A 203,706-nucleotide genomic window follows, 5' to 3' on the forward strand; every position below is an offset into this window, starting at 1 on the left:
TCGATGCGTTTGAAGGTTTTTATGTTTATAAATGCAGATGAAATGTGAATAATCAATAATAAATGTCACAACGCAACAATGCAGTTTAGAGTAACAACCTCCATGCAATGCAACAAAGCTAAACATGAGTACTGAAGCTCACCCTTTCAGCAGTGGTGGAAAGTAAGTACATCTACTCTAGTACTGTACTCAAGAACATGTTTTAGGTAATTGTACTTTAATGTACAATAAATATCAAGCTGGAGCCATCAACAGGTTAGCTTAGCTTAGCATAAAGACTGGGAACAGTGGGAAGCAGCGGACTGGTCCACACCAAGGAAATAGAAGCTCATGTTTGAATTTAGATGTATAGAGATGTTACCAATTGAGTCTTAATTTGCATTGTACTTTTTAGCATCAAATACTGGGTGCTGAACAGATGCCAAGACGGTTATGTTGTTTAAATGTGCTTATAGATATGAATTTGGGACCAAGTACTCACCACAGCCTCATGAGCACATAAACAACTCTTGAGTCTAAGGCACCAAGACCTTCTTCCCAGAGAGGAAGCCTCATTTCTGAGTCTGAGATCACAGCTTCAGGAGCTGCTGGACTTTTTGACCGTCAATCCAACCTTCTGATGCTGAGTATCTGTCTGTCGATGATTATCAAGAAATTCAGAGTGCGATGCTGACGCTATGGAACAGGAAGAGAGCTGTAAAGTAGTCTATCTATGCTCCTTTATATGATAAAGTCAATCAAAACAGCCAACTCTCCAGTAACTGTGTCCACCGTGAACCACCTCACTCAATATTTTTTATCAGTGAAGGCATTTTGACAAAAACAAGGTGTATATTATAATTATTGATTGCTTGATTCCATTCAGCTGCTTTGGTTTCATGGTGCTGGTATTGTGCACTCTGTGGCTTCCTGTCACACTGTAATGGCTTACCTCAAATACAACTGAGCCATCGTTAATGTTATTAGTCACAGCTTTGTTTTTCCTACTTAGACAAGTCAAAATATCTGCGCATAAATAGGCATGCATAAATCATTATAGTAATAATCTATCAATGAATGAAGTAAAGTGCAATTTGATAGATTAATTGATAAAAGAGATCCATAAATGTAAAGTAAGGCTGAGGAGTGAATGAGTGGGCTTGTTGCTGTAGATCCACATAACAGATGTGTTCCATTGAGTTGTCTGATCTGACTACCCAGATCATGTACACTGTGGACCAAATAGTATATAATGTAAATAGAAGTTCAAAGAATTTTGTATTGTTGACAGTGGAATTATAGGTGCTTTCAAGTATCGTTGCTTAGTGAATTAATGATTAGAAATAAGAAAAAATGTCTTCTTCAAAAGTAGAAGATGCTGAAACTGAGTGAAATAAAAAGCCCAGAGGTCTGTATGTTTTCATCATTACATCAAATAGGGAAACTCTATAAATATTGTGCATCATTTTATTATGCTTGCTTTTGTGATGATGATGATGACTCTAATTTTCATGGTGATTGGCAGAGACAAAGATATTTTTTATGTAGCCTATTTGTATTGTAATTAAGTGTGATGAGTTGCTTTTTTCTATTGTACTCTCCCACTGAACTTCCCTCATCTACTTCACGTTTTCACAAAATTCACACAAACCATAAAGCTCACCTGAACATCCCTGATAGGCCTTGTTTTTATTGAGGAGTTCCAGGACTTGAAATGCGTCATGGTTCTAATCTGAACCTTAAAAACTGCCAACAGTTTCAAAACAGTGATCTTTGACTTCTCTCTGTGTCTGTGTGGGTGGAGTGAGGGCGGTGTTAAACACAGTTTGGTCCTCGTGGCTCTCCGTAGACCACGACCTGGGCGTCGGCAAAATACTTCACTCACTGCTGCTGCGTCGAAAACAAAAAACCTCTTCTTCACTCAGAGGGTGCGGAGGTGTCTCTTACATAAACGGGAAACTGCATATAAAACATGCATTCAGTCACGCTGGACAGCAGTGGTTCGCCAAAGAAACGGACGTTATCTCGGGGGCTGAGCGAGGACGAGTCGCTCCGCAGCATTATAAAAGAGGTGAGGGATCACGACGTCATTACTGTTTGTTTAGAGCTAACGTTAACGTTGTGTTACTGTTGAGTATTATACGTTTTAAACGTTTAACGTCAGCAAAGTTGTCAAATGTGTGTATTTCGGCCATTTTTTCTTAACTGTTTAAGAATGACCAATGGCTCAAAGGAGCAGTTGGGCCTGTAGCTTCAGTTCACTTCCTGATTCATGACGTTAGCTAGCTAACGTTAGCGTGTTGTTGTGTTTCTGACTGTGATGCTAGGCTCTTTGTGTTTTTTGTTTGGTCTCCTTATCAGACCGAGAGTTCCTCCAGGCGTCTGATACGAAGCGACAGCCGAGTGGGCACCATGAAGAGGCAGACTGACAGTCAGGTAGGAGCCAGATAACACAACCAGGAGCCAGGAGTGGACACAAAAATCGAAACACCTGTACATTGTTTTGATCTCAAGCTAATCAAACATCTCCACAGTCCTGAATGTCTCCAGTTTATGTCTCTCATCACGTGTCATTATCATTGCTCATTGCGGTGTAATGATAATACATAAGCAGTAGTGGAAATGTACTCAAGTATTGGGCGTTGCACATTTTTGAGATACTCTATACTTCTACTCCATTAGTTAACGTTACATTTCAGAGGGAAGTATTTGTACTTTGTACTCCGCCAACTGACAGTTGTAGGCAGATTAAGATTTGCATAAAGATGATATCATAACCATATAAAAACTCAATGTAACATATTTACGTTAATCACTGATTCTCAATTTTTTTTGTCACATAGATTTGTTTTAAAAACAGCTTGAAGCCAAGATCAGGAACCACTGACCTAAACTAGCTAACAGCTCCACCTCCACCAGCTACAGTAGTTAAATGCTGCTTACATATTGTTGCATTGGTATTAAAAATCAAATTTCATATATTTTAATATATCAGTTACACAGGGCAAAATAAGTAATTAAACGTTTGATAATTTGCAGTACATTTTGGTTAATACTTCTGTACTTTTACATAAGTACAATGTTAATGAAGAGCCTTAACTTGTTATGGAGTGTTTTTGTTGTATTAGTACTTTAACTAAAGTAAATAATCTGAATACATCTTCCTGCACTTAAGAGACTGCTAACGCCTTTGTGTCTGTTCGGTGTGTCATGTCACAAAGCCTGTTTTTAAACGTTTATTTACAGAAAACCCAACCTTGCGTTCAGTCACCTTGTTGGGACAAGGTGTGTACCTGGATTAAAAGCTTAAAAACTGTCTTCCCTTGTTTATCTTTGAAAATATAACATTATTTGTGTGGCATTCTTTTCTGCTTTGTACTACTGACGTTAAAACTGTGTAAAGGCAATGAGGCTGATGCAAATGTGTCTTCATAAGATGATGTTGCCTCAAATTGTGTGACCCATCATATTCTATGACCTACTTAGGAGTGTCAGCCATATTGCCACTGCATATGTGTTTTTGAAAATCCTAACTCGCATGCTGTACTTTGAGAGCCGTTATCAAACATGGTGCTACATAGTGTTTGATAGCTGCGATTGTGGTGTACAAAAGTCGGTTACTTGTTTGAATTGTGACGCTAGAAACCGAGGAGGCACCGTTTTCGGTAACAGCTGTTATCACACAGAGTATGTGATAAGGAATGATTAAACATTAAAGTTTGCATTCCTAACTGGGTCACATAATTTGGTGCAATACCCTATTTTACAGGGTGTACAGTGTCAAATAAAAGGTTTCATTTTAAAAAGGTCTATTCTTTTTTTGGTTTTCTGAGGACTAATAAGGCTTTTTTTTTTTTGTTACAGCAGACATTGAACTAGCACAGGTGTTAGTAATAACATTATTGACGACTCCGCTAATTTGAAGAGTCCCAGTAAGCCGCGTCAGTGAGCCAGCACCCTTAATACAGGACCCTGAAACTGAAGAAGCTACATCATATTCAGCCATCATTAATTGTATTATTTAAACCTGTGACATGTCAAAATGTGTTTTTTGTTTTTAAAAGGTCTAATAGATCAAAGTAAGAGCTATTGTCCATGCAGTCATCAATAGAAGTGAAAGAGCATCCTACTAACAGAAACAAACTACTAACATTAATTCAGTAATCCTTGTTTTGTTTTTTAAGGACAAATAACTTCACGTATTCACAAAAGTAAAGATTTTCAAAATTTACAGAAAATTCTACATCACAACACATATCTGAACATTGCTTTTCTTATGGCTCACGGATCTTACACAAGCCAATACCAAAGTCCTGCAGCACATGGTACTTTGTGACGCTCAAAACGATTCATTTGTGAATTACCTGCATGGTGATTTTAAATTCTATTTTTTGTAATTTGTTGTACAAGTCATATTATAGTTATCATGTGTAAGCGAGAGGAGTAAAGGAAACCGATCCAATATGGCCTTCTAGAAAATGCTTCTCTTCATTTCACCTCATTAAAAACACTTTAGCATTATTTACAAATGAACACTATTCTTAAAAAATGTGTTTTCTCCTCTTTCAGCAGTCGGAGCAGGACCTCTACATGGGACTCCCAGAAATGGTGAGTATTTCTTACTGTAATTATGAAAATGATTTCTATTTAAAGACTGTTCTGTGCGGTCTCATAGATCACTACAGTCATGCATATTCTTTTACATATGATGGGATTGTTGTGCTCCCACTGATGCCTCTGAGAGCTCACTAAACACTTGTTCACCCACTGATGGGCATGCGTTCCTCTAAGTTTGCCCACACTGATTTGTAACTGTGTTTGTGGTGCAGCTGGAGCTGCAGGCCAGCTATGAAGAGGTGGTGCAGGAGCTGCGTGGGCTGGAGGTCGAGCGAGAGACTCTGTTGTTCCAGGTGGACGTCCTGCAGGACACACTGGAGGGTGTAGAGGAGCTGCTGGCGGAGGCCCAGAGGGAAGCTGGACAGGCTAGTCTGGTACGTCGAGGCCTCACAAGCACTGAAACGCCACTTAAATTCAAAACTTCAGCAATATATAGACGTCTCTTAGTCTTCAACCTCTCTAATGAGAAGTTTGTTTTTTGTTCCTCGATCCAACAAAGTACGACACTAACGGACCGTTTTTCTTTGCTTTACTTGTAGGATTTGGAACGAGAGAGGGAAGCCAAGAGGAAATCGGAGAGCATGGTCTGCTCTCTGATGCAAGAGGTGGAGAGATTAAAAGAGGTAAAATGGGGGGGGGTTTAAGATTCTTTAGAGTTCTGATGGCTTATGAATACTTCAATGAATGAATACTTGATATTACAATTTAAATACCACAGAATTTATAGCATAGAAAAAAAGTACCATCTACCTCAATTTATATGGTTTGAATTTCTCCCCATGAAATTTACAGAAAGGTGATTTCAAATAGTGTTTTTTTCAATAACAAAAAAAGTATTTAATATATAAAAGACAATTGATACTTGAAATCAGGTCAAATTCAGCTGGTCCATAGAAACATATGATGAAATCATATATACAGATATCATGATAAACAATGAAGTTGTCTAAATTGATAATAACAAGCACACACTAACTCAAATTTTTCTCTCAAAAAAAGCGTATTATTATGCACTGAAGCTCTTGATTAAATGAAATTCGTCAAGTATTTAATTCCCACAAGATTATACAAAACCATGTGGTTATTTCATATCGCATATTTATGAATTGAACTAGCAGAAAACATGCTATGTCGTTATTGAGATGATCACCCAAACCTAATTTGAAGTTAAATCTAAAACATCATGTCAAGTCAAAAACATCTGAGCTTCTGGACGTTTCAATGGAGGAAACCAACTCATTTTTAAGATGTCATAAAGTCAGTGGTTTGTTTGTTTATTATGTATTCAGTTAAACTTCACAATCATGTCTTCAGTTGTTTATAAAGTTACATTTTTCATGGCTTTTCTTTCCTTCCATATAGATCAGAGATGGTATTAAATTGACACGCACATTTAGATAAAATACTCAAGTAGTAACTATATTGTGTTTTATCTGAAAAGACACTTAATGTACTGTGATGTCTTGAGAGGTCGGGATCAGCTTGTGAGGCGTGGGTGCACAAATGAAGACAACAAGCGGTTGTGTTCTAACTCAAAATAATATATTTAGATTCTTCAAACAAAAGGTAAACTTCAGTCCAGCCGAAAGCCGCTACAAAAACCAAACATAAGTATCTTCCATTTTCCTCTTTGTGCGCTCCTGTCCTCCTCTCTCCAAACATTTCCTTCTTCTTCCCCACACCAACCTCTCCCGGGTAATCAGTCCCCTCTCTTTCAGCTGGGCCGCCGCCTTGGCCCCGGCTGCCCTGCTGACTATGGGAATTGTAGTTTGTTACCCCGATGCCATGAAGGGTTGTAGTCTTTGCTGCAGCCACCGGGAGGGGATGTATCTCCCGTTGATGACCCTCCCTCTCATGACATCACAGTACTCATGGACAACTCAATTTCTCTTTGCAGGAGAGGAATAACGAGGCTTCTGCTACAGGGAACACACATGGAAGTGTGGATGTGGTAACGACACAAGGACACCAAATGAAAAAGGATGCAAAGGAATTGATGAAAGAGTCCTTGCCGTGTGAACCTCAAAGAAGTGAAAGGCGAGGCAGAGCGTCGGAGAACGGAGGACAGAGTGAAGAGGCAGAGGATGAGGGAGGCGTCCAGACGAAGCTGAGGAAGATGGTCACTAAGCCCCTCGGCCAGTTGCCGTCTCTTGCAGTGGACGACCCATCCTCCGGAGACGGCATCCTGCAGAGGCCTTACGAACACGACGTCAGGGACGGACGAGACCCTTCTCCGGACAGGAACGACTCGGACAGCATAAGTGCCTACGAGGATGCGTCCACTGAGATTCCAGAGCAGGACGGGATGTTTCCGGGTGAAGCGGACACTTTGGAGCTGCCTGAGGATTCAGAGAAAAGTTCTGCTAACAACTGCCTGGTCAATGACGAGACAACCCAAGACCCCAAAACTTCTGAAGCTTGTGTTGTGTCTTAATCTGGTTTATCTACTACTGAACAAAAGGGCAGAGGTGATTGATTATTGATCATTTGGTGTAATTCAAGAGCTCTTTGATCTGCAGTTTACCCACATCTGATTTTAATGTTCTTAAAAAAACTTTGAGGCCAACAATAACCATTTGAAGACGTCACTATAGGCTCTAGGGAATCTTTATGATAATTTTACACTAGTTTTTGAAATAGTTTTTAACAAAATAGTAAATTAGTTATTCAGCAGATTGCTTTATAATTGGTTGTAATACACTGTAGTAAAACTGTAAGTTTCAGTTTTAAATTCTCAACAAAGAAACTCAGGATCCAGGCGGTTTACTCGCTGGAATTCCACTGCTGACTACTTAAGATTATTTGCCGCCAATTTCTTTTTATATCAGTCATATCTTTTTTGTAATTCGTGGATCGACACGGACAATAGTCCGTGCCGCTTTGACCGTTTACCTCTTTTAATAAGGTTTGTTTGTATACAAACAGCTGCCAGGACACAAATCAGGATTTACCTGTGGACTAAACACAGTGAGCTCTGTATTACAGAGAAACATTACATCAGAAACTTTAGGAATTTAGAAACTGGCAGTTGTAGATCAACAACAGGAAATCAACGGCAGTTGTTTGAAAGATTATAAGATAAGGAAAAGGGAAAGTGCCATCTATTTGCTGCCTTGCTGATCTTTACAAGAAGATTATTTTTTTTTAACTTTCCATTTACGTCCCTTTTTCCTGTTTTTATATGTTGAATTTAGGGAAATTGATTTGGCTGCATTTGCACTTTTTAAAGTTCTTGTATTGTGGCATCAAATGTACGACTTCATTAGAAACAACATTCCCGTAACAACCAAACACGTCAGTGAGAAGTAAGGAGCCGACCTGCTGCAGGCTTCTTCTCTGCTGCATGGTCATACTGTATGTTTGCACATTTGCTTTCGACTTCTGATTGCTGTAAACACTTTGTATTTAATCACAATTTTTTTTTTACGTTTTTATACAATGTGAGGTTTCTTTTATGCTCGAGGCAGGAATAGACCCTTTCACCTCATTCGTGATAGTTTGCATGAGCACCTAAGAATGTATATTGATTTCCAAATTGCACATGAATTGATGTCATCAATCAGTACTTTTGCACGCAGTACACGTATATACAATAATACTTTGACATGGTATTTACTGCGACAATTGCTATTTTGAAGGGATTTTAATTTTGTTTGCAGATGATGGATCGTTCTGTCATTTCCTGTTCTTTCATGGTGTCTCTTTAGCAAAATCAACACAATTTCAGTTTTGATGGAACAAATCATGAGTCACTAATTCTGATATCTGATTCTGTTACAAAAAAAAACCAAAAGCAGCAATATCATTACATTTGAAGATGGGTAGAATGTTGCTGCATGAAGCTGCTTATCATTTTGTTGGTTTAAGGCAGCGTGACTCATTTGCCTTTTTTATTACTCTAATGAGACGCATTTGAACATAATGCTGGTTCACTTGCTCGTACCTGATTATTTGTTGTGTTGGCTGCTGTGATGCATAAAGCCTTAGACACAAACGGCTCAGATTACTGCTGTTTGTTCCACTAAATATGCCGATGGAAGGTTACTGTTACTGTAGTCCTGTGTGGTGGCGCTGTAGTCAGATCTTGAGCAACCAACGTTGGTCAGACTTTTTTACATGATCATCCACAATCATTTGTTTTCCATGATTCATTCCATGTTCCTATTGGTTTCCTGTCAGGTCAAAGGATTTGGTTTGTTGTAACAAACCAGTAAAGTTACATTACTGACTTTTAACTGATAAAACATATTTTTTAAACTTACATCACTGGAGCTGTTTTGGATTTTGAACACAGCAGTGGGTTTATTGACCATTTATCAAGTAATCAAATTGGTTTTGTTTCATTTTCCTTCATGCAAAAAATCTGTCCTTACTGTAAGTTGATGTGTTTTATGGGTCTACATATTTGCTTTGTATGAAATGTTCAGATGTAACGGTAAATACATTTATACTTGTAACGGAAAATACATTCCAGACATATCAAAATAAAAACAGTGAATAATGCCAATTAGTCATTTTTTCAACTTCTATGTAAAATGTTCATGACGTGATAAAGGAATCTGCATCATAAGCAGCTTTAAAACTATCTAAAGATACTGAGATGGTTGAAAGCTGGAAACACAAGGACGGTTCCTTCAGAGTCCTTTAGAGAAACTCATGGAAAAAACTGAAAATGGCATCGATGATAATAATTATGGAAATTCTGAAGTCAAATGTCTCTTCCACAGGAAGGTAATCTGTTCCTGTAAAATTACAACAGACATCCATCAGAAATATAACTAAACTACTGTACTCCTGGAGATACATGGAGAAACTTTTAAACATTTTGTTCCCTGAAATATTTTGGCCTGACGTGTTGTAATACATTTTGTCCAACAGATGGCAAAGTAGACCTCAGAGTTATACCTACAGTGCACTCAGTAGAGTTCAGATCTCCGTCAAGTATTTCTGGAACGACTACTGCTGAATTCTAGGCACCGATTCGTTGTAATGTAGGCAGCTCGAAGTCATTGCACAAGACATACAATCTTGACAAAAACAAAATGAAACTCACCAAGCTGTCTGCCCGCTGAGCAGCAGTTGAGTGGCGGCGATGCACTCACCTGTGTTATCGCTTGCAGCGGCCTCACAAAGAGTCGTGAGTGAGGAGTCAGCAGGCAGTCAATGGCAGTATAAAACAGGTAATAAAAGGTGTTTTGAGAAAGTATGAGTCACCGCAACCATGAGAGGTCCTTGAGCATAAAGACAGTTTACTGCAGCAGAATGCGAGATTAGCAGTGGACAGACGCGCCTACACACGCAACCTTTCACATGACCCTCTTGGCAGAAGCAAAAATAATTAGTTTGGTACTGATGAGTTTGATAAATTACATGTTTTATTTTATTTATTTAAGTTCTGTTTTTAATGTTCGGGTTACATTACATTACATTACATTACAGTCATTTAGCAGACGCTTTTATCCAAAGCGACTTACAATAAGTGTATTCAACATCGGTATTCAAGAGAACTACTAGTCACCGGAAGTCATAAGTGCATCTCCTTTCTTTATGCGTCTAAGAGCATAAACCAGAGCAAAAGTACAGTGAAGAAACAAACTAATACGAATTCAATAAGTGCAACAAACTAATATGAATACAATAAGTGCTAAGTGGAAGGCTCAGGGTATCTCTGTGTATTCATTCATTGTTATGTCTAATTGGCTTTTTATCACATGATCTCTTGTTCAGGCTGTGGTGTGTTAATTGAGGAGGTAAGCCATGACACAAAAACACACACAGCAGAATAAGCAATACAGTTTATATTTTTTCATACTGTGAGTTCAGATATTATTATCAATTAATCAGTGTTGATTGTACAACATCAGCACAGGTTTAAAAATAATCAAGTATTAAAGAGTTGTATTACAGAATTTTGGAACAAATTTATGAATTACAAGACAATCAGATTGAGTTTATGTAAAGTCATTAATTGTAGGGGAGGGGGGCTGACACAAAGTTCTTTAATAGTAGTAACTTAGTAACTCAAAACATCCCCTTTTCTTTCTTCATGTTCAGTTGTTTCCACTGTGGCATGCTGGCAAAGTCGTCTTTGGTGACCTCAAATACGTGGTTGAAGTCGGAGTCAGACAGGTATTTCTGAAAAGCAGTTCTCAAATTTTAGTCATTGAAAACGAATGATTAACAATACATTTCTGATACCATTTAGCAGCAAAGCATCATGGTTACACCTCACAACAGGATGCACAGAATGTTGAGTGGTTCATCGAAGACAGAGCAGGGAACAAATCAGGGACTGTGCTAATTAACGAGTAGGTCCTGAATAATAACAACTGAATGGAGCGCAATGAGAATAATGTGGCATTTGGAGGAAATCGCTTACTTTTATTTTTGTTTGTCAATACATTTTTCTAAGTAAACATTTCAGAATAAAGTTTCAGTTTTGTATTCTCGATGTCTGAAAAGAGTATGTGGGTCACGGCTGCGGCTGTGCTGCTGCTTACTTCCTAGTGTCCCCCCCTGTGTTTCCAGCACATCCCTATCTGTCCCTCCTTGTCTGTGCGTGTGCGCGTGTGCATGTGTGGTCCTCCTGGCTCTCCTTGCTCCCAGCTCTGCTCATCATACACACCTGTCTACAATCAGCTAATCATCCCTCCCAGTCTGCACAGCTGCTTCACATCAGCCTGCAGTACATCTACCCCAGCTTTTCAATCAGTCTTTACCAGATCATTTGCTCAACTAATGTGGTATCTATGCTCAGGCCAAGCTTTGTGAGTTTTCCTTATATTCTTGTTCCTGAATTAAATCTTGCCTGTTTCCTGTGATCCAGGATGCCTGTCAGCTGGTCTGCTCCGAAGCCTGCCCACATCTCTAACCTTCGTCCAGCCTGGTCTCACAGCAAACTTCATTAACCTACACCAACTGCTTTTCAGTGTCCTGTGTTTGGGTCCATCTGTACCACACTACAACAATGTGCTATTTTCCATAAGGCATATATCACCTTCCGTTAATATAAGGGTATGTTTCGCTCTATAAGATGACAAAGAAAAAAATAAACCTTGTTGTCAAAACAAACCAGGAACATTGCAGTTGCTTTGCTTAATAAAATATCATCTAGCTCACCATCAAGGCTTTATTTCTGCCATGACTGGTTGGATGATGCAGAAGATACATTGGAACTGTTTCAGGGGCAAAGTGCACAAATGTGGTGGCTGAACTTTAACTCTTATCACATCCTGCTAGGCACCCACTCCCCACACACACACACACACACACACACACTATCTACCTACCTCTTTCTGGGTTGCGTCAACACCTTCAGGCAGCTCGCTGGAAAGCTTGTTGACCAAGTCGTCAGGTGGAAGAAACTGAAAGATTTTCTCACTTTCAACACAGTCCTGCTCCTAGAAAGTCACATTAAGGTTCACTTTATTAATATTTGTATCTAATATATCACTTCCTGTTGTGGCATTGAATCAGATGGTGATCAAGTACTTTGTCAAGTACTCAAGTTTTTGACTCCTGTCCCTTACTTTGTATTATAACTCTTATACATATTCAAGGTTAGGGAGCCAAAAGTAAATATATAAAAACATATTTCATGTTATTGTAATGTCTATAGTATGTATGTCTATAGTAATGTCTATAGTACTTAGAAATAACTGCTAACCAGTCAATGCTTGAGGTTAGACTGGACGTTTGCAGTCCTACAGTAACCATTCCTGAATGTCCCTCTGTATGTAATACATCTTTACCTTAACCACTAACAGAAACTTTTTCCTACATGTGACATTAAGAAGAATGGTAATATTTTGGAAACCATGGCATCAGACGCATTTTTCAAAAAATAAACAAGACCTTACATACAGTTGTAACATTAACCGGTGCTGCTTCTTCTCCCAACTCCTTCTTCAACTGCTCATAGCTCTTTCCTCCCTAAAAGAAATACATATATGTTATGTTTTTCCTCGTCAATGCACACATGTTGATGCTCCATTTCAGTTGAAAAACACTTACACTCCATTTGGAGGGGTCCCAGGCTGTGAACCACCCAGTGAATGTGGGCGGCTCAAATCCCTGCTTGATCAAGACGATGGGGGTGTCAGGGTCTCTGGCGCCCGGGTGGGTGCGCAGGTACTCTTGGCTTGTCACCACTGACTCTTTACGCTCTACCTCATTGGTCTCTTTACCGATCCAGAGAATCACCTGGGACCAATGATAAGAAAAGGCACTTTTAAGATTAAGTAACATGGCACAAAAAGGCTACAAAGAAATACAGGTATATTGGGGATGTTATGATTCAGCGTTGTAATATGCTAATGTCCATAGCCACTAAATTAAGTGTGTATCGTACCTGGTCCCATGTGTCCAGCAGCATGACATCATCCTCATTGAGGTCGTCCTGGGTGAACTGAGTCACCTCGGTCACAATGAAACGGCCCGTCTTATTGGAGCATTCGAACAAGCGCGGCTGGTGGTCAGAAACCGTCTGCTGTAATCTGCAGTCAACAACGTGACATGCAAAATAGTGGAAAACAAAACAAATTCTTCAGTCTTCACAAAGCCATTTTGCAAATATTAGTATTGTGTCATCATCACCTCTTGTCACTAGCATAGGGAGCTTTCCCTCCGAGCAACTCCCAGAATTCAATGGGCTCCTGACCCTCGGCCACAATCTCCTCAGAGAGTTGCCGTGAGTTCTGGCCAATCACAGAGCTCACCTCCTTTGCCATGGCTCTCTCGTCTCCACTTGATCCCTGGCAAAAAAAAAATCAGTTATAGTTAGTTACCATGTACACTGTATGGGCAAAAGTAAACGGACAACCAAACATTACACCCCATATGTGATTGTACAACATCTCATCCATAACCACTGGTACCAACACGCTGCTGTAACATTATTTTGGGAAGACTTTCCAACTGGTTTTTGAACCTGTCCACAGGGAACTGCTCCCATTCAGCCACAAGAGTGCTGACCTCTTCGTTCCAGTGCAATACCTTGCTTTGTGCACAAGGGCCTTCTCCAAACTGTTGCCACAACGTTGGAAGCACACTGTGGTCTAAAGCATCATCGTACTCAAAACATGAAAACAGTCCCGGACAAAAAGTAGACAAATGTTTCTGGATGTGGGTTTCTACATATGTTTGCCATGGAGTATCTTTACGTATACTTTTTACCTTTATGTAACAATATAAACAAGTGTGGACATACATACAAAAATACATAAAATACAAGAAACCACAAAAATGCTATAATAAGTGTTATATTGTATATTCACCCTGCTAATACAGTTCAGTGAATTATCAGTGTAACTATCTGATTTTAACACCTTTCTTACCTTTCCACACCACAGATGGATTCCTGATTCGCTCTTGAGTAAAAACACATCATTGGAGTTCAGAGAGGTGGCCAGCGCAGGAACCTCAATGGCTTTTGTGTTGGATGGGTCAAAACCATGGACCTGGAACAACCTTATCGGTGGCTCTGGGTCAGAGGGCCCATTTCTAGACGTGCCCCCCTTACAGGAAAACGAGAAATAGTCTGTACTGGTATAGAAACTTTATACACCAGAACACTTCCAGATAAATTATTATAAATGCAGTCGTACCTCAAAGATGACCATTTTACCCTTGAACATCGCCAGAAAGTGTCTTGGTTCTTTGCCCATTGTTAATCTCACTTGAACTGGCTCATCACCATACTTCTGATCCAAGTCCACAGCCTGAAATGCTGAGGCTGCAATTTCATCCTGTGTCGCATGACGACCCTGAATAATAGGGGACAGTAAAGGATATACTGTTTTTAAGCATTATTGAAAAAATCGTAATATTTCAGTGTGTGAACGTGAATTATTATCATTATGTAATACACTGGGTGTTAAAGCAAATCCTCACCTGCCATATGTAGAGCAGGTGGTACTTCTTGTTGTTAACCAAGTACGTGTAGAGGATCAGGTAGCAGTCTCCTCCATAGAAGTATCCGTACCATTGAGGGTCCACGGGGACAAGCTCCAGATTCTCGACTCTCCACACCTGGGAACCACAAAGAGCTTCATTAACACAAAATCACAGAGTTGCATTCAATGTGTGTAGGGAAGTTAGTGCCCCTATGAGGCTGTAACACTCATTACACATTACAAAAAAAAATTGTTGGTAAGAAATACAAAGCAAATTTTCCGTCATGGCTTAATTAAACAGAACAGAGCCCTCGTCAATGTTATTAGTAACACCTGCTGCTTTTCCTGCAACGACAAGTCAAAATGTCTGCTGTAAAAAGGGCATCTTGAGTTGTAATTAATCAAATTACTACAAAGCAATTGCCACACAGATAACCAGGGGCCTCTGGTGCCCCCAAGGATCTCGGTACTGAGACTGGCCCTGTTGGTAATGCGGCTCTGTTTTTCTTCTTTAACTATACGCTTAACTGCACTTTGAGCTAAATGTTAATGGTAGCACAGCACGGCTGAAGCTGACAGTATTCAGTCATCAGTTTTTTGACCTGTTGATACAGAAGATGATAGACTGATCCTCCTCAAAGTTAAGTTGTCACAGTTACCTCTACTTGACCTGAGCCATCGTCCACCATTCGCTCCTGTGCAGCGACCTCTTGCATCACGTGCATCAGAGAGGCATCAAACTTTTCCTGTTTGATATGAGCTGAAGCAAAATTTGGTCACAAAACAAAACCGATTTCAATATATTTTAATTTTCATCGGGAGCATTACTTTTAGTCTGTGCTTGTTGTGTTTATGCAAATTTAAGAATACACATACCCACTTTTCCTCTTGTATGCACTTTGCCCAGACCTTGAGTCTGGTCCTTTACAGTCCACCTCTGGAACAGCTGCTTGAAGAGAGCTGACTCTGCTCCGTCATTTACTGTCTCCACATTTGTAGTGATCGGGTAGTTTTTAGCTTTGATGAACTCCTACAATATAACAGCCAAACAGATAAAAACATAGCAAATACACTCTGGTAGAATTTATTGCAGGACTGCTGTATTACACTGCATTAGTTTTAGCTAGGTGTTGTATTGTGTACACTTGCAACTGAGTGCGTGCAATAGCAGTCAAAGACAAGCTAAGGATACATGTGAAGGTCTGATGTAAAGTCTCTCACCAAAGCTCTGGCCATAGAAGCCTGTCTCTCAGCTTTGTTTGCTTTCTTCCCCTTCCATACAAACATCTTTATCCCTCCTTGATCCAGGAAGTAGCAGTCCTAAACAGATAATTAGATAATAAATCATTTCTTACCATCAGTAAATAAACTATTTGTTCGAGTCATTCGAGTCCAAACAGTAGTGAACAGGAATAGTGAAATGTCACACTAGACGGACAACCCCCAAGTTTCATGGTGGCATTGGCACCCATCTTGGCGTGGCCATAAAATAAAGCCTAGGCGTTCTTTATTAGGTCAATATTGCACCAACTCACTTCATGGTTCAGGAGATCCTGAACCAGTGGTCTGGAAGCAACTTCTGTGACCTTCATCTGACCATCAGCATCTGTCACACTGAAATAAAAGGCACAAACAAATGAGTAGTAGCAAACAGCACTTTAACTGGACATGAACCACATGAAATGCTGGAAGCCACGGCCTGGGAGCAGCTTACTGGTAGAGAGTGAGTTTTGACTTCTGTTCCTGGTCAGCAGTTTCATCTGGAGGTCCGTCTTTTAGGTTTGAGCTTCTTGCTCCAAGAACACCATTCAGGATCTCCATGTTCTGTGGAGAGTCTCTCTCTGCTTCACCTTCGATCACTCGGATCTCTGCCCGACCTCCTCGCTCTCTGTCTCGGATGTCTTTGGCCAACATCATACCCTAAGAAGCAGAAGTACAACACAGACAAACCACAAAATCAAGAAATCCTAGACATAAAAAAAAAACACCACCAGTTATCAAAGAAATTATAAAGTGAGATAAAGTGAGATTTCATCAGTGTAGTGACAATCTCATTGCTAATTAGTGTACCCTAATAAACATAAACAAAGAAATATGTGCAGTTTAGACATTCAGCTAAATTGTTTTCATTAGCACACATCTGGGGGGGGGGGGGGGGGGGTACACATTTCTGTGACAACGCCGTTATTAGCTGTATGAGCGCAGTGCAGAGCGGCAGCCGTGAGCTGACCAATGGGACACCTTCACATGCACAAACATGCATAAAGTATGTCAACAAAGCAAGGAGAAGCTTCGACAACAACACACACAAAGGGAGTGCGACATCATTCTCTGCTCATAAACATGTAACCTAACTAATAAATAATATATCTGAACTAACTTAAATGTGGTGTAGACAAAATTATGTAAGCTAGAATATCAATGCCCTGAAAGCTTCAGTCCTCACTGCATTGCTGTTACGTCGTTTTGAACTGTGTGCAGTGGGATAATGAATCATTCATAGTCTCCGACCTTCCTGCAGGAAGAAGGAAATGAGCTACGACTGCACACTCCCACAGCTTTCCATAGAGGTTTAAATATGATATTTAGATCTGGTGAGGGCAGCACGGAAAGCCTTGTTTCAGCGTCCACGCCTCAAACGTATGTCTCACATTCAGATAAAATGCTGCAAATAGCACACTAGAGCTGAAAGAGCAGGTAAATGTGCCTTCCATGTCACTTTTCAATTCAAAATGATTATAAAACATTTTTATATGAGAACATTTAGATAGTAGAATAGGTAAAGTTATTGTTATGCTATTATTGTACACTCAAACATACAGTACATTTGAATGCAGTCAATGGATTCAAGCTGATTTTCTGAAATCTTACTGCATATCCTGTTTTATTGAAAATGAAGAATATAAGAGTTTTTTTTCCCTACTTAACACAGACACCCATGCAGTCACATAAATCTTACTTTAATCTTTTCCTGTTTGTTACACTTGGGTCCGTTCCACTGAACGATGGTCTTGCCAATGTCCAACAAAAACACATCTCCAAGGTTGAAGCTCTTCCAGCTCATCTCCACCTGAAACAATTTAAAACATAAAGCACTCTCTCTTCCTGACGTCCCATAATGTCCTATAATGCTAAATAACCACTGTGAAGTGCGACGCACCTCATTTGCAATCACTCTTTTCTTCCCTTTGACATGAAGCAGTCTCTTAATGTCATAGCTGTTGGTTTCAGTGTGCCTCATGCCTGATGCAACTCCACCTTTCTTATAGCTAAACAAGACAGGATGATGATTATTAGGGTTTCTTTCACTGTCTATAACACGATTGACTTCTGTACCAACATTTTCACTCACATTACTCCTTGTTTGAAGTAGCCCCTAAAGGCATCAGACTCGTGGTTCTGAACCTCGCGGTGCTGGACCGGAGTGGAACCCAAAAATTCATCGAGCTGTGTGGTGTAAATAGCAGCTGCACCCTGTTCATCCTGAGTGGACTGTGAGCCGATCCAGTAGTGGATATCATAACAGAGAGAGCTGCTCACCTTCTGGGTCTGTGGAGAGAGGAGAAACAGAGCGTGCGGGGTGATGTGCAGACCAGGATGTCATCTGATATATTAAAAGACAAAAGCATTTTGTCTCTGCTGCATTAAACAAAGTCTACAAATACAACAGTGGACTTTACTTTTCAAACAAGCAGCCACGGCACCCAAAACCACAAATAGTGACCTTCTCAGACTTACAGACAGAAGTACGTAGCAGTCACCCTCATAAAAGTTTCCATAAGACTTCTCAGGGACTTGTACCAGCTCCATTTTCTGTTGCACAGAGAGAGAAGAAAAAACAAATATCTACATCTCATGTCTAATAACCGGTATTCCTCAATCTCTTTTTTCCCACATCATCACTGCTGTTTTAGTCATTTACTCCAGGAGTAGCAGACTTTTTTTTCCTTTTCCCATGAAACCAAACACCCGATTTGGGAAAACTTCAGTCTATAGAAAGCGTTGCGTCATACTGTGAAATCAAAGTACCTCGATTCTCCAAATTATGATCCCAGAGCTGTGAGTTACTGCTCTGAATGTGTGCTCCATGTTGCTCGGATGCACTCGGTTTCAGTGGCTCTTGTGCACTTTTGTTGCTTTGTTTTCTTTTTCTAGAAGAGGAGATCATTATCAAATCACATTTTTTTTGGTACATTAAATACAATTTCCTTCAGTACAGACCTACAGCAACACACATTTTGACATTATTTGAAAAGGTTTTCCTCTTTAGTCTCTTTTCTCTTGATAAACTGCACAACATAAGATTCGTAGCATACCTGTAACGAGCCAACTTGATCAAATCTCATAATTTATATATTTATATTTGGATGTATTTATATATTATCCAGCAGAACATACCTGGTATTCTTGTCCTCTTGAAGACTTCCCTGCAATCTGATAACAGATGGCCCTCGATCCTCTTCCCCTCACTGCCCCTAAAACATTTGCCTGTGTTTGCATGTTTCAGGACCTCTCACAGTGTTCTACCCAATCACTGAGGAAAACACAAAATCCTGTAGGCAAATGTGCTGAAAGGAAGGATTGACTCATATTCAAATGCACAAACACACACAGTAATCACCGCCATCTTATCACCATACCCTGTACAACCATATTCACGCCATAGATGGATGTATGCACAGCTATTGGTTGAAAGATTGTCTATCAATAATAACTTTGTGTTAATGGGTTTCACAAGAATGGTATGGCACATGAATTATTATAGCTACTGAAAAGCATAAAGATAACAATGATTATATGTTTAAATTCATTTTAGTAGTAGTATTAGCATTCCTTTTAGTAGTATTATATATCTTGTATATCTGCTGTGCATGCTATGAATATGATGACGATAATGTGAACTTCTACACATACACACTGAAGCAGATGAGGTCAGGCCTTGTTGTTCTTTACTCTGACCCCGACACACCTCTGTGAGATGGGTTTGTTCGGTGACATGAAGGAGACAAGGCAACAGTTAGCACAAAGGTGTGGCCCCATCCAGGGCGACTCTCCACCTGAGAGGGTCACATTAAGACATTTTGATGAAATACAGAATAAATACTAAATTACATATATTTTGTTTTGAAGGAAGACTTTAAACATCGCAAAGTCTGTTCACAGGTTTTTGTACTGTAGATGTGAGAAAAGTTGTATAAAAACTTTTGTGGCTGCAGAAGGAACTGTGTGATGTCTGATAAATTGACTCAAGTGATGTCACTAGAGTCAGCGTCAGTTGAGTCTGAAGACAAGTTTGAAAAAAAAAAAAAAATCTGGAGGTGTAGAGCTAGAACGAAGTGAGCTGACCTGACCTCTGTAGATCGTGTGCTTGAGGTAAGCGGCTCGAGGCTACATTAGCTGCTGCTAACAAAACAACATACTAATCTCAGGTTGAACTGTCGGTGGACATGGTGCATTGTGGGTAATAAGCAGAGGAATATGTGGAATAAAAAAGATGATGATTCCGCTGCTGCCTTCATTTGGACCTTTTCTCTTTATAAACTGACCATCGTGAGTTTAACAATGTTATAGAATAGCAAAGCTAAATCTATGGAATACTCTTTTAAAGATGAAATAGAGACTGGACACCAGCTCCAAGCTTCCCCAACACAAGTACATCAAACGCATTAACAGGGGTGGATGAAACCACAGCATTTGGTTCTGATCTGATACCGAGTGATACGAGGGACAGAACGGCTAATGATTCATCATGTAAGGAAAAACATGTCAGGATTTACGAGGTGAATGCACCGACTACTTCTGAATACATATTCCTCACCACTCAGAGATTTGACAAACATTATGACTCTCTTTAAAGTCTAGTCTCTTTAGACGACGTAATACCTAATTCTCTGTCAGTTACTTTCATATGAAAACAAGAGTTTTTAATGATAAATAACAAATGTTTGTTCCGTTATCATCAAACACAGTCACTACCCAGAAACATGTTTATGTTACATACTAACATTACTAACTACGTCAATAATAATCAGCTTATCCTGTTTTTAATCATATACATCCAGGTTGTTATAGCAACTTGTAGGCCTGTATGCTCACTTTTGAATATAGAATCACTGAATAAATAACAAAAAGACGCATATTCAAATGAGACCATGCTTATACAAACAAACCTTAAGCAATGATGGAACAAAGTGCAATAAACTAGAGTCATAAACTCGCCTCGTACTACCAAGAATTAGAATGACTGTATTGTAAATAATGACCAAAACAATAGACCTTCAGTTGTAGCAGCATCAAACAGCACCATCATGGTGTCAGTCGTGTGTATGAAGATCAGATGGCCTGAGAGCCACGGTCACATTTACAAATGAGTAACAACACTGCACACTTGTTGGTAGGAGGGAAAAAGCTTGGATTTGAAGAAGGTGTCATTGGAGCTCATCAGAGGTGAGGGCATCCATATTTGTTGTTTTATTTGATAAAATATTTATTTGAAGATAAACCATCCACTTCTTAGGGGCATTGCAACAAGCCATGAGGATTTCAACGTGAGTGATTTCAACGTTTTGTTGAAGCCATCATCAAGTTGGGACGTACACTCACACACATCTTCATGGGCTTAGTGTGATCTCATGGCAAGTTCATTTAGTATCAGCAACTTTTATTATAAAGATACATCTGTAAAAAGATTTAAAAATGTAAATGTACATAGTTAGCGAACTTTAAATCCTCTACGTAGCAATGTATTTTATTTATCGTATTGTTCTACACACCACAGCAGGGCTTTGTTATCATTCAAGTCATGTTTCAAGGTGTTAAGGCGCACTCGTCCAATTTGACATGTTTTATTTTAACTGCCACCAGTACTGCAAAGCCTGCTGTGGATATATATCTGTGGATAGCTCGAGTAACCCTTTGAAGTAGAAAGATGGATTTATCCAAGACTATAGAATATTTTAAAATATGATTTTTGAATATTATATAATATAGTAAACTCTGACCCTGCCACATGTTTTTCCATTCCTTGATTGATTTTCTAAACTGCTTTTTCTGCTCAGATTTGTGGTGGTCTGGAGCCAATAAACAAGCATGAGGCACTATACACCCAGTACAATGGGCAACACATCTTGTCTTATTTAAAGTGAACTATTTTCTTTTAACTTTTTAAAGCTGTCTTTTATATTCCTTTATTTAGAAGAATGTCTTGGACAGATGAGAGTTGAGGGCATAACCGAGCAGTGCAGAGCAGATGTCATCTTTAACACTTCATGGTGTGTTTGCATTAGTTAGTGACATAACGAGGATGAAAGCTGCCACGCTGTCAGTTGTGACCTGGCCAACATCAGCAGCGTCTTTAGCTTGATTAAACTCACCTGGGCCTCTCAAGCTAAAAGCTTTGGACACTCTCTCCCTGGCTGACATCCACCCTGCATCGGTGGCTTTTGTTTTTGCACTATCAACACTTCCCCACCACACTTCACATGCATCTATGCATGGCTTTCATCACTGACTTTGATGATTTACACATTCCATTGTTTGCTTTCTGTTAACTGTAGTTTGATAAATGTTGTTGGTGTGATGGGACCAAAGGACTGTGTGTAGGGAGACTTTCTGCCGTGGTGCTGAAATAAAGAAAATGCAAAACTATGGCGTTGTAGTTTGTACAGAATGAAAATAATACTATTTTGATTTGCAAAATCGATTTACCACTTCAGGTTCAGATGGTGTAATTTACATAAAATCATACAAGAGAGCATGAATGAAAGACTGACTGCAATAGTTAATGCAAACATATATATATAAATGTGTTTATACCGAATATTATGTAATGTTGTTCAATACAGCGAAAATGAAATGAATCACAACCCTGTCAGACTTTAAAAGACGAAGAATAGGCCTATTATTGTATTAAGTATAGCATGAGCACAGTCTGAGTTTCAAAGCTAACTAGCAAACCAAATAAAGCCAGCTGTGTTGAAAAAGAGGTGTTCAGTGATGTCATTACTGACTTTTTTACAGCAAGCTGGTCTCATAATTACGGGTGAGATCAGAGACACTATGTCCCATTTCCCCAGTAATTCACTACTCGCCAAACTAACTACTGTTTTTGTTAAGCTGCAGACATTCAGTATTACAACTGTTCCTGTAGGTAGACACAGCTGGAAAACACTGCAGACATTGATGTAACATGACAAAGAAATACGTATACAGTATATATATAAATATATTAAACTTCCTACAAATGTTTCACATATTATTTTGAGTAAGTCCACCACTGGTTCACATGACAGCTCAAACAATACTCACGTTTTAAGGTCCTCCCCTCTCTTTTGTACCTCAGTTGTGAAACATTTGAATGACATGATGCTTCTGTTTCTTGAGATACGGGTAGTGTATAACTCATGGTCAGATTTCTAGTTATGAAATGATCGATTGTATTAAATGCATTGTTTGTTGTTGCCAGATGTGACCTCTCTGACTTGTGTCTCTTGTGACTTGTGTATGACTAGTTGGCAACCGACCTCCCTTTTTAGGATTAATAACGTTATTTTATCAAATCTAATCCAAACATCTGGATTTGTTTGCATCAATGTTTTATGTCATGTCAAAATAAAGCACATTATAAGCCTACTTTCACCTTTCAGAATAAAGCTGCCTGTTTGGATTAGAGCTCAAGACAGCATTTAAGGAATTCATCTGTTAGAATAGTTAATATCGTGTTACACAGAATAGGTCATTACTGCATTGTTAGAGAGTTTAATGTAGTTGATTCAAATCTACAGTCGATGGTCTTCCCCTTAACACAGGAGTACAGTGCCTCACTGACTCCTGACTCCCACTCACATTACGCTTCCTCTTCCTACGTAACGTTTGGTCCTGTGCTACATTACTGTCATGTGTTCTGAGTAAAATAATTACCACCATACATATATTTAAACATCAGATTATATATCATATGTATTTTTAGTTTTTTAAACCGGTTAAAAGCTGATGTAAAAATAGAAACCAGTGTCACGTCTCTCTCTTGGCGACTGTGTGCCTCCATCTTCACCAGATGTATTTGGCTCCTCCCAGATAGCTTACTGAAACATTCCAGCCCACCTCTGGGAATCTGCTGCCGCCCCAGTACACTCTCACTCAACTCAAGGAGCTAAAGAGACTGAGCTGACACAAAATGAGAGGACCTGTTGTCTTGGTCTTGGTTACTTTGACCTGCTTTGCCACCGCCCAGCACCAAGCACTGATTGACTACTTGGAGCGAAGGCTGCTCGCTATTGAGGTAAGACTCCTTTTACCTCCCTGCCGAGCCCTGCGCTCCTGAGTCCCTCTGAGAGGAAACTTCCAGGGAAGGGGCAAAGGCAATGGAATGCAGATGTGGGCAAATCCTGGGGAAAATGCTGGAAAATACAGCTCACTGTATGAGCTTCTTGTTCTGTTCTCATATTGTGGTTTTGTTTATATGAAAATATTAATGTTCTAGGATAAAGTCATTTTAACATACTTCACTAGAAGTATTTTATTAATCCCTCTATTATATATTATTAAACAGAACTCTCTCAAAATATTTTGTATCCACATCCCATAATTGTTTTACTTTGTAGTGTGCTGTCAGACTTTACTGACCACCTGTAGAGAGACATTTTCCTCCTCCACAGAGAGGTCAAAGGTGAGGATCTGCTACAGAGCGTGCCGCTAGGACTTAGTGTTTTGCTAAAAAGAGATTTGAGCAGGGTGGAATCTTGCCATGTGTGGGCTGAACATGGCTGTTTGAAGGATGAGTGTCCTACTTATTATCTCCTTCTGTCCCACTCTAATTACTGAGCCTGAAAATAACATAAAATGATGGCCTCCTCTAAGCTTTCTAGAAGTGCAGTCACAGTTCCTGTAAAACAGACATTATCTATTGCTCACATTACATTACTAAAGTATAAACAGATGAAAGGGGAACAATAGTGACTAACTAATTTGCCTCTCCTTCTTTTAAAAACAGGACCGGATCTCTCTGTGGCATGAACAGACCGCCCGCTACGCCTCCGAGCTGCGGGCTCTGAAGCAACAGATGGTTTCCCAGCTGGAGAACCTGGATAAAGAGAAAGAGACATTGAGAATGAATCTGGACGGTGTGGGGACGAGGGTGGATCGGGTAGAGCGTGAGCTGGACTACCTGGAGACTCAGAACGGAGCTCAGCCGTGTGTGGACGTGGACGACAAGCTGATAGAGCAGCAGGTGACGCTGGTGAAGGAGAAGCAGAAGGCCAAGTATTCAAAGCTATCAGGTGAGATATGATGTGCTTGAACTGCACTATCAGAATAAACACTGTGTTTTATTGAGGATGAACCTGAAAATACTTTGTCTGACCAACAACTAAGACTCAACATACTCAATCCAGAGTAAATTTAAATGGAGAAAAGCAAGCAAATCCTCAAGTCTCTAATAATGTAACAGTTAGTATTGATAGGCCACTTATCAACTACTTGAAGTGTATTAATTGGCGATAATATTCCACACAAATACTTCACTGGTGAGTCAATGACTAAACAAAAGCCCATTCTCCACTTTGGCTTTGTTGATATGTAGACTGACTAACTTGTTTCTTAGAATCACATTGTTTTATCACACATAAGTTTTCAAAAGTCCCAAAAAGTGTTTTCTGTCACCTGTGTGAGGTACGGTGGCCCTGTAGTGAAAAACACAACAGCAAGACAGAAAACGCTTTCCCCAACTATACGTCCAATACGTACCTACCTACAGTTTTTACACAGCCAAGACACAAAGCCTGGTACCTGAGCCACATTTATTGAAACCACTAACTCATGCAAAAATATATTATTTTGAAGACTTAGAAGTTTTGAATTACGTGTTTGCTTTTGCAAGAGATTTAAGATGTTTTATATTTTGTATGTTGTTGTTTTTTTGTGTATAGAGTTTTGACTACGAGGACAATAGTTTAGAAATTGTGTATTACGTGTATTTGCAATTAACAACTGATATAATTAAATGATAGTAAAAGTCTAAACATTGTTAACATGTCTGCGACACCTGTCATGTAAAGCCTGTCGCTCTCTCCTGTTCAGACTGCAGCGACATGATCTCCAGCATAAAAGCCATGAAGATCTTGAAGCGAGTCGGAGGGCCAAAGGGCATGTGGACCAAAGACACCAGCAGAGGCTCTGGGAAGGTCTACATTTTTAACGGGACAGATGAAGACACCATCCATGAGTTTGCCTCTGTGCAAGACTTCTCCCGCTCGCTGGGCATTACTCTGTCCAAGAACCTAAAGCTGCCGTCCGCCTGGAGGGGAACAGGACACGTTGTCTTCAACAATTACGCGTATTATATAACTCTGGCTGAAGAGATAATGATTGTTAAATTTGACATGAAGAACAACTCTGTGACAGACAGCACAGTGTTCCCACTGCAGGACCATGTCCCAGTGTACGGCCTGACCCCGGAGACAGTGATGGACCTGGCTGTGGACGAGGAAGGCCTGTGGGCCATTTATGCCACGCGGCAGAACGAGAGGTACATCTCTCTGGCGAAAATGGACGCCACCTCGCTGGACATCGAGCAAATGTGGGACACAAACTGTCCGAGAGAGAACGCGGAGGCGGCTTTTGTCATCTGTGGCACTTTGTATGTAGCGTACAACACCAAGCAGCCCGGTCGCTCACGTGTCCAGTGTGTGTTTGACGTCAATGGTATGGTGACCAACGAAGACGCACCACTGATTTACTTCCCAAAGCGTTACGGATCGCACTCCAGTCTGAAATACAACCCGCAGGAGCAGCTTCTCTATGCCTGGGATGATGGCTACCAGATCCTGTACAAGCTTATCATGAAGAAGAAACTAGAGATTTAAACTAAATAAAACACCGCACCATCTTCCCACAAATACCACAAACCCCCTAAAAGTACCATACCAGTGTTTTTTTTTTACAAGTTTTGGCTCCTCAACTACAAAACACGTGAACTAAATATTACTGCTGAGCATTTTAAATGCATGCTGGAGGATTTAAGATTTTTGAATGTGCCCCTTGAAACTTACTTTAACTGTGGAATACAGTGACCGTCAAGTTCATTTTAGTTATTGTGACCTGACAGTTAAAGTCCAGACTGATTTGAAAAGCCTTAACAATTACAGATGTATTTTTTTTAATGTGTGCACTGTGACATCTCAAGATAGTTTCAAGAGTCTGCAACTTGATTTTCATACCAATGCGAAAATGAATGGACAACAACGAAGGCTAGAAAAATAAAGTCAATACTGTCAAAAGTCCAAACACGCCGTATGCAACATGATCAGAAGTGATGTGAAGTATTCGTGATTTGTAGTGAATCAACTAAACATGCAATATCACTGGTGTGGGCTTTAAGTCTCCAAAAGCCTAAAGAGGTTCAAAAGTGCTGGATCGTAGAAGTGTATCTGTATACTTTCACACTTTCAGATGTGAATGTTTGACATATTTTCTCATTTTTAAAGGTATCACGTGATTTCCGTCCATCTTTTTCTATTTTAAATGTAATTTTGCCGTATGAATAACTTTTTAATACATCTTGGTAGCATTGCTGGATGCATAAAAATATATACTGTGTGTACACAGTATATATTATATTTCAGTATATATTATATATTTAGTATATATAACCCCTAGTTCAGAAGATAGCATTAAAAATAAACATTTTGTTTAGTTATGCTTCAAATTTCATCTTGGAGCTTTATTTATTCATCAGTCTTTCAACATTTCTGGTACGTTGTTAAAAAAAAATCAAGAACTATCCTAATCAAAGTAAGTACTATGGTGTTGCAGGTATAATGCTACCACAACAATGTTGCCACTATGGCGGGCAACCTCAGAGCTGCAATAAACATAACTTGGATATTAGGATACGTGCATGAAACAGCTAGCTGGCTAGTGCTGTCATATTTCTCAGTTTATGCATGGGATGAATTTTTCTCACAAGTTGAGCACATACATATTTTGTGGTTTTCAATTTTTACCAAATCAAATCACCAAAAAAAGCACCACTTTTTCAACTATACATCTAATATAATGCAATTGTTTATTAATTTATATCTAAATATAACATATCGAGATTTCCTACTTTTTGCTTATAATATGCAAATTTTCCCATTTTCATCTATGCTTTCTGCCTCTAATTATTGTTCATTTTGATAATAAAAGTACAACTGTTAACGCAAGAAGTCTGTCATATACAGAAAAGAAGATACAAACATATTAAAGCCACTATGTGTAAGATTGAATGATTTTAGACTTTGTCGCCCTCAGTGGTAGCATCAAAAATGACACTGTGGCAGAAAGCAATACATTACTTTCTCTGTGATTTTGATTTTCTGTGCTGACGTTCTGTTACTGTACATCTTTTCTTGATTTCAACTTTGTTTCTTGTAGCTGACCTGCATGAACTGACATGACGTCTAAATTCGGCGTGACTAATAAAAACGTATTTAGTTGTAGGTCTGTTTATATTTCATTGGAGCACCTACTGTAATTCGTTGTTTGGAGTCTTTTGTGCAGCTTTTTCCAGGGTAATTCACATGCTTAGAAAGTTTAAGAGATCCTGGCTACTAGAGCAGAAAGAGTAGATTTCAAACTCTGAAATGAGTGTTTTAAATATCTAACAGTTTGCCAAGAATGATAAACATTACACTTAAAACACTGAGGGGCAAATTCACAAAAGGACTGTGCGGCTTTAGCGGCTGCTAATACACAAAAAAGACAAAAATAAACGGTGTAGATCTAAGATAAGATAATCCGTTATTAGTCCCGCAGTGGGGAAATTTACAACATCTTCAAAGGTTGAAATGCAGCCCTGACTGCACTGCCAAGCATATAGCTTCTCGGTGCTCATAATGCCGATAGACAGAAAATATTTGAAAAAACATTAAAAAAAGAAGAAAGAGAATGAAAAATAAGGTTATATATATTATAAACGTACAAACGAATGATTTCTACTCTTTCCCTCTGCAGGAATATCATAACCGCAATAACCGGACCGTAAGACGAGTCAGAGAGCCGTTGCAAATTATGTGCAATTCTAGATCCCCTGAGAATGATATATATAAATTATATAATATAATTTTATGTTGAAATCCTTTTTTGGATGTGCCCTCCACCACCAGTTCATCATCAAACTTAATAATTTAACAAACTTCAACATTTCTATCTTGAAAACAATTAAAATATCACTTTTCCCATACTTTTCCTAGAATTCCTAAACAATCCTTAAACTGTTATGTATTACTTTGCATCATTTGACTGAGAATTAAAACAGTAAGTTGTTACATCATCACTGGCATTATCGGGTCGTCTCGGCTGCAGGAAATTGCAACTGAACGGGTTAACAAAACCATTCCTCATTAATGCGACGAGCAGCCAACTGTAGAGGTCGGTGTGTGAGGTCGTGCAGCAGCCAGAGATAAGTGAAGTGTAACAGGAACTTGATTTAACAATGTGAGACGGCCTTTGACTCTGGTGTTTGAGTCTAAAAAAAAACTACTTGGAAATGTTTCCCTTGGCTCCAGAACAGAAGAAACCATCACTCACTTAACACCAAAATCATCCTCACACACACAAATAAACAGCAACAGTTGTTTAGACAAGTTTATTTTTGCAAACTGTAAATAAACAATATCCATAAAAAAGGTTCATTACATTTGAATAAAATCTAGAGTCAGAAAGATGCAACAGCATATTGAATTCTGTAAAATCTGAATTTCAACAGGGAACGTTTGTATATCACAACTGTACAAAGAATTTCTGTTTGGTAAAAAACAAATCCTGCCAGCAAACCTCAACGACCGATAAACATTTCTGTGTGTCAAACAACCAAAGGTGCCGTTATGAAGTCACTTCAAGATAATTTAGACACAAAAGGTAAAGAATTAAACTGCTAGAAAATCAACCTCAACGAACACGATTGTGGTCTCGTGGTTCTTTGAGCACAAACTGTTGTGTGACGACCGTCACACACGTCTTTCATTCAGCCGCTGCTCAGTCTCACAAAGCATGACATTTGTTATTTGCACTATCCCACAAACTTATTCAATCATGTTTAATTCTAACTACTTGACTACTTAAATTTGGACACCTCAAAGCCAACGTGTCATTTAAACATGAGAAATATAACGGCAGACTACTAGATTGAGTTGACCTGACCTGCGCTCTCAACTCCCAATCACAAATTGACATTTACATCAAAAATGGCAGTTGCACAGAAATATATGCAAAAATAATTAGGTTGAAAATGACAGTTTAAACGTTCAGAACTATTATAACATCGCTGCTGAAAAAAAACAGCCAAACTCTCAGGAGGTCTATCGGCTACAAAGCTGGTTTTAGGTATTAACAAATATCCATTGAAGGATCAAACGTATCCTGTAGTGTCCACTTATTCTGTCCATTCCAGTCGTGGATATGAGGCGTGGCGAGGTCCTTATTGCTTGCATTAAAATGGACTGATGACTCAGAGTCTCAGATGAGGGATTGGCATGGTGACGTCGCGGAAGTATCGATGTACGAGGGCGTTCTTGGCAGACAACCTTTTGTTTGGGTCATAATTCAGCATTTCCTGTAAGGACAAAAAATAAAAACTAAGACATAGTTGTGTACTTCTGCCACAGCTTGTAATCTGCATCTGGATCTTCATCCAAATGAACAGACTATATCCTGGGACACATGTGCCTGGTTTTGTTGCATCTCAGTGCAGTAGTTGATGCTCTTTGACTCTTTTCAACCAACTCCAACATACATCTCATCGTCACCTTTGGATCTTGCTGACTAACACAGAAACAAACACACAAGACCAACTTCCTTCGCAGAGGCCATTAATGCTAATTTAATTCATGAATTATTGACAAAGGTTCTCACTCCGAGCAGTTCTCTTCCATCCTCATCAAGAATCGGCACCACTTTGGATAAATCCTGCCGGGCCCACTTGGGGAAAGATGGTTTGTAGTCGGACATTGACGTGACTCCCGGCCAGGTGGTCTCGTCGGGCGTCCCCAACGTTCGGAAGATTCGGAATAACTGGTCAATCTCCGAGTCGCCGGGGAATAAGGCCCTCTTGGTGAGCTGCACAACAGTGGACAGTGAGGGGAGTCTGTTGGTTAGATTTGATCCGTGTGCATCATGTGCAGGCGTCAGTCGTTCACAGATACGCTTGATTGTAAAATATGAAACCTAGTGCAAATTTACCATTTCAGCAAAGATGCACCCAAGACTCCAGATATCGACAGCTGTGGAGTAGTATTTACAGCCCAGGAGGATTTCAGGTGCTCTGTACCAAAGTGTTACCACCTGAAAAATATCACAGAAGCAGTTTGTATTTAGGAAAATGCAATTTTCTCAGGAAGAAATGAACCCTGGATTCAATTGTTATTGTGAGAGGTTTCTCTCTTGACCATATCAGAATACTGAATTCACTTAAGAGGAAGCATGATGGAGTGCATTTTGCTGCTGCGGTATGGTAATGAACATGCACTTTTGACCATATAACTGATGAAGCCTGTTGGGTGTGTGAGTGTGTGTGTGTGTGTGTGTACACGTTACCTCATGTGTGTATGTGCGGACAGGCACCCCGAAGGCTCTAGCTAGGCCAAAGTCAGCAAGCTTGATCTCCCCCTGGGCATTGATGAGGAGGTTCTGGGGCTTCAGGTCTCGATGAAGAACCCTGTGAGAGTGGCAGAAGGCCAGGCCTTGCAGCAGCTGGAAAAGGTAACTCTACAAAACACACACACACACACACACACACACACACACACACACACACACACACACACACACACACACACACACACACACACACACACACACACACACACACACACACACACACACACACACACACACACAGGTAAGTCACCTCCAGAGACTATTTACTCTTGATGTATTGGAGGAAGTGAGAAAGAATCTGTTTTGCAGAAACACTAGCTGACATTTACCTTAACCAGAGGCAGCGGGATACCAGCAACTGTGAAGGAGTCCATGAACTTCTTCAGATCCTGATGAAGGAACTCAAAAACAAGGTAGAGCTTGTTCTCGGTGTGGATGACATCACGCAGTCTGAAACATGTCAACAAGGCAGGTTGGCTTAAAAAACGGACAGAACCAAGTAAAACGAGAAACTTGCAAACAGGGTTTAGCTAAAAATCTGTAACATCAGGCACTTACTTGACGATATTTGGGTGACTGAGTTCTTTGAGAAGGGAAATCTCTCGGATGGCAGTGCTGGGAACACCCTCTGTTTCCCTGAAGGAAAAACACAGTAAATGATTACGTTACTGAAGCTTATTCACTTATCTCAAGTTATACTATTTTACTCTAATGCCATTTACTGCAGCTTGGTTATTACACAATATATATTTGCTTGTTTCAATAAGATGTTTTAATCCTTATATTCTATATTTTGTGTTTATTCACAGGGCAAACCGTCAAAGGCAACTTAAGAGACAAAATAACTTTGGGGAGAGACGAAGAGAGCTGTTCAATCTCGCTCTTATACTGGCACTGCACGTATGCATCACTGCAGGAAACACTGGATGAAGTGAGTCAGTGATGCCACCTGCTGAAGCCGGGGGACATCCTGCTCCCTGACGCAGCATGGGGGCAAACTAATATCACAAACAATGATCAATCTTTAAGGCCTACATAAAGGAAGCATGTTGTAATGGCACAGTGCACCGACACAACAATCAGATCCACAGTTAAATATGCAATACGTATATATTTAATGGTCTTAAACATTATTTTGGCTCGTGACCCTGTCACCCCTTATAATGAAGCGATGACTACTTGTGACCCTTCAATACATATTAATGCCTTAGTGTGGACTTAAATAATTGGACATGTATTTGCTGCTTTTCACAGGCCACGAAAAAAATGAAACTTCACTACAAAAAAAATAGTCTCATCTCCTCAATCAAAGTTAAGTAGCTGCAGTAAAATGTGTAGAATGTCATAATATGAGCAGTATGTGTATTTACAGTTTAATAGCTGGTGGTTGAGGAAAGGTTAACCCTAGCTTTAATGTAAAACAAGAGTCTGGTGGCAGAGTAGCACACTTTAATCACATTTGCAGCATCGTAAAAGCAACAGAGAGCGTTAGCTTGGTGATGAACCGACACTACGAGTGAACTTACGTGTCTAGACGGATCTTCTTGAGAGCAACAGTTTCTCCGGTGACTTTGTTCTTCGCTTTGTAAACCACTCCATACGTCCCTTCTCCGATCTTTTCCACCTTCTGAAACGTGTCCATTGTTTTTCTTCTTCCTTCAAATCACCAGTAGCAGGAGGTCTGGCGGTTGTTTAGCTCGTTAGCAGGACTCCCCTCTTTGTGTGTGAGCTAACGAGTGCTCGGTGGCTACAGAGACAAACGTTGAGGAGCAGCATATAATGAACTGTCTCACCTCCCGGTTCTAACGGACCGGATACAGCCTGCGAGCAGCTGTCAACGGTACTTTGTTTTGTTTTTTTAGATCAGAGCGTAAACGTTGGATTGTGGGGTCAGGTCATTTATTGTCTCTGATAATGATGATATCCGTAAGGATGCGTATTAGCGGCTGCCCCTCAGCACTGAACCAACACAAGAGCATTTCCCGCGTTACTTTACAGTAGCGCTCGTTTTTGTGACACGACGATTCAACGTCACAGACGGAAGTGGCATCAAATAAAAAAGCGGTCTGTTGGTTTTTTGCTGACGTGAAACAGCAAAAGTACAAACTTCTTGTGCTATACCACAAATAAAACAGGTACATGAAGTATATTTCAAGAACGGAAAAATACAATAAAATAGCAACAGAAAATATGTATACATATATGTATAACTGTATACACACATTTATATATACACATACTGTGTATATATAAATATATATATATGGAAAATATATATATAAATAAAAAGGTATTATTCAGTTTCATATATCAATTGGTCACACAATATATAGGTTAGACAAGCAGTTTTGTTTATTTTTGCATACTTTTTGCACCGTAACTATGCAGTCTGGTATGTTTCTGAATGTCAGATAATGTACTAAATGGCCCCATGTTTCAAAGCGTCTGCTAAATGACTGTAATGTAATGTAATGTAATGTAATGTAATGTAATAGTGTACTGAAAGGCACATAATGAAGGACAAATACCGTTTCTCCCTCTACTGGCAGTAGTGTAGCTGTGCACTCCGTCTCTGGAATTCGATCATGCGCCTCTGTTGAAGCCAGACAAAATAGAGTCATTGACATCAGCAGACATTTTGACTTGTTACAGCAGGAAAAGCACTGGAGAAATCCATAACATTCAAGATGTCTCTGCTCCATCAATCGTTACAACATGTTGCAGCAATTCATTGTTTTTTAAATGATCCTTGTGAAGAAGATGGTTTCACTTCACATGTTTCACTCCCATCATGCGCAGTGGCTTTGTGTGCCTTCAAGGGACTGATTAACCATTAACGGGACCACGGAGCTGCTGGGCCCCCTATGAAACCTCTTTGGGCAACGTGCATTAAAGGTCCCCAGTCAGAATCAAGCTGGCATGTCAGTAGGAAAATTATAGGTATAAATAATGAAATTAGGGCTTCCAGTTTCAGGGTCCTGGTATTGTGAATTACCAGGACCCTGGCTCGTTGTCACACTGTCGTGGCTTTCTGGAATACAGATAGCCTTTGTTAATGCTATTAGTAGCACCTGTGCATTATAGCAAGTCAAAATGTGTGCTGTGAAAAAGACAAAGGGGTGGTCATGAGGCATTGGATGTCATCTGTTACTGCATGAAGAAGCAGCCTCTGTTAGAGGCGCTCTTACCAGCACTGCACATGATCAAAGCCCAGAGGCCTGACGTCCATCCAACCAGCAGTTATGTGAAGTGACGACTATTTCTGTCATGTATCCTATGACTGAAAGTTTTGCTTTGTGTTTGCAGAAGAATGCTGGTGTGTGTGGCAATGAGGAACTCAAACAACCAACAAAGAGAAGGAATTAGGATCACTGACAAAAATTAGGGAAATTTGTTTACGCCTTGTGGATGCACCAAATGACTGCTATGCTCGTTGTATTTGTTAACTTCATTTCCCTGTCTGGTCTGATCTTGTTCTAGCACTTCACAAACCAGATGGCCTTATCGCTATGGCTTTTGGCCTATAATAAAACACAATCTTGTCCGTGAGTTATTGTTTAAACAGACAGAAGGGTTGTCAGTGTGTGTGACTGCAGGTGGAGGACAGGCTCTGTGTTTGTATAATTTTTAGACATCCAAGGTTAACTGTGGTCCTGATGTTACATTGTATGCCCTTCCATTACTTGTCACACTAACGTTAAGGCTGTTCCACAAGTCAATTATTTTGATTATTCCCTTATCTTATATCTAATCATTTAATTTTGGCTTGCTGTGAAGACAACTACTGACAAATTGGAATCTTCTCCAACCAGTCTGTGAAACCCATTGTTTAATACTTAAATTAATACTCCGAGAAAGCGAGCAGTAATAAAATTGCCAGATTTTCTATTACTTCCGATGACTTCAACAGTCTGAAATACAACTCCGTTAATTCTAGAAATTCTCTGAACCTCAGGAACAATGTTATCAAAACACTATACAATGGAGACTAATTAGGAAAGAAGCTAACCGTCGACTATTTGTGGTATGTTAAGTCAGTTGCTCTGTGGGAAGGATTTATTTCCTCCTGAACTCTGCTGTTAGCACATGAGGGGTCACATGTAGTGCAGCCTGAGCAGGCATGAGATAACATCAATGGGAAAACCACCAATTGTGATAACAGAGCCCACAATGCCTTTGACTTTAGAGTAAAAATGTTTATGTTATAGAAATATATTCCCCTTTTCTCAGTAAAATATAATTACATAATAATCTATTCTCTATTTAATTGTATTCAATTCCTAAAATGTACACACAAATGTAGTTACAGTGATGAAACAAGTCCAAAGAAAAATAAAAAGGAAACCTAAAAAAAAGTAACAAAAAGGTAGTTACATGATACAAGCTATTACGCACCCATCGACTTTTTAACATTATTTTTAGTACCTTTTTATAACTTAATGTTCTCTTGTATACTTGTATACTGCGTTATTTTTCTTCAGATTCATTTTTTAAATCCATGTACAACATCTGGATATTAATGTATAGTATTATAGTGGAGGTCCTGACCAACAATGGTCAAGCCAGCCTCTTTTGTAGCAACTATTTTCATATTATTAGATTTACAACATCTCTCTGCTTTACTATAGAGTATTTCAAGGGTGGATTGCAGGCTCCAAATGTCCATTCTCCAGCTTTGTAGAACATGAACCCAGGCAATCAGATTAATTATTAATTGTGATGTATCAATGATATCTTGTTTCTGGATTCATTGGCGTCATTTCCCTTGTGTGACTTGAAAAGTCTTAATTTGGCTAAATGTTACTCATATTTGAAGTAGAAATAGACGTGATACAAAGCTTTAGTAGACAAGAATGTGCCTTTTGTGATTTTTAGTTTTTTAATTACTTCCAGAATCAATCAGCTTATTCCTCTAAATGTATTCTCCTCCTCATCTCAATGAAACTTTATGTTATGCCTCATAAACTGAGCATGGGTGTGTCTGCGTTACCGCGAGCACAGCTTCTTAGATCTGCAGCAGCCTGAGGTGGACAGCAGGTTACAGAAGAATGACTGAGGAAATAAAAGGATGCTATTGATTTGCTGCCCACACACTCCTCTTGTGACGCCCGTGCACACATAGCTGGAAGGTCATATGTCAAAAGCAGGCATGACTCGAGCTTAGCTCGCAGTTCTCACCACTCTCTCCGTCCTGAAGCAGGCATCACGTACACCATTTTCATTTATACTGTGCAGAAAGCATCCATTGATTTTCCAATAATGTGCTCAGAAAATACTGTCTTCCTTTGAGGTACATTTGCCACTTTGTGTTCATTTGAATAATTTATGTGCACTGTATCTACCCTTTGGAGTTTTTTTTTATTAAGTTACTCTTCAAGTTTATGAGCTTTATTGGAGATATTGCATTTATTACTAGAAATTGTAAGAAAAAGTTTGGTATAAATGTGAAAAAAACACATTAAGTAAAAGCATTTCTACCACAGATGGCCTAAACATTTAATACAAAAGATAATAACAATGTCAAAAACTATGGTTAAACTCAACAATTTATTGTAGAAAACACCAACAGCTATCACAACAGTACTCATATCTGTTCTTACAAAGGGGCGTGGTGCCGGATTGAGACTCACAATGATGTCAGAGGTGAGAAGAAACCTTCTTAAAGAGAGTGGGAGGACATTTCTTAAGTCTCTGTGGGAGTTGTGTTGGGGTTCAGGACTGCCGGGTAAAGATCGGGGCTCAGAGAGCGGAGACAGACGACGAAATACAGGATGAGGACTCTGGTGCTGGTGCTGCTGGTTTTGACCTTCACATTTGCAACTGCGATGAGTGAGTACACTTTTTTCCATCAGAAACCACTTGTTTCAAAGATTTATTTGAGCATTCTTTCAAGATCCAAAGAAACAGATAAAGTGGAATTACCTTATTAGCACCATTCTTCTGTTATGTTTAAGGGAAACAATGTTTGACAACTGATTTTAAATTATTGCCGTGTGTGACATAACACCTTATACCAACACAGTTTAGCAACAGGGAAAGTGATTACTTGTCACTCTCTGCGACTAATGAACAATACATCAATCACACAATCAACACATTTCCTATCAATTACACACTAAAATGTTAGTATTTCTTTGTTTGGACTACAAATTGGACAGCAAATAGATTGAGCTGTCATTTCACGCTTATTTCATGGTAACACTCCACACTCTCCTATAGAGAGTGAAGATATACAAACTTTTACATGCCCCCTTATCTTATGCTGATGTTCATTCATGACTATATGTAGGCTCAAATATGTTTCAGGGTGTGTGATTCAGAATACTGTAAATAATAATGGTGTTTTCTTTTCAGACTTGTACAATTTAAAACTATTTGCCATGTTTTTGTTACGGTATTTCATGCAAAAACCCTTTCACACACACACACACACAAACCGAGAAAAAAAAACAGTGAGTCTGTTGTGTGGGATCCCTCATTCCTCTCACTGGGATTACTGATGCTGCTGCTCAGCTGATAGTCACATGAAAGGGATTGAGGGGGATTGCAGGTCGTGTGACTCCCACCGCCAAGGACCCAGACACTCCTCACCCCTCCTCACTAAAAACACGGACCTGCTCTCGTTTACATAAGCATCTCTATCATTATGTCCAAAGCCTTCTTGATTATAATAGAGAAGTTGTGCCTCTTTTAAACAGCCTACATAACTTTAACTCTAGTGAAATAAGTAGTTCATGGTATACAACCATTGATCTGACACCAAAAAATAAATAAATATCATTTTTACTACAATAACAAAGAAAACTGAAATACATTTTTGCAGGTGCAGCTCAGGTAATAAATACAATAAAATAGCCTTTTATTCTGTTTTCTCATTGATTTTGTAGGAGAATAGCATAAATTGCAAAATCAATAGCTTCTTTTCCTGAAATGTGTTTGTGATATTTCTTCCAGAGCCTAGAAGTCAGTTCACGCGTTACCGCTCATGGAACTCACGGATGTATCCGGTGTGGAAAGATGGAGACCCAAGATTCAGGAACTGCTGGTTTGGTGAGGCCAAATTTCTTTATTTCTCAAAACAGAAATGTTACAATATTCTGTCTGCCAGTCAATATTAAGATTATAAATCTTTTTTTTCCAGGTGGTGATGTAACTTTTAATCTGAAAAATGACGCACCCACATTGACAGGAGCAAGAGCAACCTTCAATGTCAATCTTAACTTCCCACCAAACCAGACGACGCTCTCTGATGGGCAGGTGGTCTGGGCGCAGAACTGCACCATCAATGGTAAGAAAACCTTTCCACTGAGGGCAGGTACTGCAGGTTCACTTTTCATTCATGCTCAATCCTCAAACCTCTTTAGCTGATCATTTTATCACAGATTTGAATACAAAATGATCTTCATTTCAAGTTTTTGATGCTGTTTTCTAAAGAAAATATATTGTTTTTAGACTTTCCTTATCAAGAAATAAGGAGAAAAAATGTTTTTAATTAGATAATGTATATAATCATGATAGGACAAAAGACAATGAACTCACTTATTTTATTGCTTCATATTGATATTGATATAATTTATGGCCGATTACCTTTTCAGGACAACAGTACCAGGAGGGTCAGCCTGTGTATTCTGACCAGGACACCCAGTCAACTGGAGTTTTCCCCGACGGTACACCGTTCACCAGGAGCCAAGACAAGAAACCCCACTACGTGTTTGTGTGGAAGGCATGGGGTAAAGATATTTAATTCTGTAATATTTAGTCTGTTAAAAATCTAGGCTGCTCCTTAGCTGTATTTAATACTGCAATAGGACATCCACACCTTCTAAATGCAGCTATGACTACATTACATTAACTTGTAAAATCTCCATAAAGAAGAGACCATAAATGGGCTGTAAAAGAATACAGGGGATGCTTCTCCTCCAGGCAGTGAAGCCCCAGGCCGTATCACAAACAAAGCCTTTTTAGTAAACAACTTGTCCGTGCTAATCTCTGACATTGAATATTTGTCATCACCATAAGACACACTTTAGCAGAAACTACATGTTTTAATTGTGCTATCAACTCAAGAAAAATATATTTTTCTTAATTATTCTGTGAATAATTATAGTATTATCTGGAATAAGTTTAATTAGCACTGTAGTCCTATTTTTATTTCAGATCGCTGTTTACCTGTTTTGATAAACAAGTCATGAAGTCTAACCCTGTGCAGTTGTTTAAAAGCAGAGCACCCAACCAGTCAAAAGTAATAATAAAGTAAATTTGATGGTGTTGGTTTATGTCTTCCATAAAAACTCAGGTTTTTTGTTAAACTTTATAACCATAACTGTAGCATCTCATGTACAGTATGATGAAAGTGACACCTTGAGTGTCTCCAAAATGTGTGAATTCAATTAAATTTAGCTGTGATTATCAGACCACTCTAAATAATTACAATGTTGCTCTATTCAAGGGCGTTACTGGCAGGTGGCAGGCGGACCATCGTCTTCCCTCTCTATCGGTACAGACAACATCCCCCTGGGCTCCTACAACATGGAGGTTGTTATCTATCACTGCCGTGGCAAAGACAAGTTCGTTCCTCTCGGCTATGCCTCCACAGTTTTCGCCATCACAGGTGACCTATCAAACAATTTCTCACCTAACTTGAGAAAAAAATGATGTGGTTATTTCTTTACAATCCTCATCTTAAAGGTCTAAATCTTTTACTCCGTCCTCAGACCAGGTTCCCTTCACCATATCACTTGCCCAAGTCAATGATGTAAACCAGGACGACCAGAACTTCATCCAGAACCGAGCCATTGCTTTCAGCGTCAAGCTCCATGATCCCAGCCAGTATCTCAACAGTGCCGACGTCAGCTTCAACTGGGACTTTGGGGACAGCACTGGCACTCTGATCTCCAGAGACCTCACCGTCACACACACATACCTCGCAGTCGGGACCTTCAAGCCTCAGGTGGTTCTGATGGCAAGCATCCCCAACGGCTGCGGAAACCCCACTGCTGGTTAGAATTTAAACACATTTTATCGTTTAGATCTATACTCTCCTATAAGAAGTCTGAACAACGTTTTGCTCAGTTGTTTTATTTAACTTTAACTTTTATTTCAGTTGTTCCTATGGATGCCTCTGCTGCTCCAGCAGTAGTTGTGATGGCCTCCACCCCTGCCGCTGTCCCAGCAGCACCAACCGAGGAAGGAGATGTAATTGCCCTGGACGTTCCTGCTTCTGACGCCACTCCACTCGCTGTTTCTGTGCAGCCAGCTGATGCAGAGGATGGAGAAGCAGTCATTGATACTGACACGGATGCAGTAGAGGTTGCCTCAGTAGCGCCTGAAGGAGTTGACGCCGCTGTTGTTACAGAGGAACAAGATCCCGCCAACACTGCTGCTGAAGCAGATGTTGCCGATGCAGCAGAAGTTGAGGTGGCCACTGCTGCCCCAGTTGCAGTTGAAGAGCCAGCAGATGCTGATACAGCTGCTGCAGATGCTGTTGTTGCAGATGCTGCTACAGATGCTGATCCAGCTGCTGAAGATGCTGCTGCAGCTGTTACAGATGCTGATACAGTTGTTGCAGATGAAACGGCAGTGGTTACAGATGCAACTGAAGAAAATGCGCCTGTTATTGATGCTGCTGCTTCAGTTGCACCTGTTGCAGAGGGAGAAGAAACGGCAGTTGAGGCCGCAGTCACTGCTGCTCCTGCAGCAGAAGTAGCTGTAGAGCAAGAAGCTGACGTTGTGGCTGCTGAGGCTGCTGAGGCTGCTGAGGCTACGGCTGCTGATGCTGCTACAGAGGTTGTCCAAGCTGAAACAGAAGCCCCTGCTGATAACGTTGTGGCCCCTGCTGCCACTGAGACCACAGCTGTAGAAGAGGCAGCAGCAGCTGATGATACCGAGGCTGAAGTTGCAGCTACTGTGGCTCCTGCAGGTGAGAATTTACAGCAAACTAAAACCAGTGGACAATTTTTTATATTGTTATGGATCTTGTAAGAAAAGTAGTTTGACAAAATTTCACTTATTTTTCCAGAGCAACCAGCAGGCGTTGAAGAAGCCGTTGCAGCTGAGGGCGAAGTTCAAGCAGAGGTGGAAACAGATCCAGCACAGGTCGCCCTTGTTGTGGCTAAAAGACAAGCACCAGAGCTACCAGCCGACTGCATGGTCTACCGTTATGGCTCAGTTGCCACCTCTGTAGATGTTGTCCGTAAGTCAATACAGTTTTTGTAACTATGGCAGTTTAAACCTAAACCGATGATAATCTGCTTTTATAAAAACTGTATGATTTGATAGTGGTATAATCTCTCTTTCTACCTTTCAACCCTGCAGAGGGTATTGAAAGTGTAGAGATTGTACAGATGTCCAACGTTATAGCGATGGCAACTGAGTTGGCCCAGAATGCTGTGGACCTCACCATTACCTGTCAGGGAAGGTGAGCATCAACATCAGCATCATCAACATCAGCATCATCAACTCAGCATCAAGAGGTTTACTTACTGTTCAGCTAGACAAAAACGATCTAGTTAGACACAGAAACTGTGATTTATGATGTCTTATTATGTATTATGTTTATGAAAATGACATATACAGTTGTGTTTGTTCTCCTTGTATCTACATCTCTGCATTCTTATTATCCTTCCTTCAGTCTGCCAAATGAGATCTGCACAGTCATTTCAGATGCTGACTGTATCACGCCATTGGAAACTGTCTGTAGTGCAGCTACACCCTCTCCAGACTGTCAAATTATCCTTCGTCAGTTCTTCAATGACTCTGGAGTATTTTGCATCAATGTCTCCTTGACCAATGATGTCAGTCTTGCTATGGCAAGTGCAAGAGTCAGTGTAACAGTAGGTGGGTGAAAGAAAAATTACATAAGGACCACTAAAGTACTCAATCCATAGATTATGCTCTCATCTGTGTGATGTGTTTCAATTTCAGCCTCCGGTGGTTCTCCAGGTGGAACAGCAGCCACAGTCCTGGGGGTTATGGTTCTCGCCTGTGTTGTCTGTTGTATTGGTTTGATGTACAGGTGAATACCTTATTTATCAACTTTTCAGTTATGAATTTAATTTGGGGCCAATAAATAATTTTTTTGAAAATCAATTGCAAACAAAGATACTGCAATTACTCTTATCCTCAGCATCAAATGTTTCATATTTTGACCACATTTTTACTTGTAATAGTAGAAAAAACACAAGTAATAACAGTAATGATGGCTGAGTTCAATTTAGGTGTGTCACAAGCCATGTCAATAAGCCAGCATGCACAATATATACATTTTTGAAGTAACCAGCTAAACTGAATCATCAGCCGCATATCATTTACATATACAGTATTAAGGAGAGTAAGAGGTCCAGAGATTGATCCCTGTGGAACGCCCAAACGGAAAGCATCCTGGTCAGAGTCACAACAGTGCTTTGAGATAACATCAGCATGTTAACGTGCTGACAACAATGTATACATGCAGTTGTTTATCAGGTAATATTTACCCTGGTCACCATCTTAGTTTAGCACGTTAACATGCTAACATTCACCAATAAGGACTGGACCAAAAGTTAAACCGAGTGATACTTTTGCAGGTATTAAACCAAATTATTGGACAAATTGAAATTTTATCCTAATGATGGAATCACCAAAGTATTTACAGCTCATACTGATAGGAACATGAATGTCTGTTCCAAATTTAAAATAACTATCTTCCTCCCATTTTACAGTTTTTATTACTTGTTTACTTTGTATGATTTTGTTGTTGATAGAGATTTGGGCTTTTATTTCATGCCATATGAACTCTTAACACTGTTTTGTGTCTGCAAACAGGCGATTCAAGCAGTACCAGCCACTAAGAGAAGACCATGGTGACGGTAATGGAGGCAGCTCGGCGGTGACATCGGTGCCTTTGTTGTTGTGGAACTTGCTGAGCCGACAGTCACCAGGAGAGAGTCGACCACTGCTTCAGGGGAGGATTGTTTGAATAGCATCATCAGCTCATGCACTCAACATTTACAACATCTGTTAAAACATTGACTTTATACACGTAAACTAAATTATGTGTATAAATTAGTCTTGCTCAATGTATTAAACCAGAACTAATTAAATGAACCAGCCCTGTGTCTAATATGTGCAAAAATAGAAAGGAATCAAGTGAGGAACAAAGAAGTGTCACAAGAATGTTGAAACATTTGTAGAGGAAAGTGATATTTATTTTGACCTACATATTTTGTATTAATTAGTACTGGTAGTTTATAGAAGCCATAACTTATTCTCTTATTAGTGGCCTATTTAGAGTAAACCAATTGGAAAATCATTGTTAACACAATTCCAATTCATTCTTTTTACAAAGTAATTTAAATCACTTACATCACAGAATGTTATCCTGTTTGCCCTGAAATGAATAAAGTGTTTATCACCATCATGTGTTTGCTTTTCCCCATTTATTTTGTTTCCTACTGCATGTGATATTCACAGCAATTTATGTCCTGAATGAATGATAATATAATGAGAGTAGTAATGACAAATGCAAACATTTGGTACATTTACTCAATAATGAGGTCAATACAAGGCTATGGCAGGATCAATAAGAAATTGATTAATCGAGTAACTAACACAAAATGTTTAATTTATATATTTAAATATCGTATTTTATGAATCTTCTTTTTGTTATTACAGCTCTGATCAATTATTTCACATTAAAGTATTGTTGCACTGCCCCAAGTAGCCACAAAATAATAAAACAAATACAAGTTTGACTACAGTAAGAATCCTAAGATCATTACCACTAAACACACATCAGTGCTAATCTACTGCAACAACTTTATGTTTAAAGAAAAGCATCGATGAATAACATTGTGAAATGGGCTCTAGAACACATCCCATGTTTACATTGAGCCACAGATCAGAAATAATATAAACTAGAATATTCTTCAAACAATAAAGATGCCTTGTTTAATAAAATATGCACAGTCATGTTATAAACGTTTCACATGTGATCTCAGCAGGCACTTAGATGGAGCAGAGATGTGGTCAGAGGTGGTGTGGTTACAGGAATACTGCAGCTGGGTGCGTTTGAAAACTACTACCATCCTGTCTCTCTCTCTGTTCAATTAAAATGATTTATCAAGATGTTGTAGGCTACCTTCATGCACTGAGTTGACGAAGAGCTGCTGATCGTAACATGCACATCGTATGACACACTGCAGTGCAGGAAAAAAGGCTAACGTCAATGCAGCAAAATCTTTAATGGAGGAAGGCACATGGCCTGGCCTGCGCGGTATAAATAAGATGTGGGGTGATAGGGAAGGAAAGCAAAACATGGCTCTTGATAACCTGGTTTACTTTTGTGAAGTGAAGGTGTGAAGTGACAGAAGGCGGTTGCATTATGTCTTAATGACTGATTTTACTGAATTTAAAATGATATTGTATTACTGCACTAGAGTGGGATAAGGCAGTAAAATATGAGAAGCAATAGATACATACTGTGCACCTTTCTCAACAAAACGATTTGGGATATCAGGAAGAACCTTGTATTGTGTGGTTTCACTCATGCATGCGCCATAATGTCCTTTCTCTCTCTGTCTCTCTTTACTTACATGAATATGTAGACTTGTGTAACACTGCAGTGCTTCATTACAGTAATTACACAAACACAGCCATTAGTCATCCTCCACCGTTAACGTGTCTCCGGGTCACATGTAGTGTTGTCCAGCCATCTCCGTTCTTTCCGGACGTGCACTGCACTGCAGCCAAGACAAAACCCCCACAGCTCTGCTGGAAGGCCATCATTTTTCACATGATGATCTCTATCTTGGACCTGGCAGTCCTCCCGGATCTTACCAGGCCTGCAGCTTTTAATAGGTCAAAGCATCCTCACCACTTATCACAGTTCAACTGGCTGAACTGTCACAAAGCTCCAGAAATTGGCTTCTCTTCTCCAGATAACCAGACCAGAAGTTTTGAGTCCTCTCTGGACAGTGAGCCTGGAGAGGAGTCAGTGGGTTGACACCACACAAGCAGCTTCACAGCTCAGATTAATTTGAACAATTCTTTATTGCTCACCACTCCCTAGCAACTGATGTTAGAAGGGATGCAATTTCCTGCATCTGCCGTCTCCATTGCAGAAACCATCACAGTCAAGGATGCTTTGATGAGTCTCACTACAGCCCACAATCAGCATAATTTCTACACATTTTACCATCCTAAAATCTATTAAGGTGTCCGATTTGAGTTAAAACATTTAACAACTAATTTATTTCTTCTTAGTGAGGTACTCAAAAAAGAAATCTAGCATGTGAACGATTATTACATTAATCACTTGACTGTTTGGGGGAGTTTCTTTCTATATAACACTCTGGAGTTTTTAGTTGATGGAAATTCTTTACAAATACAGAACTAAATTTGTTTTGTATTAGCGGTTTATAAGAAAGCTGCAATATGCAACTTGCACTCCAACTGTTTATTTTCATAATGAATACTCCCAAGTGCATTCATAACCATACCGTAACCATAGTTTATTTTCACCATCTATATGTAACCTTAATCATACTATAGTTGAAATGCGCAAGAATGGTAGAAAGCTAATTTACCTTCGGTAAAACAAATACATATTGTCATTTAAAGTAATCCAAAGTGTTTGCAAATGTGGTCAATATGGATGTTCTTGCCGAGCAATTGTGTTTGGATATTATCGCTACGATTCCCTAAAGTTTGACTCATTTTCTTATCAGAGGCCACACCCTAGACATCGTGAACATAGCATCTTAGCACAATATTTCATTCACTTTTATCCTGAAAGCTAAATGCCTGGTTAGGTTTGAGACAATGCACACATACTGTGAGTTCAATAAGCGGATCAGATATATTCTATCCTGTCACTGTCGAAGCTGCATGATTGGATTCATGGCCCCTTCGGGATTTCTCAGAGAACCAGAAGGATCAATCACCAATGGTAACATCTGGCTGATGGTTAGAATTACTGATACAGCCCAGTTCAAAAATCATTTCAATGTAGGTGTGTTTGCATGTGCGCTTGTGTGGCTGACATACACATCCTGGCGCAGGCTCAGGGGAAAGAATAGAAAGTGAGATATGCCCTGAGCAGACAGAGTGAGACAGAGGGGGAGGGAGAGGGAGAGAGACAGAGAGAGGAGAGGGTTATGATCATAGAGCTGGTTGATTAGATTACAGAGCTAAGACTAACATGGGCCGTTTATTACACAGAGAGCCAGACCTCTGCAGTAACTGCCATGCAGACCTAGAGAGAGGAAAATCAAGTGTGTAAGTGTGTGTTTGTGAATGACAGACTGAAGAAGAGATAACTATACTTTTATTACAGTGTACTCCAGATGCTCCATCAGGAAGAGGAAACCCAAAGTTAAATTGAATCAGAAAAAGTGTTTTTTCTGATGTACATGTGTTTGAAAAATAAACGAATATGACACAACATATTACAGTTGGTTGTGCAGACACAAGAGGGCATAAATGGACAGGATTAAGGTACCAAGCATCACAGGGAAGGGACACAAAGAGAAGAGAGTGCCACACCCAGTCGCCACAGAGCATGCTCAGAATTGCGTCAACTTTATATGAGAGTGGGAGCCCGTCTGCAGTCCTCAATTAAAATGACTATAGAGCTCTCTCTCACACTCACACACACGTACACACACACACATACACACAAGCACACACAACTACACACACAGTCTGCACGAAGATTTCAAGATGCAGCCTTAAAGACATCATTAACGTAAAATCTTTAGCCAACATTTGAAGCTTTTGTACATACATGAAAATGTACAAACAACAGTGATAAGTATGAAATAGTGTTCATGGATCTTGCTGCATGCTTGACAAATAGTACTCACATCTCTACAGAGAAAGAAACTATCTAATACACTATTACTGCAATGGTTTGATAGCACTTTTTGTATCTGATAAAGATAAGTTATAATGTCAAGAGCAAAATACATTTACAGGTAAAGGTGCTATAAAGTTGTATGTTTGATATTGAGCAACAATAACATCATTACCAAATGTTGACTGAGCTTAAATGATTGCTTTCAATTGTCCTGATTCAGACTCTACCTGCAAAACCCCCATTGTTCACCACAAATACTGACAAAGTTATTTGACAACTCTGACTCTACTAACAGGGATTACTGGATCTAGAGCATTTTAAAGGATAGAATAACTGCAGAGTCATAGCTCTGCCTCAGACACCCAGAATATCAATAAAGTGTTCCATTACTGTAAAAGGAGAGAGAGACAGAGAGGAGAGAGGAAGGGAGACAGATAGACGGGGAGGAAAGAATTAAATCAATGATTCAATGTACGCTACAATTTCACAGTTTCTTAGTGAGAAGCAGGTAACAGAATCCTTGACACATACATGTGAAAATGGGTGAAATTATATAGGAATGGTGTGGAGAAACAAAAATCAAAACTAACTGAGTGAACAAGTGTCAACGAGGGCATGAATCAGAGAGGCGAGGAGGGGTGGGCTTAAAGAGACATCTTTAGATATTAAAGCTGTAATGTGGAAGCCAGTCTGGCCTCCTGCCAAGTGCGCTGGTAAAAAGGGTGGAGCTGTTGAGACAGAGAGAAAGACAGAGAGAGGCTAGGTCCATATCTGAAGGGCAGGGAGTGGCCAAAGCTTGTATGCTGATGAGCGAGAAAGGAAGGGTACATGTGGGTGGGGTGAGGAGAAATGAGGGAGGGAGGAGGTGTCAGGATGATGGGATAGTCAGCCTGTGTGCATAAAAACCCCAGCACTCCTCAGTCTGATGTCCTGTAGCTTCACGAGCATCTTATAGCCTCCAACTCTCCTTCTTTCCTCTGCGACAGAGAACAGAACAAGACTAACCATGAGCCACTCTTCAATGAATACCTCAACTTCCTATAGGCGCACCTTTGGAAGCCCACACCCCATCTCCATGTCCTCTTACTCCCCCGTGTCCTCCCGTATGCCCGCTTCTGGAGGGCGCTATATGCGTTCAATGCCACCTGTGGTTGCATCCCGCTCCACCACCTACCACCAACAGCGTTCTCGCTCCGGCGCCCAGCCCCCTCGCCTCTCCTACGACAAGGTGGACTTCACCCTGTCTGAAGCCATCAACCAGGAGTTCCTAACCACCCGCAGCAACGAGAAGGCCGAGCTGCAGGAGCTCAACGACCGCTTCGCCAGCTTCATCGATAAGGTGCGTTACCTGGAGCAGCAGAATGGTGCACTGCAGCAAGAGCTCAACCAGTTCAAGGGCCAGCAGCAGCACGGTCAGCCCAACCGCGCCTCTGAGCTCTTCCAGGAGGAGGTGAGGGACCTGCGCCGCCAACTGGACGCCACCGGAAAGGAGAGGGACCAGTACCAAGTGGACAGGGACAACCTGGCTGAGGACGTGGTCCTGCTCAAGCAGAGGTACAATATGATGAGAAAAAAAAGTGTGATGCATGATAGATAGATAGATAGATAGATAGATAGATAGATAGGTAAGAAAGATGGTTTGTGCAAATGACAGAACCTTTAAAGAATGTATGGCTACAGATAAAACCATATTGTCCCAAAAAAGTCAAAGTCAAACTCCTTCCAATATTTCCCTGTTTTGGGGTTGTTACTTATATACGTTGAGCCCTGTGTGTGAGCTACTCTGTCCCCATCACATAATTAATTGGCGCTGTTATAATTCACTGCACATGGTCCCCTTTAAGTACGGTAAAGGAGGAGGGTCCCCTGGCGTTTGCAAATTGAGTACTCCAGTGATGAGATTGGTATAGGGCGTGGCACATGTCCAGACCGGACACCACAGAGCGTGAGCATGATAGAGGACACTGCACTGCATCTTTGCTCATAAGTTTGTTTCTATGTTTAAGTGTGTATGTTTACTGAATGTCTTGTGCACTGGCAGGATTCAACAAAAATCAAGGGAAGAGCCTCAGTACATGACAGCAGAGTGATCCACAAACTCTGACACAGTACATGATGCCAAATTAGATAAGGAAGTGTTTGGTAACTCCACTTAGATAATGAAAATGTATGGACTTTTAGAAAAACACACAACTATGAATTACACACACTGAGATGAGAGGAGACTGAGGCGAGGATGGATGGACCAGACATAGGGTGGGGCCGACTGAGGAGCGGCGAGAGAGAGAGAGATGAAATGGGACTAGAGGAAGAGAGGTTGGATATCAGGCGTGGTGAGAATAGCGTCAGGGAAAATCGATGTGACTCAATGACTCCATTAGGTGTGTTTTCAGTGTCCCTTTATGCTGATGGGATAGTGCCAGAGACCCCATTAGGACAAAAGGACCCCTGTAACACAACATGAATTAAAGATGAGGAAGCAGGGCCCGCTATGCGATGCTTTCCCCACTAATCTATTTCATGTCCAGTCCGGACAAGACTTAAAATGACAGGACAGATGGAGCCCATCAGTCACAGAATAAGCAGATGTATGAATTGGACATTGGGATATAATTTGTGATGACTCATTATCACAGTTCCTCTCAACTGCATCAAGCATCCAATTACTTTTTGGATTGAGACATTCCACAAATGACTTTGCTAAAGCACATCCCACATTATACAGATTTTATATAACTGCCCTGTAAATGTCACTCAAATGATCTGTACCCTGCAGTTTTTGTGACATCATCGTACCCAATATCAAAACGACCATGTCAAATCTTTAAAAAAGAGGGTAAGTGTGTGTACATAACCTTATTGAGTGTGTGCAGATGACCTTATTGAACTGTAGAGAAACCCCATTAGCTGAAAGGAGCCGCTGCTGATCCCACTGGGAGCACTCCCAACCCCTTTTTACAGGACAGCGAATTAACAAATTGATCCAAAAAGCTTTTTGCCAGCTGAGGCCCTGGTGCAACCTTAGACAGAAAGGGGGTTCTTGGTCAAATTTGACACATTCTCCCCCTCCCTTTTTTGTAAAAGAGAGAATATTGGTGCCTGAAGGAAATCCGTACATTGTTTGAAATATTTTGTCTTGCTCTTTTGTCCTCAAGGTTGGATGAAGAAGCCCAGAAGAGGGCAGATGCTGAGCATGACCTGGTTGCTTTCCGCAAGGTAAACGTTCAACTCACTGCGGCATGATTACTTTATGTATTATACATTGTCCTCAGGTTCAGATAGCCATTCAAAATGGACAGCTGTGCTCTGTCTCCAACGCAATAGTGTCACAGTGACAGGGCAGATTTCTGAAAAATCATTGATCTAGACTGCTGCACAGGAAATAGACTTTTATTGCTACACACTTCTTTATTAAAATTATTTTCTCCACACAAATCAAACTTATTCTAACTGTTGTTGATTGGAGTTACTCTTTTTGTTTCTGGTTTACTTGTTTTTTATCCGGAAAAACATCCACATGAATTATAACCTGGAGTTTCCATTTTTAAGCATTTCCACATCAAACATATTTGCACCACATCATAATTTAAAATATTTCTATGCACTAAAGCAAACTTGTGATGGCTTTTTTATAGCCTCAAAAAAGATGCAAGTCACTCATTGTATAACAAACTCTCATAATAATTTCTGAGCATTTAAATTTAATCTTGGAGGTACTGTCATATAATATTTTTTTATGTGTGTTTATGATGATATGTTTCAGTTCAATGGATGACATATTGCAGTTGTGAAAACATCAACTATGTTTGTCTCATATACAAATTAGGATGTGGATGATGCCACATTGTCTCGTTTGGAGCTGGAGAGGAAGATTGAGTCTCTGATGGATGAGATTGAATTCCTTAAGAAGCTCCATGATGAAGTACGTTTTTCCACTATGCTTGTATAAATGGAGAGGTTCTTTCTTATAGGACTCACGTATAACAGTATATGTTATCTAGAGACCTATAATGGTAGCATACGGTATATCCCAAGCACCAGAGATGCTGTAGCGAGTACTTTTTTGCAATTTAGAGCAAAATAATTTAATTTAGAGCATAAACACCAAAAAGGTTTTCAATTGGGATATGTTTTGAAAATGTTGGATTTTAGTCTGCAGTTGAAGTCTTCTTAAATCTGATGCGAAGATCTATTCCGAGAGCTTGTCTGTGAGAAAAGGCAGTAATATTGGCAAGGCAAGCAGTTGCTTGGATTCAGCAGGAGAAAAATAAATGATTAGTTGAGTGTCTGCATAGAAGTTGTATGAAATGTGATGTTTAGTGATAACAGCAGAAGAAAAGAGTAGGGGTCCCAAAACTGAACCCTGGAGGATTCCAATGGTGAGCATGCATGGAGCTAAACTGGCTCCTTACACCTAAATTAGGGCTGGGAGATATGGAGAAAATCAAATATCAAGATATTTTTGATCAAATACCTCGATATAGAGATTGCTACCATATTGTAGGGTTGACTAGATTTTTAATAAACGATTATCATAAAGGCAAATAATTGAACAGTTAGAACAGTCTGGTAAGTTCAGAAAATATCGTCACTTGACTTTAATGCAGCTTTTAAAACCAAGAAAAGACACTTCCAAACTGTAAGACGATAGTCTCATATCGATATAATGTCGATATATTTCCCAGCCCTAACCTAAATGATTTATTTAATTGTTGGCAAGCTTGTTTGGGGTTTCTGAAAATATATTGTCTTCATCTTGGTATTTTCAGGAAATCCAGGACGTACAAGTGAGCGTCCAGACCCAGCAGTTGAAGATGGAGGTGGAGAGCACAGTCAGGCCTGACCTAACTGGAGCTCTGAGGGAAATCAGGGCCCAGTATGAAACCATTGCTTCAAAGAACATGCAGCAATCGGAGGACTGGTACAAGTCCAAGGTAGGCAGACAGACGCACTGACAGTCACACATGACCATACAAGCAAATATTCATTATTGTGTGTTTCATCTTTTGTTTCTGCAGTTTAATGATTTGACTGAGTCTGCAAAGCGCAACACTGATTCTCTGAGGCAGGCCAAGCAAGAGTCCAATGAGTCCAGGAGGCAGATTCAGTCTCTGAACTGTGAAGTGGATGCACTGAAGAACACTGTGAGGCAACATACCACCCCTCATTTGTCTATGTTAATCTATATCATTATATTATTACAGCTTCTTATCACGACGTATGTGCTACCGTGTTTATCAGAATGAAGCTCTGCTGAGGCAGATGCGTGAAATGGAGGACCAGTTTGGCAATGAGATCGGAAACTACCAGGACAACGTAGGCAGACTGGAGAATGAGATCCACCACCTGAAGGATGAGATGGCTCGCCACCTTCGGGAGTACCAGGACCTCCTCAATGTCAAAATGGCTCTGGACATTGAGATCGCTACTTACCGTAAACTACTGGAGGGGGAGGAGAGCAGGTAACATGATTTTTTAATTTCAATCACTGTAAATATCTCTCTCATTAAGTCCAATATGTGTCAACTCACAGCTAAAAGGACCTAAACTCAATCCTAAACCCTTCCCACAGGGTGTGGATGTTTGGGTTCTCCAGATAATCTAGTTTTCTGACAAATAAAAAACAAACAAACATGCAAGACAGGTGTATATACATTGCTAATAGCAACTATATGCAAGTCTGACCTCAAGTAAAGCAAATTACTTTTCATTACAAATCAGTTTATAACACACAACCTTTATATTCCCTGGTTAGGATTACTATTCCCATCGGCCATTTCAGCATGAGCAATCACCATGGTGAGCAAGGTAAGCTATAGTTCTCTTTTTTCAAAATAAGATATAACTATTATAAGTCTCTGGAATCGCTTTTACATTTCAATTATGGCATTGCAAAGTGTGAGTGTCTGGAGGAGGTTTTCCCATTTAATATCCTTAATACTACTCTGCAGTACTCTCCTAAAATAACAAAACAAACCTGTGGGTTTATATCAATTCCTTATTTTTTGATTATTTCAACTTGTCTGTCAGTTTGGTAAGAGGAATGGCTCTAAATAATAAATAAATAAAATGCCCATGAGCCACAGCCAGCATTGGTATGGAGAAGAAGCAAGTCAGAGGCTCAAATCACATTTGTAGCAAATTCAAAACACTTTATTGTTGCTGCTGGTAACCAAACACAAATTGACCCAAAATCCAAACGTAAAGTGATTTCAGATTCCAAATTCAATTGTCATTTTTCTAAACAGGATCTTTAACCTGCAACCTTTAGCAGCTTATGTAACTGACTGTTAAGATCTTTGATTGTATGTTATTTTACTAAATGCACTTCGGGAGTCATATAGATAAAGGTAGACAAGCTTGTACCTTTGATCATTTGATCAGTCAGAGTTTAACGCTGCCTATCTACAAGAAAAATGTATCGTATTTTTACTTCCAGAACCAGGGAAACCGAAACAGCATCTGCGACTTTGCTATTCTTTACAGCTTATCGCTGATCAATAACAACTCCTGATATTTCCACCTTTGAAGTGAATCTTTAAAAACTTCTATTTTGTGAATGCAAATGTGTCTGAATGTGAAAAATCTCAGATTTGCATTAATCTGACTTTTGACAGACTATGACCACACTCCAAGCAGCATGAGCAAGAGGACTGTGGTGATCAAGACTGTTGAGACTAAAGACGGAGAGGTACAATGATTTATACAGAGATAACTAACTTGATATATTGATATATTTATTCATAACTATATGAAAGTGAATCGGAAATAATCTGTTTTTTTTCCATTAGGTGGTGAAGGAATCTAGGAGGGAGAAGGACAGAGAGTCAGTTCACGTCGACAAGGATGATGATGATGAGTAGAAAAAAATGATTAGAAAAGGTGAAGGCCTGTGCCACGAAAGAAAAAAAACAAACAAAAAGGAGGAAAAAAATTGAAAAAAACTTAAACTCTGATCTAGTCCTCATTCCCACTAGTTATGTGTGAAATCCTCTAGCAGACAGTCTCCAATTGAATGAATGAATCCCTTTAGACAGTGTCACTGGTGCTATTTAAGCCACCCAACTTTTGCTAAACACTTGTGGCATCTGTACGGCTAAGCAAAGCCACTTTATTAACATACCACTTGAGGCCTTAGTTTACAGTGTAATCCCGTGGTATCCTCAGACGACAACATGTTTGTAGCAGAGTAATAAACTACAGGTTGGAATAGAAAGTTTAAATGAAGGATTTTAGTAGTTTGTGTCATAGATACGACTTACTAACAAAACTTCAGACACTGCTGCCCATTGGTCAATACACCTTAAAAGACAGACTGATAATAAATTGACTTATTTGCATTTGTTTTAGAAGCTTCGCTATCCTCTTATAGTGCAAAGGAACAAATCAACAGATACATGGATTATTATTAAACATGCAACACACTAGCAAATGTTGACACTGAAAATATGACAAGCAACCAACTGAAAAGAATTTTGCTGAATGTGCTTTGCAATACTGTGTGTATCTGACACTATTGATGAATGAATATGTAATTTAAAATAAACTTAACTGCAGCAAATCTGTTTTGTCTGTCCACATAACCCATTATGAATATACATCAACAGGTTTTTTGGGGTCTTTTTTTTCTAAGCAGTGTTGAAAACATAAAAATGTGTCAGCCTCTTTAAACCCAAGAATGAAAACTTTCACCACTTGCCATCTTTATTCTTTAAAATGTAAGTGCAAATGACGGAGCTTGGTAACAAGACATAGATACACTTTACATTGAACAAAGAACATTATCAGGTATAATAATAAAGTAATTACCATGTGAGTTACTAAGGAGGTTTGTAAACAACTGCAAATGACGAGTTTTAGTAAAAGGAAGTCCTTATTGTTGTGATTTATTGGCCCTAAGTACAACCTTCTAGGCGACACATTTGCTCGCCCTGCAGTCTACAACGCGCAAAGGTCAACCATGACTCGGGTCCTACTTTCTTTGCCTCAATCTGATACTGCAAATTCATTGATTTTGGTTAATTTGAAGGTAGATTCTGTTGGAAATACACAGACTGTACAAAGTCAGATTGCTAAACCTTGAGAGGCACTGCCTGAAATACCGAGCTCAGGGCAAATAAAACAATCATAAAAACATTGTACATCCGCTTCCTGTGTTATCAGTCTTGGCGCGAGACTTGTCCGATTCTCTCAGACAGAAACCACTGTCACAACTAACGGAAAAGCTCTTAACTTTACACACCAACGGCTGCTGAACACGGGACCTGTCGAGTTCGATCTGGTAAACCAATCACTGTTGTCTGTCTTTATCTGAACCAAGATTGCAGAAGTCATTGCGCGGTCAGACCGCTGTAAACTGAAGCTAACGTTAGCTGTCTGTGGCTACATAACATTAGCATCATGTGGAGACGAGCCATCCATTTGTAGATGAAGCTAGAGAGAGACCCCGTGGCTAATATAAACCCTTGACTAGTGTAACGTGTAATGTCACAGTGAACATTTTAATGCCCCGAATAATTAACGACAAGTTACCTAGCTTTAGTAACGTTACCCACTTAAAAGTACTCTGATCAATCAGGTTCAAGTCAATCAGTTGTTAATCAAACCATGGAAAAGATGGATACCCCCTCTCTAAGTGACAGATCAGCCAGGTCAAGATGTTTTAACGGCTTCTTAGTTTTTAATGTCTTGTGCTGTATAAAACGTAACGTGTAATTAAAGTTTATTATGATGCGTTGGTCTCTCTGTATCCTACTGTACTGTGTGGCTGAATCCAATGAACCTTCACCTTTAGGCTGTCTGATGGTGAGTGGACTTATTCAGGATGAACTGCGAGCTTTTGGCAACGTGCAGTGCTCTCGGCTATCTGGAGGGAGACACGTACCACAAGGAAGCTGATTGCTTAGGTGAGTATTTATTTTACATACACGTTCTGCATCATCACAGGACATGTTGATAATATGTTGGTGTCCTCCTCCTAACTATTCTTTTTCTGTGTTGCAGAAAGTGTAAAAGACTTGATCCGGTATTTACGCCATGAAGATGACACGCGGGATGTCCGTCAGCAGCTGGGTGCAGGCCAGATTGTACAGAATGACCTTCTGCCTATTATCATCCAGCATGGACAGGAGAAGGCCTTATTTGATGCCTGCATCAGGTACAAACACTAACATGGAGCTTTTCTCTTCAACTTGAACTGTATGCTGATGAATAGCTGTAAATGAGGGGGACATATAACCAATTTGTTAATATATCATAATATGGTCGTATATAATGGAATATTGATACACTGATGCCAATATTGTGATACATTATTGCCATACTGGTACCAAGTATTGTTTTATTAAATATAATATTGTCATTATATTGGCTGACTGTACTCTGTTTTTCCTCAGGCTCATGGTCAACCTTACTCAGCCTGCCATGCTTTGCTTTGGTAAAGTCCCCGATGACCCAGTGTTTAGACATCACTTTTTACAAGTGACATCTCATTTACAAGCGTGTAAAGAGGTACATTAATCATAGTATAACAATCAGTTATATCAAGTTATGCCATTACGCTTTATAATTTACTGGATTTTATAATAATAAGTCATTTTTGTGTCCTTTTATTTTCAGGCATTTGCCAGTGAAGCGGTGTTTGGCATTTTAAGTGAGACATTATACACGCTTCTACAACTGGTGAGTGTTTTCAATGGTATAAAAAAAAAAAAAAAATCAACAAAAAAAAAAAGTAAATTCACCTGTTTCCTACAATATGTCAGTAAAATGGTTCTCCTTATTCACGTGTTTCTTTCTGTCTATCCCAACTCACTTTCATCTCTTTCAGGACTGGGAGCAGAGACAGGAGGAGGATAATCTGCTCATAGAGAGGATCCTGCTGCTGGTCAGAAATGTGCTTCATGTACCTGCAGACCCCTGTGAAGAGAAGGTCTGACATGCACATACTGATATATACTGATAAATACAGTATATTAGACTTCACCCTTCATCTCACCTTCTTCCCTAATGTCTGTCTTTTTGTTAGAAAGTGGATGATGATGCCAGCATCCATGATAGGCTGCTGTGGGCCATTCACATGAGCGGCTTCGATGACCTGATCAAGTTCCTTGCGTCGGCCCAGAGTGAGCAGCAATGGAGTATGCATGTGTTGGAAGTAATCTCCCTCATGTTCAGAGACCAGGTTAGAGAGAAGAAAACCCCTTGGAGGCACACGTCTAGGTTTCCAACTGTTCTCTGTTTGAGCTCTTCTTCTTTTCTCACAGACGCCGGAAGCTTTGGTGAGCGCCGGTCAGGCTCGTTCATCTGAAGAGAAACACAGAGACTCTCAGGAGCTGGAGGCACTGAGGCAGAAGGAGCATGCAGCCAAACGCTCCCGCACATTACAGAGAGGATCCAGGTACAGTCGAGCCCGCATAAAGTCACCGCGTTCTTTTATTCTAGAGCCAAAATGTGTTTTATTTTCTATCTTGGTCTCATATAGAACCCCTGCATGTTATTTAGAGAAAGTCTTTGTTTACGTCCCACTATTTATATGGCTTATTTGAAGTACTGGAGCTTAAAAAAAGTGTGTGTGTGTGTGTGTGTGTGTGTGTGTGTGTGTGTGTGTGTGTGTGTGTGTGTGTGTGTGTGTGTGTGTGTGTGTGTGTGTGTGTGTGTGTGTGTGTGTGTGTGTGTGTGTGTGTGTGTGTGTGTGTGTGTGTGTGTGTGTGTGTGTGTGCGTGCGTGTCAATGTTATTCTTTCAGACACTCGCGCTTTGGAGGGTCCTATGTTGTTGAAGGCCTCAAGTCGATTGGGGACAAAGACGTGATTTATCACAGAAATGTTCATAATGTGAGTATTGAACTCCTGTAGCTCGTCTCTGTTGCCAGGCAATCTTGGTGCAGTTAGCCATGCAAAAAATAATTTCAATATGAATCTCAGTTTTGTTTTTCTTCTTCTTATTTTTTTTTTAGTTCAAAAGCTATACTCATGACACGGGCAAAGCAGTGAGACGTGTTCCCAAGAGGAATCGTCAGGCGCGGGAATGTAAGGACAAACGCCGCTCAGCATTAAATGTTCGACTCTTCCTGCGAGAGTTTTGTGCGGACTTCTTGGAGAACTGCTACAATCGCCTCATGTACCTCGTCAAGGTCAGCTGCTTGAACATTAAGGACTGATTTGTAGCACCATTACAACAATTATACAAATGGTAAAAAAGGCCTGAAAGTGTTAAAATTCTAATACCATTTTATAAAACTATATTGCCTAAAAATCCTTCTAAAGAAGATCTCTGATACGTGCAATTCTTAGTGTTTTTTTTAAGTTGCTGTGTACATTTGTGGAGCAATTTTGTAAAAGTTTGACAAGTACAATTTAAGCACAATACTCTCAACACTTTATATTTCCTTGTGTCCTCTATAGGAGAGTCTCGTTCGAGAGCAAACTCAGCAACACGATGAGACGTACTACCTCTGGGCACTCAGCTTCTTCATGGCTTTCAACCGGGGCACCGGTTTCCGTGCAGACTTAGTTTCCGAGACCATGTCCATCCGTGCTTTCCATTACATCGAGCGTAACATCACCAACTACTATGAGATGTTGCTAACAGACCGCAAAGAGGCCACGTCCTGGTCACGCAGGTACGATCATTAGGAAGCATGCTAATAGGGAAATGTCAAACCTGTGCGTTGTTCATCACTTGTGTTGATTGACATCACTTTCTTCGTAGGATGCACCTGGCTCTGAAGGCATATCAGGAGCTGCTGCTGACTGTGAACGAGATGGACTGCTCACAGGATGAAAGCATCCGTCAGAGTTCTAGTGTTATTAAAAGTAAGAAGCTAACAGAACTTATTAACCTTGAGTACTCTTTTCAGTTATGAGATATGAATCAATGGAGTTTGCACATGGTCTTATCACTGCATAATGCTTCCAGTTTATGGACGTGGTACTTTGTTTTAAATCTTGTTCTACGGCTCAAATATGAAAACAAAGGGTTTGTATGTTGTAGTCCTTGTTGCCTCATCTGTTTGCCTTCACTTTCTAGGCAACATATTTTACCTGATGGAGTACAGGGAGATTTTCCTGACCCTGCTGAGGAAGTATGATGAGACCAGACAGCCTCACTCCTACCTCAAAGACTTGGTGGAGTCCACTCATCTCTTCTTGCGCATGTTGGAGCGCTTCTGCAAAGGGCGCAAAAGCTTGATGGTTCAGGTAAGTGCCCAATTTGTAATGTGTGTAAATTCTTGCGATTAGTATCTGCTTAACATATTAATACCTAGCTCCGCTAACTTTGCAGAAGAAGAAGGTGAGGCGGAAAAGGTCTCACGGTAAAAAAAAGCCCTCGGCTGCAGATACCAGTCCAGAGGCCCTGGCAGAGATCTGGAAGGTTGTGGAGGAAGAGCTGAAGGCTTCAGGGTTTCAGGTCAGTGTGAGAATCAACCTCTAGGGGCAGCAGAGAGCCCCCCCCAAAACACATTAGTATGACATCAGTGAATTGAAAGTCTTTTCCAACACTGAATACAACCTTCCTGTCGTCTGTGTGCAGTTGTCCGAATCGTTAACGGAAAGCATGGTGCCATTTGATGCCACATCTGAAACTCCGCTTGAGGAGCAGAGGACTGAGGCCATGGTGCGGGTGCAGGATGCTCTGCTGGTTCGACTGGCACCAGAAGCGCTGGGGCTGCTGCGTGCTGCCAGGTCAGGGAGACTCAACATGCCTTCGACCCCTCACACTAATCACACATGTTAAGTTATTTAAGTATTCACTGTCTTCTTGTCATTCTCAGAGAGGTGTGGCCAGAGGGAGATGTGTTTGGTTCTGCTGATGTGGAACCTGAGGAGGAACTGGAACTCCTAAAGCAGATCCTGCATGCAAACCTGCCAAGTATGTCTTTTATATATCATTTTTTTTTATTTACGAGATCCTTTGTATCACAGCATCTATGCAGCATTCATACAGTTCCTTCTGATTTCAGGGTCAGCTCCTCCTGAGCCTGCAGCAGAGGAGGACGACGATGCAGCCGAGTTAGAAGAGGAAGAGTTTGAGTCTGTCCAGGTTTCCGAAAAAGAGTTTGACTTCCTAGACTTTATCAAGAGGTGGGGAAACCGCATGTATTAAAGTAACCTGCTGCCAATGCATGTGAAATAGTGCTCTTATGACCCTCCTAATGGGGCATGTTGCCCTTCTCTTACACCTCACAGGTTTTCCAACCCCAGTATTGTGCGTCCATACCTCCTCTTATTGAAATCATACTCAAAAAACACACCTCACACGAACCACTGCATCGCTCGAATGCTGCACCGCTTGGCTGTCGACCTCAAAATGGACGCCCAGATTTTCCAGCTGTCAGTCTTCAACCTTTTCAACAAGATCCTGAGTGACCCCGCTGCTGCTGCTTATAAGGTACAGTAATGACGTGAGGAATGTGTCCTTCTCTGTTGGTTGTTTTGCGATATAAGGGCAAGTGTGTGCGACACACAGGAGCTTACTTTTATTCTCTCCTTCACAGGAACTGGTGACCTTTGCCAAGTTTGTGCTGAACCGTTTCTTTTCTCTGGCAGCACAAAACAACAAGGCTTATGTTGAACTGCTGTTCTGGAAAAATGTGGGAGCTGTTCGCGAGATGACTGAAGGCTACAGCAAAGACGGGTTGGTGCTTGTTTTTTGCGTGTCTGCCATTGTGTGTCTTGTTAAGCTGACTATTGTTGCCCAGTTACAGGTAAAAGATGCACGTGTGTATTAAAATTTATTAAAACAAATAGCAAAGATTTGGGTTCTGCTATTTGAAATATCGCATCTCGTTCGAAATATGTCAGAGAGGGAACGAAACCAACGTGGACTGAGGAGGAGGAAGAGGAGTTGCGCAACCTTTACGAGGAGCACCGTCATTCTGAAGGTCTGCTTTCTTTTGATTGTTGAATTATAAGTTACAAGACACATTTGCACACATACTTGGGTGTTGATTTGTTTCATTGACTGTCCATTCTTGTGTTCAGTGCCAGATATAGTGGAGACTCTGCTGCCGTTACTCAGCAACAGCACCCGCACACGGCGCCACGTAGTGATGCAGCTGGTGCATATGGGTCTGGTGGAAAATGCTAAAGCACTGAAGAAGCAGAAGTATGTACTCCAGACAGAATCAGTATTATACTGATGGTAATGTAGTGAGGGATATATTGCAGAATTTGTTCTAAACATTGCAATTTTGTTTTGTCTTCCAAAAGGAAAGGTACCCAGATTGTTCTTTGGACTGAGGAGCAGGAGGAGGAGCTGCAGATGCTCTACGAGGAGTACAAAGACTCTGATGGTACTGGACACCATATTATCATTTTGTAGTACATGGGAGAAAACTGAAGTAGCCTTTCAGTGTACCTCCGTCCTCAGCTCCAGTTCTTGTACAACAACAAGTCTCAGGAATGCTGATACGTGCTGTTTGTGGTGACCCTCTTTAGTGATAAAACTGTATTTTCACAGACGTGCTGGGTAATCTCCTGAAGAAGCTCACCGCCAAGCGGTCCCGTGCACGTGTGGTGGACAAGCTGCTCAGTATGGGCTTGGTGTCTGAGAGACGAGAACTTTATAAGAAGAGGAGTCGCAGCGCTCATGAGAAGAGCTCTAGAAAAAGAATGGTGAAGTTATTTTAACTACTTCTTATTACTGATCCATAAAGCAGTTATCATCTTATCTTTTACAATAACACTCTGGACCAGACTAAGAAATGGGAAATTAAGACAATTATATGTTTAATACAATTGAATAAATATATATATATATATATATATATATATATATATATATATATATATATATATATATATATATATAAAAAAATAGAAAAATAACATCGATGATAAGAAATGGTGCTTCAATAAAGGTCACTCTTTCTCTTTTAGACTGAAGAAGAATTCCTTGACGGACTAACACAAGGCTTACCAGATGATCCTGATGACAGAGATGATGATGATGATGATGAAGATAAGGAAGAGGATGAATCTGAAGAGAGTGATGAAGATCAAGAGCAAGAGAGGGAAACACAAAATGGAAAGAGGAGGATCCAGAGCCCGCCCTCTCCAGTGGCGAGGAGACCTGATGTCGGCCCCGTGGTGTATGCTTTACGGCAGGAAGGTGAGACAAAGGCCCTTTGTGCAGATGGTAAAATGAGAAATATTTATCACAGTGATAGTTATAGTATATATGGATTCAATTCATTTTTCTAAGTAATATCGGACTCTCTTCTTGATAGATAAAATCATAGAGATAAACAGGGATGTGTGTCCTGGTTTCAAAAAGTGTATCTTTCTTTTTCTCCATTAAGCACTCTTAGGAGTAGTTTCATGCTGTTGTTTTCTTTTTTTATATAACAGACATGTCTGGACCGTTGTTATGGTTACAAAATAGTCTGTACACAACAGCCGAGGACCGAAAAGCAGACGGTAAGTGCAACTGTCCCAAAAAAAAGTATCCAAACAGTTATTTCTTTGTTCTATTTCAAGTGGGTTTGACTTTCAGTGAAGTTACAGTATGTGTGAGAAACGTATATGTAACTCGTGCTGTTTGGTCTGTTGATGTAATCGTTCTGAAGGTTTGGCCCTGGCTGTACCACTTGTTCCTCTGTCGGAGGCGAATGAAGACGCCATGGACAACAAGAGCTTCCTGAGGCTGTTGCGCAAACTGGGAATGCGGCCACCTGCAAATGAACAGGTGTGATATTTCACCATTTCAGCTCCTTCTAATGATAGTTCTTTCATTTAAGACTGTGTTGGAGTTTCTCTGTTTGATTGCAAAATCATCTGGAAAAAATGGATTAAAAAAAATACACCTGGTGGCAAAATACTATACAGCTGATACTTTACGTTTACATTCATTTTAGTTGTTTTTTACTTTTCTGTAACCAGGAGACTTTTTGGAGGATCCCAGAAAACATCAGTGTAGCCCAGCTCCGGAGTGCAGCTGCAGCTCTTAGTCCAAGAGAGGAAGAACATAAAGGAAGCGGGGAGCACGACGGCTCCAGAAGTCCAACCGGAGAATCCCAGGAAGAGGAAGAGGAAGAGGAGGAGGAGGAGGTCTCAGGTGAACAGCGAGCTCAGGCTCTGAGAGCTCTGCTGCTCACACGCAAGAGGAAACACCACACCTTGGAGCATACAGGTATGCATGGGAGCTTCAGATTCTGCAATTTGTCTCAGATGACAGCAGTAAATTACAGCTCTGTCACGTAGGTGAGTGTTAAATGACATGCCTACTAGAAGAGCCTTCTCTGGCTAAACTAGCAACCAAAAATGTGGTGTTACATAATCTTAAATGTAAAAATCACTGTCTGTGCTTCAATTTCCCAAGAATATAACAGAAATCCAGTCAAGTGTTGTTTTAGCCTTGAACTGGAGAAGCAGCAATGTAATTGTGACCGTAAAAAACCCTTGTTTTGCATCTCAAAATGTCAGACATACAAAACATAAAGGTGAAAAAAGGACAGTGAGAATTACACTTAATATGAAGTTCCTTTGTTATAGAAGTTTGAAAGATGTTTCCCACTGCCTTTATCAGCGAGAAGTGAAGCCATTGCATGAGATGAGCCGAGGATTGAGATGACTTTGTTCATTTATTCGACTTTTCTGTTGTTTTTAGCTCCTGTGTCCGATTTCAGTCCTACTGAGGATGCAGACGATACACTTGAGAGGTGAGGCATCGCTCTCTGTTTTTTGTTAATCAGTTAAGCCCCACAGCTGAGAAATGTCTAATTATAAACACTTCTTAATCTATTCCTGTTCACATCAGGTCCCGGGAGAAGACCTCAACAAAAAGAAGCAGGGTGTTGGACGACGATGATGAGGAGGAGAATGGTATAACTTACGTGTGGATATCAAATTAGTGTTTTAATGTGTTCGTTTAGAGGGCACTAAGTGGGCTCTCACGATACTTGTGAAACTAAAGGTTAATAGTATGTCGTCACTCCTTGTTTCATGCTCAGCTTAACAGCTGTGCTACGGCAGTCCGGGGCCAGTAATGATCCTCCGATAATATTGGTGTTTAATCATGACTGAGCTGCAGCATTTTGGCTCACGCATTACTGTCTTTACAGGGGAGGACTCCGCCATGGCGGCGGATGTGGAAACGAACGGTGACTCAGATTCAGACGGGGAGGATATCTCTGCGCCTGTGAAGCGTAGACGGAAGCTGGTCTTAATTGATGAGGAGGACGATGAGGATTAGTGACTTTCTGTAATGGACTGTAAAAACTGCAGACGGGGGAGTCCTAAAAGGCCGTACTTTGCTCAAAGGTGGATACAGACCTCTGGAGGTCTGTAGTCCAGAGAGGAGAAACTATTAATGGAGTACCAACTCCAAAAAAACAGATCCTTAGACCGGCCCCTTGTGAATGCATGGATCCTATTAAGCAGTTTCATGTTATAATCCCTTTGGTAAGCTTGATTGGTGCCTTTTTGTAGTTACGGTATATAAGTTCTGACTTCTTTTTTTTTTCGTCGTCCCTTTTCTCTTTGCATCCTCAGCGTGTACATCATACAGGTTTTATCTGTCTGTGAAAGGTTTGCATCACAGGATTTCATCTATAACTTTGAGCTGCAGGTTAATTGTTTCATTATTTTAGTAACATTACCTTTTGGATTTCAGAGTAAAAGAATTCATGCCTACTTATTAATAAAAAAAGCACTGATGTCAAAATATTGGCTCGCTGGCAGCTTTTGTTGTCATTTTGTTGCACTGCATGATTTTCAACAGTAGAGGGCGCTTAAATGTAAACTATTGCGTTTGTGAATTCCTTAAAGTATTATTTGAATATCTGTTTGTAGAATATCTCATTTAAACTCTTTAATATATTGTAAATCCCTTTTTAAATTTAGTTTTTGAGCAAATCTTTTTAGTATTTTATCTCTAGTGCGTGAGAACAGCCTCTGATTATAATCTCAATCTGTCCATATGTGTTTTATACTTCTGCAGAGATGACATGAACAGATGTATTTGGAGTGAGCTTTCTTCAAAGACGATCCTGTATCTGTATATGTGTGCAGTTGCTGCCTGTAGTCGTCCACGTTTTGCAGCTGTGTCGGAGGTGGTCTCCTGTCCTCACATCTGGACCATGTTAGTAACTTCCTGTCGCAACATCTGTTCTGCCCCCATCCCACGGAGCCACAATGCAGCTCTGGCAATCCACAGATACTGCCATGAGGGAAGCATGTGAGCTCAATGGTGGGTGGGTGTAGTTCATGAAACTTCAGAGGTTAGAGGTGTATATCTTCCTCTGCACAGTCCCAATATGTCCCTGTGTGTTAACCTAAACCAGGCTTGGACAGTCTGTATATTGAGTTTACAAGGATGACTCATTGTTTTGTAACCAGTACATAAAAGCCTGGAGGCTGTTTTGCATAAATGTTGGTAACAGATGCATTATACAGTCATTTAATTTAATCATGCAAACTTTCAGCAAATAGAAACCATACTTTTAGTAAAAATGAAGACCTAGCTTTTCATTTAGAAGCTGCAAAAAGTCACGGAATTCACCCTCAAGTGTTGGAGTTGATACGTTTTCCTCAGAAATGACAGGTTTAGGATTTAACACTTACGATATATAGGTAGAAAATAGGCATATTAAAAGGTATTTCAAGCATACCCTCAAAAACTCAGCCACAGTCAGTATTAATGTTGCTGCTTATCCACAAATGGATCATTAATTGTTAAGTCCTGTAACGGTTGCAGAAGCTCTATGTAGGGAGTCTCCTGCTTGGCTTACCTTGGGCCACAGTCTAATTTAGGGAAATGTACATGTGAGGGATGGAGGAAAAACAACCTCATTTGTTCGTCGCGTTTTTTCCACAACTCGCTCGGATTGAACAGAGATTCATGTCTCCACACAACGCCACACACGCAGCCTTTAGCCATCTGTTTTCATGAGTCGGGTTCATAGAGGGACATTTCTTTGTGGAACCGACACACCATGTCAAAGTAATAATCTCTAATCTTAACGATCTGCTAATCAAGTCAAACCTGACTGATCAGATCATAGAATTATCTCCATTTGTAAATGTAGACTGTGAACGCCCTGCAAATGGTAAACAAGGAACACCTGTGGGTATAGTTGTTCAAATGTTAGTGTGGTGGCCATGCAGTCTATGGTCGTGGCTATAAAAATACAACTCCCTGGCTCAAACACGTGCAAGTACCTCCTCCGGTTGACCCTGTGGTGCAAGTGAAGTGCTCCTACAGTCTCAGCCTCACAGCTGTAGCTCATTCCTTCTGAATGTACCAACACAATCCATTCCATAGGGTCTTATGTCAACAGTTGTTACTCTAAACACAGCAAATACCCAACCATCCTCAGTGTGTAACTATATGAATACAAAAGATGAAAATAATGAGTTGGCCTCTAATACATACTTGTCTGTATAGTTCATGTCTTTACCACTTTCTAAAAAAGACATCCTTTAAAAAGGATTTAAAATTTGTATTTTACTAATAAATGATGGATCAGATATAAGCCATCTATGAGGATAGCTTTGGAGTTGTCAGGCAGTAAAAAGTGATTTAATAGTCCTGTCATTAAAGCTGATGAGTGTCATCAAGTCTTATAAATGTTAATATGGGATGATTACTGATAAGGGACAAATGTTTCTCACTTTCTGATAGCCAACAGCAAACATTAGGAAGTCACTAACAAAAGTTAATAATGAGTTTTAATTGTCTGTTTTTGTTTTTAGTATGTGTATACCCAAGAGTCCATGGAAAGCTGTATTGATGCTGAGTGGATTAACCTGGTGAAATTAAGTAAATTTAGTGGAATCACTCTGTAAACAAACACAACCTGGCAACCCAAAATGTTTTCATGTTGGTTTTTGCCCTATAACACATTAATAGTTATTGTTAAAGCCATTAATTACAATTATGAACCCTTTACAAATAGTGCTTTATAAAAAAGTGACACTGTTATAGCTAGCACTTTCAGCTAATCCTTAATTAAAGACAAACAGCTGTAGTTTAGCCAGTGTGGGCAAAGATTACTTTGTTGTCATATGGGGAGTGTGGGGGGGGGGGGGGGATAAAACACAAGGTTAACAGTTTGGTGTAGATGTACTTCTGTGACTCCTATCAGTTCATTATTATGTATTCTGATAAACCCCCGTTAATTGAGTGAGCTAATCACAGGAGCTCAGGTAAAGCTGGCTCATCAAAGCTCGGGCCTCGTCTGTGGCCCCCCCCCCCCCCCCCCCTCACCCCTCACCCGTCACCCGTCACCCGTCACCCCTCCCCGCCCCCCGGGCTCTTCCAACGGCCCAACTGACGACGCAGGATGGAGATAGAAAGGGGGATTGCCTTGGAGCGAACAAGTTTTTCTCCTTTTGTTTTTTTTGTAAGTGCCGTTTAGTTCAGCGGGGAGAGGGGAGGCGTGTGAGGGAGGATCGGTAAGATTTTCCAGAGAAGACGGGTCGGACTTGTAGTAGTTTGGTTGTTGAGTCACAGACGGGAACTCCAACGGTTAATTTGGATACAAAGTTGTGTGACTGACTGAGGCACCGCGGAGAATGTAAACTAACCAAACCGTCCTCAGATCAGATCTACTGCGGTCACAGCTAGGTTGGCGTTTTTTGAAACATTTCCATGAGGCAGGGATAGGAACAAAAAAAAAAACGATGCCGTTGTTCTCGGTTTAGTGCAGCCCGTGAGTTTAAAAAGAGCCTGCGGAGAAGTTGAGAGAAAACCGGTTTTCCCTGGTACCCTGCCGCCGCTTTTGTGTTGGTGAATGGTGCGGTGTTTTCCTGTTTGACAGGGCCAACAAGACTCATCGGTAAGTTTTTAAAATCACTTTCATTAAAAAAAATATGATTATTTTGTGTTGCAGATGTCTAATTACTCAATTAGACGACTCTTCGTTTTTAAACCCCGGTGATTGGCTGTCTGTTTCTTTAGCTCTCTGCTAGTGGGACGTTTGAATCCAGTTAACTCCGGTGTAATCTTGGAAACAATAGCCGCTCACTGTACTTCATTACCGATGATGAACGATAATAGCTGAGTGATGGCCCCCCAGATCCCTGATCAGCTCATTATGTTTGTAATAACATGTAGCGAAGCTGGCTGCTAACCCTTTTTAAAACATTTCTACACTTGAGGCTCATAATGCTATTTATCCTTCATCCAGACATAATGATCCAGCATAATAAAGGCTTTATCGGTGTGCACTGAACCTTACATTTAGACCAAAATCCTCAACTAACTTAAAACCCAGAGTTGTCAGTCAGTACTGATTAAAGCACAGTACTGACTGACAACTCTGGGTTTTAACTTAGTTCTGTGGTAGTTGTGCTGGTGGAAGATGGGAAGTCGCTTGCAGCTCTAAACAAAAATGAATAATCAATACATCATTTATTTACATCTAGTTATACGTTATGTATAACAACAGATTGTTTGACAAGTCTGAACAAGTCTGAACTTGTATTTCTTTATAACGCCCATAGTGCCTATATGTATATGTATATGTATATGTATATGTATATGTATATGTATATATATATGTATATGTATATGTATATGTATATAGCTATATAGGGACATCCTTCCTCTTGGGAGGCGAACATGTCATGTGCCTTCTGGCCCACATAGCGTGCAAGAAGCCCTGTGGTTCTGCTGTGTGATCCAGGGTGGGAGTGCCCGTGGGGTTTTTGGGCTGTGTGATGATAGCCTACAGGTCCTGTCTTTACTGGGGAGTGCAGTCTGTAGTTGCACCCCCCCCCCCCCCCCCCCCATCATCTACTCGACCTACTCTGTCAGCCTGCACCAGATGGTTTTGTCCCTTTGAAAAAAGGCAGAGAGGAAGCCCTTCCCTGCTTTGAGGAAAGAGAGAAGGCAGGAAAGGAGGCATGAAGAGCAGGGTTAGACTGCACATGTTGTTCTGCATGGTGCCTTTTAATTAGCACGGACACAGTGGTGTCATTTTTTGTCTAGTATTTGGTATAAAAATCTGTTAACAGCATGCTCATGTCTCTTATCCTCAGCGATTAAAAACACATCAACGGTATTGAAACGTTGCTTTTCAGGAGAGCGTTGTTGGGGAGAGAGTGTGCACAGTGAGAACAGCTGACCCGCACAGCAAAGCAGGAATTCCCTTTTTATGAGAACAAACTTTAATTTGAAGTTTGGATAATGTGTTTGGATATGCTTTCTTCTTTAAACACAAGCAGTCTTTCCCCCCCTTAAGACAACAGGGCCATAGGAGAAGGCTTATTCTTCTTATTAAGGAATTGGCTTGCTGGCCCTCACTGTATCTTCCGTTCCAAACTGTAGATAGCTGCATTGGTAAACTCTTATGTTTTGTAATATAAAGTAAAAATAAAGTAAACAATTCATACTTTTTAGTGTACATTATGAAATAAATGTATTTGGCTAAAGCTGTCTGAGAGCCCATATTAGAAATTTGGGGAACTTCTAGTTTTACTTTTAGCTGTTTTGCCAGCTGAAAAAGATGAACTTTTTGCTTTCTATGTTTCCCAGTACTTTAAAACACAAGTATTGCTCAACAACAGGTCAATAATAATTATTTAGGTGCGTCTACCTCACAAGTCTTCAGAATTGTTGGGTTAGCACTCCAGCTGTGTCAGGCCACATGTTCAAGCCTCCTGCATCCGTCTTTATGCTGCACATGGGAATATATATGAGGAATGACTCCAAGCTTGTCATGGTAAATAAGAGCTCATTAAGGAAGAGCTGTGCTGTATAAGACAAAAACTCATTGCTGTGGTTAATCTTATATGGAGACTGCTGTGCTTTCCCTTTTTGGAAAGTGCATCAATTATTTTTTTTATGTCCTTGTTGTTATTAATGTGGTAAAAGATAGCTAATTCAATATATTTTTAAATGACCCAACCAAAGGTGTAATTGCTAATATCAGCAAATGCAATCAATGCTGTTTCTCTGTGTTAATATACTAAAGAGGCCTAACTGAACATGGCTGAGCAGCAGTTTGTTGTTAGACTTATTGACGAGGGATTCCTGGGTGCAAGAAAAGAGCCATTGTCACATGGAAACCACATACAAACTGATACCAGTTATTTTGAAACATCCACCCATGTGCTACTTATAGCACTTAAACATTGGTTATAGTTAAGACATGAGCGGGTCATGGAATTGGCTTGGAAAATGAAGGACGCACATGATATTTTAGGCTCGCGAGATCGCTGTAGGAGGTACAATTATTGTCGAGTGGAATTTGACAAAGAGGGTTAAATGGCTGCTCTAAATGATAGAGCTGCAGACATATATAGGCACTGCATGGAGGTCTGGGCCGCTGACTCCCCTTTCTGCCCCTAGCAAACCTATCTACACTGTATCATAACTCAATAAGCGGCCTATTTGATTTACTTTGGCAGTCTGCTTCAGCAGATTTGTTTCTTGCAAACAAACTCCCTTTGAAAAGAGATAAAAACACATGTGTGATAAGAGCCAAACAAAGTTTCAATAGACGCCATAATAATATCATTATAAGCTCGACTTCATACAGAACACAACTTGAACTGGTAAAGCGTTGGTGTCTTGCTCAGGGACACTGGTGCTCTACACTAACCTAGTGTTCATCAGAAGCATATATTATCTCATACACAGTGCCACACTGTCATGCTTTCACTAACATATGGACATCAGACTCCGCCGCACCGCCTACTAAATGCTGCTCTCTACCACAAACCCTAATAGAGTGTTGTGGAACTGCCCCTCCTTGCTGCACACACTGTACGCTCCTTCCTCTGCTGCTGGATCACAACTTACTGCAGCACAGAGTGTTTAATTGGTGTATGGATATTAGTCCTATGTTAATGACCATGTGTATTTCTGATGTACAGTATACATTCATGCAACCATCGACATGTGACTCTTCAAAAGGCTACTTATTGTGTTCCTGATCTCTATAAGTAGCTCTCTGCATTTTTATGTTGAAAGGCCTCTATTGTTTAGACGAAAGTCAGGCATGAGGCTGAGAGATTATGAGGGAAAAATAAGTTAGATACTAATGAAATACTGCCACAAGTGACCGTTATTGTGGTCCATGGCCAGAAGCCAAACTATTTGGCAGTGAGAATTATGAACACGATCTTTATTTGGAAATAGGAGACTTCAGTTTTAAAGTCGTACAACTGCCAGTGGGGATTGTGACTGACATGTTGTCACTTGGGCTGCTGCCAACTGTGTCTCTATGAAGCTATTAAGTGCATTCAAATATTGCAAAATGGTGTGAATTTCCAAGACTCTGGGCGGTGATCAAGATGTTGGAATTCTAAAATAGAGTTGGTTGGTTGAACTGAGTCAGCTTTGGGAGGCAATTCATTTTGCATCAAATTCACAATTTTGGAAACTGTAGTCACAAATATGTGGATTGTGAGGAGTAAAGTAGAAACATATTTTGTTGGCTCAAGTTGAGGTACCAAATATCCATCGCAATACTCTAGTGTTATAGCTTGTATTTATTTATTTGTGTGTGTGTTTGAGTTATGAAGTTTATAGCTGTAATGAAGTGTGAGTGGGGAAGGATACATCTGAACAGGAATGTGACAGTAGAGGCTTGTGGCACTGGCAGGTGTTGATATGTCGATATAAAGTCTGCATAGATGTCTTCATTTTTGCACATTCGTGATCAGTCCATCATTTTGGTTTGGATATGGCTGCATGGAGCTCAGACTGAGCGTATATCAACATGAAATTACAAAACCTCTTGAGCATGAGACGTCTGGAAAATAATTGAAACTAACTATCATGTGGTGCTTTGTTCATTATACAAGTCGTTACAGCACACCAAGCACAAACTCTGTGCTGAAATAGTTTCAATCACGTAAGCAGAGATACAATGGCAAGTGTTATGTGTAGATTAGCCTGCGAGCCAGACAGATTACACGCTTGTTTTCATCATATTGCAAGGTTTCTGTTTCCTAAGACGACCAAATTGCTCCAGTTGTTTGTATTGACAATGCTACCTTTCATAGCAGTGCAGATCCCTAGGTAGCTGCGTTGTGTTTCCCAGATTCCCATTTGAAATCAGGCAGTGATGTTGTTGAGGTGAAGTGATGTTTCAGTGTTGGTGATCCAACGTCTTGTTCCTATCTGCACTGTGTCACAGACACAAGGGTCAGTTCCTGCTGAAAGCTGATGTTACACTTCCTCATCTGGTCCTGAGCTTCCTGCTGTGGAGAGACAGGAAGCTCAATAGTGGCCGACATGATGTCTTGCTCAATATGACTCTGAGTGAAAGCAGATGTTATTGGGATGACGAGCATACATTTATCCACGTTATCCAGTTTTATGCTTAGCACAATATGGCATGAGCCCCACCGGGACAGTTAGCTTTATTCCTATGGTTCCTGTTGTCTAGACCCGATCAGTCTTTCAGCTGGTTGGGGTTTTCGGCTGAAGGTGCCATAATTTATGGCTGCAACTGCAGAGTGCAGACAAGGGTGCATCTCACACCCTTGGTGGAGTCTTCCAAGTGAAATTGTCAGACAGCCAGGTCATAAAACTACAGGTTTTTTAGCTTCTCAGCTGTGGTCGTCAAATTGGAGGAGCACTTGCAGAATCCTAGGGTGTGATCACACACCCCTTGATTAAACACACCCAAATTAGCTATGTGGGGAACTTGTAGTCGGCCCTGCCTGTTCCTCAGCAGCTGAGCACTCAAATCTGTGCTGCTCAGCCCCCTGCAGTGTTTGTTCAGGGGGTGTATACTCTTGGGCTGATTTTATTTTTTTCCAAGAGCAACATAATATTCCAATAGCTCATCCGAAGCTGATGCGTACTGTGTGTCAATGCACTGTTCCCACTGCTATACTGTAAGTGATACTTCTGGAGGCCATTATGTGCTTTTTTTCTAGTCTTTCCATTGGAGTCCAAGTAAATGCAGAGTTGACACTTTTCAAACCTCTACTGGTCAAGCTAATCCATGCTGGAAATCAAATACTCGCCAAACTTTTTAGCCCCGATCGACCGGTGAGCCGATCCATCACCTATTCAATTAATTTCCATATTTGTTGTGTACCGACATTAATGATCCCAAGAGGATAAATCCGTCTGACTTTGGTAATTCTCTGACTTTTAGTGCCATCATGAAGTTTTTATGGATTGTCATGAAATTCACTACTGGTATTAAAGGTCCCTCAAGGATAACTTTGTTGATCCTCTGACTTTTCATCTAACACTATCACTTGATCTAACTTTGAATATTGTCCAATCCTTTGCTTTATGACCAACAACCTTAAAAAGACGAATGATATTCCCACCCGCCTGAGCTGTACTTTGTGTTTAGCTCTAATTAGGAAATTTCCGCATTCCAAGAGGTTAAACTTAGATGGTGAACCTGGTAAATATTGCTTCAGCATGTTAGCATTATCACTGTGAGCATGTCAGCATGCTGATGCTAGCATGGCTAAGTTAGTAGTAGCCTCACAGAGCTGCTAGCATGGCTGTAGACTCTTAGTCTTGTTGACTTGTATTGTATTTGTTGCCAGGCAACTTTAGCTTGTAGAAAATTCAGCTAGGAGGAAGCATTTGGGAGGTTTAGGGGGCTCCAGTGAGCTCACTCATTAAGACAGATAGCTCTGTTTCTAGTTAGGTACCCCTCCCTTCATCACTCACCAGCCCTCTGAAAGGCAAATACTTGGCACCCATCTTACAGCAAACACACAGGATCTACCAGTCTCCTTGGTGCTCTCAACCATCTTCATGCCGTCTGCATGGTTTCCTCTGAGTGCCACTAGAGGTCACAGCATGGGCCTCAGAGTCTTTGTTTTGCCCCATAATGGCTCTATTCTCCCACAGCAGCAAGAACTTCCAAGCCTGCTAGACATAGGACACCATTGTGCATCATGGAGGGGTAATATGAGCAAAGGCGTGCAGAGACATGGATGTGCGTGTTGAGTAAATTACTGTTAAAATGGTGTTGAAATATTAAATAGTTCACACATAGTGCACCCATTACTGGTAAACCCCCCAAAAAAGGGTTTTACCATTTGCAATATATTTAACAATAACCAACTATGATATGTGGTAAAAGGGAGGAGACTGGACTAGTATTTTCTATTAGCACTGATGACTTATTATCATGATTTAACTCAATGTAATAAGCCGACCACCAAAAATAAATTCAGAGTCCGGGCTCGCTCAGAGGAAGTTGTGGGAAAATCTTGTGAGTGTCCACTAAGACCTTGATGAAGGCCACAAGCCAAAACGTGTTGGTCTTACAATAAAGTTGTTCAATATAAACTACAATTGTTGCTTGTCTTCAAACTTTGACTTCAGACTGTGCTGTAACCCACCGCTCTGCTTCTATAGTGTTCCATTACAGCAATTACTGTGAAAGAAGGAAACTACTGTGTAATGTGATGTGTTACTATTTTATCCACCTCAAAAATGTTGTAAAAAAAAAAGCTGTATTCAAATTTGACATGCTGCATGTTGATTACAAGAGACATTAAATGACTCTTTTTGTGATAAATAATCATTCTTGAAGATAAAACTACAGAATAATTATATTAGCTTGAAATGTACCCTTTTTCACTTAAGTGGTGTAGATTAAGTTACTTAGCCAATCTATCACAAAACATACACTACACATTTGGATTTTACCTGGGTGTCTTAAAACCCTTATAGATAAGGTAGGAATATGAGAACTTCACATAGAAATCCCCACAGACAGCTGTCATATTCAAACCCTTCTTCCTTCAAGATGACGGACAGTGATAGCCAATGAGCTGTCGTGCTGCCCAGCATGTGTGTAGTTTTATATGATCCTACAAAAGAGTTTGGTTCTTTCTTTTAATTTGGCTTGGGTTGATGTGAAGATTATAGTCTTTATTGTATACAGAGATATTTCCAGCAGTGCTTGTTTTGATTTCAAAAGTTAGAGAAGAGGATAGTTACCGAAAAAATGAGAGTGACTAAAGAAGAAAAGACTATGTAAAGTAATTCATAGGCAGGACATACAAATGACCCTGTGTCTGAGAAAAAGGCAAAACAAATTAGGCATATTTCAGTGTAAAAGATGAATTAGATTTAAGATGGGGGAAGTTCCAGTTAAAGCAGCGGAAGTGGATAGACAAGGCTGAAAGGCGAAAGATCTGGCAAATAGTAAGGAATAAAGGCAGGAGTCCTGTTCCTGACTGTTTGTCTCAAGTAGAAAACGTGAGCGAGCTGTAATCGGATCTCAGCTGTGATGAGATCATACAGGAGGCCTGCCAGCAGCCTCAGAAAGAGCAGTCCACCCATAAGCCTTTAGCCCCACTGCAGCCCTCTGTGGCTCTCTACAGGCCTGCCAGCTGAAATATCATATATCAATTTTCAAGAGTACTAGTTGTTCCTTGAAATTTCAGAGGTGAAATGAGAAAGAACTACTCAAACATGTTTTAAAGCACTGGTCTGCACACAATTTGATAGGAAAACGTGGGCTTCATGCCATTAATGTATAAGCTTGTAGCTGTCAAGTGAAAACCCCGTATCACCAAATCTGATGATGTTTAGTGAATCTTTTGGAACCGACGGATTACATGTTTCATTATGAATTGAGAAAAATTTCCTACTTCTTATACTAAATAAACCGTTTCACAGAGCTGAAAACACGGTTGTTCCAAAAAAAATGAAAAGTCAACAATTTGGAAATACATGATTTTCACAGGAGGGTAACATCTTCTGCTCTGCATTGACATAGATACTGTGTCCACTAGTTGTTATCATTAATACATGTATCAAATAACTGTATGTGTGTCTATGTTTAATAAGCAAGGGTGCCACGTAGGACAAAATCATTCAATTCAGCATGAAACCAAAGTTGCCAAATTCCTTACAAAACACATTGCTCGACGGCTCTTTCTGTTTAATTCTAAAAAGAACAGTTAAAGTTAGATTTTTTTTAAATTGTGTTAAAATCTGATAAAGTAAATCCAATTACTCTTCTCAGATGACCCACCACTTAAAACTGTCAGAGTTCATGACCCTAATGCTTGAGGGGGAACAGAGATAAGGACCGGGGGTCCGGCGCATGGATTATAGTGAGTGAATGAGTTGCTTGTGTGATTGCTCGTAGAGGATTGTAGAGTTGCATAGCTTTGTGTGTTGAGTCTATGACAGCTGCACATACAGTGAAGCTACGAAGAAGTCACAGTTGACCTGAAGATTTCACACTTCACATTTACGCCTGGAGTACTTTAGTTTTTCTCTTTATTCTGTCCTAATCCATCAACATTTCCTCTCCTCTTACAGCCACCAGACCTGCTCAGATGGGGTTGAGATAACGCCACCAGAAGTTCCACCCTTGTGCCGAACTCGAGCCTCCCGCATTCACCCAGAATGGCAGATCCCACCGGGCTGAGCTCCGAAGGGGCCGGGTCAGGTACAGCCGAGGTCGACGCCTGCAGTTTGGAGATAGAGAGGAAGTATGATGTCATCCCCGCCGTCATCTGCTCCATGTGTTGCCTGTTTGGCATCATCTACTGCTTCTTTGGTGAGGATCCCTGCCGGCTCACAGACCTTGAAATCAATGAAAGCTAAAACTGAATGTTTTTTGAATTACTTAACTAGAGTTGCTCAGATATTGATACCAGTATTGGAAATGCCTCAGATATAGCGTAAAATACTGGATTGGGTATCGGCGAGTATGTGATATTGGGTTGTTATATCACTTGCATATTGCGCATGTGCAACTCTCAACAATCATTGGAAACACTTGTAATTTGCTCCATAGTGCAGCCTTTAAATATATCAAATCAAGTTGGCTAAACCTGCACTTTTACTTGATTTGACACAAAAACACTCTGGTTGTAGCTGTTGACAAAGTTACTTTGCGGAGCTTATACCTTGTGTACATTATATTCATATAAAAAGGATAGCTGTGTTCCTCACTGTAGATCTCTCCTGTCTCTCCTCTTCTAGGTTACCGCTGTTTCAAGGCTGTCATGTTCCTGTCCGGTCTGATGTTTGGCTCCGTCATCATTTTCTTGCTGTGTCACAAGGAGCATGTGCTGGACACCCAGCTGAGCGTGGAGGCCAGTGCGGGTATCGGCCTCGGTATCGGCCTGCTGTGCGGTCTGGTCACTATGCTGGTGCGAAGCGTCGGCCTCTTCATGACCGGCCTGCTGCTGGGCCTCCTCCTGGCTGTTGCCGCCCTACTGGTCACTCAGCAGTTCTACACTCCAACCACAGTCTGGGTCCCACTGGGTTCACTTCTGGGAGCGGGCATGCTGTTTGCTGTGCTGACACTGCAGTGGCAAAAGCTCTTCACCATGCTCTCCACGGCTGTGTTCGGGGCAGCTATCATGACAGTGTGTGCTGATTACTTTGTGGAGATGCTGGTTTTGGCCACGCATGTGTATGAATGCTTGCGCCTCACACCCGGGCCACCTCTCTGCTGGTACAGCTGGGTCATTCTGGGCATCTGGCCTGCCCTCAGCCTCATAGGAGTACTGGTCCAGTGGAAACTGACGGATGACAGCTTCTCACACACTGAGGGTAAGGAGGAAATATCATGACCCTTTGAGGTCTGTTGTAGGGGGGATTTAGGGACCGTATTCATCCAACTTCTAAGAATTCAGGCGTTGCGGCGATTAGCACCTGGGTTGTGCAGCGGTGTGGGAGTGTCACTTAAATGGCCAATTTGTGACATCAATTGTTTTCAAGCCTGACAGCGTTGCTTCTGCTGCTTTGTTGCTGCCAGCCATTCAAAATGGCCAGAATGTTTCATTTCATTATCAATGTAATTTATAGACGGGTCGGGTTGGTTACCGACATAGAGACCGCACACTGAGGAGAGTCCGCCTTGATTAACAGTTGCACCGGGAAAAGGGGGCTCCGTCTCTCCCCACAGAGAGAGAGGCAGCAAGTACTAAGTTCACAGCTTTGGGAAGCGAAGTCTGGGTTAGGGGTGATGTAAAGCTGACACAGCCTGAACCGCCAGCCACATGATTTTTTATGGCATACTATACTATACTATGACTTTTTTGACATTTTTATGATATATATATATATATATGATCTATTCTATTCTATACTTTTTTTTTTACTCTTTTACGACATACAAAGCTGTTTTTTTGTTGACATTTTTAAGACATAATACTTTTACATCTTTACTGACATTCTATACAATTACTTTTTCATCCCTTTTTAAGACATTTTATGTTTTTTTAATGGCATTTTTATGATATTCTGTACTATGCCTTTTTTGACATACTATATTATGACTTTTTTTAATGACTTTTATGGCATTCTATACCATCACTTTTTTTCACATACTGTACCATCACTTTTTATGTCTTCGCGCCATCAAAAGCATGGTATTTAGTTTGCAAGTTGTTCCTCTATCTTACCTTGATGGAAATTTTTCTAAATTTGACACAAAGGTCGACTTGGACTGAAGGATGAACCGATTAGATTTTAGGTTGTCAAAGGTCAAGGTAGCTGTGACCACACAGCCGTCCCATTTTTGTGGTGGAATTTAATTTCATCTGGCACAAAAATCTACTTTGACTCAGGGATGAACTGGTTAGTAATGGTGGTAAAAGGTTATGGTCAATGTAACCTCAAAACACCGTTTTGGCCATAACTCAAGAATTCATATGCTGAGTATGACAATTTCATTAAAATGTCTAATGTCTAATTCTAGCTTAATGAAGCTGCCTTTGAATTTTCTCTTCTCCTTGTAGTCGTTATCAGTCGGAGACAGAAGAGAGTCCAGCTGATGCGAATTCGAGAGAAGGACGCCAAGAAGCGACAGCAGGCAGGTGGGCAGGAAGGCACGTACCGCCGTAAACCCACCCCAGTGAAACGTTACGCTGGGGATCTACTGGCACCGGTCAGTGTCACCCAACATGGCGTGTGCTGTAGATGCTGATTATTGTGTTTTTATGGCATCAGTTATACCAGTGAGCCTAACAAATCCTTGTCAAGTTTACGCCCCCGTTTTTGTGTACTTGACTCATCTCTCCATGTCTTGTTCTTCTTAGAGCTACCTGCAAAGTCTGCGGGACAGACAGATGGGCACAGGCACTTCCCTTAGCAGCCTGGGCACTGCCAACCACACCATGATCGACTTGGACTATGACACCGGGTCCACCGCGCCCCTTACAGCTACAACCCCAGTCGTCAGGGTCTGAGCAAAAGGGACTACCTAGAGCTCTCTGGTTGTCCAACTTTGTCTTCCTAACATAGAGTAGAAGCAACAAACTGATACCCTCAGCTAAAGGTTTATTGTGCCCTTAAATTGGTTTGGAGAAAGAGGATTGTTTGGTAAAAGAGAATGCTGCTTTTTGGGGAGGGGTGTCACCTGTTTGGTGAAAGCTATAATATAACCACTACAACTACTGTTTTTCTCAGAGAAACACTTAAAAACAGATACTAACAAAGTAAGGTCCTCCATTTTTTTCATGATGTATTAAATACATAAATAGCAAGTACGAGCCTCAAAAACTGTTCTGTTATGGTGGTGAAGTGACAAAGCAATTTGTTTTACATTACATGTACTGTACTTAAAAAGTTAGCCATTGCCATGAAGTGTTGTTATTACCTGTCGTACCTGTTTAACTGTGTGCTCGTAGGATTTGTGAAAGTTTCTCGTTAAAATGACTGTGTATTTGTTTAAATGGAGTTTGGTTTGGTAAGAGAGTAAAATATGACGGGTGGATACAAGTATGACAAAGTGAAGCAAAAAATAAACGGTGCAAAAAGAAATACTTTGTATATCCCGTCAGAATAGAGTAGGTGAAGAATTTAGACTGTTGTGTATGCTTGTGGAGTGAACTTTTTATGAGTTAATTTATATATTGACCAAGTACATGATAGGGTTAAAAAAGGACAAAAAAAACAAAGCATGTTTGTTGTTAATGTGTAGATTTTTAAAGAATTATCCATTGTGATGTTTGAATTTTGCAGGGACAATGCACTTGTTTCCTGAATCTGTACATACCTGTTGATAGAAATTGCAAAGATAAATAAATGTGTTTCATACAAAAACAGTTTTCACTCCTTGATTGAGTCAGATTAATTACACTGCTGGTCTCTTGTGGCTCTTAGCAACACTGGCAGCAATCCTCACCAGGCTTTTCATGGGCAATAAATAGGTCATGGGGAGGATTTCCTACTCGGTAACTGGTTGGGGTTGTCATGGCGCCTCCAAAGTTTGTTTTTTTGCAGACAACACAATGCAGGACAGACTGGCATTTCATCATAATGAACGTTAAATTTAATTGTTTCATTATAGAAAATCTTACATTTGAACTTGAAAAAACCTGGACACATATCTATGACACATGATTTCTCACAGACCAGCGTGAGTCATGAGATAATAGAAGTGTTTAGTAACATTTTATTGTTTAAAAACACTGAACAAACTTTTAAAAGAGTTGCATGATTGGTTAAAAACAGAATGTCTGAACAGGAAGTGCGCACACCCATCATATTTCATCTTACTGAAAGTATTAACACACATAACCCAACACATATGTTTGAGAGAAAAACAGAAGGCCTCCCTTGATTTCTCCCTGAGATCATACAAAAGCTTACATAATCCTCAAAGTCACAAAAACACACATATGTGCTCAACGAGTAAGCCTCACAAAAACCTGCCTGCCGCAGAGGGAATGAGTAGTTTGGTTAAAATCAGATCCAGTGAAATAAAATCAATTCCCACACTATTTCTGTTCTTTTTTTTTTTTCATGGTAGATAAAATTTACAATCACTGCTGTTGAGGTTGCCTGGTTGTCAATGCCTCTGGAGTGGAACCAGCACCCCTGCCGTGGACCTCTTGATCCATGCTGCCCCCTGATGGTTGGCCCCTAGCATTGCATCCAGCGCTCCCTCTTGCTCAGTGGGTATCCTCTGTCGACCCTCAGCAGCTTATTCACACGCCAGTACTCATCTCCCTTAAAGAAGAAGATGTTGCCGTTGGTCCAGGTGAAGGCTGCATCCGGACTGGACGGCACTCCAGTGAAGAGCATAGAGAGCGGTTTGGGGTAGAGACTTAAGTCCGTGTACTTCAACTCATCCCACTGCCAGTGTTCTGAACCCTACACAGACAGACAGTAAAGAGATAACAACTAAATATGTCTGCAAGAAGAATATCTGAGGACGCACTGACATATTTAAATGCCGCCACATGTTTTGATACCTTGATAAAGACCAACTTCTTGTTAATCTCCAGGTAAAGGGCTGCATCAATATTAGGAGGGATTCGTTTGACCTCTTTGGGGTAGCCGTAGTCCAGCACGAACATGGTATACCTCCACACTTTATTGCCTGGGACCAGAAACAGTATAAATAGTCACACACTCACAGCTGGAGAACAGAAGAGCGCATGACAGAAGTATTGGACAACTGTACCTTTAAAAAAGTATGTCTTCTTGGTTCTTTGAGAGTACACGACAGCATTCAGGTTTCCAGGCAGGGCCCTCCACAGACTGCCAATCTTTATCGGTGTGTTGTGTCCCAGATCAGAGATCGTCCAGACGTAATCACCGCTGAAAGCAAAGGTTTTCCTCCATGGACCTGATTAAACAAACAGAGACGTACTCTGTGACACATTTTGTGATCCTGCTGTCGGACTAGAAAAGTGTTCAGGTAAAGTCAGGCTACAATGCACACAGGTGGGACTTCTACTGTAAATACTCTAGCAACAGCTAATCTGTAATTTACCTAACATGATGGCATCCAGTGTGGCAGTGCAGGGGTCAGGGAGGTTCTCAGTATCATTCCTGCTTTCTGTGGGAAACAGACTGCCTGGAGGTGTCGGACTGGCTAAAGTGCTGGTGATGCGTTTACCTATAAAACAAAGAAAGTTTTAGGATGTATGCTTTCCTTACTTTGACATAAAACACAGTGACTCAAAGTCATGCAATCACATGAAGTGTCAGGTTGAGTCACAGGTACTGATACAAAATTGACAGCTCTGATCTAGTCCAGTGGGCCTTCTTGATGCACTCACCATATAACATCTGGATGCCTCTGATATCATCTGTATGCAGCCTAAAATTGGCACGGTAACCACCGTAGACTGGAGCCATCAGAGCGCTTCTGAACTGAGAGTGGCCCAGGCCGAGGGCGTGGCCAATTTCATGGGCAGCCACAATACGCAGATTAGTACCATAATATGCTCCCTCAGTCCAGAACTCATCCTCATCAAAATGGACAATACCAGATTCTGGTGACTCAGCATGGGCGAGTACATGACCTGCAGGTGGTACAAATAAACAATTTAGGTTTGTGTTTCAGGGGATAGTAGGCCCAATAGGAGCTATATATCTAAATAAAAAAACTGACCACGGCCATCAAATGGGTTGGCGCAGAAGCCGTCTTTCTTATGAAAGGAGATCTTGATGTCTGCTCTGCCATAGTCGACTTCTCGGAAGGTCAAAGCAGCCACATCACTCCAGTACTTGAAGGCAGAGAGGACGGCCATCTTCACCTCTACCTTCTTCATGTCAGGTGTGTAGTTGTAGATGCGGTAGGTCAGACTCCTCTTTCTCCAACGACCTGTAAGAGAAGAATCCTTTTTTATGACATACTATACGATGACATTTTGTTATTCTAATGACATAATAAACCATGAATATTTATGACTTTTTAAAAATGCATACCTGTCATTTTTGTCAACATACTTTACAATACACTTTTCCTGACTTTTTCTGTGTTGACTATAATATGACGCTTTTAACAAGAAATACTATACTATGAAGTTTTTTAATGTATATTTGGACATGCCATACTATGATTTTATTGACGTTTTAATGAGATACTATGGTGTGATATATTATGACTTTTTATAATATATTAATATGACTTATTTGGGACATAATATACTATGAATTTTAGACATTTTAATGACATACTGTACTATGACAATACTATATGACATATTATGCTACATATAATAACATACTATACTCTGCCTTTTAATTACTTTTTTCAACTATGATGTTTTATGACATTTTAATGTCATAGCTACTATACTTTTTGGAACTTTGATGACATACTTTACTATGACTTTTTAGACATTTTAATTACGCACCATATTATTACTTTTTATGATTTTTTCATGGCATAATACACTACAACTTTTAAATAATTTAATGACATACTGTACGATGAATATTTCATGACATACTATAGTATGAGTTTTTATGACATTTTAATATACTGTACAATGACATTTTCATAGCATACCACGTTATGACATTTGATGCACTCTACACTGACCTGTTTATTACATTTGTATGACATTCTATACTATGATATTTTTTACATTTTATTGAAATACTATGCTGACTATTTTGTTTGTCATTATATTGATCCATTATATTTAATGTCATTATGTTGATCCATGACACTTTGTGACAACATGGCCCACAGATGTCAAAGTTAGAGCTACAAATATTTGTAACATTGTTTACACTGGTGCCCAATTTATTGAACCCTGTACTGTTTAAAAAGTTAACAGATCTAAAGCTTATTTTCTCGACTCACCCATCACTCTGTATTTGTGATATTTCTTGTTGAAGGGGTCTTCCATGCCACATCGCGGCTGTCTCATCAGTTCCACAGTAGCTTCATCTAGTTCTCCAGTAGGTGGCAGATCATTCACACCCTGGAAAACCCTGGAGACAAGAAGTGATCTGCAAATTGAGGGCTGCTCGCATCCTCCTTCACTGTATCAGGGATATTAACTTAGCTATGCATGTTTCCCCTGAAATAGCGTTAGTCTATTTTACCTGAGAGCTTCAATGACCTCTTCCAGGTAATGAGGGTCCTGTGGATCAGCAGGGTCATTCAGGTATCCATACTGCCTCAAATAGGCCTGTGTAGCAGAGGCAGACAATAAGGCTCACTGAAAAGAATACTGTTAATATATTAAGCATGCATATATTGCTGTTGACATGAATGAAATTGTGAATGTATGTTTTAAAATGTACGAAGCACCTTTACCTTTGCTTCATGTAATTCTGTCCATTGCACCACAGCACAAATAGCTCCTCTGAGGTTGAGCAGCAGCAGCAGCAGCAGCCATGTGTAGTCCATATTCAAGTTCTCAATAATCCAGGGCTGATGTTCAGAGCCTGAGAAGTGCACAGTCCCACAACAGACTGTTTGTTCTCAGAGTGCTCCAGCAGTTTTTAACTCAGCCCGGCGCATGAGTCAGCCCTGCGGCTGCGATGATCCATCCCTGAAGAATGAGGATTACAAGAGAAGCCAGATGACCTCCAGCCAACATGTCTGCTGTTGAATAGTTCAGCTGTTCAGAGAGGACGCAGAGCTGCAGCAGTGGTCTACACACTCGACCAGTTTAGAGGGTCAAGGTAGTGTTTGACTCTATGAAAAGAGGCCAATCACCCTGAACAACACTATCACGATAACAATCACATATTCTTCCCTCAGGGTCAATGCCCTCTTGTTGATTCCCTGTTGTCACAGCAGTGTCTGTCCTACAGGTACGTATTACGGTTTAATTATGGGCCTCCATTTCCACATTCCTGTTGTCCCCACACCTATCTGAGAGAAATTCACCATTGGACCCATCCATGCAGACATGTAATCAGATATACAAAAGATCTGGTATGCTGTTACATGTTGACAACAACAATATTTCCTTTAAATGTGGTCTGAATTGTTTTACGGCAAGAGTCCAGGTTTCAAATGCAAATTGTCACCTCACCACCAAAATACAAAACACTGGTTTGTCATATTACTCCTAAATTGATTGATGAGTGTTTTAATAGACTAACACCAGACAGCAATGTCTGGGTCCGGATCCGGACCGTGGTCCGCCAGTTGGGGACCCCTGCTCTAGGGGAACCACCAGAGAATGATGACCCAGTCCACATATGTACTATATGGTTCAGTCTTGTTGCTCTTAACAAGCTAATAAAACTAATAAAAGCTAATGAAAGCTAGCTCCCGGATAATGCTGGAACAGTAGCTCTCCCAGCTGCCCAGCCCCAAAGACAGACAAGCAACCAGCTGGCCAGAGTCTCGCATCTAGGAAGCAAAGCACCCAGATATCTGAGGAGTTGACAGAAGTGAAGTGAAAATAGAACCTAAATTCTTCAGGTGGTCAGAAACACTACAAAGATAATCTTGCTCTGCCTGAATGACATCAGTGTTTGTCGGTTTGTTGCTGTTATTCACCCCTAGTGGCCAAAATTTGACGAATAGAGCTTTAAGTGAAATTCTTAATTTAAAAAAAAATTAGAGATGCATATCTATTATTAGTCCTTATTCTGGCATATAATGATCAGAAATATATATTATAGAAAAGATAATCATGTCTCAACAATCATGCTAGTGGGTCCATGCTTTCAATTTGGGTGGTTGTGTATTACATGACCTTTTGGTTTCAAATAGTTAAGTCAAAGAGGAAAGAACTAGGAACTTTTGTTACCAATTCCTGCTTGTTTTGGCTTATTTTAGATCGGTTTTCAGTTGTGTAGAATTGATAAAAACCTTGTTTTAAAGCCTAAGCAAGGAAAAAGCCTACAGAGTTTATAATTATCTAGTTGTGGATGACTGAAGGTTAATATTGTCCTGTGAAATTCTCACAATGCGAAGACTTAAAACTTTATTTGAACATTTGCACGGTAACTTTACCTTTTGGAATAGGACGACAGCAGACTGTCGCGCGTGGAGTCGGTATAAATGTTACAGCAGCATGAGCCGACAAAGCAGCTGGTCTCAAGATGCGAGTGCATGGTTAATGATTGGCATCGTACACTCAGACTTAAACCTGAGGAAACATACTAACACTAAAGGTTTGTCTTTGTATGCCAACAGCAGAATTTCTCTTTCAGATTTTCCAAGCTACTGCAGGTGCTGTTAGGCCCTTTGATTTATCGCAAATTGGCATCAAACTAAGAATGCTTCATACAGACAAATAGGTTTAACTTTTTCTTGTATATACCTTTGATGATTTTCCCGGTCTGCATGCTGCTCATTCCCCACTGTATCACAACTTATCACACAGAGGAATCAAACCAAAGCTTTAGTGCACTGGTTTGCATTTACCACCAATGTGACACAAGTGTCTGTATTTGCTGACCTAAAGAGGAAGTCAGGAAGAGTCAGCTTCATCTGTTTCCTATCTATTGTATTTGTCATTGTTGCGACAGAATCCTTATTACTGACAATGAAAAGAAAGGAACAGAAAGAAGGAACAAGCAAGAAGTGGGAGTACAGTATAGGATTTATTTCAGTTTCAGGTTTCTGAAACATTACACAGCAGCATACTAGTGTTTGGTGCACCACGGGTAAACAGAGCATGTAGAACATTTTGTCCAAATGATCTTGCTTGATACCACATTAATGTCTCATCTGCTACTGACGGGAGTGGATATTTCTCATTTCTTTTAAGTGTTTGTGAGTAGTGCATACTCATAGCAGCGTCAGGAGTCTGAACCAAGAGAATACATAAAATCTCAGTCGGGGTCGACTGCAGAGCCACACAAATGTGTTTTCTTTATCTGCACAACAAATTTCTGCTTACCAAACTTTTTGTCATTTATGACTCAGAGACGGATCAGAATGAAAAGTTTCTAACAAACATGATTGCCAAACAACTTCGCCACAGGTCAATAGCCCCAGGATACAGATAAACAAGAGAGTCCCACGTCATTTATCATGTGCGTAAACCCCCGGAATATATCTGCTTTCATCTGATTTGAAGAAAACCTCTCTTGCAGTCCAAGAAAAAATGTGCAGGCGAATATCTTTATCCATTTAATCCTATTCAGGATAAAAGGACACTTGTGTTCGTGACAACATCATGATTCAGAGTGCATCAAGAAATCACAAAAATGATTTATTGTGACTTAATACAGGATAATTAAGTGCAGTTTTGAGCTACTCAAATTGCTGTGAATTATTATATATATTTTATCTATTGCATTCTTTTATACCTCCAATCTTATGTTCTGATCTTTCCTCATCTTTTACATGAACTTGTCCTCCCTTCCTCCCTCCTGTTCATCTTCCTGCCAGCTGCAGCATCTTTTTTTCAGAAGACTGTCTGAGTCACTTAGATCCTGTTTCTTCTGTTACAACATTTAATAAACGTACTAAGAAAAAGAGGAAGGAGAAGATATTTAAAAAAAACTTCAGACGTATTACAATCAAACTTAAGCTTAAAAAACAAAATCCCGGAGAGGATTGTTTAAGATTTTAGAATTGTTCTCAGCAAACAGCGGCCTCTTGATGTTGACAGCTTTCAAAACAACATAATATAATATAATATAAAATATGATATTTTCACCAACATGTGAAAGTGGTGTCATATTAAAGTTCATCAAATTAAAACAATGAGGTTTCGAATATTCTCTTCCCAGAGTTTACAGCGAGCAAACAGAGAACACCAGTGAACCAGTAAAGATGACACATTATATAGAAAAGGCTTTTACAGTATGGACAAAGGTTCTTGAAAGAATCTTAAAATCAATCCTAAATTTAACTGGCAACCAAATATGTTCCATATTTCATTAAAAATTAATTGAATATATTAATTTTTTACAATTAGTAATATTATTAATGTTTTTGTATTCATTAAAATGACCCTTGAAGAAAAGTAAACAGAAAAAATGTATTTGCCTTTCATTAAATATAAACAATAGTTTGACTGTTAGTCAGGGAGGAACAGAGAATGGAAAATGTAAGCACCACAAAGCTGAGCAACACATTATATCACTATGATGTTATCACTATGATGTTATCACTAAGGTATTATTTTTAGCAAAATGTCTTTAAATAAGTATAAAAGCTGACAAGCGTTTTTTGAGTTTTTGGCACTGAGCAGCAATTGACGCACCAGAAGTCTCTGTAAAACTAGAACTCTTTATTCATCTTCAACGATAATGTACATTTTACATAAAACAGTGTCGTCAAAACTGTGGTCACAAAGCGACTCGTCTCTGCAGAGTGTTGTGGTGCAACCACAGCTGAACCACAGCTACATCCCCACAGCGAGGTGTTGAGACAGTGGGCAACTCAACAAGCTGAATGGTGCACAGAGATCACGGTACACCTCTGATTTGCAGACTAAACACAAGAATTGATGATCTACACCACAGACATTGGCTTCTGATCATTTTCCTTTAAGCTAATCAAACTTTTTCCCATAAAAGAGTTATTTTATTATCTTCTCACGTACAAAAGTTATTAATCAGCAAAGTCAGAGCAGCAGATAAACAAACGCTTCCAATGTTTTAAAACGTACACGTTGATTCCAGTCTAAACTCCAATTGTTCTTTCTCAAATAAAGTGAACACTGTATAACGACTATATAATAAACTTAAAATTAGGTTTTCAAATTACGATGCATTATTAATATTACAATTACTTCAACCCTTTTAATGCATCTACAGCATTGAGAACGTCAATACAGATTACAAAAATAAACACTTTTTGTTTTTATACAAATCAAGATACTTGAGAATTTACAGACTCACGTGTTCACTTAAGACCAAAGTGTAAGTGAATCATCATCACTAGATAAGACGGACATGTTCCGGTCACTAACAGACTTCAGCCTTGTGCTAATAGGGTCTGAAGCCCACGCACCATATAAGCCCACCTGCAACTTCTGAGTCAAAAAACACTTCATCTTTTTTTGCTTCCAATAAAACAGTTTGTTCCATAAATTACACTTTTTTATTGTAAATCAATCTGTCACTATTGAGTCATTGAACATGTGTGACATGCACCTGCTGATCCCGGAAGAAGTTGCAGAAAAACTTTGGTGATGTCGGTACGATCAGATTATTATTTCTACTCTTTTTGGTAAATACTCATTTGTTATCAAAAGTTTAGCGATTAGTGTTTTGAAGAAGACAAATGTTAGAATATTACTTCAATAGGAAATAGTGTTTCTCTTGAAATGAAAATGCAATACCATAGCTGCATAGCAGTACAGTAATAGTTTTTGTATGTAGTTTATATTTAATGTTAAATAGACCATAATGTGTAGGTTTATCTGTACGTATTTTTATTTGTACCTGGTGGGGACACGAGCAAAAACAACTCTGTCTGTGGGGTGGATGTGAATGAGTAGAGGTTCATTAGTTTGCATGATCCATTTATACTACTCATGTTCCATCAGTGCACCTAAGATAGATTAACGTCATGTAGTTTTTTGAATGTCATGTACAAAGACTTAACTATAAATTCACTGATGTTCCCATTAAGCCCACTTGATTGTGTTTCAATGGTGATTTTCTCACTTTTGGCCTTTGAATTATTTTCCTCCCTAATTTTGACCTCACCTGATGAATCAGCTCCATAATTCTGATAATTAATATCCTTAAAAAAAGATATCAGTGATGTTAGGTCATAGGTCATTTAATTCTTGATAGGCCTATATTCTATCCTAACATTGGAAATACTTTTTAATCTTAGTTTTCAGATGAATCTTAGTAGGAGAAAACCATAAGGATTACAATTCATGCCCACGCATGATAGAAGCATGTCGCCGGTACAGCGAGGGAACAGAGCAAAATCTCACATTTTTTGGAAAAAAGTTCTGGAGTAGACAGGAAGTGTGTTTATGATTAACATTTGAAAATCAATTCAAATCAATTAAATTTATTGTTAATAAACATATAATTGTAAATCTAACTTACTATCCCCGGAACATGAATGTTCAAACTGTTTATATGCAAAACTACTGTTTCTATTTCTGTCAGTCTGCCTTCAGAAATCTTCATAAACAAATCTGTGCTTTCAACCAGTTGGCTGGACTAGAAAATGTGGTCAATTTGAAATGCCAAGAGCACATCATAGGATAGAGATACCGACAAAATGGCAACACGTAATGAAAGATGAATAATGAATAATTTTCATTAAAGTTTTGATTTTGTTTGTAAACTATTTATCCTCCAAAGACGAGTTGTAAGTTAAGCTTTTCCTGCGTTGACGACGCAGTGAAAAGGCTGGTCATGTCTGTTACATGGCATGTAGAGGCCAGAGGATAGAAGTGGAGACAAAATGAGAAAAAAGAGATTACAGATTTGAATAGAACAAGTTTGTATTGTTGAGATTTTTTTTAAATAAATATATATTTATCAGCAAATCATTAAGTTAGCTTATTTGGAACACCCACAGGCTCAAAGGGTACATTCGGTACCTGTGAAGCCCATGCCAGACATATTAAACAATAAAAACATTAGAAATGAGTATAAATGTATTATTCACACACCAAACGTTCTCACTGAATTACCCTCATCTCAAATCTCACAGGCAACATGATTGCATAAATACTTCAAAGCTGTTTGTCAAAAACTCCCGCGGTATTTTTTTAAGAAACAGATTTTCTTCCTCCATCACTGTTCCTGCTGAGGTAAGCCGGGCTCAGACCACAGGGGTTTAAAATCCTTTCCGGTTTATAAACCGGGTTGCATCATAAGGAGAATCTTCACACGTTCTTCTCTCTAACACCAAACATGCACACACTACGAGATTTGAAAATGAAGGTGGGATTATTGTTAAGACTATCGTGCTTAGAGGAGCAACGCACCACATCACGTGATCTCCCTCTCATGATCTCACGGGGAAGCAAATGCAATCAAAACGGAGATTGACGTGACACTACAAATTGTTGTAGTAATGCTTGGCAGTGACAAAAAACAAAAGCAGAAGGCTAAATGAGTCTGGAGTCAGTATTTATTTCAGTAGTATGCTAGCTAACGTTAGCCTCGAGGGCTAGAACGTTAGGGCACCGATGAGGCTGTGAATGTTTGGGGTGGTTTAAGACTGGTTCTGTAAAACCCTCACATTCCTCCATAATCTGGGCCGAACATTGGTACAGACCAACGTCCCAGACCGCATATCTCCCTCCGATTGTCAACAGCGGTGAATCAGAGTTAAAACGGGCCAAAACTCCTGTAGCCTGAGCTCGGCTTTAGTAACAGATTAAAAACAACGTCCACTCTCTGATGACTCTTTCGGGCGTAAAGTCTATTCCTCGCTCTCATCCTCTCTGATCTTCACGGTCACTCTGTGCCAGGCGTTACTCAGCACGCCCCTCAGATTCCAGATGGGAGCAACTGTGTCCGGCTGCATGTTGTAACTGTTATCAACCGCCTTGCAAACTATCTCCAGCTCCTGAGCCTCCGGAGGAAGCGGAGCCGTTACCTCCCACAGCTTCCAGGCCCAGGCTCGTCCCGGTGGGGGCGACGGTTCAGGCGCTTGTCCCTTCTCGCTGCTCTTCAGTTGGGCCACCTGCCACGTCTTTCCTCCATCCAGAGACACATCTACACGCACTACCTCTCTGCCACCGCCGCTCCAGGCGTAACCCTTCACGGTCACGTCTTCCAAACTGCGATCGACCACAGCACCGTCTGCCGGTGTGGTGATGGCTGACTGAATAGGCAGCTCTTGGATGGCCGGAGCAGACTTGAAGTCCACCGTGTCCCAGTCCGTCCCGGGGGAAAAGCCCTTGTAGTCGTTCTGCTGCCAGTGGCTGCTGCTTTCGTCTGCACTCACTATGATCTTCCCCAACCATTTAACATTGCGTGCGCCCACTGTGCCTGGCACCACAACGCGGACGGGGTAGCCGTGGTCGGCAGGGAGATCCGCGCCATTCATTTCATAAGCCAGCAACACATCACCCTCCTCACTAACTGCCTTGTTCAGAGGGATGGAAGCACCGTAGGTGGTCCCCGTCACGTCTTTGTCCAGACCTTCAAACTGAACATGGAGAGCCCGCTGGGCCACATCGGGCCCGTATCCGGCGGCCAGCAGCACATCCCTGAGCCTCGCACCGCTCCATGTGGCGTTACTGATCGCCGCAATGCCCCAGTTCAGTCCTTTCACCTGCTTCACCTTATTCATCTCAGAGCGACGGTTACCGGCACACTGCAGCGTGGCGGTGACGGTGTGTTTGGGGAATCGAGTCTTTAACTCTTCTAAAGACAGCGTCAGCACTCCTCCAGGGAGTCCCTCCACCATCAGCTGATACGAAGCCGGGTCCACCGGAGGAACTGGCAGGTGGTTTCTTTTGAAGAAGAAAGCCGAGGGGGTGATGAAGCTGTCGGAGAGGATTTCAGGAGGCGGCTCAGCGTTGAAGGGCTTGAGGTTGTTGATGTGCAGGACGGGGTGACGCTCGGGGTCGGAAGAGTAGGGGTCCGATGTCTGAATAGTCTTCTGCTTCTTCAGGTCTTCTGCACTCAGCTCACCAACCTTGTGTTAACCACAGACACATGTTGTATTAGGCCACATGGGACTCAATGCTACAAGCTATCACACATTTTCAAGGGACGTTTTCTGTTCATCTCAAATTGGTAAAAGTGCAAATCAAAAAGGCAAAGACAGACAAATAACTGTTTGTTTACCAGGAAACACCACAAAAAACACAAGGAGCAGTGTTTCTCTTACTGACCACGTAAAGCGTGCCAGTATTTAGCCTACAGCTGTTCCTTAGTATACAGTATGCAGTAGACCTTTTCATGTGTGTCTTCAGAGATCACGGGCAAGACAGACAAAATAAATGACAAGTTAATTTTAGGATAAATTCAACTGACAACCCCGGCTTTACAGCCGCTATAGGTTTATATAGTTTTTAATGGATTTGTATGCTAAATAGATGCTGAAGGGGTGTTATTGCAATGCATATTGTGACTGAATTGCATTTAAAGCAAGTTAAAGCATTTGTGTTAAAGCTGTGTGAGCAGCGCTACAGCAAATACATGAGCTCAAAGTTTAACCAAAAACTCAAAGAGTGTAAACTGTGGATGGATGTTTACAACCAACGTCATTTTACCCATTTACCGTTTTTTCTCTTGAGGTTCAGTTTCTTCTACAGTTCGGTTCTATTTTCCAGCCACAAATGTAACTCAAAGGAACAGAACTTTGCGAGGTGAAGCTGCACACTGGGTATGTTACATTGGTCAATTTCAGATGGAAGTCGGTGATGGTTAAAAACTTTGACCTAAGGTCAGCAGTATATTTTATCTGCAAATGTCTCCACATAGGCTTACAAACACTGGCTACAGAGTTTGGTGCTCGCGGTCAATTCTTGTCTCAGCTTCGTGTTGATGGAACTTTTTCCACCCAATGAAAATCTGCTGAAAAGCCATTTCTTTCCTATACTCTGTTGTTAATATTCTACTTCTATTGTTCTTCACTGACATTTATTTTAACTATCAAAAGAAACCAAGAATCTGCCCACCTTGTACTCTGAGAGCATTTCCAGCACATGCTCCTGGTTGTGCACAGCATACAGCGCCCAGAAGGGTTCAAGGGCTCCACCTGCTGCCAGCAGGATCTTATCTCCACCAGGGTGCATGGCAACAAACTCAGTGATGTCATAGACGCCACCTTTGTAAGTGACCCACACGCCATCCTCCAGAGAGCGGTGACTGGTGACCTCTTCCTGGCTGAAGATGGGAAAAGCTGAGGTCTTCTCTAATGCCTGCACTCTAATGGTGTCTTCCTGCTCAGCCTGCACCGGAGAGGAGAGAGGAGAGAGGAGACAGGAGAGAGGAGACAGGAGAGAGGAGGTATCAGTTTTGTGATTTATCAAAAAAGACATTTAAAAAGAGAAACTACTGGAAACCAGGAATCCAGTCTACATACTTGAAAAGAGCATGTTGTAAATATAGATTTTGCTTACTGTAACTGTAACTAAAAGGTCATTTGGATTCTTCTGTGATCACTGTTTTAACTGCAGGCCTCTGGTGTTATGGTGGTAAACTGGCTGTGACAGCAGTGTGCGTTCTCATGTTTGCACATGCCGACACAATGCTGATGTAGGTATGTTATAAATATCTAGCCTGCTCTCTCTCTCTGTTATCTGAACAGCCTCTGGATAGGACACACAGACTGAAAGGCCTATAACTTTAGACTGATGCCATGAAGGCACATCAGCCTATACTGCCATACCACACTGCATCACGCTTCATTGTGCAAACGACACATGTTGGCTTTGTTTGTGATGCAGCAGCAACAAGTTCCTGAACTTCTGACTGAAGCAAATAGACATACATCACTATACTATACTACCCCTTCTACTACTGTAGTACTAGTTGTACTGCTACTGCTAATAAAAGCAGCTTCAAACAGACCGTTTTCAGCATGACTGTTAATTATTCACTCAAATACATGAGACAGCTGCACTGCTGCTTGGAGCGGTTAATGTTTTCTCACTTGAGAAAGCTTGATGGATCTGTAATGTTTGTCACTACCCGAGTAGATGAAACCCATGTTTGACATTATACGGATTTTAAAGAAATTAAATGTATCCGTCACTTTGGGGCGCAACAAACTCTGCAGTAAAAGTTTGGTAATTATATTTACAATACATAACAAAAATGACAAAAGACATTTCTGAATTTGCAATGCTCAGTTTGGTAAATCGATGTCATAATCAATCATAATAAGTATTTGTCCCTAAATGAAATGTTATTGAACTGTTTAGATACTTATATAATTAAGATTGTTTCATATACAGCACATTTACACCATGCTGCTCCATCAACTTGATCCTTTTTTAAGGAACAGATCTTTCAGACAAATCATGTCAAATGCTCATCACAACTCGTCACAATCAAAGTCATGACTTCATGCTGTTGTTTTGTTGAACAACAGTTAAAAAACATGTTTAATAGACGCAATTTAGCCATGACACAACAAAAGCAAATCAAACATTGACTGTCTTTACAGATCTAATCTAGTCCTGACCTTGTGGTGGTGGAGGCCATAAGCCAGTACAGCCCCGGTACCAGCCAGCAGTCCTGCCAGGCCATGTCTCCAGCTGGGCCCGTGGGCCCGCTGGTACGATCTCTGGTCCTCACTGCTGCTGCTGCTGCTCCAGAGACGACCTGCGCATGAGGCCACAGCAGGTGCCACTTGAAGCCTATGAAATAAAATTAAAATGGCAATGTCCCTTTTATGCAGATCAAGCGGAGCTCATTAGGTTTAAAAGAGTGAAGACCAATAGCCTGCTCCATCAGTGCAGGCCAAGTAAATAAATGCCAGGTAAAGTAAATGTTTGTTCCAGGGATGTACCTTTGAGTGTTGAGAGGGCCAAAGCGAGTCAGGCTGTGGCAGCGTCGCAGAAGCAGCATTGCGCTGATGTTCTGTCAAGAAAAGTTCATTTCACAGTGAAACAAACAGAAACAAATCTTGCAAAGAACTTCTATTAACAAGTTACTGAAGTTCCACAAAAAGCAGTGAAATGCAATTTGGTGGGTTGAAATCATTTCCATTTTTTATTTTGCAAAGCAAATAACGTGATTCTTGGGAAAGTTAAAGGCAACACGAACAAGCAGAATGTGGCACCTGAAAGACACCCATTGACAGCGACCTGCAGTGGCTGATAAAGGGATTAACTCTCTACGATAAGTGTGTCAGCCCGACTTAAAGGAAAGTGTCAGATTTTATCGAGAGCAGTAGCTCCCAAGAGTTATGGCCAGTTGCAAAGGAAAGGAAATATCCAGAAAATGTCCAAAAACTTTCATCTTAAATAAATATTCTTTGTGTACCATTCAGATTACTGCACATAACTGTTGCAGCCTTCAGCAGCTTCATATGCTTATGACGATAAGTTTAAAATGAACACTGATTTAGACAATACATTGGGTCAGACTAGAGAAATATGCAATTTGTTAAGTTAAGACCTGTAACAGTCCTACTGACTACAGGCTCCGTCACTGCTGTGTTAGGACACAGGGAGCGTAACACGGGGACAGAAGTGGTAAAAACAAACATGCTGTTGTGTGCAGGAGTTTTTGCTTGACGGCGAAGTACAGTCTGATATACAGATGTTTTATTTCAGCATAGATCACCAAAACCGTCTCTGTCGTAACAGCCGACACGTGGTCCTGTTAAAACTGACCAACTGAACCTTTAAACAAGGGTTTAAAACAACTCCTACAGAACTGACCAACCAGCAGTTACTTCAACCTACAGAAGGAGCCAATCGGCTCAGGGGGAGTGAACGGAGAAGTTCACCTTTCTCTGACCACAGAAATATCAGCCCAAAGTAACTCCATCACAGTCAACACAGTCTCAGTTTGTCAAGCATGCAATTAAGAAAGGAAGAGACCATCTTTCCAGTTAATTGGAGGACCGTGTCTTCTTCTGTGATCAATACCTCGACACTTTGACAAGACAGGAATCAAGGAACGTGACCAAATATCACTGAGGAAAACATCTTTGGGTTGGGCTGCTTTACAGGGAAAGGTTTATGATCGACTAACTGGAAGAGCAAAGTATATATTGTCCTTTATCGTCATCAGAGGAGCACACACTGTCATTGAAAAATTGTCAACAAATAGTTGTAAGTGAACAAAAAAAGCATTATTTCTCTCACACACGGTGACAGATATGTTGTGGTGGAGCGCTGCATTGTCAATCATCTACAACCTTTCTTATCACCGTCAACTGTAAGATTACTCGGTTATCTTCAACTACATTTCACTTTTTCACTGAGGCAGCCTGCCGGCTGAAACTGTAATCTCTTAATGTTAAAATAGGGTCTCACTACATTTTAATAAGAGAAACAGCTGAGGCTGATCAAAATAATGAAGAAATAATTCACACTTTAACAAAAAGTCAGAGTAAAGGAAAGTTACATTTAAGCGCTTTTAAACGTGTAAAGTAATTGGGTTAACAGAACACTTAACACGAGGCTTTTCTTCAGAATATCCTGTCGCCTTTGTTTATTGTAACTTCATCAGAAATGTAAAGAACTAACTGTTTGTGGTGCACAACAAGGACCATAAGGTCACTTGTGAAGTGATTTCTCAAACTTAAAATATCACGTTTCTACACCATCATACATTCCCAGGTATTGAAACATTACAGCCTCTCCCTACACTGGGAGGTTAGTGACCACCTGACATTATTCAAATGCGTTTCTGACGTGAAGTGTCGACAAAGCAGTTCCGTAACGTTGATGTTACTCGTCTTAACGTTACAGATAACGTTTGCTCGCCGTGCAATTGTTACGTTTTCTGCAAAATACCTGCAACATATGTAGCGTACACGGCTACGTCATCTCACGCCAGTTAGCAGTTGTGTTGTAACGTTTAGCCTCGTAGCATCACGTTCTATCCTAAATATAGTTTTCTGCACGGACACACTTCGTGTCAGCTAACTTCACAGCGAGGTAAACACCACGAGGAGTCAACGTTAAAGCAGACATTGTAGCGCTTCACCATCACCCTCCTCGTGGCTATTTTAGCCAACACTCAAGTTAGCGAGCTTGATAATGACAGCCAGCCTGTCCGACTCCTCCAACTCATTCACACGTGTTCATAAGCAGAGGAAACGTTAATGTTATGTTCGTTCATGTAAACAAAACCACTACAACTACTCACTTCGGTTGTGTCAGTCGCCTGCTTGTACTCAGATGCTCTCCACGATTCACAACGGAAGCACAGCCCTGAAACGTCCTGAAACGTTGCTCTGAAACGTAACACGGACCGAGAGGCGTTCAAGACAACCTGTCATGTGGCAACCTAAAGCCCTGCAACTCAGCAGGCGAGGTAGTTATAAACTGCAGGCTGTGTTTTATCATTTTTTAATCAATAAAATAAGTTTTTCTATCAATATTTTGTGTCAATTGATCTCTTCAGATTAGTTTCAGTGTAATAAGCGGAATAATAATTGGTCATTATTGCAAAATGAAGCCCCTTCAGTGTGATTCAAGATGACATAAAGATTTGATTTTTTAAATCACAATAATCACTGCTGTGCATCATCACGTCTTACATGATAATTTGTGCTTTGTGAACACTGGTGACTGGAAATATATCTGACAAATGACTCACACCTTTCTTTTAAGCAGATTTTTAATTATTTAATTTGTGTGGAAACATGCACCTATCAACAGATCTCCCACAGTACATTTTTTGCCCAAGGGCTTCACTGCAGGTTAATACTGACATGCTCCAATATATCTGACTGTTTTTTCAAGCTCTCTGTCTCTTCCTCATTGAACGAACCCTGAATGCACCTGAGTTTACATGCAGAGTGTTCTGAATAAAACTGAACATGGTAGCAGGTAAGAGAATATGCATTAAGACCCAACAGCAACATCTTGTCTGGGCAGGGTAGTGTAGAGCACAACCCTCACACACTGGAGGGCCTGCATGACGGACAGACAAATCAAATCAGACAATAATCTGATGATACCAGACAAACCATTAAATACACTCATGCAAGAGCAGCTGTCGTCACAGTCTGTTGGCAGGAGGTGGTGGATGTCTCTTTCTCTATGCCCTTTGAAATGAAGGGACAATGACGAAGAAGCTCTACTGGTTCTTACCGTCTAAAGAAGCATATTTTTATCTTTTGGATTTTATCGCAGCAGAACCTTGGTAGTCTTGCTAGATTTGCATCCCTTATCAGCTGCTGAGTCAACGGGAAAACTATATTAAAACTATAAAACTATATCAATAAACCTAATTGTTCCAGTCAACAGCAGGTAGGCCTTCGCACAGCAGACAGAACCTCAGTAGTCTTGCTATCTGGCTTCCCTTATCAGCTGCCATGTCAAAGAGGAAGTCTCTATTAGGAAACTTTATTGTTCCAGGCAACTGCAGGTACAGGCCTACAAAGAGCTGCTCCATTCTTTTCACTTTTGTTTCCCTGAAGAGAACAAGTGTTCAAATATTTTGTTTCCAGCAGCAATTTTTTATGAGAAACTCATCAATCCTTAGCCCCATTTCTACCATTAATCAGTGTTCTCTTACTGGTTTGTGTATAAAGCAATTCACCCTTATCCTGCTGTGTAATGCATGTAGCTGCTTCCGTTTTGAGTAAATACGCTCTCTTCTCTTTCAAAGCAACTTTATTTAATATATTTACTGCCACTGACCTGAAATGACACGTATCTGAGAAGCAGAATGTTACAAAAGAAGAGTATGTTTAGATTTCACCACTGTTGGCTGAACGTCGTCTGTTTCTCTTGTTTAAACTTTACTTGTGTCAGCCGTTTCACGTTTGGGGAATTCAGTCAAAACATAACCTGTGGCACATATTGAGTTAGGGTGGAGTTTCTATGGCAACAGCAGATTCGCTGGACTGCACCGTCCAGTGTCCTTATTGCCCTCTGAAACCTTCCTGTTAGTTCAATTTGTAAAAATGGACCGGAACACGCTATTCTCACTGAAACATTTTACATGTAAAACAATTCCTTAAACTCACAGTTAAGGGACAAATCTGTCAGATAAAGATCAGGCGACAGTAAGGCTTCACACACACCTTAAATACGTATTTGTTTTAAGAATGGTATGCAGTTGGGTGCAACCTACTAATGTATTAGAGCTGTAAATGTCAGAACTATTTCTTTGTTGGGGAGTTCCCTCTAGGTGGGAAGGTATGTTTAATGTCATTTGTTTTTGAATAATGCTGTGTAGTTATTGCATCTCATATGGATTTTGTAGGATTTTTGTAGTTTTTAAATCAGTGCAACCAACTGCCCTGAGATAGGTGACCAGCAGGCTATTTCATCCTGACCAGAACAGTTACAACTAAATCTCAGAATAGTACTTTTCAAAATATTTTTAATATTTGCTTCTATTGCTATACTGTAGACCAGGGATTCCCAAAGTGTGGTGCGCGCACCCCTGGGGGTGCGCGAGCTGCCTCCATGGGGTGCGCGAGAGGAAAAATGTAATGGTGATCTAATGGTGTAATAATTGATATTAAATATAATTTAAAAACATTTAAGTGGGATTTTTCACAAAAACATGTTATAAAAATTCCCTTTGTAACATTTAAATTAAAAAACTTACAATTTAATAAATAAATGCACTTCTGCTCCTGCCGCCAGACTGTCTTTTACGTACACACACGTACACGTAGCCTAGCTTGTGCAGCTAACGTCAGCTAACAGCTAACTTCATTCATTCAGCAACGTTCATGCAAATATGCTAAATTGGCTGAAATCTGGGAAACTGTCAGGTGGGACATCTGAAGCTATCAGTCATAAAAGAGGAGAGGGACAGAGAGAGAGAGAGAGAGAGAGGAATCGGAGAGGTGCGTTGGGGAGAGACCGGGAGAAGAAATCGAGTAGGAGTACCTGCTTATATTAAGAGAAGTTTCACTCGCTGATGCTCCGGGGTCAAGTGTGAGAGGCATATTGTTCCTATTTGCTTACCTGTTACTATATGTTCTGATTTCTAACCAATCAGACATTTTGGAAAAAGAAAATATGAACATACCTTTCAAAACATAAAGATTCTCATATTAAAGATATACTATAAAAGACACGGGACACAGATAACAAGAAACATTATACCCAAAGTCCCTTTCTCAAATCTCCATGCTTGCAGATTATTCAGTTCATTTCCTCATTAACTACTCGTCTACAGCTACATAGATAACAAATACAGGAAGTGTTGTTGCTCACGGTTCAGTTTTTTGTTGAGATGTGAAATGTAATGTTCGAACTGTAGATTGGACACAGAACTTTGTGTATACAAGTTTAATATTTTGAAAAAGCTTTACTACAGAATTTAAATACAATATTCTGAAAAATTGGCAAAAAAACAAACAGAAAACAAGGCTCTACCATGAGAGTGTCTACATTACAACATGGAAACTGTTTAAACAACAAGTAACACCTGTTACTACCTTGCTCCAGGATTTAGCTGTAGTCTTGTTTAAAATTCACATTTCAAGTTATCATGGTGTTTGTCGGTGTGAATCGCGGTAGCTGTGCTGCTGCTTCACGAGATAAACTGTCAACCGCTGTTGGACAAAGAGGAAGTGACTGGACCGGTTCGGCTGCCAGTATGTCCTGTATGTTCACTCCTCTTGACAGATGGCTGACGTTCACTGCGGTGCCATCTTGGCTGCTTCAGCTTTTATAAGTGAGATGAGTTCCAGGTTAATGAGAAACACAAAGCGAAGACCTGCAATCTGAAGAGACAGATAGAGTACGTTAGGGGCCATGTCTCACTCAGTGCCACCGCTCAAATAGATGTAATGGTTGTCAGCCTCCACGCACCTCCACCACCGAGTTGTTGTTGAGCTTCCACTTGTTCCCCGACAAGACCGGTCTGCCATCTATGTAGATGGGTCGTCTGCCCTCATTGGCGATGAAGAAGTCCCCGTTATTCTTCAGCTTAATAATTCCTGTAGACATCAGTATGATTTGATTAAAAAGGTAGCACTTTGTTTACAAAATACATCAAGATGATTGACTGAAGTGGTGGTTCGGTTACTTTCAGCAGCATCAGAAGGGGGTAAATTGCTGCCAGTTGAAACAATTACTAAGTTTAAACATCAAGAAAAGGAATACACTGGTATAAAAATCAATTGTTGATTCAAAACTTTTTGAACTCCTTCAGACACAAAGTCCTTGCTGGGCAAATGCTGCATGCTTGTGAGTCATTAATAAATGAAACTACAGATAGGGTTCAGTAGAGATGAGCTGTATTTTATGTATCCGTTAGCATGATCTATGCAATAGCAAGCAATATAAAGTTACATCCCGACAGCGTACGAGTTTATTCACCTTGTTTTCTTGATATTTTCCAGGCAGGTCCCTCTAGCGACAGATCTACGTCTATCGGTTTGTCCTTGGTCGCCCTGCCCAACGTAATCTTTGTGAACATAAATAAAAAGATCATTAAAAAACAAACAAAAAAAAACGACATCTTCACAGTGAGAATTCCTCTCACGGTTTCCTTTTTACAGACATAATACCTCTACATTGCTCCTGTGTAACAACCGTTTGTGAAAGATTTCTTACCTCTCGCGATCTCATGAGGTAGCGTACCATTCTTCCTCGTAACGCTGCCAGTGTCTGGTTGTCAAAATCGGGCATGCTCATCCCTGGTGACACACACACACACATAAACAATTTAGCTCAAAACAAATATACCTATAAAAGCCGTCTGCTTGTGCTTGTTGAATGAAAGTGAACATACCCGTAATACTGTCCACAAGGACCTGCCAACGAGGCAACTCCTGCTCCAATTGTCTGATCTCTTTTTTTTGGTGACGATCGGAAATCATCAGCTCTGAATGTAAAGACGAAGTTAATCAGATGTAAACAAAATGAAGATTATCAAAAGATATAATTTATGCCGTGCAAGATGAATTGTATTCAACTTGTTTCTTCATAATCTAATTTCTTACCGTGTTCTAACACCTCATCTCTACTCTCCCTGTAAAAAACAAACGCAGAAAAATGAATTAGTGTTTATAATTTCGTGGACATACAACACTTAAGTGAGAATATGATGAAACGCTTTCTTATCAGCAACAAAAACATGACATTAATACTGCCTTACTTTAACTTTACATCATCAACCATCTGCTCAGCATCAGAGAAGTTGAGGACTTGGTCACCTTTTGGGAGAGGCTGGACTGTAACACACAATCAAAGCCAACAAGACAATCACAAACAGAACTCACACACACCAGTTTATTTAGGGAAACAGCACCAGGGGGGGTTTGGACTCATTGAATTCATAATTACATGTGCATCCGAGTACAAAATGGGACTTTCTTTGCAATAAAACAAAATAATGTACTCAATGCTCTGTATAAATGTGTGGGGCCCTCAACGTACCGCTCTGATCATCCAGTAGGTAGTACTGCTTCAGCAGCTGCCAGTGTACCAGCAGGCTCTTGGGGGTGCGAGATGGGTGAAAGACACCGGGGTGTTTGCTCAAAAGCTCCTGGAACACATCCAGTTTGGGCTGACTAGTCTGTTCAATGACAAATAATACAAAATAGCTTGTGAGTTCAGTAGTCAAATGTGTACATTCAAACACTATGTTATATGCAGTGAGCTGGATACACAAAAGCTTTTCAAAATACATTTAAATCTTAACCATTAGACTGATTAGATTGTATGTTTATTTTACCACAACAGTGAAATGTTCCTAAAGTACCAGTTTCACTTACTGAACCAATCTTAGCCAGCAGTCCCTCCTCAGCCTGACTGAACAGAGCTTTGCTTTGGATTGCTGCAATGGCCTCCGGGTGAAGCTGACGCATGGCCTGCCATGCCAGCCTAAAAAAAGAGAGAAAACAGAGAGAATTTAATTATGTACCTAATATAAAAACTTTAGAGAGGGGGGGGGGGGGGTAAAGCTGCTGCTGGGTAAGTCTCTACTTACTTCGAGATGACAGGATCGTAGAGGAGCGCGTACCACCTCTCTTTAATTTCCCGCAACGTGAAACGACAGCTGAACTTGACCCCCAAATGAACAGAAGTTAGGTCTGTGGTCTAGAGACAAATACAGACACATTAGATCATAAACTAACAAACTAGTCACATGAATTACTAAACAGTAATAATCCTTTCAGACAATGATTTTAACGTTTATACTACTCACCTGCAACACTGCATTTATAAGTAGAAGGTCATCAGTGGGTTTCCATCTTCCCAAGTCTTTAGTAATATGTAGAGGCTGCTTGCTTTTCTTTACTCTTTTAGTGATGGGTGCAGAGTTAACTACCATTGTGAGAGGCAGTGTGAGAGCCGTTCCTGATTTTGTCACCTGACAAGAGGCACAAAAAAATATCCATCAAACCTCTTTTAACTTAATCTTCTTCGCCATGAGATCCTTTAAGAATGTGTAGGTTTAAGATCTTAAGTACCTTTTTTTTCTCGCTAGATGAAGGTTCACTTCCTGAACAGCGGACAGGCTCTATGACAGGAGGGCCTTTGACTCGACTGGAGGACTTCACGAGACTGCTCTCCACCAATTCATCGTCAAACTTCTTCCTCTTTATTGATCTAAGGACATAATTGTGTAAAGAAGAATACAACAACCATCCTTTAAACATCTGCAGATGCGCCACAGAAAAACAAAGCAGCATTAACAACAAATCAATGCTTTTAAATTCAACAACATACATTGATTATACTAATACATAGCTGGAATAATTCAGTACAGTATAACTCTCACCTGGATGAACTTCTGCGTTTGGGAACACTAATGCCGAACGCTTGCGTTGCTGTCCTTTTTACATCTTTTACCCCAAGTGACTCTTCGTCCTCGGACCGACTCTGAGCACCAGCACCAGCCATCGCTGCACCAACCACTGGGTCTCCAGCTTGCATCTGTCCAGTCACAACATGAAAACACATCAGGAAATAATCCAGACATTTCTCACGACAGAGTATCAGGATTTAACACAAGGGGAGACTAGAAATGCTTTCGATGGCTCACGTTATACACCTTTCAATTGGATCCACAGAGTTGCAGTGTGCATAGACTAAGCTTTAGTTTAACTCTGATTGCATACAGTTATTACAATCCAACGACAGTTTTGTCTCTTTGGAAAGAGCAGCTGGCTGTAAATCTTAATTGTGAGGTGAGCAATTGGTCTGTAGAATACAGGAGTATATGATCTCACTTTGACACGCAGTTTGGGCTCTAATGGGTACTTGGTAAATAAACACAAACAAAATAAACATCTTAACAACATTGTAAGACAGCATGATATTGGGCAACATCTCTACGTTAGCTCAACTGGAAACATAACGTCAAAGTTATACCCAGACGGACGGATTTACTCCTAAAATGAAACTAATGTTACTTCACCACTCTGTGTGAAACCCATTTTTAAGTAGCTGTGTTTCAGTTGACTGGCTAATCAACTTAGCGATGCCTTTGTTTACATGTTGTGTTAGCCGTGGTACCTCTCCTTCTGCCTTCAATATGTAATATCCAATATGAAATTAAAACCCATCACGAGCAAGACGAGCTTGCCCAGACAAAATTACACCACAGTCTGCTTCGTTAACCAAACCAATTTGGTCAAAAATAACGGTCACTTATATAGGCTAGCTAGCATTAGCTTAGCTAACACAACGTTCTTACGATAGCTAGCGTTAATGAATTAGCGAGTTAACACAACAACCGTTAGCGACGCTGTCTTGTGACTCACCTTTCCTCGCTATGTTCCTTTGTTGTGGTATCTAATCAGTTAACTGAAGTCTGTGTAGTCTGTTTATGCCTTTTATAAGCACCTCAGTAGCTAGCTACATGGCTAACTGGCTACATGAATTTGCCGTATGCTTGTTAGCATTAACTGCTCTGCTACTCTGTTTTCTTCCTGCGAGGTTTTGTCGCAGCTTTACCGCCACCATGTGGACTGGAGTGTAAATATCGATCAGCTTTATTATTCTATGGCATTGGACATAATACATTATTTAATACAACACATTCATGCGTGGGGCACTAAAAAAACACATGCATGTGCATCAGTAAGACGTATATTGTTTACAGACTTATTTTGTTTTTATTTAAACAGGCCCACTGAAACTGTGTTTTGTTTTTTTCACTTGTTGCTTGAGGGCAGCATGGGGCAATTAGACCACTTTTGTTCGGGTAATATGCTAAAGTAATCGGATGCATGGAAATGTAAATAAATAAATAATTTTTTTTTAACCCAGTAGTCGGACAAGTGGGCAGTGACTGCAGGGAACAGTTTGGGGTTCAGTGCCTGCACACCGTACTTTGTCAGTTGGCTAGTTGTATGGTATCTCTGATGCCTCTGCAGGTTTATCCAGTAAAAAGTAACAATCAGCACTTCTCTTAACTCTAGTGGTGTTACTCCCACCACCCATCTCTCCACACTCAAATGAAGTCAAGTCTTTAGCTTCACAGTCCTCTCTCTCTCTCTCTCTCTCACACACACACACACACACACACACACACAATTTTGGAGGCGGCTCTTTAGTTTTAGGTTGAACATCATAGATCAGCACTCCAACAGTAGTGGAGTGATTTGGTCCAAATTATAGACCCACAGCTGTTGCGCCAGAGCTCCCACTACACACTCCACATGGTCATTTCACAAACGAACTTTGTTCCCTGTGTTGTATTTCTTAGAAATTACTGCCTGCGTGGCTGGTTTCACTGGCATCAAACTACGAACACTCGTCTGAGCGGTTGGACCTAATCTGTTGCAGCTGATGGCGCAAATGCTGAATCATGACTGAGGGGATTATTTTTGTTAAGAAGACAAGTGGGCATCACATTAACACAAAAGAAACGAGTGATATTATTGATGTAAACTGGATTATCATTGGTTTGGCCAAATGAAATCAACAAATAGGCAAAAGTCAAACTTGAAACCATTTAATGACACCTACAGTAACAGTTTTAACATGTTAAATTATAATAAATACTGAGTTCAGATACTGAAGCTTATTACATGAACAAAGTGGTGGTACATCACCTATAGTAAGTTAAAAAAAAATAAAAACAGGTAAAGTTGCATTGTGCTGCACTGTTGAATTGTGGCACATATCTACATTTGAAAGACAATACAGACAAAGCCAGGGTGCAGAGTGGCCTACGTTTGAGATTTTAAACAGTACACACAGGAATAATAAACAGCTGCCGTTTTACAAAAAAAGAACCCGTCACTAAAAGTTCACCATAAGCACGTTATAAAATACACTTTGATCAATATGTTGAACATCATATCTACACAACACTCTCACAGAAGCTTCATAACAGCTGAAGAAACATCGTTTCATCTGCCAGCCTGAGGCTCTCCTCATACTCAAATCATTTACAGCACACTGTGTATATGAGACTCATATACAGCAACACTAATAAAATGAAATATTTGCACGTCCAGGACACACAGGAAATGCTGAATATAGTTCATATAGGTCATAATCAGATCTAGGAATGGGGTTATTTGAAATTAAATTTAAAATACAAACTTGTTGCAAATTCTATGAGATGCAACATGGTCTGACACGTTTAGCTTGATGTCTGAAGAATCGTACTGAAGGAGATCACTGGCTTCCTCTTGGCCTCTGTGCAAAAAGTTCTTCGTGGTGATTGTAGTCTAAAAACCCCCACAGTATTACATTTGGAGTTGCACCATTCTCAGAGTAAAGCCACATTGATGAGCTGTCACTGTTCATCCCTCATTCATGTGTCCTTCTCCACACATTAGCCTCCAGACACTAGGTTACAAGTACGGAGGGCTTTGGCCTTTGTCGTTTCGAAGGTTGAAGGTCCGCTCTGACTGCGTGCAACAGGCTCGCGGCTCCTGTGATAACTCTGTCTGCTAGCGCTCTCTACTGCGAAGAGACTCACGTTCTCGTTCGTGTAATAGATTAGCACAAGAAAGTGGATCATCGTTCAATAAACTGGAGGTTAATGACATGTTCAGGAACCAGAAGCGTCCGTGTCATGGGCTTCACGGAAATCCCTTCAGGGTCCGGCTTCAGATCGAACTCTGTGAGAATCTAGAGTGAACAGAGAAAACTGATTTACTCCAGGGTGACTGAATAAAAAAAAAAACTAAAACAACTGTTCATCATGTGCCAAGTGTGCTTTAGTGACTCTTAACTGAAATCCCTGGATTAAGTAATCAAATGAATTCATTGGGAACTGGATTAGCACAAAGGCTTAAATCCCCTTCTTTGAATTTCATACATTATTCCAAGAAAAAATGCGGCACTATTTTGATATTCAACAGATAATCAAACATTCAATTACTGCTGAATATATACACCTTTCTTTCCCAATAACAGTTTTCATTTCAGCAAACAGCAAAAAACAAAAAAGAGTCTTCCTGGTCCGATCACTAACTACTTATCTCGACCAAAGTCTTCTCAAGTCCAGCCAACTCACCCTGGTAAGAGCAAGGTAGAGTTCCAGCTCAGCGATGCGACGACCTATGCAGCTGCGTTTTCCCACCCCAAATGGTACAGAGGCATAAGGGTGGTGAGTCCCGTCCTTGTTCAACCATCGATGGGGCTGGAATTCATCCGGGTTTGTAAACACCGCTGGATCCCGCGATGTTGCAAAGTGGCACAGGGTAACCAGAGTCTGGATGGAAAGACTTTACAGTCAGATATGTGTAACATTCCCATTTAGCCCAGTATGAAGGACTTCTTACAGTGCGACCACATGACATGAGACAGATTTCAATCCATCGCAGACTACAAGTGATTCCAAAGTGCACAAAGTCCATCAACACACTCACATTTTTAGGGAGGAGGTAGCCTCCAACCTGGATGTCTCTCTCTGTAATGACTCTTGCATTGGCAGGAATAACAGGGTACAACCTGGAAAACAAAAGTTCAACAATGTGAGCAACATAAAACTTGCAGATTGAAAACTACATGTCCTAAGGAAACTAATTAGAATCTTTTGACTTATACCTAAGCACTTCTTTGACTGTGGCCTTCAGGAGAGGCATGCGGGCCACATCTTTTGCCTCCGGAATGCGTCGACCCTCCAGCACGCTCAACATCTCGTCCTGGAGCGATGCCTGCACCTCGGGGTGACGGGACAGCTCATACAACGACCAGGTCATGGTGCTGGCGATCTGAAAGGATAGGTAGGGTGCACGATACGTTAATACAATCAGGTAGAACTGACGTCAGAATTCAGTGAAGAAGGGGACAGAGTGATCGTTCTTACTGTGTCGACTCCAGCAAGAAGCAGCTCTGTGACGTTGCTGTAGACGGTCTTAATGGGCAGACCGGTCCGCGACAGGAAGTAGGTGAGGTAACGGCCCTCCACCTCCTCTCCACGGGCAACCTTCTCTGCTTCGGCCGTCAGACGCTGGTCAATGTGACCTTTCGCTAGAAGCACAGAGATTAGAGGTCATTATGACAGTGAGGGTGCGGTATGTAATGCAGATGCTGAGACACAATGGTAAGACCTGAGCTTTCTCATGTGATCTTTGGTAAGGTGATATCAAGTTATCCTCCTTAATAAAGTACCAAAAAACATGAATTCATTGCACGGTGATTGTAAACAAGATCTGTTTTCGTAATTTGGGGAAAGACACCACGAGAATTTGGTATATTTTAAGCAAAGTTTAAGCGAAGTCTTGAACACAGATGTTCAAGACTTCAGTCCAGATGATCTTGTAGTGCGTGAGGGTTAAGGACTTTAATCTCCTGCTTCCTGATCCAGTTTGCTCCAGAATGATGATTTTAAACATGTTCGATTCAGATTCTGGATGACTAAGAGTGTACTGTAAGAGTGAGTGGGACGATAAGCCAGTGCTGAGTGGAAACCAGCAACAGCCAATAAGAAATGAGAAGGGGCTGAGGGAAAATAATCATAACGTTTGGAAAGATATACAGTAAGTTTGTTTTGGTTTCATGTTGTAGTGAAGTGCTAGCTTGCACGGGATCTGCTGACTGTCCCTGCTCATACATTTATTTATAATGCATTTGATTTTCTGTTTATTTTCATTCTTATATATGTTCATTTTTTTGGTAAAATAGTGTCATACAATCATCACTATTAGAGACAATATTTGCAAGTGGGTGCACATTTTGCCACCATTTCCCACGCTGACACTGAATGATTAGGAGAAATGACCTACCAAAGTCAAACATGTAGTCCCAGCACTGACAGAAGATGTTCCAGGGTTTTGGAAAGAGCTGGTGCAACCACTTTGGCATGGCCATGGTGAGAAGCGTCATTACAAACATGGTGTTGATCGACTGGATGAAACGCTCGGTCTCTTCTGGGACAACTTCATCCAGGCAACCGATTCTGGATTCAAACAACACTGAGGAAATGCCTGTCAAAGAAGCCAATAAAAAAGGTAAATGAGGAGGCGAGACAGACTGAAATGTACCATAAGGCTGCACGGGGAGATGAAAGCACATCTTAAGCTTTTCTGAAAGTAACATTGTATTTTCAACACCAGTGTTGGCCCAGCCTCCTCTCAACACTGCATGTAGAATGGCCCTGATAAGGAAATATTTAACACTAACAATCATTTTGACGATGACAGAGTGGATGTTTGAGAGCTGTGCATGTGACCACACAGTCACTGGACTGAAACTGTGTTTAGTCTGGGAAAATCTGGCAGAGGAAGATGAATGAATGATGTAGCTCCCTCATCATAAACGAATAACTGTTGAGGAGCCTTGAGGCCGGGGAGGAGGGATACCTGTTGCTTATTTTAATAGAATATGGTGCAGTGTTAAAGGTCAAACTACTCAAAAGTAGTCTATGTAGTAAAGTAAATGACCTCAATCTTGACAAACTGCAACATTAAATACTACATACAGTCATGCATTAGTGGCAATATATATAACATATAATATATATATATATATATATATATATAATAACATAACACTCTGAAATGGGCAATTCAGCTTCTCCTGGTAATATTTTGGAATGCAGGACTCTTACTTTTTTTTGTATTTGCAGAAACGCTACTTTCTTTCATCACTGGAAAGGTGAGCTGAAGTTTACTTGTTGTTGATCCATGATGGAAAATGTTGAAACTACAGGCTTTGACAGGCATCTATGTTTAAACAAATGTCAGTCATCTCCCAAAATACGGCTTCCTTCATGTGTCTGGCCCTAATTACCAATGTTTACACGGTGTGGTAAACCCTGCAGTGATGCATGATGTTGCCTCGCCTCCGAACACATGAAACCTTACCCTCAAGACCAAAGCGATAAAACTCGCTGGCGATGTCAGAGACGAGGCCCTGAGAGCGTCTGCGAAGGCGAAGTTTGGCAATGAGGTCACTGACCACGCCGTTGAGGGTTTTATCGTAAGCTTCGACTGCCTTTGGTCGCAGCATATGCTTCCCCAGGAGACTCCTCACCGACTGCCACTCCTCCCCCTCACTAGGAACACAAAGTAAAAATAAACAAAGGCTCATGTTAGTGTAGCATATGTGCACACACAATTCAGCTGCACTAACTCAGGGTATCAAAAGTATTTACCGGCTGAATTAAAAAGGGTTTGTCCACTTTATTTCATTCAGTATCAGAAAAAAAAAACTTTGTAAAACAGTAAGAGGGTCAATTTAAAGTCTTGTAAGTTCTGTATTACTTGTCACCACATTGGAGGGGGAGTTCCCTTGATCACTGTGGCTAAATATGAATGAAATGAGATTAGAACAGCGGTCTTATCTTTGATTTTAGTGTCTTTGTTTTTAGTTCTCTGTTACTTTATTACATCATTCAGTAATATATATATCTTACAATGAAATTACAAATCACTCAAGTTTACATTCAGCTTGACACTATCTTGTGGTTTAGGGGTTTCCAACAAGACAGAAGAGGAGAAAGAAGAGGAAGTGATACTCACGATGTGAGGAGTCCACAGTGGTGTCCTCTGAGCTTCCTGTAGTCCTTCCAGGAGGAAAGGTCAGAGCGCATGGGGTGCTGGCCCTCCTGCCTCAGTACCTGCTCAATGAGCGCTGGATCAGCCACATGAACTGTCAGGATGGGGCCGAAGCTGGCCTTCCACATGGGCCCATACCGCTGCACTCCTTCCAGCTGGGACATGAGAGAGAGGGGCGACTTTGTGAAAACCCTGCTGGCTACTAGGCTTTGGATGCACTGTCCTCTAGTTTGAAGCCCAGTGAAGAAAGGAAGACACGTGCAGGCTTCTCTAATCCAAATATGATTAGATCATTTTCACTGAACCTTTATTACTTGACAGGCACCGTTTGATCAGCCAGATCTTCTTCTCTACTTGGCAGACATGTTGATAACTGATGGCTAAATTAACTTGCAATATTTTAACAGACCACAACGTCTCAAAAGGGATATCTAGATTAAAGCCCCCCTCCACTCAACAATATGTTTTACTTCACTTTGAGCAGACTTGTGTATATGCAGAGTATGACACTAGAAGGCTGTTTTCACATTCACAGGTGGAAGGAGGAGAGTTTCTTTGTGCTCACCTTAAATCGTAAGTAATTTTCCTTCAACATGCATTCATTCTGTCGTGTCCCGTGCGTCAGTATTTTAGATAATTTAGCGCACTGTTGCAGCCTATACTGAATGTATTCATATTAAAATGCAAGTATTGTAACTATTCATATGTGTCTTTAACTCAATCCCGGTTGAACAACATCATATTTACCTGTATCTCGTGCAGCCGTGACAGCCCCCGTCTGGCGAACAAGTCCCAGGCGAAGCTGGCCACCGACGGTCCCGGCATGTCGTCCAGGGTCCTCAGTGCCTGCGGCTTGGCTGATGCGCCCTTAGTCCACCTCTCCATCCACTTCACCAGTGGGAAGGCGCTCCGGCCGGATACTTTGAGAGCTTGTTGCAGCATCCTTCTCACAGTAATCGGTGCTCATGAGTAATCGGTGCTCATTTTGTTTTACCCGGTTGCAGGCAGTATTTATAACCCCGCGACCTGCTCCTCCAACACGTGGAGATAAAGCTGCATATTTTTTGTTAAATCTGGGCCAATCATGGGTGTTAATGCGGCGCGTGCCCCGCCCCCGCGCCTGGACGATACTCTGAAGGCATGAGGATCTGAGAGGAAGGTGTGTCCAATCAGAGGGCTGAGCTCGGACCATCCCAGAAACAGCACACGTGGAGGACCTGGATAAATAATACATGACTTCTCCGTAAAATGGCTGTTGAGTCTTATCTCCCCCCCCCCCCCCCCCCCTTCCCTGCAGCACTTTGATCTCCGATAGTCCGGTCGACAGACATGGTTCATGTGATCACCCTCATGTGAAAATTAGGTCTTGTGTGCTTCGTAGGTCACTTAACCCTCACCTCAAGGACAATGTTAGTATGGTATAGATCCCATTGATTAAGGCGCGCCAAACCCTTAAGGTGAAACAGATGAATCAATAATCCCCCCTCCATCAAAATGCCCTAACAAAGACATTGAGACATTAATTCAAGCTTGAAGAAACAAGCAGGGACAGCCTGTGTCTTTTTAAGACCTGGGGGGCTTTGTTTACGCAGCTATGACCTCTTATTTTGCTGACTTGGGGGGCTTTCTAGCAAGGGAGTAAATCCTGACCTGAATTCATTGGAACTGGAATTTGTCCAAAGCACCATGTGTGTGGACAGTGAAGTAACGAGGCTAGCCTACTCAGAATCTGTTGTGACATTTGCTCCCGTATTTCGTTTGTTCTAGCTAGAAATCTTGGATCACCCAGTTTCACAGAAACACCTAGGCTTGATGGGTGTTTAAACTTTTCTAATGTTTGCAGGATACGCCTGTTGAGATGCATCCTCTTGTTTCCAAGAGGCTCCTGGCCAGACCCAAGGCTACATCTTACCAGTTAGTGGAAGGTGCGGTACAAAAACCTGACTATGTAGTGAGCAAAACATGACAAAATCATTGACATTAATGAATCATTTTGAAAATAAATACTAGATGAAAGAGCAACTTCATTAAGGCTAAAAAAGAGGCTATGGATTTGATGTGTTACAGGAAGTTATTAAAATCAAAGGGGTTCTAAAAATGCTTTTTTTTTTATAATCAATTTCTGCAGAGACTGAGCAAAAACAGGCAAAGATGATCAGAGTGTTTAATGCATTGGGGCATAAATATGCTTTAAATAAACTGGGTATTTAAAAAGAATGCAATATATATTTCATACCCATGGTGTCATGAATGATGGTCTTCGATTATGACAAGGATATTTCAAAAAATAATTCCACATAAACTACTGTAAAAAACATTTAGGTCAAAGATGGGACTCAGTATTATGGTATACAATATCAGCATATTCTAAAATACGGAGCAACAATTGGGTGACACATTTTTTTGTAATATTTCAATCATGCATGTATACGTGATTAGCGTCTGAAAATAAGCCCAGCAGCTTTCTAAAGTTGTTAAAAATGACATGTTAATGTTTTGTTATAATGATGTGCAGTATCCTGCAGGTTGCAGGCCTGCAATGTTCTGACTTAGTCATGAATAGACTGCGTGTAATTTTGCTGAGTGAGACAGTGATTAGGAAAAACGAAATCCACATTGCAACATCACATGACGTGTGACGTGATATGACATCTAGATTTTAACGGCTAGTTGGTGTTAAGGGATCCAGTGCAGAACACTTCGAGCCTGTGTTTTGGGGACACTGTCTTTCATTTCTGGGCCAATCTCATGTGTTGGCATTGTACAAAGGTCAAGTAAAATGTGCATGATTTATTTGGCTGGGGGCTGGAGGAGGATTCCATCTCTTGAGTATAACCTGCTACTGCTTGCGTGGATTGGATGTGATGAAATGTAATAGATCTAACTGAAAGTAAAAATGTCATCAACTAACTTTGGTCTGATATATGGAAATGATGGAAAAATTGAGAACCCGGTGAAGTGCCCTCAGGCTGGTTTAGAAGAGATTTACACAGACCTTGTGATGTGAAATTGCATTTGAAGTAATATCCACAATGGTCATGATTTATCAGCAGTCGTCTGTATGAGTTCTTATCATACCCCATAGGAGAAATAAGCAACTTCAAGCATGTATCTAAAGACACAGAGAACAAGCACGTGCTTTCAATGATAAATTACTTTATGACAAAAGCATGAATTTAAAAATAGCAGAAGTAAGACGGTGAGATAAAAAAGGTGAGATTGGGTTGCACAATGATGAAGATGTGCGGTCGAGTGGACAAGTCATTTGACAACAGCTCCAGCCAAATGGGGCTGCGGGTTAAAAGGAGTAATATCAGAAGTTTTTTTTTCAGAACACACAAAACAAAATTGAATGCTGAGTTATGAAGATGAAAATGCAACACATACCAACCGTCTGTCAAAAAACAACCTGAGTGGAAGAAGCACAGTTAACTTCAAGCCTGAAAGATAAAACATGACCTCTGAAATTGACATGGACACATAAGCAACTTTTAAACCAGGTCACCAGTGTCTTGGTGAGTCTCTGTCTTATGCAACACACTGCAAACAAATCGAACCAAAGATTTGTTGTAATGCTGATAAGATTGTTTTTCCTTTTTTGGAATGTGTGGCTGTTCAGGGTTGCAGTCATAAATAAAAAATGCATTTCCCTCATCTTGTTCTTCATGTTTCTTTTTAATAAAGATGTGCATATCTTCACATTTCGCTCTGGCAACGCGGTTCAGATGCTCATCTTCACTTTCCTGCTCAGCAGGGTGGTCAGCAGGTAAGACCACACAAGAAGCTGACACAAATTAAACCCTCTCCAAAACCAGACTTTTTTTTATGAATCTGGCCTTGGCTGAGTAACGGGGGATTAATATTGATTATAAAAAAACATAACAAGAAATCCTTTGAAAGAATGGCTTCTTTGTGCTGTAGTGTGGTGCGAACTGATGTGGCCCGGTCGTAGATCATGCAAAAGAGCGCAGCGAGACAGCCTGAGAGGTATTTCCAATTATAGTATTGGCCCAGTACCCAAAAGGGAGGCTGCTCCAAGATTAGTGTGTTAAAGTTCATGGCTGCAGTCTGCCTGTCTGGGCGGTATCAGAAAAGTATCTATGCACATGCACACACGCACGCACACACGCACGCACGCACGCACGCACGCACACACACACACACACGCACACACGTGTACATGCCCAGAGGTTCAGATGAATGAATGAGTGAGTGTGTCCAGCAGTTGTGTAAATGGTTTTCGCTCACTCAGCAGGCTGGTGAGTATGGTGTATTTATGTGCTCTTTACTGAATGTCCATGTCTGTTACATGATACCCAATAAGCATTAAAAGTCAGTGGTTTCCAATCTGTTTAGTTTGATGCATAACCCCAAAGTCCAATCAGGTAAGTTCCCCTTCATCTGCACCAAACATCATGTTTCATTTTATGAATGGGATATGAACTGAATGTTAATAATATTGATTATATAAAATATAACTGATATTACGTCAAATTTTTTTTTCATATCATTTAATTGTCAATGTTAAGATTGCTTTGGTAAAGTTTGCATTCATGCTACTAACACTTGGTTAACTTTTAGCTTCCCATCTCTGTTTACCCATGTTCCAACTGTTTATTTATTGCTTTAAACTTTTTATCCAATATTTTTAGCTAAATATTTCTGTTTATTCATTGCTTTTAGCCATTTAAATAGTTTACTAATTAAGTTTTCAACCATTTATCTATTACTGTTTGTACCTCTCAGCTTTCTCACTAACTGGATTTCATGCACTCTCAATCGGCGGGCAGCTTGCTAGTCTAAATACAGTAAACATCAGTCTCACAGCAAGTTGTTTTTCCTATTTGGCCACCTAATATTAGTATGTATACATGAATGTTGTTCCATTTGTCAAGTTATTGTTTTGGGTTGCTCCTCATTGTGTTTGAGAAATGTTCACTGTTCAGAATATAATATTCAGGATGTGTTTATGATGTGTCCACGTGTTCAGACACAAAGAGTTTTCTGGCAGTAAACTGGGGTGTGCACAGAGTAACGAACAACATTTTGCCAAATGCCTGCCAACAGCTGCTGGTGAGCACACAGGATATGAGGATGTGGTAATGAAGTATAAAAAAAGGGCAATAAAATTACTGAATAATGATTTTTATCACCATACATGCTGTACTTGATTGCGGTTGTGCCGTTTTTAATATAGCATGTTCATGTCATGAATATAAAATAGGGGTTTAAGGTGGTGTAAGTGACATCTGTTAGACTGAGAGCACATCTGGACACAAGATGTGAAAGAGGAGAACGACTGACTGTGTATAATGAATGTCCACCACAGTGACAACATACGCGTGACAGACAATGAACTGTCTATGTCCGCGGGATGTATGTAACAGACCTACGGTATATAATGAGGGATTTCACAGAAAATATAACCCGTTGATGATGTTTCACTAACATTCAGTCAATTAACACTGCCTGGTTGTTTTCACAAAGAGTCATCGCTCCGGGCAGAAAAACAACATGTGATCGAGTGTGAATCAGCCTTTTTTAGACGATGTTTGACGAGATCCAAAGCATCACATCACATCCGAAGGATGAAGCCAAATTGGTTTTGTGATGTGCTGCTGTCCTCCAAGTTCTGTATGTAGAAATATTGAACAGTTACATTCTGATTGTGGGCCTTGTTTACATGTTCCTCCTGCTATCGTACTTATAGAACTAGCTGACCTTAATAGTGTTATAAAACACTGATTACATTCGTCTCTGCGGTTTTTTCTTAAGTCATTCTTCCCACTGAGCTTTGGATTTGTTCCCTCTGAAGCTTGTTTTCACTCTGAGGTTTTAGCACTTATATGGCATTAAGAGCAGCAGCAGCATCTCTGTATATTTGATCAGCAGCAGACTAAAACACAAGTAGATACACATCTTCCATGTTATGTTTTATTCAAGATCATATAGCTAGATTTTCAAAGCGGTTCAAAGTCCTTTTTGTTGTACTTTGAAGTTTGACATTATGTATAACTCAGAGAGCTACAGTGATATTTATTGCATCTTGGACGACTCAATGGATGCTGGAATTTTTTTGTTAACTTATTTCGATGAATCCCTGTATAGCATAGCGGTTTCCATTGTCATAATAATTATTTTCAACTAATTTAAATTGCAGCTAGAGGCCGTAATTGTTCCTTGACCTCAAATTTTTGAGAAGATATGACTGATGACCATTTGGCACTGTGTCATGTTAAATAATACATGACTTAAATAATGAAGCAATCATGATGTCATGAGCACCAAGTGTAAACATTTAGAGAGCGGGCAGCTGCTCTCCACCTTAAAATAATTACTGTTGTCCATCAGCAGCAACGCTTACTAAAGATCACATTTCCTAACATCTACCACTTACATGTGGTGTGACACAAATGGACATTTAATAAAGATAATAGTTTGATTCCTGTGTTTGGTACAACCCTATTGACAATAGTTTACACTCAAATACTTTGAATGATTCAAAGATTTTCAGAAAGATACATTTTAGTGTCAAGATTTCAACAGGATTTGCTTCATTGAATGCAAACCGAAACTTGAGATATAAAACCGGGCTTTTTCTTTTTTTTTTATTTTTTTTACAGGCAGTTTGGGAAATATGACAATTGGGAGAAGTTGGAGACCAAGAGAACATTTTTTCTTTGTTGAGTTGAAGGGCCTATAAAGATTAGCATGGAAACTTGGGTCAGTGGAAGTTTCTCATTAGTCGAGACCTGAGAATCCCAAGTGAGGAAGGATTTGTTTCTGCAAGCTTGAGGAAGGATTTGTTTCTGCAAGCTTGCAGGATGGCAGATTGCCTGTGATGTGCAGAATATCCCCACAGTTTGTTAATCCTCGGGGGAGAAACGAGTCAGGATTTTTATGGAGAGTACAGCAGCTTAGTTGGGTTTAGGACGCGCTTGAGGCGGCGGGCAGACATCCAGCTGGAGATGTGAACTAGGCACACACGCCTCAACCCGAGTATGAGGATGGAAAAGAGTGGCAGAAAGTTGAGTGCCAGTGACTTGGCAAAAAGTAGGAAATGATGTGATTAAGAATATAGAAAGATGATCAGGTCAGATACCTTCTTTATGATAAATGAGTTCAGTTAGACATTTTGGATGGAAACACATCTAGAGATCCTCTTGTTGGAGTCTGGTGGTTGACATTATCAAAGGCTTTGAACAAGTCTGGGAGAGTGAAGACTAAGAACAATTAAGCAGTTTAAAGGACATGTTCATGCTCATGTCACTGCTTTCTTGCTGAGAGTTAGGTGAGTAGATTGATATCACTAGTGCGGTAAATGTAAGGCTACAGCCAGCAGCTTGTTAGCTTAGCACAAAGACTGAAAACAGAAGGGAAACACCTATCCTAGACAAGAGAGTAGTATCAATCTTTTCATCTAATTGAAGTCAAATCATTTGCCTTTGTTTTACACTGACGGAACTGACGGAGGTTGAAGGTGATAATGAAATCAGCAACACATCCTTGTGTCTTGTAACGTTTAACAGTGGACAGCTGCCTCTGTGAACACCGTAGAAACCTTTGACCTCAAAAACATTCTGACGTCCGGATGGAACAAATTCTTTGGGTATGAAGCAGCATCCACATTGCTAGTGTTGCCAAATGCTAATCATTACATTTCTCTTTCTTTGATTCTCCTGCAGTGCATTTAATTCAACTCGTTTGATGACCTGATGGTACTAAAATGTTAAATGATGCACCCCATGAGGATAATAAACAGAGCAGCGGCTCCTCGTCAACATCCCAGATTGGATAGATTAGACTGGTTAACATGTGCACATCATAAAAGGTTCTGTGAATACTTTCTGTATTTGATAATGGTGTTGGGCAGAGGAATGACCGAACTATTGACTCAACCACATTGGGCTATTTATTTTCCTTGGATATGGGTCACAGGCAGCCGTGCAGAGTTAGGAAATAGGACAATCGGAAGAAATTGGAGACAATATTTCTTTGTTTGCTTGAAGCGCATAAAAAGATTAGGTTAGGAACTCAGGTTTCTCATTAGTCCAGATCTGAGAAACCAAGTAGATAAGGGTCTACCACGTATTCACAGATAGTGTTTCAAAAATATTTTTTCTCTGAATACTGGAAGCAATCTATACATTCGTACCAGTGCAGCATTAGTTGAATAAAAATAACTGATTTGGTACAAATTTAGTGTCAATTATGGTCGACTAACGCCAGAATGCCAATACCTTAGCAGAGGATACGCAAGACACGTAGATTTAATATTATAGTAGAATATTAATAGCATGGTTTCGTATTTGTTTATGAGTGCATCAATTGCTCTCTGTCATTATCTAAAGTTTTACCGTGTCTGGGTTCCCATTACTGAGGCATGTGCTGTCCTGTTTTTAACCACCACCCCCTGCAGCAGCAGGAGGGCCTCAAGCCTGCACTGCCACCTGTTCTCCTGACAGACAACAACACCAGCCCGTAATAAAACAGCCAAAAATCATAAAATGAGCACAGAAATCCACTGTTTCTGTTCCAGACGTCTTTGATTTGGACTTCACAAAAATACTCAGTAGACGAAGAGTTTGTTTTGGATGTCACATGACATGTAGGAGCATCACCCTCTGTGGTAAATGTGTGGTTTTAAATAAGTAAATTTCAATCACATTAGCGAGAACCTCTGTTAATCAAACATACCAGTATCAATTAAACAAGTTCCTTTAACAGCTTTGTCAAAACAGAATAAATTTAAACATGATTTGTGTCACAGTTCTCTGTTGAATTTGAAACTGTGCTGCGTTCACTTCTCACAGAACGTGCTGCAGCATGCGGGTTTATTTTCAAACCCGACAATGACCCATCGCAAATAAGCAGGATGAAGATTGTTGGCAACCTTCTCAGTCAGTAAAATCTAAGATGTTGACTAAAGAGCGGCTCTTTTTAGTCCTGTTTGTGACTAAAGTTTGTGGCCCTAAAGTAACTAATGTAAAACACAACATATAGTCTTTCCATTTTCAATTTCAACTGTTCACAGTCAATGTACTGTTCAACACAATGAACCAAAGACAACACTTGATTTCTTTCTGTTGTCCTAAAAGAATTTAGTTTTACAGTAAATCCAAAACAGCACTTTGAAGTTTAACAAAAGAAACAGAAGTGAATCATTAAAAATCAATTTAAAAAAGCGATACAAAACATTTCAGAAGTCTAGTCTGAATAGAGATGATTTTATGATTTACTTCCCTTGTGCTGTCTTTTTGTGAGCTGAGAAATGAAATACATAAACTATGAGAAACAAACTCAAACACTAACCCTCTGTTGGGTAATGATGTAAATGTTGGTCCATTAATATCACTGTTCATGTGCTGAGGAACAAGCCACAGGCTCCAGATCCACAGAGCAGCATTATCCTCCACGTACACTCGACTGCACCCGACCATCATTTCAGTTCGTTGCACGTCCAAACTCTTCGCTCTTAGTTTGAATCCTCAATCCTTCGGAAAACTGCGAGGAAATTCTTCCCTCCATTTCTCTGCACTTTCTTTCCTTCCTCTGTACAGGTACCCAAACGATTTACGATCACGTCACCAACCTGTCAAAATAAGATCGAAAACAATTACATTAAAAGGATGCAGCGTCAGATAAGCTCAACTTAACTTGTTTTTGTTAAACCCACATTTCTCGCTCTTATTCTATCATTAATGGAAACATGACGAACTTATTAAAGGAATAGTCCAACATTTTGGGAAATACACATTTGCTTTCTTGCCGAGAAGATTGCTCCTCGTGTCTGTCCAGACAGTGGTAACAGTCATCTCATCAACAAACACATTTTTAACTCTTACCTTAAAGGCAGCTGTACACGGTTTGCTTGTGTCTGCTTTAACAAAAGAAGTAACACAACAGAAGTAGCTCATTTATCTGGTGGGACTTCAAGGTTGATCATCTTAGAATAATGCGTGAACATTCCCAAGTCAGAAAAACTGTTCTTTTTCTGACTTCTGTTTTTTTTCTGTTCTTCCCTTTTTTGCTAACATTGCCTAAATGAAGCATAAGGCTAATCCGTGTAGCTTTGCTTCGTATTTAGTATAAAGAGATGAGATTGATATGATTCAACTAAGAAAGTGAAAAAGCGTTTATCACAAAATGTCGAACTACTCCTTCCAATAATGCGTCGGACCTCTTTTCCTTCAATAAGCAGATGACAAAGGGATGAAAAGGTCCAGATCAACGTACCAGTTCTTCATCGAGGACGCGTGTAAACAGTGGATGTTCAGTGAAGTGCTTCACCATCCAGACGTGCACTTCCTCCACATCTGTGATGGTGTACACCAAACCCTGACAAGCCCACACAAACACAGGGAGGTTATTGACACAGTTCTGGGAAAAAGACGTTAAACATCCATTTATCGCTCACTAAATAAACCTACGGCATTTATCAAATAAACTGAATACACCTCTGATTTATTCAGTTTTATTTTTCCTATTAAACACTGTCCAAGATTTCAGAATGGGAGCAGAGTGGTTTCACCATCTCTGGATAGCAACGGTCCATGCTAAAAATAGATCAAAATAACCTGCAGACAACACAGAGGCTAATCACCTATGACACTGTAGTTTACTTTGGTGGCCGGACAGATAACATTACTGAAAATTCAGCAATGGCCCAGATTTCCACACAAGAGCATATCGGCACGTATGGGTTTCGTTTCGAGGAGGAAGGATGAGGATGAGAGGCTGTGTGCACAGATTCATGCTAATCACACTCGTTTACCGTTGCAGGCGTAGTCTGATTCAAAAGATATTCATTTATGAACAACAATGATTTTTGATGGAGGTTAATGTTGGTATGAAACTGCCTCTATAAATGAACATTTTACTGACAGTTTCCCCACCAGCACAGTTATGGCTGCATGCCAAGGGCCCTCGTAAAGCTGACACACCCAAACGCATATGCACACAAAATCTGCGTAAACCAATGTATTAATGCACACGCGCGAGAAAAAACAACAAAAGAAGCCAAATATAGACACAAGCCTTCCTTTGTTCCCGAAACCTCCATCAGCAACGTGTCTGATTCGAGTGTCTCCCTGTTGCTCTGACAGGCAGAAGCGGGGTGTGAAGAGATGTCTACCAGCTGGAGGCCACACCGGTTGTTGCATTTTATTTCAATGAATTCATGGATTTCTGCACACTGCAATGACTCGTTGTTCAACTTTTACTGAAGTTGGGTTTCAGTGCCATTAAGTCAATGAATTAAATCCAATTCTCCTTCATTGTGTTTGGGTGTAGCTCCGATATTATTACCGAAACAATGGTATCTTAAAGCATTAAGCTGGTGATACTACTTTTTTTATTGTCAACAAATCCGATTAAATTGTTCCTACTTACAAGTAGCATCTGTGCAGCCGATACATAGAGCTCCACTGTTCAAAGAATTAATAACAACACATCAATGTGCCCTCACTGTTAGACTGGCTGACATGTTCTTTCATTGCGTTGTAAGTCGATCCCACAGACACCGTTCTGCACCCGCAAATACTCCCTACCGCACCAACGTTGCATTAGACCGCAGCTGAAAATAGTCCCAAACAGTTTCCCTATTTAACGCTGTTTGAGTGACATTTACTAAAATGGAAATCATTTAACCATTAAATATGAAACTACACATTTGTGACCCGTTTTTTTAATCACTTCCTTCTTCACTGGGAATGAATGGGCTTGTGGCTGCATGCCAACCAACCACCAACAGTGTAGTGATGTTGGACGGTAGGACACAAAGTATTGTTGGCTTTAGTCTTTTCATGGCATTTGTTGACGATGGAGAAATGTTGGTATTTTGGCTAAACAGACCATTTAAAAGGCAAGTTTCAACTTCATTTTGGCATTTCCTGTGTTTACGTCTGTGAATCTTCAATTTAAAAAAATGATTCAGAGTCAAACATTGAACAACGACTTGGCTGGAACAACCGCAGCAACTACAAACGATTTTCAAAAACCTGCATCAGTCTAAAAAGATGTAAAAAAGGTACCGTCAAAGCTCGAGATAAAATCTCTTGTTTTGACCAACTAACTGTCTGAAACCCAAATGTATTCATTCAAAAATGTGTTATCCTCATATTTGAAAAGCCGGTGAATGTTGTTGTTAGAATTTGTGCTCAATGAATCACAAACAACTGTCAAAATGACTGCAGGTAAAATTTCTGTTGATGGACTAATCGTTTCAGCACGAGCTGGAACAAGTCTTACACATGTACATACCCCGACTCTCAGCGTGTAGGCGTACTCTGCCAACAATGTGGGACTAATAATCCTCCACTTGTGCTTGGTCTTCTTAAAGTGAGGGTCAGGAAAGAGGAAGAACATCTTACTGAGCTGAAAGACACAAAAAGACGGCCAGAAACCAAAAAGCTTCATAATTTGATCCTTTTAGACATTCGTGTTAAATTGCTATAATCAGCATATGAATTATGGTTTTGTAAAGTCACGGGGATTGTTAGCCACAAGATTATAATCAGTTCATCAGATTATAATAAATCTTTTATTCAAGAACGGGTCACACAAAGTCTAAATGACTTCTGAACCAATGGCTGCAGAGTGATACGTCTCCTTCTGAGTCCGAGTGGATGATTGAGCCAGACGTAATGAAATTCCCTCAAGGTGTTCCCTGAGATATTGCATTCACGAGATCTCCCCAAATCCAATCAGTTCACCCTCGAATCCAAGAGGACGTTTGTGCCAGATGTTAATAAATTCCCTCGAGGCGTTTCTGAGATATTACATTCATGGGAACGAGACGGACGGAGGTGCAACCCGAGAACACAATGCCTCCTCCCGGGCCGTTGCAGAGGCATGAAAAACAGACTGCTCTTTTAAACTCTGGTAATTACATGGTGTCTTTCACACACACAAGATAAAAATAGAATGTTTGATTATTATCTAAATAAATAAACGCACCCTTTGTTAGGTTTTGCGGTTACTTTTTTTAAGCGCTGCTGACTGCAACACTGGAATTTCCCTTCTTGAGTTTTTTTTCTCCCCCATGTCTCGGTCTCTGACGAGTGCACAAGTGAAGGCTGCATTGATATCAGTCTGGCAGATACATTCAAAACTATTCCAGTAACTGTTCATTAGTTTAAATAAATAATGTCAGGTACAGACAGAAAGATGTGGGGATAATCACCAGGGACTGCTGAAGCCTCAGGGCTGCTTTGGTGATGATGGGAGAATCATTTTTGGCTAAAAAACATACGAAGAAGAGCGGGAAAAAAAGTACTTCATGTCTTTAGAATATGTGAATATATGTGTCAACACTTAAAACACATCGGGCATGCCAGAAGGATTGGGACTAGATTCTGAGCACTAGTCTAGGACCCAGACTCTAGGTGGTCGTCTTTTATTTCTACGACAGTTTTGTTTCTAAACACGAGCGAGGAAGACGCTAATACTAAAGCAAGCTGCAGCTAGAAACATGTTCGTCCCTGGTGAATTAAAGCGAGTCAAGAGATGCGACTTATGAAGGAGCTGAAGGGAGTGTCACTGTCTGCAAAATAAAGCACGTTGATGCAAAGCCAAGACAAACTTCTCTTTCAAAACTAGGCCGTTTCTCTGAAACATTTCCAATGTCAGTTCGGCAAAAGGCCTTAACTCAGGCTATAGAAATAAGCGTCTATCTTAAATTACCTGACATAGCATATCAAAATAACAATAAATGTAATCAATGTATGTGTTACTAAATAAAACATCAATTAGCAATTACTCTCCTCTGTTAATTTCTCAGTTTATACTCACTCGGGGCATTTGAGTTGAAGTTTTTTTTACCGAGGGCACCTAAACCCTGGTACGCTAAGCCCACACTGCGTAATCTAATGCGACTTTCAACAAGTCACAGATTACCAGCTAATTGGAACGGATAAATGGCGTCGTGCACGCTCTATACTCAGCTGCCTCACGTGTCAGTCAAGGACCCCATTGTTGTGAAATCCTGGATTTAATGAGCAATCCGTATAAAATCAGTGAGACAATATGTTGAACATGAGGAAAGTAATTATTTGTTGTGAGAAATGTGCATATTCTTGTTACCTTGGCAGCGCCGGAACAAACCGGTTATTAGAGGCCACGCTGTAGTAGACCCGCAGGTTTATGTGCTGCAGTATGCAAGTGTTGTGTACAGCGTTTGTTGAAATGAGCCGGTATACATATATAATGTGGTCAAACATTCTGATGGTAACAATACTGCCAACAGTTCCCATAACTGTATCTATAACTTAATAATTTTATTCACATGCTCAATCTGGCAACGGGACGAGATGTTGGTGTCAGAAGCCTTCTTGGTTTCCGTTTGTCGTCCGAGTTGAACCGACTAATCACGCTCGGGGCCGGCTTCGGTTGAACGCAGGTTAACAGTCCGTGTGCAACCCGGTCTCAACTCCTAACTCGTCAAATACCGACGGTTGGTCAGTGCCCCTCGGCGTCTGATACCGATGCATCCGGCTTTCAACTAACTCCCATGTAAACCCGCCCTCGTTATAATTAGACCGTCTCCGCATGGCGGGTGGGTCAAACCAACGTCGGACTCCCGTCCAGGAGACGGATGTTCTAGAGCAGTAGACTGACATTTTGTCACATCAGTCGTTAGTAACGTGAGTCGCAAGTCACGTGACTAGCTCCACGCATTTTACAAATAAAACTTCCTGTTTCAAGATGTCACACATTTCATTCATCCCCAGAGCTCAGCCCGTGGTATTTGTTATTGGTAACAAAGAGATGGAGTGCAGATGGGTGAGTGGAGTTATAATAGCTGCTGGTAAGAGCCCATATCACTGTGATGTCATAACGTGCCTTTCAGCAGGTAAAACATACGTTAAGTTCTTGCTTATAACTGGTGGCTTGGATCATAAACTCAGTTCGTAGTGTAGTTCGTTAGGTTTGATTTAATCACAGACAATCATGGTGTGAACTAGTTGCACTATATTTTAGCGCTAATAGCAGTATTTTAGGAAAGTTTGATGTTTAATGTGATAATACCGTACAGACACTTATGACGCAGGTGTTCTAAATTAATGAACCTCTGTTGAACTGCAGGTAAAGACAGCAACTGTGAGGCTCAGCTAAAAAGCTGCAGAAGCCAGATGCTGCTGGTAATTTAGGTTTCTTGAGTTAATTGAGGAGATTCGAGGGGAACGGAGACTTTAAACGGTGCTGGGTCAAGACCGTTTTGAGCTGGCGAGCAGGACAAAGAAATGAGGGAAGCGGTTCAATGGACAAATGTTAAAACTACAAACAAAATGTATTTTTTCTGAAAATGTCAAATGTGTACGTTTTTCTTCCAATACAACAAATTCCATAAATCTTCCTCAGTGAAAAACAGTTCTGTTAGGATCTCGAGGAGTTTTTGAGTTTTATCACACAGGTGCAGGCCTACCTGTCCTTTGGAGAAGAAGTTGGGGAGATACTTCATCGCATTGCTGCGAAGGCAGGCGATGTTCTGGTAGCATCCTGGCTCCGAGGCACGCAGGGATCGGATACGATCCTGAACATAATCGGACACTTTCACTCGGATCTCCATGCCCAGCATGAGCTTGTCTGGGAAAAGTGGGGATAACTCCACTGGGTGAAGACACACAGGGACACACGAGAGAAGGGGACATGAGGTCAACACAGAGCAAAACTGTGATCTGTGAAAACTGTGTGGTGTCAGAACAGCGACATAACTACCTAAAAGCCCCCCATATCCACATCCAATGTCTGCAAACTCAACTCGAGGGGTCTCTTTGTCAGATGGGTTGCCAGTGAAGACGTCTGCATACAGCTCGGACCAGTCCATCTCCTCAGGACACACAGGACTGAGGAGGAATTCAATTCAATTGAACTATTGTGTAAAGTAGAAACATCAAAACAGCTGACAGGGAAGTCTGTGGATCATCACAGTAACAGAGATAGTGGTTTTGAAAAGAGATTACTTGTTAAATATAGCTTTTCATTGTTGTTTGCACCTACTGTACATTATATTGTGTCGGAGACTGTCGTCTCAGATAAATATCCAAATCATATGCAACAAAAAACAAAACTTTTTGCGACATACCAACGGAGAAACACACAGTAGGAACTGATAATAAGAAGGTTGGCAGGTCACGTTACACAAAAGAAAGTTGCATGAGCACTGTGTGGTGCAGCTATGGAACTCGGACACATGTTCCTCACTCACTAGTCAAACGTGTGGTAAGCCATCGGGTTTGAATGGGCTCGCTGTCGGTAGTAACGTTTCTGCGGCATTGACGACGTCATTTTGGATCAAATTAGAGACGTTACTCGCGACAATAGTCACTCTGTCACCTAATTATTAAATAAACGAAGTCGATTCCCCAGTAAGTCACGTTCGTTTCTGGTTAGTTTACCACACCGGTTATGAGTCGCAGCGATATCGCGTCATCACCATGCGTCTTTTCAGGGTTGCCAGGTTTGCTGTAATTTTTTTACATCCTCGATGAGAAGTCACTTAAAAGTATGTCCTTAAAGTAGCAAAAATACAGTAGTGTACTTACTAGTTATGTATGTTTTTTTGTGCTGTTCCTTGCTGCTATGTCATCTATTTTGTTTGTATTATAATTGCTTCTATTGTTTCTGTTTTTACCATGTAAAGCATATTTGAGTACCTTTTAAAGCGCTATACAAATCAAATGTATTATTATTATTATTATTATTATTATTATTATTATTATTATTAATAATAATAAACATTTCTGTCCTTGTATTTTATTATCTATTGGCATGTCTATGAGTGACATCTCATCACAGGTCAGTTCAATAGTAATTGTCCATTCTCAGATTGTTTAATTTGAGTGTGAAGACAGTGGAGCTGCTGTAATCACATAGCCTTGTACTGTGTAGGTGTACTGTGTTTATTCAATCTTGTAAAGGGTGGAATATGGTCTCAAAAAATAAATAAAATGCCTCTATTCTACATGGCAAAATCTACTTAAAATGACCATTGTGTTGCGACAAAGTTTAATTTCACAAGGCTACTTTAAGCTGAAAGTCCACATTATTATTTTAAACAGATGCAGGTGTATTTTATTATGTCGTATCTACTAACTATCGCTATTAGTTATTATTGTTGTTGATGTGATATAATTGTTGATATGTTGTACTGGGGAGAAAATGTTTCCAATAGAAACAGTAGCCCACCCAGAGTCAAACATCACAAATACAGAGTTCAGGGAATATAGCGAATATAAGTGAAGGATTCTTAAAACTTCCTGAAGCCACTCAGTGGCTCGTATAGGTTTTTCTCACTTTTATAATCTTCACTGTGGTGTCTATTAAATGGAAATGCTGCAGGTCCCTCTGGGTGTCCTCTGAGTCAGCTGTATCTTCTCAGTTCACTCTGTCAAGAAGGGTTGACACATTATAGTCCCCTGCTGCTGGAAGGCTTCACCAGAAACTTGTTTTTCGCTCATAGGTGCACAGAAGACTGTAAACTGAGCTCGCCCTTTGTCTTTCTCTGTCCTTGGAAATGTGAATGGATTTTCACTCAAGCCTCTCCCAGATTTTTTAAGACAATTATACTATGATGTATACATTTGTTTTCAAGCAAAATTTGCTAAGATCCATCTTGTTGCCTAAAAATGAGATAAAACACAACACACAGTTCCACTTTGAGATCAACAAAGTCTTTATTACAAAACATTAATTGTACTTTAAGGGTATGATAGTTTAAGCAATTGTGCCTTGTTTTATTGGGCTTTTCAATATCTGATCCATTGACGTGGACCGTCAGGAATATGTTAAATTATGGGGGCTGGGGCCAATGTTATGGTCACATGAGTAGGAGCACAATCATTTTCACTATCAAACTCTCTCTTATAGAGTAAAATCCAAATCAAACTTAATGACAATCATTTTCTTTTTTCTTTCGAAAGCAAAACATAAAAAAAACATGTTGTAACATGGGTTATGGTCGTAAAAAAAAGAAGCTTAATAGCTCTAAGAAGCTTTTTCTTTTTCTAAATGTATGCATTTTGTCTTATTTGTCTTGTTTTCAGTCTTTGTCTTTAAAGTCTCCGATAAAACTGCAATGTTCTCCCTTTGCCCAAATATCTCTTGTTGTCCACTTTGAGCTCAGGGAGATTCTGAGAGGGAAATGTGAGACTAGAAGTTGACGGCAGTGTTTATGTGGCAGATTGGGATTTTTTTTTTCATTAAATCCCAATCAACACTTTGATCTCCTCGTCAGACATCAGAGCACTTGTCTGAATGACCCAGCCTCATACAGTGGTCACCCTCATGACCACCTCATGGTTGGCTCTGCGCAGACTGTTGGGTCTTAACTGGCTGAGGATGTGTAAAATGGTATAGCCACAGTGGTGGTTGAGAATAGTCCTGACATGTCGACTCGCTCTCTGTCCGCTGTCTGAGTTCCTGTCAACACGACCTTTACTGCTGGAACTGATGGGGTCACCTAAGTCCTTAGCTTTCTCATAGTTCAGCACTTTCCACTGCTGGTTCACCGCCTGCCAGCGCTTAAAGATCCGGAAAACAGACGATCCTTCATGGATTATAAGGCCTGGGCATTAAGGACAAAGGGTGGGGGAGGTCGGGGCAGGAAGCAAGGTTACATATAGACAAACAGTTGTTTGTTCGATGAGAATCAGGAAGTAGTAAAAGGTACAGAGTGAATAAGAACTATATGTTCTCAAAAATAAAAAGATTAATATACTAGACTTGTTTGTGGGTATTTTGGACTGATGTGTGATTAGAAACACGTGTCGATGAAAATCCCTTCAAGGAAGAGAAAAAAAAAGCAGAGACAGAATGCAACAAATATACTCGTGCAACGCAAATGTTATTTCTGCACTTGTTTGTGCACTTAGAATAAACAAATAGCACATAGATTACTGTATTGTTTGTGTAAACTATCTCCATTGTGCTTTGCAGTCAGCTACTGAGTAAGAGATAATGATAAAAGCATCGATTGGATGGATTGTCATGAAACTTTGTACAGACATTCATGGTCACCAGAGGATGTATCCTACTCACGTCATGATCACCTGACTTTTCTTAGCACCGCCAGCACGGTGACATTTTGGGCTCTTTGGAAAAATGTCTTGACAACTCTTAAATAAATTGCCCTGAAATTTGGTAAAGAGATCCATAATGCCCAGGATGACTGTGCTGATCTCCTGACTTTTCCTCTGGTGCTGCCATGAGGTTCACATTTGGGGTTTTGAGTGAAATGTCTACTGCTGGATGGGTTGCCATGAAATTTGGTTCCCCCTCTAAATTGTTATTACATTTGGTGATCCACAGAGCCGCTAGCATGACTGTAGACTGTCAGTCTTGTTAATAAGACTGGTTAATTAAAAGCTGAATTATACTTGTAATTTGGCACTGATTATAGCCTTGAAATAGCTGCTCCATTTTAACCCCAGTAAATATGAATGTATTGTTAATTTATTGGAAATGTTTAATTGTGTGCTGGCCTGTAAACAATTTGCCCAATTTTTCCCGTACTCAGCTGACCTGTTAATACTCTAGATAGCAACTAATTGGAATTAAGTATACCATGAGCTGTCTCCATATGCCTTATAAACAGTACCAGATTACATAGTTATGTGTGTGTCTTACCTATACAAACTATGTCCATGAAGCCATACATGCCGTAGCATATCTGGAAGAGAAGGTCCTGCCGCTGCCATTTGGCTGAAGGGCTGAGAGAGGACCACACCAACCAGGAGATACTGGCGATGAGGAACAAAGAGCCCAAGATGATGGCTGCAATCTGCACCCTCTCAATGACAGTCAGAGAGATGGCCTGCCACTAGAACAAAAACAAAAATGGACTGAAACTTTGAACTTTAGATGTCAATTTCAAAATCCTTCTCTACTATGTGAGAAACTGTAATAGTGCAGGGTTTGTCTCAGAGTGTAAAGCTCTACACCTTTATATTGATGTAACCACAGTGCTTTATCAGTCACCAACGTGCTATAAAATAACAGGTTCACTGAGCCTCTGCTGCCAGGCTTTAACACAGATAGTGAAACCCTTTATTTAAGTAAATTAGAGAATTGCTGAATGAATTAAACAATTTCACTAATACCATCACACCAGTTCTCCAGGAATATTATAGTGTCCATTTATAGATGCAGGGATTGTAGCAAGACAAGCGTCTGAGGGAACAAGTATTTCATCTGATAGTTTCTCTGTTCCAGCATTCAGAAGCTGACAACATTTGGTGATTCTGTCTGTTCGTCTACTGTCTGTGTGCCACACACACTTTGGAAATGTGCAGTGTCTCATTCATTTGTTCTTGGCATCTTCCTATAAGTCCTCGTCACTTTCTTCTTCTCCATTTGTCAGTAAAAAAAAAAAAAACAGTATAAATAGCTCTGTGAAAATTTACATATTTGCTACTTATCTGCCAACAGCAACATGCTTCCTGTTAGGAATCAGTGCACGTTGACAGGACAAAATCAGTCCAAAATGCCTTCGTGGAATGGGTGATGTCAGCACTGCATTGCCTCTACTGCATGCCATTACATTCACCTTCTGATCAATGACCTCTACTGTGATAACTGCCAATCACTCACTCAAATCTGGCACCGTAAAGTTTGCAGATGGCTTTCTGCCATGTAGCTTGGCAGTCTAACGTCAAGGACTTTATTGATATTGTTCCTTTAAACGTCCTTTAAAGAATATTTCCACATTAAAGATGAACACAGAGCGAGAGAGAGACAGAGACAGAGCGGCTGTACCTGAAGTGGGTTTTTGGTGCTGATGGCCAGGACCTGGTACTTGAAGTAGCAGATCTCACAGCTCCAGGAGCCTCTCTCACTGATCCAGCGGATAAGGCAGGACTGGTGAGTACAACGCACAGAGCCAGCACAGCGACAAGGGCCCAACAGCTCTCCCTGCAGGACAAAACAAGCAGCTGCATTCAGCAGGATCTTGAAGCTATTATTAAATCTGCCTGTTACAAGATTTGATTTGGCGAAGATGACAGTAAAAATAAAGATGAAGATCTTTTTCACAAATAGAACAACTTGCCTCCTCAGCCCTGACAATGTTACTGTCATATTTTATCTACTGAAGGCACAGTGTTGACGTATTCAGTTTTGTTGCTGTTATGAAGCTGGCAAAGGGATTAAAAAGATAACAGCTTGGAGCAAGCACCAACAAATATGATCAATATGAAACTACACAGTATGCATGCACATGGACTAATAAGTTAAGAAACGTAAGATATTAGAAAGAATGGGGCTGTTTTGATGGAGCATGACATCATTGCATTGTAGCTTGTATTTTCTTAGTTTTGTTATGTTTTGTTACACATTTTGGGTTACGGTTGACATTAGTATATTTGTCTCCAATGATGTTTTGGTGTATTTATCAGCGAGAGAAAGGGTTTCAAAGTGACATTAAACATCAAGTAATAATGACAAACTACAAATCATTGTTACCATTTAATGTAATTATTACCTATCTGCAGCTTTCTTTTAACCCGATCTTATCACTTTAAGAGTATTTGTCATTAAAGCTTTGATGTCTGCATAGTAACTCCCATGATTCCTGACACTCTTGTGCATCTCAGGTTTTTGTATATTTGACCAGGTTTCTATTGAGTTCCTGCTTCTCCCCAGGTTTGTTAAATCTATATGTTGGTGTTTACAGGTCTTCAGTGACTCTGGTTTTGTTACAGTTAAAGTGCGACAAAGCTATCCCATCTCCCTTATAAAATCGAAAGGTCGAGGAACGTTTTTTCCTGTTTCATTGTCTCTGGGTCAGTAAGATCAAAGCTCCCACAGCTCCCTTGTTACTACGTCTAAGGTTCACTTTCGTTGCCAATTAACTGCTATTTTCATGTTTTTTTCTCTTCATTGGCTCTTCAGAGCAATTTTCTCAAACAATTGTTACTGCTTGGTGCAGTAATATAGAACATAATAAATAAAATAACTAATGACTCTTTAAATTTCTCTGTCATTCATATATACGTATGCATTATTCTGTGCCTGTACAAGTAACCACCCAGTGTTTATTGTCTCCATCAGCAGTGTCTAGGATCCTGTATCTCCAACCCTCCAACGTCTCTCTAACAGTTGCATGAATTTGTCAGCTTGCCTTTCTCTCCGTTCACAACAACAGTTGGGATGAGATTTTTGGAGCAGTGATCAACTCCATGACAATTGGACATACAGAAATAAATGGAGTAAATTCCTGAGAAAAGCTTTCAACAGTTGATCTCCCATTTAATTATGACTAGGGAATAAAAGCAACGGTGCCTCATTGTTACGAAAAGGTTTTAAGACGTGGTTGATGTGTTCAGAGGATATCAGAAATTCAAAACGTGAATCAAAATGTAGTAAAGAGAGAGTCTTCGGTATTCTGGCTTTGATGCATTTCACTATGTTCGGCTTAACGCATTCATGGATACAGTTTGCTTCTCTCGTGTCACTTTCAAGTATCCTCGAAAGAAATCACAGGACATCTGGTGCAGGTTTTTGCTGTCAGTGTGAGACTCCCTAAGGCCCTCGGACTGACAACACTCTTGCACGTCTCATTTTATTTTCTGTCTGACTCCAGGTAATGTGCTAGGTCTGTAATTAGTTGGATATCTGGAGGGGAAACAAAAACTTTCTGAGATCTCTAGCAAAGACTGTCTCTGAGGCTGATTTCATCCTTTATTGCTCAGATGCCACGTCTCAGACAAGAATGACATAAGCTTTTTAAAAACATTTTAACTTTCTGTGCATCCATCCCCTCAGCTCTCCTTCATGTGAGAGGAAGACACTGTACTTCATGTGACCTTTCTGTAGCCTAAAGGAATGATCAAAGGTTTGATAACTGTATTAATGGTTCCTACTGAAGAGTCCTGCCACAAATTATTGAAACTTCTACTGCCTCCCTCACTCAAATCCCTTGGAGAAATCTTTCTTCAGTGCTTTTGTAAAATGGTCTAATTTTGAGCATCAGATGCTGAATATATTACTGATCCGATCACTGTTGATGGATTAGTTCCTTATAGTCTTAGTCATTCTGGATCTTATAAGTATAGCAGCCTTAATACACACTTCCAGGTCTTTGAAACAGTTGGGTTTTTAAGTGTAAAATGAGTTTTTAAAATTGAATTCGTTCACACAAGTATCAGTTTACTTGTTATGAGGACCACTCCTCAGCATGTGGAAAGAGTTAAGATAATAATGTCTTCTGTGGCTCTTCAGATCTGAGAAAATAACCCTGATGACGTCATCTGGGTCAGTTTGAGCTAGGAGATTATAAATTTATAACAAATTGACATGGACAAAGACATTGAAATTTACAAAGCAGGGAGAGTTTTGCAAAAAATATACAATTGAGTTGCATTATGGTGAATGTTGGATCTTTTTCTAAGCTTGACTCGCAAAAGTCAGGATGTCTCGGCCTCTGTTGCTTCAGTTTAGTTTTTGACTTAAGGCTGAAAACTGGTTCAAAACTTTAAAAGGTTTACGTGGCAAGCTGTTATTTCTAGATAGGCCTATATTGTAGAAATATTTTGCAAAAATTATATGAGTCAACTTTCTACCAAGAATTTGGTTTGTTTTCCTAAAACAACAAAGTTTAATTTTCACTTTCGCGTATTCTAGTATTCATTTTCATGGTGAAATTTCTTTGGATTTTTGAGCTCAAACAACAGTAAAGTAGTGAACATGGCCTCTCGTGACCTGCTTTTGAACAGACTTTCTCAGATGAGCACCACGTGGTTTGCGGTCCCCTGAACCAGCAAGGACCTGCATTGCTGTAGTGCAGGTTCCTACAGGTTTCTGGAGCCCCTAGGCAATTATTGATGTTTGCTCATGGGCACCAGGTCCCTACTGGATAGCTGACCCCTTGTTAAAGCGCAGGCACTCACAGTACTACCTTTATTATTTAACTAACTATACCGTCTCCGGGCCTTGGAAGCAGATCCGGCATTGCGGTGATCGCGTCCCGCTCTCTGAGAGACTCGGGAGGGAAGCGGCGTCCAGGGCTCCTCCCTCGGGTTTGTCTTCTTCTGTATCCTCCAAATCCAGGCTGCGTGGCCGGGAGTCAGAGCCATAATATTCCTCCTCATCGTCCCGGTGAGAGCAGTTCAACGGCGGCCAACCACAGCCTCCTATAGCGAGCCCTCGCATCCTGGTCTGCGTGTCCGGGTCTGTTCCCGTGCCAGTCCTCCTGCTTGATCCAGAGCGCATCAGTAACAACACTTTGAGTTCATTGAAAAACGTCCGGATGCGATACTTAAACATTCTTCAGCAGCTTTACTACACAGGCACAACTGCTCTGTGAGACAAAACAGCCCTCAGCTTGACTGTGGCAGGTCCATTATAAATTAAAATCAACATTACTATTATTATTGTTAGGCCTGTTATTATTAATGCTATGGCATCCAAACCATTTGATTCCAAGTAGGCAATTTACATCCTATTGAATAAAATACAGATCTCGGTCAAGGAAGCACGATGGGCTATTATCCCATCCCATTAGCCCACAGCGCTTTGCATATCCTGTTGTTATAGCATGTGGACCGCAATCCAGCCAATAGGGGAGCATTATTTCTCCTGGATAGAGCCAATGGAGGCTAAAAGCTGCACGAACTGTGAGGCACCAACATAAAAGTCAGAAGCGTCCAGCATCTTTCTCCCATGCCCACATTTTCAACCCGGTTAAGAAGCACTGCATTGTTCCACTTGGTGTTTCTAAATCATCAGCGGACAAATGTTGGAGTATATTTGTCTTCAGGTGGAAAAGTAGCGAGGGTGTCTGAGGGGGTTGATATTAAATCCTATTAACAACTAAGTCAAAGCCGATTTACATTTGAGTTTCTCCATTTACCTACAGGGGAGATGATATCACGACAGCAAAGCGTGCATCCTTTGTTGTCTCGCAGTGGCATCCATCAAGTCACCAGTTTTTCCTCTTGTCTCTTCTTCGCTCGAGCCTTTTTTTTGTTAGATCGAGTGGCTTTCGTCCCACACCTTCCGACAACCCCGTTACAAAGTTACAATCCAGCAGCGTTGCGTGTTAGAGAAGGATACGAAAAAAATCAAATCTGAAGAACAATTCAAATTGATTTCACGACAAGTTGCACTCACAGTTCTCTGTTTTTCCCAAACATCTCTGCGCCAAAAATCCGGAGGAAAGAGGTGTCAGATATGGATTCCTGCGAACACAAACTGAGCCGACAGCAGGCTGCAAGCGTCCCTTCCGGGTTGTTGAAACAACCGCACATCATCCTTAAATCTTCACCAAATTAAACCAAGGCCTCCGTGAATCAGTAAAACAATAAACTGCCACATGGCAGGCTGCGGCGACGTGTCCACGACCTCCAGGGTGTTGATTGTCAGTTGTTTATTTTAGGCACGTCGGCTCAAACCTAAACTTCTTTATCGGTTTAGTTACAGAAAGCAGTTTTCCTTTAAAAAAAACACCTTCCGTCCTGCGGCTGAGAAGATGAGCTCCATCCGCAGCAGGCAGCGCACTGACAGAGGCTGCTGTCCGAGGTGCTGATGTTCGCGTGACGTGGAGGCCACGTGCTGCTATCCATCGGCTGATGGAGGAAAGAAAAACAACTATTGTAAGACGCGCGCGTGCGTGTGTGTCACCAGCTCTAGCACTGTGTCACAAGACTGTAATGAACACAGAACAAAGACTCTCTGACAGAAGGACATACAAGAGATCCAGCTTTTACACAATCACAACACGTCCGTCAGATAGTTGTCTGAGAGGAGACTGTCTGCTGTCTAGTGTTAGAGAAACAGTCGCCTGCTCCACCATCGCAAAGAGAAGCTTTGTATTTGTTTGTTGAATTCAGCTTTTTTTAAATGAAGGGGCTATAATTATTGTAAGCATTATGGAATAAATATTATCTCCAGATAATCCTCAGCTCTTTCTAAATAAATCTGTGTTGAATATCAGAAAATGTGTTGAAGAGAGTCACGTTGTTTATAAATAGGCTTTGTTTTTAACCTGTTCCTGTTTTCCTTCAATGTAAATATACAGGCAGGGGGGGGGGGGGGGGGGGGGGGGGGGGGGGGGGGACGACATGTGCCGGTAAAGAGATGAATTAGCTAACATTTGGATAGTAGCACACATTTACTTTAAACTTAAACATTATTTCCGATTTAGCTTTTACTCAAGTGCTTGATGACTTTAAGGCATTTTCAGAATCACAAGAGGTTTTGTGGTCGTTCTAAGTGATCAATCGTTTGTTAGATGATTGGAGCAATACCCGTTATGAACAGTATGAGTAAAAGTTTGGTGTTTAATTGGACAATTTTCTCCATCAATCCAAAAGTGATCAGTGAATATCAATCTGATAGCTTAATTTGAATGAATCTGAATAAATATACATCACAGTTTTCAGTAATATGTTTAAAAGAAAAACAGAGCAAACAGATTCAAATGTGAAAACAACACTACAAAGGGAGACGATAAAAGAAAGACGACAAATTCAAGTTAATGGAGATCTAGATGGTTTAATGGTATTCAGTGTCTCAAACAGAAACAGACACCCATGTGTTAACCTTTCATAAAGAATATCGCTGAAATAGTGCAGCCTGGATGTTACAAATGTTTATAAGTAAAATGGAAGGTGCAGTGGAAGATAGCATGTCAAGGTGCTCAGAGGATTAGAAACACGGTGTGGTAAGGAGAGATACTGTCAGGGTCCGAGGCATCAGTGGGTGGTTAACATTATTACAGAGCCAGATAAAGTCCTAAATGAGCTGATGCAATGAAGTCCCATGAAGATGTCATCCTTTTAAAGAGGATGTAAACAAATATGTTAAACACACAGTAATTACCAAACATATGTTTATAATATCTTCGGTCGTATCACTTTTAAAATGTAGAATTTGGTCTGCTCTATGAAAATAAAATGTTAGTCAAGCCGCTGTGTCAGCTGCTTATTACACCAACATTTTTCAACATTTGTGGTGAAAACCTGAGAACTGGTTTGAAGCATCTGAGAAAGACTTTAAGTTAACAAAGAATACTTTCAATACTGCTGCTGCTTATTCTATTATAGCAATTTGTCTGAAAGAAATCTCATATTAAATAATGTTATGTTCTGTGGGGGAAAAAACAACTTTAAAAACAACTTATTTAACATTAAACATGAAATCAAATGAATCACAATGTTTACTGTCAACACAAACCGTAATATTTCTAAGCAAGTGTTCATCTATAATTGTGGATATGCACGATATTTGTCTAAATTGTATGGAAGTATGGAAATTAATTGACATACATACACAAACAAATGTATGTGTATGTGCCCTTTATTTCATTATAAATGTATAACATGTTTTGTAATTATTTGTGGTTATTTACCATTATCATTTTCTTCTTATTATTATACATTTATATTCTGTTTTTCTTTTCCACATGATCACTCAAAAAATAAAACATCATAAACAAAAGTAATTTTCACTGAAGACGTTTTGACTTGTCACTGTAGAAAGAAACACGGATGTAAATAATAAAGTGAATGATGGCTGAATTCCATTTAGCTGCTTCAGTTTCAGGGTGCTGGTATTGTTCATGTTGGCTCACTGTCACACTGACTTTAAAAGAACAGAGTCATTGTTAATGTTATCAGTAAAACCTTTGCTTTGGCGATGAATAGTAAACATGTCTGCAGTGATAAGGGCCTAAAAAATACTTAAAACAGTTGGAAACCTCTCATTCAGAAGTGTCACTTCAGCAGTTCTGGTGGGGCTAAAACCCCTGGAGCTACTTGAATAATTCATTTTTTTTAAACAACTTTTGTCCCAGCCACTGAGACACTCTGAGACAGTCTGCACTGTGACTGCGCTACCTCCCCATTTCTGGCCACAAGTGCAGATACTGAGAGCGTCTTCTTTCTTCCCCTCTAGCATGCAGCAGTAACACAAGCGCAGGAGCAGTTGGCTGGGAGGAAAACTGCAAAAGCACTCAAACACTGCATCCCAAATGGATTGGTTGTGCCAGACACTAGAACACAAACTATGACCGTCCAAATAGGAGTTTATTTATAAGCAACCACAAGTCTACCATTCATGTTTTTCTGTGATCACATGCTTTTGAAACATCATGTGTTGAAAGCTGCCAGACATTGTGCAGTTTGTTTGTAACCAATGAACAACCATAAAAGAGCAGAAATCAAAATGTAATGAAGAACTGACTCTCAGGTGTACTCTTATTGAAAATTATTTTTGGAATAATCTACTTGAATTCAGTCCATTTGTCAATTGTTGGCCAATTTGGACCCCTTGTTAACATCTAAAGCCAACATGTATTTATTCAGGTGTCTGCTGAACAAATCCCTGAGAGTACAGAGGCATCAGGCTGGATGAGCATCAGAGTAGGACGATCATTCAGACTACTGTGACCGAATCGCCAAAATAATAAGTTATGAAATATATTTTAGCATTAAATCAGTATGCACCATACTGATGAATGTTTCTAATTCAATCCCTGGTTTACTAATGAAAAATGTGTTATTTTAATTAGTTTAATACACAAGTCAAGTCAATTATACTTATCCCACACAGGGAAATTCATGTGGTCAAACACGTTTTGTATAAAACACAGAGGTACACTTTATGTGTCCTGACAAACACACACACACACACACACATCCACACACACACACACATCCACACACACACACGCACACACAGTCTGCAGGCCTGATCTCATTACTACAAAATGAGACAAGAGATTTCGCTCAGAGAAAACGAAAGGAGAACGGGCTTCATTTGTTTTATTCACTTTAGTCCCACATAGTTGTTTTTATTTTACTTGAAGTTATGTGGAATACATTTCTGTGTGTACAGTTGTTACACAGCTGTATATCATACCAACAAATACATCTTTGTCAAGAACAACACACATTTTCAAATACGCTTAAAGGTTAATTCAAACTATTTTAATTTGGCTTATTGTGATGTTCTTGCTCCTAGCAGCTTACACCATAGCTGTAATTAGCAACTAAAGTTTATTTTATGGTTGGCACATATAATCTATTGTTATACGTTATTCTTTTTTTCTATTTCTTCTGAACATTGATCTAATATATGTATTTATTTTCTTTGTTCTTTTAGTTGTTATTGTTAAATTCTTTTGAGAGCTATCACTTTAACTTTATTTGTTTGTGTGCAAATAAATAAACTAAAATTAAAAGGGTGTGTCTGATATTCTTAGGCCTATATTTTTAGAATCTGAAATAAACAGCCACATAAAAGCCTTTGTAAAGATATGCATTTAACAACTACAATATCAAAGCATTCTTCAGCAATGGATTATATGATTTTTGTAACTTTCCAAGGCTCAGCAGCTTTAAGGGCTTCACACATGACAGGCTATGCTGTGAAGATTCCTTTTAAGCTCCGCCTCCACCAAGAGTTGCCAGAAGCAACAGGAAGCGACGACCCAAAAAAGAGTGCAGGCTGGAAGAAAGAAAAGAAACATTGGAGGCCGAAAACATAACCTGTTGATTGTCTTCTGTACCTCAGACCCACTGCTGGAGCTGTACACCTCCGCCTGGACCCGACCCGCTTCTGGAGGAGTTCTACGTGGCACACTAGTGAGCATGTCCTCCTCATAGAGCGAAAGTAACGCTCACCTGCTGCAGAAAAGACACGGGCGAGGTAAGTGAAGTATCCGAGCTGCCGTGCTTCATTAGTGTGACACTTGGGCAGTTTGTATAAAGTGGTACAGATGTGGAAATAGAAGTTGCTGACGGTGAACTGTCTCTGCCGTCTGTACTTTTTTTTACTGTCTTCCTCCGCCACGTCAGTGAACATGTAGGTGAGGAGGGGCAAAAAAAAAAGTCCGCGTGGCCTGTTGTGGCTTCACTTTTTTAATGCCAGTTTAATCAACAAAGGAGCGCTATGGAGGAGCACCACGTGTCGGGGACAGAGGGCTCTCCGTCTGCCCTGGCCTGTGTCTGCCTCCGCCCACTGGCCGCTAGATTATTAAGTGGATAAATGAATGAAATGTGGGGAAGAAAATAGAGCTGATAATCAATAGGCCACAGACAGCCCCTCTATCTGCTGTTCTAGGCCTCAGTGAGACGTCCAGGTGTTGTGCTAAAAGCTGCTGTTTCCTCTGGTGTTGCGTCACCGCGGAGGAAACGATGAGAGGGTTTTAGGGTGACAAGTATTGAACAGCCTGACCACTTCCTGGAGGACCAGATGAGGTTTTGCACATAGCCGGATCTTTCGTTATGAGACAGCGAAGCCCTTTCAGTTCATTCTGTAATGCGGTGAACATGTTTTTAATCAAGCTTTTGTGTTGTTGTCAAATGAAGGTGGGGACACTGCAGGGGTAAGAGCCAGATGATAATAACAAGACGATACAGGCAAGAGTTTAGAACAGTGACTTTATTATAGGCTGTAGTTTGCATGCAGAGCGCACTCAGGGGGTTATTTTCTAAATATAAAATGTCTGGCTCAGTAAATATATATGTCAGAATTGACCAGAAATAAAAGATCCTATACTTTTCTGCTACTTTCTACTTCTCCTTTACTTCATATGAGAGGCAAATCTACTTTTTACATAACTTTATTTGCTAGTTACTTTGCAAATTCAGATTAATAATAAAAATATAGCCAATAAGTAAATTAGGATGTAATATTGTAGGCTAAAATACAAATGTATTAATCTCAGGGAGTAAAATATACAAGCTAGCAGAGGATCAACCAGTTTAGGGCTGGAAAAATCTTCTATCACAATATAGGTCATTTCATATTTCAACAACAACATGCATCACAATATAACATGTTTTCTTGTAATTCAGTAAATATATAGTCCATATGAAATAACTACATGGTAATGCCTATTTTTGTGTACTCTGTGTGAATTAAATACTTAATAAGCTAAAAGTATTTTCTCGTTTATTTAGATATAAATATTTTATTGTTGTTTTTTATTATTAATCCTTTTCTAAAGGAAGTTGTGGGCATAACATATTGTATTTGCCTGTAACCACTAGATCCCAATTTATTTCTGGTTTATTTCTTCCACCAGTATACGCGAGAGTATTTTACACAGCATGGCAGCAATAGCACTTCACTGAATACCTCGAGATATAATTAACCCTATATGTACATGTTTAGTAGAACTGTTGATCTCAGCTCTGGTGAGATTAGCATACAGATCTGAAAGGCTGTAAATAAAGTTATTTCATCATTCCAAAAGGGCTCATGTACAGTATTGCTACATTCAGCAGTGACTCTGCATTTATCTGTTTTCTTCTCTGGGGTTTCTGGAGCAATCATGTAATCAGAGTTCTAGTCCAAACATGCCGTCTCGTGCTGTCAACAGACAAAAATGTGACGTCCGTTTAGAGCGTCAGATGTTTGAGTATCGGCTTTATAAAATAAAGAGACTTTCTTTATTTCACACTTACAAACCCACTGTGCTCATAGTTTAAACACAGTTATATTGACACTTTAGTGTTTCATTAATGCTGTTATTAATCATGGACATTTTTATTAAAATCAATGTTTTGTCTATAGAATGTCAATAAGTAGTGAAAAATGCCAATAACCCTGAGCCCAATGTGATGTATTCCAACTGCTTTATTTATCCGACCAACAGTTCAAAACCCAAAGATACTTTATTTTACTATCAAATATGAAACATATTGTGCCAAAGCCTCACATTTAAGAAGCTGCAACCAGCAAATGCTTGGCATTTTTGTTTTTATAGTGACTGAAAGTATTAATTGAATATCAACATTTTAAAATCCTTTTCAGTCGACTGTTTGTTGATGTAGTCACATACGCTTTTCAGTGCAGTGTTAGTTGGCTGGAAGTTACAATGTTAGTGGAAGATATTTACGAGAACATACATTTAAACAAGGTTATACACTAAAAGACCTGAAAGCAGGCACAATGTTTTTTTGAGGTAACCATCTCTCACCTCACAGGAACGTGGTAGTTTAGATGATGAGTCTCTGCTCCGCACATCCTGGTCCCATAAACTTTACTTTAAAGGCCTTAAAAGTAGCAGAGGACCACCGAACGGCCATCAGTGCACTGAAATAAATGCTGGGTATGAAGGTGACGGGTGTTAATGTTGAATAGGCTCAAACTAAGGGAGGGAAGGACCGGGATGATGCTCTCTGTGGTCGTGTGCTGACGGATGGAGTTGGTGAGGAGGCCAGAGGAAAGTTCGAAGGGGTGGGACAGAGAAGCTGTTTGGGGTTGAGTGGTTGAAGGTGCTTCCTGTGCCGGCAGAGTGGCGGCCAAAAGTCCTGCGTCAAGTATATTTGCTTTAAAATGGTGTCTCATTCAGTGAGTCATTTTACTTCTTCCAGGAGGTCAGGTACTTTGTTCTGTAGCTCGCAGATTATAAAACATTTGGCGAATGTAGAAGAGCATTCATAAATTCCTCTTTGAATATGCCTATAAAATATGTCCCACATTTCTGCACTTTGCGCTGAAAGTACCTGGAGAGCTCTTATATGAGGCTTCACTCTAATAGAGGCACAACTAGACATAAAAATCCTTTGCATTTCGCTCTAAGCATAGTTGACTCCTGCTGCCAGACTGGTTGAAATATGATAAGGTTGTCTATTAGCGACCCCTCTTTTTCACTCAAAAGGTGAAAAGTGGGCGTGAAGCCCTCATTGCCTCTATATAATGTTAAAGCTGCATCAATCGATGTTTTTTAAATGAGCAAGGGGTCAAATGACTGTGTAATGTAAATGAGTACCCTACAATACAGTTACCCTTAGCACTACAGAGCGCTTTAACACCTTTCAGCTCATTGTTTTGGTTTTACAGCCCTCAACTTTACTTTTTTAAATTCTCAGTGCTTTCATCAGTCATTACCAGCAGGATCAGGCTCTCGTCCATTACTGCCAGCCCCAAACTGCAGTCAAACAAAATAAGCACCTAGCTGGTGAACATAGTGGAACATTTATTAGCTAAGGAGCCAGATAATGTCCTCTGAAATTGGTGGAGACCAAAACGGAGCTAAAAAGAGAATTAATGTTGGATTTGCAACAATTGAAATGAATTCTTATGTCGCTTTGTGTCTGCTGGGTGTGTAAATAGGCAACTGTTTGTTAGCATGTTCGCTGTCAGAACTTTGTCAGGTAATAAAATGTCAATATTGTGTTTATGTTCCATTGGCACCAAGTGGCCAAAAAGAAATCAGTGAATGCAGGTTTAAAGATGGCAGCGTCTGCATTATTAGACGCTCAGAGGCCGAGCAACTGCTCCAGCTATACATTAACTCCGGCTGCGTCGGGAGGAGATAAAGATCGACGGATGGGTCAAACAAGCACAAGACTTTAACCCAGTAGAGCGCTGTTCATGGCCTGTGTGAAACCAAAACTCAACGTTGACTTATTTTAAGAACGTTAAGGTAACTTACTTATTAACGCACTCAACTTGAGTACGTAAGATAAGTTTCATAACGAACTTCCTTATTTAACGTTTAACGTTATTGACCCCTGAGAGAAGAAACCCAATTTATTAGGATTTAATTAATATATATTATATATAATAGAGTTGGCAATATGATGAAATGTACTGTGAGACAGAAAAAAACGTGTCTATTGTAAGGTTAACGGCTGTAGCGTAAATAAAGTTTAATTATCTTTGGTTGTGTTGGGAAATGTTGAAAATCACTGAGCGGTACTGCTTCATGGCAATATTTGATTTACAGGTTTCTTTACATCACTGATGAAGTGCTTTGATTTTTTTGGGGGTGGCATTTAATTTACTGGATTAGACATAGCCATCAATATATTTTATCTAGAAACAGTTTTTCAGTCTTCAATACTTTGTAATTGCAAATGTTGCACATTCAGCACTAAACCAGAATGGCCTGGTCAGCTACTTGGCAAGTCCGGCAGGTTGTTTTGCTTCCAGCATGCCCCTCTTTGATGCTGCCTCCTCTGTATACAGCAGTTCTCTAACAGCTACGCGCCGTTAGACGGCTTGATGCCGCAGTGTTTCACTGACAGAAGTACAAAAGTGGAAACGCAGCCCCCGAAGAGCATAGTGTTACAAAAGATCAATTTGTTGTTAAACAAACTATTACTGAGAACTTGCATGACTGCACCACATCCTTATTTCCTCTTTGGACTCTGATGAGGGTCAGTGGTTTACTGCTTCATACATACAAAGCCATCTTTTATTATACATCCGCCAAGCTTCTCACAGCCAGATCATGAGAGAAGTCACTTCCATGTCCAGTACAGGGAGTTTATTGTTTTTTGTGATTTAAGTTTTTATTTACTTTGACTTCATCTAGCACCACCAGCAGGTCAAAACTGAATTTGTCCAATACTTTGGTTGAAGACCAAACACCTTCAAAACCAATGACATCAGCCTCAGCCTCGGCTGTGCTTGATAGCTTTAATGCTAACATGCTAAATTAAGTGGTAAACCGGGTAAATATTACCTAATAAACCTCAGCATTTGGCTCAAAGCTGTGCTATGTACAGCCTCACAGAGCTCCTAACATGTCTGTAAAGTCTCAGTCCTGCTATAATGTATCACATTTAGAATTACACACATTATTATGTGTGGGACATCATCTGCAAACATAACAATAAGAAATGACAAATATCAAGAGACATTTGAAGAAAAGAAAAACAAACCAAAAAGACTGAGATAAAGAGATGGATTACTGATTGTCCGATGTGTTTATGTCTCTTGCCTTCCCGTTTTTTTCATTGCATCATCTTCAATTAGTAGATTTTTGTTGCAGTACTGGGTTGTTTTGGGTCGAGGGTCACTTCAGGTGACAATAGCAGTGAGATCCAGGATGGAAGCTGTTATGTTCTTTGATATAGTGATGTGTTTAAAGTACGGATAAGGTTACCCAGTTCGGCCATTGTTTATTTTCAGTAGAACAGCTCCATGCTGCTTTTTGGTGTGATGCATCAAAATCTCTGCTTCCTTCTTTATTTTTTTCCAATGTTATGCTTTATAAGGTTCATTGAAGTAAAGAAGTAATGTACATATAAGAGGGTAAGTGGGCTGCTAAGAATATTATATTATTTTATTGTAAACTATACAAACGTGATCATCTCATGATTGTAATTAAACGCATTCATAGCTTTTGCATCTGATCTGTGTGTCATCCTTTGTCTCTCAGTCTGTTGGATCTTGGCCATGGCCCACGGCACCGGTGTCCAGTATGAGCCAGTGGCAGAGATTGGAGGAGGCGCTTACGGGACGGTTTACAAGGCCCGAGACTTAGAGAGCGGGCAGTTTGTGGCTCTGAAGAGCGTGCGTGTGCAGACGGACCAAAATGGCCTCCCAGTCTCCACAGTCAGAGAGGTGGCTCTGTTGAAAAGGCTGGAGCAGTTCGACCACCCAAACGTGGTCAGGTAAGACGGCTATACAAAGTGTTGCGTTGTCTACAATTCACTGTGAACACTTCTCACAGAAGTCACTGTTCTTGTTGTGCGCGGCAGGCTAATGGATGTATGCGCCACCCAGAGGTCGGACCAGGAGACGAAAGTCACTCTGGTGTTTGAACATGTGGACCAAGACCTCAAGACGTACCTAGAGAAAGCCCCAGCTCCTGGGTTATCCCCCGGCCGCATTCAAGTGAGAGCTAACTGAAACAATATGTAAACTAATGTATAGTCTGTAAAATAGTCAGAAGGAAGAAAACTGTACGGACTGAACGGAGTGTTTTTTCCTTATTTACGGTCTCTCTGTTTTTAAAAAAAATGGTTCCAGTTGCAATATTCCTGTGTGTGTTTCTGCAGGACCTGATGAGGCAGTTGCTGTGCGGTGTTTCATTCCTTCACTCTAACCGCGTGTTGCACCGAGACCTGAAACCAGAGAATATTCTGGTGACCAGCCAGGGCCAGGTGAAGCTGGCTGACTTTGGACTGGCCAAGATCTACAGCTGCCACATGGCCCTCACTCCTGTGGTACGAACTCACCTGGACCCCAACAGTAGTTGTTTGTGTTGTGTGTGTGTGTATATACAGCATTTTCCACATAATACCATCATTTATTTTAGATTTGAACCATTCAAGAAGCTTCTGGCTCTCCTGAATTTCAGTGAAAAATAAAAGAAATCAACCTTTAGCCACTGAAAATGAGGTTGAGAGAACTAATCTGTCATACTAATCTTAAATTCCTCACTGACAATCAGTGTCTAACGTGACAGTCTGCTGCCAAACATTAACCTTCTGAACAAAAACTTCCATCTTTGTGTCTGCCAGGTGGTGACTCTGTGGTACCGCCCCCCCGAGGTTCTGCTGCAGTCCAGCTACGCCACACCGGTGGACATCTGGAGCACCGGCTGCATTTTTGCTGAGATGTTCAGACGCAAGTGAGTCAGCAGAATAATGTTCAAATAAAGAAGATTGACACTATATACAGTATTTATGTTTATACGTTTTGTTATGATCAATATTGTGTCTGTGTTTAAATCTAGAAAGGTAACATGAACAGATTTTGATGTCATTTGGTGAGGAGAGAGGCCTTGGGCAAAGGAACAGTGCGGTCAATTTTGACGGTGATCTGATTAAGTTTCAGCAGCAGAGATTCGATTACATATCCTGAACCATTGCAAGGGGAGGTTTGTGCTTACACAGGGAGTTCTAGTTTATCATTTAACTCCTCAGGCTAAATAGGAGTTTGAAACTCTAATGAAAATGTCTCCTAAAAAAAAATACATTTCTATACCACTTATTGACAAACATGTTTTTTCACTGGCAACACTTTCCCCCCATCGTCATACTGCGCATAAATCCTACGTAGGGTGGGTGGGGCGTACGAAACACAGCCTCTTATTTCAGGTTTAGGTTACTAGGTTAGGGAAACATTGTGTCTTTGGTTAAATATTGACTAAAGTCTTGTCCCGTCTTGTGTTTCCAGTCAGCAAATGTAATACATTGAAAATGAACAGTTTTATGAACAGAAAATGAAAATGAAAATGGAAAATACAAATCTTTCCTCTTACGTAGTGCTGTTTGTCAATCTAGATTGTTTTGATGGTAGTTTGGGAGACATCGGCTCCAGAGGCTGGTTCTCTCCAATATAATGGGACTATATGACTATACTCAGCTTGTGGTACTCAAAGCAACAAAATAATACATTTACAATACAAAACTCAAAAGCAATGTCATCATGACCCGGTTATTTAAGATTATCCACTGTCCTTGTGAGCATTTTCATCTAGGCACTATTTTCTCTGAACCATAGGTCACGAGGCAATAGTATCCCCTCTGAAAATAGGGGGAGGGGTCTTGTATCCATTAAATTAAATCTGAAAGTCTACACTTCAACCACATATTGACTGCTTCATTTTAATTCCATTGGAAACATGTAAAGAGGCAAAATTGGAAAGAATTGTGTCACAGTCCAAATACTGATTGCCCTGACTGCATGTTCCACCTTTAGACTCGTTCTATCATCGACGATAGCAGATACACTCATTACCTGGAGATGTGAGTGTCCACACACACATGGTGTGTTTGTGTGCCAGTCAGAGCAGCACCCGGGATGAGTTTGCAGAGGGTTCAGAATTTATCTCTAAATGGATCACCACGTAACAAGTTTATCTGCGGCTCCGGGGAAATCTGGTCTGGGGCCCTCAGACTGTCGGCAGTCGAATTGGTGAAAAACAGTTTGGCTTTGCCTCACTCATTATGTCACAGCACGTATATGTATTTTATGTCAGCCTTGCCCCTCTTTCAACCAGTCTACAATAAGTCTACTCTGAAACATACTGGAGTTGTAGTTGACATCTTGAGGTCATCGCCATCATACATGCCGACACAAACCCACTGACACATCATTAGGTGTTAACACGTCCACAAACAGTTACTGCAGGAGAAAGTCAGAATGTAACTAAAGCTTTGTATGCAACATATCCCAGATCAGCTGAGAACCAGTGCACTAACACACACACACACACACTCACAGTAGCTCCATCTAGTGGTACAAATGACACAAGTTGACTTTGGTAAAGAGATTCATGCTTCAAAATATTTGAAGTTTATTGATGGGGATGATGTGATGAAACATTCATAGTATCATGAACATGTTGATTTGGGTGAAATGTTAAACTAAACTTATGCAAACAGTAGAATCATTCAACTTCATGGCAAACTGAAGGACATCATGTTACTGTTTGCCCTCCTGCACAAACAGGAGTTTCAAAGACCTGTGAATAACAAATAACTGCCTCAATCTTTTTAACTTTGGTGCAATCTTTCCGTCTGTTAGACCTTTGTTCTGCGGAGAGTCAGAAGTGGACCAACTTGGGAAACTTTTTGAGTGAGTAACGAATAGTTTACACATTTACCTGACTGGATGATTCATATTATACTGATTGCATTGGAAACTATGTGTCATTTCAGAGTTATTGGCTTGCCACCAGAGGACGAGTGGCCGACTGATGTTGCACTCTCAAGAAAACACTTCCCCCCTCTCTTACCTCGCCCAATCACCGACTTTGTTCCAGAGATAAATGAGCAGGGGGCGCAACTATTGCTGGTAAGACTTTGTCATGAATTCAACATTTTAATGTCAGTCCATCCTGACTGGTATTTGATTGATTTTCAGCTGTGTAGAGAGTTGAAATCATGGCAGTTACGGATCAGTAAACTCAGACTCAATCAGATGAAGTTCTTTTGATTGATCTTACTTATCCTGTTGGTTAAACTAGAGGAGAGAGGATTTACAACAGTCCTGTTTAAAGCAAAATATTCTATTAAAATTGTTATAATTATATAATGAATTTACAGTGCTGGTAAAACTGAAAAAAGGAGCTAAAATCACTACGTTTCTAATGGATTAGTATTTAGTTTAGAATCCAGCTTCCAGATGTGAAAATGGTATCAATCTTGTCTTCTAATTTTTTAATAGGCCTACAGTATTTACTTAAATGTAGTAGTGTCTCATGTAAAATATTATATTAACATTATATAATTATAATTTACAGGGCTGGTTAAACTAAAATCACTACCTCTGCGAATGGATTAGTATTTAGTTTACCAAAGTTTATTTTCTGCGATTGAACCGTGAAAGTGACGTATATTTAGTATATTTAATTATGCCACTCTATATGATGTAGAAAATATAGGTTTAAGTTCAAAATAAGAAACACAATTTTAGACTAGACTGTGTTGTGTTAACCAGATTAAAATAACTAAATGCTGATGACTAAAGAAAGCGAACAGGACGGTAACTTCCTGCACTTTCTGCTGGTTGCCTGGCAACTGGTCCTGGCCAAATGACAGTCTGACACATAACCTCACATAAACGCCGTATTGTCTTTTATCTTATTTTGATTCTGAATACATGAAACAGATGAGATATGACATGTTAAGAGGTGCTCGTAGGAGGATTTTATGACCTCTGGACGGAGCCTGACGAGCTGTATCAGTCGGTTTGCTGAGCTCAGACACAGACGAGAGCATCAACCTCCTCGTCTAACTCTGCATGAGACTGGAGTATTTCTCAAAATGTCGAACTGTTTCTTTAAGACCTGACGGCGCTCTAACACCCTGCTATTCTTTCTTCCGTAGAAAATGCTGACCTTCGACCCCTTGAAACGAATATCTGCCCTGAATGCCCTAGAACATCCATATTTCCAGGACGAGGAGACATTGACTTGAAATGGTGCAGTGAAACATGCGGCGAGAGGTAACGGTATCTAAGCTTAGACCTGGCCTAACCATAAAGGATTTCAGTTTCATTCAGTGCATTACCTTTCAAGACGTCTGAGTTATGCTTTGGGATATTTTTTGTTGTTGCTCCTACATCAAAAAAAGGATTAAAGCCTGAGAAATGGAATTTAAAAAAAGAAGAAGAGTGAATTTAAGGATCACTGGCATGCTTTCCAGCGTCACAATTAATGATGTTAACATGTCGTGTCTTCAAGGACAGTACCAGTGTTTTTGATGTTTGATTTGTGCATCGGTCTCGTCCGCGGGGACTGATGCACAGAAACGTCTCGTCAGTGTTGCTCTTGTTACTTTTGTACCGTGTTTCGACAGAAGGAAGTGGAGATGTCGTCTTTTCTCGTTACAGTCTGAACAAAGTGACAGAAGTGTCGACTGATCAGGGTTAGATCAGTCGTTAGTGATCGTATTGTATTTGTTTTTATATTTATCATACTAAAGGAACAATATGTTTTATTGGAAATCATGAGGAAAGGAAAGAAAAACACACATGACAAAAGTACTGGTATTGTCCTTAAATACTGTCATAAATTGTATCTGTTAACGGAGGACTGAAGGGTTGAACTTCATTTCATATTTAACATTTTTTGAAATCAACCAGCACTGAAACTACGAATGAATAAAACAGTTTAAATCACACTCAAACTTGTGTATTATTATTATTATTATTATTTTACAGATGGCAGTCCATGTACATTGAATAAATGTTATTCTATGAAAAGTGAAAAATTCATGGGACTATATGAAATACGTATATTGTCTAAAAGGTGGTTTTTTTTTTTTTTTTTTGGGAATACACTGTTTTTGTGTTTCACATAGTGGCGACCAAACGATGTAGTGCTGCACTTGCATAAAGTTAGGGGACTTATGTTAAACAAAGACTCTTCAAAACAGAAGCTGAGATATCCTGAATCTTAGTCCCAAATTTGTTTGTAGGTCAATTTTCAAAAACAGTGGATCTTACACTTCCCATAATGCAACATGGCAGCCAATGTTTTGGTAAGACGCCCACATTTTTCAAAATCCACACAGTTTGTACCTCGGGATTTATGTTAATTCAGGTAAATATGTAGTTTCCAAGTCCAAACTCTGATGACTTCATTACAGGTTCTTTTCTTGAACTGAAAACTAACCTCATAGCTACAGAACATATTGAGTAATACTTACCATGCTCCAAAGTAACTGTGATAACACAGAAAAAGAATACTCTGATGAATTAACTACTTCAAAAGAACAGCAATATTCACCAATATATATATATACAAAAAAATGCAAACCTGTATTGCCCAGTTATTGCCAGCTCTTCTTACCCAGTATAACTGGAGGCCTTTAATGTCTTAAAGGCTACTAGTGAGTAGAAGGAATAGTTTAACATTGGGATCAATTAGTTTTTTTGCTTTCTTGCTGACAGTTGGATGAGTAGATCACTACCACTAATGTTTGTACAATAACTATGAAGCTACCACCACCAGCTGGTTAGCTTAGCATAAAGACTGGAACACTTGCCAAATCCACAATGTAAAACAAGCCAGACAAGATAGAAATGTATGAGATAGAATGTGTCAGTTTGCTTTAGAGGCGCTTATAGGTGGATCTTGTTTCTACCGTTTGAACAGAGGCAGGCTAGCTATTTCCCATTTTTATGCAAATAGTATCAATCTTGTCCTCTAATTTTCTCGGCACAATTAGCTGACATTATTTTAACAAAATAAGAAAGAAAATGTAATAAATTGATATAATGTGTAAACCAAAGAGCATTCTATGGTACAAAAACAATTCCCCCATTGCTGAGTTACACATCTACACATCTAAAATGTAATTGGTTACCTTAAATAGACCTACAGTAATATTTGTTGTAATTGTGGTGTTTTGAATTATCCAAATATTAGATTAATTCATAAAGGGTCAGGGAACTCAAGTTTAAAAATGCTCATGAACTTGGTTTTGGTTATTTTCTAGATGTTGACGGGTTAGTGAGAAGACGAACAGAGGGGGAAGAGCAGTGGCAGCTCCCCTGATTGTGTACTGAAAAGAGAAATATTTTCTAAGAGCTATTTTGTTTGTTTTATTTCATAGGAACACATTTTTTACATTCTTTACTATCCTGCATCCTCACCTGCAAACCCCAAATGAGCATCTTCAGTCTCCTGTCCATGTAACTGAATCTCATACTGCTTAAATCATTTTTGCTTCCTAAACATTTTCATTCTCTTTTTCTATTTTATTCCGTATTGCAATGATCCATAGACATCCAGATTCATCCTGTGCATCACCACTTCCTCACTCAGAGGGGACAGACCGTGGGGCAGGGAGAGAACGCAGGAGCTGCCCATAAATTGCTTTGGAAAAGGAGAGACGGAGCTAGAGACGGAGCAGATGCATTGGCAGGAGCAGAGTTGAGGGTTTTTCTCTCTCCCTCCTGTGTCTCTTTTGTTGTGTCGGTACAGATAAAAATCTGATGCACGTTGGCAAAGACCACCACCACCACCAGCTCACTGCGAGTCTCTCATCTCCAGCCTGTTTGCCGGAGCTTGATCCTGTGTGGAGCTGGTTGTGCGGCAGGCTAACAGCGGGCTAGCGGGGGGGGGGGGGGGCTGCAAGGCTCTGTGGCAGCGAGAAGAGGAGGAGGAAAAAAAAGGAGGAGGGGCTGTGGTGGGCTTCCTCTGCCTCACAGACACATTTTATTGACTTGCTAATTGGATGAGGCACTCGGAGGAGAGGATGCGGTGACCGAGAGTAGCTGCTCTCCAGAGGAGGAATACAGGCACAAGAAAGCATTGCTTGGGATGCGTTAATCTGGCTGCTTCATTTCTTTGAACAAAAATTCTGGAGACATAACAACAGATGTTTTTGAGCATCTCCCAGTGACCCTCACACATCGTGCATACATAATTTTATGCATGACATTGTCGAATGGAGGCTCCAGCTGCCAGACGCTTCGTGACAAGTGAATGATTTCCATTTTGATGTTTTTGCTCCCAGTTCCCTTTCACCTGTTTTTTTTTTTTTTTTTTCCTTGGACTGATCAGTTGGGGCTCTTTTTTTGTCAGCGTCGTTTGATGTGCCGTTTGATATGAATGGTAATCTGATGGCGAGATAAATTCTTCATCAAATCAAAGGTACAAGAAACTGTGCAATGGATATTCTTCGGAAAAATGAGGGTATGATATGAGCAACAGCCAAGACACACACACTCTGGTAAGGTGGCATTATTCAGCCAGTATTCATTTTAGTCCCTAGTCAAGAAACGGATCAACCAAATGTATCGGTTGTTGCATAATTCCAGTCTTGAAATCTGAGGTTGAGACATCAACACAGTGAACAGAAATATCTCCTTCTAGCTAACCGTGTGTCTACATGTCAGATTTGTACAGAATAAATGAGTTTAAGAAGGAAAGCGAAGCAAAGAGAGGTAAGGAATATGAATGGATCAGTGGTAGCGACCAGTAGTATCGGTGTGCATTGGAGAGGATTAATGGAGGCATTAAAAAAAAAAAAACAGTCTAGACTTGTTTCACCACTGGGTCAGTTTTTAAAATATATTCTGGAAATTTGCAATTCGAAGTATTCCTCTTTTTTTTTCACTGACTCTTTGTCCTTTATTGAAGGTTTTTAAAAGGAAACTTGGATTCCTCTCAAGTGCACGGGCCTGATATTAGACATAATCATATCACACAAGGTTTGAAGTCTGTGTTTGATCTTAGATTTTCTTTTTCCTCTGCTCCAGTCCTTTCCCGGTTGCCATGACTGAGGTGTGCAGGTCTGGCTTGGTCAGAGAGCAAGTGTCCCTTTGCTGAAGTCTGCTATCCCAATGAGCAAGGCAGGCAACCCACAGAGACGCACCACCTACCTCATTTCCCTCACTCTGGTGAAGGTTGAGGCTGTGCCAGAGGATGTAGCAGGGAACCAAAGGGAGGCTCTTCCAGAGGGGGAAGGGAGCCCTAAGAAGGAGGAGGAGGAGGAGGTGAGCAATGTCCCTGAAAAGGATGAAGGACCTGTATGTATACCAGTGGGGGAAATAGAAAACACACCGGTTGGGGAAGAAGTGGAACAGGTGCAGTATGGCAAGTATGGCAGCCCCATTGAGAACTGGGGGAAGAGGAGAGAAACTCATGGACACCAAAAAGACATTTTATCAGTTGGTAAAAGCAAAGACACTTCTTTTGTGCATCCACCTGTTAGGCAAATGGTCAAAGTGTATGGAGGAACTTCCTCTGAGGGAGCTTTGCGCAGAGAGGGGCCTCGCTCGGACGCCATGCGCCCTAAGACGGAGCTCTACAGAGAGCCTCCCTTGCTGTTCCTAAAGGGCGAAAATGGAGCAGACCTGAACATTCGCTCACGCTGCAGCCTCCCTTTGTCCATCCCGCCGCAGGTCAGCCAGCGTCCTGAAGTCCTGATGAGGTCACATGCAGGAGGCAACCCTGCATGCTGGAGGGAACTCAGAGAGGCCAATACAAGCCTGTATCACTCTGCTAGGACTTTGGATCGAAGGGATAACCGCTTCGGGGACCAGTCCCCCTCAATGGCAGCTACAGCTCTGGGGCCTTACAGGGCGTCCTGGGCCGACAGTGACGGCAGGGGCACGCTCATTCGCCCCGGAGCTCCCATCAGTGGAGGATTTTCAGGCATAATGACCAGGGACAGCCCTCAAGGGGAGAGATTTAAGACGGTCTCTGTTTCCTTGCCTGCACATCCTGCCACCGACATGTCAAGGCCTCAAAGAAAAGGTACAAGTCGTACCCTGGACAACAGCGACCTACATTCCCTCTCTGAGGACCTGAAGAAGGGGAAGGAAGGCCAGGGAGGAACAATCCAGCGCGCTCCTCCCCGTGACAGAAAGATGCTCAAGTTCATCAGTGGCATTTTCACCAAAAGTACAGCGGTGCCAGCCAGCGTCAGCACCACACCTCCCCTCTACCCGGCAGTGGAAAGGGGCTCGAGTGAGGAGGAAGGTAAGGCTTGATATTTAATACCAACATTTCTGTTCACATAATATCATACGTTTCTTCTTATTGATTGTGTGCCCCACAGTGCAGCACATACCAATCAAAGTACAATGGTAAACCATAACAAAGGGCAGTTGGTCACATAAACCAACAGAACAACAGGTAGCAAAAAAAACGCTGTCACATCTGTTGTTTTACTTCCTCCATCAGTGCTCGTTTGGACTGAAATTAACCCACTACCAAGATCATTTTATTACCTATTTATTGTCATTTACATTGACTGTGCAGTTGTGTGAACCTAAACCAAACAAATGTGCTCCCACTCAGTTTCAGTAATGATCTTCATTCATTTACTTCAACATTTAATTTATTTGTGTATAGTTGCTGTAAATTACACACAGTTGCGATATTCAATCATCAGTTGAGGATACATTTATCATGCTTATTGTCATGCAAAGTGGGTTTGAATTGGATGTAGCACTAAAATACATTCAATGTCTGTTTATTTTCAGTTATAATAATAATGATAATAATAATAATGAGGTGCTCCTTTTTGATATATAACACAGGCCCATAGAAGAACTATATTAGGATCTTCCATGCTGCAAACGTTCAAAACAAAATGACATCTTAGATCAGATCAGTAAGGCAAGCATTAGATGTTAAAGGTGAACTGTTGTTTAACGAACAGTGATGCAGCATTATCCTGTTGATATTCATATTTCACTGGCACAGATGGGTAAACCATAACTCAGATTTATTATTGATCTAGTGCTAAGAAAATGTGCTGATTTTTCGTTTAGGCGATTGGCTGCAAATTAATTTACAATTCTTTTGATAATCAATTAATTCTTTAAGTAACGTTACAAGCAAAACCACTTTCTCTGTTTCTCTCTTCTCAAATGTGAGTATTTGCTGATTTTTCTGTCTTATGTGATAGTTCTCAATGTTTTGGGGGTTTGCACTATTGGGTTGAGCTACTTGAAGACGTCACATTGGATTTTAGGACATTTTAGGCATTTTCCACTATTTTCTGACATTTAATAGATCAATCAATTACTGAAATGGCCAGATTAAGTAATAGTGAGAATAATTGTTGCAGCCCTATTATGATCACGAGATTCACAAAAAAAAATCGGTCTAAATGTCAAGCTCACCATCTTCCTTGACTAAAGCTGAATCCATTTCTAAAGGTCCTATCGGCCTCCGAGAGGTGTAGCTACAAATTCGATTTTAACTTTATTAATGTTACGGACAAAGTTTTTCATAAATCAGAACAGATTGTTCTTCATCAGCTTCACTGTGTATTTTTGTAGTGAAAATGGTTAAAACGCTGTAACTACAGAAGTTAAAATGTTTTCTGCACTTCAACCAATGTGCTCAATGTTTCCAATCTCTGTATTGGGGAATTCCCCAAACCCTGAAACTCAAATTAGTTCGGTCTTGTCAAAAACTACGAAAACACTTCATGAAATATTCAGACCTCTCCATTTGAAATAAAGGAAATGATGCAACTTCATCAATCTTTAATCTTTATTGATATATTCTAAAGAAAATGATCTTTGACAGAGAGTGTGGTATCGAAGTAAGCTCTGAATAATTTGTCAGGAGTAAGTGGGACATGAATAATTAAGGTTGGGGATACACAGAGCTGTGTTCATCGGAGGAGTGAGGGGAGCGGGAACCTGCTACTTCCTGTTCTGTGCGTGGAGTTAATCAGCCTTCAAATGGAGCCTATTCATTCGTCGACGTTGTGTTTGTGAGCGGCACAGTCAACACCGTGTCTTGTTGAACCTGTAATTTCAGCCCGTTACGTCAGTGTTCCAACGACAGATAAAACATAATTGATCGACTTCAATTTAGAAAATATTGGTCGTCATTGTCGAGGCACATTACATATTTTTAGCATCGTGCGTGTACAGGGGGACATCGTGTCTTTATGCCTCTCACACACGTCGCTGTATCCATGAGAGACCATTTATTGTATGGAGACCCGGGCTGGAGGCTTCTGGAAAATGGAGTTGCCATGGCAACAGCAAGCCGTGAGAGATGCTATTCGGTCTGTGGCGTGACGCTGTTGATGGAGGGGAGGGGGGGGGGGGGGTTGTGTGGGCGTGGGGGTTGCCCAAAGATGGGGATGAGGCAGAGTCTATGTGGTTTAAAGTTAGAATCTGGCTCCCCGAAGAGGACCAACGGCCAACGACTTGGCTCCGCCCGAGCTCAGCATGACCCAACGGCTTCAGAGTGTGTGTGTGTGTGTGTGTGTGTGTGTGTGTGTGTGTGTGTGTGTGTGTGTGTGTTCAAACAGTATCGGTGTGTCAGGTGATGATGGTTTCTGCATTGATTTACATCTGTAAGCACTTTCACAGTGTTATCCAGAGAGTGTGTGTACAGGATGTGTGTTTGGATGTGTCAACACTGGCAGTCATTTGTCTTTCACTGTTCAGCCACATATTAGCAGGTGTGTGTGTGTGTGTGTGTGCACTCAAACTAAAATGTTTAGTGGAGCCTCACTAAAAACGGTATCCTGAGCAATTCACTGAATGAACTTAAACCTTTGAAATGTAAAACATGTTTATAGTGGGAAGTGTTTTACATAAATTCATGAAAGAGATCTTTTTTTTTTTTTTTAATTGTTTCAATGATCTTTTTCTTGACACCAGTGGATTTATCTGTCTTATTCCAACTTGTTTCAAGATGTTATCACTAGCGGAGGTATTCCATCTTAATGACTAAATCTTTCATATTTGTTGAAGAAAACCTTTTCGGCTGAATATGAGAGTGTGGAACAGAAAGATATACGTGACCTGAGAGTCAAATTAGAGTAAAAATACAAAGAATAAGAAAACATTTGAACAGTTGTTTTAGCACCGTGACCCCCGCACTATGACTCCAGTACTCAACAAACACAACTAACTCGCTGTCCATACACCCTCATTTGGCATTTTTACAAAGTCTTATTTTAGTATGTCAGCGCCAAATCTGACTTCTTACTAAAACCACTGCTACACAACAAACCTGCACAGCGGGTGGATCATTATGATCACAGTTAAGAGATGAAGTGGATATATTAGACCGTAATCTCATAGACTATTTATCATCATGTGAAACATAGGTTTTTGATATTAACACTCAGTAAACAAACACTATTTGATTCTATGATTGATAATAGATCATCTTAATAATGTAACAGTTCAAATATCATGAAATGAGGTGCATTGGGTTTTCACATGGAGTTAACATGTAACATGTAACACTTTACGCGGTTTAACTGATAGATTTTGTCTTCATAGTGTTGTTTTGTATCTTAGTTAATAAGGATTATGTGAAGTCATCTTCTGATGCAAACCAAAGACTGTCGTGAACCGACAGAGGAATGAGATTGCTTATCTAAAAGTGTGCTCTGTAACTAGATCATCATTTCTAAAAGAGACATTTCATTTTTATCTGATACTAAATAAAGTCGCACATCAAGTAAAAGTAAAAATCACCAGTGCAATAACTTCACTTTTCTCAATGCAGTTGCCTCTTTTTTATGGACTATTTTATACATTCTGATCAATGTAACCTATCAATACTGGATGAGGCAGATTGTGGAACTAGCATTAAGACTCTGGCTGACTCAATAATTGACAATAATAATGAACACTCAAGTAAAAACGCCTGTATTAACACTACATTTTTATTTCAGCTTATTTGACTTCTCTCTGCTGCAAATCAGCTCACAGAGGACAAAGTATACTCCGTCTTGTTTCAGTTGACTCTAACTTCTATAAAATTCATGAAATGTGGCAAACTGCACTGGGAAGAAGATGAATTATCTCTCCACAGCTGGCTCAATTATTTTTTTTAAAGGATTAATACATTTTCAAAGCTGAATAAAATAAGACATGACTTGTTAGGAGTGGCTGCGTTTAACAATGCTTGGGTACATATCCTGCATGCTCACTAACTCATTTGGACTTGCACATTTGTACACTTGATTGAATTTTCTTGGTGCTCATACTGTGATAGTGTGGGAGCTACAGCCTCTCTGCGCCCAGTGGGGGGACTTGGACTCTCTGACTCCCCTCAGTGTGCTGTGTCCACAGACAGTCAGACCAAACCTGGCCAACAGTCAGCAATGACTCTTTTTAAAAGGAACACTCCAACATTTTGGGAAATATACTTCTTGTTTAGCTCAGCTTAGCACAAAGACGAGAAGCAGGGGCCATGGTTAGCCTTGTTAGACTTTCTAAACCATCGACCAGAGATATGCTCCTCTTTGTGAAGCTTTACACATTTTCATGACGCTGAACAAAACTCAGGTTTTGGATGTGTTGGTGACGAGTTTGGATGCTAACATACAACATGTCAATAAGAAAGTGTGGGAGTATATTTTGCTCTTAATAGAGGCTAACCGTGCTAATTTCCTGTTTGCACAATGGCAGACCCCTGGTATACTTCTTAAAGCAGTCTGACAATTTTAAAATAGTTATTTGTCTCACTTACAGTCAGATGGGAAGGCGGATGGTTCAGTACAGAGATGGATGTGGTGAGATTTTCAGCCTAGCTTAACACAAAGACTGGAAAAAATGTCTGTTAGCCTAGACGTGAGCTCTGTAAAGATACCCTGTGTCTTGTTTTATAGCAAGCAACCAATACTTTTACTTTTTATTAATGGATCCCCTCTCCCCCTTTTTTGATGTGATTTTCTTTCTCCAGCTGCATGCACCAGCAGTCAAGAATGGACCATGAACCAAACTGTACAAGAGCTTCACCTGGTAAGCATCAGGGCATAGCTTTTACAAACTGGTGAGTTTTAATTCTAAATTAATATATTCTCTCTCTCTCTCTGTGTTTGTGCTCTCCAGGGGGTTTTGGGAGGTCTGTGCAGTGGGAAGTCCGCTCTGGTCCACAGACACTTGACAGGAAGTTACCTGCAGCTGGAGAATGTTGAGGGTTGGTTTCACATGTCCTCATCTACAACCTTCATCTGTGTTTTTCTAGGACTCTGTCAGTACACAAATGACAATAGAGCTTAATACCATTTACACATTTGATTTAGATCCAGGGCATGCTAATAATGTTATTAGTTATGCAAGATGACAAACTATAGCCAAGTCAAAGGTTTTTTTTCCTTCTGTATATCTGCAGGGCGCCAACACATTAAGGAAGTCCTCGTTGATGGACAGAGCCACCTGTTGATAATCAGAGAGGAGACAGAACTCCCGGGTGCTCAGGTGGGTTTGAACTTGGTTAATGTGGACAACTAATTCAACTTGAGGTAATCTAGTCCTTACTATCAGCCTCCTCCTGTGTATTTTCAGTGCTTTAATTTGCTCCTCCCCTCTCTTCAGCTTGCAACTTGGTTGGATGCAGTTATCTTGGTCTTCAGTTTGGAAAATGAGGCCAGCTTCCAGGAAGTTTACAGAATCTACCACCAGCTGGCCACCCACCGGCCCGTTTCTGAGATACCTTTCGTAGTAGTCGGTACTCAGGGTAAGACGCTCAAACGCAACATCTGCTTTTATTCAAATGTCTGCAGAGCTGATTTGTGATTTTCTTTTTCAGATAAGATAAGCAGCACCAATCCCAGAGTAATAGATGATACCAGGGCCAGACAGCTCTGCTCAGATGTGCGGCGCTGCACGTATTATGAAACCTGTGCAACGTACGGCCTCAATGTGAACCGAGTCTTCACTGACGGTGTGTGTACAGACCAGAGAGGGTGGTGCTGCAGAAGATGCACATATATAATGGTTATGTGTCTTTTTTTAGGGCAAATACTAAGAGTTTTTGTTCCACAGCTGCTCAGAAGATCATGGCAGCCAAGAAGCAAGCTGCTCTTCTGGCTTCCTGTAAATCTCTCCCAAACTCTCCCAGTCACTCTGGAGGCTCCACCCCAGTGTCTGGTGTCTTTCCAGGACAGGTAACACTGTTACAGACCATCTGTTACGAACTGTCTGAAAAAATTGTACAAAGGTGTAACATTTATATGTGCCTTTTCTAATTGAGTATGTAGCATATTTTAGTCTCGCTGTCAGCATTCTTTTGTAACAAACTCAATTATCTCCCTTTTCTGCTCAATTATCATTTCTTCGCCTCCTGCTCGGGCTCTTTCCTCTCTGTAGGCCAGTAACGGTGGTCAGAGCAGTGATTACTCTTCATCACTTCCCTCCACTCCGGTGATCAGTCATAAAGAAATCGGCAAAACAGTGAGAGGGGAAAAGCACGATAGTGCCACGCCTGGGTCAGTCCGCAGTGCCACCCGGAGACGCACCTCCAGATTTGTGGTAAATTAACTCATTTTTACGGGCCGAGCGGACATGCTTATGCACCCTGTTCCTTTTTATACAATTTCCATTTTCTGTTTTTTTCTACATCGTGATATATATGTGTCTGTACTGTGATAGAGCGTTTTTTTTGTGTTAAAACAACAATACATATTTTCAGCTGAGCAAAGGTGGCTGAAGATAAAGTGTTTGTTTTGTTTTAATAATTGCTCAGTCTTTGATCAGTCTATTGCTTTAAAGCTTGGTGGGATTATCTGACATTATATTTAGAAGATTACTATTGCCCCTTTCACATGAGTGATTATTTGATCCATTGTTGATATAAAAATAGTGATTAGTGCAGCTTTGAAACGGCTGAATGGCTGATACTCAACATATTTCTATAGATGTCGCTTACATTTAAAATCCAGCTTTTGAAGTCAGTAGAAACTGACATTTCAACCTGTTCTGGTTCTGAAATGACATGCAGAGCAATTTATAAAGAACACCTCCATAATTAATGAGGTCTAAATTATATTCTTCATACAATGAGCCCATTCTGGTTTCTGATGCCGTTATTGGTTCTCTTGTACTTTGTCCAGGGTCGGAGAGGCAGTGACTCAAACAGAAGGAGTGCAGACTGTAAGGGAGATCTGGGCAGTGGACGCGCCATTCCCATCAAACAGGTAGGACATTGATATGCACTTGATGCAGAAACAAATATGATGTATCTAATGACCTTCTGCAGAGGACATCACACCAGCAGTCACTTCAAATCAAATGTGTGAAAGCAGTTTCCTCATGTGGAGTGATGAAGTCTTCTCATCTCCCAAATTGGCTTCATCAATAGGATAGTGTGTCTTTTTGTCAACCGGAATGTGCGAGATGAAGACATTTTGCAATAAATTCTCAATCTTTCATTTTGTCACCTCCATCAGGGCATCTTGCTAAAGCGCAGCGGGCACTCGCTCAACAAAGAGTGGAAGAAGAAGTATGTCACACTGTCCAACGACGGCATACTGTCCTATCACTCCAGTGTCAATGTGAGTCAGTGTGTTGAAGCGTTATGCTGCTGAAAAGCACCACTGACGGCTCGTGGTTGATGTGTAACAACTGATGTTTGGCTTGGCAGGACTACATGCTGAATGCACCCGGGAAGGAGATGGACTTGCTGCGAGTGACGGTGAAGGTGCCAGGAAAACGACCACCTCGTGCTGTACCCGCCTGCGGCCTTCCAGTCGGGCTCAACGGGCGCATCAAAGACATGGCGGGACCTGAGGGTGTCAGCCCAGGTCAAAGAGTTAACAAATACGATATATATATATATATATACTTTAGATGCCTCATAAAAATAATCCAAATCCAAATGAATATCCACAGTAAATATGTGCATAAGCATAAAATAATAACAAAAAAATACAATCTGATTGCTGTTTCTTAACTATCAGAAGAATTATAGCAATAGGCCTTGCTTATACAAATGGCAATGCCCTGGCATGACTCTCCACCCTGCTCCTTTTCTTTGTGGAGTTTGTGAGTTAGGTGAAATGTAGAGCCTAATGACCCTGAAGAGTAATGAGCAGCTACAGTAAAAAAACAAATCCCTTGTTCCTTGGATTTTAAGGCTTTCTTTGTGAAGAGGGGTCAAGCTTCTGTACCAGAGAGGAGAAAAATGCAAAGGAGTAGAAAATCTTCTACTCCAAAAGGACGAAAGAGCATCACCAGGGACTTTACAAGTTCTGTTGAGTGTGTGAAAGACGTCAGAACATCTTCAGTCGTACTCTCTGTCTTTTATTTTCTCTGGAGCTCACACAGAATCAGTAATGCTTTTTCTTTTTATTTCAGTAGCTCTGCTTTACATTTGATGTTTGTGTAAATTTCTTTATAATTGAGTGCATGCTTGCTGTCATCTCTGTAGTCCCTGTAAGCGCCAGCAGCCTCTTGCAAGTGGAGGAAATGGAAGGGCTGGGTGGTGCACTGTTCCTAAGGAGCAACAGAGGTGTGCAGCGATGTCCTTCTACACTCTCTAACCACGCTCAATGTGTTGGTCAGTCGAGGACCTTCGTCTGTGCATATATTCGGCTTGAAGAACATGCATGTTTTGTCCCAGATAAATGTAATTTGGCATGTTTCTGTGTGATCTGGTTGCCAGACTCTACAGTCGAGGGTGTGTCCAGCTCATCCTCCACCAAAGACGTAGGCTCCTCCTCCCCGGTGACAGACAGGAAGAAGCATCGCAGAAAGAAGAGCATGAACCAGAAAGGAGATGCAACCATTGGCCAAGCAGATGGTAAAGCCCATAAACTTTTTTGTACTCCGCTTTCTGCATGTCCCCAACAATAAAAACGATCATCCGCTGATCATTTCGATATAATGTTGATTATTTAAGAATCCACATGCCAAAAGTGACAGTAATAATTGATCACCTTACATTATATTTGATAAATAGTTTCAACATGTAACATGTATTATTTCCTCTCTTTCTCTCGTTGACTTTTCTGTGTCTTTTTCTGTCTTCTTGTGCAGCCAAGCGCAAAATGTGGAAACTTAAAAGCTTTGGTAGCTTAAGAAACGTAAGCAAGACAGGTAATGTTAATCTGTCATCTTTCTAACTGACCGCATGTCGGTCTGTCTGCTTGTGCTCTCTTGTCACATTAGGGAGGGTCATTATATCCTATCAAGCTAAATTATTTTATCTACATGTACATTTTAGTATTTCAACAGTTCACGAACTTGCTTAATAGTGGTTAGACATGGATGCTTAACTGCACTGGTGCATGCAAACTAAAACTGTCTTTGTAGCTCATAATGTTAACAGAGTATTAATGAAATATCTACATTTGTGTGTCAGATGAGGATAACTTCGACTTCCTCATCGTGTCGAGCACCGGCCAGACGTGGCACTTTGAAGCCCAGAGTGTGGAGGAGAGGGACTCCTGGGTCCAAGCCATTGAGAGCCAGATCCTGGCCAGCCTGCAGCTGTGTGAGAGCAGCAAAAATAAGGCAAGAATGAGCAAAAGGCAGCAATAATTCATTTGACAAATGACATATAAATATTCGATATATATATATATTCAATATATATTATGAGCAGTATCATGTTTCATCTAGAGGTGCAAATGCAGCAGCAATGCCATTTTGGTAAATTTGTATTAGTGTTATGTGGCCTCAAATGTTCCTGCTTGCATTAAGGAGGGCAGAGTCAAACACTTGAGGTTGTATATATGCAGAGCAGGTGCTGTAGGGCAATACTGGTACCCATTCAGCATGAAATTGTGTCTTTCCATCTGCTCAGATCAGCTGTTATTGCAAGTCTACCAAACAATTCTTCAGGCTTTTGTTGGCAGAGGCACACACACAGAATAGAAGGTCTCTGCTGTTCCAAACATCTATTATACTACATGAAAAGTGACATTATCTGCACTTGGAAGTACATTTGGAGGGCCGTATAATCATGTTGTGTTTATTTGCACCCTGGGACCGCTGGATAAGAAAGGTTTTCTCTCGGGAGAAGCTGGCCTACGATACTGTGACTGCTGCTACTTTTTAAAGGGATGAGGGAAGCTAATTTGATTGGCTATTACCAATATGTGTGTGACAAACTATCATGTCCACTAGTGGGCTGCTCTGGTTTCTGTTCTTGAGTTGGGAGTAATTCCTGGTGTGAAAATTGTCCAATCATCTCCAAAAATAATAATTGCTGCTATGATTCTGAATAATTACTTAAATCCTGTGATGCATTTCTTTATGTGTTATGAGAATTGTATGCCCTCAGAGGCCAAAACCAATAATTGTACAGCTTTAAGTGGTCATAATTATGATTACAGTGTTCTACTGCTGCTTTCTCAGTTGGAGATCTAGAACTTGCAATTGTTATAAGTAATGAGAGCAGTTATCAGGGCTCATATCATCACAGTAGATTAGTTTGCTGGTGTTTCTCTCATTTGAAACATATACTGTCTGTTTTCCACAGGCCCGCAGGAACAGCCAGAGCGAAGCAGTGGTTCTGCAGGCGATCCGCAACGCGAAGGGCAACAACTTCTGTGTTGACTGTGATGCTCCAAGTTAGTGACACACATTCATAGCCTTTCTCCTCTTTGTACACGATCGTATCCGTGTCTGGTTTTGGACTGTCCAAAGAAGACTACCGACGGACTACATGTATATATTATCATTTAACATATTGTTTTCAACACCACACAAAATATCACTAAAAGACAATTGACAAAATGGAAGTAGAAGTACGATCTGATTTACATGCAAGAAACACAACTGTGAGAGAATCAAGGATCAACCAAGTGACCATGTACCATCGCTCTTATACACAATCTGTGTTTCTGTGTGAGTTTTCTGAATTTGAACATATTTCTTATATGCATTCTGTATTATTGTTCATTCATATTGCGTAATTGTTTAAACTTGCTGACTCATGACCTAAATGCTTTACTGAATCTGAATCATATTGTCCTCCACGCCTTGAACTCTTCTACTTCCGTGAGGAAAAATATCTGCAAAAAATTGCAACACGGTTCATTTCAAGGTAGATGAACCAATTAGAAAAGGACCTTCAAACATTTTGACAAATGGGCTGCAAAGCATATTAATGATGAACCTTATCTTTTAGAAATGTTAGCAATATACTCTATTATTAAAATCATTGTCTTAGATATGAGTAAACCAAACAAAAATAGATCAAATGATAAACATTTCTTCTAATGTTGGAAGAGTTTAAAGGGACGAAGTTTCCGGGGATTGTAATGTTTGGCACGTTGGCCACAGATTACACTGCCCTGCTTTAATACCTGTCCAAAAACGATTTCACACAACTTCAGTCACTTTTGTGGCATGACTTGGCCAAACTGGCACATTTGAACGCCACACAGCTAATTGAAATGGTAGCAATCTGTCAACCATATGCACATAGTTCAGTTTCAAATGAGTGTGTGTGTACCCTTCTTCTCCAAGATCCAACCTGGGCCAGTCTGAACCTGGGCGCTCTCATATGCATCGAGTGTTCAGGGATCCATAGGAACTTGGGGACCCACCTGTCGCGTGTTCGCTCTCTAGACCTCGATGATCTGCCTCGAGAGCTCACGCTGGTTCTCAGTGCCATCGGCAACCACATGGTCAACAGCATATGGGAGGCTCGCACGCTGGGCAGCCGTAAACCAGCACCTGATGCTACACGGTAAAGACCACGATGTTATGAGATGTAACATGGGTGATGTGACATAAGCTCTGCTTTAGTTAAACGTTTTACAGTATTTAGGTATGAGCTGCATACTTAGAAATGATGTGTTATGCATGTGTTATGTTATGTCAGTAGAATTAAATGGTCGTTCTTGAACAGGAGAAAGACAAGAAGCTAAACCTGAATATTCATAACATCTATTTTCTTTCTTTGCTTGTTCAGTGAGGAACGGGAGTCGTGGATAAGAGCCAAATATGAGCAGAAACTGTTTGTGGCGCCGTTGCCCCCTCCCACTCCTGGCGAGGGCCCAGACATCACACTATCTGGCCGTCTTCTTTTGGCAGTGATGGAGCACAACCTCCCCAAGCTGCTGCTCCTTTTGGCCCACTGCACTAAGGAGGACATTAATGCCCCTCTCAGCCTGGCGCTCTCCTGCAGGTCACTCTTAGCGCTGCGCCTGCCCGGCTCCGCCCTGCACGCTGCCTGTCAGCAGGCTGATGTGGTGATGACGCAGCTTCTTGTTTGGGTGCGTTTCCCTCCCTCTCTGTCATAGGAAGCAATACACCCTTTGTGTTGACTGTTTGATTTATATCACCAAAGAAGTGCAACGCTTAGGAAGAGAGATAATGTGAGTTAATATCGACACGGTGTGAAATGATTTAAAAATTCTTCTGAGTGTAAAATATAATGTAGAGCTATGCAAAACTGGCAAGATAATCACTGTTACCCTTGAAGAACCTCTTGAGTAATTTCACTCAGCAAAAAACAAAAAGCTTTAAAACAGATGACTCAGCAGACCACTCAAGGTGATCTATAAGTGTGAAAGGCACTAAAGCTCACTGAGTCACACTTTGTTGGATAATTTAAGACAGGCCGGTCAAGTTGCAATTAATCCCACATGATAAAACGTCTTCATAATGTAGAATATTACATAATCTAATCTTCTGATTTATCTCCTTTTATATATTTCACTTCAGTATGGCTGTGATGTTCGGCACCGGGATGCTCAGGGGCAGACCGCTCTGGTTCTGGCTCGCAGTGCCGGCAGCCAGGAGTGTGTCGACATCTTGCTCCAGTACGGGTGCCCAAATGAACCGGCCTCCTCCTTCTCCGGCGCCACGACAGTTGGTTTTGCAGCAGCTGCCGCACCCAGCTTCCCTGTTGCCATGACGCCGAGCCTGACGGTTTCCACAACACTCAAGATTTCGCACAAGAGCGGCGGCGGCGCCAGCTTGAGTTACAGCACCTCCAGAAGAGCAGTGTCATAATCGAAATGTGGCGTGGTAAAGTGTGTGTGTTTGGGTGAAAGAGAGAGCGTGTCGCTTTGCCCTCATACTGTCCTGTACCTTCCGCAGGACGGTTGAACATGTGGCCAGATGTTGCACTCCCTGAGGTTTTAAAGGGTGCGTGTGTGTGTGTATATCAGGGATAAAAACACACACTGGTAACAACGCAAGTAACAACACATTAAGTCTGCTAGAACGATTTAACCAAAACAAAAAGAGAAATTTTCCTGACACTTTCTACGTAAGAGAAAAGAACATGACATTACATCTGCGTTTGAATCCAATAGGAATGTATTGCACTGTATACCAGCTGGTAAGATTCATATTTCATCATGCTGTCAATAATCAACTTAATTCTCCACTCAGTTAAGTTAAGATTGGGAGTTTGCCTTCGGCCTCAAACCACTTATCTGAGCATCACAGGCCAACAACGTCGACACTAAACACATCCTCACTACTTAACTTTATTGACAACAAATGTCACTTTTAAATTCAGAGTGCATATTCTGTTCAACACAGCCGGTCGTTCACTGCATAAATAATGTAATAAAACAGACTTTACAGTGGCTGAAAAACAGAGGCCGCTTTAAAGATAATCAAAATAACTGTATAGAAATGCATTGATAAAGATATTATAATTCTGAAAGTCTAAAAGTGCTTAACTTTCGAGATTGTTATTGTACGATTTGTACAATTGGTTCTGTGTATAAAACTCAAAGGGTTACTCGTAGCTGTTCAGATATTTGCTGTACAGCGTCTCGGTTTGGTTTTCCTTTAACAAGCAGCGGATTAACTCTTTGACATCCAAGACTGAGATTTCTATGTTATGTTGTTTGTATCACTGTGTGTGACATGAACACTGTACATGACGTGTGCATTATGACTCCAGCAGCAGCTCATCATCAAGGCGAGTGTAATACTAGATGTGTAAATGCCTTGATTTTGATTGAATGTATACAAAAACAGATGGTTCGAGTTCATTATTTCAAGATGTTTTCCAGGATGATGCAGTTTTGGTGGACTGTCAGGGTGTTTTAGATTTTATTTAACCAATATTATTCCTGCTGTGACTAATAGAAAGTATGGTTTAATAGATTAAAACTCTGCAAAGGTTCTGATCTATAAAACTGGGCCTTTGAATGACTATGATTATATTTGTGAGTGGATGAAAATGTAATAGAGGAATGTTGCCTGATCTAATATGTTAAAAAAGGCATAAAAAAAGCAACCCTCCTGCAGTACTGTATGTATTTTTGTGTTAATCTGAAGACTCAGCTGAGTGTACATGTCTTTGATGTAAGCATCTCTTTCCATTTGTATTTTTTTACTCATGCAATGATTCATAGAGCATTCATTATCAATACACTAAGGCTACTGCCCAAGCTGTGGTGTTCTGTACAGACTTGTGTGAGTTTTTCTGTCTGGTTTCATAGCAGACTTCCTTCAAAGAGGCGAGCTGAGTTGATTTTTTTCATTATTTGTTCATAATTAACAACAGCCGGTAATGAGGGTGGGGGAAGCTTCAGCAGGCAGCAACATCATGCAGTATAGTTGCATCACATATATGCTGGTGCGCAGAGGGTTCATGTTTCAAACGGCTCGTGTCGAGAGGTGTTTTCTGGACAGGTGAAGCCAGCGGCCATCACTTTAACACTCGACTAGCATTTGAGCGTGAGATCTTCTGGATCAAACCGGCGCCTACTGGCTGTGACCCACTTTTTTTCTAGGTCGGTGTCTCAGACTCATTTTGGTACCATAATACCATGTCAGTTTCATCTATTACAGTAATAATGTGATTTTTGTGGGCAAAAACACTTCTTGAGACAAAAGTGACATAATATGGGAATGCTTATAGATTGATAAGATGTTTAGATGTTGATGTTCATGAACTACATTGAAATATCAACAAATATAAGGTTTGCATACATCATAAAGGAACAGTTTACTCAAATACACAATAAACCTGTTATTTATTTTTACCTAAACTACTGTCTATGTTTCTCAACAGAATTGAACTGGCTAATTTTCATGAAACTTGGTGTAAGGGTGAAGCATGGGCTAAGGAAGAACCTATTACATTTTGGAGTGGATCCGAATCCCAGTCTAGTGTTGCTAACCACAATATTCACTACAGTATGAACAATATAAACTAATAAAAGGCATTTTGGACTTATGTTAGAGTTATTCTACATGCTTGTCCCTCCTCTGCCTGTTTGTCCTCTCAATTATTAAGAGTGAAATCCTCATGATAATCCCAGAGGAAGATTCAGGAATCTGTGCCAGGAGGACTGGGACAGGGGAGAGGAACTAATAAGGACAACAATGAATGCTTTACCACTGAGAATACATTTAAGAAAAACACATGCACTGCCATGAATCACAATTTGTTAAACTCACATTCACTTGTTAGAGATACACCAATCATAACTCTGTGATTCCTTTGGTACTTCACTCAGGTGGGTACATTATGTTGTTAAAAGGTCAAATAAGGGCTACAACATGATGCTGGATTCTTTGACATAAAGGCTCTTTGATCAACTTACAGTTTAATAATTTGTGTGCCATGGTGCCGTTCAGATGATGCAAGCGTGTGTAGCTTTAACTGAAGCATTGCACTATGTAGCACAATAATTACTGAACACTGAGCTGAGTGAAGCCCTTCAGCACGACTGGAAATGTGCAAGTAAATCTTTTCAGTTTTAGTCTTTCAAAACACAAACATGGTATTTGTACCTCATTCAATTTTAACTAATTCATTTACAAATAATGGCAAATGTGTATTTCTTTAGTGATTTCTTTTAGGGAAACAAAAAAAATGTACTCTTTGTGATAACAGGTTTTAATAGCACATAATCATCATATCATAACTGATGATACATTCGCTGATAAACAACATTTCTTCTTGATTTAGATATATTCATGTATTACTTACCTGCTAGATTGTTAAATATTCAATTTTCAATGTAACATATTTTCCTATTAATGGAATCTGTCTGTATTTACCAGCTGCTATCTCATTCACTTTGATATGTTGGTGCTATTTATTTCAAATCCGCATTTGGCAACATCAGTCTTAACAGCCTAATTTACACATTGCTGATTAATAGGAGATGCACTTTGTATTGTTCATAATTTAGACCCTGTAGATTTGCCCTCATTATTCTAGTGTTGTCAAGTGTTGTCACTGGTGGGAAAAGAAGGAGTAATACATTAATATTTAGGAGCAAATCATAGATATATCTCCCAACCTCCAGCAATTGAGACTTGCAACACATTTAATGTGTTGAGAAAATGTGTTTTTCTCATCATCTCTGCCTCCCACTGAGTTCGGGGGTGGAGTATTGCCAAAACTGAAAACAAAAGAAAACCCATTAACAAGACTTTTTCTCCTCTCTGCAAATTCCAGTTCTTCATTCCAAGTAAATGCACAGTGAATGCACTTTCAGAGATTAACAGTACATGTTAAGTGCTTCTGTTGGTTTGAGATTACATAAGTATTGCATCGTGAGACCCCTCTTGTATTAAATGATGATGAGACTGAATCATTGAACTAGGCAAAGATCTTTGTGATGAACTCCCGGAAACGTTTAGCGTACTGCTCTGGATGAACTGTTGAGATTTCTGCTCCTGCCTGCAAACACACAAACCCACACACACACACACACACACAAACACACACACACACGCACACAGTCGATTAGAGATAACTGAATATAAAATGAACGCAACCCTTTACACTTTCAAGGATAGAGATGTAAAGACCACATATGCCAACCGATCCCTTTAAAGGCCGCTGGTTTCTCACCCCGTGTTTGACAGCCTTGGCAGCGTGAGCAGCTTTCTTCTTGGTGTCGTACTGTGTCAGCACGTCAATCAGACCCATAAAATACACCTCCCTCTGGTGTGCACCTACATGGGAGTGATTCACAGCATTTGGTGAGTGTTATGAACATATATTATCTGCTGCATCTCAGCATGAGATGAGGTTTAGGTGGAATACAGCACAGGGCTCTTATAACCTACTTAAATTCACCAGACGTCTCTCAGTTGTCAGGACTCACCTACAGCGCTCTGAATAGCGTACACATCCACGTAAGGGTCAAATTCTCCGGGACCCATTGGTTTGAAGGAGTTCATGTAGCCACCGATACCCTCAGGAGAGGTGGATCCTGGAGGGGGAGCCAAGCTGTTTTCATCCTCCTCGTCCTCTTCATAGGACGACTCCATCTCCTCCTCCTCCTCCTCCCGCTCAGCCCGCTCAACATCATGGATGCCCAGCAGCAGGCTGTAGTCCATCATCCTCATACGCACCAGAAACTGCAGTAAGAGGACAAATTATGTCAAATAAAAAAACAACGCTCGCATGCTTCTTCAACAGTGTTTTCTTACCTCGATATCTCTGTTTAGCTTATCCACGATCTTTTCCTTCTCCTCGTCGCTTACATAAACTTTTTGCATGTTATTCCTGAAGTCTACATCTTTATACGTGGGCAGCTCCTTCACCTGGAAATGTAGAGTGAAGGTTGAAATTTACATTTAGCCTAGTGATCACAATATTCATTAGTATTCTTTTCAATAAATAAGGCAGATGCTATTATAACTCAGGTGTCAGAAGCCAACAATGCTATTCGCTCTCGGCATTCAATTTGACCCATTCATCCACCACCACCTACACCCTACACATACTTTGTTACGCTTTATACTACTATTATTATTATTATTATTATTACCACTACTACTAAATCGTTCTGGCAGAAAACCTTTTGGCTAGCTAACTATTGCTAAATTAAGTAGCATATTCAACTTGACCGGGTGTAAATAGCTGAATAGCTGCCATGTGACTATTTGTGTACTATCTCCCGGGTGCAAATACTCCATTAAAAAAATTGCCATCCTATTTCCAGTGACATAAAAGTCAAATAGCATTACTCCAAATGTTGTTTTCAGAATCAACACAGTTGGAAAGATGAAAGGTTTCCACAGCGCTGCAGTTATTTTCTAGTCTTTTCTTATCGGGGTCAAGCCAAACAGAGGGGTTCTGATGTTATTTAAAGTCTATTGCTCAGTGAGTTTTCTGTGAAGACATTTCTGAAAACACACATTTGTCACAAACAATAACAATCACATACAATATAGAAAATGTGATTTCACACTGTGCCCTCAGTCACATATTGCAATAAGTAAATGTATCTGGTTTGTTGTTAGCACTTTGTTGTTAGAGATACAGCATTTGAAATTGAGGAAAACAACATGAATATGTTTATATATATAATATATATATATATCTTATATGTTAAGTTATCCTTGTTAAGCTTGCAACAAAGATAACTCTTACCAGGGTTTTAATGTTTCTAATTTTTTGTTAGAAAATGACCATGGCACTGGTTCAAGAGGGTGCTAAAGTGGCGTACACCTCAGTAAAAGCCAGTTTACTCTTCAGAAGAAATACCAATTGGCCTGTGAAAACCGTTGAGTTGACAATGTCTGAGTGGGAGTCACATTACAGGAAATGTAGGATCCAGCATTTTTATGGGAGTGCAGTACTAAATCACCGCCTTTACAAATTGTTGACCAGAAAATCGTTTTTTAAGAAATACTGAACCTGGCAACATTTTTTACTTTAACGAGTAAAGCCATATATAGTAGCTGTGGCAGTATACAGTAGTTTTGTTGCCTAAACAAGTTCTGCACTGCAGGGGTGCAGGTGAACTGATCTGTGTTGCTGGACATTTGTAGGAAAACGCACAAAAAAATACGTTTCTATCAGATATCAGATATCATACAAACCATTGCATGGTGATAAAGTGTCATTTGGACTATGCCCTTAGTGCATGGTACTGGGGCCTTAATAAAGCCTTGAAACAAAAACTGGTGAGTAGTACTAGGGCTGGATTGTAGGAGTCATATGGGCAAGTCTCAGCTCCACTGTCTCCCAGTTGAGGACACATGTCTTAAATGGCAGAGCAGCCAGTTAACTCGACAATGAAGTAGTTAGAAGAAGTTCATAATCACAATACCAGAGCTAGGATAGCTAACCTGAACCTTTATAGATTCAAAACCATGACGGGTAAGATTTCTCTATCTATGCTGGTGCTACGTATCGTGGAATAAACTGCCTTAAGGAGGTGTAGAACCCACAAGCCTTTAAGAAAAAGGTCAAACAGAGTCTGCTTCTTCAAATAAGGACATGGTTTAAAATCGGGATTACAAATTAAACGTTTATGCCAATAAATGGATGGAAATAAGTTGATTTGTCGTGTTGTCCCTGACAATGTATCCCTGTAATTGTACTGTATTGTATTTAGATGTTGCCAAATAAATTAAAACACTCATGCTTGCTTGTTAGAGAAAACAAATGTCTCTGCATCCCTTTAGCAAATTGTCAATAATCAACACAGTTGTAGGGCAGCAGAAAGTACAGTTTGAGCAGAGCTTGTCATACAACCTTTACAATAATTCGATATTACCTTCTCTTTAAAACTTGCTTCACGAGACACCAGGGACCCCTGAGGAGAGAAAAGAAATACCACAGAAACCATATTCAGACGGTACTTCACAAAACAAATGCTACAATCACAAGCCGCTGAGAGTCGGTGAATGTCTTCACACATGATACATGAATAGCCATGATTCCAACCACCTGGTGGCAAAATGAGCTGAGGCAAGACAAAGAACGCAGCAGATGCTCTGACGCACCAGACTGCCGATGTGCCATTAACAATAAGTTGTCCATGCTGATTACAGTCTCTGAATGTTCATCTTGCTACACGCCCCCTGCAGGGTTTACCTTGAGGTCATACTTCCTGTGTACGTGCAGTCTGTGGCTGAACATGTTCCTCATAACCAACAGGTATGTGTCCTCGCTCTCCACAGTGACTCTGTACATGGCCAGGAACTGAGGGAGCAGCGTACTGCCGTGGCAGGTCACGATATGCTAAGAAGGGAACAGCAGTGAAGAGACAATGAATGATGGGAAAATAAAGGACACATCAACCCATCGGTATGAGGCAGTGAATGTGCCCACATTATGTTTGCTCTTGTGCGAACATGCAAGTGATGCGATGCACAGTCCTGCCAATGGTTTCACACCAAACAGATCTACTGGTGGCAGTAACGCGCTAAGCAAAGCTACAATGCGCCAGAAAAAGGCAGAGAAGAAGACTGGGAGTAAGTGAACAGGGATGTAAGCACTGCTGGATTTAATCTGCTTTATTTTTTATGTGAAAGAAAATGCATGAAAGACATTTGTGAGACTCAAGGATACAAACAACGTGTTTTGGTGGGTAACACTGAATGTAAACATAACATTTGTTTCTTTATTTATCGAGTATTCTAGCATTATTTTATAGATTAATCATGTAATCACGTAAAATCAACATTCTTATTGTTATACTATACTGTTATCTGTCAAAACTAAACCCATTCAGTGCATTTAAGTGCCATATTACATTCTGGGTTTCAAGGCTCCAGACTAACTTTTGTCATATAATTTGCATTGATGATTTTGAGCAATCAAGGTCCTTGAGTTCCTCAAAGAATCGTTTCAGCCTTAAAGGGAACTCCACAGGGCACCATTAAAAGTCTGCTTACTATATTTTTCTGGAGGTTTCAATCACCTTTCATGGTCTTCAAGGGGGATTATCTACTCACTAACTGAGCAAGTTGCAACCACTAATGAAAATCATGAGATGCAGTTCAAGGCTCTAGAAAAAGTCTTTTATGGGATAGGCTTTGTCTTCAAATATTTTTACTTTGCCACAGGCCTTTTTTACAGAGGACATTTTAACATGTTAAGAGTAGGAAAGGGAAATAATAAAAACAATGGCTACATTTTATTTAGCCTCAGATTCAGGGTCCTGGTCCAAATATCATTATCTTTAGAGAGAGTGCATCTTTTCCATCAGTTTGCTCGTTTATAGACATCAAACGGAAACAGCCATCACAGTGTGTGTCTTTGCTTTATTCAACACATCTTTATAAACTCAAATTGAAATGTTAAAATGCGAGCTCTGATCGTGTACAATTACTTGTAAGAAAACCAATCTGTTTGAAATTCAAACACTCATCCTTTAGCTTTGATGTTGTAAAACCTTTGCCATGGCAACCAGGGTTATCACAGAAATAGTACATTTTCTCCTTGTATACAAAAGACACAAAACGAGTTAATCACATGTGACTAATGAAGTGTATCCTCAGAATTTACTGCCTGGAGTAAATGACAGACTAGAAAATGGATTACCAAAGATAATGTTTGGTTCACGGTGAAAGGACATTTAAACCTCCTCCCACAGGTAAGCTTTGCACCCTGAGTCAGTCCTACCTGGTGATACTCAGAGAGGATGTTGTGCATTCCCTCCACCTCCTCACTGTAGATTTTTTTTACTACCAAAGTGCGGTCGTATGATGTCAGCAGCAGCTTCACGCCTTGCCCCTCTTCGTCTTTTAGTGGAGGACTGCGGGCCAGAGACACCTGTTGGTGAGAGAGAGGATGTCATCTCTGAGCAGTGGCAACATGTGACATCAGCTGTACAATACATCTGCCCAGTGAAACCTTTTAAATCCATGACACTTTTTTTTATCTTTGGTATATGACAGTACAGTGTTTCATTTTGGTGAGACATTTCTTATTGCCAGTGGTGTCAAAAACCACAATGAAAGGTACAAAGTAAAAAACAAACATAGTACTGATACAAAATGTTATAATAAGTCAATACTATAAGAGACATGCTGATAATTGCATGAAGATTAACTCTTGTTTTTGCTATTCATCTGTGAAGCTTACACTCATACAAAACTCTTTTTATAATGGAGCTTGTCCATTATTTTATTTCTGCAGATTTGGGTGTTTTCCAGTATTTCGGTATTGTCCGATAGCAGCCATAGTGATACATAGATGAAAACTGAAATTGGTATGCAGTGTACTTGGGTTCAGTCGCCTAGTAAATATAATCTTGGAGATAACGGCAATTTCCTTCCCCACCAGCTGCTGAGATACTCCAAAGTTGTTCTCCAGAAGAGTTGGATGAAATGCAGAGTATAAAAGTGGCCATTTACTTCTGATATTTCCAACACAAATTGTTATTTATTAAGCCTATCCTGTGCAGTATTAATATTGTCCAATCATTTCTGTGTATTATTTTACATTGTGTGAATTCCCCCTTAGCTTCCCTTATGTATTTCCCATTGTGTCATTTTCAGCCATCACTCTTCTTCTAAGTTTAAATGTATGTACGGCACAGTTGTGTTTGTATTATCGTGCCAAAACAAAAAGAAAAAGCATTTTTCTCTGATACATGCTTTCAAGACATTTGCTGCATCGCTCTTGTAGATGTGCGGAAATAAAACTTTTATCAGCACATATGCCTCACGTAGTAATTGTGTGCTAAGCAAATGTGCAGTGAGCTGAACAGATGACGACACTCTGTCTGCCACCTGGCACATGCAAATATGACACAAAGAAATGCAAATTTAGAAGGGAGCGGAGGCTCAGTACAAGCAGAAAATACGAAACACTGAAAAACCTTGGATGCTTTGTGTTTGTGAAGGTCTGTTTTTCATCATCATCTCTTTACAGGAAGTCTCTTGTTTTTGTCCATGTTTTTTTTTTGTGGCACAATCAAATGTTGATTTGCGATGAGGTTATAGTTGTACCTGGTAATCTTGGTCCTCGATTCCAAAGCGTTCTCGCAGGTTTCTGAACACCTGTGGACAGTAGTCTTTGAATTTGAACTGTCCCGGAAGATTCTCTCTGAGGAGCAAATACATGAAATAAGAACAACGTTCTCATATACTGCAACATTCCTCACACAGCATCTGATCATCAAATGTAGTTGACTGGGAGCCACACAAGAGCTGCCAGTGCTTCATTACATAGAAATCTAAGAAATGTATCTCTCTTTCTCTTTTCTTTCTTGCAGCACAAGTATACAGTGCACAAAAATAGCATGTTCAAATCACTTCATCAAACAGTTCACATGATTAAATGCAGCCGAGATAGTAACCAATAACAAATCGTGTTTATTAATTAACAAATACAGAGTGTATATATATATGTGTTTTCTATAATGACACTAAAACATGAATTACTTGTGTGTTTAATGGCTCGGTGGTGTCAAACCCGCTGTTTTTTTAACTGTCCAAATTGACAATTGCATCATTATGTTAAAACTATTTACGTCTTAAGTTTTTTTCCACATCAAGCAACATGACAAACACTCAAGTTAATCTCACCAGGTGACAGCTTTTTGAACTTGAGAAAACATATTTCATTGTTCCTCTGTTTATAAATCCTCACACAACCTGGATTCCTCTGTGGATTAAAGGATTATTGAAAGCCACTCAAGTTTTCTAGACTCCATCCGTGTAGAAGCTGAACCTCGGGGCAGACGGTGTAGCACAGCTTTTATAAATCGTTGTGATTTTAAAACAGGCTTTGTCTTATATTTTGTTTAACTGACTCTTATGCTCTGTGAGCTCCACAACGTTTTCTGTTTAATTCATCAATTTAGCGGTTTTATGTGTTGTTTGTATGCAATTTATGAATTTGCTGTTACACAACCACTGAAACAAATGCATTTCAAACTCATACAGTTTCCTTATTTTACGTATAGACAATTATCCACACTGCACACCACGGTCCAGACAAGCTAAATTAATAGTTCTTTCATCTTTGTGGCTATTTATTATTAGTTATAATGGCTGTAGCCGTGGTAGTATTAAAGGTATTGTTAGTGTAAAAAAAAAAACAGTATTGGGGTGTCATTTCTGATAAGCACAGGCAGGCATATAAATCACAGGAGGCACAAAAATGTGTGCAAATCACAGGGAGAAGGATGAAGGTTCCTACAATGAGACCGACAGAGTTGAGTGGAACACAGTACTTGTTGAAGAGGTGGTTGCTGACTTTGATCTTGGTGCTGGCTTTGAAGTCGTCTGGAAGCAGCATGACAGGTACAGGCACATGGCTCAGGTCATTAATCTGCGCATGATCAATGGATGCACAGTTAATGAACATATTCACGCACAGGTGTGCATCTATATGACACTCCCAGTAAGCAGCTGCACGTACCTACCGAGTGATTGACTCCCCACATCAGCACGCTCAACACGGGGTCACTGCCTCGGAAAACCTCCACTTTCTGCTGCACAAAGTGCTTCTTCTTGGTTTTCCTTTTGGGCGCCAGAGTGTGTAAAGGGTTGGAGGTGGCACCGGGGGAAGACATCGCACTTTTCAACCGTATACCTCAGTCTGTGAGCAGGGTTTGACTTGTCATCCGTGGTGTCCTGTCTATGTAAAGTAGCCTGAAGTCCGCCTTGTGTAGGAGAACCTGCTGGCGCTGTGAACCGACTTAACACCTCCGGGTCCGGACACTGGTGGTCGAGTCTGTGCAGCAACAATGAAATCAAACACCGACGACCTCGGGACAAAATCAGCATTACAGTCGGTGTGATGAAACAATGTGCAGGCAAATACTGTACTCGGCTCGTGAGTGTGAGAGGTACAGTAACTAAGTAGATTTACTCAAGTGGGCTAATTACACTTTAAAATATGCTTGAGTATGCTGCTACTTTCGGGCTGCTTAAGTAAAAGATCAGAACACATCTTCCACCGCTGGCCTTTATCTAGAATACACAATGCCTTTGCATGTTATTTGCCACTCATAAAGAAAAACGTTTTTCCTATAAGCCTACACAAATATAACAATGCAATAGTTTTGTAAAGGTAGATACCTTTGTGTAACTGCAGTTAGTGGTGACTTTGTGTTAAAGTGTATCCGGTTTATGACCTTGCTGTTTCTTAAGTTATGAGCAGTTTTGCTTTTTGTCATTTCTTAATTTGAAGGATTCATGAGGCATAAAGACATGACATTTTTTTTCCCCCTTATAAGTTAAAAATTCTAAATCACCCCTTAGATTGATTTTGGGACTCACGTGGTTTGGATTGGAGCCACTGTCATAAAGTGTATTTCATATTTTATAACTTCATCTAAATGATGAGGGCAACATTTTACAAACACCTCTATGTATAATAAAGTCAAATACAACAGTCCCAACAAAAACTGAACATTTTAAGGAAAGTAGTTTTTATTACAAGGCTTTAATTGACTGTTGCAAAATGCATTTATATCTATTCATTTCTCACACAGGATAAATGTTGCACAAGTTATTACAAACATCATTCTTTCTGCAACTATATGTACGCAGATGATAAACTGTCATAATGGTTTTATTGCAGCCCCGATTCTAATAGAGTTTGATCTCAAAATGCATTTAATCTTCTTTCTGTTGAATAATAAATATGACTTATGACTGGTTAGTCAATAATTTAGGCCCTCTATGCTGTAATCATAATTCTGTAGTTGCGTTACATGTGAGTGTTACTGTTCAACCTTGCATTGATGCACAGTAAACACATGTTGGGCAGTGCCTTCTTCTTCTTCTTCTTCTTCTTCTTCTTCTTCTTCTTCTTCTTCTCCTTCTTCTTCATTCGTGATTCGCTGGTTTTAAAGACTTGATGGATTACCTCTGGCGGGCATGTTTGCAATATTGCCCGTCAGTGTCAGTTTTAACCTTCTCAGTTTTAACCAGGTACATTTTCTTCATGAATGCCAAAAAAGGAAATCAATTATAATAATGCCCCCATGTAATTCTGCATTAGGTTTTTAAAATAATTCCTCAGGTGTCTGCTCAAATGGGCAACCACTGATAAATGACTTATTCAGATTACTATTAATATAAATATCATATTCAAAGTAACATAAATAGGATTACATCTAGAGATGTATGTACAGCAATTACAGAAATACAATCATAAAAAATACTGAAAATGTACGTATAAATATGATACAATGATCCAAATTATATTGTTTAAGATCTTGGTTGATGGCTAGAAATATTAATGGAGTTAAAATGTTGAAGCATAAAGATGAACAACTTGAATATGTGTAGCTCAAACTGTTTCTGCAACTAATGCTGCAATGTGACACTTGTCTGGAAAAAGTCATCTGTTAATACACATTTGATAAAGTGTACATTGACATCTCATATCAGTTGATATGACAGTAATGTCTAATCAATACACTCCCAATATGTTCAGTAGAGGGCGCAAGGATACAAAGTTACACCTGATTTGGAAACAGCTTTTCATTGGTGGAGAGCTGTTTCTGGCTGGTGGAACATGAAATGAGAGACTGTGTTGAGCTCCGTTAGACTCTGTATTGGTGTTCCTTCATCTTTATCTCGTATCGGTGATGAAGCTTCAGCCTCCTCTGCTTCAGTCCGGGCATCATGCATTTTAACAACTCAGGCCTCCCCTCTGCTTAGTGTTTGTGGAGACTGGCATGCCCTTCTGATCCACACACCAGCACTTGCCACGTCGCTTACCTCGAGACGACCAACACTGCCCAAACAGAGCAAACAAAGATTGGTTTTGCAGCTGGAAATACAACCACACATCTGTAGGAAAGTCTTGTTGACATGCTTTCGTCTTATTTGCAAACATACCTGCTTCTTTCGGAAGAAACCACGCTTGTCACAGTTGGGCATGTAGATATCATGATTGGACTTAATTAAATGGGCATCAAGACCTTTGATAAGTGAAGTCAGCAGTTTACGACATGGAGCCTGTAGGGAGAGTTCAACAGATACATGTGAAGGTCTGATTGAGTTCAACTCATGTACTGTTTCTCTGAATTACTAAGGTCGTTAGATGAAGTTTAGTTACCTCGTCTGGATCCTCAGTAGTTGCTGGGTCTAGGATCAGACACAGACAAAAACATTGAGCAACTTGTTACTGCGTGACTACCTACGTAAATCAAACAACATTCATTTCATTTTATTGTGAGGTCAGCTCCAATTATTCATTTGTATGAACTATAGAACTAAAAGCACTAATAGATGTGATAAAAACCAACCTTGAAAATAAAATCAGTGGTTGTACTGCGGCCACTGAGCCATAAAAACATTTCTCATGCAGCCAACTGCTGTTTCACTACATCTATTGTTCTTAAGTAACAGCTCGCCTGGGACTGATTTGTGGAAAAATGAACTCATTGTGTAAAAACAGCTGTGTTTCTCTATTCAAATGTCCTCGTAACTATCACAAACTAAGGATCAAATTACAGCAGGATTGATTGAACGCTCATTTGCTGATTAGATGTGAAATGTAATGACGTCACCCTCTCAAACACTGGCAAATTAATCAGGAAATGGTGAGTTTTGAAAATCCATAAATCATGAACCTCACCTAAGCCTGAATTTCATCTTACCTACAGTCTGGACATTTTCAGTCGGGCTGACGCCGCTGGCGTTACTGCAGACTCCCCTGCCTTCCAGAAGGGCACGGAGGGGCCTCGGCTCATCCTCTGAAGGTGCACAACGTAGACCGTGGGCGCAGCTCAGAGTGTAGACCCCACATGGTTCTCCAACGGCCGGAGCGGTGGAATTTGAATCTACAGCCGGCTGACTCTGTGTGGACTTCGATTTACAAGTGGGACATCCTCTGGACGGTGTGGTCGGCACCATTGAGCTCGACAAAGCCGGCTGCAGGAGGAGCAGCACCAGGATGTCTAAATACAGAAGCATCTCACTCTGAAAGTCGTCCACTAATAAATGCTAACAGTCAACTGACTGACTTGTTGACTGAGGACTTAGTCTTAGTTTAGATCCACTGACTGCAGTGTGTCAAAAGGTGGATAGTAATTCCCTCAAGCCAAGACAAAATGATAATGAGGCTGCCAGACACGACTGGCAGCAGCTTTTAAAGAGTCGAAGTGGGGAAAGGTATGGGAGGGTACATGATGGAGAATGTTTTCACACAGCTGAGCACACCCCGTTTTCCCTTGTCTCTGACACGCACACACACATACCATTGGTTGTTTTCATCATTTATCAGTCACTTTGTCACAAGTTACTTTGCAGATTTAACATACAAACCTATAAGGAGATTATCAAATATAATGCAAACCTAGCTCCACCTCAACCAAGTTCAATGTTGAGATGTTATATATAGTAAACGGCCTCATAATCCAAACAGTTATGTGCAGTTTAAGGAGATTATTGTGAGCCGACAACACACTACTTTGAGCATAATTTGAAATGCACATAAATTCAGTGAGAAATGTGTTTACATATAAACAAACCCACTTTCCTTATAAAATACTCAAAATAAAACAAGAGCTGTGAAAAGAACACCCAGTCACAATAAAAAAAGAGTAAAAGTAGTTATTTCCTCCCTTTCCGTTCCTGTTTTTGACATTGTTAGGACGTTTGTTTAAATGGCAACCATAAACAAACACTTCGTTCCTAGAGCGTGTTTACAAAGTCTGTAACTGCAGGGGCTAAAGATTCATAGGAAATGGCCACACTGAGAGGCTGAAGGAGTGCCGATCAAGGTTGGATGACTAAGACATTAATAGCTACAAGCAAAAAGTCCCACCCTACAAATTCCACTGACTGTGAGTCACAAACAGATTGAATTGGAAGACGTGATCTCAAACATGTCTTAATCCCCAGTTTGTGACAACTTTATAGATACAAATACAATATTGTTGTAAATATAGGCCAATACAGAAATACAGTTACGTGACTTGAATATCACTTAGACTACTTCATCTGGCCTCTGTGGTGATTCTGAATTCATAGGATGTTTTCATTAATGTAATAAGGTATCTTGATTTTATTTATTTTTTTACATAAGAACAGTTTTCATCTGTTCTGTATGCAACAGTTTCTTAATTAAATTTCGATGTAAAATGTACTAAACCTACACAATGATATATATCAATATCACAACATTAGATTACCCTGTGATACAAGACAAATTTAATGAAAAGGCCACAACTCATCACTTAAGGATTTTTGGTAATATCTTTTTTTAGCTGCTTCTCACATATTATTACCCCAGAGAAAAGATGTCCAAAGCGGACTTCAATGGGATGTCCTCTTTATGAGACTAAGACTAGACTTTAACTACTCTGTGATTCTTGCCTTTCCAAAAGTAAAACAAAACTTCATTAAATATGACTGTAGAATATAGACTAAAAGGTATAAAAAGAATTCACCCAAAGTTACGTTTTTATTAATAGCCCACTTTTGTATAAAATAAGTTTTCGTAAAAACTACTTGTCTTTGATGAAACCTTAAGGTTACGATGCTTCTGTTCTTACAAAGCCCTAAAGTCTTTCACCCCCCCCCCCCCGTATTTGAATAGCTGAGCACTCCTCATGTAAAACATTATGCAAACACCAACCGTAAAACCTGTTAAAAGACTACATTAACACACGGCAGTGCACCGGTTAAAGACTACACACATGTATCCTCTGATGTGATTGGTTGAGTGGGCGGGACTTCCGGCTTGGCAGGTTGGACATAAAGTGACAGACTTCACCTCCTTAAAATTGGAAGAAAAACCGAAGGACGACGCGTTACAAGTTGTAAAACAGTAAGGAACCCACATGAGACAAATAGGCTGTGAATAGTCTGCGTGTAACCTGAGATATAATCATGTTTACAGTACATAATTAGCCTTAATGCTGTTACGCTGAAAGCAGCCAGCCGGCCAACCGAGTCGTGCCTGTAGTTTGGGAAATACGATGCTGCGTTTACGGTAGGCTCGTAAAACGGTAAACCGAAGAAGTTAATCTGAGATAATGGTTCGCATAATTTCTTTACCTTATCAAAACACATCACCAACTAGATCCTCAACTGTATTATTAAGTCGTATTCGGGCTGGTAACTCGGTTTCATTATCACTTTGGAAAAAAGAGCCCATAGTTTTCAAGGAACAGAACTTTTGTTTCGGCAACGAAACTATTTCCCCCCTCACGTGACGTCAGTCTGTGTCACGCTACACTGTGGCTCCGTGCTGTAGTGATCCACCACTGAGCCAGTGGACATGAAAGAAGTCACATAATAAAATACTTTTGTTATTAATATACTGAGTTATAAATGTGAAAGGACCAACAAAGCATATAGTTAATAATTTAGGCCCGCTATGCTGTAATCATAACTCTGTACTTGTGTTACATGTTCAACCTTGTATTGATCCACAGTAAACACATGTTGAGCTGTGCCTGCTGCTTCTTCTTCGTCAAAGACTTGATGGATTTACCTCTTGATCAAAGACATTTTTCTTTAAAATAATAAATATCAATAGGTTCTTTAAATGCAAAAAATCCTCAACGCATCAATGAAGTCTCTTGTGGGCATATTTGCAATACTAGTATACCAGTTAAATGCACCGACGTTTGGCTGATAGCTGATAAATTAGTTAGACAGAACAATAAGCTGCAAATATTAATATATGAAAAACTGTTTTGATAGGCATTCATTAACTCATTAAGTTCTGACATTTTATAGACAAGACAATTGATTTAATAATTGAGGAAAGAAACTTCAGATTGATAAATAATGTAAACTATCATGGTTTGCAGTCCTACAACAGTGAGAAATTGAGTTCAAATGTTGGCATTTAGGTTTGCAGTGTTCCAGTTAGACCAGAAACGCATCACTGAGTCAGTTGGAGTTCACCTGGAGTGGAAGACACCCGAGGGAGACACCTGACCACCACGGGGCTAACACAACTAATGGACTCACGTTTGTGCCTGTTGACGGTGTACAATCACTGTCCAGGCCTTTGCTTGTCTCTGGAATGTGGGATTAAACATAAATGGAAAAACACAATTGCATCAAGTCCTTGCAGGAAGGGTTTGGCCTGAGGATCAAAGCCAGGTCCCTCTGGTAGTCAGGCAACAGATGTAATCATGTTGTGGTCTAAGAGGTTTGCCGTGGTTTTAAGGACGACCTGTGCTGTTTTTTTGGAGGTGTCCTTTTTCCCCCAACAAGCTCTTATGGCTTTAACCATTGACTGAACAAACACAGGAACATCTACATTTGAATATTTCATTAAAAAAAAAAAAAAACACCAGGCAGAAATTATATACATACATTATTCTAAGATGAATATTTAATGTTGTGTAATACATCGTTTTGATTTGTGTCCCAGATTGTAATGATTTTCAGACATGGACGACATAAACCTTCATTACCGCTTTCTGAACTGGAGGAGGCGAATTCGAGAAATTCGTGAAGTGCGAGCAGTGCGATACCGGGAGCGGCTCAAAAGGATGCTGAGAGACGGAGACGTGCTCAGGTAGCAGTGATGAGCGATGAGTGTTTGAACTGGAGACACGGATTCCTTCTGTGATTTAGTCCCTCATTTAATGCTAGAGCTGTTCCTCCGCTCGCTAAATCAGCATCCCACTTTGTGATGATTACGGTCATATTTAGTGTTTTTTTCTTGTTGCATTTCCTTGTAGATATCATGGGAATTCAGATGAAGTCGGCTGTTTTGTTGCAGCCAGGCCATTGTCGAGAAGAAATCGCTACTTTGAAGTAAGAGTTTTTCTTTCAATCCATCACTATTGATACGACAATTAAGAAAACCATACCTCTATGTAATACTTATAAATAAGCTTCATCAGTCCAACAGGTTTTCTGCACACAAATCAATAGTTTTTTGTGGTTTGGTTGAAAAGTTATCGGTCGATAATGCAGAACACCACAGAAATGAAGGAGCTTCTTGGAGCTGGAAATATAACAAATTCACCACAATTCATTGGTTATCGAGTACCTGAAGTATCGGCTCAGATACATTTCAGACAACAACATAAAAAAGTAAAGTACGACTATTTTATAAAAACATTCTGCAGCATATTTGAAACTGTCAACAGTGGCCCACATCTTTTTTTCATTTCCTGTGAGTAGAAAGTAATAAAGTACATTTGTTTTCTGTCAAAATAGTGTACTGTGAATTAGTATATAGTGTTTACTTTTATATTGTTAGTATTCATTATGGATTTAGGACTCGGCCCTTGTTCCGTGTTGATGACAGGAGGCTTGTCGGTGTGTCTCAGTGCTTGTCTTCATTGCGCTGAGCCATCCTGAAAAGGAAATCATGACACTTACCTGAGAACCGCTCTTTTATGAGACACAACGATCTCTCAGCTTGGACTTATATTCTGATCTATATTGTTTGCTGGGACTGAAAGTACAGTGAGTACTGAAGCTAATGTTGTTTCTTCAAGTCATATGCCAAAATAATTTATACTAAAGTCAGAAGCAATGTGTCAGCAATTAAGTCCCAGCACAGAAAATAGCGATAGATTCACCTTTGCATGCTGTACATCTCCTCCTGACGCACTGTTCAGTCAACGTGTCTCTATATCTGTTGATCACATGCTTTTTGTTATTGTAAAACCTCTGTGATTAAAGTGAGACAGCAACATATTTTTGGATCAGAGGAGAAACCAATTAAAAAGAGCTGAAGTCTTCCAGAAACTCAGTAAATGTATTCGCTAGGGTCGCACACATTCCCTGCAGTTTGTCTGCAGAAAGTGTGTGTTATTAGCATCGATTCACTTCACCCAAACAGTGTTGTGAGTCCAGCCCCATGTCGTTACTGTTGCTAAGCCTGTCAAGCCTTCCACCCTAGCATGGAACATGCGTCGCTTGCAATGATAACAAAGGAAGATTTTGAGCTTAACATTTTCTGCACGTTTCAAACCAACGAGTCCTTGAGTTCAGGAGGCGACAGACAAAAAAAACAGGATTCACATCTCGAGCAAGCAAGCAACCATTTTGGCACCTGGAATTACAGATGTTGTGGGGAGATTTTAATCAGCTGTAGCTAGCTAGCTCATTGAGATCATGTTAGCTCCATGAGTAGTTTGGAAACGTCGTTTCAAAACGTGAAATATGCACTTGATGGCTACTTGCATGACATTGTGCTAAAATGCCAGCAACAAAGTGTACACCACTACGCTGTTGACACCAGCTGAGTCAGATTGTTTATTTGTAAACAGCCCCAGCTAGCAGCCAGTAAAACAGCCAGTATGAAGGGTCAATACTGTACTACATACTGTAGCACAGCTGCTGCATACAGACGCAGTGTATTCGAGTTTCGGTCGTGCTTTCGACGTGATGGATGTACTGATACGATCTGATACAGGGGCTTTCTTATCTCAGCCCTGGCAAACTGGTTTCACAAAGCCAAATAAGTTACAGCTCGTTACAAATGGTGTTCTGGTTTGTTTATTTCAGTCCTCGGTAGTCTAGACACTGTAGTGCACAAACATCCCAGGACTGACTGTTCCTCAGAATTAACCGTGTTCAAACTTGCCTGAAACACACTCACACGCATCCTGCTCACGTGTAGTGAAACAGTAACTAACCCTCTCAACCTTTTTACTTGCGTGTGCTTCGTCCCCGTGACTCACTTCGTGGGAGCCACGTAGGAGGAGGAAAGGGGACGATTTGCGTCAATGAGCGTATGTGCTAATAACTGTTAGGGAAGGGGATGCTGATTGTAGATCTGGCAGTAGATTTTAGGGTTGATCTGCATGTTTTACACTGACACAGAAAAAGAAAAAGGTTACTTCTCACTCTCAGGAGGCCAGCGTTGAGGTCATGGGAAAGAACTTAAGAGTTTCTTCCGCTCCTTGTCCTGGATTTGCCAGCTGTACTCCGATTGCAGTGCTTCCATGTACGGCTCCCTAGGGATGATGTCATATGGTCAGTATTCGGTTATGATAACAACGGTAAAGGCCAGCTCTTTACCTCAGGGTTTTCACTTTGAACCGACAGGCAGCTCTGTACAAAAGAGATGCTATATAGTTTCAGGTTGGTTTGGAAACTCTATGAAGTGAAAAGAGAAGCAGTGCCAACCCAAAAGCAAAATGTAAAGGCAAGTTAAAAAGCCCGACGGAGCCGAGACAGAAAGCTTTTCTGGCAAATGAAACTGCATCCCTCAAGTGGGCCCTTTGAAATGTCACCTTGTGTGATGTTCCTATCATAAAACCTGTATAACTAGGAGGTTAACTGTCGGATTGATTGCCATGAAATTGTACACAGACATTTGTGGTCTGCAGAGAATGATCCCCTCTCACTTTGGACACCGGTAGCAGCACCAGCGTCAAAACTGTATTAGTCCAGTACTTTACTTTATGACTAAATGTCGGCAAAACTAATGACATTCCTATCAGCCTCAGTTGTGCTTTGTGTTTAGTGGTAATTAGCAAATATTAGCCTGCTAACATGCTAAACTAAGATGGCAAATCAACATCTAGCATTAGCATTTAGCTCAAAGCATAAGTACAGCGTCGCAGAGCAGCTAGCATGGCTTGTTCGTTGAAGTATAAAGTAGTGTTAGCTGGATTACTTTGCTTACATAACCTGTTTATTTGTAACCCTAACATACATTCACTGTGCGTGTTCTTTGATTCATCTCAGTGGGTGACTCACCCCATGTGTGACAACAACAACCACCAAAAGACAATAATTCTGTGTCCTTCACCCTCGCTCCCCTCCTTTCATACACTTCCTCTGCCTCAACTACGTTTGTTATAAAAGCCTCCCACACATGATGTGTAATAGGGAGCCCAAGGTTGAGTCTCAAAGATGTTTCGAGAATTGAATGACTCCTCACAATATTTAGAAGAAACTACGCTTTGATTCTCACTTCTCCGAATCTCAGGTTGTTCACAGAATTTAATGACACCCTTCCGATTAAAATTAAGTGAACTTGGTGAGACTACTGTTTTAAGACCAAGATAATCCATTTGTGGTTATTCAACCTGTGGTGTTTGCAGGTGACCATCATCGATACCGGAGTGCGGGGAATGATTGCTGTTGGTTTGGTGCCTCAGCTCTACAAGCTGGACCATCAGCCCGGCTGGCTCCCACACTCTGTGGCTTTTCATGCTGATGATGGCAAGTATGTGACAAGGATGCTTTTCTTTACATATACTATAGACTGAACATGTTGTTAATGATACATGGAGGTCCAGAAAATAATAGCCATATGAATGTTGAAACAGGTTCATCATTCCACCTGTCCATACGTACTGGTCGTTAAGAGATCCCTTCTTTTAGAGAGACTTACATAGAGGGAGATGACACAAATGAGCTGTTGATTTTGTGCCATTATTTCCTTCATTTTCTTACTGTTTCTTACTGAATCTTTTCTTACTGTTACTGGCCCCATTTTCTAGATATAAGATTGTCCAGAAAAACTCCAGAAGATAACGATGAGCCTTAATGATTAGCCATTCAACCTCCCATACGTGTCTCTCCACAGGCTGTATAATGGCAACACTGTAGGACAGCAGTTTGGTCCAAAATGCTGCAGAGGAGACCGAATCGGCTGTGGAGTTTCTCTGGACTCTGATGATGGACAGCTAACTGTGTTTTTTACCAAAAATGGCAAAGAAGTAAAGTGCTCTGTTAACATCATATCTTTATTTCCTGAGACAGAATTTATTCAGCCATTCAACAAATATATATATATATATATATATATATATATATATATATATATATATATATATATATATATATATATATATATATATATATATATATATATATATATATATATATATATATATATATATATATATATATATATATATATATATATATATATATATATTCCCAGCTAGCGTTCCCTGAACAATACTGTGTCTGATTGTGTGCCTAGGTCGGCAGTGTGGACATCCCAGCGTCTCCTGACGCTCTCTTCCCCGCAGTGGGAATGCACTCTTTGGGAGAAGAAGTGCTGCTGGACCTGAACGCTGAATGGGGGACGGAAGAGGATGATGGACAGATGATCGTGGATAGTCATGAGGAGGACTGGGGCCGTCTCCATGACATCAAGGTGACCGGCACGGTATGTCCTGTTGCTGAGAGATGTGTATATACTAAAAGATGTTCATCATGTCTTTTACCAATTAGACTGTAAACAGTCAGGGACATAAAGTACAGCATAAACATGTAGCAGGTTGTCTCCCTATTTAAATGTTCGCGATGTGTAGTGATTCACTTGTATCAGTAGGAGGATGACGCAGAGGAAGAGTCTGTGTACACAAGATAATTGGTATGTTATATATCAGAAAGCTTTAATTAAGGTTGTCTGCTAACTGATGTTGTTAGCTTGACTCCTCAAGGTACATCACTTGTTTGAGTCACTCCATCGCTCCTGTATTTCATTCAGTTTTATCCATTAGTTCCCATTAAGTCCTGGTCTGTAACAACACATGTTTAGAATTTCATTTCAATATGTATGATAAAATATTATATTTATTTTGGGGTTAATTAAGGCAAAGTGCAAACGTTTAGATAGCAAGTCCTAACCCCAAATCCCAGATGGTCGATTCAGAAATTCAGACGTAAATATTAGCTTTTGCTAAATACCTGATGGGAACAGACCAATACTTTCTCTAAAGTACTACTTGACCTCCTCTCTCTCTCTCTCTTTCTCTTTGTTTGGGACTCCACCCCTCCCTGTGACGCAGTGTTTGTGTCTGACTCAGACGTTAAACTATACACATAAAACCTGAATAGATAAAGGATGGGAGGGGAACGTAGCGCTGCAGCCCTTAGGCAGCACCTGTATGCCACCCGCACATTTAATTATGCTATATTGCTACAAATGTCCTCTCTGATCATCTCGCTGCAACTCATCAATTACACATCTGCACCTCTTAGCAGTACATGGAAGCTGTCGGGACATAAAAACAAAACATGTAATAACTTTGGAATTTCAGGGCTGATGATGGATAGCATAGTGTGCTTTGATATTTTGTTATTGTCATATATGTAAGGTTTTGGATTACAGGGTTGTGCTCTCCAACTATCAGGCACCCTCTGTTTCTGTTTTGTTTTTTTCATCTACTCGCATTTGCACCGGAGCAACTGTTTACTCCTTGAGGTCGTACTGTCACGCTGCCAGAAAGGGAAGAGAAGAAGGCGAAGTTCTCTGAAAACAAACCGGTCTGTGAAGGCTGATGGATGAGACTTGGAATATATTTTATTTATTTTAAGTGGGTGTATGATTTTAAGATTTAAGCAAACATTATTATTCTTAGTGTTGAAGTGACAGCGGTTGGGTTTGATGAGCTCAAACATGTCAAATATTATGGGTCTATTTTTTTAATCTCACTCTTTGTTAATGAAAGAAGTTAACTCTGCTCTCCATGTTAGTAATGGCGTGTTGAGCCTAGACAGTCACGCATGACTTTTATCTTCAGACTCTTTGTATTGTGGACCCAAACAGTTCGGTGCAGGGATGACGAACCAAAATCCTGCCCCCGCTTTTCCAGAAAAGAAAGAATCGTATGATGTTGCAAGACCTAGTTTTTAACCTCATCATCTAACATCCCTAACAGGATAACGTGTGAATAAAACATGCTCTCTCAAAACTGAGAGGGAAGCAGAGACCGAATCTGAAGCTATCGCACTCTTTTGTTTCATTATAATAATTTGAATAAACTCTTCCACTAGTTTTGTTGTGATTTATCTAAATAATAATAAGACTCAACTCAATGTTAGGTTCTTAAAGCATGCGTTTGGATGAATTTGCATGGAATAGCAAATACATAAAGTATTTATTGTCGCACCGTTTGAGCTGTTTCAGAAAAAAACTTAAGTGCTGCAGGCGAGTGGAACTGGGGCAGGGCTTTGTCTCTCTATATGGGCCAGATTAAACCGCTGCATTATCAGCTGTAACCACCATATGAGAGCAGTTCACAGCGCCGGCCGTGAGCTAGCCAGCGGGGCACAATAACATGAACTAACATGCACTAAAAGGAACGCACGGCCGGCCCGGCTGTGTAGAGAAAGCACAGAGAAGCTTGTGTTACAACAGAGGGAGAGTGAGTTCATCCACTGCTAAGATAGACATTACTCCTCTTTTCTGCTTTATTAATGCTCTTAATAGTGTATAGATAACCTCAAAGTGAGCTAACATCAGCCACCAGATGTTTCTAGATAAGACTGTACAACCAAAACTTCTGGGTATATTAAATTGAGTGTGTGTGTTTTTATTGATTTTTTTATCTATAAGACTAAAATGATGCTGACATGTTATCGTCTCACAAAGTTGTTGTGCCTAACGCGTAGTGTTTGCAGTAACACCACATCCAGCAGCATATGAAGCAACATAAGGGTTTATTTGGGGAACATGTTTTCGGCTACCCCATAGATATATATAATATAACCAGTTTTCACTCTTCTTCTAGCTCTGTTGGTCGCGATAAACCCATGAGAGAAATATCTGTCTCATTACCTGCGAGATGCTCCGCTGTGTGATGCTAACTCTGTCTGTCTGCTGAGCAGGTCACTGAGTGTGTCTGTGTTATTCCCACAGCTGCTGGAGTACGTGGGTAAAGGGAAGAGCATCGTGGACGTGGGCTTGGCTCAGGCCCGCCGGCCTCTCAACACACGCTTCCACTACTATGAACTGGAGATCACAGATGCTGGAGAGAAGTGTTATATTGCCCTGGGGCTGGCACGCAGGGTACGAGCCTCCTCCTTTTTAGTCCTCACCATAATGAGCACATGTCATTATCATTGACACGCTCCGTTACTTACTGCACACTCTGCGGTTATCTGTCGGTAAAGAAAACCTCTCTCCCCGTCATCGCTCTCGCTCATATGCACCGCTGCGCTCACTGTTTCCAGTCTGAGTGATGGATGACCGAAAGAGCAAAAGCTAACGACAGAATAAATATTCTCTCATTTTACCCCCACATCTGGTTTTCCATAGAAAGCAGGTTGTTCCGTTTGCATGTCAACTAGAACACTTGCAGTCAAGTATGTGATAGGTTAGTTATGAGATGAGCGCATCTGATTATTTTGTCTCAGATTCTGTCGGTTCCTGCTTTATTTTGCTTCCTTAGTCACCGTGCACAAGAAGGGGTGAAAAGAAAACAATTCCTCAGGCAAAGCAATTAAAGGTTGATGTCCTAATTAATCAGGTGTTATTAAATCACAAAGGATGACAGCCATCGATGATGCATATTTTGGAAAAAATAAGTTTGGTCTGAGAGAAGACTTGTTGAATGTTGACACATCGGAGATGCATTCAGCTGCCTTTGCCCTCGCATGAACTCGTGCACGTCCCGTCCAATAGAAATATGAAACGGCGTAGTGTTGGCTGAGGGAGCAATCATCGTGGCATTCAAACAACAGATATGAGATGAAGTGTGGCTCTGTTATTGCCACAGTCGGCAGGGAGTCTCAGTTATTGGACGCTAATTGATTGAGCTTGATTTTTTGCTAATCACACTGCTGTTTTGCCAGCTGCACCGGTGCTCACAGCCTGGGAGGTGGTGGGTAACTGTTGCATTAGGCTCCCCTTGACACCTCTGCTGTTAGTTGCTGTGTGTGGGCACGTTGCGCCCTCGGGTCGGATGGCGTGGAGAATAGAGCTCTGTCATTTTGCTGGTTGTTTTCCTGGAATTGTTTTTCTCGATGTGTGTCTGCGGTTCCGGTGAAGCATTATAAATCCATTAAACGGTCATTCCTGAGGTTTTGTACCATGCCCCGTCATCTCCAGTCGTCTGATGGGAAGCGTTACCGCTCGCTACAGAAATCAAAACAAAGGTGTCTGTCTCTGGGTAACACATGCTTTACAGTTTATAGTTGCTTATATTGGATGAAGAATCAATTGTTTTCGGTGCATTCCTTTTCTCTTGTGTTGCTTTGGGGGAAAGTCTCATTGTCTCTTTAATTCTGTGTTTTTTCTTCAATCTTCTTTTGCTTTATCTGCCTTTCCCATCTGTTGCTGTGCCCATCACTACATCAGTCCTCTGCTTACAGGGGCTTATATGATTTCTACTTAGAATTTACAACTTCACTGTAAAGGGAATCTCTTTTCTTTCAGGAATCCCTCCCTTCGTAGAAAGCCGCTGTAGTCTAGAGGTGATTTAGCTCATCAGAGTCGCATTGCTTGGTGAAAGATGATGTTAATTTAGATGTTTGTCCATCACACCATATTTGTAGAAATAACACTTTTGTATGCCCAAAGCTAGATAGAAAATATGGGAATAAACAAGTACGGTGAGCAGACTTCTTAACTAATGCTCCCCATCATCCAGAAACACTGAGAACATTTGGAATGGAGTTGCACTGTAAATAGACCTGGCCCCTGAACAAATTCCAGTTACAAATCACTGTAAATACTCTCAATTAACTGTTGATCATAAATATTGACATAATTCCAGCGTCCTTGCTCAGACCACAAACCATCTTCAAACCCGGCCTCAGCTACAGACCTGCAAATGTTTTGTAACTGTGTCTTAGACGGACGCTATCACGGTGACAAAATCCGTCCACAGACATTAAACACTTGGCAAAGTACTCAAAACCTCTTCTGTTGAAGTTCCTGCTCCACCACATTTTGCCGTGAAGACACACACAGACTCACAAAGTGAAAACAATACCAGCGTCGTTGATTCGGCTGGTCATAAAATGGATGGAGACATTAATGAGACTAGTTGATATCCAATCACAAGGTGTCATTTTCTCTTCTGTCTCACAGGACTACCCCAAAAACAGACATCCAGGTTGGAGCAGAGGGTCTATAGCCTATCATGCAGGTGAGAGTTGGCTGATCCTGATGGTAATGGCACCAAATTGTCACCCGTGTTTCTGGCCATGGAAGAAAGTACTGATTTGTATTTTATTATTATTGTTTGCCATTTTAGAAACAGACGTCATCTCGTGTCTTAATTGTATCGCACTCTCTCGTGCATGTGACATACAGCTCTGATCAACGTCCCTGTTGTTCTGTGTAGATGACGGAAAGTTGTTCCAGGGCAGTGGGGTCGGGGACGCGTTTGGACCACGCTGCTTTGAAGGGGACATCATGGGCTGCGGGATCATGTTCCCGCGTGACTACAGCCTCGATGGTGGAGGTGATCATCTTCATATTGTTTCCAAAGCACTGTGCCTCATCATGTACAACCTCTAATAGTCTTTCTATTTCTGTGTCCGGGTTCTTTCAGATGACGTGGACGACTGGGACCTCGATGTGATTCCCAAACCCAGCGAGGTTCAGAATGACTTGTATGCAAACAATGAAGATGAGGAGGATGAGGGAGAAGAATTGGAAGGGAGGAAGGTCACGGTGAGATGCTGTCAAATTCTTGGAATATAATACCAGGGAGTCTTCCTCGCTTACATACATTGTCTTCTTGCTGTCCCCTTTTGTGTTTGAGCAGGTGTTCTTCACCAGAAATGGAAAGGTTGTGGGCCGGAGGGACGTGGCCTTACCTGTAGGAGGCTGGTACCCCACGATTGGCATGATGAGCACTGGGGAGAAGGTCAGAGTGGACCTGCACCCCCTTAGCGGCTGAGCAGAGAACGGAGGAATGGTGGAGCTCTACTACATCTTTGGAGATCAGATAACAAATATTACCTCCACATCAACAGGCTCCAAGATGTTACTTGAAAAGTCACTCCAGTGTAGAAGGTGACTGAGACTCATGCTGTAAGAATGATCAAATTTATTTATGTTAATATAACATGCGTGCCTCAAAGAAGTACTTTATAATGAAATGGTTTTACAGAAAAGCAATAAACCAGAGGTTTGTGTTGGTGACACACTATTTTTGATAATTTCATCACACAGAGTGTAAACTAACATAAAATACCAAAAGAAAAGCGTCTCACCAGAATAATGAATGTAAAAATGCAATCAGAGCAGACCCCAGCCTACACATGGACCCTTTCATCAGCAGTAAATATGTAGCAGCCCTCTCACAGCCTGCTGCACGTCTTCCTAACGACGGTGTGCTACTGACACTCAGTGGTGAGTGAGAGTGGTAGTCTGAAAAAGAATGCTCAGAAAATCCTCCAAAAAAAGAAGTGGCGCACTGAATGAACCGTGAGTTTACTCTGTGGAGCAATGTCCGTAAAATGAGCTGCTTTACGAGTGTCGTTCTGTACGAGTATGAGTGCTTGGTTTGTGCAAGCCACATGCATTAGGAATTATGTGATAGTTAAGTGTAAGAACGACTTGTTGAGGTTAAATCTAAAACATTTAACTGTTACGTTGGCGTAAGATGTTTTAAAAAGCAAGCTTCCAAGTCAATCATTTATGACGAGCTGTTGTCTTTTTTTTATTCAGGTATGATTTTGACCGAATGGTAGACGATGTACTCTCATGACAAACATGTAGGTCGTAGTCACTCCAAAGCTTTTTAGAGAAACATTTGTGTCTAAAAGATGCGACAGGTAAACCCAAATCATGTCATATGATCGCTTTGATTTTGTTTTTCCAGTATAGAGATATTTGGTGTATATAGTTTATATAAATAACATAAATGTAAAATATACATCCATATACAATAAACGTGTTCTCCGAGCACATATTTCAGATTTCCTAATAGACACACAAACAAACCCAAATAATGCCAAACTTAGTGGAGCCTTTTTGATACAAAAAGACACATTAGAAGTCACGATATTGAGTGTATTGTCTGTAGATCACAGGGTGTTTTGGATGAAGTGGACACCAAAGTGTCTCAAAATGGAAAAACTATGAAGAGCAACTCAAAGCCTGTCAGGAAAAGACTAATTAAGGACATAACATGGTAAAGAAGTACATTTTCCACTAGTTCAATATCTTGAAAATGAAGCCATACTGTAACTATTATTTGCTGCTCTCAGGTGTATTTGAAAATCTAAATTAAGTACCTTGTCTTTTCTATGGTTATTGCTGTGATTTCGCTGTATGTTAAAGTCAACCATCGATTGCTAAAAATCTGTAATTCGTTTTTTGTTTTTGGTCAGAATGAATCTGTTTTTGACATTGAATACTGTTAAAGTAGAATACTGACTCCACTGTCAATAGTAAATGATTGTTTTCATATTGTGACACCAAATTGTACTCAAAACACCTCCTTTTACAAAGATTGTAGCGATAAAGGAGGTGCTTCTGCAGATTTCTGTGATACTAGTTCTGAATTACTCCTAAAAATACCACAATAGGTTGTTAATTGTTACTGCAACTTTTAGAGGATTTATTTACTATATATTATCATATAGTTTCCATTTCATATTAAATCTGACATCAACAGATGTAAGGACTTCTTCAGGCTTAGCCTGCTGTTAAACATTTGACCTAATGAACAAAGTGCCTGTGTGAACGTGTCCAGTCTGGACCCTTAATAAATGATCCATGTAGGTTTTGGAAATGGACGTTGGTTCATGTTGACTCATGTTTGTGGAACCACATTCACACTGAAAACCTCCTTCTACACCGCATCCTGAAGGCGCCACATGTCTATGAACTCTGCAGGTCACTGAAAACACCTCATTGGATCCATGCTGGCCTCTGAATCTTGCTTGGAAATTCAATTGAATAAGGAATTATTGCATCCATTAAGTGCCCCCACCCCCCCTGGTCAGCAGACAAGATGTAAAGACTTAATGTTCATGTGATGCTCAACTGCTGCTATTTGTGTGCCGAGCAAACACTCTGCACATCATCATATCAGCCTGTACTGTAGACAGGGTGTACTCATGTTTGTTTTTTTCACTTTCCATGGTCTCCTTCTGCTTTTGTCCGTCTACCACACACTTTTAAATGTAACCCTCCTGTATCTTTAGTGTAGTTAATCATGAAGGAAGTCCCTCTCAATCCAGCCCTTGTGTAGATCCCATGTTGTTTTTTTCATGTTGTCTTTTCGTGTGTACCCCCTGTCTCTTTTCATTTGAATCAATCAGGTAAACATGCCAAAATTGATTTAAAAAAAATAAAGAATATTTACACCCTGCTTCGACCTTTCCTGTCGTGTCAAATTTAATTATAAAGAATTACATTCAGTGCTGTCTCCTGAATTTAATTGGTAATATGATCATCTTAGATGTTTTGTAAAAAGCAGACTGAATATTTCAATCCCCTAAACATGGTTCAAATTATGACTTTTTAAGGTTTAAACCTTGATAATTTCATATAGCAGGCTTTATAGTTATTAGTATTTTTTTTTTAAGTGATTATATTTAAAAGCTGTTCAGAGAAGCATATAATTTACAGCGTGTTTTGGGCTTGATGTTACAGACATTCTATTCAACTATTCAAATTTAAGGACATACAATAGTGGTTCTTGAAGTTCAATAGTATGCGCTGCCTCTAACTAATTACATAAAGCAAGAAATCTCTGTGTGTAAGTGGGTATACACTTTGCATATCTGGAGTCGAAAACCGTTCATCCGATGTCGGCCTACTTCACACTTGGGGGGCATTGCTGCAATTTGGACACGTTCAGTACCATTCAACTTTTAATAAACAAGCACTCTCATTGCAGAAGCAGGGCGAAGCTTCAGGACTTTGCAGACTCGAGCGTGTCGTCCACAGCGGGCCTGATAGTGGAGCAGATAGTAGATTAATCGTGCAAATTATGATACAAGTATGAAATTTGGTGGAGTTGTTCTCCAGAGGTATCTGGTCAAGCCTGCCTGATTGGCCATTCAAAAATCCAAGATGGCCGCTAATTGGGCCTCCCAAAAATTTGTTTTCTTAATAAAACTTTGTATTTCCCCGATTTGAATGATCTTGGTGTCTATTTGTAGGTAATAAAAGATGCTTTAACAATTACCCACAACTATAACACTAGAATAATGAATGTGCTGATGTAATTGGACATTTAGTGGAAAAATTAACAAATATAAGTGTCAATTAATAATTCAACTCTTTTATTAAAATCATTTCCTTCAACTATGTTCAAATTGAACATTACAAGAATATGATATCAAACTGGACAAAACAAACTGTATGGCACTGGACACTTAATTCATCTAACAGTAATACATTTGATATTAAAGATAAATGTGTAACTTATAGCACATTCCCAGACTAGTCTAGTCAGCATGGACGGTAAAAAAGTTGTAACTCTTTCAATGAATGAAACAACTGTACTTCACATTTTAAACATTGTAAAATATGCTACATTTTCATATAAGATCTACAATATTATTCTAAACACAAAATCAAAGCAGCTAAATTCACATGTACAACATTATAAGACTAGTTGCTTGGATATATCAGCACCGTTGGAAAGTAGTTGAGATTCTTTATCGAGATTATAACTATACATAACATATGAAACATTGCTAGACTAGTCAATCTGGATGGAAACAAATTATCTTACAGCACTAGATATTGAACTGATATGAAAATCAACAATTTTGCAGTTGCCATAAAGTGATTATAACCAATTGTAAAATGAACATTTTTTTTAGTTTTTATCGTTTTTCAGTTCTTTAAATGCAATTTTACTTACAATTGCTGAGGACTTCGCCTCAAACTAATATGTAGCACCAAATTTAGGTGCATTAATGTTAATGTCACTGTTCAGGGGGTATCATTTCGATCTGAATGTCTGCAGTAACTCCGCACAAAGGTACGGTCATCGGGCACATTCATCTTCCAACTGCTACTGCTCACATATGCAGCTGCAGAGTGCTGTACATGGAAGTCCCAACTGAAAGCACTTGCACCTCCCATGGCAACTTTTCTTACAGGAACACTTGGCCAGTTCCTGACAACTGGCTGCGATGGGGGGTAACGTCGACCAACATACCTGCCATTTCTCTCCTTTCTGTGTCCACCCCCAATCAGTAGGACTGCCGATGTCTGGCCTGGAGATAGTTGTCTGGCCCCAGATGATCCCAGCCTGATAAGCAGCACGCTTTACATGTTCTCTCAGGGCTGCCTGAGTTGGTGGAATCGAGTTGTTGGGCCTTTGTTTGCGGGCAAAGAGATCCAGTCTTGCTTCATCCACACCAGTAACTGCGCTTGATCTATCGTACATGAGGACAACAAATCTCTCTAACTGTTGCAGGTCCAGGTCACTAATTGATGTTGGATGCTGGCTGAGATTGGTGAAGGTTTCAGAAATTTCATCACAAATGTTCCAAGTCTGCCATGCTGTCTTGGTCCCTTTCCCATGAAATGCAGACACAATGTCACAGCCTGTGAATGCATGAAAGTACGGTAATCCACTGGCTTTGTCAGTCTTAATTGCAGCTATTACTTCATGGACTGGAATCCATCGAACACTGGCTCGTTGGCCAAACAATCCACATACTCTCAAGACCAATGGCCTGTAAGGATGGCAGTATAGATATCGCTATGACAAGGATATCAGTGTCATTAGCCTTGATGATGAGGGACTTGATGCCTTCCATTGCTGCATCCCTGGCATGTACAAATATTCAGGTGTCTGCTTCCTCATGAGAGCATGGGGACATAGCATCCAAGCATTTCCTTGTATTGCTAATGACATCTTCTCATTTTGGACTTGTGATGAAGCATGTCCTGTCTGATCATTGCAGCAGCTTTTGCCAGATGAATTGCGTTACCATACTTGGATGCTTGCGCAAGGATGGAGCCAACATCTTTCACAAAAGCCAGCAGGATGTCTCGTCCTTTATGATGAGCTTGCAGCAGAGGGATATGCAAAAGCAGCTTGTCTTTCAGTCGAGTAGCATGAACATCTGGCAATTCAACACCAAGCTGCTCCACTCTCTGCTTGTAGAGTTTGATCAGATCAGCAAGTCTTAAAATAGGTGGAGCTGTGCCATCACCAGCAGCTTTTACTTCATTGATGTAAGTGACCAGTTCTGAGAAAGCTATTGGATATGCGTCCTTCCAGTGCTCCTGTGCCCTTTCTTGCTCTTTAACCTTCATATAGTCTCGCTCTCTGTTATACAGAGCCACCAAACAAGCAGGGTAATACTTTAGTTCTTGTGCTATGACATCTCCACTGCTAAGTTTGGCAAAGAGTTTCCCATCACTGAGTGTTCTTGCACATTCATTTATCTTTTCATTGACGTTCATTGTCATTGCCTCGCCTCCTTTGTGCTCACATAGAAACCACTCAAGCATTTGTGGACATGTCTCTTGAACCTTCCGTGGAATCTTGCTTCTAGCACCATCATCACTACTTGATGCTGGGGTGGATCTTTTCTTGGCACTGTCTAACTTTGTGTTGTTCAACAACAGCCTGCAGCTCTCATGATATTGTGCTCTGTTTTGTCTCAAAGAGTCCTCTATGCCACAACCATTATCAAGTCTTGTAGGGTCGAATTTGATGGGCAGTGCATTGAGTGAGTGAAACTGGGATTTTGGTAGGATTGGCCTGGGGGACTTAAGGTCTTCCTTCCTGTCCCTCTGACATAGGCAACACTTGCTCCAGCTGGTGGTCCATGATTTACTAGTAGAGATCATTGCATCCATGGTAAGTCTGACATTCAGGGTCGAGGGTTGATCCTTTTACCACCCTGTAATGTATGGGCACTTTCCTGTATGGGATGCAACTAAGTTCATGCATTTGCCCTACACTTAGTCCGATCGTTCATCTGGTGTCATAAGTCCCATGCGATCTGTACACCATCCAGATACCGTATTTTCCGCACTATAAGGCGCACTTAAAAGCCTTTAATTTTCTCAAAAAACGACAGTGCGCCTTGTAATCCGGAGCGCCTTATATATGGATCAATTGGTTAATTGGTTGATCCATACTGGTTGTACACGGCGCTCTGTCAAAATGTTTCAGTACGACTGGTAAACTACAAAGCCGCACCGCGGTAAACACCGGTACTGTGCTTACTCCTAGTTCAACACCACTTGTGTGTGTATAAAGACCCCAAAATGGCACCTTTCAAGAGACACGCTTACGACGCTATTCTATTATATGCGCCTTATAATCCGGTGCGCCCTATATATAAAAACAGTTCTAAAATAGGCCATTCATTGAAGGTGCGCCTTATAATCCGGTGCGCTTTATAGTGCGGAAAATACGGTAATTATAACCCCTGTTATCCTTGACTCGGCTGTTCCGCGCTGGGGCATCCTGTCAATTCAGGTGCGGCTGCCTAACTGAGCTAGGGGTTGGTTGGGCAGCATTTGGGATACTAAGTTGTAATAGAAGCTGGTATAAAATTCCAACCTAGCTGACACCAAACCTCATGCTGAGTTTTACAGCAGTGATGTCACCAAGGTGCCTTGGCCAACAATCACTCTGCTAAGAAATACTTGGCTGCTTGATGACAAACTGGAAGTGTTGCTTAGAGGACTTGTAAGTTGTCTTTATCCTTTTAACTCTTTGATCACTTCCATAATGAGAAGATGTCCTCCATCACACAGACCTTCTGTGTGCTACCCTCATCTAGTTTAGCCCGCGAGCCAACGCGGTTTACCGGGGTGTGGCCATTGCCGCTACGGTACATTGGCCATTCTTGGAGCCATAGATGAGAGTTGGGCCAGTGATGAAGACCAGTGCCAGTAGTCCATCCAAGGGATTTGGCTGAATGCTGAAACAAAGGTACAAATTCTACCACCACACCCATACACCCCATGTATCAGTGCTACAAATATCAATTACTTAGAAGTTTTTTTTCTTTAAATCAAAATTGTGCAAAATTTAGAAAATGTTTAGTCAGAAGGCTTAAAGTGTAGCATATGTAGCTCTAGAGTACTTAAAAACATAGAAATAGACACCAAGA

The 203,706-nt window shown here is 40.4% G+C and overlaps 19 protein-coding genes across 29 annotated transcripts; 9 read left to right on the forward strand and 10 right to left on the reverse strand.

The window, feature by feature from the left end:
* The first annotated feature begins 1,823 nt into the window (after positions 1-1,823).
* On the forward strand, positions 1,824-9,099 carry LOC142970382 (uncharacterized). Of its 4 annotated transcripts, none has more exons than XM_076110571.1 (7): positions 1,824-2,050; positions 2,341-2,415; positions 3,226-3,264; positions 4,549-4,587; positions 4,809-4,970; positions 5,136-5,219; positions 6,494-9,099. In XM_076110571.1, exons 1-7 carry the CDS (start codon positions 1,952-1,954, stop codon positions 7,028-7,030), a joined length of 1,035 nt encoding a protein of 344 aa, XP_075966686.1. In that variant the 5' UTR covers positions 1,824-1,951; the 3' UTR covers positions 7,031-9,099. The 4 variants fall into 4 exon arrangements, with proteins under 4 accessions (XP_075966686.1, XP_075966687.1, XP_075966688.1 ...); XM_076110572.1 differs by having other exon boundaries at positions 4,552-4,587; XM_076110573.1 differs by lacking the exon at positions 3,226-3,264.
* Positions 9,100-10,617: 1,518 nt separating this feature from the next.
* avil (advillin) lies at positions 10,618-18,578 on the reverse strand. Of its 2 annotated transcripts, none has more exons than XM_076110568.1 (19): positions 18,519-18,578; positions 18,228-18,302; positions 17,842-18,038; positions 17,650-17,758; positions 17,449-17,559; positions 16,204-16,409; positions 16,025-16,103; positions 15,711-15,809; positions 15,366-15,519; positions 15,149-15,249; positions 14,488-14,625; positions 14,202-14,360; positions 13,932-14,111; positions 13,192-13,349; positions 12,947-13,091; positions 12,610-12,798; positions 12,460-12,528; positions 11,886-11,993; positions 10,618-10,731 (listed from the first exon to the last, which is right to left on the reverse strand). In XM_076110568.1, exons 1-19 carry the CDS (start codon positions 18,576-18,578, stop codon positions 10,618-10,620), a joined length of 2,451 nt encoding a protein of 816 aa, XP_075966683.1. The 2 variants fall into 2 exon arrangements, with proteins under 2 accessions (XP_075966683.1, XP_075966682.1); XM_076110567.1 differs by having other exon boundaries at positions 11,886-11,996.
* A 4,966-nt stretch (positions 18,579-23,544) lies between these two features.
* Positions 23,545-26,350, forward strand: olfml3b (olfactomedin-like 3b). Its single transcript, XM_076110570.1, is given in 3 exon segments — positions 23,545-23,769; positions 24,481-24,766; positions 25,566-26,350. Coding segments are annotated over 3 exon segments (1,296 nt in total).
* Positions 26,351-29,100: 2,750 nt separating this feature from the next.
* Positions 29,101-33,133, reverse strand: cdk2 (cyclin dependent kinase 2). 2 transcript variants are annotated; one of them, XM_076110938.1, is made up of 7 exons: positions 32,651-33,130; positions 31,683-31,760; positions 31,454-31,574; positions 31,062-31,232; positions 30,708-30,809; positions 30,381-30,584; positions 29,101-30,081 (listed from the first exon to the last, which is right to left on the reverse strand). In XM_076110938.1, the coding sequence occupies exons 1-7, from the start codon at positions 32,764-32,766 to the stop codon at positions 29,977-29,979; spliced, it is 897 nt and encodes a 298-aa protein (XP_075967053.1). In that variant the 5' UTR covers positions 32,767-33,130; the 3' UTR covers positions 29,101-29,976. The 2 variants fall into 2 exon arrangements, with proteins under 2 accessions (XP_075967053.1, XP_075967054.1); XM_076110939.1 differs by lacking the exon at positions 29,101-30,081 and having other exon boundaries at positions 30,410-30,612; positions 32,651-33,133.
* Positions 33,134-36,895: 3,762 nt separating this feature from the next.
* On the forward strand, positions 36,896-43,257 carry pmela (premelanosome protein a). The gene is made up of 12 exons (XM_076110876.1): positions 36,896-36,953; positions 38,079-38,174; positions 38,266-38,412; positions 38,720-38,854; positions 39,574-39,735; positions 39,839-40,123; positions 40,228-41,043; positions 41,143-41,316; positions 41,439-41,541; positions 41,755-41,960; positions 42,048-42,138; positions 42,927-43,257. The coding sequence occupies exons 1-12, from the start codon at positions 36,896-36,898 to the stop codon at positions 43,078-43,080; spliced, it is 2,427 nt and encodes an 808-aa protein (XP_075966991.1). The 3' UTR covers positions 43,081-43,257.
* A 4,708-nt stretch (positions 43,258-47,965) lies between these two features.
* prph (peripherin) lies at positions 47,966-53,822 on the forward strand. Its single transcript, XM_076111141.1, has 9 exons — positions 47,966-48,513; positions 50,115-50,175; positions 50,786-50,881; positions 51,729-51,893; positions 51,978-52,103; positions 52,201-52,421; positions 52,715-52,767; positions 53,577-53,650; positions 53,751-53,822. The coding sequence occupies exons 1-9, from the start codon at positions 47,966-47,968 to the stop codon at positions 53,820-53,822; spliced, it is 1,416 nt and encodes a 471-aa protein (XP_075967256.1).
* A 1,307-nt stretch (positions 53,823-55,129) lies between these two features.
* Positions 55,130-64,621, forward strand: timeless (timeless circadian clock). The gene is made up of 30 exons (XM_076111028.1): positions 55,130-55,240; positions 55,754-55,865; positions 55,963-56,116; positions 56,355-56,469; positions 56,578-56,640; positions 56,789-56,890; positions 56,987-57,142; positions 57,225-57,358; positions 57,706-57,793; positions 57,916-58,092; positions 58,364-58,581; positions 58,671-58,774; positions 58,989-59,158; positions 59,244-59,369; positions 59,493-59,644; positions 59,734-59,831; positions 59,923-60,043; positions 60,149-60,350; positions 60,457-60,596; positions 60,764-60,843; positions 60,944-61,067; positions 61,172-61,254; positions 61,422-61,576; positions 61,841-62,072; positions 62,312-62,380; positions 62,530-62,648; positions 62,843-63,092; positions 63,570-63,621; positions 63,720-63,784; positions 64,024-64,621. The coding sequence occupies exons 2-30, from the start codon at positions 55,784-55,786 to the stop codon at positions 64,152-64,154; spliced, it is 3,762 nt and encodes a 1,253-aa protein (XP_075967143.1). The 5' UTR covers positions 55,130-55,240; positions 55,754-55,783; the 3' UTR covers positions 64,155-64,621.
* Positions 64,622-67,247: 2,626 nt separating this feature from the next.
* LOC142970561 (transmembrane protein 198-like) lies at positions 67,248-79,913 on the forward strand. Of its 2 annotated transcripts, none has more exons than XM_076110878.1 (5): positions 67,248-67,740; positions 76,179-76,419; positions 76,848-77,423; positions 78,614-78,762; positions 78,914-79,913. In XM_076110878.1, exons 2-5 carry the CDS (start codon positions 76,266-76,268, stop codon positions 79,061-79,063), a joined length of 1,029 nt encoding a protein of 342 aa, XP_075966993.1. In that variant the 5' UTR covers positions 67,248-67,740; positions 76,179-76,265; the 3' UTR covers positions 79,064-79,913. The 2 variants fall into 2 exon arrangements, with proteins under 2 accessions (XP_075966993.1, XP_075966994.1); XM_076110879.1 differs by having other exon boundaries at positions 78,614-78,691; positions 78,914-79,117.
* Positions 79,914-80,254: 341 nt separating this feature from the next.
* On the reverse strand, positions 80,255-84,122 carry mmp19 (matrix metallopeptidase 19). Its single transcript, XM_076110877.1, has 9 exons — positions 83,884-84,122; positions 83,670-83,755; positions 83,425-83,555; positions 82,222-82,434; positions 81,887-82,132; positions 81,598-81,723; positions 81,286-81,450; positions 81,074-81,201; positions 80,255-80,972 (listed from the first exon to the last, which is right to left on the reverse strand). Exons 1-9 carry the CDS (start codon positions 83,974-83,976, stop codon positions 80,742-80,744), a joined length of 1,419 nt encoding a protein of 472 aa, XP_075966992.1. The 5' UTR covers positions 83,977-84,122; the 3' UTR covers positions 80,255-80,741.
* Positions 84,123-87,760: 3,638 nt separating this feature from the next.
* On the reverse strand, positions 87,761-97,335 carry suox (sulfite oxidase). Its single transcript, XM_076111032.1, has 5 exons — positions 97,257-97,335; positions 94,942-95,012; positions 94,615-94,789; positions 93,104-93,376; positions 87,761-92,115 (listed from the first exon to the last, which is right to left on the reverse strand). The coding sequence occupies exons 2-5, from the start codon at positions 94,998-95,000 to the stop codon at positions 90,892-90,894; spliced, it is 1,731 nt and encodes a 576-aa protein (XP_075967147.1). The 5' UTR covers positions 95,001-95,012; positions 97,257-97,335; the 3' UTR covers positions 87,761-90,891.
* A 3,019-nt stretch (positions 97,336-100,354) lies between these two features.
* On the reverse strand, positions 100,355-104,959 carry mcrs1 (microspherule protein 1). The gene is made up of 14 exons (XM_076110845.1): positions 104,800-104,959; positions 103,815-103,969; positions 103,504-103,642; positions 103,239-103,403; positions 103,020-103,129; positions 102,805-102,913; positions 102,467-102,605; positions 102,186-102,261; positions 102,031-102,059; positions 101,820-101,912; positions 101,642-101,724; positions 101,405-101,492; positions 100,895-101,022; positions 100,355-100,806 (listed from the first exon to the last, which is right to left on the reverse strand). The coding sequence occupies exons 2-14, from the start codon at positions 103,967-103,969 to the stop codon at positions 100,720-100,722; spliced, it is 1,401 nt and encodes a 466-aa protein (XP_075966960.1). The 5' UTR covers positions 104,800-104,959; the 3' UTR covers positions 100,355-100,719.
* A 1,793-nt stretch (positions 104,960-106,752) lies between these two features.
* On the reverse strand, positions 106,753-111,951 carry cyp27b1 (cytochrome P450, family 27, subfamily B, polypeptide 1). Its single transcript, XM_076110843.1, has 9 exons — positions 111,748-111,951; positions 110,965-111,155; positions 110,308-110,498; positions 109,228-109,428; positions 108,309-108,472; positions 108,047-108,213; positions 107,869-107,950; positions 107,514-107,711; positions 106,753-107,125 (listed from the first exon to the last, which is right to left on the reverse strand). Exons 1-9 carry the CDS (start codon positions 111,940-111,942, stop codon positions 107,012-107,014), a joined length of 1,503 nt encoding a protein of 500 aa, XP_075966958.1. The 5' UTR covers positions 111,943-111,951; the 3' UTR covers positions 106,753-107,011.
* An 8,125-nt stretch (positions 111,952-120,076) lies between these two features.
* Positions 120,077-127,392, reverse strand: mettl1 (methyltransferase 1, tRNA methylguanosine). Its single transcript, XM_076110968.1, has 6 exons — positions 127,208-127,392; positions 126,718-126,845; positions 126,425-126,609; positions 123,262-123,375; positions 121,237-121,338; positions 120,077-120,592 (listed from the first exon to the last, which is right to left on the reverse strand). Exons 1-6 carry the CDS (start codon positions 127,285-127,287, stop codon positions 120,476-120,478), a joined length of 726 nt encoding a protein of 241 aa, XP_075967083.1. The 5' UTR covers positions 127,288-127,392; the 3' UTR covers positions 120,077-120,475.
* Positions 127,393-129,266: 1,874 nt separating this feature from the next.
* LOC142970613 (E3 ubiquitin-protein ligase MARCHF9-like) lies at positions 129,267-135,261 on the reverse strand. The gene is made up of 4 exons (XM_076110946.1): positions 134,917-135,261; positions 131,755-131,910; positions 130,627-130,819; positions 129,267-129,565 (listed from the first exon to the last, which is right to left on the reverse strand). The coding sequence occupies exons 1-4, from the start codon at positions 135,259-135,261 to the stop codon at positions 129,267-129,269; spliced, it is 993 nt and encodes a 330-aa protein (XP_075967061.1).
* Positions 135,262-140,412: 5,151 nt separating this feature from the next.
* On the forward strand, positions 140,413-151,316 carry cdk4 (cyclin dependent kinase 4). Its single transcript, XM_076110937.1, has 8 exons — positions 140,413-140,646; positions 146,120-146,354; positions 146,442-146,577; positions 146,742-146,909; positions 147,207-147,316; positions 149,218-149,268; positions 149,352-149,487; positions 150,522-151,316. The coding sequence occupies exons 2-8, from the start codon at positions 146,137-146,139 to the stop codon at positions 150,609-150,611; spliced, it is 909 nt and encodes a 302-aa protein (XP_075967052.1). The 5' UTR covers positions 140,413-140,646; positions 146,120-146,136; the 3' UTR covers positions 150,612-151,316.
* A 3,172-nt stretch (positions 151,317-154,488) lies between these two features.
* LOC142970426 (arf-GAP with GTPase, ANK repeat and PH domain-containing protein 1-like) lies at positions 154,489-168,336 on the forward strand. The gene is made up of 19 exons (XM_076110636.1): positions 154,489-155,629; positions 160,328-160,386; positions 160,477-160,564; positions 160,760-160,845; positions 160,963-161,104; positions 161,177-161,311; positions 161,413-161,534; positions 161,737-161,898; positions 162,480-162,563; positions 162,816-162,920; positions 163,010-163,169; positions 163,796-163,924; positions 164,030-164,167; positions 164,404-164,463; positions 164,729-164,880; positions 165,851-165,941; positions 166,843-167,065; positions 167,291-167,594; positions 168,046-168,336. Exons 1-19 carry the CDS (start codon positions 154,489-154,491, stop codon positions 168,334-168,336), a joined length of 3,672 nt encoding a protein of 1,223 aa, XP_075966751.1.
* A 3,568-nt stretch (positions 168,337-171,904) lies between these two features.
* On the reverse strand, positions 171,905-179,652 carry LOC142970537 (phosphatidylinositol 5-phosphate 4-kinase type-2 gamma-like). 2 transcript variants are annotated; one of them, XM_076110833.1, is made up of 10 exons: positions 179,427-179,652; positions 179,235-179,332; positions 178,006-178,102; positions 176,675-176,824; positions 175,142-175,288; positions 174,822-174,860; positions 172,744-172,857; positions 172,416-172,671; positions 172,160-172,263; positions 171,905-171,985 (listed from the first exon to the last, which is right to left on the reverse strand). In XM_076110833.1, the coding sequence occupies exons 1-10, from the start codon at positions 179,574-179,576 to the stop codon at positions 171,905-171,907; spliced, it is 1,236 nt and encodes a 411-aa protein (XP_075966948.1). In that variant the 5' UTR covers positions 179,577-179,652. The 2 variants fall into 2 exon arrangements, with proteins under 2 accessions (XP_075966948.1, XP_075966947.1); XM_076110832.1 differs by lacking the exon at positions 176,675-176,824 and having other exon boundaries at positions 179,427-179,576.
* Positions 179,653-181,648: 1,996 nt separating this feature from the next.
* On the reverse strand, positions 181,649-182,937 carry LOC142970596 (insulin-like growth factor-binding protein 6). Its single transcript, XM_076110926.1, has 4 exons — positions 182,622-182,937; positions 182,078-182,106; positions 181,858-181,977; positions 181,649-181,753 (listed from the first exon to the last, which is right to left on the reverse strand). The coding sequence occupies exons 1-4, from the start codon at positions 182,935-182,937 to the stop codon at positions 181,649-181,651; spliced, it is 570 nt and encodes a 189-aa protein (XP_075967041.1).
* Positions 182,938-184,684: 1,747 nt separating this feature from the next.
* Positions 184,685-198,974, forward strand: LOC142970457 (SPRY domain-containing protein 3-like). 4 transcript variants are annotated; one of them, XM_076110683.1, is made up of 11 exons: positions 184,685-184,795; positions 186,359-186,505; positions 186,672-186,747; positions 190,002-190,126; positions 190,490-190,622; positions 190,892-191,080; positions 193,559-193,708; positions 195,734-195,791; positions 195,990-196,109; positions 196,200-196,321; positions 196,416-198,974. In XM_076110683.1, exons 2-11 carry the CDS (start codon positions 186,378-186,380, stop codon positions 196,548-196,550), a joined length of 1,236 nt encoding a protein of 411 aa, XP_075966798.1. In that variant the 5' UTR covers positions 184,685-184,795; positions 186,359-186,377; the 3' UTR covers positions 196,551-198,974. The 4 variants fall into 4 exon arrangements, with proteins under 4 accessions (XP_075966798.1, XP_075966797.1, XP_075966799.1 ...); XM_076110682.1 differs by having other exon boundaries at positions 184,695-184,795; positions 185,829-186,505; XM_076110684.1 differs by having other exon boundaries at positions 184,695-184,795; positions 185,829-186,505; positions 190,892-191,068.
* Positions 198,975-203,706: the final 4,732 nt, after the last annotated feature.

Source organism: Anarhichas minor, unplaced genomic scaffold, assembly GCF_050575085.1.
Source record: "Anarhichas minor isolate MPS153535 unplaced genomic scaffold, ASM5057508v1 ptg000043l, whole genome shotgun sequence".
Lineage (NCBI taxonomy): Eukaryota > Metazoa > Chordata > Actinopteri > Perciformes > Anarhichadidae > Anarhichas > Anarhichas minor.

What these genes read in the sequence shown, in the direction of transcription:
- LOC142970382 (XM_076110571.1), top strand. Translation starts at nt 1,952, where the DNA reads ATGCATTCAGTCACGCTGGACAGCAGTGGTTCGCCAAAGAAACGGACG. An exon ending in AGAGGCAGACTGACAGTCAG is followed by an intron (nt 2,416 to 3,225) that starts GTAGGAGCCAGA and finishes GTTTATTTACAG; the next exon opens with AAAACCCAACCTTGCGTTCA. An exon ending in AAGCTGGACAGGCTAGTCTG is followed by an intron (nt 4,971 to 5,135) that starts GTACGTCGAGGC and finishes CTTTACTTGTAG; the next exon opens with GATTTGGAACGAGAGAGGGA.
- avil (XM_076110567.1), bottom strand. Translation starts at nt 18,578, where the DNA reads ATGGAGCACACATTCAGAGCAGTAACTCACAGCTCTGGGATCATAATT. An exon ending in TCATAATTTGGAGAATCGAG is followed by an intron (nt 18,303 to 18,518) that starts GTACTTTGATTT and finishes TCTGTGCAACAG; the next exon opens with AAAATGGAGCTGGTACAAGT. An exon ending in ACCTGCTCTACATATGGCAG is followed by an intron (nt 14,361 to 14,487) that starts GTGAGGATTTGC and finishes CCTATTATTCAG; the next exon opens with GGTCGTCATGCGACACAGGA.
- cdk2 (XM_076110938.1), bottom strand. Translation starts at nt 32,766, where the DNA reads ATGGACACGTTTCAGAAGGTGGAAAAGATCGGAGAAGGGACGTATGGA. An exon ending in GGTGCATCTTTGCTGAAATG is followed by an intron (nt 30,585 to 30,707) that starts GTAAATTTGCAC and finishes ACTGTTGTGCAG; the next exon opens with CTCACCAAGAGGGCCTTATT. An exon ending in ATGGAAGAGAACTGCTCGGA is followed by an intron (nt 30,082 to 30,380) that starts GTGAGAACCTTT and finishes TTGTCCTTACAG; the next exon opens with GAAATGCTGAATTATGACCC.
- pmela (XM_076110876.1), top strand. Translation starts at nt 36,896, where the DNA reads ATGAGGACTCTGGTGCTGGTGCTGCTGGTTTTGACCTTCACATTTGCA. An exon ending in ATTCAGGAACTGCTGGTTTG is followed by an intron (nt 38,175 to 38,265) that starts GTGAGGCCAAAT and finishes TTTTTTTTCCAG; the next exon opens with GTGGTGATGTAACTTTTAAT. An exon ending in CACCTCTGTAGATGTTGTCC is followed by an intron (nt 41,317 to 41,438) that starts GTAAGTCAATAC and finishes TCAACCCTGCAG; the next exon opens with AGGGTATTGAAAGTGTAGAG.
- prph (XM_076111141.1), top strand. Translation starts at nt 47,966, where the DNA reads ATGAGCCACTCTTCAATGAATACCTCAACTTCCTATAGGCGCACCTTT. An exon ending in AGGACTGGTACAAGTCCAAG is followed by an intron (nt 51,894 to 51,977) that starts GTAGGCAGACAG and finishes TTGTTTCTGCAG; the next exon opens with TTTAATGATTTGACTGAGTC. An exon ending in CTGGAGGGGGAGGAGAGCAG is followed by an intron (nt 52,422 to 52,714) that starts GTAACATGATTT and finishes TTCCCTGGTTAG; the next exon opens with GATTACTATTCCCATCGGCC.
- timeless (XM_076111028.1), top strand. Translation starts at nt 55,784, where the DNA reads ATGAACTGCGAGCTTTTGGCAACGTGCAGTGCTCTCGGCTATCTGGAG. An exon ending in GGAGTACAAAGACTCTGATG is followed by an intron (nt 61,255 to 61,421) that starts GTACTGGACACC and finishes GTATTTTCACAG; the next exon opens with ACGTGCTGGGTAATCTCCTG. An exon ending in CCACACCTTGGAGCATACAG is followed by an intron (nt 63,093 to 63,569) that starts GTATGCATGGGA and finishes TGTTGTTTTTAG; the next exon opens with CTCCTGTGTCCGATTTCAGT.
- LOC142970561 (XM_076110878.1), top strand. Translation starts at nt 76,266, where the DNA reads ATGGCAGATCCCACCGGGCTGAGCTCCGAAGGGGCCGGGTCAGGTACA. An exon ending in CAGCTTCTCACACACTGAGG is followed by an intron (nt 77,424 to 78,613) that starts GTAAGGAGGAAA and finishes TTCTCCTTGTAG; the next exon opens with TCGTTATCAGTCGGAGACAG. An exon ending in CTGGGGATCTACTGGCACCG is followed by an intron (nt 78,763 to 78,913) that starts GTCAGTGTCACC and finishes TGTTCTTCTTAG; the next exon opens with AGCTACCTGCAAAGTCTGCG.
- mmp19 (XM_076110877.1), bottom strand. Translation starts at nt 83,976, where the DNA reads ATGGACTACACATGGCTGCTGCTGCTGCTGCTGCTCAACCTCAGAGGA. An exon ending in TCACAAATACAGAGTGATGG is followed by an intron (nt 82,435 to 83,424) that starts GTGAGTCGAGAA and finishes CTTCTCTTACAG; the next exon opens with GTCGTTGGAGAAAGAGGAGT. An exon ending in ACTGGATGCCATCATGTTAG is followed by an intron (nt 81,451 to 81,597) that starts GTAAATTACAGA and finishes TTGTTTAATCAG; the next exon opens with GTCCATGGAGGAAAACCTTT.
- suox (XM_076111032.1), bottom strand. Translation starts at nt 95,000, where the DNA reads ATGCTGCTTCTGCGACGCTGCCACAGCCTGACTCGCTTTGGCCCTCTC. An exon ending in ATGGCCTCCACCACCACAAG is followed by an intron (nt 93,377 to 94,614) that starts GTCAGGACTAGA and finishes TCTCCGGTGCAG; the next exon opens with GCTGAGCAGGAAGACACCAT. An exon ending in AAATGCTCTCAGAGTACAAG is followed by an intron (nt 92,116 to 93,103) that starts GTGGGCAGATTC and finishes GGTTAACACAAG; the next exon opens with GTTGGTGAGCTGAGTGCAGA.
- mcrs1 (XM_076110845.1), bottom strand. Translation starts at nt 103,969, where the DNA reads ATGCAAGCTGGAGACCCAGTGGTTGGTGCAGCGATGGCTGGTGCTGGT. An exon ending in TTATAAATGCAGTGTTGCAG is followed by an intron (nt 103,130 to 103,238) that starts GTGAGTAGTATA and finishes ATTTGTCTCTAG; the next exon opens with ACCACAGACCTAACTTCTGT. An exon ending in TACGATCCTGTCATCTCGAA is followed by an intron (nt 102,914 to 103,019) that starts GTAAGTAGAGAC and finishes CTCTTTTTTTAG; the next exon opens with GCTGGCATGGCAGGCCATGC.
- cyp27b1 (XM_076110843.1), bottom strand. Translation starts at nt 111,942, where the DNA reads ATGCTGCAACAAGCTCTCAAAGTATCCGGCCGGAGCGCCTTCCCACTG. An exon ending in CACGGCTGCACGAGATACAG is followed by an intron (nt 111,156 to 111,747) that starts GTAAATATGATG and finishes CTCATGTCCCAG; the next exon opens with CTGGAAGGAGTGCAGCGGTA. An exon ending in TTATCGCTTTGGTCTTGAGG is followed by an intron (nt 109,429 to 110,307) that starts GTAAGGTTTCAT and finishes CTTCTTTGACAG; the next exon opens with GCATTTCCTCAGTGTTGTTT.
- mettl1 (XM_076110968.1), bottom strand. Translation starts at nt 127,287, where the DNA reads ATGACGTCGTCAATGCCGCAGAAACGTTACTACCGACAGCGAGCCCAT. An exon ending in GCTTACCACACGTTTGACTA is followed by an intron (nt 126,846 to 127,207) that starts GTGAGTGAGGAA and finishes ATTCCTCCTCAG; the next exon opens with TCCTGTGTGTCCTGAGGAGA. An exon ending in ACTTCTTCTCCAAAGGACAG is followed by an intron (nt 123,376 to 126,424) that starts GTAGGCCTGCAC and finishes TGTGTCTTTCAG; the next exon opens with CTCAGTAAGATGTTCTTCCT.
- LOC142970613 (XM_076110946.1), bottom strand. Translation starts at nt 135,261, where the DNA reads ATGTTTAAGTATCGCATCCGGACGTTTTTCAATGAACTCAAAGTGTTG. An exon ending in GCACCAAAAACCCACTTCAG is followed by an intron (nt 130,820 to 131,754) that starts GTACAGCCGCTC and finishes TTTTTGTTCTAG; the next exon opens with TGGCAGGCCATCTCTCTGAC. An exon ending in CATGGACATAGTTTGTATAG is followed by an intron (nt 129,566 to 130,626) that starts GTAAGACACACA and finishes CTTAATGCCCAG; the next exon opens with GCCTTATAATCCATGAAGGA.
- cdk4 (XM_076110937.1), top strand. Translation starts at nt 146,137, where the DNA reads ATGGCCCACGGCACCGGTGTCCAGTATGAGCCAGTGGCAGAGATTGGA. An exon ending in GACCACCCAAACGTGGTCAG is followed by an intron (nt 146,355 to 146,441) that starts GTAAGACGGCTA and finishes TGTGCGCGGCAG; the next exon opens with GCTAATGGATGTATGCGCCA. An exon ending in TATCCCCCGGCCGCATTCAA is followed by an intron (nt 146,578 to 146,741) that starts GTGAGAGCTAAC and finishes GTGTTTCTGCAG; the next exon opens with GACCTGATGAGGCAGTTGCT.
- LOC142970426 (XM_076110636.1), top strand. Translation starts at nt 154,489, where the DNA reads ATGAGCAAGGCAGGCAACCCACAGAGACGCACCACCTACCTCATTTCC. An exon ending in GCAGCTGGAGAATGTTGAGG is followed by an intron (nt 160,565 to 160,759) that starts GTTGGTTTCACA and finishes GTATATCTGCAG; the next exon opens with GGCGCCAACACATTAAGGAA. An exon ending in TGTTGACTGTGATGCTCCAA is followed by an intron (nt 165,942 to 166,842) that starts GTTAGTGACACA and finishes TTCTTCTCCAAG; the next exon opens with ATCCAACCTGGGCCAGTCTG.
- LOC142970537 (XM_076110833.1), bottom strand. Translation starts at nt 179,576, where the DNA reads ATGTCTTCCCCCGGTGCCACCTCCAACCCTTTACACACTCTGGCGCCC. An exon ending in TCGAGGACCAAGATTACCAG is followed by an intron (nt 176,825 to 178,005) that starts GTACAACTATAA and finishes TCTCACCAACAG; the next exon opens with GTGTCTCTGGCCCGCAGTCC. An exon ending in TCCTCTCTGAGTATCACCAG is followed by an intron (nt 175,289 to 176,674) that starts GTAGGACTGACT and finishes TTCCCTTCTTAG; the next exon opens with CATATCGTGACCTGCCACGG.
- LOC142970596 (XM_076110926.1), bottom strand. Translation starts at nt 182,937, where the DNA reads ATGCTTCTGTATTTAGACATCCTGGTGCTGCTCCTCCTGCAGCCGGCT. An exon ending in TGAAAATGTCCAGACTGTAG is followed by an intron (nt 182,107 to 182,621) that starts GTAAGATGAAAT and finishes GTCTGATCCTAG; the next exon opens with ACCCAGCAACTACTGAGGAT. An exon ending in CTACTGAGGATCCAGACGAG is followed by an intron (nt 181,978 to 182,077) that starts GTAACTAAACTT and finishes CTCTCCCTACAG; the next exon opens with GCTCCATGTCGTAAACTGCT.
- LOC142970457 (XM_076110683.1), top strand. Translation starts at nt 186,378, where the DNA reads ATGGACGACATAAACCTTCATTACCGCTTTCTGAACTGGAGGAGGCGA. An exon ending in AGAGACGGAGACGTGCTCAG is followed by an intron (nt 186,506 to 186,671) that starts GTAGCAGTGATG and finishes ATTTCCTTGTAG; the next exon opens with ATATCATGGGAATTCAGATG. An exon ending in TTTCATGCTGATGATGGCAA is followed by an intron (nt 190,127 to 190,489) that starts GTATGTGACAAG and finishes GTCTCTCCACAG; the next exon opens with GCTGTATAATGGCAACACTG.